The sequence below is a fragment of the Cinclus cinclus genome, chromosome 4, assembly GCF_963662255.1.
Source record: "Cinclus cinclus chromosome 4, bCinCin1.1, whole genome shotgun sequence".
Taxonomy (NCBI): Eukaryota; Metazoa; Chordata; class Aves; order Passeriformes; family Cinclidae; genus Cinclus; species Cinclus cinclus.
This window is the reverse complement of record NC_085049.1, coordinates 11,566,063-11,854,420: the sequence shown is the minus strand read 5'-3', so window position 1 is coordinate 11,854,420 and position 288,358 is coordinate 11,566,063. Positions and strand designations below refer to the sequence as shown.

The 288,358-nt window shown below is 37.9% G+C and overlaps 2 protein-coding genes across 5 annotated transcripts; one reads left to right on the top strand and one right to left on the bottom strand.

The window, feature by feature from the left end:
• Nucleotides 1-101,337: 101,337 nt before the first annotated feature.
• SEMA3C (semaphorin 3C) lies at nucleotides 101,338-212,560 on the top strand. Its single transcript, XM_062490836.1, has 17 exons — nucleotides 101,338-101,461; nucleotides 163,359-163,519; nucleotides 165,882-165,944; nucleotides 167,257-167,376; nucleotides 171,053-171,143; nucleotides 174,829-174,948; nucleotides 176,771-176,913; nucleotides 178,876-178,990; nucleotides 181,192-181,261; nucleotides 183,946-184,090; nucleotides 188,851-189,073; nucleotides 199,481-199,569; nucleotides 201,737-201,778; nucleotides 203,041-203,198; nucleotides 206,466-206,533; nucleotides 210,194-210,324; nucleotides 212,147-212,560. Exons 1-17 carry the CDS (start codon nucleotides 101,359-101,361, stop codon nucleotides 212,558-212,560), a joined length of 2,256 nt encoding a protein of 751 aa, XP_062346820.1. The 5' UTR covers nucleotides 101,338-101,358.
• A 26,374-nt stretch (nucleotides 212,561-238,934) lies between these two features.
• On the bottom strand, nucleotides 238,935-259,361 carry CD36 (CD36 molecule (CD36 blood group)). 4 transcript variants are annotated; one of them, XM_062490834.1, is made up of 13 exons: nucleotides 258,708-259,361; nucleotide 257,426; nucleotides 250,866-250,923; nucleotides 248,717-248,861; nucleotides 247,490-247,672; nucleotides 247,261-247,352; nucleotides 246,793-246,839; nucleotides 244,422-244,491; nucleotides 242,594-242,781; nucleotides 241,663-241,781; nucleotides 240,179-240,252; nucleotides 239,322-239,376; nucleotides 238,935-239,099 (listed from the first exon to the last, which is right to left on the bottom strand). In XM_062490834.1, exons 1-13 carry the CDS (start codon nucleotides 258,825-258,827, stop codon nucleotides 238,935-238,937), a joined length of 1,317 nt encoding a protein of 438 aa, XP_062346818.1. In that variant the 5' UTR covers nucleotides 258,828-259,361. The 4 variants fall into 4 exon arrangements, with proteins under 4 accessions (XP_062346818.1, XP_062346816.1, XP_062346819.1 ...); XM_062490832.1 differs by lacking the exon at nucleotide 257,426 and having other exon boundaries at nucleotides 250,866-251,026; XM_062490835.1 differs by lacking the exons at nucleotides 247,490-247,672; nucleotide 257,426 and having other exon boundaries at nucleotides 250,866-251,026.
• Nucleotides 259,362-288,358: the final 28,997 nt, after the last annotated feature.

Below are 288,358 nucleotides of genomic sequence, written 5' to 3'. Positions count from 1 at the left end.
GAGGGCTTCTGTTATGAACTTCCTCATATTTCAAACACTGGGTGAGCACACATTAGCTGTGGATTTCCCCCCTCTGTGTATTTTCATTTGCAAGAGAAAGAGAACTCTGTTTTCTAGTTCACCTACTGAACAAACAAGATTTAATTAATGGGAAATGCTGCTAAATATGGAGGAATTAGGGTTGTTTGGGAAATGTGTAGATTTACTTATAATCTCTCTCTGAAACTCTGAGTAGAACTGTGAAATTATCAGGTGTCCTTTTTTCGTGTCATATCATAACATTTCTAACATGATCTGACAAATGCTTTGAAGTGTGTAGGTCTCTGCAGAGCATTTGGTTTCAAGAAAGGGCTTTGCTAAAGGAACCAAAACTAGTCAAATACTTTACCTACATTTAAAGAGAGAATTTGGCATGGCAACATGAACAGTGTGAACTGTATGGAAAATTACAATCCTTTAGACAGTCAGTGTCTCAGATGACATCAGATACCAAGTCAAGTAAGCAGGGAGAATCTGAGGTCCTCAATAGGAGCTATCAATAGCACGTGCATACAGTAAAGTACAAGCGTATTTTAGAAGTTCACATAATAACCCATGCTTTAAAAAACAAGCTGATTTTTGGTCTATTAAAATATACTATTTTCCCTAGTTGCTAATAAGAAAAAATAAATTGGAAATTTATATCGATATTCAAATTCTCAAGTTTATTACACACGCTTATTATACATGCGATTCTCTTTGTAAAGTCAGCCTTCTTTTTATCAGTATTGTAGGAAGCTTACTAAATGGAAGAGATAATTAATTAATTTATTTTTGCTTCATTTTGTTTGAATCTCAAGAAAACACTGCACAAAATTAATTTACTCAAGAGAAACAAAACTCTAAACTCACAGGATGCAATGCAGGAGGTCAATAATACAAGGAAGTTGTTTTGTTCTTGCCATAAATCATCTGGCCAACCTCCATATGACCAATGCACAACTTTTTATTTACCTGCTTTCTCATTTCCTACTGCATAATGTCTTTAATTACAGCTTTTCATTTCATTGCAATAAAAAAGTACGTAAACTCTTTTTATAGATTGGATATATGATATCATAATGTCCTGGTCAGCGTCCTTGAAAAAAATCTGCCCTGGCTAATATTGTTATGCTGGTTTTGTTTGAATCTTTGTGCTCTTTCCCTTTCCCCTTATGCATCCAACATATTCAGCAATGAACAATCAATCTTATGTACTTGACTGGATGACCTAAAGCCTTTTCATTCTCTAATCATTGTCTCTGGTCCAGTAAAAACGGTAAAAACATCATTTACTGAAATAAAAATTAGACTAAAATTTTCCAAATAGAAAATTAACTCATGATATCATGTTCTATAGTCCTCTTGTTCACCTCGTGAATGAAAATAAAAACTGAGTTTTAAATGAAGAGGAATAACAGTCATTGATCTTTCTGTTTAGAGTTACTTCATGTTCAATCCATGAAATTTTGTACTTTGAAATGTCTTTAGTGGATTAAACACAAACCAGAAGAAATTAATATTGCAACACAGTGAGTGTACAATTATTTGCATGCTTTTCATCAACCAGCTCATTTGACTTCATAAAATAATAGCTAAAATATTTAGCTAAGGCAAAGAAATTAAGCCAGGGTCTGGTAATATTGTGAATTCTTTCACTTTTGGTCATACAAAGTGACATTTTTCTTAAATAACTAAATTGAAATTGAACATTTTTTCCTACACAGCTGTCCTCCACATAAGGAAAAACTGATGACTCTTTACTGCTGGCATCAGTCACTGGTCCAGCCCTTGAGACATGGGTGGGATCACACAATGGAGGGAGAGTTTCCCTCTGTCACTAACCTTTATAACCTAGCCTAGCTCCACTTTGACTAAGCAAATGCAGTTTCTGTGTATTACTGAGGCCTAAGGTGTCCTAGGATCAGTGTTCAGGAAGTGGATGAAGGAATTATTCAAACAGCTAATCCCAAATCATTCCCAGTGAATTGCTCAATGACTCAAGTCCTTCAGTCTTTCTGTTCAAATCCTTATGGCTGACCTTGGATAACTTCTCTTGATTTATGCTATTGCTGCTGTTTACTTGCTGGTCTTGCCACAGGTCTCTCTCCTGTCTTTTTTTCCTTGGCATAAAGCAGTACTTTGAGTGTGGAACAAAAAGATATTGTCACTTTCATTGTGGGGCTTTGTTGGGTTGAGTGGAACCTCACAGCTCTAGAACAGGAACAGACCTTCTTTGTGGACATTGCCAGATGCATCTGTGAGCATCAGGAGAATAAATTGCAAATGGGGAAAATCAGGATGGTCAGAAAGCCAGTCTGATACTATAACAATGGTAGGAGTATGTTAATGAAAATAAAATAAAAATTACTGGTCCTAATTTAGTCAGCACAGACACATGAAAAGGGTATATTTTATTCTCATTTAAATCTTCAAAGTAAAGCTTAAATAATATTTGAATAATCTTTCTTCCCAGTAGGGTTTCTCTGAATAGATAAAAACTTTCTGCTGCAAGAGACAAAGGACTGTAAACTGAATAACACCTCTCAGTATCCTGCATCAAAGACTAGCCAAACAAACTACATTCCTGTTATATACGTTAATAATGGAACTTAAAAGTTGCTTTACTCTCAGTATCTTGTAACAGATGCAGTCATTTAAAGTGTGGCTTGTTAAAGGAAATATTTCTTAGTTGTTCTTTTATTTGCAGAAGCTTCTCAGCCATTACAAATAATAAATTAAAAAGGCAAATAGGCTGAAACTTGATCTACACTTACAGGTTATGAGTACAACTTTTATGAATTTTACTTTTCAGACACTTTCAGACTGCCATTAGGGCAAACACAGGTGTCAGAGCTCAAAATGCTGCATTTTGGAATTATATTTCTATACTTGAAGATAATAAAGCTGTTTTGCCAAGAATTGATAAAAAAATTCAGTTGTGCAATCTTTAAAAAAAAAATATTTTCAAACAAAACCTGCTGAAAAAAAATTTAATGTGTTTCAATTCAGTTTCTATGTCTTGTCTTGCATTCATGATTGGTAGGCTGAGTTAATTCAGGTATGGATAAGTAACCTGAGTCCCAAGTGGCATGCCTGATTTACAGAGATAAAGGGATTTTGTGGAACAATAAAATACTTTCCAGACCTAGTGTTGGTGCTATTTATATTGCTCCCTTAACAGTTCAGATTTAGAGTGCCAATCTCATGGTCAATGCTTTTGTGGTCTTGTGGTCATTGTTAATAACTGAAATGTAATTTTTTCCTATTTTATTGTGTCCAGTTGTTTCATTCCACATTAATTCCTGTGCTATTTGGATTAGTTCCGATAATTTCTTCACCTAACCCACTCATTTGTTTGCAGAAATATTCAGGATAATTAGAAGAAAAAACGGACCTATATGGAATTGGTTGTACAAGTTGTGCAGTGCCATTAAACCATACAGTAGTATATCCTTCATCTTCATAATTTGTTTGCATTTGCAAGGGAAAAGGTTAAATATTTTCCCCCATGAATAGATAAGTAGTCTGCAAGCATTTAATAACCCTTCTGGCTAGCTGGCTCAGATAACTGAAGTCCATTAAAGCTGTTGCCAACAGCTCCATGCACAGTCATGTTGATCGGAGCAGATGAATCATCAATAAACTAAGGAATCCAGAAAAAAATGGAAGCACAACCAGCTAGTAACTAATTCCTGGCTGATTTTCAGTGTCTGCAGGTCTGTGGGTTTGTTTTGCTGGTATAATTCACTCACAGTGTATGATATTGCAAGAGTGAGGAGTATCATTAGTACCTTGGTAACTCTGACCCACATAGTGTGATTAAGGTCTGCATTATGTACAGCAAGTTATACTGGATACTCACACTGCTTTATATAAATCAAATTATGTGGTTAACCTTTCAAAAGTCCAGCTTTATATAACAGCACAGGTAATATATGCTGCTTACTACCTTAATACATACAAGTACGACGTCTGTGATCTATAACATATGTCCTCAAAGATCTGAAGTTTCCTGATTTTAGGGTGTATCACATTAAATTTCCTCCGTGTAAACTCCAGCTGCTGCTAAAGCAACCCATTATAGCATGTTCTGGAGACTTGGCCAGAGTCTATTTCTGCTTGGAGCTGAAATAAACAAGATTTCCTTTCTCTGAACAGAATCTTTTCTAAGTGTTTTTGTGCCAGATTTTGAGTCTTGGTCCCAGTCCAGTGTGATGGAGATCAAGGGAGGAAGCTTTCCTCTCAGCCAGTACAGGTTCCTGCTGTTTTGTCAACTCATCAAAGAAAGGTAGAGTTGGTACAAAATCAAAGTCTATAACAATCATATCTGTAATAAATACTGAATTTCCTGCTACTTGCTGTGTACTCTGGTCTATGGCAGCAGGATGGATCTTCGTCTGTAAGAGATGGAACTGAACTACTTTAATAGATGCCCTTCCCTTCTCTTTTAACTTTTCTGGTTAGATTCATATCTTGTTCCAAACATTATTCAGGATGAGTATATTGCGTGCCATTTTATCCAAAGATACCAAAATATTAATACTGTATTCACTTTTGATCCTCATAACTTCATAAGTGTTACCTGTTTTTCAGATTAAACTTGCCTCTGTCCTTCTCTCTCTTGTATGGTAAAATTGCCTGTTAGCAAATCCACCAAGAAATGAGTAAGCAGCAGTCTTGAGTTAAGGTCCCTGCCTGAGCTATGAAAGGAACTGAAGAAGGAAAAGGATATCTAGCCTATTTACAGTGTGTTTTTGTCACTAACATACAGGCCCAAGTTCCACTATTCTTACTAAGAATTCATTATATGATAAAATAGAGTGGGAAGTGACAAATGTCCTGGCTTTACTGCAATTATCTGTGCTTCCCCAGATAATACCATTTCATCTTCATAGTCATTATCATCTAAGATATTCCATTCTGTTCCAGTTTCTGGAACTAGATTTTATTTCCATTCAAGGTGAAGCCTTAAAAAAAAGTAAGATAATGTCCACAGCCCTGACCCAAGAACAATAGCTACTATTTGAAAAACAATTTTAGACTCAGTAAAAGACATTTGCTTGAATCTGAATATTTTGTTTGAAAAATAAACCTGAATCTGGAATTAAAAACAATCCTGGATAATAAAGAAGGCAATAGCTATTTAAGGAAAATATTTTTCACATTTACCTGATTCTTGAGTCCAAATAATGTCGGTGATATAAAAAACACTAACAATCACCATTTTATGATCCCAGTATGCTTCATTTTCCTTTCATGGTGTACATGTTCTGAGAATTTAAAGTAAAAGTAAAAACTCTTGTTACTTATGAAAATTAGCTAAGGAAAACCTAGGTTAAATATCAAGAGGCATTTTAGCAGTTAGGAGACCATGATTGTCCCCTGCCTTATGGGGTGTTGTCCTCATTTAGGGCAAATTTGGGAGGAAACTTCTGAATGGGGTTTTTCTAGGAAACAGATTTAAGCATTCCTTTCCCCAGCTGTCTTGGGGAAAATATTTCCTCAGAGAGAAGTGGAAAAAAACTCCTGTTTGTTTCACAGGCAAAGAGCTTCCCAGCACAAAAATGAATACTAAACAGCAAAACCTCTTGCCACTCGGAAGAGATGACAAATTCGCAGAGTCCCTTCTGGCTCGCTCAGGCTGTTCTCAGACACTCCAGAGCTGGGAAATGTCACAGCCCAGGCCAGGCCTGGTGGGACACAGGTGTGAGCTCCTGGTGCTCCTCTGGGTTTTCAGTCCAGAGCAGGTTCAAATAATTCCAAGAAAAAGGAGGGGAAAAAAATTGCAACCCACAGTCCACGGAGCTTCTTTGCCTCAGCTAGTCAGAAAAACTAACCAAAAGCAAAGGAGATCTCTCTCAGACAGCCCAGACTGTGTGAAGGATGCGGGGGATTGAGTGCAGTTTGGGATAACAAACTCTGCACCTCTTCTCTCCCCCTTCACTCCTGGAACCAGTGTTAAAGCTGCAGAACTCAATATTCAACACCAACAGAACAGACAATTTGGGGATACAAGCATCATAAAATCACCCAAAGACAAGTACTTTTTAGCACAGCAGGCTTATAAAGAATCCAATATGTAAAGGAAAGGGAATAATCATTCCTGGGGACATTCCTTGTGGTAGGGGTGTGTAACTGGACAAGTGCAGTCCACTCAACACACTATCATTTTTGGCTGAAAGATATCAATCCTCTGGATGTTCTCAGAAGATTATGGTCTCTGTTCCCTGTTCTATATACACATTTCTGCCTCAGTGCCACACAGAAGATACTGCTGGATGATACCAAGTCTGAAATCTAGCCCATTCTTGAAAAGTTAAGGAAAATGCAGGTGCAATACTTTGCACTTAATAAAAAACTCCAGCTCCCAGAACTTGGTAGTGCAATGTCCAGCTTCAGAGCTTTTTGTGAAGATGGTAGGACCCTAAGGGGGAACCTAAGTTCCATAAAATGAGATCTGAAATAGTTTCATTTCTGATACGGGAAGATCCAAGGGCAAGGAGCTGGAAAATCCACATTGTTTCAATGTGACATGCTTGACTGAGGGCTTCAGGAATCTGTCTTTATCCATTCAGGATTATCATCTGGCAGCCCTCTCCAAATTAAGCAAGACACTCCCTTTTGAAGCATGGTTCACAAGAAATGTGCCATTTTTCAATGCTATGCACTACATATGTCACTGACACCATATAGAAATGAGAGATTAATGCCATCCTAGCTAAAGGAGTTCAGACACAGAGCACTGGCTCACCTTCAAATTAAACCTCACTGAACAGAACGTATACAATAACCCCAGTTCCACAACAGAAAAAAAAAAAAAAGAAAAAAAAGGTGTGTAGACTGGCAAAAAAATAACCTAAGGTGTCATTTATGTTCTGCTGAAGTCATCAATATAGGACTTTTTTTCTAAAATACATTGTGTAGTTTATCAGAAAATCCAGTAACTGTCTATGAAGCAACTGTCTGTTATTTCAAGGATTTTGTTCAACCAGAGTATGTGCACAGTCAGAAGTGTAATTCTATATAAGATCTTTTCAGTAATTTTTATGAAGTTTAGGTCTTTTACTTTGGAAAGACCCAAACTGACCCAAACTGCCCTAAATTTATTGATTAAATCAGAACAATTTTATATTACATTTACACTGTATTTAAAAAAAAAGATTTTATTTTGTGGTGCTTCTTTTTCTAAAGCAATTTCATTACAAAAGAAGATCCTTATTTGAGAATGGATCAGAATTTCTTCTGTAAGAATTTCCATTACTTGCTTTTATTTTGGCAATCAGGGCATTTCAAAGTGTATCTCAACAGCCAAAGACTACAGCTGACTATTTGTTAGAACAAATTCTTCTCATGCAAGAGGACAGAAAGCCTGTATGATATTGATCAAATTCCTGCTTCTTTCAAAGCCCAGATAAACAAACAAACAAACAAAACAGTCTTTGACTGCTCACATAATTGTGAAATAGTTCATAACAGAATACTTTAAAATTATCTAGATTTAAAATGAATGGCTTTAATGGTCTGATAATGAGCCTAGAAATTGTAAATAATGAATGACAACATATGGCAAGTATAAGTGGGCTGTAATGGAGAGATTATTGGCTTCTGTACAAACAAAGAACACACTTATTGTGAGAAACCCTTCCATGGGTCAGTTCTATGTTCTTGATACCTGGCCCCAGACAGGGATAGAAACACAAGTACTGTGCATGACCAGCCCCATCAGGAAACAATCTCCTGTTCAAAGAGTGGTTTCTGTCCTCACCCTGGGGTCGTCAGAGCACATCAGACAATTGAGTTGTAATGAATCATTTTGATACATCATCACATAATTGTAAAAGACTCTAGCAAGTTCTAAGAACTCCAGTGCTCTGCTAATATTAGAGTGGTATGCCACTAAATTTGTCTTACCCATATAGGCTTGGAACAGATTTCAGTGTTTAGAAAGTCTGACATATAACAAGAGAGAAAGAAATGCCATGTTGCCAAAGATGCCAAGAGAAGAAAGAATGAGGTAAAGAGAGAGCAGAAAGTAAGGTACAAAATTAAGTTTATAGTATGGCTGCCTGCCTACTGCATGATGTTATTTTTATTCTTAAGTACTTTGACAGTACATAAATATTTATATGTATGTTGACTTACTTCAGCAAGGAAAACTGTGAACTAAAGTGTCACAATTGGTGACTTGGCATTGTGCTTCCTGCCACGACACACAAAACTGTAGGGAGAGAATTTGTAAGGTCATTGAAGCACCAGAAACAACACTAAGCCATGAAAAAGGCAAGGTTCATGTTCTTGCACTGACAATAACAATCCAAAATATTATGTTAACACCCTTTTCTTATTTATAAGGAACACCTGTCATTTACTAGTGCAGTAACAGTTCCTAAAGAAGCCAAATGTCTTCTATAACTATTCAGTCTAGTGTTACTCCTTGAATGTGACTGTGGGAAAGGGTTAACTGATTGAGAAGCAATCAAAAAATAATTCCTGCAAATTTTCCCTCAGAGCCAATATGAATTCAAATGTAAAATACCCTGACCACAGACAGTCCTGTTTTACCAGCATAATCACAGTGCTTATTTTTTCAACCTATCCTAGAGATGGAAAGAGTTATTTCATTCCAAGGGAGCTCAGTGGAATATAACTTCAGGTCAGTAAATCAGCTGAAAGAGCTACAATGAAGCAGAGTTCTCTGTCCCTACTTTTAAACATTCCCTTTTACTTTTACAAAGTACTAAATGCATGGAAATTGTTAACTTGGAGACTCATGCATGACCGTTTTATGCCTTTTTTCTAGGACTTCTCTATGTCACTGATTTCATACACTCAGCCGTAGCCTACTATGGCTTTACGCAGGAGTTAAAAGGAGTAGAAGAGAAAATTCTGAGACTCAGATAATTGTCTCAGAATTTGGATATTGGAAAGATATCATGTTGGTACACTATTTTTCCGTTTCACAGAAATTCAAGGGGAAAAAATTATTTCCCTAGTAAGATGTAATTTCAGCAAGGGTGGTTATCTTTGCAAATGTTCCTTTCTTTTGGGCTTAGTGTTTGCTTTTGCCAGCAATGGTTCTTCGCCTATCCCCTTTTCTTTCCCACTGATCTATCCTTACATAATTTGTCCAATCAAGTTCCCCTCCAAATACTCATTTGGGTAATATTCCGGCAACAAATGGCTCTGAACTTGGTTTCTAAAACATTCCAATTTTTAATTTGACTTTTTAGGGAGATTAGGTTAGAAAAATACTCATTAAAATGGAGGGTATTTATATTCTCTGAACTGGAATGAATGCAGCTCAGATATGTCCTGATAGCTATAATAAGAATGTAGTCCAAATTCCATTGCTATCTCTAGCACTTTTGGCAGAACAAAGATTGAATCAGAGACAAAAAACAGGATGCCATCAAACACTTAAATGTTTTTCTTTTTCTGAATGTATTCATTTAGCCACAGATACTTAATCAGCACAGCATAACTGGCTAAATGCAATATTTACATAACAGAAATGACACGACTCATCTTTTCTGTGGTTCCTTTATGCAAGAAAATGGATGGCCCCTACATGAGTAATTCCAAGTTATTATTCCATCCACTGTGCAGGTTTTCTTAATGAAGGATTACATTTTTTCCTGCTGCCCAAGCAAAATATATTGCATAGAATTAATCTGAATAAAAAATTTTAGCTGTTACAAATTTTCAGTTTTATAACAAGTCTTGAGATGAGTGTATTAGACTACCAGAACTAATAATTTCTTAAAGTACTTCTTGTCTCACCTGCAGGAGACAGCCATACCTTTCTTTTGAGAAAAATTTCACAACTGCATGATAAATCCTTCTCATACTGCTTGTTTCTTCCCAACATGAATAAAATACTCCAGAAATTTAAAGAGTACACATTTTCTTGTTCTTTAAAGCCAAAATTTCCCTAAAAGACTTTGCAACACAAACGGAAGAACAGTAAATTCAACACCTTCAATTACTTTTCCTTTTTTGATTTTTCCAGTGATATATCAAGCCTTGGTGGAACCTGCCTGGATATTGATGGCAACTTTATAAAGAACAAGGGAAACTTTTGTGCTACAGTGGGGACTGAAATGCACTGATTTCCAGTAAGTCTCCTAAACAGAATAGGAGGTTATTAATGTTTTGCTCATTATTACTAACTTGGAACTGATTCTAACAAATAACCCATATTCAATTAATAAATATCTGAAACAATCAGTCCTCTGTTTCAATATTTTTCCATATATAATCTACAATATTGAGAACATATTTATAATTTAATACAGTTATTGTGATTCTATGCCAACTATTAGCTCATGCATAAAACCTGAATGTAAAATTATAGAATAACCCAAGCCAAGGGAAAGGTAGATTTCTCTACCAAAAAAAGAAAAAAAAAAAAAAAAGAAAACAACAAAAACACTACAAATTATAACTTTGTGTCATGCTGTAAATAGACCTATTTTTGTTTTACACTTAATATAAAATAAGAGTAATAATATTTATGTTAAAGCAGTACAAAGGAGAAGGAAACACTGCCATCATGTGAGTACACACATACAGACAAAACACTTAGCATAAGATGGATCAATAACCTTTTCCTGCCTCCAATGTTTAAAAAAAAAGTCTATAAAGCAGCTCAGCGTGCTTTGATAAAATGCACAGTGAACTTGCATTTTGGGATATAACTACAAGAGACACTGACTCAAATGTGGGTGTTCAAGTAAAACAGGATTTATTTTTTGCTCATGAAAGAAACCTGGGCCCATTTCAGGCGCATGGTAATTTTCATTTTGACTTTACCGGAGCCAAGATTGTATCCAATACCTTGAGAAGGAAACTGAAGAATGTAGCCTGGCTTTCAGCCCTATGGATTGTCACACAAGGATGATGGCAGCAGAAGTGTCATTTTGTTGAGGGCTATTCTAATGAATCCCAACAATCTAGACATGCACAAAATGTCACAGCTGTTGCATCTGTCTTTACCCAAATGTATTTGCAGAATGCAGAATGCACACTGCATTGTGCGAATTGCTTTCAAATTAGCAGTCAGAAAAGACACTTCAACTCATTTATAACACATTTCATTAAGTACAGATCTCACTAACATTTATTTTACTTTCTGTATCAAAATAGGACTTAGTTTAGCTTCAGCAAAACTGCAGATTAGAAAGCTGGAGAAAAGAGAATTCACTTACTGGAATGTTTTCTGTGTATGGCAAAAGTAGTTGAGATTGTAAAAGCCATATTGATTTACTCCAGAGTTTAATGCATTTAATTACTTGAAACCTTTTTCGTACTTGTTTTTAATTTTAAATAAGGTCTTGCAATGCAGAAATAAATGGCTTCTCTGAAAACACATCCTTAAAAGTTAGAACAGAAGGGTCAAAAGCCGTACTGATGTTGCAGAAGACAATTTAAACGTGAAATGATTTTTTCCTAATTGTACAACCAGTGACTGAAATGCTACTTTTAGTATGTATCATGGTTTTTCATTTGTCATTTGGAAATCACTTTCATGTTCCATACAGTTCTTTCACTGGTCCTAAATGTGCAGATTGTCCAAGTTTTGCTTCTGAAAAGAAATTACTTTCTTCATTTGGGTATGAGTAACAGCTATGCAGTGTTTTAAGTTATGTTGAACACTAACTTTTTCTTAGTGCAGAGCTTTTTCTTCATTTCACCTTCTTACAAAGTCACTTTTCACAACATTTACAATTCAACACAGGAGGTTGGGTGGCCTGATAGAAGGGATTCATTGCCATTGAATACTGGAGAAAGGATAACAACCAATAGTATGGGAAATTGGAATGTGTGATTTAATCCTCTCTCTTTTTATTTTTCATTTTATTCAAGGAGTATTGTCATGATAAACCTCCTCATTACTGTGTTTTCTTATGAAAAATAAGTGACAGTAGGCATGTCAAATCTTCCTCTCACAGTTTGAGTTTGGAGATCCTGTTGCTATTTCTAGAGCATTCATTTGCCAAGGATAATCTCTCCTAGTTCAAACCTGCTTTGGTACAAGAGAGTTTTCTTTTCTCTTATATACAGCTAGTCTATAACATCTTATTTTGTTTCAGTGTTAAGGTTACAAAAATTTTTTTTTAATTTTCTGGGAAATAATCTTACTTTTTACTCTAGAAGAGCATGTGATTCAACTCAAATTCATGCTAAAGGCTGTAATCATTTTAATTTCTCTTTTCTTTAAAGAAAATATCTTAATTTTTCAGTGCAAAATGCCATTTGAATATCTCAGCATGCTCTGGAAACATAAAATCTCATTAAACTTGACAGACAAAACTGCCATTTCAAATATTTCTTTAGGACTGAAATTGAAAAAGAGGAGGACAATTTGTCCCTGGGTGCCTGTGGTATGAAGAAAGCTTGAAACACATTGTTACAGTAGTGCAGATATACCACTTCCAAAAGGAAAATTCTTCTGAAACTCATTTTGAAGGAGCTCAATTGGGCTCTGCGAGAGACTGATGCAAAACAGGGTGGGACTGGGTCTGGGATGTGAGGAAGTCTGCAGATACTACAAAGAGAAGAAACAGAGATTAAGAACAAAACCTGGGGCACAGGGAGAAAAATGCATTGCCAAGGGGAAAGCAGAGTTATAGCATGACCAAAGATTTAATGCAACACAGAATTTCTTCAACACTTTTCTTAATTTGAAGAAAGTTGAGGTTCAGGTCATCGATTACATTGCCCTGTGGTTTCTTGTTTGAACAGTGACTATTGGATGAGGTAGTCAGAAGTTTCCCACAGACATTTCATGGGAGCCCAAAACTCTCTAAGGTGCCTCAGAGAGCAGGGGGTACACGTGTGTGGGCACCTGAGAAAGGTCTTAGAGGTCAGGTTCAGGTCCAGACTCAGACACATAAAAATGTCCTTATTACACGTGAGCTGGATGGGCTCTGCCCACCACGGAGGCCAGAGCACAGCTCTGCTCACAAATACTCTGGCACCTCACTGGCTGGAGTCTCCAGACCTGACTGACTGTTCTGACAAAGGGTTTGGCTCTCTTGCAGCCAGTGACATTCTCATCACCCACACCAGCTGCCCAGGAAGGGCACACAGGAACCCCAAAGCAGTCCTGGCCTCTGAAACAGCAACAGGACACCAGGAACAACTAGTCTGGCTTGGACCATCTCTGCTGGCAGTAGCCATCGGTGTGCTGCAAACTGAGTCATCCCCAGGGATAGCCCCACTGTCTCTAACAAGAGTGGAGGTGTCTAATTTGCATGCAAATACCTATGCATTGGCATTTAAATGAAGGTATTTCTCTTTGAAGGTTAATCAGGACCTTGACATTTCCTCTTTATTATTTGTTTGCGCTGCAATTCCAGCCAGCATTGAGCTTGTTGTTAGCTGGAGTTAGTGTAGCCACATCCCACCTCTTTTTATTCTCCTAAATGACTATGTCCCAATTGCATTGTGCTACCATCATTTCAGTTCCTCTTTAGAGGTAAACATAAAGAGTTTCCCCCTTGCTGAAAACGGGTTCTGACAACAGGCTCTGACACCATTGGATCTGACATAGCTGGTGCCTGTTGGGTGTAGGAAGATAATGCACATCAGAGTGGTCATAACATCACAATAGGCAAAGCCCAGTGCTGCTCCTGTGTGTTTGCTCTTTTTCATTGAGTACGGTGCTACACTCCCTCAAGAACAATCAGCACCTTAATATGAGCCTCAATAGGGTAATGTAATGTATGCACAGAAATTTTGAAGATATTTACCTCCCATTTGATTCGTACTGCTCTGAACTCCTTAAAGTTAGATTTGGATTTATAAGGTACAAAACAATCTTTAAAAATCCTCAGATCTTCAGAAGCTGAACACTGTCATTGTGGTTTGATTTTTATATAATATTAATGAACATTTTTCATAAAGGGTTTTTTCTAGCTTTTGATACAGGGGAAAATGAGTTATGTTTTTTTATAATGGAAACATAATATTTGTGTGAAGATGTAAATTGGTATGAAGAACTGACAGTGATTATTTTTATTTAAATAAACTAAGTTAAAAGATTTTTGAATGTTTCTGTTTTGGTGACAGGAGAACTGAAGTGAACAGTCCTTTTCTTTTCTTTTCTTTTCTTTTCTTTTCTTTTCTTTTCTTTTCTTTTCTTTTCTTTTCTTTTCTTTTCTTTTCTTTTCTTTTCTTTTCTTTTCTTTTCTTTTCTTTTCCTTTCCTTTCCTTTCCTTTCCTTTCCTTTCCTTTCCTTTCCTTTCCTTTCCTTTCCTTTCCTTTCCTTTCCTTTCCTTTCCTTTCCTTTTCTTTTCTTTTCTTTTCTTTTCTTTTCTTTTCTTTTCTTTTCTTTTCTTTTCTTTTCTTTTCTTTTCTTTTCTTTTCTTTTCTTTTCTTTTCTTTTCTTTTCTTTTCTTTTCTTTTCTTTTCTTTTCTTTTCTTTTCTTTTCTTTTTTTCCCCCCTAGCTTTATCTTCTGTTCATTACTGTTTCTTCTAAAAAACAAACCCGTCAAGGAGAATAAGCAATATCATGTGGCTTGGCTTGTCCTTTGCTGATATCAAGCCAAATACTGAACTGTAGCAGTCTAAATAAATAGTTCGAAAACAGCCATTCAGCTCTGAAGAACAAACTCTTTGATATACCATCAAATATTTGGGGGTTGCATTTACACTATTAAAGTGAACACGCAGGATTCTAGGTTCAAGCACTGGAACAGGGTACTGGTGCTGGTGAACCACCCTCTGGCACGGTTTTGGTTTATCCCAACTATCATCCTCCCAGATAGTGCTGAGAACAGGACTTGCCTCAGAAGACAGGATATATGAGAGGGCTCTGTCGAGCAGAGGAAAAGTGTGTAGCAGTATGGGCATGCACTATGCAAATTTGGTCCCCGAGGGCCAAATGACCCCTAGACTATTTAATTTTCAAATACAAATGAAGTTTACTGGGAAATCAGGCTGCAAGTAATAAAAATTTTACAAATAAACCTTCACATAATCAGTATTTGGTTCTTCGCGTCAACCTCAAGAATTGTTGGAGGGAAACTCATGCTTAGAAGAAAATCTGCATTTATCAGACAAAACTTTCTTCTTAGAAATTTAGTCAAAATTAAGTGTGGTTCTAAGCTTCATCAGGAATTAGGCTGGTTTATCTGAAGATGAAAAAATTGTAAATATTTCAAAGGACACACTGAAGGAGAATTTTATTGCAGAGATGTTAAACATTATATGCTTCCATCATTATGACAAAAAATGTTGTGTACAGTGGTAAATTTTACATTCAAAAAGTGATTCTAGGGTTTAGAATTTATTTCCCCTATAAAACACAAAATAAATTCATAACTTTTAATTAAAGTAAATTCTAGATAATTTGAACATGATTTATTGTGCCATTTTCATATGTATGAAAGGCTTCAAGGACTAAAGGAAATAAGAAATTAGTTTAAAACCCAGAACTCTTCAGTGTATTTTAAATATTCATGGGTGGCAGATGCACTTTAGGCTGCAATGATCCTAACAGCTGGTTACAACAGCTTTCTCCAAAATAGAGGCGCTTTTTTTGTTTTTCAGTCAGATTAGTTTTCTTTCTCTTTCAGCTAAAGACAAAATTCTTCCATACTGCTGGCCAAACTTTAGATAAGCTGAGTAGATGCTAGTGGAATTTAAAAACAAACAAAAAATGTATAGCTTTTGTTCCTGCCTACTTCTTCACTGTTTATTATGATAGCTGTGGTTAATCTTCATTGACAACCATTTTTAAAGGGAAAGTCAAAGTTATGTGTTTTTTAAAGTAGTCACATATTGAACCAGAATAATTTATGCCCTTTTTCCCAAAAACATGGTAGCATATGAAAAGAGTAAAATTATCAGCTGCCATAGTATCTCTTTTAAAAGGCACTCTTAACAAGATAAGTAAATAAATCTGGGAAATAAGTGCCTTGGGATGTTGTGAAGTTCAAAAGAATAGCAATTCCAGGAGGTATTAGACAGAGTCATCCAGGAGCAAGGCCTCTGGGGACAATAAAACATGGGGCAAATTTCCTATGAAGAAATGACCAACCCAACAGGTGTCAGAGGCTCATTAGCCATGAGAAATATCAGCCTATGCTCTCACTGTCCTTTTACGCTTTCCACGAACGTGATAGCAGCACTGTTAAACATGAGATACTGAAAGATGTGAACTTTTCCCTGAACAGAATAAAGTTGATTCATACCAGTGAGGATGCTCATCCTTTGCTCTTTGCCTGAATTCTCTTATAGGATAAAATGTATGAACTCACCGCTCATTTTGAGTGGTGGAAATATATATACAAAATATGGTACAGGAGATTCAAAATCCCCTTCATATTCTTATGTGCCTGATTTTATAGAAATAATAAATTTATAAATTGAAATTTAAAATTAAATATTAAATTTAGGTGAAAAAAAAACTTGTTTACAAAAAAATAGTTAGAAAAACAACTAAATAGATCAAATATTTGTCTAAGATAGGGATAATGCTGAAATTTACATCTACCTGACCACCAGTGGAAACTCCATAACACAGGACAAACAAAAATTGGCAGAAAAGTTGCAAAAAAATGAAATGTCTTAGCATTAAAAATTTACTTTTTTAATTCATCAAAATGAGGAAGCCAGCAACAGATTCTACACAATCACATCGGGAAAGAAACTGGGGATCACAGTGGAGGGAACTAGTTAAACCAGAACTTTTCATAGTGAGAGATTTCAAGCACATCTGCCTAAAATTTAACTGACCACAGAGTTTGGGGTATATAAACAAAATCAAGAAGAAAATTCCAGAAACAGAGCTTAGCAATTACTCAAGATTTCTATAGGCACCCTAAAAGATGAGATAGTTAAAATGTTAATAGTAATGTGCAATCCCTTGTAAAAATTGCTGTGATATATGACGACAGGAAGTGGCAAAAACTTCCAGAAAGCCTCCAGGCAGTTCTGAAGGATGCAGTCCTCCAAGTCTGATACTTGGTCTTGGCAAATTACTAGAAACTGTAATAAAGAAAATAACCTATGGATACCTTTAGATATAGTCAGCTTAGAAAGTGTCATTAGTGGTTTCACAGAAAAAAAAAGTCTTTAAAACCCTACAGAGTATCTTAAAAGAACCAACAAAACAGTGAGAACAAAGGCTGCTGATGGAGTTTTGCTTGGATTTCCAAAGGCTCTTGGGAAAACCTCTCAGCATTTGCATCTAAGCAAACAAGGAGCAAGACATAAAAGGAATGTCCTTGCTTAATAAATAATTTTCTGAAAGGATGGTAAACATAAGGCTGAAATACATGGCCAGACCTTGCAAAAGAGGGACATTGACACAGTTCTGTAGAGAGCAGTTCTGACATCTGCAGGTTTATCTTACAAATAACTGATCTGGGGAGGATCAGTAAGGTAGGAAAGTTTGCAAAGGTTGCGAAATTAATCACTTAAATAGAGGTGAGCAGTGGCGGTAAAGCCTTGCAAAAGGATTTTATGAGACTGAGCTGTAAAGTAATAAAATTGGAGAGGGAATCTGAAATGGGTAAATATAAAACAGTGCACTCAAAGAAAAAGAAGTCTAACATCACATATAAGAGGATGGACTCCAAGTTGATCATTGCAACACCAGTTGTAAGAAGTTGTGGTTATGAGAGAGTCATAAAAATGGAAGTTCAAAGCACAGTCAAAAAAAAAGTCAAAAGAAAAAACAATTAAGAATTACTTGGAAGGAAATAGAGAAAATAACAAACTGTACATTTGTAAATGTGTACATTTGTCTTGAAAACTGTATATCTAATATCCATATCTCCAAAATAAAATAATAAACCTGGAAAAGTGCACAAAAGGGCAACAAAGGTTTTCAGTGGATTGAAATGGTTAAGATCCTTTTTGTCTCAAAAAATGATGACTTCTATGTACAGCAGAAGTCTACACAATCAGGAGTGTCAGAGAAAAGAAAGTTAGGGACATATATTTCATTTTCTTCCAGGATTAAAATAAGACAATACAAGTAAAGTAAGGAGAGAACGAGTGTAAAACAGAAAAGGTAACATTTCATGCAGAGGAGAGTGGATGTGTAGAACTCCTCTTTAAAAGATGGTGTGCATGACAAAAATTTACAAAATTACTTGGAAAGTTCACGGGAAAAAATATCACAGAGAATGACTATGTGTATCTTAGCAAATTCACTGAGTTGAGAATAGTTAGGAGCTGGGAGAGAGTATAGAGAAGTTTCCTTGTTCTTACTGTTATCTTGGTTGGTTTCAGTTTGTGTCCGTTGCTGGAGGCCAAAGACAGGGTTGGGTAAATAGTTCTTCGAGGCTGATAACATAATTCTCACGTTTCTTTGTTCACACATATTTGTAAAAGGGAGTAATATGGACCTAATTCATGAAGACAATGAGATACTCTCATCAGCAATGAATATTCTTGTGACAGCACTGAAATAAGTTCTTTTGGTAGGAGCTCCTTTATCTCCCACAGAATGGTCTGCAGATGAATGAACAGAAAATTGTGACTTCTGCAATTTCTTGACACATTTCTCTTAATCAGGTCTTAGAAGCAAATTCTCCAACTGTCACTGTTGGTATGACAAATTTTACAGTAAATCTGCTTAAAGTGTGTTTTGCTTGCACTGATCAATGTAAAACAAAGGGTATTTTTCTTAGTTCTTGTATAAAGAACTTCACATGCTGATTGGTTTAATTGTATTCTAATCTCATTAGCCAAAATTATAATTTTTGCTCTCTCATTAACAAACAATTTGGCAGCAGAGAAAATTAAAAGAAAATTAATTGACCCAAACGTCAAAATGTTTCCATGTCTTGGCTGGTTTGTGATTTTGTTTTTTTTTTTTTTCTTTCAGTTTAGGAAGTTCAGGCACACAAAATACAGAATAGCAAACAGTGGATCAGACACCAAAACACATCAAGTGCTATGAGAAGTTCAGAAAGGGCAGGCACCTAAGGTCTTGAAAACTCTCCACTATTTAATAGTATAATTTAAATGTCTTTTGTTTCCATCATTCTATATTACAGGGTCATTTGGATTTTGTCCCTAATTGTGGGGAGAGGTAATAAAAAAAAAAAAAGATTCAAAGGCAGGGAAACACAATTCTTATTTTTCTCCACTATATATTTTAATAGAAGCACAAGGACATTAATTCTATTCTGGTCTCACTCATTCAGAATGCTACCATATTTGTTTTTTAAAAAGGGATGTTTATGTGCATGTGTACATATAGCTGTCTGTTTAAAAAAACTGTATGTGGGGGCCATATTCAGCATTTTTAATACCTCTGCAGAAGTAAATGGCAAATGTAGGAAAAGGCAGAATCAATAATTTGTTGCTAACAAGGCATTACATTTGTGCTTTTCTTTTTCACGTTACATCACTTTTCCAGATGCAAAGAACTACAAGAGACAGTGTTATCAATGCCTTTTTAGCGGCCATAAAATGTGTTTTTCTTAGCTATTTAGACATAAGTGTGCTAGTAACACAAAGCTATACCCAGAACCAAAGTCAACTCTAAATCTGACCAGAATTAACTATTTATTTATTCATTTTTTTTATCTGTGGAAATTGTATCTTTTGTGTAAGAATCTGTGGCTGTTTGACTCTTTTTTGGAACACTTAGTGCTTTCACTGACCTAATATTAAACATCAGGAAACAGCTGTGAAAGCTGTGGACGTAAATCTGTTCCTCTGCAGTATGAACCATCATGTCACATGAATGAGGAGAGAAATATCAGCAATCTAGACAGCTGCCTTGTTACTTTCCCTGCCTCATCCATGAGTTACAATCCAGACTATGATATCAACTCACTGAACAGCATTTTCAAACAGCACTGTGCAACTTATCCTACTTCCATGTGTGCAGCAAAAAAGTCTGGAGTCATGTTCCTTTTTTTAACTCTGTGATCCTTACGGGTAGCTTCCAACTTGGGATATCCTATGATTCTACGACTCTGTAGCAATATTTTTCATTATAAAAAATAATTTGAGACTGGGTATGTTTCAAAAAGATCTAGAAAATGCATATGAGTTTGACATGGATCTCGCAAGAGAATATTCTGCATTCTGTAGCATGCAAGAGATGAGTAAACACAGCACAAGTCAAGCAGTCTCACTCTCCTGTCCTTGCTGCAATCACCTCTAGGCTCTAGCTGCAGCTGAAATGTAGCAGGAGTTGAGACTATATCTTTTATGATAATAATGTATAATTATCTAATTTATGCTGTATCAGGTCATCTCAGTAGGGTCTGCCTTTAAAAAATTCAGAATTAGATATAGCTGCCAGCAAGGTAGTCAAATGAGATAGCAACATGCACACTTGTAATGATCTACATGAATGGAACACTTCCAACAGTGTGCAAAGTAAACATAAGTTCTACACATGATAACCTTTTCTCCATTCTTCATTCATGCTCATCTGAATGCAACAGGTTGAGGAAAATAGTTATTGAACTCCGTTAAAAATTTCTTTATAAAATGTAGGACATTTTTTCTACCAATTAACTCTTCTGTAGCAAATGAGTAGGGAGACAGCCCATCTAACTGATAAAAACCAGAGAGAGAATATGCACACAGAGCATATGCATGCCAGAAAGCAAACCACCCTCTCTAAAGCAGGGAAAATTGCTTTCTGGACACTTAGCTTTTGTCTGAAGCAGGTGTACTTTGAACATACTGAGATATTCTGCTTTTTTTCTTTTTAAATGTCTTACTGCTGGATTTTCCTTATTTTAATGACAATAATGCACACAAATTGCACCAATTAGTATCCATTAATATCCACCTCTACTGTCACCAGTATGTGCCTCATGCATAGCCTGTCTCAGTTCTCTGATTATTGATTGGCATTTATTACCCTGAAAAACATCACAAGCAGCTGAAATCAGTCTCCTGTGGTTCAATGTGGTTCCTCCCCTGATTTTGAATCCTTTTACTAGTCACAGAGTAAATGCCCACTTTTCCAACTTGCAGCTGTGTAAAGATCAAGCATATACCAGTAATTTCTTTGGAAATTGTGTTCTTTGTAAAAGGGATTAGGCTATTTCAGCAAACAGAGAGCAGTGAGTCTATTGTTTCACCTGTTTCTGAACCAAATCACCTATGTCTTGTGATTTTTTTTGTGGTTGGAGCATGTTTTTCACTCTTGCTCAGCATGTTGGTTTTTCTCCCTCCTTCAGCTCCCTCTTCTTCAAGCTACTGTTTCCCATTCACCTTTTCAACAGTGACTCTTTGTCCTGATCCACTTATCTTATTTCTTTAGAAGTAATGTGTGTTGTACAGAACCATGGATAACTGCATCTTTACAAAGTGCTTCTAATTATATCTTTCCTTCTTTTGCAGAATTTTTCTGTTGATATTTTGAAACACCTCAATGATTTCATAAAGGGATTTGGGGTTGTTTTTGGGGTGGTTTATTTGGTGTGTAATGGTTATGTTTACTTTTTATTTATACTTGTGATCAATATAGAAATTGAGATAAAGGGATAAAGGATGTATGCAATACTTATTTGTATGCCCTCAGAGAGCTTTGCTTTCTCTCTTCTCCAGCGCCTTTACCAATCCCAGCTTTATTTCAAGCAGTCTTCCCTGAAGTGCCATAAAGAGAGTGGCTTTTTAAAGCTGGATAGATAAAACACATAAATCATAAATGCTTCTGAGACTTCCCTGCAGACGTTCACCCAAGGAACACGGAGTTTTGCATGGGGAAGTAATTGGAATGGAGAGCTGGCCAGGTCAAGTCGAGAGATCCATTCCGAGCCTCTGATGACATCATCATATTAATATAGGGGACCTTGGAGAGATCCTGGCTTGCATTTAAAGTCTGAAGGTCTTGTAAGGTTTTGGGGAAGAAGACGATGAACTCATCAGACAAGCTCTCATTTCAAAATTTTAGCTGGAAATCTGTTTTTAAGATTCAGCTTATTTCTCAAGATCAAATCCTGCTGTGCATGATGTTAGATCCCTTAAAACACAACAGCAACAAAAAAAATTCACTAGAGAAATTATCCAGCCTTATTGGCAGGACAGGACCTGCCTATAGTGCCAGCTTTGAGCAAATTAATTTGTTACCCAAGATTTCAGAAAAAGAGGAAAGGAAAACCTGTTCACAGCCTTGACTCTCTCCTGATACCATCTGATTCCTTCTGCCCCTTTCTCATTCCACAGAAAGAGGAGAGATTTTCCTCTATTGCTGAATGAGTTTCTAACCATCCTTCTCTGTCTTCATCACCAGCACGGTGTGTGCTGTGACCCTGCAGCTGGTGAGGCAGCTCAGATCTGGCAACAGCACATTAATGTCGTGCAGCATCCTGACAGAGGAGACTGATCCTAGCCTAGGGAGAAATGCAGGGTATAGGAACACACTTATATTTCCATATGTCTGCTGACAGAAAGACTTTTTGCTGCATTCTTCTGTGAAATCATCATATTCATAAGCATGAAAATGAAATGCCAATATGTTTATAATTTTTAACTCTCTTCATGGTATTAGGCAATGTCTAGACACACAAAAAAATGCACTGCAAACCCCTTTTTACAGTGGGTAGCTCTGAAAGTTCAGTAACAGCTTTAACAAAATGTAAGACCTAATAGCTATTTTGAGGGCAGCACTATTAAACTTCCACTGGCTGATGGCAAGTAAAATTGTGCTACTGAAGCTTCTGAAGGCATTAATTTCCAAATCAATTTTAGTGATTTTTCTCTCAGCAAGTTTAAAATTAGACACATAAATATATTGTTACAAATGCCATGTGTTTATATCTGTAGGAGAGTAAAAAAGAAGAGCAGCTGAGTGAAGCAATTAAAAAGGATCTTCTAAATTAAGAGAGGGTGAAGAGATGGGATGATAAAAAGGCATGTGAAATTTAATATTAGAGGGGTAATATATCTAAATCTATCTCTCTCAATATGTGTGCATATATGTATATAGAAGATACAGATGATACAGACTTAGATATATAGATGATAGAGAGATAGAGATAGAAATAGAGATAGAAAATATAGATAGAGGATATAGATAGATATAGATATAGATATAGATGATATAGATAGATATAGAGGATAGATGATAGAGATAGAGATATAGATATAGATGATATAGATAGATATAGATAGATATAGATAGATAGAGATAGAGATAGAGATAGAGATAGAGATAGAGATAGAGATAGAGATAGAGATAGAGAGATAGAGAGATAGAGAGATAGAGAGATAGATAGATAGATAGATAGATAGATAGATAGATAGATAGATGCCTCACATATTAATAATGCACATTTACCAGCGCTGGAAAAACAGAGCCTGAACTGAAAATCAAAAAACTGTTCTCTATTGGTGTTACAAGAAATTTGGGGTTCAAAGATGATGTTGAATAAGGAATCAAATCCAGTATATACTCAACACATACTGACTTAGAAGTTACTAATGTTTTACTAGTGATGAGTCCACTGAATAAAATCTTGATTTCCTGGTAACCTTTTGAGGAAAGGGAAAGTCTTTAACAGAGCAAGAGCATTATGAAATTAGTCAGGGTTTTTTAAATAAAAGGGTGCTTTCACCTGCAACTGCAACATTTGTCCATGCTACGGTGACTCAAGATCTCAGGGTTTTGCATTAAACTCAATGTAATAATTACAAAAAAAAAAAAAAAAAAAAAAAAAAAAATTTTAAAAAATCCAATAAAGGAGTAATTTTTTTTGGAATGCAGAAGGGAAGGCTTTCCTTTCTGCAAAGTTCAGTGTCTGATGAAGCATCTGATGTACATGAGTGAATAGTATGTCAGAGAATGAACAAATGCTACATTCAAAATTTAAAATGTTTGCTCTTTTTTCCCAAAAGCATCAAGATTTTTGAAAGACTCTGGGATTGGGGGCTCCTTAAGGCCATCTGCTTTTCTTTAGGAGACCCCAGAGGTTGCTGTAGTCCTACCCAGCCCTGTTCTCTGAGGAATCATGCATCAGCTGGGAGATGACAAACAGGCCCATGTACATTTTCATTTGTCTCAATATAAAGAATGAGGAATTGGCTGGTTGCCTAAAATATCTTCAAAGAGAAAACAACATGGACAATTTTTGTTTGTAGATGTGACCACAGTAAACAAATACTCTGAAAGAAGACAGGAGCAGATGACATCATATGACACTGAGTTTTAGACAAGACAGACTTCACAGTGTTCATTGGACTATCACAAGATAGTCATAAATATTTACTTTCAAAAAACATTCAATTATAAATAACAAACTAATTAATAAATAGTAGCATAATGAAACATTCATACCCTATACCTTATTCAATACCACTTTTGCTTTGCATTTGCTGATATTTGCAAAGATTTAGGATAAAACTGGTAAAATGTAAAATCATCTACAAATGGTTTTGAAAACGCATTTGATTCACGTACCATTGACCACTGGAAAGTTTCATAGAAAATCTCATAGACTAGGGATGGCATTGCTCTTCATAATTCTTCGACCTATAGATGATTCTGAAACATTTACTTATGTTCATTATTTTTTCCCCAGAAATGGTCCCTTTGGGCAATTATATTTCTTCAGCTTTTCCTGAGCACAATACTATATGTAGCCGTGTATAATGCAGAAATATTTGCCTAACCTCTCCCTGTCTGCTTCTGTTGCATTTTTATTGGAAAACTTCCAATAAATCTTTGTTAAGAACTGTGCATGAGATCAAGAGAACACTTGAGCTTTGTTGGATTAGTGGTTGGGAGGAATGCATGAATTGCATTCCCTGTGTAAAAACATGTTAAATATGAAACTCAATAAAACAGAATTTCACTATGACAGCAGAGTCACTCAGCTGAAATCTCAAAGGTTACAAAATCACAGGAGCAGAGAATGCTAATGCCCCAAGTACAAAAGAAATACAGAGTGTTGTCAATGAGTAGTCCTCAGTTCACATTTTTCTGAAGAACATGATAGAAAGATAGAAAGATAGAAAGACAGAAAGAAAGACAGAAAGAAAGACAGATAGATAGATAGATAGATAGATAGATAGATAGATAGATAGAAATTGTGCATGGACAAACATATCAAATAAATAAAAGTCACTTTTAAGAAAAGAGGAAAATTTAAAATTGATTACTTAAATGTATGCTATGGATTGTGATGAACCATTCAATCAGATGCTAGAGAACAAGATTTTAAAATAAAGGATGGGATAGAATTATTGAATATTGTAATAAATTTCATCAAGCTCAATCTGTTATTAAAAATAATAGATGACGGATTATTAATCACTTAATGGAGTGTTCAGCCACTCTAAAAATATGCAAATTTGCCATTCCACAGACAGTCACCACAGTTCTTAGGCACCCTTGACAAATTCAAAAGAGAGGAAAGAGGAGTCTTCTGATTTAATTCTTCTTCTAATTTTAGCTGACAAAAAGTTAAGCATCTTTTCTAGTCTTGTTTAGGATCAGAGGTCCTTCAGTACATTGAAACAGGCTTCTTAAAAAGGCTGAGGCATCTAAGATTGTCCATATAAGTAATTATCTGGAGCTACTCGTGGAGATGGTTAATTTAGCTGGGACACTTAACTTAAATATGTCCAGAATAAAGTAATGAATGAAACCCAGGTGAATATTTGACCTCTCTCTCTCTACGGAGTCACTGAATGCAGGGTGTCCTCATCTTTCATCAGAGTGCAATAAATTGGGTACTTCAGAGGCCAGTGCTGCAAGCTGGCCATTATCTATTGTAATCTACCTCACAGAATCAGTTCCTGCTTTCTCATATAATCACAAATCAAATATAAATACTGCATTGATTCCTCACCATGGGTATAATTTCCTAATACTATGAGTCAAGAAAACAAACTCATCATCTTCTTGAGAGCTTGGAAAAGGAAGAAACAATCTATGGAGTTTTGTGCATTTCACTTTGAAACAACAATGGAAAAAAGTTGGAAATCTGTCCAAAAGACCAATATAGTAGTCTAGACAGGAAATATTTAGGGCATGAACCACTATTTTGGCCCTTGATAAAGTAAAAAATCTGAATTGTTGCCTTACTAAGATTATTTAATGTGAATGATTTGGCAACTGTACCAGTAAGAGTAGCAATATTTAGCCCGATGCAACACTGCAGATTCTTAAAGATGAAACATAAATTAGGTGTGAAGAAATGAGTTTGACAAACTGTCTTTGACAGTGCCGGAGCCAGGATTTCCCCTGTGAGTGGAAGCAATACCACATTCTTACAGAAGCATTATACATCTGCTTACACTCATTTTACCCAGGTGTGAACTGATTAGAGTTGGATTCATAAGAATTTTCTAGGAAAAAAATGTACACTCAGCATTGCAGAATTGCTTTGTAAATTTGGATTCATCTTGTTAAGAAATAAATTGTTGTTTCAGTACTCTAAAATAAATCTCTTTGAAGCAGTTTTCTTGCTGAGTTTTTTTAGAAGTTTGAGATGCTTTAAAAGCTAGAAGTTGAAACAAAACATTTGTTCTTCACAAAACAGAATGTCTTAACATATTTTAAATTAATCTTTCATTCTTTTGCTTTGTTAGAAATCTCAAACCACCTGTTTTTGTTTTTTTTTTTCCAGAAGACAAAGTTTACAGAGTTTGAAATTGACTATGAATCTCCTAAACACTTTTATTTTTTCTCTTCCCAAGAGTTACACCAGATATTAAGTATCAGAAATATCTGGCTTGTAATAGAGACCTAAAGTTTCCTTAACTTTTTTTCTTTATTTTTATTTTATGAACTAATTGAAGTTACAGCAAGAAATATATAGATTTATATATATATATATATGTGGAACTGGAACAGAATGTGCCCAAAGTACCGAAAGAAACTTTTGAAAGTAGTTTAGTTTAATATCATGAGCATTATTATGTTTTATTTATATAGCATTTAATGTATCCTACTTACATAGGACCAAAAGATATTTTCTGAGGAAAGATCACAATGAAAGCACTTTCTAAACAGAGGTTTTGTAGTTAAAGATTAATTGGTTATTGGCCGGAAAGTTCTAAGAAAACACTCCTGTGCACGTGAAAATACATCTGTGCAAATAACAGCCTGCAAGAGCTACTGAAAGGCCTTTCTTGACTAAAGGCCCAGGCAGTGGGTCTGGTTTTCAAGGTGGGAGACGTGCAGCTGTGGCTCAGCCGAGCTGTCCCAGCACAGGATGTCCCTGGGTGACTGCTGAGACACCAACCTCAGTCACATCAGATGGCATAGGAGGACTCTCAGCATCTCCCACCCTTGAGCCCAATTCTTGCGGTTAATAATGGAGTATTACTCTTAAAACCACAGCAAAGTACAGCAGTTCCATATTCATTGATACTCGATCTCTGCAGTAAAAGCAGCAGCAATTCAATCTTGGTGTGCTGTGAATGTGTGATCAAGGTTCAGCTGTGGCATGTGAGCTGTGCCAGAGCCCACCATATGGTGCTGGGGCTGCTTTTGTGTAGCTACAGGAGAACAGATGATACTTGATCTGATCCTGAGTCTGCCGGGACAAAATTACCCCATCAAAATATTATGAACAAATTTGAAGCAGCGCTGTGAACTTGCACCAGTTCTGCACTTGGTGATGTGGCTTCAGCTCTCTCAGTTGATTACTGGAAGCTGCAAAACCATCTTAATGTACTTTGTGGGGCTGTTTAATTCTTTGGAAAAGCAGACTCTGATGCTGAGTTTCATGTGTAAAAGCACAGAATATGATGTTTTCATTGTAGAACTGGAAAATGAGAGAATACTCTTGATCTAGCTAAGCTACATTTTCATACAAGAAAAAAATGAATGAGTACTTCCCACTAGATATATATCCACAGTGAGAAAATCAGATTTGAAACCTAGACCTCATTTCTTAAATGACATGACTTTCAGGACTGTATCAGATCTCCCAGAAATTAGGGAGGATTTTAGATTTGTTCTTGGGTCTATCTCCTTGTAGAGAGTTTAGGGAAAAGAATGAAATTAGTATTTTCTTCTTTGCCATCTGTTTCTTCTCTATGCTTTTATGCTTCAGTAAGGACCACAGAATGAGAATGTGGAGGCATGGAACTACACCTGCAGCCCATGGATACAATCTCCTCACCTGGGATTTCCAGACCAAAGAGAAATTCTGATTTCTTATGTCTGACCCCTTAAACCCATTGAACTTGTGTTTAATTTCAAACCGTTTCAAGCAGTGCTCAATGGAGAATGGGAAGTCATCTTGGATTTCAGATCTGGCATACCTGACAAACTCAGAGACTGATCACAACCAGGTAGAACAGGAAATTAGGGTAGGTGAAATATCTTCAGAACACATCTCATTTAAAAATAGCCCAAGTCATTAAAGATTTTTTTTTTTCTTTTCTAAACATACATATGAATTTCCTTAATTCTGTTCTCTTGGTGTTTGACTGTTTTATAAGAAAGACATTTTTAAGAGATGGAGACGATGAAGGCGATATAGCTGCCAAGCCTGTTAGCTGCTGCTCATTTGTTTCCACTTTTTCCTCTTCTCCATCTTATTTATTTAAATTCTTTAAGGAGCTTGATTTTAGGATCTACATATTTCCATGTGTGGCAGCGAGACAGAATTACTTCTCAGGTCATGCACCAAAGAGTCCAGACCACTGAGTATGGTGGTTAATGTCTCTGAAATCTAATCCCACTTTTGTGCTGTCAAGTCTTGCATGGCTGACAGCAACTCAGCAGTGACGAAAGGTCAATGTGGAAGTCAAAGACTTAAAAATTCTAAGTCTCATTTATCTGGAAGCCATGGAAGTCTTATTTCTTTCCCAATATTTAAAAATGGGAAGGTCTATTAAAGAAACCTGTTTCCTGTGTATATATAGATGTATATATATTCCCCTGTAAAAATACATATCTGGATTCAAACAGAAATAAATAAAAAGACTTACCAGATAAGTTAAAACTGACGCACAAAATTTTTCTCACTCTGGGCAGACACACTGTCTTCTAGGATAATGTTCAATGGAATTAGGTCAGTGCTTAATTGTCTATCCATGGTTTGAGGCTAAGTCCCTGGCTCTGGGTAATGTACACATTGTACTGCACTACTGGTGGCCTCTGTGCTTATTTTGCCCTAGAGAAATTAATTTGCTGTATCTTGCCTTTTCTGAACTGCATTGACAGGAAATTACAGCACTCTCAGAAGTTGGATCCATTTTGTCAGTGAGTGTCTTTTGAGGAGGAGTGGAAACTACTTTCATTCCCATCTTTTTTGCCCTTTTGCTTGAGGAAAATTTGTAAGGTCAGAGAAATCTGAAAAAAGAATATCTAGGGACAGCAAGGAACAGATGTAAGAGACCCAAAAATATTCACAGAATTCACCTCCCTATGAAACCTAGGGCAATATTAGTTTTTTCAGGAACAAACCTGATAGTAGACAATGTCCTAGTTTTTACCAGCAGGTATTCAGGGAATTTTGGTAGGGTTTGGACTTTGTTCTTTAATCCTGATGGTTTGTATAAGCTCTGTGGAGATCCACAGAGTTGAGGAGATACAGAAAGGGATGCACATGTTCCTCTGCTGATTACCCTGGATGCTGTGTACACACCTGAGGGAAGACTCCTGTAAGGTCTTTCATAACAGGTTTATTTCTTCTGCAGTATATGGAAGTTGATTTAATTTTCAAGATCTCTCACAAAAGGCACTGTCCACTCAGGCTTTTGGCAAAGCAATATATTTCTAACTAACTGGAAATAAAAAAATAGATGGCCTTGTATTTTCCTGTTACCCACAGAATAATTATTGCACAGAATACTCAGAAAAAATATAACTTTTCCCATTTTGTTTCCATCTATTTCTTTCACACTGTATTTTGAAACCTGATGAAGACAAATCATAGAATTTTGTGAAGTGTAACAGCTGCACTGGAATCAGGATAATGTCACAGTGTATTTCAGTCATTTGCCCAGAAAAACTATTATTTTTTTTTCCTCCTCTTGTGGATGTTTAATTTGGAAATTATTTAATTTAATTATTAAAAATGATCCTCTTAAATAAAAAATATTGCTATGGTCCAAATAAATCGTAACAGTATTACAGCTTCTTAATTAGAACAAATCACTGGTCTCAATTAAAAATTAATATGAATATCAGGAATCAAACAAACTTTTATTCCTCACTCATCTCTACATTTAGGAACACATCTGGGTCTAGTTTAAATGCATTTTCTGTGCTAAAAAGGGTGGAATCTTGTCACTAAGGTCTTCAAGTTCCCAGCCTGTCTTTTGCTATCAGGCTCTGAGCAAGCCATGATCCTGTAATGGACTTCATGGGATAAGGGTCCTACAGAGAGGCTGCTAAAAGAACAATCTGCAAGGGGCAGATGTGCTCAGGGTGGCACCAAAATATTGCCAAAACACATGCTGTGTCCACTACTCTGCTGTGCAATGAAGACACCCTATGGCTTCTGCCTCCTGTGCAGGGTCAAGAGTTGAACTCCATGATCCTGATGGGTCCATTCCAACTCAGCATGTTCTGTGATTCTGCCATTGATTCCATGATTCTCTTCCATAGCTTGCTAGATTGGGCCTCAGGTGCTACAAGACCATGTACAAAACAATTTGCTTTCAACCAGTTTAGTGGAGAGCCTTATGGATTGCCAGGAGCACACCTGAAGGTAGGATTTTTATTTTTTTAAAATAGAGGACTGAGGTATAAGACTAGAAGGAAAATTAAAGCCTCAGAAAAACTCTTTTAACAGATAAGAATTTAAGGTGGCGAAGAGATGCAGTACAATTTTATCAATAGGGACTTTCAGGCATCTGACAGGTGTGGGCATTGAAGTGCTTTCTGGAAAGAGCAGAACTAATCTGCAGTTAAGAAAATATGAAAACAACATGGCATGGAGTAAGACACATTTTCTAATGAGAACAAGACAATTACTCTATAAATAAGTACATTTATATCTCCTATAAAAAAGCAAGAATGTAAAAAAACTGAGGTAAAAGAGGCAGAGGTACTCTACCTGAGAATGAATAGCAACACACAGTGAGGGTACATTTTCAGGAGAAACAAAAAGTAGAAACAAAAAAAAATGAACCAAAGTCAGGTAGTGCAAGCTGATTAATTGTAAAATGAAGACAAAACCCAAAGCAAACCTGCCACTTTTTTGGATGAGAAAATATCTGACACAAGGCTTGCATGTAGGAATAGCAAGGCTTGAACGTTTGAGGATAGAGAGATAAATAGATAAATATATTCTTACATAGATACACAAGTAGGCAGATGGAAGGTCTCTGCTCTTTTATTTTCAATCACTAGCAACACTGCTTCAATGGAAATCTTGTGGAGTCACTTTTTGCATGGGAAACTATATGCATGTGAAATGGAACAGATTAATTTTGATAAAAAGAAATGCAAGATGTTTATTTAACTAAAATAGATGAAATGTGTCATTTTATTCCTTCTGCTAGTACTGAAACATATGGAGTTTCCTGAATAAAACTTCCCTTGGGGTAATCAAGGTCAGCTATAAGTCCTCATATAAATACACAAATGTTTACCACAAATCTTTTCCCTCAAATATTTCAAACTAAATGATTCTTCCACTAGAAACACCCATTCATCTATTCCTAGTTTGATCTTAAACTTCAGTAGTGAAGACTTCATGGATGAAAGCAAGACTTGATTATTTAAATAGGAAAGAGGTACTATATCTATATGATATTCTGAGTAACTAGAAAAAAAAATACTCTGTATAATATAAACAACCGGCAGGAAATATACAGGACCACACACATGAATAAAATTAACAGGATAATCCTTAATACTCTACATGATATACTGTTGTTCTAGGCCACACAGTTTGATCACTTGACCTTTAGAGTGGCTCTGATCATCCAAAACAACCAGGACTGACTACCTAGAGAGCTTAGTGCAACCATGGAGGGAGGGTGAAAACAAAGCTACGTAAAGAATGCTGGTCCTGAAATGCTGCATTACTCATTCAGGGTTTGCACATGTTCTTGCAGCCAAACTTGAATTGAGAGTCAAAGCTAAAAGCTCTAACCACTAGAGCATGAAGATTACATTGTGTCTTTCAGTGTTCCATTACTTACTACAAACAGGTGAAAATTGGGAAGCCATCAGATACCAAGGAAAAAAATACCCAAATGCAAAATGAGAACTTAAAAAATTAAGGAAGGGTCTTCCATTTTCCTGTATATGAAATTCCAGTGAAAAATAAACTTTTAAAACGGTATTGTAACTAGTGAAAGTGCTATGTATCTACTGTATTTATAATTGTTATACTGATGATCAAAGTTGCTCTTTCCAGAGGATAAGGAGGAGGCTTTTAGGAAGCTTTACATGTACAGGACATTCAGTGGACCTCATTTATCTTAGCAAAGATTATGTGTATATTTATAGCTCTATTTACATTTCATTGCAGAGCTCTGTGGTGTCTATAAATTCCAAATACTCAGTGACAAAGCAAAAAATTGTATGCACTACCTTCTTTACCCAAACAATTTCTATCAGTACTTTTTAGGCAATTGAGGATATTATATATATCAGATTTTATGACAATTGTTTTCCTTGTAGGCTGACGTACACTGGAGGTTATAATTTGATCCAGAATTGGAAAACACAAGCTCTGTTAAAATCTTTAATTAATTCTTATCTTACTGGGATGCCTGTATCTTATTTTAAACAGCTTTCTTTCTGATATATTCAAGAAAAAAAAAAATTCAGATGTCCTTTCAAATTTAGACTCGGTGTCTAGCATGAATAGGTTTATTTACCTTAAACACTCAGTGGGATAATAGTTGAAGAAGGAACCAATTACTTTATGTGCTTTGCTTCTCAACCTGGAGGCTGGAAAGGCTACACTGATCTCTTACTAAACTTAGTTAAAAATGAATGAGCTTTTGGCCAGAGCTTTCAGGTCCAAGGTCCTTGTAACATGAAAGGCAGCTGAGTAGGCAGTTGTATTTGGATGATGTAGTGTGTGCAGCCAAACCTTCTTCATCTCCCCAAAGTCAGGCTCTGGAAACCTTTTGTAGCAGCTGATCTTAATCTGAAACACTCTCATATTCAGTGGCATTACATGGGAATGTAATACTCAGAGACACTGAACCCCACGTTCACCTTTACAGCCCTGCACACTGCAGCACAGAGATTACCCTAGCAAACACCTGAAAAAAAGGCAGAAAACTGTAGGATAGGCATGCCTGAAGGCAGTACATCACAGCCATTGCAGAAGTTAGGCCAGGATGCACTAAATAAGGAGACATGGCAGAAAATTCCATGCACTGGCCTGGAAGCTGCAGGAGTTTCTTTACCTTTTGTCTACCCTCCGAGCTGCTCTTTTTCCTAGTAAGTAATGATACCTTCTTTAACAAATGCCACAGTCAATTGCCAAAACATCAAGCAGATCAATAGACTGTAACTCTCTGTATCTTGCACAGATGTGCTCTCCAGCATTTGCAATACATTGCTTGAATTGTGTCACAGATAATAATCAGTTGTTAACCATTCATAAACAACATATGAAAACGATATAAAGCATGAGGGATTTTTAATAATAAAAATAATATGAAACAGAACAAGATCAAAATGCAACTGTAGAGATATGTTGTTTTTCACATTCAGTGTACAGGAGTATTTCTGAAGCTTTCAGAATGCCAACCACCCTAAAATGAACCACCACCAGCAGCAAATTAAGTACCAATGGTTTAGAGGGTTGCTTTGATCCTATCAGCCTCTGTTATTTTGCTCTCCTAAGATTATCCCTCATCCTGAGCTTCATTTGAAATAATTGGCTGAGGCTTATTGATTTCTTTATAGAATTACTTTAACTTAGACACTACTGATCCCAGCATATCAGTTGTTAGAGCCACTTAGATAAAACTCACACATTGTACTGAACTGGGGTTGAGTCCAGGCTTTGATTTGGAGTGGTGGTTCGGAGTCAGTGTTTCCATGTATGTGATGAACCACAAAGCTGAGCTGTGTTACTCTTGCCTTCTTTTCAGTGTGTGGTTGCACAGTGCAGGACACACTGGGGTTGGTCTGTGTGAGGAGGATTGGCAATGTGGAAAGAATGAAAAAAAATCTTTACCCGTGGTTTAGGATGCATTCTGAAACCATTCCTAGTCATATCAGAGTCTAATCCAAAGGAGTATGGATATTATCAAGTAAAAAAAAAAAAAAAAAAAAAAAAAAAGAACATTCAAGAAGCAGTTAGAATCCTTAAATTTAGTGTTTCACAATCCCTGCCCCCAGCCATTTAGGTCGAGTTATGGGAAGCCTTGGCCCTAGCCTAAGGGGTGAGGTTCCCAGAGCAGTGGTACAGCACAGAGTCCCTGCTGCCTTTGCAGCCCTGGAGCTCAGATTGCCTGTGATGCAGCAGCTGAGTCTCATACACTGACAGTTCCAGCCTTTCCTCAGACTCCCTGGAGGTACAGCACTCCTTCATGGCAAGGTTCATCACTTTTCTGTCACTCAGGTGTGAAATAAGCTCTTGGTCTAAAAAGCTTCCAGCCATGAATAGAATCACAGTGTCATTGAGGTTAGAAAAGACCTATAAGATCACCAAGTCCAAGACTTAACCCAGCACTGACCTACCACTAGACCTAACACTAGACCGTGTCTCTAAGCACCACACCTAGAGGTTTTTGAACACTTCAGGAAGGGTGAATCCACCACTTCCCTGAGATCCAAAGCCTGACCACCCTTCCATTGTTCCTGATGTCTGATCTAAACCACCTTGGAGCAACTTGAGGCTTTTCCTCTTTTTTCCATGATGCGCTATGTCAGGTCAGGAAGTAAAATGGGGATGCAGCTTCCTCCAGCTGTGCCAAAGTCAGGCTCTGTATTCTGTGTACGGCTCCCAGGTGTATCCATGAAGAGTCAAATCACAAGTGTTGCCCAAATTATGGCCTTCTGACTGGGAAAGTAGATAACTGTGAAGGATACATGCTGTGCCTGAGCTGCTTCCAAAAGTCAGAATTGCATCTGTCCCCTGGTGGCTGCACAGAACAGGGGGGCACAGCTTTGGAGTGATGCCAGCATGTCCTAGGAGCACCTGCTCCCAAGCATCACCAGCAGCACTGCAGGGGAAGCTGTTCAGTTAGAAACAGCAGCCCATGAAGGCATGCCCAGAGGCTGACAGTAAGTATTTGGAAGCATAGCTCTTACGGAGATCCCACAGTTTTGGGGCTGAAGTGTGGAGGGAGAAAAGTTTCCTTGAAGTGAAATCTCATTCTGGTTCTGGAAAGCTGTGAATCCTCTAGGATGTTAGAACTAGTTTGATGAAACAGGCAGGAAAAAAAATTACACTGACAATAAAAAATTATGGAGTAAGAAAAAAACAGATTACCAGTAGTGAAGAAATCCTTATGAAAGGTCATTTATTAGAGGGAGAGGAAAGAACTGAGATCAGAATCATGATCTTAACAAGATGCAGCCCAGGGTGGTACTTTCTAATGGAAAACTTCTAACAGATCACAAGGGGACACAGCCTGAAAACTCAGCTTTCCAAAGGCCCTCATGTGATTTTGATTTTAGAGTATGAAAAGTGCTGAACCCAAATGGCAGGACATCTGCTCAGTAAAGTCTATGAAAATGTTTTCAATCTCCACTCATCTCTCAGTTGCAACAAATTTCTTCATAGTTTAAAACATTTCTGCCAATTTCTTCACTTCTATTCTCATATATTCATGTTATTGTAAACTCCTAGGGAAAAAAAAGTTTCTTTTACTAGTAGTGTTAATTATTTACTAGATAATTGCAGCTTTTCCACCATCTCATATTCAGGTCAGCACTGTTACGAACCAATGTCTACTTTAACCTACACACAACATACTTCACATTTCTGTGACAAAATTTGATATTTCCTTAAATAACATAAAGCATAAAAATATCTGCTGACTGGTAACCAGGCAGTTAAATTTTCATTCTATATTGTAGATCCAAAAGTGATGAAATGAAGTAGGCTTTCACATTAATTTCAGCATTCAACTTGTGTCTGAGCCCAGCCATATGTATCTGCACTCATTACATGCTGATGTTTTTGATGCTGTAGATGAAGTATGCATATGCCAAAATTTGAAACACAATTGTAAGGCATGCTGCCTATATGTCCTAGCTGTATGTAGAAAATACTAGATGCATCTTTTATCAGCAACTTTCTGAGGGGCTCAACAGTTTCTATTTCATAGCATAGTTGTGACTTCAATGAAAGAAACCCAGCATTAATCTTTACCTTCATTATCTACTGATGAGTTAACACTGAGTAATTGCAGCAGTCCCTGGGCAGATCTGAGACTTCTACTAACAGGTGGTTTTGCTCTGCAGAGCCTGGGCACTGGAACAGACCCTCTCTGCTGTCCCTGTCCTGTCCCTCCCTGCCACTACGTCCCCTGCTTTAGTTACTTTGGGACCAAATACCTGCAGAAATGGCAATTAAAAAAGGTGTAATTTGACAAGAGAAGCAACCAGTGTGTGTCTGTGAAGCCAACAGATGGGTATTACTTGACTGTTTGCAGTGGTGTAAATCAGTGATATGCCACCGAGTGAGCAGAGAGAGTGGAGATAAGGGAAGCAGCAGAAGAATCCAGCTCAGTGCATCTGTGGCTGTGTTTGTGTAACAACCAATTACTGCCAACTATAAGGGACTGTAAATTTTCTGAGACAATCTAATTAAGGCCAAGCCTGAATAAAGTCCATGAAAAAACAAAACAAAACAAAACAAAAAACCCCACATACTGCCTCTCAACCCTCCCCCAACTCCCACAGACTGGGGGAGGGGAACAGGAATGAAAAAGAACTGAGTGGTGTGACTGATTCTGAGCAATATCTTTCCAGAAGAGCAAAAGTAGCTTTTACAACAGACATTGTGATTTTTTTTTTTTGGAAAAATTGCAAGATATCTGCCTTGGAGTCAGATACAGATAACACCTTGATAGGAAGGAATACATGCAGGACTTGCTTCGTACCTTAGGGAATTACTGTAAAATAAATGAAAAATGGCACTTTTGACACAGGGTGCTTGCAAACATCCACCAGAAATTGCACAGTAGCAACGATGATATGGCATTGTAGCTCAGACTAATTTTTTGAGGAGTTTCAGTTCATGGTTTTTATATGTTGTCAACTTACTTTTCCTGAGTATTATATTTTTGCTGCCTAAAAAATTCAAACAGAAAACTAAAGAAAACACAAGACTGTATTTATCATATTTCTTGCATCAACCACAATCAAAGTGTTTGGACTAATTTATTCTAAACCATCAACTTATAAGAAAGCATCTGTTTACCAGCTGGCTTGGTAGCTGCCCAAGCTAATCAGAAAGACCTCAGCTGGAACAGGCTGACCTCCATCAAGTTGGAGAATCGATTTCTCTGATGCATACATATCCTACAGTGGTTTTGAACTGCAGCCTAGAAACTGATCTTCTGCCTTCTGCACCATATTAGTTCCATACATTATTTAGGAATGTTGCTACTTTTCTTACTTTCTAAACCTACATTTTTAGGCATGAAACGAATTATCAATTTTCTCATTAGGAAATTCATGTTTCTATCATATGCTCCTCTGTGAAGGGGAAAAAAAAAGAATCTAATTTTATCCTTTAGTTGCTATTGCCACAGTATAGAGATTTTTTAACTACAATAGTAAAAATGTGATACAAGGCAAGGTAGAGAGAAGCTTCTACAGCATTTGCCTTGGGATTTATAACAGTAGTGTTTTGTTCTGTCAAAGTGTTCTTTGAGTAGGAGGAGAGGTTCACATTCCAGGTGTGTTATTTCCTCCTTAACACAGAAAAGAACAGAAAAAAAACCCAGGACAGCGTTCACCTTTGTGCTAACATATAAATCCTTATGTAGACAGTGATAATAAATGGGAAACAGTGACTAGTAAATTTAGAGTTTTAAATATGTCTAAGACTCTAACATCAGCTCCTATTCATGCACCTTCTGCATAGTGTCTGTTTCTAAATGCTGATCCAATTACTCACAGTTGTGAAAACTTTTCTAAAGACAAGTTAGCAGAGGGTCTTTTATTCTGAAAACACTGACCAAATATATTATTAGGTTCTGGGGACTGATCCAGTTATGAGTAACCTCATACCTCCCCTCTCTCTCACCACTGCACATTTGATTGAATGTTTTGCAGTGGTAAATGACCTCAAAAATTACAGAGTCACAATTTCCATCCATACATCTGAAACATATATGAAGTTAGAAAATTTCAGATTTGCCTTCCAGTTCTTTTAAGCACTTGTCTCAGTGGAAAAAAAATCGCAAACCTGATTGCAAAAAGAAAAAAATCCAAAAAACAAACCCAATCAAAAAAACCCCAAAAACCTCCAAACAAAAAAAAAACAACCAAAACCAAAATAAATAGGATATTTTCAACTCAGTTTAGACAGGCAACTCTTATTATACAAAGTGTAAAAGAGAGAAGAGGTCCAGATTGTGCTTGTTTCAGTAACCACCATCATAATTGCTGCAATAATTAAGGCTGTCATATACAAGCCACTTGGTTTTGGTTTGTTATTTGGGGCCTTTTGTTGTTGTTTTTTTTTTATTATTTTATTTTATTTTGGTTTTATTTTGAGTTTTGCAGTTTTGGCTTTTTTTTTCATGGAAGAGTTGAAAGAAAGAGGGGAAGAAAAGTACAAAGGAAGGGAAAAAAGAGATTGAAGAGAAAATCAAGGGAAGGTAGGGAAGGAGAGAGAAAAATAAGGAGAGAAAGGGAAAGACTTATTCCTTTCAAGGAATATGCCTTGTTTCAAGCAATGCCTACTTTTATTAACTGGAAACACACTACAACAGTTAAAAGGATCCTGCAACAACAGAGATTCAAAAAAGATAACTAGCTCAAAATGCTGAAAATGAAAACCAGAAGAAAGTTCAGTATTAAAACCTTTGTTGGCTTTAGCTGGACGTGAAGTGATCTCTTATGTTTGTTCTTTCAGCTAATCCTGACTCCCTGAAGATTCAGTAGGCTTTGCTGGATATAGGTTCAGCCACTCAGTGACTTCATGCTGAATCCTGCTGAATGGAGTCATGGTTAGAAAATCTCCACTGGTGGAAATTGCTTCTAAACAAGGGCAACTCCTTTTTTATTTATTGTTTGAATCTAATCATATGGTTTCCTGCCTTGCACATCTGGTCTTAGATAGATCTGGAAATGTTAGCTTTTTACATTGTTAACCCCACCCTGTAGTGTTGCAAGGACTTGATCCAAATCCCAGTCAGCGTCTTTTCTAGTGACTACAGTGGGACTGGATCAACCCCCTTCTGAATTGCTGCCTCCAGTGAATTGGAGGTTAAGAAGAAAAGATTTGAGGAAAAAAAAAATCTGTGCTTTCTTGTGCTGGTAAGAAACCAGTCATCCTTAATCAAAGAACTAGCATTACTTTTGTGTCAAAGAAGTCTTCATTTGTCCCTTGGTGTTCATTAACTTATCTCTGTCTCCTGTGGCTTTCAGTTGCTGCTAAAATATGATTAAATCAGGATATAAACAACAGACTTGGTGCTTTTATTATGTGTCATTCTATGTTTGACTTGTTTGTCTCATACACAGATTTATCTTATCGACATATTCCTCTTTAAAAGACTCACAAAAACCCATCATAGTTGACTAAAGTGAGTTTATGGAAGGCAAAAAAAAAAAGTATTTCCTGATTCTCCCTCATGCTGTATAACACGACCATAATAACACATTATAAATTCAGGATATAATTAGATTGAAAACCTAAGTCAATTATGTTTACTCAGAAGAAGAGTGAGAGCTGTGAATGCCACAGTTTCTATTTGTTCCCCTATCATGACACCATCTTTTAAAAGTAAGGAGTAGTCTGCTTTTAGGAACAAGCTGATCAGTACCAGCAGCATCCCACTGGATAAGGACTCAGGTTTGGTTGGTATCTGGGTAGTTTCTGTTCTTAGGGCAAATGTTCAAGGTTGAGGAAAGGAAGAGGGAGTGAAAGGCTACATACATCCCTCTGGAATTTTTCCCATGAAAGAAAAGATACATGCAATGTGACTGACTGAATGAATATCAGTGTTCTGCTTTGAAAAAGACAGGTGTGTGCTAGGGAAGAGCAGGGACTTCCCTTGAAATGGAGCAAATAAATCCCTCCCTCTGAATTAGTACAATTTTGGAATTAAGGGGCTCTCAGGCAAAGATATGGGGATAGCAATAACAGTTTTTTACTAGTATGTGTATATATATATATATATATATATATGTAGAACAAAACAGCAATAACTATGAAACTAACAGCAAACAGAACAGGACCCCAGTAGCAGTTCTTTTGGCTGTGGACACCTTTCCACTGTGGTGCAGCTCCCATCACAGTGGCAGTCAGTGCCAGCAGCCTGCAGCTCCCAGTGGGCAGGGACAGATTTGGTGATCCCAGGGGGCTGCATGAGAGCTGGGGGTGCTGGGGGTTGTGTCCCCATGGGAAGGGTGGAGGAGTGAGCAGGGGGAATTGCAGTGATCCCGGGGGGCTGCAGGAGAGCTGGGGGTGCTGGGGGCTGTGTCCCTATGGGAAGGGTGGAGGAGAGGCTCTGCTCACAAACCCTTGGAGTGTCAGTCCCGGTGCTCCAGCAGGATGCTGGTGATGGCAGGCTGAAGCAGGAGAGAATCCTAGCAGGGTGCAGGGTCCAACACCAGCAGAGGCAGCTCCCGGCTTTGGGATGGCATGGAAAGGTTTTCCAGTGGCGCTCCTCCTCCCAGAGCCAAAAACGAGCTAGAGTGTGAGCTACTGTCCACACCTCTCCTTTACCTGTCCCTGATCTTGTAGTGTTCCCCCTCTCCCTGCCCTTCGAAAGAAACTCCAAAATAGACCAGGGAGCCTACCCCTATTACTATCCATCAGTACTTCTTAGCATGTCAATGGGAAAATTCCACAGACAGAGAGGAGAGGAAAGAAAAAAAACAACCCCAGCAATCAGCATGAAACTAAAGCTAAAAAGCATGAGTTTAGCACTGCTCTCAAGTCTCCTGAATAAAAAAAAAACCCAGAATATATATTTTTTTAATAATTTGATCGTTTTTAAAGTAAGGCTCTATGTGCTTATATTGCAGAGACCACATATATCCCATTTGTAAACCTTTCAGCATGGTACTATCTGGTGCTATGTAACAGAAGCTCTTTTCATGTTTACCTGGCCTAGGGTTCAGAAAGATAAAAGCTTTGGCTTTGAGGCTCTTCCTACCAGTTCCAAAACTCTGCAGCCACATGCCACGAAGAACTGATACACTATAAACCCATTCTGCTGTTTCAGATTTGTTCAAAACCTTTTAAAGGATTAACCAGTGAGCTGTCTGCTGGACCAGAGAGCATCTGTTCTCGTACAGCCAGAAAAATCTGCCACAGAAGTACAAAATGCCAGTTGCTGCAGTTCTAGCTGGTTTGGTTTGCACATGTTCCTAGTTACACGCGTGTGTGCAGTGCACTGGAATTGCCCCACAGTACAATCAGGGACTGTGGGATTGCAGTAGTGAACAGGCTGTTCACTATCATGGCACAGCTATTTTTGAACAGTTTTGCTTCTCCACCACCATCAAGTATTTCCTTTTGGTACTTGCCAGTGAACATTCCATGCTGACAAAGTGCATCAGAAGTGTGACAGGCTGTTCACAAAGGCCTTTAAACAGAGATACAGTGAGGCAAATAACAGGAAGTTCTGAGATATGTGACTTCATAAAATTGCTTATTTTCGAGTTTGTCTGTCTATGACTTGACCTTGATAAATGAACTGTATGTATTTTAAATAATTAATACACTTTTTGATCCAAATCCATATTATAAAAAAAATTAATTCACATCATTTTCCACATATTCATTCACTCTCCTGTTATCTCTGGCTGGAATTAAGAGTTACAATTTTCTTCTACATAAAGATCAGAAATAAGGGATATTTTCCAAAATTCACTTAAATCATTGAACATCTTCCTACTGACATCAGTGAGCCTTTAGGCTTTGGCAACTAGAGAGCAGAGTAGAGGACACAACACCTTCCCTACTCAGAGCTCAAACAGGACTCTGAGCAAGTGTGAGCTCAACCAGCTGTGCCTGTGGCACTGCAATGAGTTTGGTTGCGTGAGATTCGTTTGTTTGTTTTCCTGAACCTTTTTTCTTTTTCTAAAAAAATTCAGCTTGAAACTCCTTCTTGGGTGCCAAGAAAGAGCACTCAGCTGTTTTCATAACAGTACTCAAGACTTCATAGAAACTACTGACTCACATTCATACTCGTAAAATGTTTTTAAATACTGCACCAGGGACTAAGCAGGAAAAATGTGTTGTAGTTCTGGTGATTCAACCAAGGATTTCATAGCTACACATCATTAACACTATAAAATGATCTGTTTCATTTCTTTTTTCATTTATATTTCTCTCATATCTCCTTTGTCAGATCTCCAGAGATTTTTGTTTCTATTCCCTGTACTATTAAAGTTGGAAAAGATTTGTAATTACTTATTCACCTGAATGTAAGTTTTAGCTCTTAGAGAACTGAAAAACTGAAGTGAGTGAGCGTTTTTTTTTTTTGCTCATGCTTATCTCAGTCTATTCTATGGCAAAATTTTCACAGGTATTTCAAAGGAAAGAATAAAAAATCCTGTGTTAAAAAGATTACTATTATGAAGGAAAACCAAACAATTTTTAAGAAACACAGTAACACCCTAAGAAATATGTAAAATACGTTGGATATTACATGGTTTGTTTAGGATGCCAAAAATTTATTTCAGTTCTCAGGTCTTGATATTTTAGTGGACTTCCTTTATTCTTACTATTCATACATATATTTATATCATGAAGTAGTGTGTGATAGGGAAAGTAATCTAGAAATTATCACAGCAGTGTTCAAACAAGGAGTGATGTACACAAGACACTGTTTGTAAAATAACAAGAGTTGTCATTTATTCATTCAGGAAGACCTTTGGTGTCCTGTGATGCCACTATTTTGGGAAAAGCTGATGCTGCTCTGGGATGCACAGTGTGGGGTCCTGTGGCTTCTGCCCTACTGACTCAATTTGCTTGAGTGTCCATAGAACACACTACATGTGTCTGCAGCAGAAATGACAAGTTATATTTGTAGGCAACCTGAGGTTCTTCACTACGTTTTATCTAGGAAAAAAAAAAAAAGCCAAAAACCACTTCTGGTACACAAAGATAACATGTAAATAATTGCTCTTATTTACAATCAAAATAAAAAATTAGTTTTCCATGTTATTTTCATGGTAGGTCAAAGAGAATCCTATTTCCTTGACTGCTTCCATATTCTGTTACAGCTTTCCCTCTACCATTTCCTTGGTGTTATCCTAGAAGTAAATTCATGCAGAATGAATGATTCCAATTGACTCCTGTAAGCTCACAGTTCTACTGGTGGTGTCGAAGCCTGTACTCTGTTGAATGCCTATGACAATTTGTATAATACCACTGCCTTTGCAAAGCAATTTTTTTAATATTGCCATGTTAGCTACTATTTTATTCTCTCGGAATATTTGTCTATTTAAGCACTGATCTTAAGGCAGCAGTCCCCAGACTGTGTGTGGAAGGTGCACTAAACAGGAATTACAGGATTGCCCTTTAACAAATTCATCCTATGTGGACAAATCTGATCAAGAGTAATTTCCAAAAGCCTGAAATATAATCCATTTTACAGTCTGGGAGTTGAGAACTTTCTTCAAAGAGACTATTGGAGCTCTTGCTTACCTACTTGGAATTTGCCTGTCTCTCTTGCTCATTTTAGATAAGTAGAAATCCACTTAATAATCTCTGTTTATTGTTTCATGCTGCCTTTGGAGGCTGAATCAATGCAAACCCCATTCTTTCCCACCTCAAGATTCTTTTTCCGATTTTCATATCACACCCCTCCAGCTGATCCTGTTTGTATGGCTGTGCTGCAAATTGGATTACTTGAATGATCCAGTTTAAAAACAACTTTGGCTTGAATTGTATTAAACCATTTTTGCTGCTGAAGTCAAACTATTTTGAATAGAGGTCTTTTGTGAGCAATGTCTTGATCTTTGTGCTTTCTATTTGAAGTCCAGCATGTGTCTGAATGGCTTTTCTGGTTAAAGAAATACATTAACAACTTACATTTTCAATACTCTGGACTTCAATTTCTTCAGATTCTTGGAAAGAAAAACAAAAAAAAAATTGTGGAAGAACAATTTGGCTCAATTTGCTCTCAATGACCACATCAGAGTCAGTAGAATCATGATAAATAAGCATCTGCCCATAGCCCTTCTTGAAAGTGTTGTTCACTGTCTGCAAGCCCTCCATAAATCATAATCAGAAAAAGACTGATTGGTGAGTAGATTGCAAAACAAATATGCAGGGTAGGATGACTTTAAGTATATGCCAGAGTGAGCATGCCCTTTAGGGGGCAAACAGTGCTGAGCTTCAATCACAGCACATGGGACAGTGGGGCTGGTAACCAGCACTGCTGAGACTGCACAGGCCAGGAAGGGAAACCACAGCTCTGTGCCAGCACCTAGGACATCAGAAGCACCATAACCATGGAGATGGCATGCTTTTGACCTGGCTTTTGAAAAGATTAAAGCTGAAAAATCATTGCTAGAATTCTTTATGCCCTTCTACTCTGGCTGACAAATGGAGAGGGACGGGTCCTGATCACTGTGTTCCTCGAGTCTGCAATCTGCTCCTGCACTCTGCCATATGACTGATTTTGTGCATGTTACAAGCAGCACCTGCTGCTCTGTGCAGTACTTTGGGGAAAGCCAGGAAAACTGAATACACATTTTTTCCTCATGACTTCATATTAACTAAAAGCCTGTGACATACAAAACTTGATGTTGTTACAAGCTCTGCTTCTGAGTAATAACCTCTCCCTCTCTCAAGGGGAGATAAAAGTTTGAGCTCAAAACCAGCGCTCCAGCTACATCCTAATCTGATTTTTTGTCACTGACCCATGCAAAAAAGTGATGCCTCTTTGCAATGTATCAGAACTGTCACATTATTGAACAGACTTTTTCTTTTTATAACAGCAATTATAAGTTGCCCAACACTTACGTTAGGATCTAGAAATAGTGGCTGCAAATACTCTTTGGAAGAGCAAACATTCTGACAATGCTTAAGTGTCTTGCAGATAACAATTATGTTAAATTTTAATTTTGTTTATACTGAAAAACCTTTGATAGTAACAGGAAATAGATAATATAATAAACTATTCCTTTGTTATATAGACAAGAAAGAATATTATAGTTTTATTATCTGGCCTTCCAAAGACAAGACTAATACTGTTTGCAATCAGAAACAGGTGTCTCATCAGCATCTTTGTGGTCAGATTAGAAAAGCTGCGATGCCCAATTTGTAACGCCACAAATCAGCATGGATAAGAATTCCAGTGGAAAAGACCAGCTACAGTAACAAAGCCTAAGGGGGAAAAAAATTACTTTGAATTCACAAAGCTTGTGTGGACTTTTATATTTCTTCCTGTTTCTTATGCATAGATAAAAACCAGTTTTCATTAGCAGTGGTTAAACTAACAGTCATGAGGATAAACTGCTATGATCTCATGGATAAAGAGACCAAAGATTTCATTCCACTTCTTTCCCTTGTTGGCCTGAGCGTGTGGCAGGTCCCGATGATCTCTGCAGCTCTGTATGTAGAATTTTGTATACATATTCCCAAACCTTGGAGTTATGAGTTCCAAATGAGTGTATGAATATGATGGGGGAGAAAGACAGATTTTACCATCAAGTCTCTACAAGTTCAGTGTGAGAAATGGATGTAAGATCACACAATAAAAGTTGGGAACTAGGAAAAAAAAATGGATTTGCCTTTTTGACAAAGGTGCCACTGACCCAGCTCTGGGTTGAATCCGTCTATTCCATGAGAAGTTTTGCTGTCAGCAAGGCCAGAGCATGGCTGGCTCAGGGGCACACTGGGGACCCTGTTGAGCTAACAGCAGCAGCCCTTCCCCACCCCTCCTTTGGGGCTGGAGCTGGAGCTCTTCCACGGCCACAGTCCCAGTAAAGCTGCAGCTCCTGGGTATTTGCAGGTAACTTCTGCAGGTAGCCCGCCCCCAGCATCAGTGGAATGATCCTGTGCCCCTTGGGTCTGCACTGGGAACACCATCTCCTCCTGCAGGGAATTTGTAACAAGCCTTGAACTGGAATTAACAGCATGGTCCACCGCACAAATTGCACTTCTTGACACCAAGAGATGACAACCAAATGCAAGAAAGGGCACAACAAATGTTCAGGCATAAATGTGTAGCTCTTCAGGGTAACAAATTCAGTGGCCAGGATGTCCTGCCTATCAGCTTTTCCCTCTGTCAGTTCCACACAACATTTCTAGCTGTACTCCACTGTCTTTGTGTGCACCTCAATCATCATTAGAAAGCCAGCATTTTTCAGCAATGCCACCCAAGAATACCTGATACATCTCACTCCTTTTTCTGTGAATGACATAATTGCTGAATCACCGCACTAGTTTTGTTTTTTTTATGGCAGCTACTATAATTTCAGTTCTACCCTTGACGTGTTTTAAAAAGCCCAGCAAAGACAGATATTTTATGTGTTTATCATATTTATAATTTACCAAACTAATGTTAAATTTAATTTATATGAGAGATACATGAATTACTGCATCCATGAGACTAATAAAATCTCTTAATTTGTTTTCTAAATTGCACCATTTGCTCCAAAATAAGTTTTAATGGAAACAGATGACACTAGATAAAAATGTGTTTCAATGAATGAGGACACCCAGCATCTTCCTGTGGAGTGCTGCTCCTCACTGAAGTGGCCATAATGCAGATTCTCTGTGCCTTCCACAAAAATGCTTGTCTCCTACAGGATTCAGTGTACACTTTTATGCCCAGGCAGTTTCACTTTTGAAAAGAGAGTTCTTCTAACACAGAGTTAATGATTTGGAGTGAATTATCACACCAAAAGCTACATTCAAAGATTATGTCCTCTGAAAGATACTGTGTTCTGTTTCCATTAAAACCTATTTTGGGGCAATTTTTTGTAGGGAATTAAAGTACAAGCACAGTTTTCAATAAACTCTGTATTTTAATTATAAATTTGGATTTCAAAATATTTAGGGAAACAAAGTCTGATTAGAAAACTTTTTCTTTCTAGACTCTCCTGTTCTCATCTATTCATACAGTTCACAGAATAAATAACCAACCTTTTTTCTCAAAAATTTTTAATATACAGGCTGTGGGTTTAGTTTATAAGAATGAGTTACTATTAAAAAACAGAAGCTGAAATCTGCAAGACATTCTTTGTCCACCTCTGTGCAATAAGAAAGACTTAGCCCTTAATGTGGTGCAAACACCTGGAGAAGAAAAAAACCCCATGACAGGTCTATGAAATCGACATAGAAATCCCTACACGTGCATGAAAAGACCTCACAAACTGATGCAGATGCCTCAGGACTAAATGATTAACTGCACAATCACATTCAAAAGTAAATTACAGGCAATAGATACAGGCCCAAAAAGGCCTGCTCTGCAGGGAAATAATTTTCTCTGTTCATTGTCACTTCATATTACCCATCCATCATCTGGTCACCAGTTTCAGCTATGCACTTGCTGCCAAGTCTGTTTTCAAGTTTTCACATTCCTTCTGTGTCATTGCATCTTCCCTATCTCCAGGAACACTCTGGCACTGCATCTGCTGGTTCTCCTGGCTCCAGGGTCAAATGTAAAGTGTGTTTGGGGTCTTGAGGGAGTGTCTTGGTTTCTTGGGGCTTTTTCGAGCCATATATTTTGTCTTTTGTGCTTGCACAGCTGCTCTATTACTTCACCCAAGAAATGCTGGTGTCTCAAACAAGAGTGTGAAGTATCTGTGCCTTCCCTGTGGCCTTTGGGTGGGATGACACTAACTCTTGTCACCTTCTTAGGGTGCTAATTAATCTCTTTATATTGGCTTACAGGACACAAGTGGGGTTTTTTTGTTTGTTTGTTGTTTTGTTTTGTTTTTTTTTTTTCCCATGGAAAGGGAATATTTTCTGTCTTATGGTTTCTGAGAATTTCTGGCCAAAATCCTGTTCCAGTTTACTGTCATATATCTGGAATTTTTCCACCATGTTGAAAAATAATATAACTTTCTCCTCTCTTCAGGAAGCTCCTTTGAAAAAACCTGTGCAATATTATTGTATTGGTTGGGGCACCATTAAATGGTTGGGCCAGCATTTTCTAGGAGAGTAATTTCTGTCGTGTTACCTGCAGTAGAAGCACAAAATAAAGTTATTTTTAAAGGAAATATCAAGAACTGAACTTACATCTACTGCCCTGGCCATACCTGTTTCACAGAGTTTTTCAAGGTTTTTATCTTGTGAAATTGGAAAATAAACAGCACCCTTCCTTTTCACGGAGTACTTCCCTGACTGTTTCTGTGCTCTTCATTCTGCTTTCTCACTGCTTGATATCCTGAGACAACAGGTATAGCCATGCCCAAAAATACTCCTTTTTCCATGAAGGGAAAAATACGAATCTCAAACTTTTCCTTGTTTACCAAGATATTCTTATACAGATCTTGAAATACTGGGTTTTTTATTTTTTCTTTTTTTTTTTTCTTTCCTCTCTACTGCAGCAGTTGGGTGGAGAAGCTTTTCTAATTTTTTTTTTAATCCCATTGCAATTTATTTCTGAGACCACTTCCTGTGGCCTTTCAAAAAGATACATATTTGGCAATTGTTTTTGACGTTTTGTTATTCTTATCATTTGGGTGAAAAGAAACAAGATTCAGATACAACCCTCAATGAAACGTCAGCAGTGATGGTGTTTTCATTAGTGTTTTCACTGACAACAATCACATAAAATTTTAACTGTGAGATACAGTCCTGGCTCAATGTTTCTCAACAGCATCATTAAAAATGTACAACCGTCCCACAGGATTTCGTTTTAATCCCTTTGATATTACCAGAAGCATCGTGGTTGATGCAATGACCAAGAGAAGGTTCTGGCTGCAGAAATAAACAGCTGAGATGGTGCTTTCTGTGCTTGCCTTTGCCTCTTCCCTTCCTGCCACAACCAAACCTGTGACCACACAACCATTGATACCACCCCAGGTCAGCTGCAGTGCTCAGGACAAAGGTGCTGAAAGGAAAACAGCTTGCTTTCAGTTTACCTCACCAAAATTTCTGTTGTAACTGGGATATTCACAGACAACCTCTTCACCAAGAAATCAGGGAATCATAAAGCCTTGTGTTTCCCAACCCATACCTGCCTGAGTAACTTCATCTCTGATCTGCTTTCTGCCTGCCTGAAGGCTGCCTCAGGAATACATAGCTATTAGAACATGGATCTATAAAAATGACCAAATAAAGAAAACGGATTTTGCTTCCTGTTAACTGTGCTGCTTATTTTTTTTTTCCTGTGCCTATAAACTGTTTGCCCTAATTTGTCTGTTACCAGACCTCATACTTACCCTTTTACTCTACAGCTTGTCTCAGTTTAGGCCACAGCTGTCTCTAATCCAGGCTAAATTCTAAACTAATGGATTTTAGTAAAATAACTCACTCTGTTTTCACCAGTAAATAATGAAAAGCAACCAAACAACCAATCTCATGGCTTGGGCTCATTCTCTCAGGTGTCCTTGTTACCACTGTCTGTTTCTTGGCTTCACTTTTCTGTTCTGTTTGTCTTTCTTGATGAGCTATTTGTTTCCAGACTTTTCTACTTATTGGTCTTCTTCACTCATCACCTTTTCCCCACTACCTGTCACTACTTTTATGTTCAGAGAATTGCAACCATTTATTTCAATTTTTAACATGATAAAACCTGTCGATTCAAATAAATCTGGATGTTTTTAAGCAAATGCACTCTGCAGTGACAGATAACATTAATTGAGTCATTAAGATATGCTAGAAATACTATCCAAGGAAATTAAGCTGTTATGGCTTCCACCTCCCTAAATATCAAAGGTACAATTCGTTTTTGGTTTGGTTTGGTTTGGTTTTGGTTGTTTAAGTTGTTGGTTTTTATTTGTTTGTTTGTTTGTTTTTTTTATGGAGAGGTTGTTAAATATAAAATACTCATTTATTTGCCATGCTCTACTACCTGAGTCATTGTACAAAGGCACTTCAGCTGTTTGATATCTTCCATCCATCATTTGGACAGTGAGAAATAACCCCTCAACCCCTAAAGTGGTTGCGCCACGCAACTGGAATTCACAATGCAGGGAATGTTCATTGTGTCAGCTGGCCCTGATCTGCTTTACAATATGTCAACACTTTGTGCCGTGTTTATCAAGAGCATGTCAGAAGCAATTTAGGTTCCAGAAAGGGGAAGAGGGATATGCAACTTTTTACAGCAGATTTATTCAATCATACCATCCAGGAAGAAAAAAAAAAAAATCAAAAATTTTAAAAATCCCTCCAAACAGCTGAGTTTCACATGAGCTGACTTGACCCTAACTGGCCTTAGAGGAGAGGAGAAAACTTTTTACCTGTATCCCCTTCTCCCTAACTGCACTAAGTGCAACCACACTCTTCAAGCACATTAATCGAGGTAAATGTGAGGCTTAAAGTAGAGCTTTAGTAATCCTTTGTAGCTTGATTAAAAGTAACTTTTGTTCTGACAGCCAAACTAAAAAATTTCTGATTCAAGCAGTGAATTCTCAAGGTCCATTCTTTCAAACGTGAAGAAACACAAATGTCAGGGTAGGCTGAATCTGAAATTTGTGGTCTAAATAAATTCAGACCTGAGCTTACAGCACGTATTTTAATGACCAAATAGAAGGTCAGTCATGAGAAAAGTCACAATGAGTGTAAGCTTGAAAGAAATGGAGAACTGACACAAAATTAATTTCAGAATTTACTTTCTGCCTTTGATTTTTGCCATAATTTTATTTTTAAATTTCTTTGTGTATATAACCTGAATGCCTCTATTGTCCTATTCTGATCTCTATTTCTCTGTACAGTTGAAGGAGCCATATGAAGTGATTTAAATATTTCCTTTTCTTATTTTTGCTTTGCTGATTTGAAATTCATTATGCAACCCAGGAATTCGTATTGGCATTTCACAATCACTCTTTTTTTTTTGGGTTTTTTTTTTAAACAAACTCTGGAAACAATTTTCCTCTGTATTTCCGGTATAAATCCTGGAAATTATGTATGTAAATATGATTTTGCAAGATAATTTGTATTAGAACTATTTTTGAGGCATCCTCAAATAAATAGCAGAGCAGAGGAGTATTTTTTTGAAATATGGACCACTGAAACAGCACAGAGAAGGAAGAGTTAGGCAATAGTGAAAGCAGATAGCATGCAGTCTGCAGGCCAAAATCATGATTTGTTAACATATAACTCAGGAAGAAGACAAAGAAAGGAACTATGGTTTATGACTAGCTATCAAGAGGTAACTGAGTATGTGCTTATGCAATAAATTTTGTATTAATTCTCTGTAGGTAGAAGACTTTTTTTCCTTCTTTATTTTCCCCTCCAGCAGGAAAATTGGATAAACACAAGCAGGCTAATCCTGGTGAGCCTATTCTTCTTTATACATATAAAGCTGCCATTCTGATCTTCACAGTTGTATTTATTGTATTTATTGAACAGGATCCATATGCAGAGAAATAACACTTTCTCATATGTACATCACTGGCAAACCTTATCTACCTGAAGCTGTTTTCAATGTAAATAAGTAAAATATTATAGTAGAGATGTATTTGGTTTTAGTTTCTTTAAAAAGCACCTGAAGATTAAGCTCCAAATCATGTTTGTTTTCTATGTGTGCTTTATTACAAACAATATTTTCAAGTACTTTTGCTATGAAAAAAAACCTCCCTGGAGATGAGAGGTCCTATAAGATCTGCCACAGCAGAAAGGATAATGAGATTAATCTCACCTGCAGGCTAAGGAGTAGAAAATTTAAAACACAACATTTTTTGAAAAGTAGGTTAAGATATCAAAATTTTATTGTAACAGTATACAAGTGTATCCCATGAATTAGTTCCACTGCCTGGGAAAATGTCCAAAGGCTTCTTATCAGAAAAGCAAATACTTTCCTGAACCAACCCACACTTCAGGGAAAATGTTACTCAAACAGAGATTGTCTGCCTAAACACCATCTCTAGAGCTCCTTGAAACCTCTCTGTACAAAGGTATTTTCCCGTGGCATTTGTCCATATCTGAAAATTCAATATTGCAACCAGATCATATACTATGAAGGGTAAAATAATGGCTTTTGCCTAATTCTACACCAGCCAAAACCAGCATAATCTATTTTATGATTAAATCAGAGCAACTTAGGCAGCTGGGGAGCAAGAATCAATGATCACCTTAACCACACCTCCCTCAAATGAGGCATTAAAAAAAGCACCAAATAGAAGCTCCATGAAAAATATCTTTTTATCGGCAAAAGGAAATATAAAATAAAATAAAATAAAATAACAGTGAAGTAATTATATTTTCACTGGAGACTGAGCAAAAATATTAATGCCTGGGATGTTAAAAAAATTCTCTCTCTGGCTAATAACTTGTTATTTGAATGCTTACATTTGATGTAGCAATGACAATAACCATTCTACATTTCAAATCATTCAAGACTTATTTCTTGTATCTCAACCTTTTGAAACCACTCATTACATCAGAATGACGTTTTTTGTTCCCTTTCTTAGAAAAATCTCCCGTTTTTTCCTGACTGTGAAAAACAGAGAAATATAAAAATAAACCTTAAAACTTATAAACCAATGGAAGCATTTCAGAAGGGTATTTTGAGCTTTTTTTGTTGTTGTTGTTGCTGCTCCTTTTAGCATTCATTTATTGATTAACAGGCCAATCTTAGGATTTTAGAAGAGGAACATGCTTTTCACCAGTGTGGAATTGGGTCAATCTGTCTGAATCTCATGGTAGGATTATGGTCTAGGGTTTGTCTGTGGAGAGAAGGCACAACAGAGACAGAGGCAGGGTAGAACACCTACTCCTCATTCACCCCCTACTTGGACACTTCCTGAATCTGGGATAAAGATGTCATATTTTGGAGTCATTTACTATACTCAGATGACCATTACAACGAAACCTATTAACAGATCTCTTTTCCAGGACTATGAGATGGAGCTTTCTTCACTCCCTTGCCCTCACTCATAATCCAGTTTTCTGGGCACGATAATAAGCTAATAGAATTAATTCAGATTATGGTCATTTGTTAGAATAAAAATTGGGTTTTTTTTCTGGCCAGTTAAGCAACCAAAAGAATTAACAATCACATTTGTAATTATTTTTCCTGTTCACTACAGTCACATTTTAAATAAAATCTGTTTCTAATTCATGCTTAGGGATATGGGAGACATACTCAAGAGTGTTAAAGAAACTTATTTTTAGATAAGTATTCTCATTCTTTCAAGTAAATTCAGCAAACATAAAAAAACAAACAAAGCAACTCACCAGGCAACAGAAATACTGCTGTGTTTCATTTGTTTCTTAATTTGGGCTTTGTTGCCTTGAGAATTCTTTTTACAATATTATTTAGTACATTTTCAATACTGCAAAAGAATAATTTTAAATATTTGCATTTTAAATGCCTATATGAATATTGTGCAGGTTTTGTCAGAGAAGAAAGCACATATCCATGGGCCAGGAGCACTACAGCAGAATCACTGAAGTGCCACAGAACCAAAACATATGAGCCATTCCAAATACTCTCCCAGCATTGCCCATAAATATTAATAGGTCCCTGTCTGAGGTGTCAGAGGCAACCAGACATTGTGCCCTCCTCATCTTAGGAAATACCCCAATGCTGAAGTTTGGCTTGAGCAGCTCCTGGCCCCTGCTTGGATGGGCTTGAATCAGAACAAAGATCAAATTGCTGCCAACACATGACTGCCCCACATCTTTCCACTCACAGAGCAAATTTAAGCAGCTTATTCTAGGTCACAAGCAGAAAAGCAGACTTGTTCTTGAAGAGAATGTCAACCTGTTGCAAAATCAAGGGAGAGGGGGTTTGACCTTAGCTTTTTTAGGTGCTCCATGTATCAGGCTATGCTTACTGTCCAGAGCTCATTTCAAGTACATATTTCGTTTTCTACAGGGTGTATTGCATTATAGCTATTACAGCTGTTTAATATTTTCTAACTGGTTACTATAATGGAAGAAAATATTTTCATTAAAAATACATTTTTACCTTTAAAAAAAAGTTTTGAGCAAGAAAAACAATGTGGTAGTTTAAGGATAAAAATACTTTTCACTTATATTTCAATTTCCTTCCTTCCTTCCTTCCTTCCTTCCTTCCTTCCTTCCTTCCTTCCTTCCTTCCTTCCTTCCTTCCTTCCTTCCTTCTCTTTAATAATAATTGCTTTTTATTTTGTTGTTAAAACCAAACTATAATAACAGTCTGGGTAATTTTTGCTCCCCCTAATCAATTAACCTTTTAAGTCCCTATGGAGAGACACTTATTGGTCCTTTCCTTACTGAACTGCCTACTTGCCTCTGCCTCCTGTGCACCTGTGATGCCACAAATTAGTGACAGATGGCCTGCTAGGATATAATCACTGCCATTTGTCATGAAGCTGATAGCTTCATCACTTTCTCTTGCTCTGCAGAATCTACTTCTTGACAGGTCAAAATTTCTATCTCTGTGAGTTCTATTAGGAAAAAAAAGGTTCAAAGGTCAAGCCCTGCCAGGACTCCAACCTCTTGAAAAGGAGTAACAAATCTCATATTAGATGTCCAGATTCTAATGTGTGCTGGGTGTGGAAACTTTGATGGCAAAAGAGTGAACCCTGTGAGATTTCCAACCTAGCTCTGTTCTCTCTCTCTGTTCTCTCTCTTGCCCAGAGCAAAGTGAAACACAAAAAAATGAATATTTTTAAAAATCTCATAGCCATAATGAGGAGTCTGCACCTACACGCTCCCTTCTGGAAGGTTTGATTTTTTTTCTTCTCCCTGAAATACTGGCCTGGGACCATGTCAAGAGAAAACAATATCCTTACCTTTGTAATAACCTATTAGTTGTGGTTTTCCCCAAAAAAGTAAATAAGATAGGTGGTGTATTCTCTTTTTCCTTCTCTTACTAACGTTTCTCTTAGCTCTTCCAGGAAGACTTAGTTTTCCAGGAAAGCAGCCACCACTACGGTGCTGATGGGTGCTGCCATGTGGGAAACAGCTCCAGACAAAGTGGAGAAGGGGCAGCCTGATAGCACAGCTGGTGCTGGCCGTGTGTCCCTGGAGATCCAGCCCTTGGCACCCTTTTCTTTCCCTGGGTGATCCCTCTGCCGTTCAGACCAGGTCCTTACTGGCCTGTGGAGCAGAAAGGAAGGAACTGAAACCTAAGAGTAGATCTTAAAGTCTTCATGTGAAACAAGCTTTGTCTTCCTATCTTGAGACACTGCAGGTCCTGTACAGACTTTCAAGCAAGCTTCCTGGCTACAGCAGTTCTTTGTTCTTGGACCTACTTGCAGGTGTTTCTTTTCCACAATAAACTTACTTTTCATATCAGCCTAGTTGTAATATCAATTTTAAAACTAGATAAAATCTTTAGTCTTGTAGTTTGCTTTTACATAAACTTCCTCAGTAAAAGATACATTTTGTAAATAGCAATTATCTGAGGGTATTCCGCCCACTTCAGTAATTTTCATTGGAGAAGTAGCAAATGATCAGGTTTTAAAATTATGCTTTAACAGCAATAAGACAAAGTTTGGAGCCCCAAACTAAAAGACAAGTTTTTCAGAAGTGTGGCAGTTATACTTTTGGATGCTCACCTTGGAATATTTCCTAGGGAGGAATGTCTGAAAATCAGAAAACTTTAAAATCTGTATTCCCTGGTTTTCAGACTTTAACTGCTAGATCATGCTTCTGCTATCACTTTTGCCTCTCAATTCTGAATCTCAAATATTTTAGAAAAAAAGGGTACGATTAATCTTACGAGACCTGTCAAATTAACTGCATCCAAATAAACCAGTATCTGGCCTAACACTGGCACAAAACTGCCATAAAAAGATTTTGAGACTTGCTATCACCCTTTGTCCTTAAAAAGTTTACAATTAATGTAAAACAATAGATAGCAGCTGGTGCTTGTTTATAGGGCAGCCTGTTCTTTGGGCAGCACTGTGTGTTGTGTAGCTGAAGAACAGTCACTTCATTATTTTCCTACAGTAACCTCTACTGAAATATTTTTGGGTTTTTTTCAGATAATTTTTCATTGATTATAAATGTTTTATTTTGCTACAGTTATACTTTGTACAAACAAACCATTTCCCTAAACTAAAAGGAAGACAGATTCCTATATACTGCGTCAGTGTCCAAACCACCATCAAGTACTAAAATCACTGTTACATATTTCCATGTTCTACTAAGCCTCTGAATGCTCAATTAAAAAAAAAAAAAACAAAAAAAAAACAAAAAAAACCAAACAAAAACCCCAAACAACCAAACAAACACCCGAAAAGAACCAAAAAAACAACCAAACCAAAAAAACCAACCAACCAACCAACAAACCAAAAACCCCCCAAAACACACTCTGCTATATACAATGTATCATGGTAAATTAGAGACCTTCCTGAGTAAAAAGAAGCTATCTATCCATGGAAGGATTGTCACACAAATAGGATTTCCTCTTTTCTTAGTCCTTTCCCCTTCCTTCTTCTTTCAATCTTTTACTATACAAAGCTATTTGAAAATGTTGAAAATGCTAGTTTGTGAATAGAACCAAAATAATTTTAATAATATATTATAGCAATTTACTTCAGGGTAACCAAATTCACACAATTTAGGAACAGTCTTATTGCAACTGACATGGAATTACTAAGTTTAGAAAAGACTTTTAATATAATTGAGTCCAACAGTTAATAGCACTACCGCGTCACCATTTAATCCTATTTCATTAAGTGCCACATCTTCACATCTTTTCAATATCTCCAGGGTGGGTGACTCAACCATTTCCTGGGCAGCCTGTTCCTGTGCTTGACAAATTTTTTGGTGAATATTTTTTTCCCCAATATCCAATCTAAACCTCTCCTAGTGCAACTTGAGGCCATTTCCTCTTGTCCATGCTTTTTACTTAAGACAGACTCCCACCTTACTATAACTTCTTTTCAGGCACTTGTAGAAAGCCATAGTTTGTTGGTAGTAAATAAACATTCTGTTGCAGAACAGTGACACAGCATCAGCCCAGTGCTGTACTTCTCTTTGAGTCCACCTTCATTTTGCATGCAGAAAAATTGTTGCCTATTACTTACTGTAACTTTTTATTTTCTTAGGAGTTTGCTGACTTGTTCTGAGAGCCACAGCTTCAAACAAAATAGAGATGATTTATTTTGGTGAGGTTCCAACTAGGTGAACTTAATTGTCATATTTTTGGTCAACATAAACTAAAGCAGAACAGAGAGAAATCTGAGTGTATTTAATCACAGAGTGCTGTCGTGCTGCTGAGGAAAATCATAAACAGTTGACTCCAAGCTGGGAACATCATGCCAAACATTTGTATCTGGAACAGGACTGTACGTTCCACCAGTGTGCTGCAACAGGGAGAGCATTAACACGGGGAGTTCAGGACATGTAGAAAAATGTTTTTGAAAATGAGAGAGGTCAGGATGGGGGTGGGGGGGGTGGGGGGGTGGTGAATGGGCCTGGAGGGTATTGTACATCCAGAATAGAAGAAAATATTGTGTTTCCTAATATGAGACAAAACTGAGTAAAATTATTTGCTATATAATCCATTCAGAAAAGAAGAAAGTCAAAGAATTCCCGAGGGACGCTTTCTTCCCCCAGTCATAGTCAAATAAGTAATTTTGAGTGACAGACAGCTGAATCCACTACAATTAGCATATGCCTTCCTTGCTGGAAACAAGATCAAACTGAGGACTGTGCAAGCACTGTATGCCCATCATGTTACTGAAACTTTTCCTAAGCACAGGAAGGAAATTATACTGCTTTGATGTTACTTTTGGCTTCCAGTCTCAGGATTTGGACAAAAAAAGACTGAAATAATATTTTAACCTGCTTATAGGGATTCAAACCCGTCTCTCTCTGCAGAGTGCCCTAATCACTCTGCGGTTTAGGGAAGGAAGCACACTCCACATGCCTACTGCTGAAATTGCTCCAGGATTCACTGGTGGAGGGAGAAGAACTAGGAGAGGCAGATGGAAAACAGATTGTATTCCTGTGGTAAGGCATTAACCTTGGAGAAACACAGTCCCTCTGCTAATGTTTGTGCTATCAGGGTGTGGGTGGAATGCATGTCTCCTTCCAAGCTGCAGTCCCAACATCTGGGATCCCAGCCCAGGTCAGATCAGTACCATAACTACAAGAGTTTTGTACAGAGTTAAACTACCAAGTTCCGCACCTTAAGCACTGAGTCACACTTTCTCTCAAGTGTGGCTTCGGCTATGTTTTGACCTTTCACTTTCAGCAGGTAAGGTGAAGTCTGTTCTACACATCTAAACATCTAAACATCACCTTTCCCATATGAACTGTCAGAGCATTTGTGCTGAGCTGACAGACAAGCCTGGATCTGGATCTTCTGGGGATGAAGTGGGAGTGCAGCTGCAGTCCTGCACTAAATAATTTCTGCTTAAGGACAAGTTCTGGGTCATCATTCTGATATTTCCAACTCTCCCCCTGATGTGACTGGAGGGTCAATGAGTTTCATTCAGGATTTTGGCTTGTTTGGGGGCCAGGCTGACACTCTACAGGGCACCATGCTACCTTCCCCAGAGATGCCTGCATCTGCACCCTAAGACTTATGTTTTAATCCATCACTTATGCAGCACTTATGTATAAATCCTGATGAAACAATTCCTGTGCCATGAATTTAATTTTTCTAGCCTAAAGATCTTCATGAATTCATTTGTACTGCTAAATTTCACCTTATTTCTAGGTCTACAACATGACTTCTCTTTTGCTGCTTCTGCAACTATTTTGGTCTTAGGCCAACTCTTAGTCAAATATGTTCAAATTAATGCAGGTGGCTTAAAATCTATTTAAATTGCTAAATGAATGAAATGTAAATCAAAATCAACAGACACTTCCCCTTAGCATACTGTATGTTTTCTGTTATCAGACTATTTAAATTATAGAATGTCTGGTCTATGTCTTCTTCCATTTCTTCAGCAGCACTTAGTACAAGTAAACAGGGACATTCAGCAAAATCTAATCCAAACAGAGCACTCCTTGATTTACTCCAAAACTACATATTAGAATAAAGACAAGTCTCTATTTCCTTAAATCTCTGTTTTGACTAGCAGGCAATGACTCTATGGGCCAAATTCCCCTTCCTTCAATTACAGTTGCATATTGTTTTTTCATTCAAACGACCACACACAAATTGCTCTGGTCTAGTGCCCAGATAGTACACAGATTTCTTGTAGCAATTCATTTAAGAAAATTGATTTCTGTATTTTATATCTTGTTTGCTATTTGAGAAATTAGTTGTGCCTTTTTTCTATGTAAAATGCATTTTTCCAAGGGTATAGTTGTTCCAAACTTCTACATTAAAAAAAAAAGATATTTTGCTTTTGTTTCCCTTAAGGGCTATTTAATATAGTAATTTAATAATATTTAATATAATTCTATCTTTTTAACAATTTAGATTAAGTTTTTTGGTGGTTTGATTATTTTTCACCAAATCTCTGTCCTCTTCTGAGACCAAACCAAAATCATCATTTATCAGCCTAAGCAGAAACAAAATTAGGTACATTTTTGTGATTATTTCAAGCGTGCGCAGTCAAAAAACTGACTGTAAAATACCTGACACTACATTCAAAATCTCATTTATTTTAACTTCAGCCAATATTTTCTGTTTCAATTGAAAAGTCTAATATTTTTGCTTTGGAAAAATGGCACTACTCCATAGGAAATATAGAAGTCAACATACGTTAGCATAAGACTTGAGTTTCTTTGTTTGTTAACATCTGTGTATGCTCTAGGACACAACACTTTTAATCCCCAGCACTGGCTCTGTTTGGCCCCTACTTGTGTCTGCATGATGCTGACTGACACTTCACAACTTTTAGCCACACTGTCTCCACTTCCTCCTTAGTTTGATTACCCCATAGCTGGTTCAGCAGCCAACACAGCTAGAACCTCCATTCTACTTTAGTCAAATGGTAATTTATCCATCCAAATAAATGAAAAAAAAAAATCCACACTACTTAGAAGTATGTGTTAGTATTACATGTCTTCTTGCTATTATTTGGTTTACATCTCGTTAGTTCAGAGAAATCCTGTATCTCTCACACATAACTAAAAACTGGGGATGTTGCCTAGTATTTGCAGAGTAAACAATTCTTAATCTACACAGTGTTTTTCCCTGCTGTACACACCCTGTAACTTAACTATATCCCAAACATGTTGCAATCATTTAAAGAATATGTGTCTCGGCTATCATTCAAGAACTTTTTGAGTTTGAAATCCTTATATCTGGAAATTTGAGTCAGAACCATCTCAACCTATTTTATTGAGGCCAAAGTGAAGAGAGAAGAGTGACAATTATCTAATGTTACCCTTCCTGACCCCAGCAGAGTCTGTGGGAGTTTTCTCACTGAGTTAATGGAATCGAAATTTGGACCTGGGTTAGTTCCAACCTTTGAAGAGAAGAGGGTGAACAGCACCTGCAATGTCTGCTATATGACTATTAGGATATGGGGAAAACAAGTATTTCTGCCTAAAATAAAAGCCCATCTCTGGCATCTTTTTTGAGGCATCCTTATGACTCAGATGGTAAAGGAAATCTGAATTACCCCAAAGAAAGGAATTGGATTCTGAAAAAGCGATGTAAGTCTAGTGTGTTTTACTTCATTTCATCTCATATAAAACTCAACCACAGTGAGAAATGTCAGTCAGCATCCATGGAATTATGACTGCCCAAAACAAAGTGATGAAGAGTACTTTTTCTCCAAGATTTTCTGTATCTTTCTTCTTTATGAAAAATATTGCCATGATGTAGGGAACACAATGTAATTGTGCCAGTAAAACCCATTGAAATTGGTGGCTGTAGTTTCAGTTCATGCCCACAGGGTATGAGCATATACTGCTATGAGTAAGAGCAAATTTAGGAGACTCAATTCCAAAATAAAATTCCACTGATTTTCTAAAAATGCTTACTCCTCCCTTGCCCTTTCTCTCTTTCTGTACCACAAGACAAATGTAATGGCTTTCTTATCTTTCCCTCCTGCTCCATAGGTACCAGCTGCCTTTATATCCCACAGAATGAACTAATTAAGTCCCAGAACAGTCTTTCTGTACCTTTTTTCTGCCAGTAATGAAATCATCTCTCATTAAAAAAAAAAAAAAAAAAAAATCTCTGGTTGTACACCTTGCTGTAATTTGTAGCACAATTTCTATGTATTCAAAGGCAACACTTCACACAAGTGTTAGCACTTGACTTTACATTTGTAAATTAGGTAGGTGTTAAGTCTGCAAATATTCCTCCTGCAGCAAGTATTTTATTACTCCTCTCTTTTCTTCTCTCCAAGAAAACTCCAATAAAAATTATTTTATATCATTGCTGTATTCCAGCTACTGGAATTGTTTTTACCTTGTTTTACTGTGACATTGATCTTCACCCAAATAATTGCATAGCAGCAATGTAGTAAGTAAAATAATTTAAAAGGTAAGAAATCTGATTTCTTTCCAACCTGAGGCAATTCAAAACCATCTTTATATTTTCTGAAAAGTCTTCTAACAGACAAGCTGTTAAGAATATTTGAGTTTTGGTGCTAATAGAAAATTAAGGTATATAGAAATTTTAAGAGGAAAACTTCTGATTCATTGAAGCTGGAGCTCTACACAACCAGTGATGCAGAACCTAGGGATCCAGAAGAATGACAGCATCCCAGAAATTACCCTGCAGGAAAATAAATATTTGGACCCCTACCTGGTCATCAAATTATTTCTATTCTTTTTCCTACAGCTTTTTAAAGTAAAATACACTTAATATGTAAGACCTTATTTGAGCTAAAAAGGGAAGGGAAAATTAAAAATGAAAATAAATCTGTTTTTAGTCTGTCACGTTGAGTATCTGAGGATGATGTGTTCAGAGATTCCTTAGCCACATTGATTATTCTTAATTTCCTTGCTGCTTTACAACCCAGGTGCCTAGTTCCAAGAACTGTGTCTATTAGCTGTGCTATTTGGGCAAATACTCTTGACCTTGATCTCCATGTTTAGTACTGAAATTATTTTAAAAGCATATCTTTCAACATTGTGTGAGATTTTATAGCTACACCTCTGGCAAATAGCAAGAGATTTGTATTGCCTGGCATTACTTTTAAAATAAAAAAAGCCTTTTCTTCTTGCTGGGGATGACAACAGATTTCCCCTCTCTAGCTCTTTTAGATGATGCTTATGCCTCATTTTAATAATGTGTTACTCTCAGTTATAATCAGTAATAGTCTCAGTTACTTTTAATAAATGGTGACATTGAAACCTTTGTGGACTGAGTTTTTCCCAGACAGAGGTGGAAGATGGACAATAAGGATTTGATGTTTTGAACCTGTCATATGTGAGACAGTCTCTAGATTTACCAAGCTGCATAAATTGAATAAAAAAGCCACATGTACTAGTTAACATGGTATTGAATAAAAAAGCCACATGTACTAGTTAACATGGTATGTGCCAGGTACCACAGTTATAAGACATTAGGTTAGATATAAACACAGGAGTCAAACAGCAAGGCATTGGACAGAAATAAATTGAGCCATCTGTCCCTCTCTGGAAGGAAGCACATTCCCTTCCTTAATAAAATACTCAGTAGATTTTACAATTACTCCATAAGAAAATGAGCAGGAGGAGAATTAAGCCTTCTGCAAAAAGTCATGCTTCTGATGCAAACTGCAGTTTAACCAGCAATTGATACAGACATGTGCCACACATATTAATCATTGATATAAAAATGAATAGAATTTGTAAAATCTCTTTGGGAAAAGACATTAACACTGATAGTTAATTTCAAAGCACTCTAATAGAACTGACTGTGCACTAGGATCAAATTTTGGTGGTAATTATATTTACTTAACAATTCCTACAAATATTCTTCAGTTTAATTACAACAGGAATAATGTTAATAATATTAATAATGACAGCATCACCAACAGATCAAGAAAAACAGTAACATTAATTATAGTGACAGTTAAAATATTCATTTTCGTAATGATAATAATATAATTACTGTCTCAAATTCATCAAAAAAATCTCAGCTGCCTAAAATTATAATTTAATTTCCATAAAAGCCTCTGACCTTTCATAACTTCTACCTTTGGTCTTCATTATCCAGTACAGACGCAGGAAGAAAATACTGTCAAATGATTAAAATAAGGTTATTTTTTAATAATTTCTAAGATAGATTGAGGAACAATCTTGGAAAGCTTAAGAAAGGCTGTTCTTACTGTATTTGCAGTTCAACGTTTAAATAAAAATTATTGAAATAAACATCAGTACAAGTCACCAAAACCTTTGGTTTTGTGACGTCTCAGGTTGAGAATCACAGTGAAATCATAAATGTGTTAGCATTGAAAAGTTATTCTCAAAAGCCTACTGGTACTGGAAAGGAAAAAAAAAAAAGGTACTGGGGACAGTCCAAACTAGTATAGTTATAATGCTTGTACTAAAAAAAAAGTCTTAATTCTGAGGCCAAAATATGACAATCATAACAATGTGTTTTAGTCCTAATGTACTCTGGCAAATGCCAAACATAAGAATTTAGCAACATCAGTTCAGCACAATCAAGCAGCAAATATTTCAAATCAGTGGAATAAATTATCTGTATGTAATTCTGAAGTCAACTATGCTGATGAACTATGATCAGTTTTTAATAAAGGGGGTCGATCTATTTAAAAATTAAGTAAAGCCAAACAATCAAAAACTTATATCTCATCTCAAAAAGCAGTTTGCTCTGCTATATTCAAGAACAAATCTGAAGAATGTGTGCCACAATAACAATAATTTAGTGGATTCTTTTTTATTGATTAATTCTGCTTTAATCTAACTAGAATAATGGTTTAGAACAGCTGTTCCTGCCTTCCATCTCAGTATGAAGGCAGAAGTTTAAGAAAATTGAACCAGCCCACTCTTTGTGAAGCTCCAAAAGTGGAGATCACTGAAACTTTTCAAGATTTGCATCTCTCTAAACTTTAAAAGATAAACAACAATTACATATTAACGGTGAGAAACAGACCAAGGGCACCAAAGGGAACCAAATCATATAATATCTTTAACAATGTCACCCGGCATGATCCTGAAAATGTTTAAAGTCCTACTTTTTCTATGTGCTGCATGCACAAAATATATTGATATGGATAGAAACACATTGCTTTTAAGAACTGATTTACAGTTCACAGACATTTATTTTTGCACCAAGATTATCCTTGTATTAGAGTAACTTTTATTTACTCATAGCAACCCAGTTGGTTTGGATTTATGCATGTATAAAAATTAATTTGTATGGATGTGCGTGTCTGCGTGCATCCTCACACAGATACCCATGCACGTGTGTATGTACACATCCACACACATCCACACCCACTGTTCACACACAGGGCCAGGCTGCATGGGGCTCTGAGCCACCTGGTCTAGGGAATGGTGTCTCTGTCCATGGCACGTGGTCGGAATGAAATAATCCTTCAGGTCCCTTCCAGCCCAAGCCATTCTATGATACATGCACATATATACATATGTCTATATATACACACATATATTTTAAATTATTATTACGTATATAGTGAATCATAGAATTGCTTAGGTTGGAAAAGACCTCTAAGATCATTGAGTCCAAGATGTTGTTTTATACAACAGTATTGGCATTTTGTGCACAAGAATGTGTATATGTTTATGATTGATCTTGATGGTCTAAGAGGTTTTCTTCCAACCCAACTGTTTCTGTGACTCTGTGATATAAAAATACTCTGCTGCTGTCCAGGAAAATGTGTTTTCTGTGAAGGAGAAAGCAAAACACATGGATAGATTTGCTTTCTTCCATTGGCACATATTACAAACAAAGGAATCTTTTAACAAATACAAACTTTGGCTTGAAATTCGAATGTCATTGAAGGTTTAACAAAGTAGTCAATCCCCAGGATGGAGATGAAATATTGTCTTCTTAGCACACTTAAAAATAAAAAAGAAACAAAAAAACGTTCATTTTCCAATTTATTTAAATTTCCCTTTTTAGTGCTTATCATAGTTAAATACCTGTACTCTGACCTAGGAAACGGTACCTTCTAGATGTGCAGTTGGAATGAAAAAGAGAAGCTTCAGCAATAAACTTAAAATTTCAAATTCAGACACCCCACGGTACAAAACCACTTCCAACAAGAGTTTAGCTCTCCCTTATGTTCTCAGAAACATGGTATGCATGTCCATTCCCTAACACCTTTAAAAAGGCTCTATAGCCAACTTTGTCTATATTCCAGCCATGTGTGTACCAACCTTTCTACTCCTTCAACTTTTACAGCTCAACAGCTGCAGAGAGTATTTCACCTTCATCTCTTCTCACTTGGAGTGTCCATCCCTGTTATTTTCCCACTCCTAAACTGAAAATCCCCTCAATATGTACTGTTTGCATTGGTACTCCAGGGTTGTTTCTCAAGTTGACAATGAAACTCTGCTCAAAAGGAATCTGTATGGTTTACAATACTTCAGTGTGGATGTGAATGACAGAGTTCTGCCAAAAAGAATTCTCACTGTGAAACTGCAGAGTCCTTACACAGGAAGGCTGGACAAGAGCTGCTGTTTCACTGAAACATCCCATACAATGTTGAAAACACTGAACCCTTGAAGTCTGCTCCAGCGAGGAGGTTCTCCAGTTTGAGGTCATGACTGAGAGTTTCAAATGAGTGCTCCATATCACACTGGTGTGGATGAAAACATTCTTACTCCTTTTGCATTGCAGCAAATATTTATTACTTCACATTCTGGCACTTATTTGGAGGAATTAATCTTTCTAATTGTTCTATTGTTTCCTCTGCTCTAACATAGGACTGGCATTGGTCTCCTCCTTTGACTGCCAAGTCTATAGGCAGCTCCTGCAATATTGCCCAGATCAGTGTATGAAGTATTTGTACTGTAAAATGACCCTTGTCTTCCTGAAACAACTGATTTTTTTCTTTTTACTTTTTTTTCTTTTTTTTTTTTTTTTTTTTTTTTACTTCTCTTCCCCTTCTTAAATCCCTGGTACATAAATACACATTTGAGGTCTGGAAATCCCATATCTGTCTCAAACTATAATTGCTTAGAATTTGGAAGATCTTTTAGCTGGCATTCAGTATATAGGTTTCCCAAATACTTTCACAATTCAGCTCAGCATGAATACACTTCTTTTACATATTTTCATATGTCTTTCATTAATTTTACTGGAAGACAAAAATTTAAAAATTTGGAATTGAGACCCAGTTAAAAAAAAAAAAAGTAGAGTCTGTATTACATTGATTTTTTATCATATAGAATTCTCTGTATTTGAATCTAAACTGAGAATGATGATCTACCACAGCTTTTAGTTATAACAGCAAAATTAGTTTATCCATTCAAAATAACACCAAAATTTAAGGGTAAAAAGAAAAATTAGGTTCTGTTTCTTAAACTTGTTGTGTAAATCAGATATTTTAAAATTATACTCAGATCAAAGAAACTGAAAAGCTGGAACTCATACATTCACATTATTCCAGCACTAAAACACTTTTAAAAACTCTTGTAGTCCAGAAGATTATGGAGAGTCAGGCTACAAATGGTATTCCTAATCTTTAACTGTTTCAGAGATTTAAGAAGCCCCAGGAGGAAAATATTTTATGTTCAATTCTTCAAGATGGAGTCTGACACAAGACTTAGTTCAGATTTAATACCACAGTCCTGGAATACTGCTCATCTCACATCAGGGTTTTCAGGAGACAACCGCAAATTTCTAGTCTCCATTGTTTATACCAAGCAAAAATATTTCAGAATACTCTAATGTATTAGATATTAGATCTGAGATATCTGAGATATCTGAGACAGATATATGAGGCAGATAGATAGATAGATAGATAGATAGACAGACACACAGACAGATAGATAGATAGATATCTGACAGATATCTGAGATATCTGTATTAGATCTGAGATATGGATTAAAATGTGGAACTGAATTTGAAATATATGGAAATCATTAGTGTAAAGGAGTCCCCAAATTGTCACTGGAATTCTAACAGCATAATAAACAGATTTATGTAAATTTAATAATTTATATTGATATTCATCTTCTTATTGGCCAATCCAAACCAAAATGAAATATTTTAAAATGAAATATTTAAAAATTCATATTTTGTTTATTTTAATGTGTTTTTCATTGCTAGAAAAAAAAAAATCAGTTTATTTACCATTTCTAAATCTTGGAAACAACATGATATAGCCCTCTCTTGGGAAATTGCTAAGAGGTTTTTGCAGGCACAAAAGGCCCAGCAAGTCCTTAAAGTACTAAAAGCCACCCTAGCTTTGAGATGAAAACCCTAGCTTTTCTGAAAAATTAAAAAACATTGAAGGTTTTACTCCTATTAATCATACAGAAAACAACCCGTACCAACTACAAAGAAACACTGTTAATAATTTTTTTCTTTTAAAGAAGGAAGATGCAACCAGAAATTAAATCCTTTCCCTTTTGTTGTTGCGCTGCCTTTCTTGCATTCTCCCTTTTATTAAATTAATGAAGGTTTGCAGTTTTGTGATTTTTAATAACATTTGTAGAGATGTGTATGTGTGTCAGTCCTGAACTGACTCCCTGTCTGCACTCCACCTCTTCCAGAGTGATGAAGCACCTGGAAAAAATATAAGGATCTATTTACCAACTATTCCCCTTCCTTGCCTACTTCCAAACATAACCCACAAAATTTCATAAGAGTTTGGAATCTTTTTAATTTCATTTGAAACATATATACTTTTTCTTGCTTTCTCTTCTGAAAGATCCATAAACAGACAATTGGAAAAAGAGCCTGAAGAGAGATATGGTATTTTTTTTGGGCTCAGCTGTAAGCACCAAAGGGCTAAAAATCTCCCAGATCCATTGGAAGACAAGGCCAGGGACAAGGACAGTGATATTCATCTCATATATCTATGCAGGTATGGAATAGTTTTCTACACTTGATGTAGTCACCCTTTCTATGCAGTCAATACTAACAAACAAGCTGGGTGCAGCTCAGATTAGCTTTCTCCTTTGTGAGGAGATTAAGTGCTCCCTAAGTTTCTACTCTTCAAAGATAACAAAGATACCTTAGTTAACTATCTCGGGTGTCAGTTAGGAGGCCACAGCTGTTAAGAGAAATCCCATTCAGGGTATCTTCATTTCTTTGAGCATATGTATTGGCTTCTGTGTCCCTACAGTGAGACTGAACCTATTAATGATAGCTTCAAAAATCCCCACGTTGTTCTGCAGTGTGTAATATGTATAAACAATTTCCAGTAAAGCTGTATAGCTTTAATCAGCTTCAGTTTGGGTATTCTGTCTTTAAAGGATGGAAGTGATTCCAATGACATATTTCCATTGACCTTAGTGAGGTGAGGATGCCACCGACAGCTCTCCTGAGTGATTTTTAAATATATTTCAGTTGCACAACAGCTTGCAAGTGTAATAAAGAAAAAATATCAGTAATTTGCAGCTGACTGTGAGCAAGTAACAAACATTTCAGTTTTTAGGAGGATTAAATCTAAAGAGACCAATGTTTTTATTTCTACCCTCCCTCAGTAATGTCTCCTCTCAGATGGACTAAGCAACTGTTCCTTTTTTCTGTCAACTGACATATCAGTCCTCTCCCTCCTTTAAATTAAGTCTAAAACAGGATTACTGTTTGTTTAAAACAGGGTGGGAATAGTGGCAGGGGCATGGATGTGGTCATGGTGGAGTTTGGGCTGAAATAAATATTTCCTTGCATTTCTGTTGCATTTACCAGGGTGTCTAATTTTTCTTTTGAGCATTGACCTAGCTTCCAGAAAATTCCCACAACTATTAGATCATGGGTATGCTGTCAGTCAGTGTTATGAATGCCTTCTTCTGACACATTTTGTCTTGAAAAAATTATGAAATATTTAGAAAGATAAACCATTCTGAGGGAATATAGTAATGCTTAAACCAACAAACAATTCTTGGTTTTGCATTCTGCTCAAAAACAAAGCAGTTGAAAAACAAGAGGCAGGGGAAGAATCAGCTCAAGAAAATAAAAAGCATAAAGGATAAGGGATTATTCTGAAAGGCTGAAAATCCCTGTTCAGATTTCTGTAGGATACTGGAAATACCCAAGAGCCATGAAAGAATGGCTTGTATAAAAGATAAAGCATGAAATGCACTGCCTCCAGCACCCCACTTCCAAAGCTGGGCCCTGATTTTATCCAGAAGAAAATATTTGGTAAACTCAGGGTCTGAATAGCTTTGGGACTAATGGCAATACATTTTTCAAGAAAGAAAGTATTTACAGATGCACAGATGTGTGTTCACACTTCTACATACTGTTTCCAGCTTTCATTTGACATTCAGTTGCTGAAATGTGCTACTTAGGCAGATGCTTGACATCCAAACCTTCCCTTGAGACCTGTATTTCATAGTACATCAGATTTTGACTGGGTAAAATGAGATTTCAGAGAAGCAGTTCTTCTGAAGTTTAGAATTCTCTTTCTAAATACAGGTAGCCAGAATAGAGTAACCTGAATCAAAGGTCTTTTATACAACCTCATCTTAAATATATTACTGCTGCACTTAACTGTTCTGGAAGCTCCTGCCAGGCAATGGTCTTTGGCTCCCCAAGCCAAATGATGCAGCGTTAATACTGTCCCTAAAGCACACTGGTGAAACAACACTGCACAGCACTTGAGGGACACTCATCTTTCTGGCTCCATATATTCTATCTGCTATGCCAACACACATTTACACTATGTGTGGGTTTTCCAGGAAAGAGAGTGTGAAATGACATTAGGGCTGTGTTGCTGAAAATGGGCAGTGATGGAGGCTCGGTGGGGTAGTATGAAAAGACAATGTGGCATAAAGGGAGTTGAACCTGGTGCAGCTTCATCTCTGTGGCTTACTGGAGCAACCCTGGAGCATGTTCTCTTCATAATAAAGCAGGGAAATTGATTGACAGCCTTACAGACTTTACCATATTTTTTTCTTTTTTTTCTTCCAAACAATAAATTTGAAGGAATTACTTTGGATTTGTCTGGTACTGTGGATCAAGTTAATTCTTAACTTTTTTAAAGGACAATAGATAGATGACATACAATCTTGGAATTTTTCAAAGCAACTATATGATTTCACAAATCTTATACAAATTCAAATTCTTCCCTATATATTACCCCTATATGTCTTTGAAGAAGATGTCATCTGACTGTTATTTGGCACTCTTAGGTGCTCTTGGTATCATTACAGTGCAATTAGTTACCCTTCCTAACAGTATGGCTTTGTCTGACATCTATTCCTCATAGGATCATTAACATCAGAAGAGGGTGGGCTTGACTACAGTATCAGGTACCACAGTGTACACAACCATCAAAAGCACAATGGTTGACACCATTGACACCTGTACTAAATATCTAAACTGCTGTACACACCCAGGAGAGGCATTGTAAAGAATCTAAAGAACCTTAAGAAAATTTGTCCATTTCAAAATATTACCAGTTAAAGACAAAATCAATGTCAAACACAGACAATTCTTTCACTGAGTGAATAAGTACAAATACTCCTTAACTTCTCTTATAGCTATTTTAGAATAGCTAAACCACTACTGCTTGAAGTTAAAATAGCAAGGAAACATAAGTATGCAAAGAAGGCTTCCCTTCATTTTCATTTTTGCCTCCACCCTGCCCCCACCTTGTGCAAGAGTGGAATAAAGATGTAGACCCAGATTGGAAATATATCCACACACACCCTGTGGAGATTTTGATCTGGCCAGATCCAGCCCTTTCCCAATCTCTTGAACTATGAAGATGCAGGAGTTTGTCATTGCAGCTCAGTGATAACTGCAGAGGCTGAGCAGGGCTCAGCATGTTTGGTGCAGAGCTGTGCTAACGCGGCTCTCTGACAGATTGGAGCTGGCTCCCATCCACCTACCCTGGAGTACAGACAAAACAAGTTCACATCTATCTGCACGTGTTCATAAAAGCCAACGCACAGCTGCACAGCCCAAAAGAGGAAGGGAGTGGCTCAGGCTAGAGGCTCACCCTGCTTCCTACACATTCACTGCCTAAAAAAGGAAAAACAGCTCAATAATCTGGAGGAAAAAAAAAAAAAAAAAAAAAAAAAAAAGCTCTGGCTTGACTTGTTTGATGACACAACAGACAGAAAGTTGTGCAAGAAGTTTGCCTTTCAGAGAGGTATGGAGCTGCACTTCCCTGTGCAAAGAGCCAGGGCTAAATAGCACGACTAATCCTTCGGGGTATGATTCCTACATTAGTCTTTGAGCCTCCATTAGGTCAGCCAGTTGTGAAAAGAAGGAGAAAATGCTTGGTGAGAAGGGGAAAGAAAAGCAAGGCACCGTACACATATATTTGTCTCCTTATTTCCCTATTTCTCCCATATTAACACTACAATTTTATTTCTTTCAGGTAGAAAGGAAAATCTGTTATCAATTTAGTTTTGTTTGTCTCATCTTTGTGAATTCTATTTCATTCCCTGTAATGGTAGAATTTATAATAAACTGATTTTGTATATAATTTTAATGAATTTCAGGTCACCTTTTGGTCTCAGATTTAAATTTTCCAGCCAATTTAAACTAAATTCAAAGAAAAATAATATTATTGCTATTACTAAAAGAAAGACAAATAAAATTGCATCTGTGGAGAAAAATACAAATTTATTCCTTCTTGGCTTGTTAAAAAGCTATATGAGCTTTTAAGAGTATGAATGCAGTTTTTTATTTAGATCAGCTGCAGAAGGACAGAAAATGACTGAAAGAGCCTAATGTTCCTGAGATGACAATTCTATGAGAAACTGGATCAGTGGACAAGGGGAAGAGCAAATGATGTCCCTCTACCTAGACTTTTGTAAGGCCTTTGGTAAGGTCCCCCACTGCATTCTGACTTCTAAATTGGCAAGATATGGGCTTGATGAATGGAGTGTTAGATTGGTAAGGAACTGGGTGCCATGGTAAATTCAAAGAGCTGCAGTCAATGGCTCTATGTCCAAATGGAGATAAGTAACCAGGTGTGTTCCTCAGGGGTTAATACTAGATCCTAAATTGTTTAATATGTTCATCAATGATCTACAGAGGGGGATCAAGCGCACCCTCAGCAAGTTTGCAGATGACACCAAGCTGAGTGGTGCAGTTGATATTCTCATCTGACACCTTGACAAGCTCAAAAACGGGGGCATTCAAACCTCGTGAACTTCAGCAAGGCCATGTACAAGCTGCTGCACCTGCTTCAGGGCAATCCCCAGTGACAATATGTCTGGGAGATGGATTTGAGAGCATTGATGCGTAGAAAACATTGGACATGAGTTAGCAATGGGTACTTGCAGCCCAGAAAGCCAACCACATCCTGATCTGCATTACAAAAAGATGTCCAGCAGGTCAAAGGAGGTGATTCTGCCCCTCTATTCTGTTCTGAGAGCCCAATTGAAGTACTGTGCTCAGTTATGGGGTCCCCAGTACAAGAAAAACATGGATCTGTGAGAGCAGATCCAGAAGAGATAAAAATATCAGAAGGCTGAAGCACCTCTGTTTTGAAGACAGATTAAGAGAGCTGGGGTTGTTCAGACTGCAGAATAGAAGGGTCTGGGGAGACCTTAGAGCAGCCCTTAATATACGAGGGCTTAAAAGAAAGATCAAGAAAGACTTTTTGCCAGGGTCTCCAGTGGCAGAATGAGGCAAAAATTTTAATCTAAAGAGAATAGATTGAGGCTGGGCATATGGAAGAAATTCTTACTCTAAGGGTGGTGAGAAATGGGAATAGGTTGCTCAGAGAAATTGTTTAAGGGCACGTGTTAAGAAGCCACCCCTGGAAGTGTTTAAGGGCAGGTTGGGTGGGGTTTTGAGCAGCCTGATCTAGTGAAAGGTGTCTCTGCCCATGGCTGGAGAGTTGGAATATTACCTGTAAGGTCATTTCCAACCCAAACCAGTCTATGATTCTGGTAAAAATGCAGCTCATTGGGGCCTAACTTAATAAGGCAGCTTTTGCTCGTCAGTGAAGATTTTGCTCTCAGGAACAGGCAATTAAAGTCAGTGCAATATCTGAGTGCAAAAAATTTACTGCAAGAATTAGTCATTTTTGTCTCTATGTCCTTGCATCAATTAAAAAGGTTGTTGTAAGTTCAAAAGTTAGTCACTTGATTTCTTCACAAGATGATAAATTTGTTTAATATAGTGACTTGATGTCAAATAACAAGGGTTATATATTCTCATCAAGTTGAAGGGGTTTGAAGTTGTAATATTTTACAAATAACCTTTCCAAATTTTCTAGAAATTATATCAAGATTTATCACTTGTAGTTCCAAGCAAAATGGAATTCCTTCCACTGCTGGACATAATTTATTATCCACAGAGATCTGAAAATAGTGAGGAAAAATCTAAAAAATAGAAAATGTGCTTGTACTTCTTGAGGTTTAAAACCTCAAGAATTACCAGAAGTAGGGTAAAAGCAAAAATAACCAATGGAATTTAAAATGTTTTACTGACTTTCTTTACTCATACTGTCTGAGATTTTTCTCTCCCAGTTTGTGTCAATGATTATTTTTAATTTCTTTATTTTTTATTTAAATTAAAGGATTTTGGACTCTTTTTTATAAGTGTGTTGTCTTACTAATCTCACCAGGTTTTCAAGAATGCATCATTGCAGCCATATATACTACTCATTGTATAAAGGAACATTTATAAAAGAGATATCAACACTCTTTTGCCACTCCTGGAAGAAAAAGCTTAAATATCCACCAAAGGCACAGCACATACCTGAAAGACTTCTTTGTCAGAACACCGACTGTTTCTAAAAGCAAGCTCTTAAGAAAAAGAAATTAGCGACTCAGCATTGTGCAGAAGGGTAAAAAGAAAAGTAGGAAAACAAGACGTGAAAAGTAATTTTCAAGACCCAGGTTACACAAAGAGCTGTCTGTTATTTCTTGCTGTGTCTGTGATTGTCAAGGCAGTTTTTGCTCCTTGTTTTTTGGTTAAGATTTCAATCAGATATTTTTTTATTGTATATACATACACCAATTATAATAAGCTCCAGATCTCTGACTTGGCAACAGTTTTCTAAACAAAACAACACAAACAAAAGGCAACACCATTGCAAGACACTCAATAAATCTGGAGTGAGTTAGATCCAGCTACTCTACTTCTGTCTGGAGAGCAACCGCTATGTTTTCTACTCTGAATTCTTTGTAATCAGGAAATCTTGCCTGGAAACTTCAACATGTAGTTTCACATTAGCTGTTCTCTGCAACAGATTCTAACAACGATTCTGCATGATGATGGTCAAAGGCTCTGACTGAGGCCAACTTATATTTAGTCTTAATTATATAGAAAATTAGCATATCATTGATAAATCCCTTTTCTGTTAATACTGACAACAGAAGAGATTTGGAAAGTGCTTACACTACAGTTAAAAGGTAAAAAACAAGCCAGGATTAAAATGAACCATCAGGTCAAAAAGAAAAGACCTGGACTTTCATTTTTATATTCAACCATAAGGATTCTTTCTTTCTGCCGGTGTGCATTACAGCTTACAGACATCTAAGTGCTGGGTTTTTTTACTCTTGTTGTAGCTCTTTCTACTTGTGTAGTAGCACACAAAGAAAAACAGATTGATTTATGGATTAATCTTATGAGACACTGAGCTTGCTACTGAAGATGTTGGAAGGTGGACACAGCTTTTCTAGTGTTTATCAATATGAGCTGAGGGAGGACAATAGATATTAAATACCTGTGAAAAAAACAGGGTTCTGGGCACATCGGTAAAGATATAGAGAATATTCACTATTTTGATCCTAAAATTGTATTAGAGAAATTCTCATAAGAAAAAATAACCAGTTGTGATATAGGGCTTGTTTTATCTTGCCTTTTTTTTAGTTTCTTTTTCTATAGCACACCACTGCCACTAAGAAGCTCAAAGTAGCTTAGCAACAGTACACAATGTATGTGTGACAGAAGCAACACATTCCAGTTGTTATGATTTCTGGGATATGGCCATGAGAAAGGAAATATGCCCAGATCACTGCTGAGTGAGTATGAAGTGGCTATTCACAGTTTGGTATGTCAAAAGAGCCAGAATAACCTCTGCAGTCTTGTCAGCTGCTTTATAATAAAGCAAAAAATTCCATATCAGCACGTTTTCCTTGCCCTTAATCACCCTACCATTATCTCCTACGAAAAAGCCAGCACAGTAATTCAAGCAAACTTTTAGACTTTAGCATATATTTGCATATGATGAATTAGAAATTGCAAAGATTAAGGATTAGCTTTGACTGAAGCTATGGTAGCACTTCCCCAGTAAAACTGCAGATACTCTGAAGCACAGCATTCCTCCACAGGGGAAGAAGTCCTTGGACAGGCTTTGGAAGTGCAGAGATATTCAGAGTTTCTGAGCACATCCCTAACTAGCAGAACTGCAAAGAAGAGTGGTGAAAAAGTCCCTGTCTCTCTTTCAAAGAAGATTTTCAGTTTGGCAATCTGCTCAGAGGCAGACACAGCAGTGTGAAGTATCTGGAGGGGGATGTGAACAGAGACAGGAAGATCCAGTCTTTCAGTCACTTACACAATGCATGATCACCAGGTGTAGGTGCAATTCCTCAGGTGTCTCAGAACTTCTTCACTTGGTCCTCTGAAAAATGCCCAGATGAGCTCTTCTGCTTACACCTTGGTCAGGTTAAGGTGACTTAACAAGTTAGCTTTTGGTTTTGCTCTGCTGAAAGAATCATCAGGGGAATCACTCTTACCACCCCACCTTATTAGTTATCTGTAAAGAGTGAGGTAAAAGGCAATTAGAGTCAGAGAGAGAAAGAAGGTGCTTTCCTTTCATTGCATTGTCCCAGTCTTGTTAGCAGGATTAGTAGTCAGTAACAACCCAAGAAAAGCATATGGAAGAAGAATACAGCCATATGAAGAATAAATTAAATAATAGTCTCCCAAGAGAGATTGGATTCAAATTCCCTGTGCAATAGTATATAAATATAATAAGGTTAAATACTTACAGTAGTAAGGATCAAATGCCAAGGTTTATAACACATTTTTGGCAGAGAAATATGAAAACAAATCAATGCCTGGTGGTCTACAGATGCCTAGCAAGATGGTCCTATCTCCCAATGAAATCAGGATACATCAGAAACTTCTGAAAATTCCATTAAGTGCTTTAGTAGTAGCTCTGCATGTCTACATAGCATCTGAAAACCTCTCAGCTAAACCATCAATCAAAAACCACAAGATAGCAGACAACAAATGATTGCAGTTCTCATCATAGTTTCTATTTCATTCAGGAAAAAGAAAAAATCAGAAATATGAGAAAAAAACCACTACCATTTTAAGAGTTTGCAATGACACAAAGAATTTCACATCTGTTTTAGAAAAAATTATGTGCTATATTCTCAAAAGCAAATAAAATACAAAATGGAAATACAAAAGCATTGAAACACTTTCAATATTTTTACAAGTCTGTTTAGGATTCATTAAACCTAGCTAACATGACAAAGTTCAACAAAAACTTCTTGTGACCTAATTATTATTAGAAAAAGAGCATGGCCCCTTTTTTTGTGTTATGAGTGCCAAATGTCATCACAGATGTCACTGGTCTTATCTATGTCATGGCCAGTGTCCCCACACATTTACTAGATACGCTGGGCTCAGTCATTTACTCTTCAATATTCTCAGCACCAAATAAAAGCACGCTACTTGCATCATAAGATCAGTGAGTCATGCCATAAAATCAGGCTTCCTCTCTATTTGGACATTGAACAACTGGCTTGACCCAAGATATAACAACTGTTGCAAAAGGGGAAAAAAACCCAGCCATTTCCTTTAAGTATAAAGAGAGCTGGTAATAACAGATGTCAGCTTAAGTGGGTTAACAGGGTCACAGAACATTTTGTTTGGTGTGTGAGTTTTTGAAGTTCTGTGTAGCTTTTAAAGAAATTCAATTATTGTACTGGGAAAGAAGGAGATACAATCCCATCAACATTTACACAAACAATAGGTCTGTTAGCTAAGAGAGTTCAAAAACCTCACCCCTTTATGTTGGAAACTGAATTCCTGACTACAGATAAATTTGCTGTCAAATGCACAGGGAGCAAGCAATTTAGAAAATGTTGCAGAGGTAACAATACTAATTTTAACCTGAGTAGACATCAATGCTTCAGATATACAAGCTGATTTTTAATTACTACTTTTACTTTTAAATTTAATTTTATTTTAACTTTCAAAGGTTGTCATTGATGCCAAATCAAATATGCCAGCTATTTCTTCTGCTCCTGTCCCCAGACCTAGGTAATGCCCGGCATGTTTTATCCATGCTCTTCAGCATATCCATAAATATTCAGCAGACAAATTTCTCTTTTTCTGTTACCATTATGATTTTACTTTGCTTACACCTGCACAATCCTATTACCTTCATAGCACATCCTCAGATACAGCTGTGCAATGTTACTGAGGATAATGTCCATGCCATGCCAATTTATATAAAAAAGCATCTTAGTTATGAAAAGGCAGAAATGTAAATCACACTCCTTTGGAAAACAAAAAGAAACCCAAAACAAACTGAAAATATAATTTCAAAGAGATAAGAACACAAAATCTAATCCCAGTGAAAGATAACGATAGGGCTGGACCACCACCACTTCCATGAAGACAGGATGAGAGAGTTGAGCTTGTTCAGTCTGGAGAAGGCTCCAGGGAGACCTTGGAGCATCTTCCAGTACCTGAAGGGGCTGCAAGAGAGTTGGAGAGGGACTTTTTACAAGGGCGTGTCATCACATGACAAGGTCACAGGACAAGGGGAACGGCTTCAAACTGCAAGACAGCAGGTTCAGATTAGGTCTGAGGAAGAAATTCTTCACTGTGAGAGTGGAAAGGCACTTGAATAGGTTGCCCAGAGAAGTTGTGGATGCCCCATAGGCCAGGTTGGATGGGACTTTAAGCAGACTGTCTCGTGGCAGCTGTCCCTGCTCACTGCAGATGTTTGGAATTAGATCTTTAAGGTCCTTTCTAACCCAACTATTTTATGAATACATGATTCTAGCAATGTCAAATATTATATAGTTTATTCATATCAACCCCATGCATTCAAAGTATGCTCAGAACCATAAAATGCTGCAGAAGGATTGTATCAAGAGACAGATTTTTTGTTCTCTATAAAGTGGAAATAAGCACAGGTTACAGGTTGTAGAAGAGCCAACCTATTTCTGGAATAGAGGGGGGACTCAGCAAAAATTAAGTTTTTAGCAGAATAAAACAGGAGCTACTAATAACCTTTACACCTTAATTTATTGTTGTGATTTTTCATAGGGAACCAAACATAACCTCCAAGAAGAAAAGGGCTTTTAGCAATTGACAGACACCTTGCTGCCAAATGCAGCATTTTATGGTTCTGAGCATACTTTGAATGCATTGGGTTGATATGAATAAAATATTTTAAAGAATCCACATGGTCAAGCTTAGAGATGTATGCTATAACATCTTTAAATACTTTTACATCTCTGTCAGGCAGATAGGAATTGAGTATGCAGAACTGCAATTTTTCCTCCTAAGAGCTGCCTGGTACAGCAGCTTTGTTAACACAAAAATTCCAACCTGAAATTTCAAACCTATATCAGTGCTTGCAGCCAATACACAAAAGTGAGAAATGCAAGACTTAGACACAGCAGTGGACTAAGGGAGTATTGTAAAAGTACTCATTTTGTCCACCCCCACAGCATTCCCAGCACTGGAGCCCAGCCTGCCATGGAAACCTGTGCTGAGTGAGGCAGGGGAAAGCTGCTGGTCTGCTCTCACAGCCAGGGGACAGGTCCCCTTCCCCTGCACCATCAGAAATCCACATACATCCCTCTGTCCTCGCTGCAATTATTAGGCCTCTACCTGGGCTTGCTGAGAAATTTTGGCCTGAGAGATCTTAGACCTTATTTTGGTAGTCACAAGGTTCCAGAGGTGGCTTGTACAAAAGGGTACATTTTTTAAAATAAGTGTGGCCATCTCCTGATATTTTATTATATCATGGCAGTGTTTTATCCAGAAGATCTTTTTAAAATATTCAGATCTTATGTGAAATATATCTGCTTCCACAGTCCCAACAGATCTCAAAGGCTCTAAAAATCACACCTAGAGTGCATTAGGAACAAACCGACATCATCCCACTGAATTTGCTGACTGTACTTTCTACAGCCAAGATACTCAGAGCTGCCAATACAGGAGATACAAAACATCATCTGCAAATCTTATACATCCTCTCATGAGCATGTAGAAAAAATCTGCCACTACATGGCAGGAGAAATTATTAATTATATTAATAAATATAATAAAAATATAAATTAAATATATTAATTATTATTATTTTTCTCATACAATTATGGGAAAATTCAATAATTGAGCTCTGTTTTGATGTGAGGATTCCTATTTCTTTATAATATATCTTTGTGCTGACATTGCCTTGCCAAAAGCCCATACAGCTTATGAGCTGTATGAAAATAGTTCTTACTCTTTCATACTCAAAATATTCAATATCTATTGTCACACAGCCTATGATTCTAAGCCATTCAGTGGAACCTGTTTATCTGTCTACATATTAGATATATGAGAAAAAAAAAATCACTGTATATTTTGATCCCTTATACAAAGTCAGTGCATTACACTTAATAGTTATTTAGGAGATCTCAGTTCTATAGTTGTGCTATCATTCTCAGGATTTCTGTTGTGTTGGAATGCAGCCACATACAGGGCATGAAACATGAATTTTTCTAACTTTGCACACTCTTTTTCTGGGAGGAGGTTTGAAAAGTATTGTATCCATACTAAACCAGAAGGAAAATGTAGGCACCACTATTCACAGTATTTTCAATTGGTTGGAATTTGCCCAGGATCATAGGGCTAAATTCTCTGCTCTTGGTAATCACCAATTTGGTTAAGTGCTAAGCCCTGCAATTTTGCAAGTCTTTAGATGTTGCAGAAGTGTTTTCACTTCTCAAGATCAGACCTTAAATAAATTATAGGGTACTTAATAATAGCACACAATCTAGCTTTATGGATCATCACCAAACTACCAGAAGACAGTAAGATCAATTTAATTACTAAGTTTGAAGAATATTTACTTATTAATTCTCATTTTCAGAGCTTCCATATGTCTGCTTTCTCTATGAGTCAATATCCTCGGGCATGTCATGCTAGGCTTCTATAACCAAATCAGTCCTCTTCAGAGAACAAACTGAAATGCAGGAAAAGAAGCTTTCCATATGGAAAACTTGCTGGTCACGCAAATCAAGACACAACAACATTATCCCCACTTTACACCTCTTCTTTGTCTCTGAATTTGAGATAACTATGAAATCCATATTCTTTCATGGCAGCATCATCATGGCAGCATCACTGCAGGGCTGTACTTCTGAGACACATCTTTTGTGAGAGTTTCCATCACATATAAAATCAGTCACACTGCTCTGAGAATCCATCTAGCCCAGTAATGTCTCCAGAAATATCCACCTGTGAAAATATCAGGAAAAAGAGAATCAGATCAAGTTGCTGTGATATTTCAGCTGTAATAGTCTGTTTGCCTCAATCTACTTTCAGATTTATTTTTAAGTGCTCCTTCAATCTATCTGTTAATCCATATAAATATTTTGCAAACAAAGCATCTTCTGGCAAAGAACTACACAGTCATAAAACCTGTTGCCTGAAGAATCACTGCTTTTTGTTTGTTTTGAGATTCTCTACTCTGAGATGGTAATAGACCAGGATCATCTGATGGGGCTTGTACTAGAAAAAACACGTATAGATCCCTATCTACCTTCTCTATGGTGCTAATTATTTTGCTGATCCTTATCATATTCATAAACTTTCTCTTCTGTAGGTTGAGGAGGTCCAACCTGCTTAGCTGTTGCTTTTGTGAAAGTTGCTTTACATCTTCATTCAACCTTATTGCCCCTTGTTCCTTTTCTTTTTTTGAGATACCAAGGTAAACACATTATTAAACAAGGAATCACGTACTAGATTAATCATGATTTTTAGTTTCTTTATTTTCCTAAAAAAATTCTTCATATTTCATTTACCTTCTTGACCAGTGACAGACCCTGATCTCTTTTTTCCAAAGGACTTTTGTACCAGTGAGGTTAAAGGAATTATAGAAGCTCAGTGTATTTTAAACCTGTGAGACTACTAAAAGTCACAATATGCCAAGGCATCCTAATAATAATTATATGATGTTATAACAGATAATTCATTGCTGAATGTATCTGTCATGTTTCAGAGATGAGAGAGAAACATTCAGCTGATAAAGGAGTTATCACCTACAGCAACTCTGGTACTGGAGTACTCATACCTGGCTATGTTCAGATGTGGCCCTATGAAGAGGATAAGGTAGCATTAGACTTCCCTATAAATAATGTCTGGTAAAGGATATTTTTCTAGGACACATTTGTACAGTTATATGGCATCCACATTTACAACTGCCCTGGCCGTATTTTCTAAGAAAAATACCAAGAGCTGACTTCTACCTCTTTGCCTCAAGACATCTGAGGAAAACAGCAGCACTCTCAGCAGTTAGAAATTCTTGAATTCTAGAATTCTGAAATTCTTTGATGTCTGTTGAAAGAAAAGCTCAGCCAAAAACTGAGAGAGGAGAGCAGAAAGGCTTAGGAACTCAATCTAAAAACTTCCACATTAATAAGGCAGGGCATATGTTGATGTGACTAATTTCATGGGTGTTGCAGGACTGTGCTTGTAGTCACTAGGTTCCTATGTGCTGCAAAAATGGTTTTCTTTTTTAGCTAGAAAATTATTTTTTACAGAAACTTTCCATAAGTGAATTCAGAACTCCATTGAACCAAACTGTAACCACAGTGCCAGAATCCCCCATTTTATGCTCATATACCTTTTTCCTAGACAATGAAGGCATACATTTATGTCATTTCTCAGGGACGCTGGTCTTTTCCTTTCCTATTTGAATTAGAAATGAGGAGAAAGAGTACTTGCTCTTGCTGTAAGGGAGAATGGAGATAATTCCTGCACTATCTGTATACCTCACTACCCTGCTTTTAGTTCTTATTGTTATAGCTCCTCCAAAGCTCCAAGAAGAGCACTTGACAGGAATTACTGTTCCCATGCACAGGGTGTGCAATGTTATCGCTCCTCATTAGGTTCTATTGATTCACTTTGGTTTAAAAGGAACTGAGGATAGATACTGATTACTTAAAAAGAGATCAGTGGCATATTTTCTACTTTTACAGCTAATAGTGTAACTATTATAGTCCATAGTGTAAAGCCTTTTATTCAGGAGAATACAGTCCTGAGAAAATGAAAGATGAACCGGCAAAATGTAAACTTCTTTCTCCAAAGGAGGAAGAAGTTCAGAGTACAGTAAAAAAAAAAAAAACCACAAAAAAATTAAAAAAGAAAAAAACACCAAACAAAGGTGCATAGAGCAATTTACATTGGCTTATTAAAGTGACCATTTAAATTGAGGGTGAACACTCTTAAAGTATTTTAAGAAAGAGCAGGAAATGCCAGTTAGATAACTAATTTTAACTGGAAAACCAGAATAAGGTGTAGTTTGAAGACAAGATCAAAGAGAGAGACTTATAGAAATTGTATGGTGTACTGGCTACCAGCACGGGAAGTTACCATAAAGGCAACCAAAGTCAAAGACACAGTGCAATTATTTAAAACACAAATGTTTACAGCATGTTCCTGCTTGGCATTCAGAGCTGTCTCTAACCCTGCAATTCAGGCTGGCAGTGAACTCCTATTAGCAGGAAAAGTAGAGAGAGAAAAACCATAGTGAACTTTGCAGATCTGAATGAATATCTTTATCTTCATTACTGAATCTTGTCAGCCTAATAAATTTAATCCAGTGCATAAATGATTGAGCAAATCTTACAGTAAACAAAGAGAAAGTGGGAATAGAAGCCCACAATATTGCAGAAAAAGTGGCTGACTGCTTAAGAAAGATGTTTGTGGTTTTTTCCTGTCACACAAAATGTCAGTGAAAAAGTCTCTTGCATTGAGGAATAATTATTTATTCCACAATAAGTTTTAGATCATTGTAATCATAGAACAAAAGGCCTGGAGGATTCACTCTGCCAAGCTACTCTAACATTCTATAGGACACAGGCTTTGGGATTTTTATTTAATCACTATATGCAAAGCCCTCACACTAGGTCTACAGTTTTAATCTCACAACATATTGAATCAAAAACCAGAGCTTGATTATTTATAAGCTTTATGATAGAGTTGATTGCATTTATCGATACTACTGATAAACAAACATCAGAGAATGAGCCACACAATCTTCAAACAATTATACTATACTGATCAGAATATACATGATAACAATAATACAGGCTGCATCTTCACCTACACTTTTTCTGAAGTTATAATGAGTCTTGGGATCCTGGTCCAGCAGTCATTCAAGCTGGCACACGTAGCACCAGCAAATCTTGTCTGTAATAGTTTGTACTAAAATACATTTTCCTGGTTAGATTGTTGTCAGCAGTATCATTAATTTTGTTTATCCCAAACCTATTCACAAACACTGCTGAAAATGTCATCCATGTTTAAAACACCGTGTGTTCTTGTAATGAAACAAAATAAATCATTGTGGTAAGTATTTTTTCATGTCTTATTGACATGCCCTCAAGGGCTTTAAAATCTTGCTAGTACAGTTAAATAACTAAAGGTTTGGTCCTCTTTTTTTTTCTGCTCTGGGAAGCACTTAAATTCTGTGAGCCCTCACACCAACCTCAGGAAGACTTCTGGAGTTTTTAATCACAAGTCAAAATTTTATTATGGCATCTGTCATTAGATAATGGCAGCATCTTCAGGAAGACACAGATTATCTGCAATGGGTATAAATAAAGTGAACAGAGACTTGAAGAAAATTCAGCTGGCCTTGGGTAAAATGGAGCATCCTTAGGATGCCAGTGCTGTCTATAGATGATGCATTGACTCATGAATATTTTTGGCCAAAGGGAGGCATGTAATTTGTGTAGTTTCAGGTACACATATCATCCTGACATATTTCCCTGTTTCTGGTTCCACAGAGCCTCCTTTTCATTTCCTTATTTTCTCTGCCTTGGAAGAGTTCTCATACAGTAGGACATATGAGCATTCATTTTTTCCAAAGGCTCAAAAAAATGCCACATTCATTTCCAAACCTATGTCTCTTCTCAGACTGCAGTGCAGTGCAGTGCTGCCAAATCCAAACCTGTGGGCCAGTTTCCTTGTTTAACAAAGGTAACCTGAAACTCTGTAAATTTCGTATGCAGCTAACATCTGCATTTATTCAGCTGAAAATTATATGCACAAGGCTAGCTCCTAGCTGGTGTAAACAGAGACAGCTTCTCTGAAGTCGCTGAGGATTGCATCCACTTACACAATCTGAACATATTATATATATTCATCAGTTCACTTCCCTTACACAAAATTGTCCAGATTTCCAGTGAGGTATTCACTCACGGACAACTTATACATACTCTTGCGCTACGAACAGCAGCCCTCAATTATAAATTCAAACATGTATTTAAAAATTATTCTCAGAAAGTTTAACTATCTGCTGCAGCTGCCTTTTTGTGCACACATAGGGCACCTCTGTTGGCTCTTTCTCTCCTTCTTCATGCCCACTTAATCTTGGATTCTGAAATCCTCCATTGCTGTTTGTACATGAGAGAGAAAAATCTTGTTTCCCCCCACACCACCCACTGTCTTAAGCTTTGCTTCACAAACACTAGCTGTGTTCAGAATTGATCCAAGTTTGATACCTAAATCCTGGCTTAAAGGCAAGGAAGAGCAAACAGGACTAGAAAAGGCGACGGACAAAGGGCACCAAATAGCAGGCTTGACTACATAAAAGAGAGTGGCAAAGACAGGGGCAGATTATTCTTCCTGGAGCACAGTGGAAGGACAAGGGGTGATCAAGGAAAGGCTGGACCAAAACTGCAATAAGGAAACTCCAGTTTAGACAAGAGAACAAAAACCTTTGCTACAAGGGTGCCTAAGGGCACTTGGAGCAGGCAGCTCAGGTGACTGGGCATCAGTCCTTGGAGGTTTTCCACAGCTGATGGGTAAGGAGCAATCTGATCCTACTTCGAGGTTGGATTCAACTCTGGAGTTAGTCCTGCGTTTAAAGGGGATTGAATAATATTAAATCCTTGCAAACCTAAATCATGCTGCAATTCTGCACTTCAGTTAAATTCACTTTTTATGTCACAGAAGTTGTCAACAAGATAATTCCAGTGACTGTAGGTGAGTAGCACTGTGCTAACATGAATACAATTTACAAAGAAACCCGTGCACTCCTTTATGAGATATTATATTATGTATGATATATTATAATATAGTATGATATGGTATTAAGATATAATATATTGTATAATTTTTTAATTTAAGAAATCCACAACAGATAGCCAAATTTTTAGGTGACGCTCTGATAAAACCTACAACTTAGGCAGACATGAAGAAAGAAAAAACACTTTCAGCTGTTTCCTACAAAGTACAAGTTTACTAATGTAGAGCAACAGCTTTGATAGATTTGAAGATTTTGTTTCACCCTCAGAGAGAAATTTCTAAAGAAAATGTTGATCTTAAAGAAAAGGGGCATGAAACAGTATTGAAAGAATTGAACATTCTAGGTCTAGGATGCTCTGCATAATTTAAATACCAAAGGATTTGAAACTCTTTTGATTAGAGATTAAAAAATGAAAGCTTTATGGGTAATTTGATCTTGATGTGATTTTTAGATCTGCAAATGCTAATAAAACATACTTTAATTCTAATTCTCTGGAGCCTATGATGATAACTAGATATTATGTTTGTGATTTTTTTTTCAGAAAATGAAGTTTTACTCTGAATTCCCTTCAATGCTGTTATTTACAGATTATTTTTTTACTCATAACAGCTAAAATGATATAACATCTAAAGGGAATCCAAGTGATAAACCCTCTCCCCCCAAACCCAAATTTGTTTGATACCCTCATACTAAAACATCCCATATAAAAAACACTTTTTATTAGACTGTGTGCAGGAGGGGGGAGCTGCTCACTGAAAGCAGATGATCTGTATACAAATTCTCTATTTCTGTGCCATAAAAATTATTAATTCCATTTATGGAAATTACATGTCTCTCATGTATTAAAATTACATAACAAACCCCTTAAAAGTTAAATTACTTTCTTTTGATTGCGACTTACATCACCCTGCACCTGTGTAAACCACCAAACAAGGTGTGAAGTAGTCAGCAGAGATTTCAAAATACCTCCTCATTAACAAAGATGCTTTAAAAGATTGTTGTCCAAAATTAGTTTCTATGATAAGAATATAAAATTAGCATCTTTAAATATTTACAAAGTGACACGTATTTTAAAACTACCTAGGAAATCAACATCCTCCCTTAGATGCAAGTAGTCTGACAAACTGTTCAGAATGAAAAATGTATTCAACAACTTGAGCACCATTTTCTTTTCAAGCACCTCTTGTGAATAGACTTGATTTTTGACAATGCCTTCATTATTCAAAAATATTTTAACCAGTCATTACCCAAAGATAAAGATAAGCATGAATGAGTCCTGTGGCTGTTTGAGATGGCTCACAAGTGTCTATTTGCACTTTAAAAGATTTGAGGATTTTTGCATATCAGAATTGTTCTTTGAATGCTTGCAGACAGGGTTTGCAATAAGATAGAAAATACTCTTGATAAATATTCTCTTTTTTTCCTGCAGTGACCCCTTCCAAGTTCATTCAGGTTGCTAACTTCATGCCTTCTCTGGATTTGAAAAGATGTCTCACACAAATACTGCAAGTGTGTGACACTGTCTCTGACAAAGTAGATTTGTATGACATCAAAAACACAGGTATGCTCTGGTATTATTGGATGTTGCTGATGGCTTCTTAAAAGCTTTTCAATTTTCCTTGAGTCATAATGGATTAGCTCTAAAAAAACACCTAAAGGCAATATAGCATTAGGTGAAAAAGGCATTAAGAGACAGATCCTTTCTGTAAATTTTCCCATTCAGCTAGAGAAGCTGGAGAAAAAAATGCAGTGAGGGAATCTCCTCGTCTTATTTTCTGTGGGAGGTAAAGCCAAGGCACATAGGAAGGGAGGTGAAGTTGTGACACACAGGAATTAACCATCAAGATCACAGAAGAAAGAGTTGCATGTTTGCATCAGGTTTTTGCCAGGGTGTGGGTTGGGAAAATGTTTATTTGTTTGCTTGCTTTTAGTCCAGAACCACAACAGTGAATATACTTCTTTATATTCTTATTTTGTTTCTTACCAGACCCAGACTGAATAAAACTAGTTCCATCAACCAGGTAGAGACAGGAGAATGGGATACCTGGGTACAAGTCTGAAGCCTGTGGAAGGCCACAGATTTCCTTTGGATCAATTACTCAGAAGAGACTGAAGGAAAGTGGCCTGTGGAAGCCAGTGACTCTTCAAGGGATAACAAATATTTTCTTCTAAGAAAGTAGTAGCAGCTCTTTCATACATGAGATTTTCATACATGAAACTGCCTGTTTAAAAAAATATAATAAAATGCCTAAAATAATATTTCACAAAGCAGTTGTGAGTTTAAAGGTACTGAAAAAAACCCTTGAAATGTGTACTGGAAAAATGCTGAAACCCCCTGAAACCCCACCAGCTAATGTGTGTTCCCAGGATGCACAACGTTTCTGATAGAGAATTAAAGCTACAGAAAAGGTACACTGCCATTTTATTACAAATATTACCTTTAAAAGATAATGTAAACTTGCTAGCAGTATTAAGGATATTACCTGGCAGAACGCTCCCTGCTCCCAAGCAGGTACAAACATTAGTGGACACTCATCTCCAGCTGAGTTCCATTTGCCATTTATTGCTTTTGATCTTCAAGTATGTAGGTAATGATTAGAATTACAGCAGTATCAACAAAGATTTAAAAGAAAAACACAGGAAGAATTTTGGAGGAGCAGCTGCTGCAATGTATGACAAATAAAAATCTGAGAATTTTGTTCTGGCATGTATGAAAATCCACACAAGCAGCTACAATAGCCATTCCACAAGGGGAGCAAGGAAAGCACTCCCAAAATCAGCCAGTCATGGAGCTGTATGATTTCAACCTGTTCCAAATAAAGACACCAGCTCAAATGTTGGAATTATCTGGGTTGTAGTTCATCATTCCAACTATTTCTTATCTGATGGATTTTGCAAAACTCCTGTCATTTTCCCTAACGCAGAAGGGAGAAAAGTTAAAAACTCTGAAGCTGCAGAAGCAGAATTTAGTTGATACGATTTTCAACTCTAACAGCAGGGATTCCATTATTGATACTGAGGTATTATTGCCTTGGGGAGTGTACTGAATTCTTAAAAAGATATGAAGGTGTTAACATAAATCATTTTTAAGTACATAACTCAGTGAACTTACTGGCTTCACTAGAATAATATTTTTTGTGCCAACTGCAGTTTTCAACTCTTAATATAATGTCCACATAGTGATAACGTGGATTGAAATTCAAAGCACATGAATCTTTCTCCTACAGGATTCTTTTGATATTCATTAATATCTTCCTAAAACTTCACAGATAACAAAATGACCAAATTCAGCTATACACTTCAACTACCAGTTTCTGAAAATAACAGATCACTGCTAGATCTCTGCACATTTTTTCATATATGCCAATAGAAAAACAAAAACAAAACCAAAAAATTGACAAGCTGGAGAATACCCAAAACATATCTGAAAGCAATTTGTATTCTGCTTGTCACACTGTTTTTCCTTATAGCTGTCAGTGAAAGGGATTTAAAGGTAGTGATCATGTGATATAGTACATTATTCCAGGAAATGGGACAATGAAATACATCCTTCGTAGATGCTAAATAATATTAAATCAGAAAATTATGTTCTGAGAGACTCAGAATTGAAAGGATGCAATGGTGATTGGGGTGAATGAGGATGACAAAAAGAATCCTTGTCTAGAGACATTTTCAATACCTGAGAGAAGAGACACAGGATGAGATGTTGACAATCCCTGCACAAGGCCCCCAGTGTGTGCACAACCAAATGCATCTCTGTTCAAGAGCACAAATGCAGCCTGCATGATAACAGTCTTTCAGGGCTCTAAAAGCTCCACTTAGTGTGTATTTTTTTTGTTTGTTTCTTATTCCAGAATGAAGATTTTCTATTTTTCTGGGAAACACTCCAACATTCACCAACAGTAGCAGAAGACATTATATTTTGGGATCTAAATACTACTGTGATTTTTTTGGTGGGGAGTGGAGAAAAGACAATTCTTTTCCATCCCAAAGGTTTCTCAGAACCATATTTTGATATAACACATCTCTGTATTCCTCCCATTCTCACAATTTATATCACTCATAAAAAAAAAAAAAAGTTAGAGGCTCAGGATTAAGTACTTTTTTTTTTTTTTCAGCAGGAATTTAAGGAACCATTCCTTTGTCTTACACATGTTCTAACTCTTTAACTTTCATTTTCTTGGAGGGCATGACAAAGTGCTTAATGCTAACCCTGCCTTGGCATGCTTCCTGAATTGTGTCCATAGGTTGAAACACCAATTTTTGCTTTGTTGTCTTATGTGGTAACTTTTGGCTGTGTTGTCTTTGTGGTAAATTTTTGCAGAATGCAAAAGCAGTACTTTGCTTCTTCTATGGTCTCCTCTTGCATCTTCAGACCTTATAGGAAAAGAATACAGGACAGTGAACTATCCCAGTCCCAGTAACTTCTTTGAGGTATTCCTAGTTACAGAATTATTAATATTTTTTACTTCATTGGTTCATGAGTGTAGATAATGACCATTTTCTATAATGAATGTGTGTATATTGAGATGCATTTTCTACTCTAAATGCATGAATAATGCCCTCTTATGGCAAAATTTAGAGATTTCCAAAAATTGATTTGGTCTATGATCATTTACAGGATAAACTGATGTCCAGAAAAAAAGCCCAAAACAAAACAACACTTACCCTGGAAAGAAAAAATAGTTATAAAGAATATTATGCTGTGCATGGTATTACAGTCCTAATGTGTTATGATAACTTTTCCTTCTTTACACTTCCTCCATTTTTCCAATATTTGAGAGAAAAAACCTGCCTTAAAAGCAGTTTTTTAACAATTAGGATAAGGAACTAATTTTTAAAACATTTTAATGAGTGTTCTTTGGCAATTGCTAAATGAAATTGAATGTACATAAAGGAAAGAGCAAGCATGTATTATAAATATTTTATTGATATTGGCAACAAAGGATTTAACTGATTTCTGGAAGTGTTTGTTATATAAGTAAACTGCAAGGAATAAATAGGCAAGAGTGCATTGAAGTATTACTGAAAATGTTTATCTCCAATTTCACAATACTTTGGAAATAAATTAAGAGAAATTTGAAGTAGTGCAAGTAAATGTTTTAAATGTTAGGAGTGGCAAAATGGCAAATAATGAAGTTTTTAATAAATATTCTGTATTAATACAGTGTTTGTCTTTTGAACTTTTTTACTCCTAATTGACTTTGAATAATGGGAAACAAATAAATTGAATTTAAGATAAAAAGGTGAAACTTTGGAGAAGATACTGTGTACTGGCTGCCATACAGACTATACATGTTAATTTTTTTTAGTCTTTTTGGCTTAAAACAAACTACTGCTAAGATATTCAAATAAAGATTTAATTAACAGATGTTCTGGAGACATTCATATAAAAAAAGATAAATATTTAGTAGAATGTTTATGTTGCTCAAGAAACTAAAAGCATAGGCTCACTTTAAATTGTAGTTCTCTCAATAAAAACCAAGAACCAATTTAAAGCTATGGAAACTTTTCAGTACGATAGCAAATTCTGAGGCTTGGTTCATAACGTGAGATGTGATGCTGTATTTTGGGTGTATCAAGTGGTTCCATCAATCCTGTGCTTTGAGTAGGCAACTAATAACAGAATATCAATAAAGTGTATTTCCAATCCATAATAGTCAATAAGTATTACTTACTGTAATACTTCTAAGTACTTTTTTGACTAATAAAAGTTGATTTTAAGCTGATGAACCCATATCCTGGTTGTCCTGAGGCCCAAAAACCATACAAAGAGCTCAGCAGACTCTCTTAAACCCCAGCGAACACGCATTGCCTTCATTGGCTTCTACCATCCAGGCCAAGAGTTTGCTCAGACTTTTTAAGCAACACATTCTAATGAATACCATGGGGTAGCTTTCAAGAAAGGTTTTGATGACTGAAGTATGATAACTTAATATCCTGTGAAAATAGTTTTTATAGGGCCTCTCAAAACATCTGCTGCACTGACAGTGTAAAAAGGAAAACAGAGCTCCTGTCCCCATGGAATCATGGGCATTTGGAGGCACCTGTGACAAAGGTTTCTACCTTAGCAAAGGCCATACTTCCTGAGACTTCACACAGTCAAGAATACAGCACAGAACACAATCAGAAGTACAGCTTCAATTTTATCCTCTTCAGGTGCTTAGAAGAATGTAGTGGCTTCTGTATAACAAAGGACAAAAATGTCAGCATTGTACCTAAAACATCAGTACAACCCCAGCTGTACCATTCTTATTCGAGAGAAAAACCTTGCCTCAGGGCAGACAGCATGACAGTCTGTTTGAAAAATGGGGATCAGTTTGCTGGAAGCAAGAATGCATTCCTTAATGCTGTGGTAAAGGATTATGAATTGAATTCTATAGCATCTCAATGTTTTCCACTTTGGGGAAATTAAAGGGTACATTGGATTGACATTAAAATAGCCAATGCCTCTTGAGTTTCCTCAAGAAAATGGAAGAATGGTCATACTGGGTTACTTGAGAGATCTGGTTTAAAATCCCAACTCCACTGAGAGCTAGGGCATAAGAAAAAAGGATCAGGTTTGATTTGTAGGAGAGGAGATATCTCTGAGGCTGATTCCATTCCTCAGCATTCTCTGGTTCCATATGCACAGACCCTTGACATCTCCAGGGAACAGCAGGCATTATTCAGAATTGCTTCAGTCAATGCTGTGCTTGGCAGGAATGCTTCACATTACAAAATTTGTAAGTAATGTTGCTCTTCTTTCATCTGGAGACACAAGTTCTTTTATGTCTTCTGCATGGCAAAAACTTCTTTAGGGAGATTAAATGGAACAGTAGCCAAGAGGACATGCTTAGGGAAGGACAAGGCATACACAGAATAGTCTTTCTGCTCCTCTTCTAAAGGAACAGCCTGCAGAATGCAAACAATATGTAGTCAGCAATTAGGTAGCAAAGTAAGTAAAGCTTAGTCTGTGCTTACAGAGAACAAAACAAATCGAAAACTATAAGGTATGCAGTCATTAGTCCTGATTTGAAGATGAAGGATGGTGGTAAATAGGACTGTGCTGGTATATTATCTGGGATCAGACTGGGGTTGGCTGGTTTTCTATAATCAGGCTTTTAAGAGTGTGTTTAAAACCTGCAGTGAACAGGGAAAAAAAATCATAAGCCTTCTCTTTTTCTATGTATTAAAAAAAAAACAAACAAAACAACAAACAAAACAAAGAAAAAAAAAACAAAACAAAACAAAAAAAACCAAAAAAATCCAAAAAAAACAAACAAAAAAAAACCAAACCAAAAAAAACAGAACAAACCAAAACAGTAATTCACACAATGCTCTACACTGAAGAAGTTGAATCAATGATTAAAAGATACCTTTCCACAACATCCTTCCAAGAGAGTGAGAAGACTTCCTGGAATGCTATGAGCCCTGTAGATGCAGCAATGGATCAAGTACCAGGCTGTAGAGTGGTATATTTTGGAAATGGCCATGACACCCAGGGCTATGTCACTGCTCCTTCTATCCTGCAGTAATCTCTTGCCTTCCCTCCCCTCCTATATCTATTTGTCTGTTTGGATAAAACCTCCATAACTGCTGCTTTCTTATTTCCCGGTATGTTTATAGAAATCTTTGCACCATATGACTTTTATTCCAAGTCCTTCCAATGTACAGATTACAAACTGTTGCCTCCTCCATGCATTTGTGCTTTCTTCTATTTGTAGCTTGCTTGGCATGAAACCATCCTTGATGCATCAAAAACCCATTCCTTTCTTTCATTCAAATCTTCATCACACATATTCTTATTCATCAACTTGCAAAATAACGATGACATATTTGATTTCTCAAAAACTCAAATGCAGCTTTGTCCAAGAACAGTGACTCTGGTTGTATCACTGACCTCATTTAGTCATAGTGGCTAAAAAGTGGAAAATCTGACTACAACACTGTCTTTCTCCTAGAAACAGCAATAATGTGGTTGCCATACAGAAAAGGTGAAGCGTGAAGGCCTGGTAGCATACCCGGAACATGCTCACATCTTGTGCACAGAAGGACTCATTTGATTATGACCTTGCCCAAACCAGTCAAGGGCAGTTACTATGAAGTGCTGGCTCACTGACTTCCAGGGAAGCCACTCAGAGAAAGGTCTATCTAATGAGACAACTGGACTTTATCAAGAGCATAATGCCTTCCCATGTTCCCATCCAGGTAATAGTACTTCATTACATGGCTACACCAATCCTGATCCTAAGCACCTAATTTTTCTTAAGCTCTGAAAAGACAAATTATCCCCTGAAAATGGAGTTTCACAGAACCTTAATCATTAAGAAGCAAACTGATTAATTCACTTTAACAGCTCATTGCTAGTTACATGCCAGCAGTTTCATAAGGCTGTGACCTTGGTGAAGAAGCTTCACTCTTCATGACCAGTCTGGCACTGACCCACCCATTGACAAGTTGGGACACACTACGTCCAAGGACATTATGCCATCTCTGATCACACAGTAGTATCACCAGGAGCTTTATCCTTATGATCTGTTGAATCTTTGAACTACTGGTTGTGCAAAAGAATATAAATTGCTGTTCATATGAGCACACCTTCAAAAGAAACACCAAATAGCTTTCCCACAACAAAGTGCTGATACATTTCACACTTTCCCTAGTTCCTGTAACTGTAAAAAAAACCCAAAAAACAATGGTGAATTAATTGGATTACCTGATGACCCTGCACTTCTTAAAGGTGATTTGACACTCATAAATGAGGGCAGAGAAAATAGACGCTAATAAGCATTTTCCCTCATCACTTGGAATCTGGACATTTACAGTATACAGCGTTCCTTTGATTTTTAAGGGAAGAATGAATTCCATTTGATGGTCACTTTATTATGTCGTTACTACATTTCTCTTTATAATAGCTGGCACTTCATCTTGTCATGATCTGTGCTTGTGTTCAAAGCAGAATCTGATTATCCAGCCTGTGGATCTTCATATTAGCTAGCTGTTGCCAATCCAGTGAAATTATTTGAGTCTATTCCACTGTGCCACCTTTAACCATCCAACTGCCTCTCAGAATGTTCCTGTCTTTCTCCCCTTTATCATTCTTCCTGCCTTCTTTTAAACGTGTATTCCTTCTGGTCCTAATGCCTCCTACAGTAGGTTCACTTCAGGAGCTTAAAATCTAAGTGAGGGGAAACAAAACAAACCAAATCAAATAAAACCAAATCAAAACAAAACAAAACAAAATAAAAAACAAAACAAAAATCCCAGAACAAAATAAAAAGCAAAAAAACCCAAAACAAAGAAAAAAACCAAACAAAACAAAACAAAAAAAAAAAAACAAAAAAACAAGAAACCAACCAACCAACCAAAACCAAAACAAAACCAAAAAGGCCAACCCCCAAGCCCATATATTAAGTAAACATCCAAATCTACTCTTGTTTTTCTTATTCCTGGCTATAGTTTGTATTTAGGTCTAAAGCTAGGTCTGGGTCCATTAGGATGACTTGTTTGGGTAAGAAGCAAACACCATGCACAGATACAACAAAATCAGCTCTATTTGTTTTGGCCAGGGGCATTTGCTCGCTCAGATCACACTGCAAGAGTCAGACTCCAAAGCTCTGAAGCCAAGTGAGAGCCTGACTCTGTCCCCACATGTGATGTGACCTGGAATAGCTGCCCTTGGTTATAAATCTCACATGCAAGAAATCAGAACCAGAAGCAAATTGTACAAGACATTGTACGCTTTGTGTAATAGAGGAATTATTAAAAATTAGCTGCAAAGCACAGTCCAACTTACTTGTCCTCATCCCCATGTTAGGCTGTAAAACACCCAGCCTGGAAAGCAAGTGTCTTGCATACTTTTCATTTAACTCACAGGGCTGATTCATGCCAGTGAACGCTGAAACCCCACCTCATAATTGCGAGAAGTAATTTCCATTTCATGAGTTTTGCTTGAAGCTAATGCATACTATTACAAAATACCTAAAGTAAAACTTTAACCATTTCGCTTAGCCCAGCTGTGAAGTTCAAACTGCTTTTTAAAGTTAATTATCATGATCTGACCTGCACATATGCACATGTTAAATACAAATAAATCAATATGGCAAGCTTGTTCTTGTTTCAATTTGCTTTTTAAAATTAGCATACTCTGGCTTTGCCTATCAGATATGAGTGTGATGGTATCTCACAGATTAAAGTTTTGCATCTGTGTCTTTGTAGTTCATTTGCTATTTTATAAGCCCAAAGTCCATGAGGGAGTGTTGGAAAGCCCCATAATTTTCCTCAATGTTCCATTTTACCTTTTTATCTCCAATGTAGCTAGCACATGTGAAGAAAAAGTGCAGATAGCTAGATGGCTCTGCAGTGTCCATACAGACACAAAATCCCTGACAAACACAAGTGACTTTAACTGATGCCAATGTTGACTCATGCTTGAACATATCCTTTTTGTTCTATTTTTTCTTTATTTTATGGAGCATGTGTCTGTGCTCTTACCTAGAAAATCAGTTTTACTATTGAGGGAAGAAAAAGTAATTTTTCTTTTTATTAAAGGAAAAATATTTGGGGAGGACAGAAATATCATAAATTCTAGTGTTGGTATTTCATGGTAACATTCTTTTTATTCCCTGACTGGTATTGCTACCCATTACACAACTCCCCAAAATCTCATAGAAAGGTTTTCATATTTATTCCGTGGCTTTCTGTGCATTTTCCTTTTAATCACCCTGCATAGATCACAGCAAGAGGGAGAACACTGGACTGGATGATTCACTTCTGTTGCTTGGTGTGACAATCTCCAATTGCACTTAGTTATGGGGATTTTCCAAAGCAAAAAAGTGACTTCTCCTTTTGCCAGGGTGCTGCTGTCAGACTGAGGCATTTAAGCATCACCACAAGGCAAGGATGAGCAGCATCATGTTCACAACCACACTGCCTGCCCATGGAGAGAGCTGAGGCCTTAGTTTAAACTGCTCTCTTGGATAGCAACTGTTCACACATTTCTGTGTAGTTTATTTGTGTTAAGGAGGAGAACTGCAAGAGCACCAATGTTTTTAAGGACTTGTGATCTGAAGAGTTTGGTTCATCTGAAGGCATCAGGTAATTAATCTTCAAGACATGATCTGAAGTGGATCAAGCTTTTAAAAATTCTGGATCCATTTCTTTTCTGGCATCAGGTGCGGATCTGACTTTTCATTTCAGAAAATGGACCACTCCATACTTTTGTGTCCTCTGGGATGGTTAAGTGCCATACAATATTGGAATTTCTTGCTTAAGAAGGCCCTAACTTTGGTAGCCTGCCACTGAAGCCTGGGGATACAGTCTTTGAAATATGTGTGACCCCAACTCATGCAAATGAGCCTTTACACTAAGTAACTGATAGACACAGGCCATAAAGACATCAGCATGTATAGAAAAAAATCGTTTAGTCAGGGTGCTGTATTCCAGCTAATCCCTGATAACCGGCTATAATACTACCACTATTATTGACTGCTTTGATTAGCACGGCCAGAGCATGTAACAGCTGGAAACAAAACTCTAACACAAGCACGTGCACATTCATTGTGGGTACTTGTTTACTTGCTAACATTTCTGGCTGTGGGAGATGGCTCCAAGTGCACCACGACATGCGCTCTCTCCAAATCCCGCTGGGACAGTACATGGCTGAGCGACCCACACTGCCTCGACCAGATCAGAGACTATCTCTCTCTGCAAAAGTGAAAATCTTAGTCCAAATGAAGTTTGCACTCAGCAGGTCAGAGCAGCACAGAATATGCTAGCAAGATAGTACAGGAAAACCGAAGCCAAAACTCAAGTGATGTTGCTCAGAAAATCCCTGGCTTTAACAGATTCGACACCTTCAGTAAAATTCTCAGCGCTGGCCCGCTGCTGTAAGAGCACAAATCTCACCAAATGGGAAAGACCGCTCAGCGAGCGCATCTTGGGGAAAACCGCACTAGAGCAAATACAGCTCGCAATCTCTGCAAAAAAGCTTCTGAAACCTGGGGTAAAACACCTGGACCAATCAGGAGACCGAATCTAACCACTGTCCTAATTCTTCTATTACTTCTTCGCTTTTCAAGTTTTAAATAGAGGAAATAGATGGAGGGGAGCGGCGGGCAGAGCCCCCTGCGAGGGGTCTGTCTGTCCCCGGCTCCCCGGGCCAGCAGCCCGCTGTCGTTGCCTCTTCACAGTGACACCTACCGGCCTGGGGCCGCTCCCCGCACCCCCCGGCCCCGCTCTCCGCCTGCCGCCGCCTCTGCCCGGCCCGGGCTAAGCGCTGCCAGCCGCGGCACGACCGGCCCGGAGGGGCACGAACTTTCCCGGCGAGTTTCGCTGCCGTGCAGTGCGCGATGGGGCGGGGGCTGTGGCCGCTGAGCCCCCCGGGGCCGAGCACGGGGGTCGTGCCCCCCCTCAGGAGCCCTCGGGCCGCCGCCGTGCCCCCTCAGCAGCCCTCGGGCCGCCGTGCCGCCCCCGGCGCTCCCCGCCCGGTGCCAGCGGCGCTGCCTGGGGCGGGCGGACGGGCCGGGCGGCAGCCGGCGGCGCGTAGGGCGGGGTGTGGCCTCGCCATTATTTATGAGCTCCAGCCCCTATTTGCTCAGCTAATGATGCACCGGCGGCCGCCGAGGTTGGCCTCGCTGGAGCGGCGGCCGGGGCAGGGCAGCGCCTGTAACTGGAGAGCAGCGCCGGCACCGCGCGGCCGCTCCGTTCACTCCTCGGTGCGTGGTTGCGCTCAGGGGAGAAGCGCTCGCTGAGCTCCGGGAGTCCGCTGCCAGGATTATTGTACAGAGGAGCCGGGAGTATCTTTGCAACCTCCACGAGGAGAGACTTTCTTCTTTTTTCCCCTTCCCTCCCCATCTTTTTGTTTTATTTGTTTTTTTTTTTTTTTTATACATTTATTGTTTTCCTCTTCCGTGAGCCAGGCTTGGAATTAAAATGTTCTGGTAGCAGGAGTGGAGTCTATAAACTGATAGAAACCAGATAGAAATCAGCATTACTGCTGCTTCCAATAGCCGGGTAAGCATAACTTAAAGTTCGCTTTCTTTTCTGTAATAGATGTGAAATGTCTCCGATGGTTGAATTTTGCTGCTGTTCGCATAGTTAAACCAATGTTTCCCAGATTGGCATAGTCCGTGTTCGGCAGGGTTTTTGTTTTTCTTTTCCTCCTTAATTTCTTTTATTTTTTTCTGCCGAATGATTTTCCGTATAGGATTTAAGGGTAGGACCCAGTCTGTAGCAGATGACACCTGCACGGAACTTCCTGGCAAAGCGATACTGTACTTGCCAAAAGCAGTGCGACATGCTGCCAGCGACCTCCGTGGCAGGGAAACTTCACTACTTCATTTTCGTAGCGGTTTGTGTGTTTGTTTACAGTTAGACTGGAGTGTAAGAACAAATGCGATCAGACACTGCTTTTTGTCTGTCCTGTAGGATTCTTTTAAGTACTTGCAAGGCATTAGGTCTGTGTGTTGTCAGCAGAGATCATGTGCACTGGACGTGCTGAATATAGTATCATGACTTACTGAGATATATTAGGAGAGCTGGAGCTGGGATATAAGCCCAAAACGAGACTCAAACCTGTAATGAGCTGTCAGTTACCAGCTCTGCAAATCTCTGAAATTAAACCTATTTCCATTAGGTAACTCATATGTCAGACACCCCGAGGTACCTTTTTGGCACTGTATGCCTTTATTATTTATGTGCCTAACAGCTGGGTAGGAACCATGCTGCTCAGCACTTGAATCTTGTATTTGCCTGTCACTTCTGTGTTAACAGTGAAAATACTGCAATTTGAGCAATGAAATGTAGCAATGTTTCACTCCTCTAACTGATTACACTGGAATTGGCAGGAGGCACGAGAATGGGAGGGAAAGAGAGCTGGAGGGGTTTTTTTTCTATTATTGTTTCCTGCAGTATTATTTAAAGGAAGAAGGAAAGCTGCACACTTGTTCCTCTTGGACTTTTTATCTATATTGCAAAGAAAGCATAGTGCTACTACTGTAAAATACTAAGCCCGTTGTGTCTGTTAAATCACATGTTTTGTATGATTGGCTATTGGTTTTGGCTGTCAAAGAAATTTTATTGGGATTTAATGCCATTTCTCTCTTAGAAGAGGAGTAAGTTAAAGGATATCCCATGGGCACGTCACAGGGCTTTAAATTTAAAGCCCACAAAGCAACATTAGTACTAGAGTTTGTGCAGCCTGTTTAAAAATTGTTCTTGGCAAAAACTCTGCAGCTATCATTTTATTAGTTAACAGACCTTTAGAGATAATTTGAAACTGAGCCAGAATGGATATATTTTTCTTACAGACCCGATCTGTAGCTGGCAAATTTCTGAGAAGGTTGTATTTGTCAATTCGCAGAGTTGCAGAATTACTTGATCTCCGTGCATTTCTCAGTACTCAGAGGAAATAATGAAGGGGAGTTTATAGAGTGTGGGCTGCAGAGCTCTGTGCTTTCATGCACACTCGCCTTCCCACCCTAGTTTGATGTGAAGTCCTCATGTAAAGAGGAGCCGTTCCAAGCGATTTACAGAGAGTGGATAGGGAATGGCAGAGGTGGTAATGAGATACGGGGCTTTTACCGCTCAGTCAGTGGTGTGGATCCAGTCCAAACTAGTGCTGACCTAAAGTCATCCCTGCCTGACAGCTCATTCCTGCCGTGCTGGGGTGGTTCTTTAAGGACAGGTGTGAACCTCAGAGGGATGGGATGAGCAAAGCCTGTAGAAATACTGGCTTCCACTGGAGGGACTGTAGTGCTGGAGCAGAGCTGAGGTGAAGAATGGTAAGCTGACTGCGCAGGTAACAAGTCTTTTTATCAAATAAATGTATAGTCTGTAATGATATCTTCTAGCTGTAGGGGTTATGTCTTTAAAAAAGTGCTTCCCGGTGCCATAAAATCGTGTATATCAGCTGACTGATAAACTAATAAGTGGTGTCTAGTAGAAGGGCTGTTTACATCAAAAAGAAGTATATATGTAGATATTGTTATGTATTCTAACTTTTGCAACTGAGCTGACAAGGTTTTTACAGTAGGTGAAATGAAATCTGCACTTCAGTTTTTAGTAGCAGATGTGGTACAGATATGCAGTATTCAGCTCCTAGTGGCTGGGTTTTTTGGCTCTGGTCCAAAGTCCATTAGAAAAGCCACTTTCCTCAAGTGATTCCAGTGACCTCAAGTCATTCCTGGACTGAGAAAAGATATAATCAGAGTTCTGGACTGTTTTCTGATTCTCTGAGATGCTCAAGCTTCTCAGCAGCTAATTCCTATAAAAGGAAAGTTCAGCGGATGTGCATGACAAGTAGCAGATGTATCAAGTGTAGTATCATTGTCCAGCTCTGGGATCCTTAGTAGAAGTCCATGAAAGCAGGTGTGTGTCCTGGAAGGACCTAGCCCAAAAAGCAAACGTTGACTAACAGTTTCAAGTGTGTTGAAATATTTTTGGTTTCATGGTTTTGAAATTAAGGACATACATAGCTAGAATGTTTTTTAAAGAAAAACTTGAGAGTGATTAGGGAGCTCAGTTTACTAAAATTTAAAGCTCATTTCCAAGCACCTTTGATTTCAGATCTTTTAAGAAAAGAAAAAAATAATCTCAAACAACCAATAACTCAAACCTCCCCCCCTTACCATGGGAGAGAGAGATGTCTAAAAATATCTGCCAGATTTTTATTCGTGAAACTTTATCTCTTGTCCTTGCTTTGCTCTGCCTTGACATTTAATATAATTATATTTCCAGCAGGTGGAATTGTCTTCATTTTAAATAAGCTGAGTCTAATGCTGTAGTCTGCCCTAGCCAGAAGTTGGGCATTGTTGATTCCTACTAACAGGCAGAGTTCCTCCTGTGCCAGCACAGAAGACTGAGAAAAACCACTTTCAGAGGCACAAAGGAAAAACAGAAGTGCTGTACCTCCTTCACATCAGTAATTATGGATTCAGCTAGAAGAGGCTTCCAACTCAATCTTTCCATACTTTTTTTTTTTTTTTTTTTTCTGCTCCACAAGATTGTATAAGAAGAGTAATGTCATAACTCTCTCTTTCAGGTTTCTTGGATATTAAGTTGCAAATCTGAAGAGATGGCATTTCTTGCAGTGAACGTGTTGATTGGGATATTTATTTACTTTAGCAGTGTGAAAGGATCTTCCCAGCCTCAAGCAAGGGTGTTCCTAACGTTCAATGGTAAGAAGGAAGATAAACATTCTTAAACAAATATTATGATTGAACATTTTCTTCTTCTCCTTAAAATCAATAACTGATTAGAAACTGGCTTTTTGATCTGTGTCCACAATTACTATTTTTGGTTTGTGTTGCTGAGGCACCTGTCAGCCTAAATTCAATTTTTTTACCAGAGTCTGTCTATCTCTATAGATTTGTAATTAATACGCAATTAATAATTAGTAGGCTTTTCTCTTTATTTTGGATTATTATGACTTACTGACAACTAAAGGTTTATTTCTTATCCTTAATTTTGCTTGGGAAAAAAATCTAACACATAACATGTGGTGAAGAGTGTTAATGATTTGAGTTGCTTTCATTTGGTGCCTGACTGAAACACTTTACATTCTGAAAATGAGGCTGGCTGAAGTTTTACCAAAATAGTTAGCCAGGCACAGAGTCCTTTGAAAAGATATCATTCATTGTGCACTTTGTGCTCTGTGTAGGATGTACATACTATGTAACAATTACTGATGCTTTCATACTGTAAACAAGCAATGAAAATTATTATTTTCAAAATAGTTTCTTCTACTTCTGAAGTGCTGAGTAGCACCTTATTGCTGCAATTACCTCAGTATTACTTTTAATAGTAAAGTAGCTTATTCTTCTAGTCTTACCTGCTGATTTTAGCTGCCACTTCAGAATTTGTGTGTTCTTCAGCTTACAGTGTCTGTTAAATCTGAGCTGAAACTTTCTGTCACAAATTATAGGAGTGTTGACTTTCTCCAGCCCTCTACCTTTTCTGTGATTGTCTGAGGCATGAGGGCTTGATATTCCCTGCACCAGTTTTCATTAGGATGGATTCTGTGGTTCATTAGTGCAGGGATGCCCTGCCACTGCCTTAGGAATATTCTGTGTGCTATGAACAGTCTTTTAAGAGCTGCTTTAAAAATAATCAGAGCTAATAAGTATCTCAAGCTTCTACTTGCTACAATGATCATAACTATATAAACATGAGACTGAGAGATATCCAGTAGGAGACTGCCAAGTTAGACCTTTCACAAGTACCCGCCAGAGTTTGAATACCTATATTATGAATTATGGGGACCTAAGTTGATGGATACTTATTAGGTGTAAAATAGCATGGCTCCAGTCAAAGCAATAGTAGGAATTGAGTTCCAAGAGGTAATTCAAATGAAGAAGTAGGAATTTTTTTCCTTGACTAAAGTCTTTACTGACTTTGGTGGAGATGGTACTGTTTTGGCAGAGCTCAACACAGAAGCAAGTTTGGCTGTGGCTGTGTGTTACATTGCAGGTTTGCCACAGTTATGCACAACAGGCTGATTAAGATTTCCACATCATCTCCTTGGTGGCCTTGAAAGTAATCTAAGCTTGCCCTGATCTCTGGTATGACCATGAAGTAGGAAGCGTTCTGGTTTTATGGTATTCAACCTTGTGAATGGGAAAGAATTGTAATGAGAGGCAGAGGGTTTTAATAGAAACTCAAGAGATTTTGTTTCATCACAGGTATCCTGCAAGGCTGAAACAGTCAAGCAGCCATAGGGAAAAAGATTCCAAACCTCGGAATTTAAAAAAAATACTGAATTAAAACCTTAGCTTCTGTGTCCCTGAAAGGAGGAACAACGTCCTTCCTTTAGAGGGGGCTAAGGAGGTTGTCCCTCCTTTCTTTAGAAGGTGCTATGACAGCTTTATGCTGTGGTGACCCCTTTGTCTGGTGAGGTTCTTGGGCCAAAATAGCTCTGTCACCTGTGCCAGCCCTGGGGACACAGCCTTACCTCACTAGTTCCTGCTGCAACCCTCTTTGGCTGCCTTGGTTAGAGAGCCTTGCAATACTATCTGATTTTCTTAAAACTGACTTTTTATTCTCCCTAATACTTAAAAGCCAACCTTTAAGAAATAAACTATGTTTTTAGGTCCTAAATTTTTATTGGGTCTTTTGAAGTCATAAAAGTAAAAAATGAATTATGTGTTTTATAATATGAGAAATATGTCTGAAATAAAAAGCTAAGCTTTTTGTGTAATATATAAACAGAAGTTTTATTTTTAAAACTGATTTCCAGATGGCAAGAAACAACTTTCATTATGTGAAAAGAGTTTGCAGGTTGTTGTGTATACCAGGGTAATGGCCCCACATGTAGTATGAACTGTTCTATAAATCTTTGTTTACTTACATGAGTAGAGATGTAATCGAAAAAAGTGAACCTTGTATTGTTCTCTAGCTAAGTGTGAGAACACTCTCTTTCTTCATAAGCTGCTTCATAACTTATTGTTTTTAAATCATGTAGAAATATCGAGTTATTTGGCAGTCTCTTTGCCCTGAGAAGCTGTCAGTTTTTATGGAGAATTGTCACTCTTTTAAAGTGCATGGTTTGAAAATAAAACCATAATTAGGACTCCTTATGTTTTAAATGACATTAGACAACAAAGACAAGTCATTCAAGCTTAGGGTACTTACGTGATATTTTTCAAGTTCTGAATCAGATTTGGCTTGGTGTCTACAATTACATTGCATAAGTTTTGGGGGTAAGAGTGTATACAGGAGGAGAAAATGAGTGATGCTTTTCAAAGCTAGCCTGCTCCTTCAGGATCAAGTCAATTGAGCTTATTCACATTGCAGCATTTCTCATGGGAAAATCCAGCAAGTATCTTGACCTATTCTGTTTTTCATCAAGAAAGATAAAAATGTGAATCATTTGAATCATGGGCTGCTTTTCTCTTTGCCATCTACTTCATTAAGAATGAAATGTAATTAAAAAGTGCGCCTGGGTAATACCTCAAGAGCCTGATAATAGGGATTTTGCAATTAACTTCAATGGATGAAGGACTGCAACCCTGACTTCTGTTTTTGAAATCAAAAGCCTGGCCCCTTGTCTAATTAAAATGTAGTTCATGATTTAGCTGAGGTTTTTAGCTGTGTGTATGATGTGAGTGTGGAACTTGGTGCTGTCTGCACCCTGGGTGTCTTGAAAATTGCAGTGCTGTACAGGGACTGATTCCTATTGCTTTGCACCTGGTACAGCCATTTGCTCAGCTGAAAGGAAAGGTCAGGCTGGAGCTGAACTGCTGCTTTACTCAGGTGGACGTGGTTGTACAGGGCACTGGGACTATGGAGAATCAGGCCAAGGGGCTCTCTGTGTGCCGGGGCGATCTGGCATGATCTAATTGTCCTGTTCGAGGGTGATGGCTCAAACCACTGATACTTGTACCACGTCTGCTCTTGAACAGCCACTACAGCTGAAGAAAGAAAGATGGCCCCAGGTTTTCCTGATTCTGAAATTGCAAAGATGTGAAGTCTGTGGTGCAGCAGTGTTGGGAATCTTCTGCTGTGTTCCCATTGAGTATGCAGGAGTGAGGGAACCTGGGATGGGGGAAGCAAAGGACTCAGCAGGTCTCCCTGCACTATTAATACACTATTCCCCCCTCCTCCTGCCATTTCTAGCTCCTTGTTCCTGGAACAGATATTTTTTAAATCTACTTAAATCACCTATCACAATTTAAAGCGCCATAGTTTATTCTCTCTTTGCAGCAAAAGACTTTCCTTATCTGTTTATGAACTATCAAGTGTGGTACCTGCTCCATGCATTCCTCCTTGTTACTGCATGTTCCTGAACAGGTAATTGGGAGCTGTATCCTTCAGTGTTCACAGGGGAAAAGCCTTTCTGAAATCAGTGGGAGTATTATCAGAATGAGGAAGCAAGTGCTAGACTCCAGGTTAGTGTCAGACTTTGTTTCATTCCAACTCATATTTACTTTTTTGAGTTCTGTTGCAGCTCTAAAATGCTGAGCCATACCATTTTAACATCAAATTCTGAATTGGTTGAAGCAGATAGAGTACTTACTTTTAAAAATACACTCAGCCTCCTTTGGGATTTAAATTTATACAGTGATACACAAAGAAGTGGCAATTCACTGGGAACGTTTAATGCATTCCTACCTCAAATGTCTAGCAGATATTTCCCATGCAGATTCTCCTATTGTCTGCTGTGAAAATTCCATATGAGAAGTGGATCAAGGCTAATTTGCAGACAGTTTTGTTCTTCTCTTTGTTGTAAAATTACTAGAACACGTAAAGGACTTTTAAGAAAGTATCAGATTCATTAATGACAATTAAAGTGCATAAAATGTCACCAGAGCAACAGCAGCACTTATTCAACTGTCAACATATTTTAAAAGATTTAATGCAACCCCTGTGGTTACCCTCGAGGAAAAATAAAGGAACTGAGAACCATTTTCCTTGAGCTCTTGAGCAACAGCAGTACAACTTGTTTTTAAACAATCCCTCATTGTAATGTTAATGTTACCACAGTTAATCAAATGTTCATTTATTATTTGGGGGACTTTGTGCTGATGACAGTCTAGTAGGCAAAGGTTTATGCTCATATAGTTGATTGGATCTTTTTTGGTCTCCATAGAATGAAAGCTATTTACAAAATGAAGTAGAAGTGAAGCATTAAAAAAGAAAAAAATGTAAGAAAAAGAGAGAGGAATAAGAGATTTGTGGTTTAATTTTGTTTACGTGCAGAACTTACCTGTAATGTTTGCATAGTTACTTAATTTTCAGCTAATTTTGAGTAATATTTTCTTATTTGTGGCTCTCACAGCTTCATGGATCTTAAATAATGTTAATTTATAAAGTGTTGACCATCAGTGATGTGAAAATTTTCCCGGTTTGTCTCTCACAGGAGATCTAAAAAACTTTATTTGAATACATCCAACTAAAAATAATTTCATCTTTAGTAGTGAAGATTGTATTTTTACAGTTTGTTGTAGAATCATAGAATGTTAAAGGGTTGGAATGGGTCTGGTCCCAATATTCCCCTGGCACGGGCAGGGATACTTCCCACTCGACCAGGTTGCTCAAGGCTTTATCCAAGCTGTCCTTGAACACTGCTAGGGTTAGGGTATCCACAATCCCCCTGGCAACCTGTTTCAGTGTCTAACCACTCTCACAGTACAAAAATTCTTCTGGTATCTGAATTTACCCCTTTTTCAGTTTGTGCCCATTACTGCTTGTCCCATCACTACAGTTCCTGACAAAGAGCCCCTCTCTGGCTTCTCTGGCACCCCTTCAGATACTGGAGGGTTCCTGTGAGGTCTCCAAACCTTCTCTTCTCCAGCTGAGCAGCCCCAACTTTCTCAGCCTGTCCTTGTATGGGAGGTGCTCTAGTCCCCTTATCAACTTCGTGGCCTTGTCCAGATTTGCTCCAAATCCAAATTTTCAAATCCTTCTTACTTTTGGGGCACCAGAACTGTGCTCAGTATTCCAGATGGGGTCTTGAATTGCCAGCTTTGGTTGTTTCTAAAGACAAATGCCTAACTTACAAATTACAGTCTTTGGGGGTCACTTTTAGACTTCTGCTTTCTCTGTAATTTTTTCCATGCTTTTTTGTTTGTGTTTATTTATTTCTCTGTTAAATAAACAGAGGCTTATTGGCAATAAATATTGTATTGAAATTAAATTGCTTGAATGGGCTATCAGTTAAATGTAAAAAAAAAAAAATCAAGCATATTAAAGGAAGCATTATGTAAAAACTTTTATTCTTTCTAGAGTTCTGTGGGTAGAAGTCCTACATGCCAAATGACATTGAGTCTGCTTATTTTCATGCCCTTGTTCAGTGGCAGTGGCTTTGAGTTGGCTTCATTGTCATTACTGTTGACATGAATGTACAGGTGGGGATAATTTATTGTTTCTGTGTTTAGTTAAATTGTGCCATGTGATTTGACTTCAGCTTTATGAAAATGGTCTTGCAATAAAGCTGAAGTCACAGGTGGTGTTTGGTTAGTTCGGTGTTTGTGCTCTAAAATTACTCTGAGTGGTACCCCCATGGGAAAGCACAAATAAGTATATCTTCAAGGTAGTTAATTATCAGGCAACAGAGGTAGTTAATTACCTGGCAACAAATTATCAGCCTACAAATTTGATCCTTCTCTTGTATGAAGAGCTCATCTGAATTTCACAAAATTTGTGAAGACTTGTTTTTTTTTTCTTGCACACTAATAAGATCTGTTATCTAAGAGATGACTTGCTTAATCTCTTTATGTTCCTGAACTCCGTTAATTTGACCTGTATCTGAACCAGCCCATGGTTTTATTGTTTTTTTTTTTATTATTTATTTTGGTATGGAAAAATTGAACTTTGTCTTAGAACATTTTGACAGATTCTTCACATCTTGGTGCTCTGTGCTTGTCATAGAAGAAAGCAGCTTATCTTGGCCAATTCCGTTGCTCAGTCATTACAACTCTTTCTTGTGTTGCCTGTCCAAGGCAAATGCTGAAGTCCCTACGTAGGCAGTTATATTGCCATTATTCCACAACACATCTTCTTTTTATGTTTAAGAAAATGTGATGAGAGAGAAATGGCATAGACATTTCTAACACCCCATTTTTCCCGATGGTTTGGGTACCAATAACAAGAGCTCCTCTGTGAGCCATTTCCATACTGGATGAGCTCACAGTGCACTTTGATATGTAGAGCTGCACAAGCCTTTTTCTGTACCAGATGTAATTAGTGACATGACTCACAGTAATTACTCATTTTATTGAAATGTGTTGACTGAGATCCTGCCATGAACAAATACATAGAGCAAGATCTTACCCTGTTATTTGAACTGACTGTTCCCTCAACATCTGTATTTTGTTCTTTTTGGTGCTGGCTTTTCAGAGTTCTCATTAGCACTCCTTAATAAAAGGACTAGGCAGTGTTTCCCAGGAGAAGGTCTTTGTTTTAGGGACACAACTTACTGATTCACAGTGCAGCTCCTCAGCTCATCTCGTCTCCTCTTACATGCAGGCATCACTGGCTCAGCAGACACCAGGTTAAAAGAAGGCTATATGTTTTTCCCTGCTCATTTGATTGCAGAGTTGGGGTCTCAGGGATACAACTGAGTGAAACATGCTCCATTACCTGTGTGAATCAGGGTGATATTGTATCTGTCTTACTGGGAATCAAAATAAATGTGTGTTTTCAGGAATGAAGAGCATAACTGTGATTAACAGAGGGTTTTCACCATTCCTCCCTTCCCTTTGTATCTCCATCCTCATTCAGTGCAAACTTAGTTCAATTGCACTTGCATCATGACTTCATCTGCCACTGAGAGCTTCCAGGATGCAGAAATCCTAGTAGTGGTTTACTGGAGCTAAGCTTCGGGTGTAACAATGAAAAGAAGATAGGGAGTGATTGCTCTGCCTCTCCCATGAAAGCTCTTTGGAGCTGCGACCATCATCCCTTTAGAGAGTTTAGCTCTTCATCTTATCTTTATGAATGTAGGGCTAACTCTTCCTCTTTGAGAAGTTTCTTGATTCTTTTGTGTGTAAGGTTGGTGGAGTTTTGTTGTTTTGGTGGTTTTTTTTTTTTTTTTTTTTTTTTTTTTTTTTTTTTTTTTTTTTTTTCCTGCTCCTTTGTACAGCAGTATTTGGGATATTTCCAGCTACTAACATAGCAAACAAATTCTGCAAAAGAGAGTGCTACAAAGACTCCTCAATTACCACAACTAATACCTCAGATTATACACAGATTTTTTTTTTTTCCAGAAACACAGTACACATAGCTTTAATTTATAATCTTGGAAGGTTTATAGTCCAAGGCAGCATTTTGAAGACATGTCTTGCTGCCATCTTACATCTTACCTACAAGGAACTAGGCCATGGTATTTCATCATTGTCGGGAAAGAAAAAAATAATTCTGGAACTCTCCATCAAATCACCTTGATAGAAAAAAGGCTCTGGAAAGCATTTTACCACTACACAACTCCAGTGAGTGCTATCAAGTTTGCAAGAAATGCAGGATGTATTGGGAACTTTGTGTGTTGTTAGGGAGAAGTGAATTTCAGACCTGGTGTGTGAATGCCCTCAAATCACCATGAGTTTAGAGGCTGGTCTGTGAGCAATTTTCAGGGCTGAGCGCTTAATTTGAGATTTAGCCACTGCCTCCCAAGTGCTATATGTAATTTTTAATGACACTGATAATACCAAGGAAGGAAAAATGGTTTTTGTTTTGTTTGGGGTTTTTAAATTTTTATTTGGGGGTTGTAAGTAAACACTTCATATGAAATACATCCTATTTTTTATGATAATGTTTTATTTCCAGTAAAAATTTCAAATGCAAATGAGATTTTGTGAAATGCAGTTTTTAGTGATAGAATGGAATTAATACCCAGATTTTGAACTAGTCTGCATAATCTTCCCCACTGCTCTGGAATAAATTATTACCTCACCAAAATTATCTTCTAGAATGTGGATGAGGAGACATGACATTCAGCTGGGACTACCAAGTTTCTTCATGGAAAAAAAATGTGTATTGGCAGTTGCTTATTAAATAAAAACACAAAACAAAATAAAAATCTCAAAATTAAGCTGAATCCAAATTCTTTAAATTACAGGCACTGCTTTCAGCCATTAAGAAGGTCAGCATGGCATTCCAAAATTTGAAAATACCATGGTTTTAAGAATTACAAGGTGTGTTATGTTAAAATTCACTTTCAACTACGACATCCTTTTAGAATTTCCTTTGTAATGTCACAGTTCCAATACTGCTTTGAAATGGAACTGAAAAACATAATATCTAGTAAATCCCTTCCTGAGAGTAATAGGCTTTCTCAGTTACCTGTTATAGGTTTTTTGTTGTTTCTGTTGCTTTACAACATTTCTCTTTACCATTCTTAATGAAAAACATATTAATTTTAAAAAGCTTTGAGTTGTGTAGAATAAATCAATTTATGTTGGCTCAGAATCAATTAAATTAGACAAACATTTGTCTTCTTTTAACATCTGTGTGAATCAGGCTAGATCTCTGAGTCTCCCAGTTTAAAGGAGCTGCAGAGTTATATTTACAGGTGGAAGAGATGTGTGCAAGGTGAGTGTCTGATCCCTTATTTAGCTCAATTGGCTGAGAATGATAAGCTTGATTTTCTTTCCTTCTCATGATGCAAACTTTGATCAGCAGAAGGAGAAGTACCATGGTATATTTGCATACCAGAAGTGATAGTGTGACAGAAAACAGAGAGGGGAAGATAACATTAGATGTATTCATAATCCTGCAAGAATTCATTTTCAGTTTAAAAAGGCACGTGTATTTAGAACAGTGTTATAGATACATCATTTTGAAGCCTGCATTTTTTGTTTATTGATCCCAAGCTTTTACTTGGTTTGAACTTAACCCTGTACAGAAACTCCTTGAAAACAATTACTGGTCTCAGGAGAGTGGATTTTCCTTATCCTCCGAGATATCCACTGAGCCATGGCCTGCCAGGCAGTGAAACACTTGGGTTTTCCTTGGCTCCAACACTGTCACACACCTCTGCAGCCTTTCTGGTGCATTACAAAGGCACAGGATACACATTGTGACATGTACTTTCTATAGCCCTTAGAAACTCCTCCTTGTCTGGAATAACCAGCCTGCATGCCTCTCATTGCAGTTTTCTGAGACAGTCTCTGTGTGAGTATGTTGAGTGCTCTTACAAGGCAGATATCAAATTTGAACACAAAAATGTGAACACTTGCATTTTCAGAATGGCACTTTCTGTTTTTTTTTAATATCAAACAATTAAGATGTTATTTTCAAGGAGAGGCTTGGCATTTTTTCAAAAATTTACTTCTTGAGGCTTGAAAAGGATTTACTTGGCATGGAGAAGTGATCCCAGGCTTAGACTTTGCAATGGCTTCAACATGAACACAGCTGGAATTTTTTAAGCTGATTCGAATAAAAACCCACTTCCTGCCACTGTTGAAAATAATGCACTGTGTTATTATTTTTTCCCTAAAGCAGACAAACCTACAGCAAAGACAAAAGAGTTTAAAACCTCCATGAGGTGTTTTACTGTGGTTTGCATGAGGGAACTCAAACAATGCATACACAGCTATTAAACATGAAAATGAATATGCCTGTAAAGCCATTACCTCTTATTTAATAACTTATCATCTTTGCAGCTTTGGTAAGTCCCTTTAAAATGAAGAGAGTGTCAGCCATTTTTCCAGAAGGAACATTGTTTTACTTATGGATACTTGCAAATGTAAGACTTTTTTAGACAAAATTTTGAAAAGTAGAGTAGGCAAAGAATCATTTGTCAGCAGTTTTTATTCCATTGAATGTTTTTTCAAGCTCCCTCTCTACTATTTCCTGATCTCAGGTAAATGTTAAGTAGGTAAATCTTAAGTTCACACCAACTGAAATGCTAAGCTGCATAAAATTGCAAAGAGAATTTTAGCTTTCCGATGCAATCAGGTGTACCACTGTCTGCACAAGCAGTGCTCAGGAAGTGGAGCTAGGAGACTCATGAACTTGGCCAACATAGTTTGGCCCTCCAGCCAGGTCCAACAAACTACAGACTGTTTTTCATCTGGTCACATTCTTTCCTTTGAGATACTGGAGAATCAGCTTGCACAGTATGTGCTTCCTTAGCCGATGAATTCATCGTCCCCAGCACCAGAAGGTGAGCAGTGGGTTCATGAAGCACTAGCATGGCACTTACTGAAGGGAAAGAACATGAGTCTTGCTGCATTTTTTGTGTATATCTGCCCCTGGACTAGTTAGAGCAGGCTCTGGGGAAGAGGGGCAAGCCCAGGAATTTAGCATCTCCCCAGCAGCTGGGGAGAGCAGAACGACCACCCTGATGCAGGGGCTCTGAGGAAGCTTTTATAGAGGAAGGCTGTGCCAGCTGAATCAATACAGGGGCAGGTTTCATACCTACTGTGGTAATTTACAGAGATGTTTTGGATGGGGGAGGCAATCTCATAAAATTAATTAGGAAAATACAACCAGCCAGTCTTTCTTGAGTCGGATTTCCTTTTTTCAGATACAGGAATCTGCCTCAAATATTGACTTAATTTCCATTTGCTTTTAAAAAAACAAAAAGGTATATTTTATTCCAGATTCTCTGAGTGTCATTGCCAGAGATCTTTCCTTCATAAAAGCATTTCAGTTACATGCAGCATGGCAGTCCAGTGATGGATGAGATCCCTCTCCATTGCTATTATTATTATTATTATATTTGTGCTTATATCCAGTGCATTTTTATGGGGTACTGGTATTTTGGCATTAGTATTCATACTGGGGTCAAGCATTGAAAGCATTGCATGCTGGTTTTGAGGAGCCTGTCCTTCTCCTTGAATGCTTACTTCTTCTCTTATCTTGTTCTTAAAGAGGTAAAAGAATTTTGCCTGGATTTTTCCAAGAGGCAAGCAGCTGAGTTTGTTCTTTTCACTCTGTGTGGTGACTGTGACAGGCCTTTGCTTTAAGGTTATTTTCTTTTGCATGAGGGGACAATGGCATGTGAAGGAGTTTATGGCTTGCCTATGGCTATTGAAAGCTTCCCTAGCCAGCTGGAGATCACTTGCAGACTGGGTTGGATGTGAGAGAAAACATGTAAAGTCTAAGATCAGCTAAACTTGAGATTGTGTGTAACATCAATAAACTACAGCACTCTGAATAAACAAGGTGGCCACTCACTGTTTACTGTTCCCTTTGCTTATTTTTCCAGCACTGTGTCTGTGATAGCTCCAACCTGTTTGCTGAGCAGCTTTAAATGTGTTTTTGCTCAAAATAGGTATAATTCTTAGCTGATACGTATAAGTTCTATGTGGAAATGTGTTAGAGAGAACTAGCAGATTGTGGGACATTTTTTTTTATTCTAGAACACCCTTTAAAGGGAGCAAATATTTATCAGTGGAGAGTGAGGGGGTGACATAGGAAGCACCAGGAGGTGAAAGGGGCTTTTAGAGGTTACTCACGGACACAAAATACTGCACCCCAGCTAATGTAGTATGAGAACATTCAGCCTTAATGTCTATTCCAGAGGTAATTTCTAGTTCTTTTGAAGCTGACTTCAAATCTGCTATCAGATCTTGTGTTGAAGAAAGTACACGAGTGTTCTCTTTAGGCTCATTTAGGAGGCAAAATACTTTTTTTTCACATAGGAATGGAACATAGTTGTGGCTTCCTGTGTCATTTATGTGTTAAAGTTTTCTACAGTCATGCCAATTTATTTGTTTGGATTTGTGGAGATGAAAGATTAGGGAAAGAAGGTGTTCAGTTTTGGACCTTCCCAGCATAAGAGGTTCTGTTGAAATAAGGGCCACAAGGCTGCTGTGGGTGCTGGAGCACATGGTAAGGAGAGTTTATTCGAGTGGCTGTGTGATGGGGAAATTCACACTCTTCTCAGCAGTGCACAGTGACATCTGTTTAGATGATAGGGCTTTTTTTATTATTATTTTTTGGTTGGTTGGTTTTTGCTGTTTTTTTGGCTTTGTTTCTATTTTACTGTAAGCATACTGAGACACTGAAGCAGGTTATACAAGGAGGAAACAGACTCACTGCTCCTCCAGGTATTTGAAGCTCAGTGAGATGAGGTCCTCTGCAAACCCACCTCAGCACAGTGGGTAGCCCTGTTTTGAGCAGGATTTTGGCTGACACAACCTTCACATATTTCTTCCAACCTGCATGTTTTTTTCTTCTGTGATTTTATCAGAGATCAGCAGGTGTGAGTGTTAAGACGTTGGTTTCTGTTTTGGCAGTGTTTCCAGTGCAGCTTATCTATTCAAGTAGTTCTGAAGAAGAAAGTTAGCTTCTCTCAAAAAGGTCAGAAATTTGACCCAAATGACCTGAAATCCTGTGTGCCTTTTTCCACAGTGAAAGCTATAAACACTCAGTATCAGGAATTGTTATTTAGGTGCCTTCTGCAGATTATTGTGTCTGAAGTGTGTGTTTCCGAGACTGAAACCTTACATGTTGTGTAAATTGTTTTCTTACAGTAAGAAGTAGAATATATTTCCCTGTTGTGAAGAGGACAATCATAGGTCCGTCTGATTTGGTTGAACAGTAAAATATAACAATTCCTCTTCTAAGGAATGGCAAAAATCCTAGATATGCAGCATTGCATGGAATTATGTGAGGACAATGTCATATGATTTTATGTGTATTTTCTGTACATAATCTCCTTTTTTCTCTTGTTTGAGAAAAAGAGATTGCCTTCTTTTGAGCTCATTCATAATACAATGGTTAAATCAGTACGTTATGATAGAGCATGAAGTATGTAGCTAAATTTATAGGTTTAAATAAATTCTGTAATATTTCTGGTTTATTTATTTATTTTTTAAAAAATTCTATTGAACTCTTTTATTACCAAATCAGAATAAAGGTTAAATTATATGAGTAGCATTTCTGACCATGTTTCACGGTATGTTTGGTCTCAGAACAGATATTAGATCTTGTCCTGGTTCTAGTTTATTCTCAAAGTTTGTATCTGTGTGTTTAATGTTACATAGAACAGATAAAGCAGACTTCTGCAGTCCACACTGTGTTTGGGGAGGTATGCATGTCTACTTCTGGGAAAATTTTATGTTACCTGATGTATTGCAGGTGTATAACAAAAATGTTTGCTAAAATATGATAAAATGACAAGTCCAGTTAAAAAATTCTAAATTACCTGGCCTTACCCTGTTTTGAAGGGATAGCATCCTAAATTTGTCCAAGCTATTGTATTTTCTTTCATTTGAGTATCTGAATTGGCATGCTCAAGCTCTCCTTTTTAGTGGTGTGTGTGCACACATACACAACTAGCATAGAAAGAAACATTAGTAATGTGGTATATACTTCTGAGCTTAAGCTTTTTCAGTCTGTGGTTTATACCGTAATATTTTGAATACTTGACAAATTCATTAGAATTGTATTGACTATTAACCTGTACAGACTGAGGGAAGATTTCTTTAGCCTCTTTGCAAGCTTGTACTGGTCTCTAACTGGCATTGTATATCAAAGTCCCTCTGTTGTTCCTGTCTGCCGTAGACTCATGGAATCCTGTGGCTTGGAAGGGACCTTCAGCCAAAATCATGCTCAAGGCAGGTCGGTTTAGATCCGTTTGCTTTGATACAAGTCCACTTAAGTCTTTAATAACTGCAGTGGTGGAAATCCCATCCTTTAATAGCAGTGTTCCAGTAGTGTTCCGGCAGGTCCTTTTACATGTAAGAGAAGAGTAATTCCCCATCCCTGAAGGTGTTCCAGGCCAGATCGGATGAGCCTTTGAACAACCTTTTTTAGTGGAAGATGTCCCTGCCTATGGCAGGGGAATTGAAATTAGATGATCTTTAAGGTCCTTTCCAACCCAAACCATTCTATGGTTGATTCTAGGATTTCCTCTTTTCATTTTCTTTTTAAAATGGAAGAAATTGAGTTCAGTTATCTCTCCATGGAAACCATGTGGTCCAGAAACTTGTATTATTTCTTTGGCTTATTTTTAGTCTTGGAAAGTGATCCTGTCATTCTAATGGTGAGTTGCTCACTTCAGTATCTGCTCACCATCTCTTTACCGCTCTCCAGGTTCATCTCTGCATAAAAAATGAACAGAGTCTGACTCTGTGTCTGTTACAAAATTTGTAAATCAGCCACTTTAAAACTGTGTGAGAACCACATATCTCTCCTTGTATATAGTTACTATTAAGTTGTGTTGGTGTCCATTTGGGAAAGAAAAAGGAGGATTTTGTTGGCCTTGGTGTTGTTAGAGTTGACTATTGAGGTTTTTCTTCCCAGAGAATGTGAACAAGTGTGTTTTGAGTGCCCATGGCAGTTGTTGAGTGTTTCTTGAAGCTGAGTTTGATATTATGAGGAGGTCATCATCTAGCTGTTTTTTAGAGGAACTTCTCTATAACTTTCTGAGGATACCCTATGATTCATTCCCATAAACCAATTTCAATATATAGTTTAAAAGGAAAAGCCTGTTTACTGGTTCCGTATTAATTTACATTTTGGGCATTAATTCTTGTCACTGGGGGAAGCCAAAGCATTGTGTTATTTGGCAATACCAAAATCTCTTGTATATGAAGAATAAAATAGAATGTATCTAAGTTCACTTCTTTAGACTCTCTGCAGACAAATTCATTCTCTGTGTGATAAGGCGTAGGTGGATTTTGTCTGTAAAGGGATATTCATTTTCATTTGATCTGCCTTAATCCTGAGGTTATGTGTTCAGATCCCAGAGCTATTGAAAATATTAACTTGATGCTTCCATCAGCCTTCAAAAGCTCTGTGAGTGAAGGCTCTCAGCAGCTGTTATCTACTATAATAAATGCCAATGATAAAAAGGGCTAGATGAGGATTTTTTGTTTAAGAACAAATGAAAGCATTTTCTTTCTAAATTAAGTTAGGAAAAAAATCCTTTGATGATTTCTTTATTGATAGAAAGTACCAACAAGATTGTTCTTTTTCACAAATATTGTTTAGGATTTGGGGGTCACAGTTCATCGCAAAATATGCTGCCTCTGTTTGTCCAGCTGCCACACCTCCTTTGCCTTGTGTCCTGTACATGAACAACAAGAGGCTGAAAGCAAGGTAAAGGAAATAACAGGTTTAGTGCTGCTCTGCTTGTAGGCCATAGTCCTTAACAGGATTATGACTTTTTGCTTCCCTGTGCATATCCCACCCAAGAGGAGTAGTACCCAAATAATTAAGCAGAGGCAAGATAGCGTAGTCTCCTGGTGTGGTATTGGCTATATAGTGACTATATTGACTATATTGATGATCCAGGAATATTTTTAATTATTATTTTTTTGGGGCGGGGTAGGGGGGTGGGAGAGATGGTGGTGGGTTTTTTGTTTTTGGTTTTGTTTTTTACTGTTAAGTCAGGGTTGAAACAACTGGAAACTGCTCCTCCAGAATAACTTGGGGAGTCTAGGCAGAATGGGCCCTCAGACAGAAGCAAGCCAAAATGCTGAAACCAAAGCAAACTCTTAGGGAGAAAAAGGATACGGGAAAGATGTTTCTTTAATCTCTCATTCCAGCTTCAATTTTATGGATGTTACACACAAATTGAAGTAAGATTATATTACAGAGCTGTGTGTTAAAACATATTATGGCACAAAATTTAAAGGAAACAAGTCCATATTCATGACAGATGCATTTTAATTTCAAAATGGTCCACAAAATTTATGCCCAGAATATTGTTTGTATTGCAGCAATCTTTCTCTGTCTTACATGTTTCCATTGCTTTTGGCAAAACAAAATTTGTGGGTACAAAATCTCCTTTCTGAAGTCCAGTGATGTTACCAGACTTTGGATCATGATCGTACTTTCCAGTGGTTGCAGTATTTCAATTAGAAATCTACATTTAATGACTCTCCACCCTAAAAGAGGGTATGCAGTTATGAACACAGTGATACAATGTCAATAATGTCTTTCATTGTAAGAGAGTATTTAATTTTCTAATGAATGTTAGAATGAAAATAGAATAGATTAAAATCAGTTTCTGTGTTTTTACATGTATTTTTATATGTACAAACTGCAACATGAAGCGCTTATCCAGTTCAGAGGTTTTGGGGCCATGGATGTGGTTTTGCATGAACAAGGTGGCATTTACATGTCTTGAGACTCCTCTTGGCAGTGATGGAAAGGACACATGTTTGCTGCTGTCCCTACCTCACTGCCCATACCAGTAATTGCCACTTTGTATTATTTATAGAGACTGAGTTGGTTTACAGTTTTGTTTTTCCTGTTTTTCTCTTTAGCCACTATGCAACATAACTGCACCCAAGATTTTTTATGAGGTTTGTCTGGTGGAAGCAGAATTAAAGATTTTTGTGTACTTTGCTGTCTTATGACAACTGGCAGCAATTGAAATGAGGCATGTCAAGTGACTACCACAAAAAGAAATCAGTCATTTAAAAGTTCAGACAAAGGTTGAAGAAGCAAACTTCTCTGTAGTTGTTCTGTCTTGTACAGTCTGTTAGTATTTTCATATTTGAGAATATTTAATTTTCCTAATTGAGAGAATGTTATGCTACAGTTGAGAAGAAATGGCAAAATCAAAGCAGAATACACTCATTTTCATCAGAGCAGTGCTAATTCTTATGTTAGTCAGCGAGAAAAACATGGGGGTGGATGAGAAACAATAATTCATTACTGTCTCTCCTGCAGTCAATTAAATGTCTCATACATAGCTGATTAAAGCTGCCTTTTTTTCCATAATAGTAATAATAGGATTCATTGGAAACAGACTGACCAGGGATCATTTCTCCCAGCATGTCAAACCTTTAGTGGAAGGGAAAAAGTAAAACCCAAATGCCAGCCTTGCCAGGTTGAGTTGGATCATACAGACAATATCCATAGCTTGTGATAAGTGCAGAGTTATCCTTACTGTTCTGATGCTGATGCCTGTTCATAGCTTGACCTGCTGCATGTTGAACAGTGCACCCACCACATCTGAGAAGTTTTTGCACACAAAAATAGCATGGGTCAGAAAGCTGATGATCTGATCACACACACAAGTCTAACGTAAAGTTTGCATGAGAAATCGTAGACGGGCTTGTGAAACAAGGGACCCTCCCATCCTCAATTTGTCTGCTTTTAAAATAGTATACAGAAGCACTTTGGAAAACCAGTTTCTATGTCTTTCTATAAAACCTATTGTTACTTATTTTCCAGCTCCTTAAGATACTACATACTATGTTGCGAGTCTAAAATATGCATTGCCCTTACAATTTTTCGCACTTGCTGTCTCCTCCAATTTGATTCACATTTCCTTCCTTCTGTATCTAGTTCCCTGTCCAAATTAAAATGTAAAATAAAGTAGAAGATATGCTTGGGCCCCTGAACACATTGCTGAAAGGTTCGTTTTTCTGCACACAAGTGTTCAGAGTATTTCTCACAGAAGAATTGCATAAATTATGGAGATTGCAGTCACAGAACAGTGAATGGTATTGTCAGTTTGCTTAGGAAAAACTAATGAGGTTGTAAAGAAATACTGTCTGCTTTATAAGAGTAAAATTTGACAGCTGGAAAAACAAGGGCAATAGGCTGGTTTCCATTTTCCATTGATTTTAGACCCCAACATTCAGAAGACTTCCTTTTCTGCAAAACTGCATTCACACTGCCTACACATGAACACACAATGCTCTTTTGCTTCAAGCCAGAGGCAGATTAAACTTCATTAGGAGTGTAAGGCTTGAGGAAAGTTCAAACTGTAACAGATAGTAATTTGACAAATAAGGAATTAGGGTTTGTTTTACTAAGCCAAAAATAAAGGCCAGAGCAAGGTTCCCATGGCTCTTTTGTGCCTTTAACCTCTGGGTAGGAATACCATCCCTTTTCATAGTCTGGTTTACATACTGCATAGGCCTAGTGGACACACACCATGGCTGTTTTAATGCATTTATGCACTCACTGGAAGAACACACATCGCTCATTAAATTAAAAAAAAAAGAAAAAAAAAGCCTATCCCTATTTTGCTTAGAGCAAGAAATAAGAGCAGGAACTAGAATATGTGTTCAAGTATTCTTAGGTAGATGCAGTAGTAGCTCAGCTTAAAATCAACGAGAAAGAATGCATTTTATGTCTGAATGGATTTCATTAGCTTTATGTAGCAACATTAAATTGTCAGCCAAGCATCCTATTTACACATTCCCAGGCCTTGTTCTAGAATAAAGGATGGATCACTACAGGTGAGTGACAGATACCTACGGTAACTGATGGGCTATGATTTGAAGATTTAAGTTCTTCTCACTCAGTAGCAAACTTTGTAGTGGCTAATTTGCAGTGGCACGATGCCATAGAAATGTCTCTGACCATTATCTGAAAACTCTTTACTAATATGTGTTGGATGGACTTCAATAGACAATCTACCTGCTAGATGTTGTACACTGGACTGCACAATGTACTAGATAGTGACTGCATGCAAACAATAATAGAAAGTGAGTGCTAATACAGAATGATGTGCTGAAATGCCTGGTACAAACATTATGAGACTGTCTTCTGGGCTGGAATGCAAAGCCACTGTGTCTTTGTGTCTGTGCTTACTCTTGAGAGCTAGGCACCTCAGACTGTGAGCTGAAGTAACTCTGTCAAATAAACAAATAAACAACAGGCTTCTCTAAACATTACCTGGAAATATCTAGGGGAGAATCTTTGAGGACAGCAATAGGACACAAACCTTGGTATTAAGTCTACAGGGAGGTACAACTATTAGTCTGGAATCTGCACAGAGGAACATTGCCTGAAGAGAAATGTTTGCATAGTCTGCATTGATTTACAGACACTTTCTTTTCTGCATTGTATATCATAAATAGAGAGAGAGAAAAAAGTTTCAATTTCCATATAAATTTGGAAGCAAAGAGTTGGAAATTCCAATTCTACACCATGTTTCTTAAGCAATGTTGTAGGTAGGAGACATAAGTGAAGTTAATTAAGGTTCACTTTTCACTCCTCTCTGTAGCCTCTGCCATAATACACAAAAATAATGCAGAATGAGCTGAATTTGACTGGGAAGCTTAAGGGGCTCAGATTAGATCTGAGTTTTAAGTGCAATGTCTCCATAATTGCTACTTTATTTTATAGTAACTGTTAGCTCTGTAAAACAGAGAAATTATCCTTTAGGGGCATCCTCTGGATGGTGGAAGACTGGAGCTCTGGCCAGTCACTGTTCTGTTCTTTACATCCACCAAATGATTCCTGCAGCCTGCTGAAGGGGCCTTAGCCACCTGCTTCCAAAATATTCTCTTTGTCTTCTGCACAGATTAGGTCTCATAGATCAGTTGTTCTCCATCTCCAAAGCTGAATGTTGGGAAACATAATTTTGAAAGGTTGGTGATGTTTTTTCCTGGGTTCAGGCTGGCTCACAGGTGCCATGACTGAGTTAATTTTGTGCATGTTGCCAGAAAGTACTCCTGTGTGTGGAGGTCTTAAGTTCTTGCTATTGTGAGTGAACAGATCTGCCATTTCTATTGCTAGCAATCCCCAAAAGCTGCAAACAGGTACACAGGGGCTACCTGTGTCCTGGAATGGATTTCAGCCCTGGTGAATAGCTCATTTAAAAGTTTATAAGGGTAATTAAATTGTAATTTGGTACTTTGTAAGAACAATTTATTTTATGACTTGAAGGAAACTACGGCACTGAAAGCAACTATAAAATGATGAAAACTGTGAATTAAGTTTTCTAAATTATTTTTACAGAAGTTAAGGAAAATAGCAATAAAATGAGTCACAGTGAAAATAGTGTATTTCTTCAAAATAAGGCCTACATTGTAGTCAATATATGTATCAGAACAATCCTGGTGATACTAATTTAAAACCCATGTAAAGCAGGGCAATATGTACGTAGAACCCAATGCTGAAGTGTATAATGAATAGAAATTGCCTTGTGTTGCAATTAGAACTTGTGCTGACAGTGAAAAATACAGTTTGAAACCACACATTTGGACTGACTCCCTTTTCTCTCTTCGTCATTCAAGTAGACTTCTCAGCTGTGTATGCGGGGGCAGCTGCATTTACCTCTAATGAAATTACAGCGGCAGAGAATTTGGCTTTGTTTCATTAACTTCACTTGTTTCTTGGAGCTTTTATGTCTCATTCCCTCAAGCAACAGGGATAGCTATCTATTCAAGATATTTGTGAATTCAGAATACTTTATATTTTCTGCCTCGGGTAAGGAAGGTATCTAAATCTCTCTGTTTTCCTAATGTACACATGCACACACAATATTCTGTCCCTTTATCTACATGTGTAAACATACAGGCACAAAAGGTCGGTGTGAGACCCCTGACTTAAGAAATAGACCAAATCAATATTTAAATCCAGTCATAATGAAAAGATGTATTTTAAATGTAAGAAATGTGAAAAACAGAAATATTAGAAATCGTAACCCTCTAATCCACCTCATTTTATTGAAAAAATGTTTGCTCCAGCACATTTTTGTAGTGCTTTCTCTTGTTCAGTGATGAATGCCTTAAGCACAGAAACTTTTTTTTCCAAGCTGTTATTTCAGGGGGAAGAATTATTTTCTAACTGTGAGCCTTTGTTTTCTATTTTGTAACTCTTTGTAACAGTGAATTATACTTTGTGCACCAGAGTAATCCTATGCAGTTTGAGCACAGAGTACTCACACAGAAACTCTTGCTGTGTTGGTTTACAATATTTTTTTTTTTTTACCTTGATGGCCATGCTTGGTTTGTTTGTTTGCTTGTTCATGATTTCTTGGTGTTCCTTCATCATTCAATCTCTTTAGTCTCTTGAACACTTAAAGTGTTCCAAAGTTGTGCCAGTTGTCCTTCATATTAATAATATTGAAAAACTTGGAAAGGAAGTTCATTATTCCATGGATAAACTCAGGGTGGTAAAGGGCTGTTCTGTGATGAGATTATTCCAGGTAGTGTTCAAAGTGATGCTAAATACGAGTCAGAGCATTTTTAATTTATTTCTTGCAGGTGCATGCACTTCCATTGTTCTAATGGTAATTTAATGTGTGCAAATCCAGACTGACTCCCTTGAAGAAGGGGAATATGCATCACCTTCCTAATTGTTTATTAAGGGATTAGATTTGAAATGTTAAAGTGCAGTGAGCCAAGTCTGTAGGCTCACTCACATATCAGCAGTGAAACAGAACTAGTGAAGTAATGGAGCCAAGACTTTGGACAACTCTATTTACATGCTTATGTGGATGCTGTTTCCTGAAACTTGTTATTTGGTTGTTGACTCACCAGGTGCACAAATGCACAGGGCTGCACTCTCAGCTTTTTAATTTATTCAGGCACAGGTCTGTTCTTGTCTTCTAAAGGACACGTGTGCAGTAGAACAGCAGCATGAATTAGAGAGTATGTTTTTCCAGAGGTTTTCAGTCTTAATTCATCCTAGATATTTCCAGTCAGCTGGACTGGAGATGGAAATCCCAGGTTTTATGTACAAAAGGAAATGATATCTGAAGATAACTCAGACAGTTTCGTTATTGCTACCCGAGACAGGATTGCCCTGTCAGGTGTTGGGGGAGGCCCATGTGGTGTTGGGCTGCTGGTAGGAGCAGGTGGCAATGCTTCATTAGGCTCCTTATCTCAGGAATTTGTCTCCCCACTTCCCCCTGCAGCACTGAGGTGTTAGAGCAATCTGCTGCATACAGAGAGATCCAGACATAATGCAGCAGTACTGGAATAGAAGCTGTAGGAGCTAGACCTGTTAGTGTGTCTTAACTATGTGACTGATATTGTCAGTATTTTTCTGGTGTTGGAATATTGCAGTGTAAGCAGATTTCACCAGATTTGATCATAGAAGGCTGCCAGTGCTAAACCCTTAAATTGGTGCATCTCTTCTGCTGAAGGCTTCACCTGAAAGCAGGATTTTGAGTTGCATAAACTTGTGCTCTGAACAACCTCTCACTTAACCAAGAAGGATATTTAGGTCTGAAGTTCTGTGTCAGCCTCAGGCCTGGTGCTGAATTGTTTATTCAGACAATTGTCACAGGTGCCAGCAGTCCTTATTACACAACTTTGCAGTCTGCTGCCTCCTCAGCCCTCTCTCAGCATCAAGACATACTCTGCAGAAAGCAGCCTTAGCATGTCCTGAAAGGAGATGAAAATGTATTTCAGCAGTGGAGTCTTTGCTGCTCTTGTGCAATATGTATGTAAAATAATCTCCTTATGCCTGTTGTTTACTGTGTAACAGAAATTGAGGAATCTTCAGTTTAAGAAGAAAAAGTTTAACTGATACAGTTTCTTGGGATGGATGGAGCATAAAAGAGTGTAGAGAAACAAGTGCTTAGGGGGCATGAGTGGGCTTTTCTTAAAGAACAGTGGAAAACAAGAAAAAGACACCATGATGCTCTGGAAAAGCTTGCAATTTGTAAGATATTATTTTTGTAGCAATTGTGTCTATACAAAATAAGACCCAGGCAAATATAACAAAATAAGTTAGACTTGTATGGATTGGGTGATCTGTTGTTTGTTTGTTTTTTTCAGGTGCATAAGATACCTGAAGGCAGTTTTAGCTTGCATAGGCTTCAAAGGACTGTAATATATGATTATGCAAAATAAGAAGACTTTCTTGTTTGTTCTCTTGCTTTCTTTATGGATAAGTGTCTGTGTGCCAGGCAGCAGACAGATTTAAAGTGCAGAGCTGTTTAGGTATGCAAGAGGGGATGGTGTTCACTTAATGGTGTTTAAATAATTTGATGCTACTGTTCTTTAATAGAGTAAATGAATTTAATGAATGTAGGCAATACCTTTTGAGTCCATTAGCTTTATCACTTCCTTAAAGGTATGAAAAAATTTGAAACCAGCATCAGAAAAAATATGAAATAATATCCAAAATGTCTATATTTTCACTGGTATCATTAGAATTTGTCCTTGGATTTTAAAACATTTTTTGTTACGTACCGTGAAGAGGTTTTTCATAAAAGCCAAAAAACCTGGATGAGAATGTTGTGCAATATTAACCATTTCAGGAGGCTCTGTGTAGGAGAGCCACTGAGTAAACTACAGAAATAGCATCAAAATCTCTAAGTCTGGTAGGAAAATAATACTCCACTATCACTTTTCCATGTGTATTAGGCATCAGAACTGAAAATCAGAGAAAGCAGTCCTTCTGATTATATTTTATATTTTATTTCCTTCCCGCTCACCTCTGTTGTTTTACACAGTTAAATGCAGAGTTTTGTGTGGTAATGCTACAGCAGCTCTAATGATCATTCTTCCCGAGCCTGGTTTGATCCTGTGCTTCTCACACCTTGTGACTCCCCCGTGTGCGAACAGGGAATTGGATTTTCCTGCCGTGGTGAGTGCGTGGGTACATCTGGCCATCCCCGGCCCTCCTCCCCATCTCCGTGCGAGCGGCACGACTTTCCCACCGGCTGCCACGGCCGAACACGGTTCCCAGCTCTGTTCTGCGGGGCTGCTGCCCATGCCAGGCTGGAGCTCTCTTGACTTTGTGCCCAGATGACAGAGCTGCCCTGCGAGCCTGTGCGGGGTCACGGCTGTCCCCCTGCGCTCGGCTCGGCTGGGAGCGGAGCAGCCTTCCCGGGCAGAGATGCTGCTGCCAGCGCGCAGCTGTGGCTCAGCCGGGTGTTTTTGGAAGTCTCTGAACTTTACAGTTAAAGATGTGCCAGAAGTATTTAGGAAAAGCTCAGGAGAATGGAGCACTTGAGTGCTGGCTTGCTAACCCTCTGGCCTGACAATGTTAATGAAACTTAGTTTGACAGTCTTCAACTGAATTTAAGAGAATAAAATTTCAGCTGCAGGTTAGTTTGTTTCAGTTTCCTCGTGGGCTGCAGTATGGTCTGTAGAAGCTCTCAGCATTTTAAAAATGTTTTCAGGTTCCTAATAAAGAAAAGCTTTTAAGAATACAATTATTCCAGGAACTGGTCCTGGAATGCTGTGGGCTGAGCAAGCTTAACACCAGCAGTGCTGGTGCTGCAGTGGCAGGCTCTGCTCAGCAGCAGAGGGAGATGGAGGTTGGAGAAGAAGAGTGGGGAGTGATGGCAGGATCAGAACAGAGGTGGATTCTGCTCCAGAAGGAGCAGACCAGTCAAGAAAGTACTGAGCTGAATTAAAGTGGGAAATAGCTATTTTATTTCTGTGCCCTAGAAAAGAAGTAATGAAAAGCTTTGGATATTCTGTCACAGAGTCTAATTTTGTTAACCTCAGTGGGCCATTTATCAGCTTCAGTTGAAGGAGTAACTGTTAAATCATGTTTAAAATGAATGAAAATTTCCTGTTGCATCAAGTATTCCACCTTTTCTTTCTGTAATGCTTCTCTAAGTATTTCCCACGAGGCACTCATTGGCTTGTCAGGGGGTTTAGCATTCATGTAACAGTCCAGAAACATATTTGTCTCATGATTTGTTATTACATGCAGTATTTTGAAGAGATCTGTGGGGAGGGCAGGGTTTGGAGGAACATCACAGTGCCTGCTGTCTTCTCACAACAGGGTTTTGCCTGCTGTCCTCTGTGACCACCCACCCCTGTGAAGGGCTAGGGTGTGCTGGTCTTCTACTGTGCCTCTTCCTTCTCTGCACTTCTTTTATGAGTGCCTAAGCTGGAATGTTTGTGAAATATTTAACTTTTCCACTTAATATAATTTGTAAATACAGACCAAAAAGTTTCAATAAATATGACTTTTCATACTGCTAAACATAGAAATTTAGTGCACTAAGTACTGATCTAATTCACATGTGGAGGTATTTTGTGTGGGGAAAAGATGAAATCTCATTTGAAAAATAATTTCTATTATATTCTGTCCTTGTAGCTATTTTGGGGTAGACACAGCACTGACTTTTGGTGTGAGCTAAACCAGCTTTTTTTGTGTTCTAATATAAAGCCCGTTAAACATTTCACAGGAGGACTCTTTGAGATTGCCTGGCTGTTCAGCTGTCTGGCCAGCTCTGTACAACAGGTGTTTGGTTATGATCTCAGTTACACATATACTGATACTCTCTGGTGCTGCCTTTCATTACTTTGTTCTACCTCAAAATCTGATAGTTTCAACTTGATATCACTATTGATTTTAAGTCCAATGATCATGAATGCCTGTCCATAATAAACATAGTGGAATAACCAATTCTGAAGCTTATTTGGTTTTAAAGAAAGTGGCAGTTACTAAGACTGATTTGTTATTCTTATTTTAAGAATTAATAATTTAAAATATTGCAAAGACTGACACCTACTTTTTTCCATCCTTTTCCTTCTAGCCATTAACATGTTTTACCCAGCAGGTCTAAGAAACAGCCATATGCTCTCTAGTCTCAAGGGAACTAGTTCCAGCTTGAAAATCAATATGTCACTACCAGGCTGTGGTAATAGATGCTTACAGCAGCAGGTTTATATAAGCTAATGGTGCTCTGTGCAGCAGCAGCTCGTTTAGATGAAAGGGTTGCCTAGTCTCATTCAAATGTTTGGGGCAGCAAAAGAAGAAGGTTTGTAAAAGCTGATCAAAATGGTAATTTTTTCACTGATGAGCAGTGTGTCTGTAGTTGCTGCTCTGGAGATCCTATCAAGGAATACAATGTACACTAGCCTATGAGGTTATTGCTGCAAGATGTTTTCACTTTTGTAAGGACTGTCACTACCCTGTCAGATGGAATGAAACAATATAGTTTAAATTGTTTGGAGATTTTTTTCATGCATGAGTATCAACCTCTCTGGATTTGGATAGGATGGAAGAAATCTGCAGAAAATCAAAATCATAAATATATTTGTGACATTCAGATAGATTTTTACAAAACTGCCTAGAAATCATCAAGGCCTCGATTTAATGTATGTTTTTAAAAGAGAAAGGCCTAAAATTAGGGGTTTTATAAAAGAATCCTGCCTTCATTTTTTTATGGTTTGTTGTGAAGAACAGTGGTGACAGGTCACGTGGATCAAAGTGTTTTTGAAGCAACTCTTATGTATGTTGTGTGCCATCGCCCAAGCCTTTCACAGTGCTGTTAGTGACATCCTGCTTGCTTCCACAGAAGGATTATTTACACCACTGCTGCTAATATATTCTACCTAGTGTCTTTCAGAGCAGTTAAAATACTCTTCCAGTGCAGTGTATCACTGCCTCTTTCACAGCAATTGCAGGCAGTTATCAGTGCCAAATACAGAGGAAACTGCAGACATGTATATTGTTGTAGATGTGTACAAGTTCCCTTCTTCTCACATGCTGTAAAGTAATGCTCAGTCTCATTTCTTTCTCTTGCTTGGGATGACCACAACATGGTTTCTTATGTAAAATATATGTTTGCGTTGTCAAAGACAGGAGCAGGGCTTTGGCTAGAAAATACGAAGCTCATCAAGTCAGCCAAGAAATCTGTCCTGTCGTTATGAGAGGTGATCAACAAGATAGCCAGAATTCCACACTTGATAGCCCATTTTTTGAAACATACTTCTCATTTCCATCAGTACCTTTTCAAGATAAGTTGCCTCTCTAGATTTGCTTCCATCTAATACAGGAAGTCTTGAGGCAGTCCTTTCCACTCCTTTTCTATTATTTAGGATAAAATGACTTACCTGAATAATTCACTTCCACAGATTAGATTTTGCTTGAGTTCAGCTCTAGAACTGAGTGAAACTTTGTGCAGGGGAAAGGAAAATAACTCCTGATTGTGTCTGTTTAATTCTTGCATGCATGGTTTCTGGGGGCTTATTTAAAAGAAGTTGCAACACATAAGGCTGTATCTACCTTAATCTCATGTTCAGACATGGTGTTTGTAGTTTAAGTAGTTAAAATGAGCTATTTAACAACCCTTTGTAACTTGTGGAAGCAAGAGCTTTTCTTGTTGAGCCTTTAAAATCTATCTAAGCTGTATTTTGGTGATGTAGGGCAACTCTTTCTGTTTATTTATTTTAAACTCTTCCAAACTCTTCCAGCAGCTCATTTTACATATATTTATAAGTGAAGTTTCACCGAAAGGACGTGTGGCCTCTTGTTTGCAGCTTTACAGGGTGCATCAAAAGACATTATAAATACACTGAAAATTTCCTCTAGCAAGAAACAAAACCACCAGATTATTTGTGCACTATGCATGTTTATAGCTTACTTCAAAGATTTTAGTTACCTTAGCTCTGAGCCGTGGAATGTCTTGCAGTGCATGAGGAGGTCAAGAGCTCCTACAGACATACAGACATCAGCCTGGCAGGCTAAACCCAATGTAACAATTCACTGTACATATTAGCGTTTCCTTTTGTCTGAACAGTGGTCTGAAGCCCTTGAAAATACAGAGAAAACCCAGCTTTTGGCATCTTTTTAAAATCTGATTCACTGTCCATTAAAGTCAGTTGAAAGATTCCCATGACCTAAACAGAACTGTGGAGTCTCTTTCCTCAGAGGGAGCCTGTCTGCATTCCCTGATAGGATCCCAGGTTGAATAAAAAGTGGAAAACTGACAAACTGTATTATCAAATATCAGAAAGCATGAGAGCTTGTGAAATATGAAGTCTTTCTGTATTTTAGGTCAGCTATTTACAGGGCTCCCCCTTCACATCAGCCTGCAAATAGAACTGATGGGTGAGCATGGGTGAAAATCAGACTCATTACAAAAGCCTAAAAAACCCAACTGTGTGAAGAGATCTTTACTGAAGGATAAGTCAATCACTAAAAGACTAGAAAATAGTCAGCCTAAATTTAACTCAGCTGCTTTGTGATCGTGTATTGTGAAATTACCATTCCAGTTTTTTGTAGGCATTTATCTCTAGAATTTATGAAGGCCTGAGGTAGGATTCCTGGAACTCTGTCATCATTTGCAGAAGGTGCAAAGTGGAAGAGAAACATTTCAGCTCAGTGTTTCTGAGGAAATTGGGTCTTCTCCTTGCTTGTTCCACAGTTTTCATTGACAGTTCTAGACTAGACCAGTCAATTAATTAGTGTTTTCAGATGGTACAAAGTGCTTTTAGCAGGGCTGAGATTTCTGTTTGATTGTGAAGTGCCAAACACTGAAACTTTCCATTTTCCATCTATAAGTTACTAGACATGTTATAGTAGTAATTTAGTTAAAATTTCTAAAGACACTCAGATGCTAATTTGAGCAGCATTGAAAAACCCTTTCGGAATCAAGAATATTCTTTATAGGAGAGGTCAGATGATTCCTAGAACTGAGCGAGTGGCATTGAGATGACCCATGTTGATGAAACTCAGAGGAGAAACCACTTTTTATCCATAGTGCAGTCTCCCTTCTGGTGTTACATGTTGTATTTGGTGGGTGTTCCCTTCATATCCTGCCTGACATCATATTGGGAGGTAAGGTAAAAGGTATAAGATAATTTACTGTAAGCCTGATTCTGAATTGTGCAAGAAATGCAAAGACTTTTTTATTATTATTATCCTGCAGGTCTTGAAGTAAGAAATTTAGGTGAAAAGTACAATATATGTATAAATTCTATAGCTGACTGAAAAGGGAGTAAATAAACATACTGCAGTTACAAGTTTAACAATTTAGTGTGGAGGAAGAGAGAAACACTGCTCTTAATTCAAGAAGAACAAGTTAAAGGATATTTATCCAAGCTAGATAATTTCAAATGTGTGGCTGATTATCCTAGACAAATTTAAAAGAAGTGTAAGTTCCTCAGTTCCAAGGTTATGGTTGTAATAACAAATACAACTTTCTAGGAGCTTTCCTGGGTACTGATAACACGGGGCATGAAACAACCCAGGTTTCCGCTAAAAAGTTACCTTTGCCTTCAAAACAGGGAATCTGCATCCTAAGTGTTTGCTAGTAATCATATATCCTGGAAATTTCCATCCTTAACCTGACCTCAGTGTTTGGTTGGGAATGTGCTACCAAGCAAAGGCAGGTCCCTGTTATCACTGTTCAACACCACAGACTTGTGTCTTCAGTGTTACTCACATAATGGGGACTTTCTCTGACCTGAAGTGCAGCATTACTGAGTCTTTTCAAGGGCCCTTCAAGGATGATAATGTCTAAGTGGGTCAGAGCATAGTGCATCATCAAATATGAGGCTGCTCTTTGCAAAGAGGTAAACAGAAAGGTTTAAAAGAGTACAGACAATTCAATTATATGGGAACCAAACAGCTCCAAATTGATTAAAATGTTGTAGAACTCAGTTTTGATGCATTGGAAGGATAGAGATGTAGGTTGAATGGAACAAAGCACATTAATAAGGACTAAAGTAGATTTTAGTCTGATCCAAATTCCTTCTTTGATGGAGTGTCTTCTTTTATTGATGTGAGGAAGTGCATCTGTTACAACTTGACTTAACATTGTCCCATTTCAAATTAATTGTTAAAGTAAACTCTGGAATTAAGGTGTAGATTAATTTAATGTATTCTTAGTGGGTGGAAAATAATTTAAGAATACTCTTTTGCTGTTAAACTGGAAAGACTTCTCTAGTGTGATAACAAAATGTCTGTGTGGAATCTATTTCTATTACACATTTTTCAGCAGCAGTTTGGATGATGGAATAGAATTTCTGCATTTGAACATGAGAGTCAGCTGAGAGGAATTTAATGATTTTTTGAGGATAAGGTCAGAGCTCAAAATAATTTCACTTAATTGAAAAGTGGTCTGAAATAAGTGAATTTAAATTTAATGAGGAGAACTGCAAAGTCTGTATATTAATAGAAAGGAAAGAAGGAGAGAAAATTAAAAGGTCTAATAAAAAAAGGAAGAAAATGTTGCAGCAGCATCACAGAATTAGAGTTAGAACTGGATTTAGTTTACCTTGCAGACTAAGAAATGAACAGCGTAAGTGTTTCAGATAAATGTATGGAAATGTCCATGTCAGGAGCAGGAGATTACTCCTGACTCCCAACAGAAATTACTCTACTTCACACTGATGAGTGCAGTTTTGGTCACTGCATTTAGCAAAGATGTAGACAAAGCAGAGGGAGTCTGGAGGACAGCAGCAGGGCTGATAAGAGGTATAAAAGATTATCACCTGCAAGGAAACCTTGAAATAACTGGGTTTGTTTAGTCTGGAAAGAAGACTCATGGTGTGGGAGAAGGGAACTTGATAAGAGTCTTCAAAACTGCTGCATCCACAGGGGTTATCAGTTGTTCCCTGGGTCCATGGAGGACAGGCAGCTACTGACTTAAATTTGTAGTAGGGATTCAAAAGAAAAACTGCACCAGGCAGACTTAAACAGAAGTTGTATTGGAAGGATGGTCTGCAGAAATTACACATTTGTCAGGAAAAAAAACATTGTGAACCTGTCTACATATATTGATCCTTCTTCAATTTAGCAGGATGGTATGGTAATGTTGTGATCCTTACCAAATCTCCTTCTCCATTTTGATTTGGTCCATTACTTTAGCTTTCATGTCTATGGTATAATAAATAAAACATGCAATTTTTGCCTTTGCTGAAACATAAATTAGTCAAGTAATTTGCAGTATTCCACAACCTTTAACATTGTTTAAATAAAAACTTATTTTTCCAGTAGTTTTTTAGTAGTTTGTTGGTAATGAATTACATATTTTCCATATGTCAGTATTAAGTATAACTTAATATTTGATATTACTGGTATATTTCATGCATTTCTTAATATTTCATATATTCTATATATTTCCATAATAAAGTTATCTCCTTTTCATGGTCTTTCCATCACAATATGCTAGGAGTTATTGACTGCTTATTAAGAAATGAAATGTCTAGAGGTCAGCATCCACCCAAACTTACAAATAAACCCTTTCCTCCAAAATGGTAGTGTTGGTCATAAATTTTGACTCCTGTACAGATTTCATTTTTCAAAATGAAAATGAGCAAATCTAAATACACTCTCTGGGATCCATAAAATCATACAATATTTTGCCACCAGCTTCAGTGGAAATAAGAGATATTTTTAATAGGCTAAAGGTAGCTTTGAAATCCACTTTTCAGTTGCCTTTGCAAAATTGCGTATTTCCTGATTCAGCTCTGGGATTGTCGCCATCTCTGAGTGTTGCCATCATTTGGGTTGTGGTACATAGTGTTACAAGCCTGGCATTTCCCACATTTTTCATTCATGTTTCCTCTTTCATAATTTTTCAAGGCTTTTTTTTTTTTTTTCCCTCCATATCATACTTTGCTGAGGATGTTTATAAACATTTCTGGAATCTTTCTAGGGATGCCCCATGTACCTACTGTATCTTTGAGTGAGTGAGAAATTTAAACATAGAATGACATGGTATGCTCAAAGAAAATACAGCCCAAGCTATTGGAATAAGCCATGTGTACCAGAAAGGAAAAATGTAATTCAAAATATACGACTCCATTGCTACTGCCAGTAGGTTTTGACATAGCAATTCTCTTGGTTTGTGTTTTTTTACTTTGCATTTGTACATTAGAGCATTCTTTGTGATCTCAAGCGTGTGCTCAACTTTAGTTGCTGCTCGCTGCTTCTGGAGTGCCTTTGATCATCAATATTAAATGACCTTTAGTATTGAACTACCAGAGAAGCATTTGTAAAAGTGTGCCAGTCCACCTTCAGCACTGGAAGCGAGGTATAGTGACCTGTGAGCTCCCTGAGCACATTCAGCAGACACCAGCACCCTGAGGGAAAAGGAAGGAAGCAGAGGCTGGAGAGGATGGAGTCACAGGGCTTTGAGGGGGAATAAAAACGAAGTGACAAAGGGCAGGACATGAAGAGAGTGCAGCATATAAAGGAAGAAATAGAAATTTTGCACCCTGGCTTCTTCTTGCAGTTCATGAATTCCTGTGGATTCTGCAGTCCTTCCTAAAATGAGGAACATGATCAGATTTTGGATCCTAGCAGTATGTATTAGTATTCTGCAAATGAATAAACACGCAGTCTCATTTTGCTATATAGTGAATATGGTCTTCTGTAAAGTTTACCGTAAATTAAGACGATGGATCACATTTTCCATCTGGAAGTGCAAAGAAAAATAGCTTAATTTTATGTTACTCATCCCTTTTCACCCTTAAATGGGATTAATGCAATAGCTATTTAACTAGAACTGCAACCAGAAGACTCTTCTATTGTTCATGTAGTCCATAGTTGCAAAAGGAATTTTTTGCCTTTATATACTAGGTCTTCAAACAAACCAATCATGAGAAGTGAAATCCAGGAAAATAATGGTTTTTTTACACTAAACACCATAGTGGCATTTTGGTAGTATTTCAAAGCATTTCACTTTTACCAAAAAAAAAAAAAAAAAGTCAGCAGTAGTTATAAATAGTTTTGTTATGCAACAATTTGTGAAACTATGCTACACATTTTCATCAAACATATGAATATATAACAGAAAAAATAATGATTTGGTTCTGTGAAGTTGTCTTGAAAGGCCACAGAAATGTGCCTGGTATTTATCAACTGGTTGCACATGACTTCTGTGCACATGCAAATAGTGCCTAAATGACATCCCCTGCCAAAATCTGAGCTAGCCTATCCTAGATCTGCCAAGACTTTTAGAAAAGGACTACAGTACTACAAGAGGCATTAAGCCAACCTAACTTACATATATACAGAATATATTTGTGTGAAAGTGTTACTGCACCCATATGTTAAACTAAAAAAGATTGCAACTTTTTAGGGCAGGATTGGTTTGAATTAGTGATACCCCCACAGGATGCAGAGGAGTGAATAAACAACTGATGAAGCTGATTTTGAAAGAATGAGCCAAGATGAACCACCATTTCTCACTGAGCAGCTGTAGAAAGAAAGGACAGGAAGGACTTGAGAGCTTTGGGCTGAGGTCAGAACTTGATCTTTTGATAGTTTGTAGTTAGGGTTTGCATTTTATTTGAGGTTCAATATGAATGGTTTGCTTGGACTGGGCCATCTGTGCTGCCACACCTGAGGAACATACAGCAGAACTGGAAGCTAGGTGTGTTCATCATGTTGGACTGATGTGAATCACTATGTTGGTAAAGGAAAAGAAAGGGCACAGGGAACTAATAGTAATTATGTGGCTTTAGCTAATAGAGGTGCAATGCAAATGCTGCATGTGGTTGAAACATTAGTGAGTTATAAAAACAGTGCTGGATCTGCACAAACAGGTTGTATCCCCAGTGTAAGCTCTAACTGCATTTTTTTGATCGATCACATTTGTGAAGGTCAACCTTACCTCACACATATGATAAACCCACTTGCCTGTTAGCATTTCTTATCAACTATTCCCACAAGGAAAGATGAATATGTTTGATATGTTGAATGCATGTCATATCTGCTTTCTGGTAAGATTCCAGCTGCAAAATAATAATTCCATGATTAAATATTAGGAACCATGGGGGAATGCATTTATTTAACTGTTTGAAACCAAAGCTGTAGTTCTAATAACAAACATTAAGATGGTCCAGGATACATCCCTGCAACTGAGAACTGAATGCACTTATAAAAAGTATGGAAATGTAGGGAAGCTCTGAAGCCTTGCAGTTATGAATGTCAGTGCCAGACTGAAATTACCCATTAGGACTAAAGAGGAGAGCCTGTAATCCAGAGGCTGCTATATTGAGAGTGCTCAAGCACCATAAAGCACCATCATTTTTATGGTACCTCAGTCCTCTTCTGTGCTCCAGGAAAACTCAAGGTTTTCCCAAGGTTTTAAAAATTTTTATGTTTAGTCAGAAAAGATTGTTGCACAAAAAAACGTAGCAGGTTAGAAGCCTTGTACTTCCAGGTGGGTTGATGCTTTTAAAAACAGCATAAATACTGTAATATTGTGATATGCTGCATACTAAACTCCTAGGGATAGGGTGAGTTGACAGTTCTGTCTTCCTGACTCTCAAGTGTAGAGATATGTACGAAACTCTTATCAACACAAAATTTAAGATATTGACTTAATTTTTTGGAAAGGAAAATTACTTGGCACTAATGCGGAATGCATAAGGAGGTGATCCAGCAGGCATGTAAGGACATTGAACTGATCTAGTTTTGCAGGTATTTGAAACTGATTCACTGGAAGGCAGCAATGGCCTTAAGGATTCAGAATTGTTTTCCTTACGTTGGGGTTGAATCAAATTCGTCTTCAGCATTTTTCAGTCTGTGCATAACTGTTCTCTTTTATAGCTGTAAGGTGAAATCTTCATAAAATGTACCTGTGGCTGCAGATGTGCTTTCTGGTTTACCCCACCAGCTCCTCTGCTGTCTAAATTACTTGATACAGCTTTGCAAGTGTTCACTTTTCGTACCATTTAACAAAAAAATTGTTCCTTTAAATAACAGTGCCTGATTTGACTTGTAATTGAAATTGTAGGTAACTATGAGGTTACCACCTGCTGAGACAATAAAATCTTTGATGGCACAGCGTCTCAGAAGACTGGGGAGGTGGGGAGAAATGTCTGCTGCACTTCTGAGACTATGGTTTTGTTCACAGCCTGCTGGTTTGGATTATAGTCAGAGATGAGTTTCCAAGTCAGCATGTACAGCACCCTGCCAGAAAGTTGTTCTTGGAGCTGCTGCTTCTTTGTAAAATGCAAGGGAAATTTAAAAAAAAAAAAAAAAAAAAAAAGGCTACTGGCAGCTTTTCACTCCTACAATTAAGGATGCTGTAGAGACAATAACCAAACACCGTCTGGACTTTGATGCATTGAGTCCTGGGTGGGCAGTGCATTTTCTCACTTCTGATTGATTTTGTAGTTAGTACAGAAGTGTTAGAAAAGAAAGGAGAGCTTTCACTGAGACTAGCAGTACAAGCAATATGTGTTTAATATACAAATGAAGCAGTCATTCCAGCTTTTGTATAGTGGAAAGTTTATTATATGTTTTATGATTTTATAATTACCCTCAAAAGGAAAAGAACTGTTTTTGGAATTATAAAATGTACTTTCCCGCAAGCAGATGAACATTTTTCTATTTTCTGTAAAGAAGAGTGTACAAAACCATTACACTTACAGGGATTTAGTCAGCCTACACAGCAAAAGTATGTAAAGAATTTCACCACAGTGGTTGTTTGTAAGATACTTAGACCTTTTCTGCTGACTCAAACACTTGAACGGTAGCAACAGTAATAATATTTAGCTAATAATATCACTAATAATATTTAGTAATAATATTTTAATAATGTTTTTTCAAGAAGAAAGCATCAAAAGCTTTGCAAGGCACATTATCCAATAGGTAAAATGCAGGATAGAGAAGCTGTCTTGATTGCCCAAGTCCAAGAGAATCTACGGTACTCCTTTCGACGCAGTCGTGAGCAGGGTACTGCACCCTCACTGCTTTTCTGAACGTTTACATACCCCGATCAAAGTTTTAACACTTAACCAAGAAAAATTACATTTCTGCCAACTTTGCCTAGATCTGTTTTGGCAGAAGGCTGACCAAGCAGCTGGGGTGCCTCCTGCAGATGGAAGTTCACCTTCCTCCTGCCTAACAAGCTTTGAGCAAGTACCTTGTTTTCTGTCTGTGATTTCCCATCAGCAGATCAGCGCTGATGCCTTGTCACAGATACATGACAAGAATGAAGACACCTACAAATTTGATTTGTGTTATGGTGACTATAGGCACGTAAGGCAGAACAAGAGCATCATTTATTATTGTGTATGCTTGGACTTAGTCATTTCAACAGGGATTAGCTAGTGCAAAGTCTGGGTCAGTGCAGTCCACAGAGAGTGTGCATCATCAAGACTTCATTTCCATTATTTACTGTCTTCTTACAGCTGATACAGTTATGCTCTATATAGACATCTAAAGGGAATTCCAGTTCTAAATTTCACTTAACCAATGAGTTCTTGTATAACTGTCCACAACTTGTTTAGAGCAACACAGCACGTATTGGAAGAGAGGGAACAGTTTACAGTTTATTTACTTGCTATTTCATATGGTTCTACCATGATTTTTAGAGAAAAGATTCTGGAAAATTACCAATTGTAAAGCAACCATTTTGATACTGTCCCTTGTCATTCAAAAATTCTTCCCTAAGAAATGAAAAAGCATGAGAAGATGGTATTACTCAACCAGCTTTTATATTATTGTGCTCTTTATGAGTTCTGCATCCTCAGTTTGCAACCTGAAATGGAATTACTACATTTCCTAATTGTAAACTAAGTACGTGATTAAAACAAAGTTCCTTTTCTGCATTTGGCATTGCTTCTTATCTTTTTTATTTTGTAAATTTTGGCAGAGACTACACGACCAAACATATTTGTGAAGCACAGTATACTCTATTTTGAAATTACATTATCTTTGTTCTAAAAGTACTAGAGGGTGGGGCACTTAGGAGCAATTATGGCCTGACAAGACAAATCTTACTGAAAGTATGTGGTATTGCTAAACCTTTTAGATGGAAAATTCCTCTCATACTTTTCACATTACAGCAGTGAAATCTGTGTAATTATTCCAATCAGCAGATATGCAATGTGAATCACAAAGAAAACAAGATCAGAGTAATATAAAGCTATAAAAATATTGAAAGGGGACCTTTAGCATCTTTTTGCTTACAGCAAACATTTTTTCTTTCTTGGAAGCAGCAGAAAGAAAAGCAGTGGGGCTTGTTGATGTCACCAAGTGTGCTCTTTGAAGGCCTTGGAGGTGTGAAGCAATGAAGAATATTAATTCCAATTCAACAGTAAGGAAGAGAAATGTGATGTTCCAGAAAACAAAACCTTTTCCTTTCTCACCTGGGTGACAAAACAACCTGTAAAAATGTTCTCTCATGAATTTTGGGTGAGATCTCTTCTCTCACAGAATTAAGTTTGTTTCATGGCTCCATGCTGGAGGCTCCCTCTGGACAGAGGAACCCTGGTTTCCCTGCTCAGAGGGCTGTGATAAGCCTCTGCATCATGGGGCACCTTGGAGGAGGATAAACTTAGTGCACAGCCATGGTTTGTTTATAAAAACAAGTTGTCATGGCAGAGAGTGTTAGCAGCCTTAGAACAGAGGCTGTCAGATCTTTTGGTATCTTATTAGCTTTTATCTTCTGTCTGGGGGTTGCAGTGCCTTCTGCTGTGTCCTGGTGTGCACAACTCTTACTTCAGGCATTGTCATAGCTGGAGAAAGGCTTTCGCTATTGTAACATTGGATTTCTTGACTTGGTTAACTAACCTGGTAATGAAGCCTTTCATGCCATCTGCATCATGTCAGCAAAGTAATCTTCATCTTAGACAGCAGCTGGGCATGGTTTTTCCTGACAGATGGTATCCTGTCATCTCTTTAGCAGCTGTTTGGACGTGGCTGTGTGTCAACACCACCGTGATATAATCATTGTATCCTGAGAAGCAAGCCCAATGTGACCCTTAAGGCACTTGGCATCGTGCTGTTGGTGGCATATTTTGCAAGAATATTTTGAAGAAAGGGTACGGAAGCAAGAAATCCAAGCACGTGTCACATATGTCCTTCCTTTGCACAATTTTATGGGAAGCGACAAATGTGTTCCAGCACTTTAACAGTAAGTCTTTTGCTGGTTGCAAACCTAAATTTTGGATTTAGAAAGCTATATAGAGTTACTGTGAAACCATGCCAGTTTTGCAGTAATGTTACATTGTTCTGGCTTTATTCCACTGATGCCAAAGAGAGTATTTTACATTTAGCATTTAATTGAAGTTCTAGATGGTGTCAACCATCAAGTTTTAAAATCAGTGAGAGAATTTTTATACAACTGGTGGAAAGCAGTTTTAAGGACATACTTTCTCTCCCTTGATGTATGTGGTTGTGGTAATTCTGAGTCAAGGAGGGGATACAAGAGTTAACAGAATCAATGCTCTGAAGAAAATTAGCAAGAGGATAAATTTTCATGTTGGAATTCAAATGCTTAACCTGGTGGCTATAAGGAGATTCTTTACATTTTTAGACTCCTGTATTGTAAATTACGAGCTTTAGCCATGTGTTCTACATCTGAAGGCTCAGTTGTTCTCACAGTTTAATGTGCTCTCAATGATGAAATGTCCTTTTCCCCCCCTCTTTTTTTTGTTTCCACACATGCATCTTCCACTTAATCATGTTATGTGCTTTCACTCTGCCTATGGTTGAAGTCCCAAGTGTAGCATTAACAGCTGTGACACGGTTCCTCCTATGGCTTGGTGGCTTTCCCTGCAGAAGACTGGGTTGGCAGCCTGAGTGAGTTGTGTGTATCTGTGTACACACATACACAGAGCTGTGTCCAAGCCACTTTGGCCAGTATCTCAGAGTTCAAAGAATCTCCAGCATGAGTGTTAATTTTGTCCAGATTGTTCTTTTGGTCAAACTGAGTCATACGTAGGACCTCACCACAGGAATCTCATTTCTGATGCTTCCTTCTTTGACCTTTTCTGTGCAGTTAATTAGAAAGTACTGTGACTTATCAGTAAGGACTGGCAGGTGACAATTAGGTATTCTATTTCTGCAGACCAATTATATGTGATTTTACTGCCAGGCAATGCAGCTTTGGTCAGCTACATGCACATGACATAAAAAAACTCATATGATCATTAAATCATTCAATGTTCCTCAGTGTTGATGAAGTATTAAAGAAGCTCAACATACAAATGTAGCACATTTTCAATGTAGCCAAGTGCACAACAATAGACTTCTTAGCTGCTTTGAGCAGTTTTCTCTCTGTTTGTTTGTCTTTTGCTGACACTGAGAAATAATATTCCCAAGATTATTGTGGGTTCTCTGTGCTCAGTAGCTGGGGAGGTTTAACTTGCTATTTTCAGCCTAGTTCTTTACAAAGGAGAAATTAATAATAACAAATATGCTACTTCTCTGTCATCATTGTTTCCAACAGATGGTTTTGTGTCCGACAGAGAACATGGTATTTTTCAAGACTGATGAGTATGCTTTGTTTTACTGAACTACAGCTTTAAAAGAAAAAGAAAAAAACAAACCCAAAAAACGTTTTCTAAACGTTCACAAGGTTTCTGACCTTGTGAAGTTTCAAATGTTGTTTTTGAGCATACCTTGACACATCCCTGCACCTAGGTTTTGCAGCTGCTCTGGTTTGCCCAAGGATCCTGTTGAGGCTGTGAAGTTAATGGGAACTGAATTGGTGCCCAGGCACACCCAGATGCAGCTTGGCTGGTGGTTCATTGACCATCAGTACAGTCAGATTATAGTTGGGCTCTTTGTGTGTTGGAGGGATGGTCCCTTAGGTGAAATGTTAAACAGAAATCAAATTACTAAAGTTTGAAGACTCAGACATAAAATGTGAGCCCATATAAAGTCTAAGCCTCTTTTGTGTTTGGCCTACCATCTCTCTTTGATTTCAGTATCACTTTTATTCGTATCCTCAATCTAGAGTGTTGTTTGCTATGCAGTGTGAAACAGTTGTTCCCTTTAACCTGGAGCTGGTTGTTAAGAGATGTGTTCTCTGTACTGTGTTCAGTCTTCTCTGACATGTGTTTTTAGGGTTAGTTAAAGTGGTTTGAGATCCTTGGGGCAGTGTTACAGCATGTTTAGTGCTTTGCTACCTGCTATTAGGTACTCGTTTTTAAACTGATTTGTATGCATGACGTAAATTTGTAAATCTAATACTCAAAATGGTGTGTTAGAAAATTGAGAGCACGCACCTGTTTATTTGGAGATATGGTTTATTATGGTCCCGTTTTGGACCTTCCACCAGATTTCCTCATGGAACTATACTGAAAATAAATTAATAGTATCCAAATAAATAGTTCACATCCTGTTATCCTAAGCAAAATTCAAAACAGAGGATGCAAAATTTCATGCCAAAGCAGCTGACCTAGTCACAGAAAGGTTCTTCTGTCTGTCAAGTGGGCCACTCTTACTCAAGATGAAAACCTACAAAAAGTAAGCAATTCCATTGCTTTTTTCCTGGATGTATGTAGCAAGCAGGAATACAGCTCTTTCTGGACAAGGGATGTGAGGCTGTGTGCTTCCTTTTAGGGAGAAGGTAATAATTTTTTTAAAAAAAAAGAAAAGTTTGTTTGTCAAATGCAATAATATATCTATTTTTATATATTATATCACTCTTTTCACTATGAACACTTGCATTATTATTCTAAACATATTAACTAATTACTGTGTGTATATTTTGTAGTTTGAATGCTTGCATTGTCTCATGGCAAGATTTGCTGTTAGGCAATTGTTGGTATCCAGTCAGACTGGATGAATAGAATTGTTGTACTTAGAAAGCTGAATACTTTATATGGCTGAAGAAATTAATTAAAAGTGCTACTATTTAGCCTGCAGGTATAGCTTATACAACTTAATCCTGGTTGTAACAGATACAAATGTATTATGCGTCCATAAACACTGGTGTATTTCTAACTAGAATTTATTAGATTTATGATTTCCCTGTGTAACATTAGGCAACAAATGAAACTTCTGTGAAACACCTGTGCTGGGAAACTTCATCACATTATCATGTGGCTTGTTTTTACAGTTCAGTCATTTACAATGATGAGAAGAGCCTCAGTAAAGTCAAGACAGAGTTTGCCAATGATAAACACAAGAAGTTGAAAGCCAACTCACATGCTGACTGTACTCAGTCCTTTCTGACTGATTTCTTCATCCTGGACTTAGTTTAATTAAGTGTGCATCAGTTCACTGTCTCCATGACCTGTTGAAAACAAAATCTTTTATTGAGTTGCATCTTTTTCTATAAAGTTTTTCTATTGCCACTATTACTCTACCTGATAAGGCAGATGCTTTATACAGATGATCCATTTATGTGGTTGTTCTCCCATCAGTTCCTTCGGTGTCGCATTTTTCTGGAGCACTATGTGCCAGGATGCACTGACTGGCTGCTGCACTGGGAAAACGGGCTTTTGGGGTAGAGAGAACAGGCTAGGAGGAGCTCTGGAGTACATTCTGGAAAGCATGCTCCCTTGCAGAAGCCCTTGGCTGCAGCCCCAGCCAGAGTGTCCTGCCCACCCTCTGCGAGTGCCCTGACATGGGGGATGCACCCGTTCACACGACCCCACTTGTGGAGCCTGGAGTGTCCAGGAACAGAAACTTGGGAGGTCTCTAATGGGCTTGGACCCAGCCCTGTGTCGGACTCAGTCTTGATAATTGACTGTCTCTGTGTCTGACATCATGCTTAAGTTCATGTCAAAGTGAGAATCTGACAAAGTAACTCAGAAAATTACAGGACTTCAGGAAGTATCAAACCATTTCCAAACAAATTGGAGGTGCTGCCACATTTCCCAAGAGACTTCAGCTCTGCTTCTAGTAGAGCAGTGGGAATGAACATTCAGTAAGATTTAAAGGAAGAAATTCAAGTTTCTTGGAATCTTAGTAACTGGCCTTGTTTTAGAGGAATAGAGAAAGTTTTATTGTTTTACTTCTTATAGAGTCATCTTCTGTTCTTGTTATAGAAACAGAAATAGTTTGCTAATTTTCATTATTGCTTTGTGATCTTTGTACTACCAGTGACTTTGTTTTTAACTCCTGAGCTCCTTCAGTAGAAATTGTCTTGAACCAGGTTTAGCTGTACTCCTGTTGTGTAGGCCAGTGTTTGGCAAAAAAGACTGTAATTGTCCCACTATTCTGATGGCTCCAAGTCCTTTTCTGCAAACTGCATTTGTTTGTATGTTAAAAAAAAGATGTCTCTGAACTTTTGACTTGTGTAATATTCCTCAAGGCAGTGATGTTTATAAGAGTAACCAAAATTTGTACCTTTTGATGACATGAAAGAGGATGGCAGGGTTAAGTGGAGATCAGCAGGTCCTGCTGCTTCCTTCTGAGCACACAGCAGCAAACATATATTCCTTTTCACACTCTGAATTTGATTTGAAGCACATCTCAGCTATTGGATGTGTCAGTGGCTGTTTCAAAAATTCTTTTACTTTTTGGGCAACAGCTCTTACTTTTGGGACATTGGCTCGCCCAGATACTTGTACATGGCCAAAACATACATATTTTTAGGGAACTTTAGAACTTTTTTCTTTCTGGTTGTGAATCTGGGTTTTCTTTTCCTTCCTATTCTCTCTGTTGTTTTTTGTTTTCAGGGTGTTGATGAGTTTATTCATTGTAATAGCATTCTAATGCAGTGACATAAATTCCTTGCTAGCAGGAAATAGAAATGACAAATAGCTTCATATACCTTCAGTGCAAAGCACATGAAGTATAGAGTAATAAATGTCAAACATGACGAGTTGAAAGAGTTGTCAGTGCACTTGGATGTCAGTGAAGAGGTGTGGAAGTAACAAGATTTTTCTTTTTATATTCCCTACTTGGAGGCTGCTGTTGTGTGCTGAAAATTCCATTGCTAGATTGCATGCTTATTTCTCTCCAGAATATCTCTGTTTGGGAATTTTCCTTTAAGGTTACAGGAGAAACAATACTTCTTTTTGCCTACATAAAACTTTCTATTGTTCCTCAAAAATTATCAATAGTAGCAGTTAACTAAGTGAAATATATGCCATTAAAACCCAAGGGAGGCGTGTCTAGGAGGTAGGAGTGGCAGATGGACTGAATGATCTCTTAATTCCATTTTCTGTAACATGGGAGGCTAGGAGTCAAGTTTATTAGTGTGGGCTTTATAATAAAAACTTCCTTCTGACAAGTTTTCCAAGGATGAGCAACCAGCCCATCCTCCCAGGCCAGTAAAATGTGAACCTCATGGGACTCAATCTCATTAAATGTCTTGGTCACTGCACAGCATAATTTGAACCCGTAAAGAAAAAACAGATTTAGCTTGTTTTTGCAGCCATTGTTATTTTTAGTTAAGCCACAAACCATTAATGGGTGTTTAAAGTAGGGGGTTCTGCATTTTTCTTCTCAAGCATGTGCTGCTTGCTTCCTACCCCTGCAAATACACAACCAGAACATTTGGTCCCTCCAAGGCACTGGAAAGGTTTCAGAGTAGTCAAGTTGCACTCAAGCTCTGAGAAGAGGTCCTGTCACTGCCTCATACAGCCTCCTCAGGGATGACTGTTCCCAAATGATTTGTTCCTCTGCAGAATGAAAGGCCAAGAAGCTACTTTTGCTTTAGCAGGTTGTGAGAGTGGGCCTTGGCAGTAAATGCCTTTCCCAGTCATGGTCTTGGATGACTTTTGGCAAGTCGCTGTCACTCTTTACGTTTCTGATTTCTCTTTGAGTTGTTTACAAAGGTGCAGCTGTTTCTGACAGATGTTTGTGTTCAGCCCTGTGTTTCTGCTGTGCAGAGTTGCAGTTTTACTTTCAATCTGAAGTAAATTGATCCTGACAAATAAATTAGCAAATAGATACATTACCATCCTTAGTTTATGGCAATTATCTTCAAACGATCCCTCTTTGTGTCCCTAACCTGGAGGAATTCATGAGGTAAGCTCCTATTAAACAGTCCAAGCAAGATTGTATTGAGGTAGGAAGAAGAAAACTCTGTGCAAACCAATTTTCAACTGTATTGACAACCTTACTTCTAGAATGGTATTGTCTTCTCATCTCACTCTCCTGGTTTGGTGTTTCTTTGGGGTTTTTTCCTGTAACTCTTATTTCTTTTGATTATTTCCTGTGCTGGGAAAGCAGTACATTATAGTGGCAGACCAGTGTTTCTGTACAACCAGATAAAATTTAGCTTTCTATCTTCCAGTAAGACACTGCTGTGTATTTTAAAACATCAAAATAACTACTGTCATTCATAATAAATAAGCCAATATTTTAATTTCCTTGCTTTCTCTTTTCTCTCAGAAGTGATTGTCTTTCTTCACTCTCTTTTTTACCTGAAATTGAAAATTGGTCCAACAGAGCATTTAAAGATGCTTAGTTTGCATTCCTGAGAAGTCGTAGAGGAAGTTCTTGTATGCTTTCAGTTAAACTCTAAGTGCTTAATATTTTCCTAGAGGAGACTATATTACAACTGTGTGAGATTAAGACTTGCCCCTATTTTGTTCTTGTACACTTTTTACATTTTTAGAGGTTCCTGCTTGATTTCAATCTGTTAGCCTATGGAAAATATGGCCACCAGTCTTTCAGTGGAATCTTGCCAATTCCATTGATTGCAAAAGATGTGAGTACAGAGGTAAAGATCTAGAGAGGAAGGATCATCTCTCAAGGTGATTAATGTCTTTGAAAGGGTATAAAAGGAAGCTGCAAGTTTTATTAAATGAATTTACAGTTTGGTACCTTTATATTGCCAGTGATTCCTGTAAGAGACATGGATGACCCTGCAGCATTTTTAAATACTTGCAAGCAGAGGTACATAACCACTGACCTATGGGCCTGATGTTTTTTGTTCAAGGAGTTGCAGTATTCCTGTTCTGAGATTTCATGGACAATTGTCACCAGTGGGTATGACCCAATTGCACATCAAGCAAACTGTCAACTATTTGTAAAGTGAAGTTATCTCTTTAGTTTCTGCTTCGCCTCAATAAATCACGGCAGGTTCCTTCAGATGGAGCTTTATAGAATCTAAGCTACTGCCCCTCTCTTTAACCCTCTGATTTTTCCCTCTCAGTGAGAATATACAGAGCTTATACAAACTGGTCTCCTAAATTCAGTACCTCAGATGCCTGCAGTAGACTGTATGACTCTGCCCAGCCTGCCCAATCAGCTAATGTATAAACTCATATCTCTTTGGAATTCAGCTTTATTAATGCAAAAGAGAGACTAATGCAAGCCACACCCCTACCTTCAGAAAACCTGGAATTCTTAACATGGAACTCCTGAGCCATTCTTAATTGCCTATGTTTCCTTGAGTCAGAAAGGGTGATGGAGTAATTTGTTTTTGGAAGAATACCCTTTTTTTCCTCCTCCTAGAATGTTTGCAGGTCTGTTGTAACTTAGTGGCAATCCTGACTTTGGGCCTGTGGTTTGTGCTGCCATACAAAATATTTTTGACTTTCTACTGACCTTCCTATCTTAATATTCAAAGCCAGTTGTTGCGTATCACTTTCTTGTGTTTTTTCTTGCCTGCTGATTTACTCCAGAAGATGATGCTTGGATTACTTGTAATCCTAACAGCCACAGAGGATTTGGCACTGGTTTGGGTTGTTACTGTGGTGGGGTGACTCAGTAGCAACGATGATGTATTTACCCTGGACCTCCGAACAGAGTGAAGCAGACAGGAGTCAACCTGACAGAAAGTTTCCAGTAAGAACATTGCTCAGACAGTTCAAAATGCAAATTGAGGACATAAAATCTTTCTGCTAGAAGCACTTTTAAATATTAATTAAAAAGAAAGAGGTGTTTATATACCCCCCTTCCAAAGTATTTAAACCACTATAAAACTTTTTTTTTTTCCTTGGTACCGATATTGAAGTAAACTGAAGTTATGTAATATGCCAGCCTGTCCTTCTGCACAGGCATTCAGAAGCTGCTGTCTGTGGTCCCATCTTGAGAAGTTTATAATCCAAATAAACAAGACAGACCAAAGCTAGAAGGAGAAATAGACAGATGAAGTGATGCACCTGTGGTTCTGAATCTGGCCAGTAGCAGAGCCCAAGTTAATCTAAGAGGTGCTTGTCTCAAGAAATAGGTTGTTTCAATAAGAAAAATCTGATTGATTCCAGCTACAACCTGAGTCAATTGACTTTTATAAACTACTCACTATAATTTCAAAGGCAACACATAGGAAAAATGTGTTGATTTAATGAATCACAAACTGAGACAAAAGAAGTAAGAGCATCATCTGCCATGTCATGAAACGGAATCAGAAACAACATGGCCCTTATCACAGTGGGATATGCTGTCATACACATGCACAATAATTAAGTGCTTTTTACCTTGACATGTTGTTGCCTTTTGCCCAGCCTGGAAATGAAAGAATTTTAATAAAGGGGTAATAATACAAAAGGGGATCTTTATTTAAAGGCGTTCAGGAGCAGTGATGGAAAGATGTCCACAAAAGCCCACCACCCCTCAGGGGTGTGAGTACATTTTAATAGGTTTTAGGAAATTAGCATAATTGATTAAAAGCACCAATTAGGAGGACAAGTGGTGATGCAATTCCCCCCCAGGTCAAGCCCTTCTCTGGAGCCCCCCTTCAGCACTGGCTGTACTTTGTCCATCAGAATGTATCTCCAAGAGCTGTTCTTGGTCTTGGTTCCCAGGTAGAACCAAGATAGCACAGAGCCTTGTACTTACTCCCCAGGGCTTGGAGCTCTGGATTTAGTTTTGTCTTTCTGCTTAGGGAAAGGCCATGAAAAAGTATTGGGAAAACCAGTCACTAATACAATAAACTACAGAGCTACAAATATATGTGTGAAGAATGCAGAGAACATTTGAAAGAAAAAAGGCAAAACCTAAATGGCATCAATATAGCAAAAGAGATGAGATTCTGGAAATATTTTAATATTTTATCTATTCCAGACTTGTAATGCATATTTTTATGTCCTCATATCTAATCATCAACAGTTATTTTATGCCTTTTCTATTCTTATTTGTTCTTCAGTGTAGAGGAAAGCTTGTTTAACTACTTGCTCATTTCACATTAGAATTTTTCCCCAAGGCTATTGACATAGTTTTCTTTGTTCAGTTAAATCTAGCTAAGTGCTAATATTTCCTGAGTACCAGTATCATTGCAGCAGAGAAAACAGTTCAAACAAATTGCACTCTATACTCACTTGCTAGGCAGACACCCACACACTAACATTATTAATGAATGTAATTGATAGTTCTTATTTTAATTACCATAATACATGATTGTAAATTACTTTGCAAGATATTTAAAATGCCCTATGTGAACAACTAAAGGCTACTTGAAGCAGAATTTTTATGAATAATTAATAATTTAGGGGCCAAGATACAGAATGAAAACTGTCTTTTAGCAGCAGCATTTTATAATTTTGAAAAAGAAATGCTATCACTTGGACCTGAGCTCTCTACCATCTCACATGGTGTGCATAAGTTCATACGAGCTGAAAGAATATTTATTAAAAAGCAGGAGAAAGGGAAGCAGAACTGAAGGAGAAAGCCACTGTTAATTACATGGTCTAGACAGTGATTATTTATCTGTGTGAGCAGAATGTGAATATTGGTAATAGAACCTGCAAACATTTACTGCATGATTATTTTTTGGCATCTGTGAAAAGTCACTTTCTGATTGCTTCTATGAATAGTTTTTCAGGACAAATAATGCAGGTTTGCTTTGGCTTACTGTGCAAGGGGCAGGGGGATACTAGACAGTACCTAATGTTATCAGGAAATTAATGCAAGTGTATTCAAACTGAAGGTATTTTATTGTTCTCCCTTCCTGCCTCTCCTGATATGTCACTTACTTTCTAAGATGATAAATCCAAGAAGTTAATTTGTCATGCTCCGGTCTGTGTGGTTTTTGTCCTACTTGGAGGTTTTTGATACAAAACTGTTTTTGGAGTTCACTACAGTAACTCACTACAGAGGAATAGATCGTTTTTATTTCAGTGGCCCAAAGTCAATCATTGAAACAAACAAACAAACCCTTTAGTCAGCTGTTTTCAGATTTTTATTTTTTTTTTAACTGTCTGTTACACTTGTCCCTTGAGGTACTAGGTGAGGCAAAGTTGTGTTTTTATCATATTGAGGAAGTTAAAATTTATCATATTCAGGAAATTCCTGTGTTATCATGTAAATATTTAATATCTAGTCTCAGTTAATCATTCAGGCCTCATTTTTCATCATGAGAGAAAAGCAAAATGGGAACCTGCAGAAGAAGGTTGAAATTGTTAGTAAAGGAGAAGATTATGTTATTTTGGATGACTTAGGTTCTTATGTTACTGTTCTTTCTCCCTCATTCACCTGAGTGTTTCTCCCCAGAGCAGTCATTGATTGTTAAGGTTTCCCTTTTCTCATGCCCAAGGCTGAAGGGCACTGCCTTCATCATCTTGTCGTGTTTTAAGCCTGAAGAAGTTGTTGCATTTTCTGGCAGTGTAGGATTTGGCACCATTTTCTTTGGTATAAGGAACATTGAAGGATGGACTTCTCTGCGTGTATTTTATCTCACAAGTTGTAAATCATAGATCATTTGCTCGGCATTGTTTCATTTCTAGACAAGCATGCACTGATTTGACATGATAAAGGGGCAGGCCATTGACAGGCAGTGACCAGTCTGGTACATCCCACCTTGCCTCTTGTGACTAGACTCAAGAATTACTCAGCATAGTCTCATACCTGCATGATCTCTTGCTTGTGGCACTTGGGAAGCAGAATGAACTCCTAAAGAGACAATATAATTCCCCAGATTGCAGCATGTTTTCTTTGTTCTGAAATCTGTTGAGAATTCTTTTGGAGGACCTATTTTGGAACATGAAGTGGCATTGCTGTACAGAATTTAACTGTAGAAGAGATGAAAGTAGTTGTGACATAACCAAAGATCCAGTAAAGAAAGTTCAGCATGTATAACCATACATTTATTACACCAGTTATGCACCTGAGCTGGCTTCTAGGTGGGAATTAAGAGCCTAAATTCAGAATATTAATTCAGGAAAATACAACCAAGCTCATATTCAGATATTTTCACAGATGTAAACTGTACTATGTGGAATACCCTGCACAGTTTTCTTAGTTTCTTTTTGGGTTGGCTGCCTAAGGTGTGTTGGCATGCAGAACAAAATAATTTCTCTGCCTAAGATTTTTGGTGATTGTGATATGCATGGTGCATGGTCAGGCCTTACCAACCTGCACCAAATGGTCTGTGATAGCTGTAAAAAAAAATAAAAAAAAAAAAAAGAAAAACAAAAAAAAAAAAAAAAGAAAAAAAAGTATACTTCCTGAATTATTCTTGAAAGTAGCTGGATATTTGTGATTTCCTCAGTTCTGCCTTAGGGTTGCTGTACCAGGAGAGTCTGACTGGTATTCCCAAACTGAGGATGACATTTCTGAAAACGATTGTTTGTGCTCTAGGTTAGTTCATAATACCAGGACTAGAGCCCAAGCATCTGAACTTCTAGGTCATTTCTCACCCTGAGATCATATTTTAAAAATTTTTGAAATTTTGCCTTTAGCCAACTGGTAAATATGATAAATTTGGAGACTTCATTTCTGACAGTTATTTGGAAAGTTGAGAATTGATTCTTAATGTTTTAGTAGTATATTTTATCTAAGGGGTTCTCTGTTTGTTTTATTGGTGTCGAGAGTTGAACATTCAGACCGATGCAGTGAAAAATCAGTTCAACAGACACTGGTCAGTGACAATGAAATCCAGTGTTGTGTACAGTGTTTCAATTCTCAGGCTAATGATATTCACATAGCAAGGGTAGTTTTGATAACTTTTGTAGCAGAAATGGAAAAGATCAATATCACTAGATTGTAGTGTCTTCAGTGATAATATTTAGGCTTTATAATATATTGCCATCAAGAATACATAAAAATAAGTTTAAATTGTGTATTCTACACCAAATATGCATCTGATGTAAGAGACCCGTTCTTCTAGGAACTTTCAGTGTCTGTAAACCACCCAGTAACCCAGCATGGAATAGCAAACAGAGCCAAGCAAGAGGAGCAGCTATGAGAGATCATTTAACAAAGCTATAAGTTATTAGAATACATGTTAGTTTTTATAACTGATAAACAGTTTGTAAAAATATGAAGATAAAAATATACTGTGAAATGCTATGAAGGTGAAGCTGTTTAAGGGAACTAGTCAAAATATGTCTTATATAATAGTGAAAGCCCTATTTAATAAACACCAGCTAAAAGATATAAACCTGTTGAAAATGTTTTTCATTCAGTGTGAGTTCAAAAGGTCACTGTTTGGCATTCCTCCTCACGGCCAAATTTACTGAAGCTAACATGCCTTTAGTAAACAAATTCTGATTAAAAGCTATTCAGAACTGTCTCTATTTGCTTTGTCACGATCACATTGTAGATATTTTCTTTCTACAGCAGTCACATTCATGGCATCTATTTAATGGAGCTAAACTGGATTGTGCATTAATCAGCATTGCTTTATACAAAAGAGAAACATTAAAGCATGTGTACCTGTAAAATAGAGTGTGATTTAAATGTATTATGCAGTAAGCCTAAATGGTACGCAGGCACTTGAATTAGAATACTACCTTGAACATAAAAATGTCTTTAATTTGTTGGGGTTTTTTTTAACAAACATACATTAACTGAACTTGATAGTAATTCTGAAAGACAGGTAAATGTTGTTATAAACATATAGCAGATGGTTAAACTGACGTAAATGGAGGGTGGGAGGTTTGTTCAAGGTCAGAGAGCAAGTGCCCAGGAGTTCTGACATATAGTCAGTTCCCTGTTCTGATCATGAAACAAATCTCCTTTGTTCTACATATTTGCACTTTACACTTTAAATGAATAGCCATATTATCTTGTACATCCAAAGTATAAGTACATACAGAAGAGACACAATCTATGATTTTTGCCTCTGAATTAATGCAATTTTTGTTTAAGGATCAAGGGCACAGAGTTAGATACTGAGGATACTTGCATCACCCTCTGCTACAGTTAGTAGCTTGCTCCAAGCAGAGATAAGTGGATGGCTGTGGTTGATTTCTGTCCTGTTGCCACTTCCCGTCTCATACCTGCAGTATGCCAATTTTAATCTGTCAGGAATCTAAATACCCTTCAGGTTTGGTTTGCTGATTGGGTCCTTCCTTCCCTGAATCTCTAATTTCTGTACTGAACCTGTAGGAGGCTGACATAGTATTTTATTGAGCATGTTACTCATCTTGACTCTTCTGTCTTTTCACCTGGAAGCAGAGATTTGTCTTCCTTTTTCTCTTTGCTGTTGTTCAGCATATCTAAATACACCAATTGCTCAGTTCTGTTAGAGCCTTCCATTATCTGAAAGAGATAGCATTGCTATCATGAGATATTTCATAACTGAAAGTTGAATATAAACAAGTAGGTTTTATCTTTTTTTTTTCTATCTGTGTAAATGCAAACTAGAGAATTCTTATACTTCCCCCTTCCCCCCCCCCCCCCCCCCCCACTTTTGGCGAAGTTCTAAATGGTCATCTTGATGAATAAATATGGTAAGTCTAGTTTAAACATGGAGTGAGTGACTGCAGAAGGTTTATTTATTTTAATGGCTATCCGTTTAGATTAAATATAAACAGAAAAGCATAAAAGTTATCTCTTAAATCCAAACCAGAGTTTTGGCTGAGCTTATTAAGTCTGAAGCGTCTGGACTTCAAACAAACAAACAAACAAAGAACTATCTCTTTTGCATGTGAAATACATTTGAAATAACTTCCTCCAGCTATTTCATTTTAATTTCAAAGGCTTTTTTGTACATTACTAAGTACAATTCAAGAAACGGCCTGGTCAAATAAGTACCAAACTGTTGCCTTCACTTTACATATGTAAGTCAGAGAGTTTATGTGACATGTCTAAAGTCAAAAAGCAAAATAGCACAGAATAGGATTTAGAGCTGAGAGGACTCTAATCCACCAGGCTGCACTCAGCCCACTGAACATGACTTTTATTGTGCACCAAATACCAGCTGGTGATCACTTGAAGATTGATGGTAGCATGCAGCTCTGGAATGTGCTCCTAAATTCACTCTTTGTGTCAGTCTTCATGGTGCGAAAAAGAGTGAAAAACGTTTGTGTTCTATGTGTTTAAACAGCAAGTGTGCTGCCCACTGAGCACGACTGCCCCGCAGGCTTGGAGCACTCCTGCTCCCAGGAGCCAGCACAAGGGACAGCCACATCCTCTAAATGACACCGAGCTGTGACTGAGCCAAATCCATACAAAAAAATTAAGCTTAAATAAAATAATTTTCACTGCACACATGCTTGGAAATGTTTTATTTTTGAAGCTGACATTTGAATAAAACTCACCCTATGTCTTAATTAATTTAATATCGAAAGTACTCGTAACAGTCCCTGATGTTCAGCAACACAAACAGAAAACACTGATGATGAAATTAGTAATTTCCAGTTGTGTCCAACGACTGAAGTCCTCTAGGGGATGTGGCCAGACCCCATATTCAATGAAGCAGGTTGTGTCATAACAGTAATTTGAAAAAAAGGAAAACCTGAAAAACCTTAATGTGCAATCTGATGAAACCACATGGCTGTTCCTCCAATGGGATTGAATGCATTTAATATACCAGAAAAATCTATGTCAAAAGAAAAAAAGAATCAACTGCCCAGACATTTAAAGCAAGGCTTGACCTTTGCTTTTCTTCCAAGCCAAACTTTCCTTGGCTTCAGAAAGCTTCCCAAACACCCACGTCCAGAATGCAACTTGCTTCCTGTCCATGGAAAAGGTTGGGTGGCCTTGCAGCTGCAATATAAAATTTAATCCAAGAGCTCAAATTAGGCTACAAGGGGTAGTACAGTGGGTACTCTACTAAAGCATACAGAACAACACATAAACATTGGGAAAGGAATTCAGAATACTGTGGAAAAGTATTCTATTATTCTAAATTTCTGTAAATAGAAATATGGAAGATTTGGGTAAACGCAGTTGTGACCATGGAATCTAGCATGGCTGTTGCTTTTGATGGAATTTGTTATCTCCAGTATAATGACCCTTCTGGCATCATGTCTAACTAGGGGTTCATGGAAGGTTCACTGAGCAGGGGATGCCATTTGTTGACCTCCAGCTGCTTTGTTTTCTCACATAGTCGAGTGAGAATAAGTGTTTCTTTTATCCTTCCCAAATGTAAAGCACAGCTTGGTAACTGTCTTGACCTGGTATATAGAGATGATTATCTAATATATAGACAAGAGTATGTAGACACCAGGTGTATGCATCCCACTGACATACTGATACTGCAGAAACAAGAAAACACCAAAAAAAGGGAAGCAGTGCCTTACCTATTTGTGTGTGATACCATGCTACATACTTGTTTGCTTGGTTTTGCTATGTTCAACTTGGCCATTTTTTATGAGTATCCTACTAAATTCAATTATTTTTTTTTTTGGTATAAAAATACTACCCTTTAGTTCAGCAGTCAACTGAAACAAACTTATTACTGTAATTCTTTTGAATGAGAAATACTGCCTTCCAAAGTTTCTACAGCTCATAACTGGGTAAATTTTACATTATTTTAATGAAGAATGAATGAAAGCTAAGCACTGGGATTTAGCTTGATCTCTATGCCTGATGTTTGCCTGATACCTAATCCTAATTTGATTAAATTGATAATAACAATAATGAAACTGTAACCAAGCTTGCATATACTAAATTGCCCTATTTTGTACAGAGTGGTGGTGAGAAGTGACTGGTGAAGATAGGAACAATGTATTTTAAGGAGATCTGTGGATAAAGTAGTGTGGCTAAAGTTGCAGTACGGTTGGTAACAACAATAAAGGCAAGGATTATTGCAGCAAGAGCAATAATGCCAATTGTAGATACGCAGAGATTGGCTTAATCTCTGGGGAGGTTACTCTTTGAGGGAGAGAAAAGAATATTATGGAAAGGATGCCTCTGCTTTGCCACAGTGAGCTGGGTTCTTACTTTATTACAGAAACCATAATGAAATTTTTCATTGGATGGGCTGCGTTTTCTCAGTGAGTTTTTATTAGCTCTGATAACAAATAATTCGGCAGCTTAAATGAAGATATGTTCAGAGAGAAAAGGACTGCATGTGAGCTGATGTTAAGAGCTTTTTCAGTCTGAAAAGAAGTTAGAAGAAGTTCGAAGCGTTGATTATTCTGTTTGATAGATCTTCACTAAATTCAGTGTCAGAGTTGTGGTATATCAGCGAAGATGTATTAACATCTCAAAACTGCATTCTGCTACTCCCCAGTAGCTGGCAGTTCTGCAAAAGCCAAATTATATCTTCACTGTCTCCAGACTGCCTTGATATATCTGCTCTTTTAGTACTCACTTAGACTGAACTGAAAGATAAATTTGCAAAGAAAGACAATTCTAGCAGTAAAACAACCTACCTTTCCACCCAGCCTTACACTCTTCCTGTTCGTCTTTCTCTCTTCCTAATATTCAGAGATGCCACAGCTGACATCATCATGATGTGACATCATGATCCCTGTTTGTGGGGAGTAAGTAGTCAGGTGCTTAAGCCTAAGCCTTAAGTTTTCCTTCTATCACAAAAGAAATATCCTGAATGAGATGCAAAACTGAAGAGAAGTCCACTCAGACCTTGTTCTCCCAGTGGCCAACCCATTAGTGGCAAATGGGATGAAAGATGTATGATTTGGAAAAACAGCTCCCATAATTCATGTTGTTGCCCAGTTCTAACTTGGAGACTATGACATGCTTCAGCCTTAATTAATTTTTTGGGCAGACAATTACAATAATTCACTTCTTTCCATTTCTCATATCTCTGTAAATTTGTATCAAAGTTTCAGTGTCTGCGCACAGTCAGGGGTTTAGCTGTCCTGTTAGTCTGATTGCTACTTGGAACATTTCTCTGTGTGCCTCAGCATCACAGGAAGATATGCAGCCGTTCTTCCAGTGTTGTGATTGGTGGCCCACTAGAAAAAAAGAGAAGAGAGGAAGCACAAGGGGTTACAACGAAGAGATATACTTCTCCCTGAAGAAGTAAAACTATGTGGAATCTGTCTGACTTCTCCAGGGGTGCAGCTTTTTTTTTTTTTTTTTTTACTCTGTCTCAAAAATAATGTCATACTTGGCAACCGAAAGTTTCTCACTCCCGCTTCTGGGAAATAAAAACATCCTATTTTGCCAATGGCAGAGCCACCATGTGCACCCAGGCTGAGCTTCTGCAGCCTTCGGGCCGTGTGACAAGGACCCTCTCTCTCCATGGGTTGTGGAAAGCAGCCAAAGGGTAAACTCTGTGCAACTGTGCAGACTTTGAAGTATGCGGCCCTTGGAGAGCAGCACTCATGCTGCAGAGCCCTTGTGCACAAGCTTGTTACACACAAGGCTTGGAGGAGACCGGCTCCCATCTGACATGGGTAACTCAGCTGCAGTAATCTTAAACCAAGTTGGCCTGTCTTTATGGCTCTTCATGCTTGCCAAAGTTGTCCCTCTTGTTTTGGGACCAAAAATGAGAACAAGGCCTGGACAGGATAATAATGAGCAGAAAAGAACAAGGTAATGTTTGAAAAATAGGATATCTTCTGGAAAATTCTCTAGAATGGCAGTATTTGCAGCATCTTCTGAAATAAAACATGTAAATTGCATTTATACAAAATTATAACTGCACACTACTTGCTAACAAAAAGGAAGGCTACTTTTCAATGTTTTTATTGTAAATGCCTATACACATTCAGAGGAGCTATTCAAAGTTTACAGTGAGGTAAATGGAGGAATAACCTGAAGATTGTGCCCGTAAGTGTCTACAGCCTAGTGAGCCTAGATGGCTGGAGGGTGTGGGTGGTCTTGCATAATGCTCAGTGAAGGAATCTCAGTACTGGAATATTTGGCAAGACTTAGGATAGCTGTGTAACTGAAGTTTGAAAAACATTGACACATTTTTCCTCTTTGTTTTGGAGTGGGTTTTCTTTTGTGGAATGTGGTATGATTTCACATGACAACGTCTGTGAAAAAATGAAAAATAAATCCTATCTCTTCTTTACAATTAAAGCTTCAATAAAGAGGCATGGAACGTCGTGGGGTGTCTTGTGTTGATAAGTGTGCCACAAAGCCATGTTAATACATCTTGCCACACACAAGTCAGTGGCTTTCTCTTCTCGTGTGTTTGCTTTTGCTTAGAAAGCACATTCCTTCTGCACAAAACTGGCCGCTGCCCACACCTCAGAGGATCTGCCCCTCCTTTTTTCTTCAAAGTACTAAATAGAAGATGAAAAATTCTGTTACAGATTTCAGTAATTTTAGTAAAACAGCATTCTATCATGAATTATTTCCCTTCTGGTGCAACTTTGTAAGAGGTACAGTGTTAAAAGCCAGTTAATACTCAATCATGTTTTTTTGAAGTCTGTGAATTACTAGGATTTTAGGAGTTTTGTGTATCTTGCAAATTGTACCAAAAAAAAAAAAAAAAGAAAAAAAAAAGGACCATCTACTGACATATGTGAATTCTCTGCTTAAGGTCAACTGTTAACTGGTATGTCTTTTCCCATCAACACATGGTCCCCTTCACAAAGAGCTATTGAGTGTTTTAGTGCTCCTAATGTGTATGTTGAGCTGCTCAAGGTGACAAATTGTTCTTCAGACATGCTAGAGCCACCTCTGGGCCTGATTCTCCAAAGACTTCACCTTGTTGCTCTGATTTCCCTTTATAAAAGACTGCACTGTCTCAATCCAGTAATGTTTAAATTCCAATCTCAACTCATGTAGCAAATACACCCACAAGTATTCAAGGTGTATATTTAAACCAGATCATATTTAGATATCATTGATATTTCCTTGTTGTTTACTCTCATTCCAAATGCAGCAATTAAGTTTCTTTCTAGCTGATTATACATTTTAGCTCTAGGCAAAAAGAGGGCTCTGTTTCAGCTTGTACTATCTGAACTCCCTTTTCTTTCATTCAAATAATTTTGTTAATTAGTTAGTCTGTGATTTTATGATCACTTGTAAATCTATTTTCTCCCCTTTCATTTGCACCTTTTTTTTTAATAAAAATGAAATTAAACCCTATTCATATGGATTCAGAAGGAAGCAAGCATGCACATCTGTGATTTCTAGTTCTTATGAAGCTATTACCTTCTATATAGAAAGCCAGATGTCATTGTAACAGCATTAAAGAGAAGAGTAAAAACTCTCATGCATGAAGAAGAGATAAAGAGATAAAGAAAAGGTCAAAGGTCCACCTGAGCATTTTTGGGCCCTGTGTGGTTAAGGCACACAAGGGATTGACCAGTAGCACATCTGGCTACTTATGTCTCTTTGGTGAGATGTCTGTGTCCCCATTCACAATGGGATTCACTTGAGCGTGGCTGAGGGATGGGTTTTAGTTTGAGCACTGCATGAGCAGAGGCAAAATGCTTCAGCAGCTCCCTTAACCCCTAAGCAGAAGGAATCAATATATAGATCTTTAAAGAAAAGGAATATTGACAATGCAAAGATGACTCATTCTGAAGTTCTGAAAATAAATATTCTGGCTTTTCTTATTCTCTTTCCATACATAAAATTGAAAAAGTAGTCAATGATGTTCTCAGACTTACAGTGTCATAGCAGACTATTTCCGCAAGTACTGTGTAAACTATAAAAATGATGGATTTATTTCTTCCATGTCTTTACACTAAAAAAAGGTAAAAATAAAGCCAAAAAACCCAATAATTACAATTGGTAGATTCTTATGAAATCTGATACCATTTGACTAAATCTTTTCCAGTCACTTCTGCTAAAATGTTATGAAACAGAGAGATTTTTAAATACAAAGTAGAAAGGAAAATATTTAAACTAAAATAAAACAGACCTTTTCTTCTGGCTGAAGCTTTTTGGTTTGGGTTTCTTTTTTTAATTATTTTTGGTAACTTTGCAAATACCTCAAATTTCACTGACATTCTTAAAATACATAACTATTCCATTCAGTGGTGGCAACATTATGCATAGGGTCTATATGTCCAAATTAGTTTTTCACCTGTTTAAATATGACCCGTGGGCAAAAGGGGACCATTTCCATTTATTGTACTTATAAGCAAAAATATTGTTGTACTTTAATATTTATTTCTAGGGAAGAAAAGAAAAAAAGAAAAAGGAAAATTGGTTTCATTCCAGTTCCTAGAAGGTGAGATTGTACATTGCAGTCTCACATTTGGCATGGGGTGGCATATTTGTTGGCACAAACTCAAGGCTTAATGAGGCTTGAGAGAGTTTTACAACCTCCATAACCAGAGGCTAACATTGAGCTTGCTGCTGGATGTACACAAGGTGTGTGATTTGTGCACCCCACACCCCATGAGAGCACAAAATAAAACAGCATTGTATTTCTGACTTCCACATCACTAAGGCTACATAAAATCCGTGCCGGTTTGAGCAGCAGAGGTGCCCTGGGGATATGGAGCCCATCTTCCTGGAAAGCTGTGTTCGTGCCCTTCACTGTGGTGCTGTGTGTGAATGGATTGCTGTGCTTTAATCCCTGCTTGTTTCTGAGGCACAGTCACCAAATCTTTGCTTTTGCTCTGGACTTCCCCAGAAACAGCCTTCTGGGGCTGTATCCTTATGCCAGCAGGAAAAAGGAAAGCAGATTATTTCCTGCACTCTTCCACAGCGGATCCTCAATTAAAAGCTTGACAGACCATGCTGGGCTTGCTCAAAGAAGCCCTGCTAGGCTGGAATATCCAGGGATGGCAGAGTGCAGGCATGACTGTGTGCGGTCTCACATTTATCCACAGTTTAGCCACAGTTTATCAGTGGATGAATTCAGTGCTTTGAACTTGGGCTAGGGATGCTTGCATACCGTGGCTGTATCTTACCAAACCCCGCAACGTAAATATAATTCTTGATTATGTTGAAATAATTCTTGATTAAGTTGATGGTTTAGTAATGAGTGGTTATACGAGTCTGAAAAAAGGAAATTATATTTTGGGAAGGTCCTACTAAAAACTGCATACATTTCAGTAACAAATGCATCAAACCATCCTTGTAAGATTCAGCCAAGGAAGTCACTTAAGTTCTTGCCTCTACATATTAGAGATTATTATATTCCTTAGTCTTGGAGAGTCAGGCTGTTTTCAACATTGTGTTACCAGTGAATTTGAATTAAGGAGTGATGAAAGTTTGAGGATGAGTGATTAAATAAGAAATTCAGAGGACTACCTGATGAATCTAGTTAATTTATACTTATGCAGTCTGGAGAATTTGTTTATAATAAGCTGTGTGTGGTAACTACACCTCCCTGGATACTCTGTCTCTAATAGCTGAAATTGTTTTGTTCTGGCCAGTGAATTTAGGTTTGTTACAAAGGTTTTTGTGATGTCAGTAATAGATATTACACACATATTTTGTTATTGCTTCTGTGAGAACATGATTTTTTTAAAATAATACCATCTTTGTGGTGGGTTAAAAGGATACTTAAGGAGTAGGACTTAAACTGTCTAATTGTCAGTAAGCTGTGCTCTGTGTACAGAGAGAACTTCGAGTCATTGGGATCTCCACGACCTGCGGTTCAATAATAAGCATAATTCTGGAAGGAGAATTCAGTGAGGCTTTTGTTTCTTCATTAAAGCAACCTGTCCTTTAAGATCAGATTTCTTACAGTAGGGATCAAGTTGGGATTGGTATCATCCCTGAGGAGAGGCAAAATTCACCAATTGATAAAGAAAAACTATGAGCAAAGATTGTTTCTGTATCATTGAGGATGAAAGTTACTTGTATATTGTTTTATTGTCAGTTAAAATTTTTAGTATTTAGAGAGCTGTCTGTAGCATCATTCTGTATATAGGTTTTACTGCTTCCAATGTTTGGTTAAATTCTTAAAGCATGGAATAGAATTGCTCTGAATGTCAGTAAATGTCTAGTTCATTTTTTGACAAAAACTTTTGTTTGAGAGAGATGAAAAGGAATGATGAAAAGACCATACAGAATCTTTGCAGCCACTGCCTTCTCCAAACAACAACAACAAGAAGTGAATCTTTTTTAAAAAAATCAAATTTTCTTGGGTGATTGTGTGTTAAATTTTGTTGAATGAAAATAAAATTTGATTAGTTATCAATTCCCTCCCTACTTGCTTGAGTAGCCCAGAGAGTGTAATAAGCTGTAAGCTTCTGCATTAAAAGAAATAAAACTAATAAATCAGTGTGAGAGTATTTGTTTCACAGCTTTCCTTCCTCTTATGAATGGTGTTGAGTTTCCCTAGTCTGGTAACCTGACATAAGGTGTCCTTCTCATCAGCAACTTGATGGAGGCAGATTACCCTTAAGGAGCCTTGGAAAGAATAACACCATTTCAGAGATTAAAATTCCAAGAAAATAATGGATTTTGATAAATGGAAGTTGTGGAAATCTGTTGCTGTTTTTGTCTCTTGTTTAAAACCAATCATCATGATCACGATTATCTTTTACATCAGCCATGGTGTTTTCATTGTCAACCCCTGTCAGTCAGTGAGGCAATAAGGGGGGACAGTAAGGGATTGCATTATGTTGTGCAATCACTGTGCTCACATTTACCTTCTGCTGTGTGGGAAACCCTCCCAGTTTATCTCTGCTTTCCTGGTATATCAGTTGTACAGTTAGGAGAAGGTTCACTTTCACCCTAGGCAGATGTTACGGTAAAGTTAATAATGCCCTAGGAAAAGGGATGAGCACGAGTGTCCAGGACTAGTTATGAGAATTTCAGAGGGCCAAAGGCACTGGGTGTTAATGGCACTGTGCTAGGGAGTCTCCCAAGTGCCTGGGACAATCCTAGCTAAAAGCTTGCAGGATTTTTTAAAGTGAAGAAGAGCCGTGGATTTTTGAGGCACTGAAGAAAGACTTCTGAAAGTACTGTGAACAATTTTCATGTATACTTGACAAGTTCTTTTTCAGTTTTTAAGCACAGATTGTAAATCTTGATTGAATGTTTATCTGTTGTCAAGGGACATGATAAATAATATTTGTTTTTTGGTTATTTTTTTTTTATATTACCATAAGTAAATGCACTCAGCTCCTGAAAACTGTCTCAAATCTAAATTAATCAAAATACACCTATCTTTCAGTAACTGGGGATACTTTTCATCTTGCCATGAAACTGTTTAACAATTATAAAAATTAAATTTGGAATAAATTATTTGGAATTGCGTATCATATTTATCAATGCAAATTATATCCTGATAAGTGTTCTTTCAATCATTAGTTCTCTACTAGACAGGTAGGAATCCCAGGGCTTCTGCTTGTGCCTGCTATTAAAAATGGCTCTCCAAGTAATGGGAAAAAAAACCCAAAAAAGTTTGTTTTCAGCTAAGTATATGTTTAGCAGAAGGTGCATACTTTAGGCACGCTTCTTCTGGGGCAATTTTATTTTTTTTAATAGAGCACATATACAAAAATATTGCTGGTTTAAGAATTTTGTTTTATAAAATATCAGTAGCTTTAGACAACTAATTTTGTATAAGACATTTATTGTTTCCCATAAAGAATGAGCAAAAAACTTTGCTTTTAAAAACCTTTAGCAAAAGTGACAGGCCATATTGTCCCAGACAAAGTTTGCGACTGAGAACTGTGGTCTCATATCTTAAATTTATGAATAAACATTATAACACAGCTTCATTTTCATAAGTATTGTGTATTTGCCACCCTTTTAGAGTCACAGGGAACACAATTCAATCCTAATATTCATGAAGAAAGAAAGCAAGCATAATTATACATTAAATATTTTAACAAAGACAAATTGATTATTAAGATTTTATTTTTCCACTCTCAGCTCTTGAGAAATCTCCCTTCTGTTATTACTGAAAAGTAAAACACTCTGAATGGGGGCCAAAATATATTGGCCAAGCAAAGATGGGAAGCCTGAGCTTTCTTGAGGGCAGCAAGTGATACTTATATTGCAGTTGCTTATGCTATTCCTGTAACAAACCTTATCCTGCACTGCTGAGATCAAAGGATGTTTTCACTTTGTTAAGAAAGTTTTAGGTAGAAAAATAGAGGTCCTTCTACAGTCCTGTTAGTTTGGTCCAAACTCGTAAACAACCAACCAAATGAGCAGACACATTTAGGCTGGACTGAATAATTTTGTTTTTCTTTTAAGTAAGCCATGCATGGTGATGAAGAACAAGGTAAAATTTGAGCTTCACTGTTCTTAGTGAAGCCCCCTGTTAGGAAAAGGAAGTAAAACATTCTTATGTAGCTCTCATTGATCTTGTGGGTTTTCTGCAGTTATAAACTTCAGAATGTATTGAACACATTGATGAATTTAATAAATTATCTTCCTTAAAAGCCAAAGCTGTAAATAATAATATCCATTACAATAGGAATTAATTAGATGAATGAATAACAGCACTGCCTGATTTTTATGAGTTATGTCTATCTACTTAATGTACAAAATAATTGTATTCAAACTGAGAAGAGAGTTTGTTTTACTTATTGAGCGTCCAGTGAGGCTTTTTCTTCCCTCTCCGACCACATTGATGTCCAAAGATGTCTTTACTTAGAAAGAAATGCAGTTGAGAAGCAAGAAATGTGAGTGAACTGCTTTACTATGCTACTGTCTTTAATATTTCAGAGCTGCAAGGAACTAAGACCTCTGAGTATCACAGGATATCCCACAGCCCCCTGGATTACAGGATATTATTGATGGATGAAGATCAGGATCGGATCTATGTGGGGAGTAAAGATCATATTCTGTCTCTGAACATTAACAATATAAGCCAAGACCCCCTCAGTGTAAGTTCAAGTTTTATTTTGAGAATCTAAGCTTGCTTTACTCCATGCCTTTCAAGACAAAAAAATAGTATTTATTTATTTTGCATAGAAGTCCACGCCCACTCCTTATTGAATTTTCAGTCCTTGTTTTATGTGTCATGCAGATGAAGCTATACACTGTTCCTCAAGCACTGTTTAAAATGGACCTATTTACTAATTTTGAAGCAATATTCTGCTTGGCCTGACCTCACAAGGAATATCTGTGTGGTTTGATGCTTTCCACCTCTCTCCAAGATAAGACAGCTCCGAGATGCACTTATAGAAGAATCCCCAAGGAAGAATAAGATACACACTATCATTCTCAGGCCATATGGGGGAAAAAAAAAAAACAACAAGGACAGAGTTCTCCTTGACTTTATACTACATATTTTATGTTTTGTGCTCTGCACCCTAATCACCAAACTATTCCAATCTCTTGTTATGTCTTACCAGCCTTTGCCCTTATTTGGGGTTTTCGGGCACTGTGACCCACATCTACCCCTTGACATCACCTCTTTTCTGGCTTCTCTCACTTACTGAGATGGTGTTTTCCAAGGACTTTGTGTTCTCTCACCAAACAGTAGTAGGCAACCTCTGTGTGAAAATATCATTATCAAATGCTCAGAGATTCCTCTCTTGTCTCCAAAGCCAGTTGAAATTCAGTCTCTCTGCTTGTGAAACAGGTGACCTGCAGAAGTCCTTGTGTGCCCAGAAGCTTGGCTGTTAAGCCATTACCTGTCTGCAGACTTTGTCTTGCCTGTTTTTAGACTATCATAGCTACTACCCTGCCTGAAAATGTACCATAAAGTGTACCAAATCCATCAGTCCTGCAATCTGTGGGCTTTATTACTGTACCTCAGCAGGACTGAGGGGCAGTGATATGATACCCAGCTTGCAGCAGGGAAGATAAATGCTTTCCTTAAGAGAAAAGGCTTTTAATGTGTCAGGGGAGAGAGAGGGGCCCTGCCAGAAAGTGATTGAGCACAGTTAAATTAGGCTTTGCTCTGAATCACCCTCTGGACATGCCTGTCCACCTGAATTGATTGTTCAGGGAGCCCGGGGAGGCTCATTCTAACTTACACATTTAAATTCAGTGCCTCTCCTTCAATGGTGTGAGTGCATCCTTCCCTCCTCCTAACAGTACCCAAATCTCTCTCTGAAATGGGGCTACCTTCTAGGATCTGAAATAACTTCTGTGACCTTTTTGGTAATTTCCATCTCTCAGTGACCCAGCAGTCCTGGTCTGGCAGGAGCTGTGCCTCAGCATGGCATGCTCCCTCCTGTCCTTGGCAGCTTGGGTTTAATCCTGTGCTCAGTTTGGTTAGATAGGAGGGCCTCTATTACATGAAATATTTTCTGCAGTATAAAGCTGTGAGGCATTTCAACAGCTCGTGTAGGCCTGGAGAAACAAGAGTGAAAAAAAAAAAAATCAACAGGAAAAACGCACAAAACTTTCTGGCAGTGAATGTGATCACCCAATATTAGGCTCAGAATGAATCTCTGCAATTCCATACAGTCTTTCCATTTGTTTATATAGCAACAGATTAACTTTGCTGATCTTCTCTATCTGTAGAAATCCTATGTACATATGCATTCAAATCTACAATTCTACATATATATATAGGTGTGCGTGTGTGTGTGTACATATATACACAGAGATCTTCTAATGATATTGTTTATGTTATCTTGAGGCTAAATGTTATCAGGGTCTATCACTTACTAGATTTCTAGGGATAAATTTGTAATTGATGTCTTTCCTATTTCAAAATAAAAATAAATAATGGAAGACGCTCAAAATATTTACAGATCAAAATATACAGATAAACATTCAGACATTGAGGTAGTTGTTGAAAAACTGTCCAAAAGAAATTAATGTGAAATCTTGAGATTTCAAGTAGGTTTTATCATAATCTACTCAAACCTTCGATGATAAAATTGAAAAAAAATGTTACAAGAACTCTTCTTTCAATCTTTATGTCTTCTGGTTTCTTGTGTGAATAATTTCTACAAGTTCAGTAAAAGTAAAAAAGTAAAGATGGGTAGTAATTTAGGCAATAGAGGTGAAAAATCTCTCTTATTTAGAAGAAACAAATTCAATAAATTTATTAATTTTCCTTAAAAATATGCAATAAACTTAATATGTATCAGCCAAAAACTTAGACCTTATTTTGTTTAGTGCATGCTAAGACAGTATTGTTTATCAACAAAAATCCTTTTATTTACTTAAAATCAAAGTGTAAGTTATATCTAAATATTAATCTATTAGTGTAAATTAGGCAGTGAAATTTATTTTTTTTAATTATGTAATAAATATACTATATGAACAATACTTCTTTCCTTACAGATTTTCTGGCCAGCATCAGCAAACAAGGTTGAAGAGTGCAAAATGGCTGGCAAGGATCCTACAGTAAGTTATAATCCACACGCACACACACACACACAAATTAGGTACTTGGCAGTAAAGTAAGAGCACCTTGAGTGCAGCCAAGGCAAAATGAAGGAAGTGTTTGTTTTACTTTTGAAATGCTTTGCAAGCCAATCTATAAAGTGAAATTCTGGAAAATCAGGTGATGTAAACAGAATGCACCTTCAGGCTCTGACAGATGGGAGAAGATACACAGTGTCCATTTCCTCACCTTTTTTTGGTTGTTACTAGTCAAACTGGGTAATAGTACTTTTGCAGATATGTCCTGGGGTGATGCTGAACAGCCTGTTGAGCTGGTCTCTGGAGAGTAGGGAAGTTCTCTGGATGGCTGCTTCCCCCAGGAGCACACTGTGAAGGTGGGTGGTGCCCACTGTCTGCATTCTGAAGACCCCAGGTGTGCACCAGTCTTCAGATGACTCCTGCTGAACCAAAAATGTGAATGTCTTTAAGAGTAAATAAACCAATGCAGTCTGCTAAACAAGGGTTAACTACTGATTTTCATGAAGATGACTGATGGCACAGTTTCCAACCCTGTGCTCTTAAAACATATACAGTTCTCACTGTGTTGGGTGAGGTTTGGGTGATTGAATATGAAAGCGGTTCTGGGATCTGGGCAAGAAAATATATTCATAAGAAAATCTATTTTCAGCCTAAAGTGCATTAACACTTGATCATAGTAAAAAACGAAAGAGTTAGAGAAGAAGGGTAAGAAAAAAACTGTAAATCCAATACTGTGAATTGTGTGGCCCTTAATATTCTGTTTTAATTTTTATGCTGATTTGAAGATGCTACTGTAGGTCTTCAGTACAAAGCAACAATTGACTGCAAACCTCAATTTTTAAAGTGGAAATAAATTGTTTATACAAATACCAAAATCTGATATTTGGACTTGCTTTCTTTTTAATTATCTCCATTTATGTTGAACAAATCAGGGTGGAAAGAGTGTTTCAGAGGTGTCCTTAAGGAAATCTCGTAAGGTTATGCCTTGGTTTCCTGTAGAGGTCCTGCTTCTTCTCATACAAGAGAAATATGTGAATGAAAATTGGATTGCTGTGTGGAAGTGGGAAAGCTACGTGGACTCCTCTGTAGCTCATCTGTGGTGCTCAATAAGAGAGAGCCCAGTTCCCAAAGCAGGCAAAATGACATGAAACAGCTGTCCAAATCCAGAGACTAACAAACTCAGTAGCTGTTTTCACGATGCTGTTAAAATTATGCGTCGTGTCTATTCCCTAGAGTTCCCCACATCTCATAGCGTTTGCCCCTGTGGAGTGACTGTTGTCTGTGTTTCCTGCAGCACGGCTGTGGGAATTTCGTGCGCGTGGTGCAGTCGTACAACCGCACCCACCTGTACGTCTGCGGCAGCGGCGCCTTCAGCCCCGTCTGCGTCTACGTCAACAGGGGACGCAGGTCTGAGGTAACTCTCTTGTCATTCTGGCCACTCCTTTTGTGAGTGGGTTTTGTGAGCGGCTTTTGTGGTCCAACCTACTGGTGTGATGCGAAAGGTCAGAGTTGTGAAAATGCAAGAATTGGTGGTCTTGGTAGGTTCCTTCACCGATGTTAAATAACAAAGGTCCGTGATTTTCTGACCTGGTACCAGCTATAAGAAAAGCCATGATCAAAAGCCATCAATTATGATTGACGTTCAAAATTCCACAGTCATAGCAAATGCTGGGACACATTTGATAGTACTTTTTATTTGACGTTGTCTGATGAATTCATTCCTATCATTTGGGGGGAAAATGCCCAAGAAATACTGGAAAGGAAACAGCCAGTTAGATGACAAGTAAAATACAAAGTCCGCTTTTTATAACTTCCATGTGTTACTGGTTCTTTGGGAAAGCCCTTAATTTGGCTAACTGTTCAGGTTAGGTTTGCTGGAATTCAGCTTAACACCATCTAGATGCAATCCCAGTACAGGAATTTTATCTACTGCACAAGTTTTGCCCCACTAGATGGTGCCCAGGTGAAGTTGGTAAGTTTCTCTTCACTGTAAGATCTTACTTTTTCTAGATAGGTCTCCAGCTTTTCTATATTCAGTTTCACTGAGTGTATTTCCAGTATAAGTACCAGATGTTTCAGAAGTATATGGTCCAAGTTTCCTGATTTGAAAGTGAAATGTTTGTTTATGTGCAAATGTAATAGGTAATAAATTAAGCAACCAGGAGGAAAAGAAAGGTACTTAAGCAGGAGGCAGCACCTCAGTAACTTTTGGGTCAGATTCATGTCTGCAGGCACAGGGGTGTGCAGTATATTTTCCAGATCAGTGTGGAAGCAGATGTGTTGGGAAGGAAGATCAGAGTGTGCTACCTGGAGCTTTGCCATGTGAGGGCAGCTTTAAAAGCTGGGCTGGCTTCTCGGGAAGACACTGAGAAATTCATCACTGGTTTAATTGGGAGTGGGATGGGAATTCTGGCCAAGACCCAAGATTGCTGCAGAGGTTGCCAGGGAGGCAATTAGTCAATGCTTCTCCAGGTCAGTTTGCATGGAAAGATCTCAGTGACTACCTGGCTCCAGCTTCCTTTAACAGAGCGTGCACTTGGAATCACTGCCCTTTCAGTCCTGCTAAATTACCTCAGGGTAGAGATTGTAGGGCTGGATTTAAAAGCAGAAGCAAGCAGAACTAAGTAAATAAATCCATCCTTCTGGTTGAAAAATTCTGCAATAACTTATTTTGATGTATTTTGAAACAGGGGTCACCTTTCCCCAGCATTATTCTATTTCTTGAAAAATAATTTAAAACGTTAATGGTGATCTCATTTCTCCTTAATTAATGTAATACTCTTTATCATCTAAAGTAATGATATTGCAGCCCAGAGAAGTTTGAATCTCATTATTTTAGACTGTTTGTAAATGAGATTGGGACAGAGGGGAGGGCAGGAAATGACATCTCCAGATGATGCAAGATGTTACATTTCTTAAATGAAGAGTAAAGATACATGACTTGGAAAAGCAGAACCGGCTTCACTTAGCCTGTCTGTATAGCTGCATGCCTGTGATCAATTGATTAAATAAACTGCTGTTTCAGACGTCTGGAGTCTGTGAGACACTTGACTGTAGGCACTTCATGCTCAAAGCCATTACTGTACAGGCCAACAATAGCATAACAGTTTAAACCCAAGAATTTCCTTCTGAACTCATTGCATATATCTGTGCATGACTAATTGATAGAGCAGAATGAGGAACTATGTAGTGCTGATGGAACTAGTGAAAATTCATTTTTTCCTCTGCTTTTATCATTTGACCTTCAATTTGGCACAGTTTTCAATGCACAAAAGGTTGTTTCTGCACGTGCAAAATGAATATTTTACAAAGCACATCTGTTTTTTTCTAGAAGCTACAAAGCCTGACAGAGGCATATCCAATAATCTAAGAACTGAGCCTGTTTTGCTCTTCTGTCTCCAGGATTCCACATAAGCTCACAAAAATGGACGTTTCACTGATGAGGCAAAATGTTGCCCTTTTCCCTGAAACAGAGCTTATAAACCAATTAATTTTCTTCTTTGGCACACTTGATACTTTGGTCTTTCATAATTACTCCCTTAGTCACCCAAATACATTCTAATGTCAAAGTAAATGCAAACAGAAGGAAGTGTAATCCCTATGTGAAATAATTACAGACTAAATAGCAGTTTAATATATATGAAAATCAAGTATAATCCTGGAGCTAGTTTAGTAGAAGAGTAATGGGCATTTTGAATTGGTAAATAGATGTTTAATATAGTAGATATGGTTTAAAATCAAGCAGCATATAATCTAGAAGTGAAAAAAACAACAAAGAAACCACCCAAAATCACGTTAGAAACTTCGTACTTATGTTTTAACATTGTTTAGAGAGTTTATTACAGAAACAGTAGATAAAATCTCTGAGATTAAATTAGGCAAAACATAAGAGGGGGGAAAGAGAGGGGATAATGATACGAAGACTTCCTGCTGCAGCTGTGAGTTTGAGCTTGGTGTAATCTTCAATTTGCTGGTGCCAAATGGCTGCTTAGGGACTTGTGTGGTATCCCCACTCCCCTGTGATTTACATCAACTGTTAAAGGGAATATAAGGAGCTGCTGTCCTTTCTCAAATAACTAATTTTTGGCATCTACCTCACAGAAGCATTTCTTTGGATTTTTTGTCAGCTACGTTTTCTTTTGAAATGTTTAAGTTTGGTTACTTTTTGTTGGGTTTTTTTTCTTGCAATTGTGTCCTTTGGCTTTTTATTGGAGATTGGAAGTTTGTTGTAGGAGCCTAAGGAGTTATTTGGTCTACAGTGTGTGGGGCTTGGTGTGTGTTGGGTCAGTGTATCTGCCAGTACTGACTGCAGTTTTTAAGGAATGACCTTGGGCCTGAGTCATTTCTTGCTGAGCACACTGTGCTAGTATTGCTGGGAAACAAGAAGCGAAGAGTTGCACCAAAATGGGCAGGTTTTCTAAAGATATTTAGATTGTTTTTAGATTATTTTTAGCTGTAGTACAAATTGCTTCTACTTTGCAAAACGTATTTCCTGTTCGTAAAGTACATAATGTATAAACAAATCCCTGTATCATGATATCTTCAAAAAAAATCAGGAGAGATGGTATTGAAGAAAATAAATGTCATTTGGGGAATTTTTGGTGGTCTGACAGCTCAGTAAAGACCAAATGATTTATGCTATAATCTAATGACTGCTATCATAGGCGATTGTTATTTTATATGTATTATTGTTCTAATGACTTTATTATAATGCCCTAGACAGGTATAAGTACAGCAGTATATTGAGAAAATAAATTATAAATAACTTCAAAACCACAGAAGCAATCTCCACGGATATTATTGCAAAGATCAGTCAACCTATCCTTAACAGAGACGGAGGGAACATTTATTCTTTTTTATTCAGTGCATTGAATTTATAACAAGAGTCTTGATAATAACCATGTGTCAGTGTTATCTAACAAGGTGATGGAATTTTGAATAGAAGAGTTAAACTACCAATAGTACAGTAAAAGTGCCCAACAGAGCACTGTTAATAGAGCATTGCTAATGCTGCGAACAGCCAGGCATAAAAATCAGCTTATGTCTAATGGTTTCTGACATGAGAAGTGACATACATATCTACTTGGCAGGAACAAATCTTCAAGATCGACTCCAAGTGTGAATCAGGAAAGGGACGCTGTTCTTTCAACCCCAACGTGAATACGGTGTCTGTTATGATCAGTAAGTAAAGATACTCCAGGTTGCTGGTGTATAAACTCCTATGGTCATATGTAGGGTGGATTTATGGAACACCCCAAGGGAGCTGGACACAGAATTCAGCTTCCCAGGAGCAGTGCCTTTGGTCTAGCTGATGGGCACAAGAGCTGGGTCCATCCTTGGTTCAAGGCTTGTATGAACCTTAAGATGGGTGGACAAATGAAGTATAGGAATAAGTGATTGAAAGGGGGAGAGACAGACAGGAAACAAAAGGTTCTCCCTTTTCCAGATTACACATTTTTTCCCAGGAATAGTTTAAGCTTTGCATTACCCTGTCTCGCATTTTTATTTGAATGGTTTCTGACCTTGTTCATCCTAGACAGCACTTGTGTCTTACTTCATTATTTTTAAAATCTCAGAGTAGCCAGGGAAAGAAAGCCTGAAGACTTCAGATGCTCTGAATTCCATTTTTGTTATCATCGCTGATGTAGAGCCCACCAACTATTGTTAAAGCTCTTCATTCTTCAATTGGCTTTATACCCAACCAATTTGCAATTTTCTACCATCTGAAAGGCCAGAAAGTGAAACAATAAAGGATTTCTGCTGTGCTTGTGGCGCACCTACAAGAAAACTCAAAGGGGGTGTACACTTTGTGCAACCTGAGTCATCTGTAAAAGATACTTTTCTTTTTTTCAACCCGGAAGAGCTGGAAATATACACTCAGTGTAACCCGACCTTTCACATTTGCAGTATGTTCACACACTTCTGGTGCCAAAGCCCTGATTTTTCAACATGTGCCTGCTCCTTGCTGTATTTTTGACTAAGAAGGGAACAGCAGTTGCACAGATTTTTGAGACTTTCTTAGTAAATAAAACTTATTTCACACAGCTACTGTGTATTTCACCCAAGGTTTACAAGGGAACAATGAGCAGGATTTCTGCCATTTGGCTTCCTACAAAGTCAATTACATCAATTGCATATTATGTGAAATATTTTCTTTAAAGTCTTACAGATCTTAAGGGAAGCGTAATACAGTCTGTCCTACATGGCCTATTCAAAATATAAATTGCTTTTTTTTTTTCCTTTTGATTCCTCATTGCCTGTATATTTAATACAAAGGACAAGTATATCTATTCATAGATATATGAACTGAACTCCTTTAGAGAACAGGCAAATGCTACCTAGACATCTCTCTGAACCTTGTCTACAGTTACACCTTTATCTCAACAGTGATCTAGGGACAGTGTTTACAGATACTCACTGTGTAAAGAAAATGTTCAAAGTCAGTGATAAATGAGCCCACTGCTGTTCATTGCCATTCTGGTATTATTAGGTGAAGCAACTGTTTTCTTTCCTTGCTCCTTCTGGATTTTATATAACAATATTAAAGACCATTGTTTCTGAAATTCTGTTTGTGCAGTAAGCTGATTTTTTTCTACAGTAGATCTGTGGCAGCTTTGTTTATCTTAATAAACTTTTCATTATCATCCTTGGTCTCTGTTATGTGACAGATTGAATTTTATACTTTCTGTTGCAAAGTCCAGCCACTTCAAAAATGTTAAGCTCTAATGAATTTAGCCTCGGTATCCGTGCCAGAATTTTGAACATTTTCTAAGTCTCAGCTCATGTTGTAATGAGAGGACTGATTCAAGGAACTGACTCATCTTTGAGCTTTCTGCTGGAGGAATTCCCTCCTGTTGCTTCAGAAGATAGTAAATACCATCAGACCAACTAACTCTTCATCAATTAAAGAACCCTTTTTAAATATAGATGAAATTTCTTGACCATTTTGGGCATAACTGGCCTAGAATAGAGCAGGAAAGCTGATTCATCCTTTAGAGGAAAGTGGTACTATAGAAATAATTTTGAAATTTGTACAGTTTGCTATTGTACAGAGATGCATTTGCATCAAAGCAATGAAAAATGTACTTTTAAGCAGCTTGGCATTACTAGTGTGCAGGACGTATGTCTCTCTCCCCACCAAGACTGTGAAGTATTTATAAAAGCAGACATACCTCATCAGTTCAGTAATTCTCCCCAGTAACAAGAGTGAACTCATTGTTTTGTGCAGACCAAACACTGTGTGGAATTTAAGGACTTTACCAGAAGGAAGTGGAACTGATGGATCTCCTCTGATACATGATTAGCAAACAGACACTAGGAATGCTTAAGACATAAGTAATACCGTTGAAATGTAATAGGATTAAAATTACATAGTATAGAACTGTTGCTGAAGTGTCTGTGTATACACTGGACTGTACATAACATTTACTGAGAACCATAAACATGATCACTTTTAGCCAGCTTGTTTCAAAATAAGAATAAAGTTCTGATGGTTAAAGGCAAGGAGACAAATACACAGAATCATTTATAAATTTGTACAGATGTCACATCATTCTGTCAATATCTGCACCAGAGGTAAATGCTTCAGCAAAATGCAGCAAATGTATCTCTTAAACCCCTGTGTATGAATCTTGTCCTCTCAGGGACAGGTGAGAGCAGAAGAGTGCCCTGCCAGGATTCAGTTCAGGCTGCAATTAGCAGCAGAAAAGCAGTCTCCAGAGTTTTGATTCTCTCCTGAGCTTCTCAATAGCTCAATCCATGCTGATTATGAACACATACACACACACACACACACACACACACACACACAAAGAGCATGAAAATAGTCTCAAGTATTTCTGAGCCTGTGACTCTTGCCAGCCTGACCACACTCTCTGGGTAGTCCAGGAGTACAGACATAAACATCAGTCAAAGGACCCAGCTGTACTGGAATGTATTCAGCCACCATTCCCACTTTGAGAGTTACAGTTTACTTTAGCTACTGTTTTCTACTCTGGGGTTTCATTGTCATTAGTCAGTGGAAATTGCTTGATTATTCACAGAGTAGAAAATGACAGTATCTGTAATTATCACTGTAATTATATATACATATGTTTATGCACACACACAGACCCAAACAAACACAGATAGACATCCTGACTGATGGGCTGAGTTTTCAGCCCTGCACAGGGAGTGGAAGCTCCTAGTTCTGAGAATGTAGGAGTTGCATGTCCCATTCTGCTCAAGCATAATCACCCTATATGTAGTACCAAGTACACAAAAGGGGGCAACTGTTGCTCCATGTTACTCCAAGTAAAGTTCAATGGTATGCTTGTCTGGCCTCTGCAGAGCTGAAGTCAGCTTGAGGCTGCCTAGGGCAGCTGTAACAATGCTGCTGGTAAAAATTGGCACTGATCCACTGACTGCAATGGATGTTGTACCACTTTACAGCAGCAATAAATTACACCCAGTCTCTTCATCTGCTTCTGTAACCAAAAAAAAAAAAAAAAAAAAAAAAAAAAAAAAAAATCTTTGAAGTGCATACTTAAGATATTGAATGTGATGCTTTTTGATAACACTAGCCTTATTCTCCAGTGGTACTTAGCAGTGCAACTGGAGCAACTAAACTTCCTATCAAGAACAGTTGCCCGTGTATGCAGCTTTGCTGTGGCATTTGATGGTACTGTTCCATAAAGTCTTGTAAGAAAAATCAGATTACTCTCGTGCATTCTAGGTCGAGTCTTTGTAAATCAGAGGAAACCTCATTCCCATGACCCACTATTTATCTGTACAGATTCCTGTGTAAATAAAGAGCTGATGAATTTTAAATAAACTTTTGTTTTCCCAACAGTCATAACAATTTCCCCTCCATTTCAATTCTTTTCAGATGAAGAGCTTTTTTCAGGAATGTATATTGATTTCATGGGGACGGATGCAGCCATTTTTCGCAGTCTGACCAGGAGGAATGCAGTGAGGACTGACCAGCACAACTCCAAGTGGCTGAGTGGTGAGATGCCTTTAATTTACCAGAGTTTTAATGGGTGTCACAGAGATTCTACTTTCCTTTGCTTAAAACAAAGACATTATCTTTTAAAAAGCTTGTCTCTGAATTTAATTTATGAAGTTGAACTATGAAGAAATGTGTGTAAATACAAACTAGACAATGCACAGATGTGGAGAGATGCCTGCATAAACCAAGCTCCTAGGCCCCCCCCACCTGAGGGCCTTTTTTTCATTAGGGCTGAACCAAGCTGTTTGAGGGCAAGTGTATGAAAATCTTTCCAATGGCAATTGGTCAGACAGTTTGATTGCTAGAAAAGTGCCTTTACCTCTAATGAATCAGATATTGCCTTAAATCACTGTTTGATTCTAAGGCACCAACTTCAGATAATTCAAGGTGATCCATCTCTGCACAGAAGATTCACCACCCCTTGCATTCAAAATTTGTGCAGAAGTGTCCCACTATCAGAGAAATGAATGAGGATCATTGCCACTTATTTCAGTGGTGAGGAATTGGTTATCTAAACACAGCAGAAAAACTAATTTCTGAGTAGAATCACATAACTCTTTGCTACACTGACATCACTGTGAAATTCTCCCTGTCTTTACTGATAAGGCTTCTTCAAATGAAACCAGTTTAAATTTAAATGGTGGTCAACTCTCTGAGCAGAGGTAGGTGTGAAAGGTTATAGAAAGCAACTAACACAGTAGTTATGGTTTTAAAAACCCTTTAGGTTTTCTGTCTTGATATTTTTATGGTGACTTTTTATTCCTGTCTAGCTGTGACTACAGTCATGTGAAATCACGTGATTTCAGTCACAAATTCAGTATGAAAGGGAAACTGTGTCTGCTTTCTAATTTTTTTTCTGTTTGTTATGCATTCTTACGCTTACCTGCACACCCAAACGTGCATCCTAAAATGAATTAGAGAAAAATAAATTTTAAAAATTCCTTATTTCTGGAAAATCTACCTGTTCAACACAGGTACTTGAAAGTACAGTTTATTTCCATGTTCTTTTGGAGCCAGAGTCATGACATTTGTTTTATTAATTGAGAATGTGAACATAAAAATGCTGCGGACTAAGAAGAGTTTTCTGTCAGACATTCAACCATTGTATCAGATTGTTTCAAACTTTGTACTGCACTTAACTGAACAAGCAATCTTGCATGATCACTGAAAAGACAAAGCCTCCATGCAGAGAGAGGGACCACTTCTTCCTTCAGTCAGAGGTATTCTGAGGGTTCCTGCACTGTCCTTCAGATACTTGCTAAGGTTATAAATTATTTATATGCTTATTATTATATTTATATGCTTGTTAAGGTCATAAATTATTTTGTTCTCTCCCTAATTCCCTGTTTCTAGAGTTTTGTAGGTACATGTGATTATGGTTACTAGCCTCTGATATGAAGTCAAATGCTGCTCAAGCATTTGTGTACCCTGCTTTCCTCTTCTGGGTTACGCAAATTGTTTTCCTCTCCTATATATGAACCTTATTTGTTATATTTCTAAGTTCTTCCAGCTTACTTTCATGTTTTGTCTCAATGAGAGTTTCCTTGGGTGCCCCAGATAACACACTGATTCTTCATTCCTCAAAGTCTTTGAGTCTCTGCAGTAATCCAATACCATTGCTTCTGGACTGCTCCTCTAAAAATTTACTGTGGGATAAAATTTGAGGATGCAAACACATATGGCTGCCATCAAGGCATTTTCCTGTTGATATTTCGTATAATCAGCATTTCCTTGAAGCAGTCAGTAAATGTCAAATCATTTGTTGCTTATACTGATACATCTTTTTTTTTCATCCTTTTGGTAAACTTTTTCATTTCAGAGCCTATTTTTGTGGATGCTCATGTTATCCCAGATGGCACTGACCCCAATGATGCCAAAATCTACTTCTTCTTCAAAGAAAGACTCACAGACAACAGCGGCAGCACAAAGCAAATTCATTCAATGATTGCAAGAGTATGCCCAGTAAGAACTATTTTGTTTACCAGGTTGCTAGGATAAGCTGCTAATGTCACATGATAACCTAAAAGACTAAATGCTTTGATTTGACAAAATTTCCTGTTTCTGTATCACCATAATTCAGAAGAGCTGTTCCTGAAGTCACAGCTGGGGTCTGAACAGGTTATGTATATCTGACTATACATGTAAGAATATGGAAATGTAGAGGTTCAGGGATTTGTGTATTTCTCTAACTGAATCAGAATAGTTACCTGTGCTGAATTTTTGAACTTGCTGTCCTTGGCACAAATAAGGCACATTATTTTCTTAATAAAAATGAACTTTAAGCAGTGAAGGCTTTCACACACACACACTCAAAATATTTAAAGCACATCAGAAATATTAAGCTTTTAAACTGGGGATTTAACTTGCAAAGTACTGTTTTCTTTTTTGTAACATCTGTTCTTTCTGCTTACTTGTATTGATGCATGTGTGAGTTTAACTTTACAAATGTGCACAGGAAACATAAATTCAGGAGTTATGGCTATTCCTGGGCAATAATTAATTTTTTTTCATAGCACTCCTCATTGTCTCTATTTAGGGGGTGTTTTTGTATCTCTAATCATATGTAGATGAAAAATGATTGAAGAAGCTATTAATATCTCAGGTGAAATCAATTTTTTTTTTTTTAATGAGAGAAAAATTATAAATGAGCAATTTTTTCTAGCCTATTCATGCCATCCTTTGGAAGGCTTCAGGAAGTTCATTGTGAGTGTTTATATATTCCCTGTCTTTAATTTGCATTTTCTTTAGAATTTGATGCTTTGTGATGTTTTTATGCCTGAGTGTGAAGGTGTTTGTCATTCTCTGGCAATATGATGAGGCACATGATCTTTTTTTATAATCTCCATTCTCTGTATTTTAGTGAGAGTGCCTAAAAGCCTTTTTGGGTATTTTGCAAGAAGGCATTTCGCACAATTGCAGCTGTATTTAGTTTTTTACTGTTCTAATGAAGCCCATATGATTTTTGAAAGGCCTAAGCCTTTTTAGACTAACACTGAAGCCAGTGGCAGAATCCCAAGGCCAATGAAAATAAATCTGAGCCAGTCATATTTGTATACTTGTATACATACCATCGTATTCATGTATCAACATCTTTGAGACTGGTAAAATATATTACCCCCTGAAAAGACTCCCTGTAAGTCACCCAAAACATTGGATTACCAACTCCAGCAGCATCAGTGACATGCACAGCACTTTATTGAAATCACATTTCAATAGCTCCTACATTTTGTTTTTTCTCTTTCTTTGGGTGGCATCATGTCATGCAGTTTGGAAGACACTGCTCCCACGTAAGGCATTCACCAGCACTGTTGGTCAGGATCTGTCACCTCAGTGCTGCATTGTCTGGTTTGGCAGTCACAGTTCCCACCTTGAACCATGGAAAATTGGAATGATCTGTAAGTGAGCTGTGACCAAGCCATCTCTGGATCAACAGTGCATAACTAGCTTGACCTACACTAGCCATCACTTCTGAATACTGTTTAGAGCACCCACCTCATGTGCTAGCGTGGCTTACTAGGTCAGGTGCAGCTATGTTGCTGTCAGGACTGGAAGAAACATCCCTCTGTAGAGCCCTGAGACGTTTTAGAGATAGCATGAACTTTATCCTGAGTGTCAGGGAGGGATGAAGAGCTCCACAGTTACTTTCAGTCATAACAGCATACACTGCTGATGCACAAAATCTACTGCCCAACCCTCCAACCCTCCTAGCCCTGCAGAGAAAGTCCACTCAGAAAACTAGTTCTTGTTTTTTTTCTGCATATAGAATGCTTAGATAAAAGGATTTGGCTTAGGCCTATCTATTTTTAATAATAAATTCACCAGATAATTATCTAGAGAATGAATTAACCTGAGAAAAACATGGAAAAGCACAATAAAATGTTAACTGTGTTTTATTTCTTCTTTTCTGGGAATATTTCTTTCCAGAATGACACAGGTGGTCAGCGCAGTCTTGTGAACAAGTGGACAACATTCTTGAAAGCAAGACTTGTGTGCTCAGTAATGGATGAAGATGGAACAGAAACGTACTTTGATGAATTAGGTATCACAATAAACATTCTGTAGAATTTCATCTAAATGCTACACCTTGTGCATATTTAATAACTGATTTTCATTCTGCTTCTTAGTCAAGTTATTAACAGTGAAATCCTAGCACTAGAAGTCCATGACAAAATTCCCCATGCAGTTTTATGACGGCAAAAGAAAAAAATTCTTCATAAGTCTCTCTGTGTAATTACCATTATCTTTGAAATAAAGGTAATTAATCTTGACTATGTAAAACAATGATGTATGTAAAGAATTAATACTTGGGAGGAAACATCTCAGTGGCTATCTTGCTCTTTTGCTACTAGCTTGGATTACAGCAGAGGGTTTCTAAAATCTTTTTGAAACTGTTTCTTATACCACTGTGTAGCACACAGTGTTTCCATAATGCATTTTTTCTATTTTTTTATCACAGGGTAGAGTCCTCAGTTTGGTAATTCAAGATAGTACTAATAGATTCTGTTACTGGCACCAACAATAGCACTGTCTATAAATATAATTTCTCAGAAATCATTCAGTCACATAAATCTTTGTTTCAGCATGTGAAATACTGTAAATATTCAATGTATAATCTATGCAGCAATCACAAGAGGTTTATTTTAATGAAAGAATTAATAGATGTATATCTTGATATCTACATGCCAAACAACAGTACCAGAAAGTTTCAAATTTTATATTTTTCGTAGCTGAGATGTGCAAAATCATAATTAGAAATTCAGGTATTGGAAGATTTGTTATATGCTTTAATATAAATATAAATAACAAAAGCAGCTAACATGCCCTGCACTGGGTCTGCATCTGGTTCTGATCTTCTCTCCATTGCATCCTCTCACTCTTTTCTCGATTGTTATTCCTGATTCCCACCATAGCAGATGGGGTTTGGAGTATTTTTGAATTTATCTATTGACACTGTTGGGTGCAGTTGCCTTGGTTCAAGGTTTCAGTGATCCTGACTGGGCCTAGGAGCAGATCCTAACTTGCTCTAGCTCAGAGTGTGCAAGGTGCTTGGAGGACTGATTTTCTGAAGTTCACAGTGCTTCAGCACTGCCACAGCAGCTCATCTTTCAGAAATGTGACTTAACAACCCCCTCCCCTTCAAAAAAGCAGTAGGATAACTGCTTTTAGTTTCTTGCATGACAAAATGTAGGACCACAGTGAACAGGAGACAATGCTCTCAGCGTGGGCTCCCAGCACAATTCCTTTGCAAAGAGGAAGAATGCAATCACAGCTGGAAATTCGGAAAACTGGGAGAGAACAAACACATGCTTCTGTGTTCATGTATAATGCAGGAGAGTATAACACTTCCAGTTCTGCATGGTGAAGTCTTTTGCTTTTGACATATTGAAAAGAATATTTACAGCATTCAGAGGGTTAAATGAAAGAGCCACATAAATTAATGGAAAGCTAAAAAATGTATTTTGTGATAGAAAGCTGAAACAGTTCAGTCTTTTTTTTTTGTGTGTTGTAAATTAAGTTTAAGAGGTAGCATGATTATAGTTATTAAAAACATTTGTAAGGAGAAACTGTCAGAGATTAAGTAGTTTTCACTGAAGTGTAAAAAAAAAAATTAGAGGATCAGAGGTAATAGTGGGTAAATTCAATTCAATGAGTAGATACAGTGCAGTCAATAAAATCCCTACACAACAGGAGGCAGGAGGTTTACATCTCTCACAGTCTTTACTGCAAAGCTTCCTGACATTCATTTCATGTTGAAAATGCTCTAGTGAGGGCACTCCAGCATGTTCTAGACAATAAAACACCTGATTTCCCTGTTTTCTATTATATCCATCTATGGGAACTCTGTCTTCAGCCTACTGCAACTTTAATGTTTTCCTACTGCTAAACAACCTGCTGAAACAAGCTACAGCTGAGAAAAATGTGTGACATATATCCTGAATGTATCTGAAGATGTTTGCCTTCTGTCTCCATAAGGCAAGAGGCCATGAAGTTTATTTCCAAATTTGTTTCTGAATGTTCAAGTGCTAGAACTTTAGAACATAAGTGCTAGAATGTTCAAGTGCTAGAACATAAACATAGAACATATGTTTATGCATATATGGCGCGTTCATGTGTTAAGTCTCCTTTTTCCTGTTCAAGTCTGAGATAAAACTACTGTTGACTTTAGGAGGAATAAAACCATTCATTAATCTGGGAAATAAAGGGTTTTTTACTATTCAAAATGTTTCTCTTTTTTTGCAGAGGATGTATTTCTCCTAGAGACAGACAACCCCAGAACAACACTTGTGTATGGAATTTTTACAACATCAAGGTAAACATAGATATTTGAAAAAAATTACCTGGACTGCCTGATTTTCTGTATGAAAACTGAAACTGATATTTTGTGGATGAGGCTGTGCTGGGCAGTTTTGTGTGTCTGCTGTGGCTGAGGTTTGCATGCAGGAGTCTCAGTATCATTGCTGTTGGTATCTGTGTCAGAGCTATGCTTCTTGAAGCAAACTGCTTCCTGACATACTCTCAGCTGCCACTGGGAAAACATTTCCGTGGAGGGCCACTTGTCAGTGCTCAGCAGTGGAAAGCCAAATGACTCCAACACAGTGAACTCATATGGCATCTGAGAGCATTTATCACCTCCTGAAGAACATCCAGTACCCTGGAGGATCAAACCAGGAATTCTTACATGAATTCATAGAAATCAGTCTCTCAGCTGGCTGACAGTCACAGAGATGGCAAATAAATAACCATATTGGCTTCAGTTGGCTAAAAAAGGACAAGCCTGTGTGGCATTTGGTCACCTCCTTGCAGCTCCCTGTTACCAATCAGTTGTATTTCCTTACTCTGTGGATTAGAAAGCATTTACTGAGTTCCCAAGAGTGATGAGAGCACTAGATATGGCTTACTATGCTGAAACTCTCCACAAAGATAGACTGACAGGTGGACCAACAGATTCTTCCACCTCTACCTTTATTTTTTTATTTTTCCTCTTGTCCTCATTACTACATAGTGTTAACACAGAGTAAAATTGGTTACTATCCCCTGATTTCTGATATGCTACCCTTTATTATTAAGCTGTTATTTGTTACATTCAAAGAAATCTTCTGGTTGTTTGGTTTTGTTTTTTTAATTTTAATTTTAATTTAATGTATTTGATCAAATTGGAAAATTGTGTAATTTATTATTAATAATTCATTTAATTGCAATTTTTAGTAACTCCTTTCAGATGTTTTTTTTCTCCAATAGACTTTTTTTTTCACTGGGGTGTAAGGGTCCACTTACTCAAATACGTAAATATGACAGGAGAATATGATTCCATGAGATTTAATTGGGGGGAAAAAAGCATCACATAACTTGTAAATTTAGGAGCTGTCCATAATTCCTACTTCACAAAAGGAGAAAAGGATGAGCTTATATTTTGTAGTAAAATCACACTGACCATTATGTTGGGGGTGCAGCATGACTGAACTGAAAACACTTGTACCTAATTCTGGTATTTCTCAGTAGAAATGAGATTTGAATCACAGGACCATATAAGGTGACAAAAAAGAGAAAACTTCACTTTTTCCTGGCTCTCAAGCTGTTTTCTCTCTCTACTGAAGCTTTTACACATGCATTTCTGTTATTGTGAGCCACATGGTCTATTCTTGCTTTATTTTTCTTCAACTATAGTTAAATACAGAAACCATATGGATTTTTTACTCCTTAATAGTTCCTGTATCTTCATCTCTATAGACTTCCAACTCCTAACAGTAGCAAGAGAGAAACATCACAGGAAGTAATAACTACTAGTATTTTTATCTAAATCATACGAAAGGAAATCGAGTAATACTGAACTAAATTACGTTAGTGTCATAATATGCTGTAAATCTAACATAAAACATCTGGAAAGACTAAATGTATTTCTCCAAATCTATTAATACCTAGTAAAATTTCCACACATACCATAATCCATCTAAAAGCTTCATTCTACTAATCCATATATAGCTGAGAGTAATATGGATTTCACTTTTGTTGTTTATACACTGTGTATAATGTTTTCAGGCTTTTTTGTAGAGTGTTTTTTTCTTCTTCAATTGAAAACAGTTACTTGGATTATCTTCATCCTACAGTTAACATCAGGCAGATTTTAGACTGTCTGGAGTTTCGACTTCTTAAAAATAAATATCAGAAATCTTGCATGCAGTGAGAGGAGAAGTTAAGGAGTTCATTCACTATAGTCAGCCTTAGCATCAATCTGGAAATTTTTCCCCTAGTGCCCTTCATCGTCATGGGGTGATGGAGAACCATTCAGGGCTTGTGCTACCTGGACCCATGGCTGAATCTAGAGCAGTGGGAAGAACATACCTGTTCTTAGGCAAATCCCTTGGTTCTCCTCAGGAAGCTTCAAACTTGGGTCTTCATAAGACCAGTATTATGGGCGGATTTGAGGACTGTATAGGAGTAATTCCTTTACAACTGCCTCATGTCCCCATTTTTTTGCAAAAAAGCTGGAAACTGATTATAATAATCCAACTGATTGCAATTGCTCTGGATGTTTCGATTAATATTTTAGCCATGTATTTTAGAAGGCTCATGGAGGTCTTGTGGTTAATACACTGGTAGGGAGTTCTGGAAACCTGTACTGAGCTTGGCAGTACAAAGTTTATAAAACTCCTTCCTCACTGAAGTCAGCAAAATTTTTGCCATTGATTTAACTGGAGCCAGATTATATTTCTTCTATATTTAGCAGTAGGAAATCTTCTTATTGCACCAGTAGGGTAGTGCCTGTCTCTCTCTTTTTTCAGTTCACTGTTCAGAAAGGTGCTGAGACTTAAGAAGTTGGGGTGCATATTGGGCAGCTACATTAGTTGATTTCAAATGTTTTAAATCCATATAAAAGCAATAAATTGTATAAAATATTATGATAAGAGGTACCTTTCATCATCGGACCATGCAAAATTATGGAAAAGCTATAAAAAAGTTGGTTGATTGCAATGCTAACTTTTTCTTGTCTTCCAGCTCCATATTTAAAGGCTCAGCTGTGTGTGTGTATCATCTGTCTGACATTCAGACTGTGTTCAATGGACCATTTGCACACAAGGAGGGCCCAAACCACCAGCTGATTCCATATCAGGGCAGAATTCCGTACCCACGACCTGGCACCGTAAGTACAAAGATGTTTGTTCAGTCTTGCCAATAGCTTGTCTTTGTTTAATGGATAAATAAATATTATCTATTCCAGGAGAAAAGTCTGTGTGTGACTGTAACAGTTACAAATCAGAGCTATTTTGTTTGCTTTTCAGTTGACTACAAATCCAACTGCAAATCATGTAGTGTCTGGAAATCTAGAAAGAATTAAAAGTCATGTAAAATGTTAGTTGTTCTTTCTCTTTCTGCTTCAAAGGTGATAAGAACTAGTTCGTTAGGTGATAGTCTTCTTGTTTCCGTATGTATTTCCATTTTGTGGGTATATTTGAGCAGAATGTAGCTAAATAAACAAGCATGCAAAGACAGCATTGTTAGTGTGTTCCACGGCCTGGATCCAAATGTCTGTAAGTCTGTCTTCTGTCTGTACAATTTTTCTTTTGTACTCCAGAGTCTTGCACCTCTATTCAGATACTTAGGAGATGTAATAGAAGATTTAAAGAACAAAGTTTTTAGGACTTGTAACTTGACTCTCATACCCTTCCAGGTTCTGAATCTTAGAATAGAAACTTAGAAACAAATTTATTTTCCTGCCATTCAGTTCACTGTAGTCTTCCTCATAAGAATACTTTTTGTATGCCTTACTTTCAGGACTTCCTTTCACTCTATCAGGGGTAGTAATAATCTTTCAATAAATTCTGTATACAATTAGAGCTAGGTCTGTTTCTGAGTTACGTAAAATTATCTCATGAAATATTTTAAAGAAAACTATTGTTTCTTCTTGCTTTTCAACTTCATGACGTATAAAAATTGCTCTTAATGCACTTTTTTTATTTGCTTACTTAACTATTCGTAATTTATATTTAGCAGAAATGTGACATATTTCAAGCTTTAATGAAGAATGTATGAACTTTCTCTAGAATTGTCTCTGAATCCATATTTGCTAAATGAAGTATGGTAATGTGGGCGTGTGTTAACTCCTATGAGGTCTTACAGTTTCTCAAGTATCAGAAAGAAATAAGTATTTAGAGAATCATTAATTATCTCTCAAAAAAGCAGTTGTTTTTTTTTTTTTTTTAGATTAACACTTCGTTGCTCTTCCATTCATCAGAGGAAATTAAATTTTATTTTAATTTTTCCAGTCCCTGTGAGAACCCTTAACCATATCACTGTTTCAGTCTGATTTGTCTTTGTGCTTCAAAATCCTTGGGTTTTTTTCTCTCTTTCTCTCTCATACATGGAATATCTCAGATACATGGAATAGCTCTCCCTGTTAACACAATTCTTCATGACATTTTAGTGCAGTTGTTGCTGGCTGTAAGAGTTAGGACTTTGCATTCCCAGATCTCTAGAATTAACTAATCAATACCTGACATTCCACCAAGGTCTAATGCTGGCATTAGTCTTTCCTCGCAATTAATTCATACTGCTCTAATCTCATTAGTTCACTGAGGCTTTAAAAAAAGACCCATTTAAACAGCAAGTTTCACACTCTCGTGATTAGTCACATTTCAAAGTTTCTTGCTGCTTCAGAGTATTTCGTTTGTATGTGTTTCCTCAACCACTGCCATATTTTTTCTTGGTTCACCTCATGGAGGCTTCTGAGGTAGGCCAGATAGGCCTAAAGAAATTGGTAAACACAACAGAAAGGGGGAAAAAATCAGATTTGGATTTAACATGTTGACAGGAATTATCTAGACTTTCCAGATATGCCAATGAGCTCTGAATTTGAAGATAAGTTCTTAGATGATAGCTCATGGAGATTCATTTAGATGACTGTTGCCAGTGTTTGGACCACTGGCTTTTTTGTGCTTCCTCATGATTCAGCCACAACACAGTATTCCTAAGTCATATTTGCTAAGATGGAATTTCTTTGGCTTTGCTTTTATTTCACTGCCAAAAAAAAAAAAATCCACTTTTCAATGTGATGTGTGCCACAAACTTTATTTTTCACTTATATAAAAGCATCTCTGCAAATCAGGATGTAGGGATTTTTCGCCTCTCAGAATTTGTGCTTAAAGAGTTAACATGATTAGCCATGTTTGCTGTCTGTGGGGCTTGATCTTCTTTTCTCTGGAATGTATTTTTTTTGTAACTTTTGGGATGCTGGACTAGACAAGGATGCTTTTTATATGACATGGAAAATCTTACTTTGCAGTTGCCTAAAGAGATATTCATACTAAATCTCCGGACAGAAATGAAAGTTCATCATATTGCAGTACACTGAATAAACAATGAAAAGGCTTCAGTGCAGCTTCAGTAGGATTAAGTAAAGCAATGGGTTCTTTTGGCCATGATCAACTCAGCAGTGTTTGGCTGAGTTTGGTCTTCACTAAATGCCAGTGGTTTCTTATTTCTCCACAAGCAAAACTTACTTATGGAAAAAAAAAATTACATAATTGGCAGCTTGCTACTAAACTCAGTGATATTTGAGTGTAGTTTCCACTTTTTCAGAGTTTACAGAAATAGTTTCTGTACCTCCATCATTTTGGGGAATCTGCTGTAAATTAAAGAATTCTGATAATTCATTGTGAACATAAAATTGTGTAGACAAGTTCTTGAATGAGATGTGAAGGATGCCCATTCAATCCCTGCAGGAAAGGGAGAGCTTATAGGTTTCATCACTATCATCTTTTGTTTGTCACTGGTTTAGCAAATTAATTAATTGATTAAAGATGTTTGTTAAGGCTTTGCTCAGAACAATGATATAAAGTAAGTTCGTAGGGTCATGCTGGTGTGAATCATAGCACAGACATTTTTGCATGAAGTCACAGACAAAAGTCTTATGACTTCAAGTCATAAATGGAAGGGTTGAAAGTATCAGAGACAGACTTTTAATTGAGCTATGTGAGACAGGAAAGTTTAAGTTGAACTGTTTGTGAAACAGAATCCCTCTTGAAAGGAACTGGGGCCTGGCAGAGCACTACCGAGTAGAATCATCTTGCTAATGATGAATGCAGTTCTTTTTAAAACATTTGTTGCTAATCTTAACAGATAGTTCCATACATTTTCTGGAATGTGGATGAATATGCCAGAGGGTAGAGCAAGCAAGATAGTAAGAATTCAACTTTGCAAGCAATTTTAAGAGCATTAACATATAGCATTATTTCTAATGAAAGCCAAAACAAAACCCTTAGGATAAATATGAGCCCAGAAAAATAAATCAGCAAGGATGTTAGATGAGAGAAACAACCCTTGTCTAAGCTTAGTTGTGGTTGTTCCTCCTGGAGGGAACTGATGCTAGAGCAATTTCTTTTAAAGAGTTCCTACCAGAGCTGTTCTACTTTGTATAAATAATTAACTCCTAACTGTGTCAGAAGATGACTCTAAAGCCTGTGATTAGGCTGAAGTCCCCTCTCTAACTTGTTTCCTAGTGTGCCCAATGAATATTTTACTGGGTGCACAATATGAAACAGCTTTTAGCAGTTAGGGTAGAACAGGCACTCCTGCCTGTGGTTATGGGGATGCCCCGGAAGGTGAAGACCCAAATTCTAGCACTGCATCTCATCAGGTAGGTTGGACACATGACTCACATATCCTCAAACAGTTTCCAAGTCTCTCAGAATATGATTCATTTTACGTAATTTTAGCTGTCTAAAAGCAGGGTGTTTAGTCTAAATTACTGACTACAGAGGAAACCTAAGAATAAATGCCTGACTTTAAGAGAGTAGAAGTCAGGTGAGGTAAATCTCTCCCTAAGATACTGGCTACTTTGGGTTTGTGGTTTTGACCAGAAACTCCATCCTGAGATATAAGAATGGCCCTTGTCAAAATAAACAAATTTCCATCAAGTGCTTTTTATTGGACAAATCATTTTCCAATTGGAAAAATACTGTGTTGAAACACTTCTGAATATCTCCAGTACTCTGAGGAGAATTTCACAGCTCAGAAATATGGTAAGGAGAAAAATGAAAGCTCAGGAGCAACAATAAAAAGTGAAGTAGTTGTAGCTCAAAACATAAATCAAGTAAATTAACATGGGTACAGCCAGAACTTTGTACCAATTACTGACATAGCTCTGATTCCTTCAGAGTTTCCTGTTAGTTTCAAACTCAGTAAAGAGTTGAGTTTTCTAAGATCACATTTATTTTCTCATCAGGCCCATAATACCTCAGGTATGATTATTTGGATAGTGCTTTATTATATTTAAAGAAGCGTCTAATGTATTCATGGACTTAGTTACTTCTAAGGCATAGGGGAAAGTATAGACAACCTTTTCAGATATAAATAATTTGTTCTGGGACTCCCTCATCAACTCCATATTATTGCTCATTCAAATGAAGATGATTCACAGGCCATTTCATAATTTTATAATCAACATAATGACAAGAGGGATATTGGCCAAATTACAATTAAGTATCAGACTTTGTCTTCTGCCTTAGTACTAATTCTATAAAAAATCATCTGCAAAAGTTTTGTATCTTCCCATACCAATCTCTTGGGTTTTTTTGGTTTTGTTTTTTTTTTTTTTTCCAACAGGTTGTTTAGAAGCATAAAACGTAGAAATAGGTTCAGAAGTACAGATCTTTGCATAAAGCTGAATTTTGAAAGTGCAAAAATACATTTTGGTTTGTTTTGTCAGAAGTGATGGGAGTTCAAAGTGTAGCTATTCAACACTTCATTTCCCTCAATGGAAAATAGTAACTCTTGGCCCAAGTCTGAAGTGCTTTTTTGGGTATTTCCTATGTCAGCTATCTTTGGATATTTGTAAATAATCTGGAGATGAAAGCTCTCTGAAAGATAAGTACTGTTCATCATTACTGTGCATGTCTTTTACAGTGTCCAGGAGGAGCCTTCACGCCCAATGTCCGGACAACCAAAGAGTTTCCAGACGATGTTGTGACCTTCATTAGGAATCACCCTTTGATGTTTAATCCCATCTACCCAATACACAAGAGGCCATTAATCATCCGGATAGGGACAGACTACAAGTATACCAAGATTGCTGTGGACCGAGTGAATGCTGCTGATGGAAGATACCATGTCTTGTTTCTTGGAACAGGTAAGACAAATTTGGCAGCATTCATTTTCCTCTCTTGGAATATAATCTGCAATCAACTCTGATTTTTATGACACAGAGCTTTCAGAAATATTTGTTTAAATGTTTGCAATTTACAGAAATGTTCTAGAAATCCATGAATTATGTTCCCTTTACTTTCTGTGCATTTTCCTGTTTACTGTAGACATCAATTATATGCAAGATATACAATGTATTGATCTTAATTTGAGACGAAAACCAACACCAGTGTATATTTTATTGTATCTAAATTATAATACTTCTCTTGAATATGGTTTGTCTGCAGTATGATTCCACATTAGATTTTGATGAACTCTAACATAAGAAAAGCAAAAAAAACCACCCAGCTTTATAATTTTTTATACTCTCATCATTACTTAGTATATGCTGTGTAAGCTACTTCTGAAGAAAGGCACAATCTGATCAAGATGTTGCAAAGGGAGAAACAGCTCCAGAAAGCAGTAGTAATATGGAAGTACTTAGCAGAGAAGAAGAAACAAATGGTTGGAGTCCTAGCAGTAGTGGACACAGAGAACTGGATCCAAGTACTCTAAAATAATTTCAGTCTAATGTAACCTATATTTTGTTTTGGCTTAGATCAAATTTGAGTCTGGTGGTTACGCCTCTCAAATTTGCAGGGAGCAGGTTAAGAGATTCTTGTACTGATCAATTTTGATTTTTAAAAATATTCTGATATGAATCATGCCCTTTTTGATTGAAGCAGTCAAGTAGAATGGTACTCTGACTAGACCCTAGGACTCACTCACATCTCAAACTCCCACTGGTTTAACAGGGCATTAGAAGCTGATAGGTACAAAGGCTAATTTTTTTACTTTTTTTACTTCCAGGTAGAGCAAAGGAAAATAACTCTAGGATAAAAATATGTCTCTGAACATCAGAAAATGATTACAGAGATGGCTTGCATTGCTTTTATGGTTCACATATTATTTGGGGTCCTGATTGTTTTCTGCTTGTAGAATAGCTGATTCTGCCAACAAACTCTCATGGGGCTGGGAATAACTGTCTTGTTCTAATAGATTTAGGAAGCAAATGCTAAAAAATCTCTTAAGAATGTCAGGCTTCTATAGGGAAAGGATTAAAAGTAACTTTCTTCACCCTTCTTAGAAAACCTCTCCCAACTATCACAATCAGAAGGGCCCCTATGTGCCAAAGAGGCCAACTGCTCACTGTGCTGTGTGTGCAGAAGTATATCCAGCAAACAGGTTGATGGAAAGGACTTTTCCCCTGTATTTGGCTCCTGTTGGGAGTACTGTGCCCAGCTGTGGGCTCACCAGTACAAAGAAAACACTGACCTAATGAAACGAATGGAGCAAGATTAGTTGAGGGACTGTATGATGTGATGTATGAGAAAAAGCTGGGAAAATGGGTTTATTCAGAGAAAGCTAAGGGGAGACCTTAATGTTGTTGGCAGCTATCAAATGTGTGGGTAAAGCTACCTGGTGGGGAAAAAAACAGACGCAGACTCTTCTCAAGGTGCTCAGTGCTAAAGTGATGGATCTCACACAAGTTGTAATGTGGGACAGTGCTATTTGAGTTACATTATATAAATTTTGCCATCAACATGATCAAACAGTGGAAAAATAATCCAGAGAGGTTATGAATTCTCCATCTTCACAGACTCAAAAGATTCAAAACCCAACAAACACAGCATTGAGCAGCCTGCTCTAGTCGGACTTGCTTTGAGTGTGGGACTGCACCAGATGTCTACTACAGGCTACAGGTTGCTGCAGTTCAGTGAAAGGAAAACAAAACCACTTCATTCATGTGAGGTTATGGATGGAGAAAATGAGAAGGGCTAAAGCTCAACAAGAACTCAATCTGGCTACTGCTTTGAAAGACAATAAAAATGTTTCTATAAATACATTACCAGCAGAAAGAGAGTTGAGGAGAATTTCCATCCTTTACTGGAAACAGTGAAAAGGCTGAAGTACTTAATGCCTTCTTTGCCTCAGTCTTTAGTAGCAAGACCAGTTCTTCAACCTCCCATCTTATGAGTTGGAAGTTGGGAATAAGGAGCAGAATGAAGCCTCCATAATCCAAGGAGAAATGGTCAATGACCTACTACACCCCTTAGACACACACGAGGTCTTGGGGCTGGATGGGATCTACCCAAGGATACTGAGGGAGCTGGCAGAGTGCTCACCAAGCCACTTTCCATCATTTAGCAGCAGTTCTGGGTAAGTGGGGAGGACCCAGCTGATTGGAAGTTACGTGATGCCCATCCACAGGAAGGGCCACAAGGAGGATTTGGGGAGCTACAGGCCTCTCAGTCAGACCTCAGGGCTGCAGAAGGTTGTGGGACAGATAATTTTGAGTGCCATCACATGGTGTGTGCAGGACAGCCAGGGGTCAGACCCAGCCCATGTGGGTTTGTGAAAGGCAGGTCCTGCTTGACCAACCTGAGCTCCTTCTATGACCAGGTGACCCACACAGTGGGTGAGGGAAAGGCTCTGGGTGTTGTCTGCCTGGACTTCAGTAAAGCCTTTGACAGCATTTCCCACAGCATTCTCCTGGAGAAACTGGCTGATCATGGCCTGGATGGGAGCACTGTTCACTGGGGATAAAACTGGCTGGACAGCTGGGCCCAGAGAGTGGAGGGGAATGGAGTTACATCCAGCTGGTGGCTGGTCCCATCTGTTGTTCTTTCAGGTCTTTCCCAACCTAAGCGATTCTATGATTCTATGTTTTTCCACCAAACCTTTACCAAGTCTCCATCTGATGTAGAGTAAATGCTTAGTATATGAGAAGGCATAGTCAGGGTAGCTCTTTATTTAAAGAATTTAGTAAGTTTTTGATCTGGGTATTTTTGTTTTCTTGGCTGGAAGTTGGTAAGTGAGTTTTAAGGTATTCTTGACTCTCTCCTATTTGCAGCTATTGGAAACTACTAAATTAACCTAATTAGGACAGGGCTTTCTACAAGGTAGCTGCCCCCCCCCCCCCCCCTCCATATCCCCACCACTAACATAAACCCACATTTTTTGTTTAATTTACTTAATGCAGATAAAATTTTTGACTTTGTGACCTGTTAGGATATTTTTTCTCCTTTCCTTCAGAAGGCTTCTTCTACTATAGAAATACCAGAAGTCGTGATAGAGAGCTTCCATACTCTTGTTACATAACTGCACAAGAAAGCTTGGTAAAAGACAAGTTTTACTTTACTGTTAGTTTTCTTCCTTGATAAATCACTATGTTTAGTCAAAGTAATAGATTGGTAGGCCAGTGCTGGTCTTTCAAGTTAACTTTTTTTTTTTCCCAGTGTATAGTGGTGCCATTCTTTTAAAATGCTCTGTAAACATCTAATGTTATTTGGAGGCAAATTCTGCTAAAGCTTAGTGGAAAAGATTGAGACCTAAGTTCCCAGATCATATAAATTGTTACTGTAGCAATAATAGTTAAAGCTGGAAAACTGTTGGAAATTTGAAATGTCCTTTAAATCACAATTTGATAGTAAGCATTTTAATAACTCTGCAAGAGGTAAACATAGTAATTTCATTTTATTTTTAGTGATCATCTGACTGTTTTTAGGTGATCAATACACATACGTATCTGTGAGCTGTTAAAAACATAAACATACCTGAGGTTGTTAATCCTCCTCTGTGTATCAGCACAGGACCCTTTATGGATCTGATACAAAAAAGTGCACCTCTTGATACTTTATATTCATTGCTTTATCTTCTTCATTACACTGGAGACGAGGATCATTTTCTGCTTTCTAGTGAGATGGAGGGCAGGCATTATCCTTCCTGAGCAGGGCACAGGACATTAATACCTTCCAAGGTCTTGCTCCAAAGAAATCGTTGCAATTTAAGTTACTGCATTTCTCAACCCTTTCAAATAAAAGTGATCAAGTTTCAGCCACTGAGAGGAGAAACTTGTTTTCTTTATTCTCTGCTTTCTGTGAGACTCAGGAGGATTTGATAGAGATATTAAGTGTCAAAAGGAATGCAGAGGGGATTTGCTTTGGTGTCAGTTCATCCCAGCAAATGCAAAAACCACATTGTATAGGAGAATTTCATGTGATAATTTCCTTGGGAGCCTGTAGCCCCACAGCCAGAGACAATGGGATTTGACACCTGGTGACAATTACACTCAGCTCAAATGATGAGTTACTGCTGCTGAACTGAGATGTTGCCAGCCATGTCTGTCACTGTCAGTGACCTGTCTCATGCTTGAAATCAGAATGTTTTATGTCTTGCCAGATGCAAAGCACACAAAATGTTTAGCTTTTCCTCTCTTCCTCCTCTGTAGCCTCAGTAATAAATCAGTTCCTGAATGCAAGTGAAGAATAACAGAAGTACAGAGCTCCAACAACCCCAGTGGTTTTCATCATGTAGCCATGGCACAGGAGGGTAGAGGCAGCTCTGTAGTTTTTTTACCTTGGTGTGAACTAAATGTAGTGTTTCCTTTGCTCCCCCAGACACAAGTGCTGGGCTCACAGGGGCTGGTCCATACCCAGAGTTAATGCACTGCTTTTATCCCTTGCTTACCTCCATAGGAAACAAAGTAAATCCCAGGGACAGACATTGTTCTTGTGGCATTCCATGCTTTTCAAATGATTACAATCTCCTGTTTTTTCCTATACTTTTAAACATGGAGACACCCAAAGCACTTAACAAAACTTGTTAGTTTTGTTAGGCCTCCCCTAAGGGATCTCTTCACCGTGTCTGGTGTGAGCTGACTTGGAATAAGGAGCAAGCCTGGACTGGAGGAGAGTGGTGCTGCAAGAGGAGTACTGTCTACCTACCTTGTCTCTCCAAACGGAAACCCAAGAGATAATTCACTTGGAAAGAATATAATCACTTATGTGCATATTTGACCAGAGCAATGCTGATGGTATTTTTTCCCTATACAATGAGAAATAACATATTCAGTTCAAGAATTTCGGATTAGAGTTCTGTTTCAATTATTCCATTTCTGTGATGGGGCAGGACTCAGTCCTGAGCTTTTTTGATTCACCCTAGAGTTGTACTGTAACTTGTTTACTCATTTCAGTTATATCTAAAGAACCTCAGCTTTCAATATTTTGTGTTCATCCTTTGGTAGATTATTTTCTATCTGAGTTTTAAGACAGCAGTAAAACACCGCAAGAACATATTCCTGAGATTCATATCCATTTATTAAGTATGCCACCTACTGCCTGCAGCACAAAAGCCTTTGGTCAAAGTGCACACAGATTGCACAACCAAAAGATTATTCATGGGGCTTTTTATTCCTCCTGGTGTTACGAAAATATTTAAATGTCTGGGTCAAACTTGGGTACATAAAACAGCTATGGGCACCAATGGGATTTTTTTCAGCTCCTTGCTATCAAGATATGATAAGTTTTTCTGGAAAGAGATCTAATTTACTGTCATAAAAAGGCACTGCAGACTTCGGTGTGGCTTATTGAGATGATTAATTTCAGACACATGCATCTGATGTGGCGTGAGGTTGATCGATGTTTCTCATTATCTTTTCTTCTCCGATGAAACATTTGCTTTCAAAGTCTGGATGTATTAAGTGCCTGCAGAGCATAAGTTTGTAATACTCATTTTCATGGTGTTGTATGATGGCTGTCTTTTTGGAAAACTAACCCTTGCTGACAACAGTAGCCTCCAGTAATGCAATAGCCAAATCATCTACAAATTCTAACAGAGAGATAATCTGGTCAAAAGAGCAAGCTTGCCTCCCATAGTTTTCCTGGCTGTAGCTTCATGACTGTGAGCTTGGGAAGGTGATATTGCACAACAGTGGCACAACAGGCGTTAGACACAATTTCCTTCTTCTTCCTGGTCATAGTGCCTGAGTCATCCATAACCTTTCGTTGACCTGTTCATCCAAAGCTTTTTCACAGACTTTTTAGATGATATGTAAGTTAAGAGGGTGTACCTCCACCTACTTCATTTCCCTTGTTCAGTTTTTATTCAAGCAAGCTCACACTGTGTCCCAAAAAAGATTGACTGAGCGGGGGTTACACAAAAACTTTGCCCTCAAGTGCGAGCATTTGTATCTGTCTTTTTGTTCTTTGCTGCAGCTTGAATTTTATTAAGTTTCACAGAGATATTATGAGCTGGTAAAAAATTACCCCCATTTGACAGATGAGTGAACTAAGCACAGAGAGGTTAGTGGTCGTGGTGGGAGCTCTGACTTACAGCAGACACAGAGCATGGGAACGTGGCTGTCAGCCCTGCCTGCTAACCTGCCACCCTCTCAGGTGCTCTGCTGAGCCTCAACAGAGGGTGTTTTCTCAAACAGACAGATTTCAAACGTTCTGTAAACTTTTTACTTTCTTTTTTCTTCGTAAGGTTATTTGTATACATCAGGTTCAGATAAGAGACCAGAAATAATTCACTGCCATTAGGCTGACAGGTAAAACATGGAGAAAAGGTTTTTAGAGGGTCTCCAGCAGTGTCAGACACATCAGTGCTGGGGATTACTGAGGGAAGCCTTTCAAAACTCGTGTCAGAGTAGAAGTTGGTGCTTATTGCAGTCGTTTTTTATGATGTGGGAAATGTGGGGGTTTTATTTGTAGGTCAGTTTGTCCATGTGATGTGGCTCAGGGGTCCCAGCTTTCTTTGAGGCTCACATTACTGACAGCTGCAGTGTCCACTTAGAACTGGAGAAATAAAAGCTAGTCAAATTTCAGAGAATTAATTTCGTACTCAGACCTTTTGATTCAGCCAAAAACCTCTGCACTTTTCATGTCTATTCATTATGCTTTGCTTTTTCCATTGCCCATGGTAAGGCAGACCAGGAATTAATGTAATCAGGCATAGTCTAACTGGTATTGATGAAGTTGAACTGATTAATATCAGTCCAGAATGATGCCTTGCATTTCAAGAAATATTATTATAATTGTGATGATGATGATTTGCCTCTTCTGCTTCCATTCCCTTTATTGGAATGCCTTCCTTCTTCATTTATTTCCCACTCTGAATACATTCTACACCTTTTTTTAGCCTGCATTTTCCTCCCATCCCGGTTTCTCTGTCCTCTTAGAGGGATTGTGATCTCAGTGTCATTGTCTTTAACACCTGCATTTGTTAAGCAGGTTTGAAATGGAAAGGCATTTTGAGTCGCTCCTGTCCTCTTGCTGTCAGCTTGAGGGAGATTCCTTTCTGTTTGTCCATCTCCCCTTTACTCACAGACTGCTGAGCCGACGCAAGGCTGCAAACAGCTCCTGGTGAAGAATTAGGAAAGCGGTGAGCAAAAATCTGCCTGTTCATTTCCAGTGGCGGATTCTGGTGACATAGCAGCTTTTTCATGACTATGTAACATCATAGCAATGGAGAATTGTTTTCAAGTGGATTTATGGAAGGAACAAGTAAATTGAAAGGAAACCATGCTGTTCATTTTATTGAATTTTAGAGGATTACCTTCTAATTTCATATATTGACCACACTTGAAAAAAATTTCACTTGCTCTTGTTTAATGATCTCTTATGCCTGATTTACAGCATAAAATATTATCTATTGTGAAATACACTTTGAAACAGCTCAGGCACTGCTTTGCGTAAATGTCCTGCAGTGCACAGTGCTTCATCCTTTTCTCTGACCCAGGGAATTTAGTTCACTTTTTTTCCATTAGCAGAAATAAGTAAGATTTTTGAAAAAACTCAAACATACCATAAGCTTTCTATGTGAACACATATAAATGATTTGATTTGTCTGATACAAATTTGTGCTTATAATGGAGACAGCAGTACTGCTGAGAAAGAAAGAAAAAAGGGGGTTTGGGGACAAATATTTGCTTTCATTTATTAAGTAAGAGCCTGAGCTATAGTAGCAAGACCGTTTTAGAAGGAATGGGATAACTATAGCCTAAAAGCTATGTATTATTGGAAATTTTTATATATAGGTGTATATAGAGATATATTTGTACAGACTATTAGAATCCCTTGCTTTAAGAAATTTTGTTTAATCACTAGCTTTCAGTTGCCTACTTGAATTTTTTTTATTTTAAACGTTGTATTAAGTCTCCTTTAAAACAATGGAACATTCCTTTCTGCAAAGATCTGTCCATCATGGGACAATACTGAGTCAAAAGCAAATGGCAAAATACTGAGTCAAAAGGAATGAGTATGAGGTAAACAGTCCTTCACTCTGTGTGTTTTTCTGGGGCGTGACAAAAAGGTAGATAGGAACCTGCTTTACAAATAGGAAAGGTTATTAGGACACAAGGACTTGGCATCAGGCATTATCAGTATTTTCTGTGCCAATGCCGAGGATAAAATCTCACCTCAGGTTCTGATTTCAGTTTAGGGCAATGTTTGAGGACTCAAGACAATTTAGGAATTTTAAATGTGTGGCATGTGCTAATGGATCATTGACATAAACCTGTTCTTCGAGGCTCAGCAGCCTTACATTCCTTTGCAGGTAAGGTCACTGTCAACATGCTTAGTGCGCTGTATGTCAGGGTTACAGGTACTTGACACTTTGCAGGCAGCTGAAAAAAAAAAAAAAAGCCACAAAAGGCTGAAATTCTTTCCTGCACTTCTGACTGAGCAGTTTGTAAGGTAGAGTCTAATGTTAGAGAGAGAGAATTGATAAATATTGCAAAGAATCAGAGGTAGACTGGACTGAAACCATGTACATGTGCAAGCAGGTTATTTCCTTAAGAAGGAGAAGAAATGCACACAACCAACCCCTTTCTCCTTTCCTCTGAGGGAGGCATCTGCAGCAGTTCAGCACTTTGGTGGGTCCTGGCAGCTAGTAAATCTCTCCCAGGTTCTCATAGCATTGCTAATACTGGCACCCAGGCTAGACCACAGCTGTGCTATCACAAGATTTAGTTTCAGTGAAGTTTCTTCAGAAGGAGCTGTTTGATCATGCCATTGTATGAGAATAAATGTCTCCGCAGAAAATTCTCATGAAAAATTAATGCCTAACATGCCCTGAGCGTGTACCATTGATAACTAGATATTTTAAAGTCCTGTCAGCTTTCAGTTTCTCTTTTCCTTCTTTTTTTTAAGATACAAAATACTGCAATGCGTTCTCTCTGCATGGTCACGTGATTAATTATCAATATTCTGGATTTAAACTTTTTTTGTAATGGTAATAATAATAATAACAACAAGTAGTAGTAATAGTAGTAGTAGCAGCAGTAGTAATAGTAATATCTGGCTTCCTTAAGTAAAATAAGGAGATGTAAATTACTTACAGTAATCATCTTACCCTGCAGCTCTAGCTCACAATTTAGTCACTGAGCTTAAAGCAAAAACAAAATTGAACTTTTTCAGCTTACATTGTCTTCATTATGAATTGCCAAACAGGAAACTGAAATTTCCTAATAAATGTAGATACTTGCTTATATTATGCTCTGCTAATATTCTACAAACTGCACAACTCTGTGTTGCTCTTAAAATCTTTGAAGGCTGAACAGAACCTGTACCTTGTGTGCTCATTCCCTAGAATCAGTATTGGGCAGATAGATTTATTCTACTTAGTCTAATTTCTAGGTCTTTCAGGTAAGAGGAATTCTGTGTGGTTTTTCCAAGTTAAAATGCTCTTTCTTGTGATTATCCCACGGTTTATTTTTTCTACCACACCAGAAATACTTCAGTGGCAGACTCAGCCTTTAAGAACCTTCACAGATGGACCCCTGCATCTCATGTATTCTTTTCATACAAGAAGTTTGGAAAACCAATAACAAATTTCCCTTTGGTCTCACTCATCACATCTACCCTGCAAAAACTCTGTCATTGCCACATACTTCTACTTCTTACTACTTTGTTTTGAGTGGATTTGTGAGGCTTGGAACTTCATTTTGACAGGGAAGCCATGATATAATAGCCAAAATATCTTCACCTTGCTTTTTCTTTTTACCTTACGGAGCAAAATGTTAACTCATATCAATATATAATGTACTTGATTATTGTTTTAATTTAATTTTTATAAAAAGCTTTCATCTTACTGTGTTTACGTGCAGATAGAGTTATTCTTTGGAAGGCTTACCTTTCATGTCATCGATTGTTGTAGCATTTTGTTAATGGATATGAGTATATCACATCCTGCAGTAGCTCCCTTTTACCTGATTGTATTGTGTTTTACTTTAAGATCATTAGGATAGATTCTGCTTCTGTGTGTCTATGCAGCAACAGAATAACTGATTTTGATGGATCTTTTTGTATAGAATGATAAGAGTAATGGTAATAACTCCAATCTTCTAATGACAGTTCATATATGGGGAAAATACTATAATAGTATTCCTGTATAAGGAACCATCCCATCCCTCTGACCGACTCCAAACCATGGATATTACTGAACATTTCTTACCTTCCTCTGTGTCATAGTGCTTGCTTTGATGGTTTCCTTTCATAATTAATGAAGGGTAATCTTTTTTTATTTCTCCCTCTCTGTGTCACATGGTCTCACTTGTTCTCACCTGTTGCAGATCAAGGAACCGTACAAAAAGTTGTTGTCCTACCCACCAACTTCTCTGCAAGTGGAGAACTCATTTTAGAAGAGATGGAGGTTTTTCAGGTTTGGCTTTCTCCTTCTTTTGTTTTTCCAATGGGTATGTTCACACAAACACTTTGTCCTAACAGATTTTGGCAAGGGCAACGGTGATTTGATAAAAGATAAGTAAATTTGCATGCTGTCAGTTTGATAACTCCATAAAGTGGATTACAAAATGTTGACTGTTGCAAAGGCTATAGCTAGCTGAAGCCTTTTTCTTCTCCTGTATTTCAGGTGCCTATTTTTTATGTTAATACACTGGCTAGAGGGATTTTGGTAATCGTTTTTTTAGGAGGTCATGTTATAATGGCTTCCAGAAGGAGACTTTTATCATTGGTATCACTACAGAGACTGTTGCTGCCTTTGGTTGGAATTTCAGGTTTCTGTACTTTGATTATCTGAAGATCTTCCTGGTTCTCAGTTGCAAAATAAAATCAAATTAGTGTTGTTTTTGCTTAACTCTCGTTCTTCAAAGTCACATGCCTCTGGAGTCAAGAAAGCTACAAGTTTAAAACAACATATGCTGAAAAGAAACACAAAAAAATACAGGGCGATAAAGGAATAGCCTCTGTCAATCACTCTGGCATGTAACAGTTGTAATAACTTAAAGAAAATCTTCGACCTCATGTTGAAAAATCCTTCTCAAATATTTGAATGGACTATTCATTAAACAGTAGTCTCAGGGCAAATGGTGGTATGCATCTATAAACTTAGTTAAGGATTTTGTCACAGCCTTTTCTCTATTTGATTGACAGCATACAAAAAGGAAAATTTAAGCTTCTTTATCGAGGCAGCATTACCAGTTTCTTTAAGAAAAATAACACTCATAAAGGCATCTGTGTTAACACTCTTAAAGGCGTAGTTAGTCTTTCTAGGCTTTCATTGAAGACTTCCTGCTAAAAAAAGATATACGTGAGTTCTATTACTTAAAACACACTCTTCACCAAGCTATTGCTAATTCCATTTATTGAAAGATTAATTAATACATCATGAAGATAGGTGGGCTGAGAGGCATCCTCAGCCTAAACCTGGTTTCTGGGCCTCTATGCACAGACCTTTTTATCCTGAACCCTAAAACCCATGATATCATAACTTCTGCTGTTACAATCTGTGTGGCATCATGGTGTTTAGATGAGTCTCTCCAAGAGAGCAAGGATGAAATTATGGGCCCTGTGCTAGTTAATATCAAGTGTAGCAAAAAAGAGATCTTCTTCCAGAGTCAACAAGGAAAGGAGAATATGGCTTCAGGTCCAATGTTGCATTTGACCTGCATTCTCCAAACAGTTCGTGAGGCAGCTCTAAACTTCTCCAAATCTTTGCTAATTCACAAGATTTACAGCGATTTTCTAGTCCTGACCTCCCTGCTGTGTTGTGGTCTACTGCAATTAATCCTAGCCCACTGTTAAGGCTTTCCTTTGTGACTGAGCAAATGCTGAATCTTAAAAGAATGCTGAACGTTTTTATTACCATCGATTTTATTACTTGTTTGGATGAACATAATGACTTAAGTCAAGGAAACTGACAATTCCTTTTCCAGCTCTTTAATATTTGATTTGGACACAGACCTTAATAGATTGCTATGATGACACTCAGTAGTATACAGTACTGTCTCTGGGAAAGAAACACTCAGGAAAACTCATGCTATTTTAAAAGAATCTAGTCACTGATAATCTGAATGTATATGTTGCATGGTAACCAATCTGTATGCACTGTAGATAATTTGTAGGAAAAGGATTTTGTATTCTTATCTGGATCATGTGGTAAATATTCATGAGCTATTTAATGATTTTTCCTTATCATCATCATTACAAAAAAAAAAACCAAAACAAAACATTGTTTCTTATTACAAAGTTAAAGTAATGGCTTCTATATTTCTGAGATAGCACAGATGCAGGCTAATTTTAAGTGTACAAAAAAGTTTTAGATACAGGTAATAAGAATAATAATAATAGTAATAATAATAATAATAATAATAATAAGGTTGAATTTCAACAGTACATTTTGTGAGACATTAATTGTTTATATGTCATTTGTTTAGTTCTGAAAATAGCAGTACTTAATAGAAGTGAGTGTTTCCTTTCCAGGATATAAAAATAAATCGTTGGCTTAGAAATTACTTAGGTTTTAGTGACTTTTAAATATTAATTTCAGGACAGAGTTATTGACAGTGGTTTGTAACTCTGTCTTTCAGAGTAATTCTCCTATAACATCAATGAAGATTTCATCTAAAAAGGTAAGGCAAAGTGGAATGCCTCCTTAGTGTTTATTAACTGAGAAGCAAATTGACTTAGATGTTAGAATATCAATTCTTGTGGAGCATACTAAATATAGGGGGATTTTTCATAATAAGTACAGAAAACTTGACTGAAGTTTGCTGTTTATATGTTCTTCAGCCACTAAGATAAAACAATTTCTCTTCATTATGTATAATTTTTAATTCACTGAAAGTGTTGGTTTTCTTGCTTTGATTTACTATTAAGGAATTAAAAAAATACTAGAAGAGGAAACTCATCCTCCCCATTTTTTTTTTCTCTGAAGTCCCAAATAGAAGTTTTTCCTTTAAAGTCTGTCTGATCAGTGTAAAAAAGGCAGTGTTGGGGCTGTTGGGTCCATGGTGCAATTGTGGATGTTTGTTTAGTAGCATTAAACAATGGCAGCAAGAATGAAAACAGCTGAGAGGATTTCTGCTGAAAAGCTTAACACACAAGCTAGAAATGTGTATTCTGTGATTTTGCAAGCATGATGTTGCTCAATATTTTACAAAGCTACTATTAAGTAAATATTATTCACTTACTCATATTCAGTATGCTTTTTCTTTTTTATGTCAAAAAGATCAAAAGAATTTCAAGGGGGTTTGTTCAATATTAATTTATATTTTTAGAATGATTAATTGTTTTTGAGTAAAGCAGTAATTTTGGGCCAGATTTTGGTAATGATCTACTCCCTTTGAACTTTTCTTGCAAAAGCTCTGATTTATTATGAAAGTTCTCTTGGCTTATTTTTCCAGGTATATAAGGCTATCAGAATCTGGCCATAAGCCTCAATATAATCTCTAGGTTTTACATCTTGGAAATGTACGCACTGGAGGATTCAACTAGGAACTCTGCATAATATTTATTAAAGTGACTATGTGCAGAGAAAATACTTAGTTCAAAGGCATGGGCCAATAATCCTCACTGAATAAGAACCAAGTTCTAAAATCTGAGCAGTATTAACTCAGTCTGTCTGCCCCAGAAGAGAACAATGACACTCAATGTCCAAAAAACCATTAATATTCCCCAGTGTTCCTAGGTGTTTTCTAGCTGGAAGGTGGAAATAATATAGGCCTGTTCACCTGGGAGATTTCTGTTGATCTCAACTTTGTATGAATTTTTGGCTCCCCTCTTGGTCTTGAGTTAATTCCAAAATTAACTGAAAGGTTTTTTGGGTGTGTTAGGCAGCTCTCCGGTGAAACTCCTCCAGATCTGAACTAAATCTTCCCATTTCCTCCTGCAGCAACAGCTGTACGTGAGCTCAGATGAAGGGGTCACCCAGGTTTCCTTGCATCGCTGCCACATCTACGGGACCGCCTGTGCCGACTGCTGCCTCGCCCGAGATCCATACTGTGCCTGGGATGGCAGCTCCTGCTCCAGGTTCTATCCCACAGGAAAAAGGTGAGCAGTGTGAAGCAGCCCGGTGAAGTTTGCAAGGGAAGATGGTTTTCGTTCTGCTGCCTAGCCTGGGGTGTTGTAATGTGATGGAGAAGTGGGATGTCATTCCTTTCATAAGCATGTGCAAACAGTACCCCCATAGCTGTTGTGCTTGGAGTTATTCATCACCCAGGACTGTATGCTGCAAGAGTTGATGGTAAAGAGCTTGGCTTTTTTTTAAAGTAACGGTTGGGGAAAAGAAAAGGAAAAAAAAAATCCTAATCATAAATATTAATCTTTCTGTCTCACACACACAAAATCAGTGAGACATTTGTTCCCTTCATTTAAATTCAATTACTTACTATGGATGTAATTATGATAGCCCTAAATACAGCAAAAGATCTCTCAGGCTATCTGAGGAATAAACTCATTTATATTTTTTTTTGTTGTTCCTCATTTGCTCCTAAGTGAGAAGAATTATTTTTAGGAAAATTTTAGGCAATTGTGATTTCCATGTCATGCTTGTGGATTTGGGTTTTTTGACGTGAGGTTTATTAAAGCACAAAAGGAAAGTAATTTCTGTTTAATGTACAACAGTACTAATACTCCGTCTCATAATCTTATGCAAAACACGAGTCTCTTTCCTTCTCCCAGAGGAAATATTTAATAGTAGAAGTCTGTAGTGAGCTCTTGTCTTAATAAGATTTCACTTATATACAAACAAAGCTACAGAATACACAATGAGGTGTTACTGCAGAGGAGAAAAAACTCTGAGATGTATGCTGTCTACAAGTACCTGGAAGGAAGTTGTAGCCAGCAGAGGTTGGACTCTTCTCCCAGGTGACAAGCCAAAGGACAAGAGGAAACAACCTCAGGTTGGTCCAGAAGAGGTTTAGATTGCATATTCTATAGTCACAGAATCATGAAATATGCTGAGTTGGAAAGGACCCACCAGGACCATTGAGTGCAACTCCTGGCCCTGCATGGGACACTCCAAGAATCACACCATGTGCCTAAGAGCATTATCCAAACACTTCTTCGAGGCTTGGTGCTGTGACCACTTCCCTGGGGAGCCTGTTCCAGTGCCCAGCCACCCTGTGGATGAAGAGCTTTTCTTGATATTCAGCCTAAACCTGTGACTGTGTCTGCACCTGAGCTGCAGGTGCAGAAGGCACATACAGTCACTGGGTTTTATTCCTGTTCCCTCATAGAAGGAGACAGTTGACAGAAACAGGCAAAGCTTGGATCTGCTGATAATAATGTCATCCCCTGGACAATTGCTTTTGTTATTGCAAAGTTTTTTTTTTACTCATTCCTTACTTGAGATTACAAAGTAAAGCCCACGTAGCAATTGGTAGAGTATATGGGGTTAAGTGCTTTAATTCAAAATATTCAGCCACCAGTTTGCAAACTCATTGTTTTTCTTCCGTGGAACAAAGGTCAGAATATGGGGGAGGAAAGAAAAGGAAAATCCCAAGTCTCAGGCCACCTAATTCCTATGGTAACATAGCTGCCAAAAGGTACAAAGAGCTGTCAGGTACACCCTGCCTGTGCAGTTTCCAGTCTGCCATCCCCATTCTATACACCTACCCAGGGTTATTTCCCCTGGGGCTTGCTTCCGTGGTGATATTTTGTTTGCAATTTGCTTTTTATATCAAACCAAAATAAACACCTCAGACTGTATGGAAAAAGATCTGGTTTTCACATGTGAAGGAAATGAGTTCTCTCTTTATCTAACAAGACAGATTATGAAGGAGAAAACATTGGTAATTAGAGCCAAATCCCATTGTCTAGACAGTAGTTTCTGCTGTATGCATTTGCTTATTTGCTTCTTTTGACACTTCTGTCTCCTGTGAATTTCTGTAGTTCCTCATGCAACATTGAATTACCAAAACACCTTGTGGTATTATCTTGATTTTATAACCACCACTTTTTTTAAAAATAAATATCTAAGTTTAGATTCTCAGAACTGCTTAATGGAAGCAAAATTCCATCTCTGACAGTGTGGAGCAGCTCACGTCATGGTAGTACAAGAACTCTGACATAAACTCAGAAATTCTTCATTGCCTGCCTTGACTCATGTAAATAGTTCACAAGGTTTGAGACCCCAAGGCATAAAATGAAATATTTTTGATGGTAAACATAAAAACTATACTTGGAATTTCAGTAATTACTCCTTTGAAATGTCGTCTTTCAAATCTTTCCTTTTCAAATGCAGTGAAGGATCAGGTGACAGGGGATTATGAGCGCTCTCTCTGGGTGCTTGTGCACTGCCTGTCATAATGTGGCCATAGATGTGTTACCCTTCACTCAGTAGCAGTGCAGCTCCAGGGGTTTTCTATGGTTCCTGATCTCCAAGTCCATAGTGCATGGTTCAGAATACAGCTGTTTAATATCCCAACAGTGTCCATTTGCAACAATCTATGACCAATACATTTTTTCTTGAACTTGATAAATACTGAAATACCTTACACAATATTTAGCAATGAAAATAATATATCTTAATAATAAAAAAAATGTGTATCAATTTTCATGCACTGAATTTTGTGAGCTATGACCTCCTAGCTGAGGAGGACTGAAATGCCAGCATTCCCAGTCCCAGTAAACTCCCCAGACTGTTTGCTACAGAATTGTGATTTCACATCTGTCATCCAGATTATATAATAAACTGCCTATTTAGAAGTACCCTGATACTTGGTGAGTTTTATTATATTTTGGAAATAATCACATCCCTTCAGATAGAAGGCAGAATAGAATCTTAGCCCTCCACCATTCTGGATGAATACTTAAGTCAGTCTGCTACAAAGGTGGCTACAGGCACCAAAAATAAAGTGCTTGCTAAAACTGAGGTGAGAACATGCTATTTATCATAATTTTGTGCTGGTGTGTTAGATATGAGCAATATGAAACTTACACATCTCATTGCTAGCTACTTGCCTTTATGAGGAGTTCCAGATGGGGGTTCTGGCTTTGAATGCTAGGTCTTGTGAGTGAACAGAGGTCTCTTTTGTGTACCACCTTTGATCCTTCCATCCCTATACCTCCACTGCACAACTGCTTTACCTACAAAAACTGCACCTGCTTTATAAACTTCAACAGATGCTTCGCCTAAACAGTGTCTTCACTCCAGCAAGCTTTACTCCAGTGAAACACACTCACAGTATGTCATGAACTGTCTCTAACATTTGATCTAGTGAAAAAACCTAAGCACAACAAATCCACAAATAAAAAAGTGGTCATTTTCAGTGTAGCTATCTTGGAATAACATTTTGTTTTTACAAAATATTGCAGGAGGAGCCGTAGACAAGACGTGAGGCATGGAAACCCTCTGACTCAGTGCCGAGGTTTCAACCTGAAAGGTACTATAATTTAGAGATCCTCATGCTATATAAAGAACACATGGCTTTCCTTTGTATGATTCATTATAACTGACATTATCGGTATGGTTTACTGGTAAAGCATAATTATTTTTCAAGTCTGAGTTTTGTTTTAATTTGATTTTAGCATCTTTCCTTGCAATTGCATGCAACTTGCACATATATGACAAAATTCACACAATTCACAGAATGACTAGGTTGGAGGAGACCTTCAAGATCATCAAGTCCAACCCGTGCCCTAACATCTCAACTAGACCATGGCACCAAGTGCCACATCCAGTCTTTTTTTAAACACATCCAGGGATGGTGACTCCACCACCTCCCCAGGCAGAGCATTCCAGTACTTTATCACTCTCTCAGTGAAAAACTTCCTCCTAATATTCAACCTGTATCCCCCCTGGCACAGCTTGAGACTGTCCTCTCATTCTGTCATTTGCTTCCTGATGAAAGAGACCAACCCCACCTGACTGCAAACACCTTTCAGGGAGTTGTAGAGAGTGATGAGGTCACCCCTGAGTCTCCTCCAGGCTAAACAAGCCCAGCTCCCTCAGCTGTTCCTCACAGGGTTTGTTTTCCAAGCCCCTCACCAGCCTCATTCCCTACTCTGGATGTGCTCAAGTGTCTCAAAGTCCTCCCTAAACTGAGGGGACAGAACTGGACACAGCACTCAAGGTGTGGCCTCACCAGTGCTGAGCAGAGGGGAAGAATGACCTCCCTGCTCCTGCTGGCCACACCATTCCTGATCCAGGCCAGGATGCCATTGGCCTTCTTGGCCACCAGGGCACAGTGCTGGCTCATACTCAGTCAGCTGTCAACCAGCACCCCCAGGTCCCTTTCTGCCTGGGCACTGTCCAGCCACTCTGTCCCCAGCCTGTAATGATTCAGAGTGTTAGTGTGGCCAAAATGCAGGACTCGGCACTTGGACTTACTAAACTTCATCTTATTAGACTCTGCCCATTCATCCAACTGGTCCAAGTCCCTCTGCAGAGCCCTCCTACCTTCCAACAGATTGACACATGCTCCCAGCTTATGATGAGCTTCATGTGAAATGCATAGTTCAGCATAATTGAATTGAGAAGCTGACACTGTTGACTAGAAAAAGTTAATTTAAGGGCTTCTCTACCTCTGTTTCCCTTCAGTCTTTATTAATGCCTTTTCATTCAATGAAGCTTTGGGCTTCAGAATTTTTCTGAATATTTGATCCCATACTGAGTTTTGGAGCGCACCTTTCACCAAACACCAGGAACTAAGCCTGTCTTTTTATATGATTATTCCCTTCTCCCTTTACATGGGGAAAAAAAAACTACTCCAAAGTTCTTTATGAAGTCTCTTATTTCCAGTTTGGTCAGCCTAAACCTCAGTGGTGAGGGTGGCCAGGGCAGCCAAAGCTTTGCCCTCCCAGCTAGCATTTTCTCCAGATTGATGGACACCAGTCAAATATGCCCAAAGTCAGAGGAGTAAACACATATATAAATGCAGTTCAATCGTCTTCAATCCCATGTGTATCTGAGTTAGGCAGTGGTAATGTATGCCATCAGACCAAATGCACACAGAGAATTATTCTCCTTTCACCTCTGTTTATGAGCCTGAATTTTGAAGTATGTTCTCCTCTGTACCACCTGGAGACAAAATAATAGAGCTGGTTTTTTTTTTTTATTTTAACTTTTTTATTGATGTTTTCCTAATCAAAGACCAGTGCTTTAAGAATTACATGTGAAATGTTCTATTAATTCTGAAATAGTCTCCAGTAGTTTTTGGAAGAATCTCCTGGATCAGAAAAGACCACAGCAGTCAGTTCGGTGTAGATCCCTCTGCTTAAATGAGCCTTTCCCCATGAGTCAGTATTAGGTCAGTTATTGAAGCTGAAGAGCTTGAACAGGTAATTCCAAGAGATGACCCGTGTTAGAGAATTCACCTGAGCTCTGAGAGATCCTTGTTGAAGCAACCTGAGCTGCGCGTCTTCCCCTGCAGGCATGTGCTGAGACCTCCCACCCACTGTCTGTCCCAAGGGTGGGTGTCTCCTCATTCCATGTGGAAAATGTGAGAATGTCCACTGTCTGCTTTCTGGCCTGAGGGGAAACAGTTGTTTCAACCTTGACAATCTTGTTTTCCAGCTGCTTTTGTAATGTGGATGTATTTATAGGTTTATGTATTTTAGCATCTTTGTAAAGGAAATTTCCATTGCAGCAGTGGGATATAGGATAGGTAGATGGCAGTTGTTTCCCTGGGGGAAAAAAAAAAAAAAACAGATTAAAAGCAAGAGCAATTTAGACCCTTGCAAAATATAATTAGAGCCATTTATAGCTCTAAATGACTATGTTCGGGGGAGAAAAAATGAAATCTACCTAAAGGACAAAAGAGCAGAGAGCCAAGGAAATCTTCCAAGCTCATAGAGAGGCATAATGCTGAATTGAAGTCTTTAAACATAGTAGTCCTCTAAGCATGTATAAACTCAACATTTTTGGCACACTGTTGTTTTTAAATAAATCATCAAGAACTAAGCAGTCATCTATGTTTTCTTTTCATGTCTGTTTAATATTGTTTTGTTTGTGTTAGCCCTTATAGCCATTACAGAAATGCATTTTGAATATGAAACATTTCCATGTTATTCTCCTAAAAGTTAGAATTGGTTTTGGTACAACTTTGTAAATGTGCTGAAGGACTAGAACCAGGCAAAGTCTCCTTACTTCAGAAGAATGGATTTCAATTTCACATATCAGTTGATGAAAGAAGCTGAAAACAATGGGAGATAGAGTCTGAGGAAAACCAGTCTTAGGAGTGTGCAAAACCAGTCAGATTTTAGACATGCAGACCTTTAGGTATTTGTAGTTCTTATTTCATGTCCATTGCTTCTTTCTCAAAAAAAAAAAAAAGTATTTCATATATGAGGCAACCTTTTAAATGTGGAGGTGCTTTGTTTTCAGGACAAATACTAAGATTTGGACCAAACAATAAGCATCCAGTTCCTACTGGTGGCTGCCAGTTATCCATCTGTCGAGACTATAAAGGGACACAACAAGTCTAAGTGATGACATATGCTCAGCACTTGCCCAGGTGCTTCTGGAGTGCTATAAATCTGTCTTTCTCTCTGTTGCTGGTCTGTCTACATATTCATCACATTGCAGGTTGAGAGCCAAGTCCCTTCCTTGTGCTGGAAGAGAAGCAGAGGAGCAGGAGCCCAGCCTGCCCTCTCTCTCCTCCCTGGGATGCTGCACACAGCTGAAGTAGCTGGAGCCTTCTTTAGGGCGTGATGCTTTATTTTGGTCATACAGCATATTCCCCCAACTCATAAATGGTGAAGCGTGAAGAAATATATGAAATGCTTCATTCTCTTTTGGAGTAGTAGAGAATGAAATAATTTCACAGAAAAATTTCCCTGAGCAAAGTTTACCAGCCTATAGGTGTGGTAATTTCTCAGAACAGACCATGTCACTCTGAAAACATTATTTTTTTTAAACTGAAGTGCTTCTTCACACTTCATTTAATTTCTTTGAATTTTTTTTCCTAAAAATGATTTATTTTTGGCCAATATCAGAATCAGCCATACTTCATTTAATCTATATTGCAAAGTTACGTGTTTTACGAATCAAATCACCATTCACAGTATCCTGACCTGTTTTCTTTTTCTTTCTTTTTTTCTAGCATACAGAAACGCTGCAGAAATAGTTCAGTATGGAGTTAAAAATAACACCACCTTTCTGGAATGTGCACCTAAATCTCCTCAGGCTTCTATTAAATGGCTGCTACAGAAAGACAATGACAGGAGAAAAGAGGTGAGTAATGTGAGCAGGACCTCTGGGAGGATCTTCAGACGGCATCACATTCATTCCCCAGACCAAGGGGAGGGACAGTTTGTTTTTATCCAGCAGTCTGGCTACAGTGAAGCTGGAGAATTTGTGTGGATGCAGGACAGTGACCATCATTTACCCATATGAATAAGAGCAGACTCGGTACCTCTGGGACTTCCCAGTGATTTCCGTCAGATCAAAACAGCTACCAGAAAATTAAAGAATCTTTGCTTCATGCCTGACTAATTACAAACTGAAGGTTTGCAGCACTCAGAAGTTCTTATTGATCTAAGGAAATAGGCACAAAAGTAGTAACTTTTATAAAGTTCAGGAAGAAGTCAGCATGCAGTAGCTCCTCTGTGCTATGGAAGAGATAAAAGGCAAAACTGGGACAAACGTGAAAGGTTTCTTTAGTAAGAAACTAGTCTAGGCTAAGAACACGTATTGACAAAAGCATTTCCTCACCATGGTGCAATCACATTTTCCATTACTGCACTCTCTTAAGGCTCTTGAGTTTCAGCACTGTAATATACAGTGCGATTGTTTATGGGGAATGTGCCTTCCTTAAGTAATATAAAAGGGGAAAAAATCCATTTCAAATCCAAGGCACTTACTATATGAATAAAAAGAAACATCTTTCAAAAGGAACTTTTAAGTAATGTGGTGTCTGTTGATAGGTTATAAATACTGTAAAGTATTATTCTCCTATCAGGCCATTTTACAAAAACAGAGGGGACTTACAAATGTCTCACTGAGTTTTCTAACTATTCAAAGACTCAAGCCATGTCCTGGCAATAGGTGCAATTTTTTTAACCCATTGCTTCAACAGAACATCTCCCTTTTTTATTCTTATGTTGAGTAACTATATTAGAATCAATGCAGTTTCAAGGTACAGCAGGCAGAATAAAGCAATCAAAATGTTAATTAGTTTTCAAGCTCTCAGATTTCTGGAAATCTTCCACAATGTCTGCAAAAGTTTACAATAGCAGAATACCATAGTAAGTAAATTAGTTCCCAAGAGAACCAAGTATAATGCAAAGCACAGTAGCAAAATAGGAAAACCATTCAGAAAAATACCAGCAGTGGTTTCCTTTCATAATGGATTGAACTAGCAATTTTTACTTCATACTGATATGTAAAGGGACATCTGCACATTCATTTGTAATTGGATGATAACAATCTCTGGTAACTTGCTTCCTTCAGATGATGCGACCATCTCCTGGGACAGTGCAGAGTCTGAAGCCAGAAAGGAAATAGGAGAGTACCTGTGCTCCTGGTTTACATGGAGCCAAGTCTCACTTGAGAACCACTGTGGTGATAATTTTTATACAAGGCTATAGATTCTGCAGGGCAGATAGAGTTCTTCAGCAGGAACCTGCTCAAAATCAAAATATTTAATGAGAAGCCACCGTGAGTTCAATGCCAAATTAGCCTCCCTGGTCCTGCACCTTCCTTCCACCGAGTCTCAGCAGCAATCTCTTGATGCTGAAAGAGACATTCTCAGGAGTGCAACATAGCAAATAAAAGTTCATTTCTTCAACTCTACTATTTGAACATTATGAAAACTTCTATTTCATGTGGTTTCCAGATTTTCATCTTTATGTACATCCTGATGAAATTTATTCTAACATAAGAAATAAAAATATTTAAGTCATTATCTTTAGCAACACCTGCCTTCCTTGAGGTCAGCTCTCTCCTAAAGGTAGCAATATTGGTGTTCTCTTGAAGATTATTATATAAAAAGGTAGTGACTTGAAGAAAGTTGCATTTGAGGTGAAGCCCTGAAAAGTTCGTTTTTGCTCTCTAGGTGAAGCTGAACGAGAGGATCATAGCTACAGAGCACGGGCTCCTGATTCGCTCTGTGCAGGACAGCGACCGGGGGCTTTACCACTGCATCGCCACAGAGAACAGCTTCAAGCAGACCTTGGCAAAGATCAATTTCAAAGTGTTGGATTCAGAGGTGGTGGCTGCCATGACTGACAAGTGGTCCCCTTGGACCTGGGCCAGCTCGGTGCGAGCGCTGCAGTTCCACCCCAAGGACTTTGTGGGGGCTTTCAGCCACTCCGAGATGCAGATGATTAACCAGTACTGCAAAGACAGCAGGCAGGCAGGTCAGCAGAGGGAAGAATCCCAGAAGATGAGAGGAGACTACAGCAAACTAAAGGCTCTTATCAATAGCAGAAAAAGTAGAAATAGAAGAAATCAATTACCCGGATCTTAATTTTATTTTATAGTAATAGATATTTTTGTCCTCAGTGTAGGGGGCTTATATTTGTCTATTGAGAACAAATTTGTGCAAATCTGATAAAAAATTAAATTAAAAGATCTGTCTCCCAATTAAATGCAGTGTAGCCTAACTAAAGAAAATAACTCAGAGCATTTTCTTTCCTAGATGCTTAGTGACTCTAGGCCGGGCTCTGTCCTAGAAGCAGCACTGGGTATTTATCTTAAACCAGATTTGCTTTTAACATCTCAGTATTTAATTATGGCTGAATAGAAATTTTTACAAAATCAGTGCATTGTCTTGCAACTCTGGAACTGTACCAATTGGACTCTTGGTGAAAGAATCTGGGCTAAGATGCATACTTAGTGTAGGATGGTACTGAGATTTCCTTGCACTGTGTTTAAGAACATGAGTTTCTTCTTGTTTACTGCTCATAATCAGGTTTACAGCTTTCACTCGTTGATCAAATCATGTGAATCCATGTGGATAGGAAGCAAGTAAAGTGTAATAGAAATGTTTCATTTGCTCAGAGGTCAAATGAAGGAACATACAGAAGAAAAACAAAGGATTTATACTTTATCAGAGTAAGCACTGATTATTGTGCATAGTATGAGTTGTAATAAATTAATGAGTTCTGGAATGTAACTTAAAATATCTCTGCTCATATTGATTTTTATTAAAAATAGGGTATCCTATGACACTAAATAGCTTTATAAATGGCACAAAGGTAACATGAGAATGTTCATTATACATACAATTATGGAAAACACCTAAGTGACTTAGGTATTTTAGCTACTTTTCAAAGGATCACACTCCAGTTTCTTTTCAAAGGACAGAATGTAGATATACTGTATTGTGCTAGTTCAGAAAAGAAAAAATATAGATTGTTCTGTTCCATGATTAAATTGGAGCTGGTCTGCAATGTCGAAACAAGTCGTAAGTGTCTTTGAAAATTTTAAAACATTATTTTTTCAACTGTTTTCTCAAAGTTGCAAGTATTTTAACTAGAATTTTCTAATTAAACCACTTCCATTTTCCATTCTTTGTGCCCTTATTCTTTTCCATGTTATTTTCCCAATTTGCTCTGATTTTCAGCTCTCTGCTGAAAAGCAGATCAGGAAAAGAAAAGAAGAAAAAAAGAAAAGGAATGAGAAAAAAATAAAAATGAAAAATAGGTTTGGGTCAAAAACCAAAATCTTGAGAGGCATGTTCAAACAGAAATCTTTTGTTTAAGAAGCAGCTGTCAGGTCTGATGAAGCAAGTTTTGTTGAAAATTGGGTGAGCGTGCACCAAGCCATCCTAGGAAAAGCATTCTCTTTTTTTTTTTTTTTTTAAGCAACACAAATGCCAAAAAGAAGGAGAGATCATCAATCCTTTTACTATGTAAGAGTGTTCTGGAAGCCACTGTGTCTGTTCGAAACAGTAACAGGGATTAAAAATGTTTTGGGTACCTTAGAAAAATCACAATTATTTATGACATTATACGAAAATATAAACTGATGTTCAACTCAAAACTGAGCTATGTTAAGTTAAAATTCTGCTTCTATTAGAATACTCTGGGAGTAACTCTACAGGGCATGGGAAAACGCCTCCTGGGTTTGTGCCTATGTGAATTCAGTTCAGTGCAATGGAGGTAACACTGGTATTTATCTGCCATTTGTTGGATTGTCATTTTATCATCACCTCATGAAGGATAGCTGGGAAATGAGCCCTGATCACACCACTTAAACAGTCCCTAAATCCTTCTGATGCTTGTGGGAGCACTTTGAATTTAATTTGTATGCCTACTGCTTGCATGGCAGGGCCAGCCTGCTCATATAATGCCAACTATTTAAGGTCTCCTTACTCAAGGCCTAAATGTGCATTTCTGAAATAATTAGCCATTGATAGTTAAGGTCCTTCTTATGGAAACCATCAGGAAACCTTCTCTGACCTCCATGAGATTGGATTTGGCCCAAGAGCAGGCAAAGTAGATTTTGGAGGAATCTAGCTTTTTTTTTTTTTTTTTCCTGAACATGACTGTCTTCTGAAGTGTGTAAGTGACAAACCAAAAATCGAGTGCCATGAAATAGAACTACCTCCTGGAATGACACTAGTGCATATTTTCTGTATACTGCCATGCTCTTCCAATCTCCCCAGCAGATTCACTACAGAGTTAGTGTGATACTAATGTCTGTTGTGAGGATCATAATTGCTTCTAGATGGAATACAGGAATTAATAGGTATTTCAGGGTACAAATTGCCCCTTAAGTGGTTAGGTACAGTGATATTTTAATAGGCCTCCATTAGGCCTCAGAAATTACTGTTACACTGTTTTCTAATAGACTATTGGCAATAAGGGATTCCATTAAAACAATCGGCATAGCTCAGAGTTTCATATGATCATAAAATAATATTTTTAAAGCTGCTTCATATACCATTACTATGGTATGACTGTTTAAGGGATTATACTTAAACTAACATTTTTCCTGCTGCATGAGAATTCCAGTATATAAATATAATAAGCTTCTGTCAGTGCACAACCAGTCCAAGCTTCCATGCTTTAAGAGCCTTCCTACATGTAGAGAGAAGTCAGGAGCCAGATGCTCAGCTGGTGTAAACCAGTGTAACTTCCTTGCTGTTCTTACAGCTATTTGGGTTGATACCAGCTGAGTGTTGGGCCTTACATGTACAGAATAGACAAACTGCAATTTTTCTTTAAAGTAGCCCCTCTACGGTAGGTAACACCAAAACTTAAGACTGTAATATTATTTGTGCTATTTAATATTTCCTATTTTGAGGAGTTCTAAATAATGTATATAATTTTATTCCTTAAATGCAAAAGCAAAATGACTTCTAGGCATAACTTCACCAAATGTAAAGATATGTTGTTCTCTGCCAAGAACTTCACTGTGTATTGGTATTTTTTTGCCTTTTTATTTTGTGTAGTTTGTAAAGTTTGCTTAAATCTTGACCTAACAATGTGTTCTTTGCAATTGTTGTTAACTGTAGATATGCGTGTTTTATTAAGAGAATCTTGGTTTTAAAAGTGTAGGTATGTGTATAAGTTCCTAGTATGATGAAGCTGTCATGACAGTGAATATGCATCATATAGTGTGTAAGAAAGAACAAAATGTAGTTTAACGCAGTGCTATTTAATTGAATATCTAAAAAGCCCAACAAAATAAAGTGTGTTGCAACATCTGAGAAATTTGTTGGCTTCCCCCTTATGGATGTGCATTTTAAAAGGAAGCTTTTGTTTGTTTTTGTTGTGGTTCTTTTGTGGTTTTTTTTGGGTTTTGTTTTGTTTTTTTATTAAGAACATGAAAAGCAATTTCCTAGATTTTTTAAATAAGTTCAAGAAAATATTTGTAGCATCAGGTATTGTAGCTGGTCAGTTCTGAGCCCTCCTCTGGACTGGAGCCCCAGTGACAGAGAAAACAAGGAACTCATGAGGAGTCAGAGATTAATTCTTTCAGAGATTATCCCATATAAGCACCTTGCATAAAAGCAGGTTACTTTTCTTTTATTCGTTGTTTAAAAAGAGAAGAAAAAAATTGGTTTTCTCCTAGGAGTATAAAGTAGATCAGAAATGTCTGACTAAAAAATGGGAGTGAAATGTAAATGCTTTTTTTCTTTTATTATATTGAGGGGAAAAAAAACAACAAAGAACAACAAAATACACCAAAAAAGCACATTCTTGTGAAGTCTTAGTTCTTCCAGCTGAGACTCCTGGCATTCTTCTGGCATCTCTGCAGGGAGCACAGGCTGCTGGGGCTGCACCACAGGGAGTCACAGCTCTCTCCCTGTTCCCTGGCTTGTACCTGGAGTGAAATAACCTGCCTGACACCTACAGTATGCTCCTTTTTCCTGCAGTTACCATCCAAGCAGTGTTATTGCTGTTCTTCTTACTGGCTGTTTTTCCAGATGGGTTTTAACAAGAAGGCATAGGTCCTCTTCAGTTCTTTGGGATGAGAATTGAAAATTAAATGTCACAAATGCTGACCTTCACAACGAGGTTCTGGATCGTTAAATGTGGATTTTGATTTCCCACATAGATAGGTTGCTGCAAGGCTTTACGAGGTGTGAGTGGATAAGATGACCTCACTCCAGGATTTCGTACTGGCTGCTATTGGAGGGTTACCTGCTCAGCACTCTGACCAGTCTGAGTCAGAAGCTGAGTTTTCAAGCACTCTCACATGCTGTAGGAAAGGATAAGGCTGTTATCTGTTTGGATAAGGCTCCAAAACAGATGGAAGTTTAGAGTTTTACACTTCGAGAAAGCTTTCCCAGGTCTCATCCTCTGCCCATCCTGCTCAGTTGTCTTTTGCTGATCTTCCCTGTCTCCTTTTTGCCCTCTCCTGCAAGGTTCAGCACTTTTTGATTCCTTGGCTCCAAGCAGTGGCAAAACAAGACATGGAACTTCTCTGGACATCAAATATGAGAACTCTGGGGGTCTGACACTTCTCCCTGGACTTTGAAATGTCTGTTAGATCACTTTTTTTCTTCCATTGGAAGCTACTGTTTTTTCTAAGATCTCCGTTCTGGTGGCAAGAGCTTTCTAAAGTTTCCCTTTGAGTAAATGCAGGATGCAGAACTCAGGCACTTCCTCATGACTGAGCAGTGTCAAGCACAGCCTCCTCCAGGCAGCCACAGAAGCCCAGAGGCAACCAGTGAAAAATGCCTGCACAGGAGAGGCTGCCAATGCTACCAGATTATTGCTGCCTCCGGAATTAATTGTTGCCTCTAGAATGAAGTCAGCAGATGTAACTCTGTTGTGCAGGCCATAAAAGAACAGGCTGTGGCATTGTGGCATTGTGACTTTAGCCTAAAGCAATGGACTGGGTCTCAGGGGACCAGTGCTTCTTTATCCTCTACAGTGCAAGTGGCTTGCTGAGCCCTTCTCATGCACCCCAAGTGACTTCATGTGCTATGAGCCCAAGCACAACTACACACAGATACCAGCAGGTCCCAGATATGGAGCATACATGGAGCTACCTGCATGCAGAGGAGCTTTTCTTTCCATGCAGCATCTTTAACATTAAGGTGTGCCCTCTTCTGTTTCCACATGGGCAGAATGAGTCCTCACATTCCAAGACACCAACAGCTTGTAGGTATTGCTTTTACAGTCTCTGAGAGCATTTTAAAGACGAGTAGTCAACAAAAGCTATTCACTCTCCACTTTACCTTGTTCTGTACTATCTCAACAACAATTTCTTTTTAGCATCAGGAGACTAGCACAGTGTAAGTAATAAGAAATGTGCTGTCATTTAACATGTCTAATCTAAACTAAAGACTGAGATTTAACGATGCTTTGGCATTCTGAACACTCCAAGAAGCAAATTCAACACAGCTGGCTCAGCAGTCAACAAATAATTACTCTACAGTGATAGACTGTCCTGTATCCCAGGACTCATTATTGGATTCCATATACAGCTTTACAAAGCAAACAGCATTTGTGTATTCTTAGCACTCTATCAGCTTCATTATTCCTGATTTGAATGCCTGATAAACGAACAGCCTCGTATGCCAGCCTTATAAATGAACCTGAATGTTTGCTGAGCTCCACATTTAAGACAGTTTAGGCCAAGGGATTTCAACATATCCAACATTTTATAGAGCCATATATTTTTTCCCAAAGGATTTTAGGGGGAAAAAAAAAGCCAAATTAAAAAATGGCCATTATTGTTGTCTATGGCAAATGCAAGTTGATAAAAAGGATTGTTTTCTAGCTTGTACAGCAACATGCTTAACCTTGGGTTCACAACCCTTTGGATATTTCCTGATTCTTGGCTCTTTGCAGTACTCATTTTTCCAGCAGTATCTGCTCTCCCTCTCTGCATTTCAAAGGCCCCTTAGAACCATGCAGTTTATACTTTTTTTCAAGATGGCAACTTAGGATATGATGTCCAGGGCATCCTTTCAGGTTTTTTGTATAATAAGACCTCAGTAAAAGCTGCATTACATAAGAAATTTAATTATTTGATGCAATATTTGGAAGAAAACTTGTCATATTAGTTGCTGAAAAGGGCACAGAGAGAAGGACAGGACCCCAGAAATAACCAGAGCAATAGAACATGCCGTGGTCCTTACATGAACTGTGAACATTTCAACACTACTGCATGTTGTTATATGATAGAAAAATATTATTCTTATATTAGCCTTGAAAGCCCAATTTTCCCATAGTTTAAAGCTCACCAAGACTAAGGTCCTTTCACTGCTCACAATGATATTCTGGTTGAGCCCTTTGAAAAGTTTTTATTCCCCCCTTAATTTTGGCTAAAAATTAAGCCGTTTCCTCCTTCAAAAGCTCTTTTTCCTCTAGGGTTCTTCTCCTCCTTCTCTGTATGGACTCGTTTTTACTCCTTTTCCTTTCCTCAGCTGAACTCATACTAATAGTCCCCTTTAATTTCACTCTTTTCATTATAACCCCTTTTCACACCAGTACTCCGAAATATATTGCCTATTATAATCTTCAGAAGATGCTGCACTGTGTTTCATCAAGTTTCTTTGCTTTGTAGTGTCAGCAAACAAAATATAAAAGTATAAAACACCTCCAAGGCATTTGTAGCCTTTGAACTTAAGAACAAGGATTGGAATTAAACTGCTAGCTACATATATATGTTCACACTCAAGAAACATTAAAATAAGACTTTGTTCTATTATTTTCAGGACCACATTCATGTTGCAGAGTGTTCTTTATTCCATACATGACATTACAAGTATCCTAGATAAAGGACTTTGTTTTGGGGAACTTGAGATATAGTAAAGTATATTGATTAAAAATATCAATAGATTATATTGTACATATCTATTTGTCAGATTGCCAGTCTTAAACACCTTCAGTTAAATTACCTGCAGGAGAAATTATTTTGTAACTCAGCCTGATAATGAAAAAAAAAATTAGTCCAAGCTATCCAAAGAATTGAGCATGAAAATAGTTCCTAAGACTATTCCTAAAAATAGTTCCTAAGACTGTGTTCTTTGGAGGGGTAAAAGCTTCTGCCACAGAAAAGAAAGGTTACTTCTATTATTAAAGCAACAAATCCAGGTGCCTCCTTCACATGTGTGGGACAAAAGGGAATTACAAGTTTTCTTCCCTTCACAAGTTTTCTAAGGACTGAAAATATTAACGATATTTACCTATATATGGGCTTTTCCTATGCATGGATCTGTCCTGTGCTGTGCTTTCCACCTAGAGATGTCTGAGCTATGAGGAAATGGTTAAAGCAGAGAATGCCATGCCTGCTGAGCTATCCAGGGCTCCAGAAGTAAGGAATAATGCGTGGTGCCATTTGGTAACCACCTGGTCCTCTGGAGAATGCCGGAGTCATCTCCCTGCTGAGGGGCTGTTGTGGTGCACTGCACACAGGCCAAGGAGCCCTAAAAGGACTTAGAGACGGTTCATCTTCCAGTGTTGCTGGAGACCAGCTAGAGATTAACAAAGAAAGAATTGCCTTGCCAGTTTATTCGTTCCTGTCAAGAAGGCAAGCTGTTATTTTGAAAGGAGCTAACGACACGATGGCGAAAACCATATAAGCTGAACAGAAACTTCCCCTGTATCCTCCAGCCAACTGTAAATTCAGCCAGCAGAAATCTTGGAAATGGTACAAGCCTTCCTGCGTTGAGAGCACTCAGGTTGGGGTGCCAAGAATAAATCTCCCTCTGAGGGAAACCTCTGAAGTAACTGCTGTTGACTGAGCTGTTCCTGGCTGTGAAGGCAGAGCGGAGTGTGGCAGACAGTGTCATGCCATGCCAGATGCTGCATCCCCCCAGCCCTGTTTACACCACATTTTGCCTTACTTGTCAGTGAGAGAGGAGAAGGAAATGGTGCAGGCTTTTTGCCTCAGACTGGCAACTCCAGCTACTCTGTGCTGTCCCAGAAAGCTGAGACAGTCAGAAACACCATTTAACTGGTGAAGTCAATTCACTGCTGCTTTATATCACCAGAATTTTGCAGAGCACCCACTGGGTCTAGGTCATTATTTTAAGTCCCTCTATGAGGACAGAGCACTAAGTTGCACAAAGACAGAGTCGGGCGATACCAGCATCTCAAAGAAGGGCACATGCAGCAGCCAGGAACTCTGATTTGCAAATACTTTTTGTCAGTGACCTTTTTCAGCTGTAAGATGGGAGAATAGTTTCTTAAATGTTTGCAGCATACTGCATACCTGTATTTCACTAAACAAGATGCAATATACCTTCAGCTTGAAATTTAGCTACTGGAAAAAAAGCAGAAAATATATAAACCATGAAAGAACCAGAATTTAACTCAAGGCAGTTCATGCTAAAATATCCTGAGTCTTAAGCAATGTCATAAACTCCTTGGCTAATGCATTCATAATCTAGCAATTCCTATCCACAGATCCTAGGGAAGATCCAGCAAGTATTTCCTTGAAGATTTATTAAATTGCTGCCCAGTCCAATGTAGTCCCTTTCTCAGTTCCTTGAGCCAGGTTCCTTGTGAAAACTCCTACTGATGTTACTCAGCTTGGATGAGTGAGGGCTGAATAAGGCTTGTGGGATTCATCTTCCTAAGAACCATGCTCAGTCTCCTTTTCCTGTGTCCAGGGTCTTCTGAATTTGAAGTGTTTCTCACCACCTGGTCAAGGGTGATCTATAAACTCTCTTCATAAATTTGTTCCAAATCCCTGAGAAGAACATTTATTTTCTGTGTTATTTATTTTACGTTACTATGGTCATAGTTACCATATACAAATTTAGATTATTGCAAACACACAGTAATGAGAAAACATTCAGAATATATGTTAAAAAAAAAAAAAGGAAAACAGTGAAAACAGTCTCAGTAACATTAAGAAACTAAAAATTAGAATTAAATTATCTCCTACACATTCTGGCATTATGTAGAAATTAAAATACAATCTGATGCATTTGATGATTTTATCTGACAGATCTGTTTTACCTGTGATAATTTTAATCCTCTCCATACCTCCACACCCTAAAACCCTGGTTATTTCCTCTACTCTGGGTGAATAATAAGGTTGCTAAACAGTTTTTTTACTGGATGTTCTCCCCTGTAGGAATAATCACATTTTTTCAGGAGTGAGTGCAGTCCTAAACCAAACAGACACATGGATGAATTTGTAACCCCAGCTGTCCTGCGACTGTGCTGTTTAATCCATCAACTCCAGCAGCACCATTATTACCATTCTGATGAGCTGTGGCAGTTGGGACCTGTTTGCTGCCTCTAAGTTGCCTTTAAAGTTGGCTAGATGGTGCTAGAACATGCTGCATTACATTAACAAGAATATGGCTCATATTCTTCTTTCTGCTGATCAGAGAATACCTAAAACTTGGCTTTACAATGTCCCTCCATACTTAAAAATTATAAAATGAGCCAGTTCTACAGTTCAGTCCAGGACTAGAAACTATAGCAGTGCACTGCTAACTAAATAGTGATTTGGTTTTAAGCATGTAATTTTTTAAAATTTAAATTTAAAAATCCCTTCCATTGCGATAGATAACAGCTACTTGGCCATGTACTAGGGCTTTGTACCTCACAAGTTTGTCTTTCCTCATAAAGGAATTTCTACCAGTTGTGCAGCTTAACTTTTCTTGCTGCCACAAATCTTGACCCTTGACCTCTGTGTCTTTGCATGGTGGTTCTGTGTTTTTCTTTGCTTGTTTGCTTGTAACTCACTTGGGTCCACTGACTTAAAGAAACATGTAATTTAATTAATATGGCAGTGCTGCAGAGACAGTTGAGCACAGCCTAAATTTATATTTTCATTTGGCTGGTCAGAAAACTGGTTGCAATTCAAAAAGAGTATGTCATTCCAGATCTCACACTCTGGTCTGTGGACAGCTACACACACATAGCAACAGCTGAAATGAAAATGCAAGTCTCAAAGGACATTTAACCTCCAATATTTTCAGCTTCTCTTATCACCACTGACCTCACACTGTATACTGGCCTTTACACTAAGATAAAAAAATAGGCTCAAGCTGATGAAAAATAAGTTATAGCAAATAAACACAATGTATATGTATACAGTCCTCATATTCTGCTTGTGAGTAAACAATTGCTGATATTTTATAACTTGCCTTGGGAAGATGATTTGGACCTTTGCTGGTGTGTGCTAGCTGACTGCTGTAAAGCCTGCAGAAGCATCCTACCACTGCACAGGGTGTCCAGGGATATGAGCAAGCTGACCACATCTCAGCCACTGCCATGGATGTAGCTCCATGCTTATAAAATAGCAGCAGGTTCCCTTTCATCTCCAGTTTTAAATCTGAATTTACAAAGAGATTTTTTTTGCAACCCATGTACTGGAGAAAACACACAAGAAAAGAACTGACGCAGAGAAAACACTTTTCTGTTAAGGTAGTATTGATACAGCTGTTTATTGCCCAACACACTGAGGGAAACAATACCTCGAGGAGGTCAAAGGGCTTTCAAATAAACATTAACACACTTTCTGCAGGAGTAAGTTTCAAATTATGACAGAAAGAGGTGTCACATGAATGCAGATCTCATTGACTCATTCATTCAGGATTTGCTGCTCTCAGTCCTCCTTCTTGAGCAAGAGGTGTTGAGCAAGTCTCAGGCCACAAAATTGGGCTGCTCTGCGTAGTATGAACTAGAAGGAAGCTCTGGGCTGGATTTCAGTGCAATCAGAACAGGAGGGAGGTTTAAATGCTCAAAGAGAACAGTGTTGGTTTGTCTGTCAGGTGACAGTCCTGAGCAATGTGCTACTGAGGCTTGTGAGATTTCTTTTTTCCTTTCTTTTTTCCCATGTAAAGCCAAATAACAGCAGCACGAGATCCTTAGATACCCCTGCTCAAGATGCAATAAGAGAACTAATCTCAAACTTGAGAGAAGCAAATAAAATCTTTTTTGCTTGGGGAGCAATTGGCATTTGAGTTAGGCCATAACCTGTGACTGAAATGGGAGGAGGAGAGGATTCTTCCTCTGGATCTGTTTATCTGGACTTGAACTGAGAACAGCTAGAGATTCATGCTTTTTGATCAGGATAATGACACCTGCTGTGGAAAGTCTCAAAACTCCTAAGAGCTTAGGTGAGTGTCCTGCTCACCTGGGAGCAGATGACTTAGTTGTTTGTGGCCAGAAAGTAGGTCAAGTGGAAGTTTTGATTTAGGTATCCAGAGACAGAGATGGATCATATTGAAGAGACAGTTGTCCTGAAGAGAGGTCCCATGGTCAACATGAAAGATTAATCCCAAGATAAAACCCAAAACTTTTTCTCAAATCCTGGGCCCTAAATGCAGCAAATATTGTGAGTAGGGCTACTTCTTTCATATTGCACTGTGAGAGTCCCAGGCCAGTCCTCTGCTCTTGGCCCTGCTCAGATACACAAATTATGGCCTCCTTCTAGGTCAGCAAGGCAGGGAAGAGGCAGGAGTCACAGGACAGGACAGCTGAAAAGCTGTATCTTAGCTCAGATAACTGAGTTGCCTGGCAGATACACATGAATGATCATTGACTTCTTTGTGTTGCTGGAGCTCTGCTCCCAAGAACTGCTTCCTCCACCTTATCCAGCTTCCAGACCACTGTAACAGAAGAGATACACAAACTTAATGTTCTTTCTTAAAAGTAGCTCAGACTACCCAGCACACCTCTGTGACCACAGCACCTGATCTAACTTGATTTTAAATTACCTAATTTAATTGTAGGAAATGGCCTTTGGCCTTATGCCACTGCTTTTAATAGAATTGCTTCAGCTCTAGTCATTATATTTATGCATGAACCACCCACTTTGATATGGAAATTGTTTCAGCCCAAGGGGATTTCATTAAGTAATTAGGGAGGAGAGCATATAATGTCATTTGCTGTAACTGGATCTACAGAGTTAATCAATAAGTGGCCATATGTGCATGAGCCTGGAGCATTTCAATGCCCTTAGCATCCTTGTGAAAAACAAAAACAATGCAAGAGGGATCTCCTTTATCTGTGGCACAATCTTGCAGAATAGGGCGTATTTTCATTGCTCAAAAGAATTGCACGAGCCATGCTGTCATATCAAACTGCACAAATCAGGCAGATTTATTGTCTGCCTGGAAATGCTTTGCAAGCAAAGAGCTTTGTGGTTCCAAGTCCAAGGTTTGACAAGCACTGTAAGAATAAAACCTGCTTTCTATCAGAGCTTTCAGAATCAGGCCGTGATGTGCATTTATATTCCAAGTTTGCTACTCTTAAAGGTCAGTTTTGTTCTTGAGTCTGAAAGAAATTCATGTTATTAAGTGTTAACGCAGCTGTAAATACAGCTTTTGAGCTTTTTATTATTATTATTTGTTCTTCTGTTCTGTTGGCTAAAACCCTAGACAGCTGGTGTTTGCTAGATTGCATTCTTAGGGTGAAGAGTTTGTCCTACATACACAGAATGTGTTCATTCCTCAGGAATCAAGTGACCACACCAGAGCTAAACAATACATAAAGCATACAATTTATTTTGGACTATGATTTCTCCAGATGCTTAAACTTGGTACATTTATTAACTTTTGTCTACAAACCACTGATTTTCAGTAGAAAAAAAATGCATAAAAAGAAAGAGCAGAATCTTTTATTGGGAGGCATTATGTGGAGCTTAGCTAACTTCTTGCTGCTTTCATACTTTCTCATTTGCAGCACAATCTCTGAATGCAGAACCAAGACAAAGTGGATGAATTTTCATTTGCAAGAAACCTATCATTAGGCCAAATGTCTTGAACTGGCACTGACTGCACTAAAGGAAAAATTTCCATTGGATTTTTGGGAGCTGGGGTGAGCCATCTACTTGAAGGCAGAGTAGGTGGCCATGTGCAGAAGTTCCTGTCTGGTTTGCCATCCAAGCCTGTGCTATTTAAATAGCAGGTTTGGGTTATACCCCTCAGCTGCTCCATGGAGGGGGTGGGTGTCTATAGCCATTGTGATCCATTGGCCTGGGCTCACATTTTCCTGGCTCATGACAATCAAAGCAACCTGAGCTTTGGGCCCGAGGTCCAGGGGTAGCTGATTAACTGTTGTTTAAGATCCACTGAAATTATTACTTGTCATAAATGTAAGCAGTGCTGCAGAAGTTGGATTTCTGCGAACATTTGGGTGTGAATGTCCTGGCTGTGGAGGTTTAAGCTGCAGAAGATAGAACTGAGGGAAGTCCCTCTCTGAGTCCCACCTGCAACCACCAAGAGCAACGACCATGGGCTGGAAAAGGTGTAAAGGGTTTTTATCCTTTGGTAGCACAGTTACAAAACGCCTCAGTCCTGCCAAGAAACCTGTGACTCTTTTCCAGTCTTTTTCTAATCCTGTAATGTTCAGAAATTGATGCCACCGGGAAATGCCTGTTCCTTTTGCAGCCAGACTGCCAGCACAAGGCTGCCCATCCCAGACTTGGCATGCTCCAGGCTGAAATATCCCCCCATGCTCCTACTAAGCTGTTGGCACACATTGAATAAATCCCTAATACTCCATGTGGAAAAGCCCTGGGCACAAATATTTTCACTGAAACCACGGTTTCTTTAAGCAGAGGGGCTGGTGGGAACTTAAAGACATTATCGGTCTTGTGTATGAGGCTGCATTATGCAGGGAAAATATAACCATGTCCAAAAAGCATATTTTTCCCTATTGCATTCAGTTTAATTTTTGTTTATTTATGATGGTAAAGTTGCTCAAGAGTGTGAGGCCACACCTAACTAAAGGGACATAATACATTTTATCTTCCCAAATGTGTTTCTGTTGTCTCACTGCCATCTGACTTTATACCCCCACCCCTGATTATTTGGGGATTCCAGGCAAAGTTGTGCAGGGAGCTGGAGTCATTATCAAAGCAAAGGGTGGTTATCAAGTGTGATGCCATGGGTGTGATGCCATCAAGCACAGGATACCATGGGTGTGTTTGCAGATGGTGTAATGGAGAGTTCCGGCCTCATACAAGGTGAAGCAATTTTTGGTTTTGCTCTTGTTTATGTGGATACGCAGCAATGATGTCATGTGTGCAGTGACTTCTGCCTCACAGTATGGCTTTTTTTGCTGGTTGTCAATGCCTGGCTGGAGGATCTCATGGCACTGCTGAGGGCTGGAGGAAGCAGAGTGGTGGGACAGAAGCAGCGAAGGAGTATTTTGTACATCAGCAGCTGTGTGTGCTCCCTCGGAGCCTGCAGCTGGAGATGAATTCACACCATGGCAGCTGCCTATGTAATCTCCTTTGCCAAAGCCAATAACGGAGAAAATTTAATGCACATTGTAAATCTGTCATTTTAAAATGCTTCCACCTCCTCCTCAGACCTGGAAACGCTCTCCCTGGCCTCCAAGCACCCAGCATGAAGGCTTAGTCTTCATCAGGGAGATGAACTACCATGTGCTGAGCTTCCATCGGGGAAGACTTGCAGCCAAGCTTCTTTGTGGAGCTAATTTGGATAATGGATACAAGTTTCTAAATCATTTAAAGCACAACAACACAAAAGCCTTCACTAGGTTGGTACCAGGTCCCGACAGAATTACCACTGTGCCAAATTCAGCTTGTATAGGTAAAGATATTTAAAATTCTTTTTTCTTCAGTGAAAGGCAAGTGTGCCTAAAACTAATTTCAGTTACTAGTCAAAGGTAGAGGTTTATTGTTCAGAATTTATTGGAAGACCAGTATAGTAATTAGATATATGAAAATCCCATAAGGAAAATTTTATACTAGATTACAATAAAATTTAGGATTAAATTTTCATCCTAAAATTGTCACCAGAAGCCTCCATGACACAGAGTGACAAGTGGTCACACTTATCTCTGTATGCTCCCCATACCAGCCACCAGAAGCCATAACTTTAAGACATACACATGCACATGTTGCAATTGGAATCAGAGAAGGAAATTGGAATAAACCCAGATTTTTGCACCTTGTTCTCTGTTTTAGCAGAACAGAGCAGTTCTGATGTAACACCTTGGTCTTCATTTCTCTGCAAAATTACTTAGACTCTACTTTTGACTCTCTGTCCATATAATTCAAACTATACAATTTTGAAAAGATAAACTGACATACCATAAATTTTGAGTGTTACAAGTAGTTTCACCTGGATATTAGGATGTCATCTCACTGGTGTGAGACATCATATCCCACGATTTCTCAGGCAGAGACTTCAACATTTCTCTTCGTGCCAGTAATTATATGTAAAAAAATCACAAACAGGATATATGTAACATCCTTCCACACATCCACAAAAAATCAGTCCTGGAAATCAAGGTGGCTAAAACCAACAGAAACATATTTTTCCTTCTCTGATGATATCTTCAATTCTAATGTAAATTGATTTCAGGGAAGACTAAAAATTTCTCATCTATTCTCTGAATTGTATCAATATAAAAAAATTACTTGAAATAAATTTATTAAAATTTGTTGACCAATCCTTTCAACATTCTTCTCAAAAACCTTTTTATATTTTAGATAATTTCATTACCAAAAGAAATAAAAATTTTAATAAGTTTGATTTTATAAATAAAGGAGACTTTTACTCTATCTCCATTACTCTATGAAGTACGTATATATTAGGTTTAAAAAATACACGAAGAGGGATAGATAAATACATTATTTCCATAAATAGTGGACTAGTCATAGATTTACAACAGGATATCTGAGAGGGATATTGTATTCATATTAAAGCAAATATCTTAAATACAAATTGACATAAATCCATCCAGAGCCATTCCTAGATGTGACAGTATTTCTAGCAAAACTGAGAAAAAATGCTTTTGATCATAGTCAGGTATCCTTATAGCACCAGGAAGCAGGAAAAATCAGAGCAGGAGAGTTTTTGGCTGGAGAACAGGAAGTCAGAGCTGATGCTCTGATGGTATGATAAGGGCTCTGTAGTATCTGTTTCATGTGGAAATGTTGCAACCATCCACACTGTGTGAGGCGGTGATGTGATGCATATTTTTTATGTTCTGGATAAATGTGAAATAAAAGGGTCCTCAGCTGAAGGCTCAGCACACCCAAGCGTATCCACCCAAAACCCGGTGCAGGATGAACCATTCTGGGCAGGATATTTGAGGACATTTGGAGAATTTGGGGCTGCCTAGATATTGCATTGCCATCTAGTGAACATCACTGAGACTGCATGGCGAAGCTGGGAAGTTGAGATTCCCAGCTCTAGACAAGGGACAAAGAAGCAGAGGCTTCAGAAATGTTTGGTTGGATGATTGACGCCATGACCAGAGCTGCACTCCCTTGGCCACTGGTGCCGTGCCTGGAGTGAGTTCCACCCCAGGAACAGGAGCCCTTGGATGTGGCTGGAGCTATGGCTCCATGGCCTTTTGGCTGACAGATTGTGTTTGAAGGAGACCAGGAAGAGGGGGAGGTCTTTTGCATAGCATAAAGAGGATTTATTACTTTATTACTTATCCCCAGGAACCCGGGGGGGCAAAAGTCCAAAATGGTGAAGGTGCAAGAACTTAAATATTGGAGAGGTTCAAGGGGAATGTACAAATTCTTAGCAAATTGGAGGAATTCTGGGGAATTCTGGTAGAGTTTACAAAGGCATTGTCCAATGAGAGAGGTAGGGGGGAAAACTGAGTCACATGGATTAACAAGACCTGGAGTTTTAGGGGATTTCCAAAGGAGAATTCCAAGCAGGGGACTGGCACAAAGTGGGATTGACAGGTAATTCAGGATAGATTGACAAAGTGGGTGAGAGGTTGTTATTTTGGACTAAACCATTAGCTTGGGCAATAACAGAACATACTATTAACAAGAAGCACACTGCAACTGACGCTCATTATGCAATGGCAGAAAGAAAGTCTTATTAGAACTCCCCAGTCTCCATGCTTCTTTTTCTAAAGGAGCATGAATCAGTTTTGTGACGGCACATTAGGAGAAATTTTAAACTCTCAGCTCTTTCATTTTCCTTTCTTGGATGTAGGAGAACTCAGGGAAGAGTCCTTGGTACTCCCTCTCTCTAAACAGGAAGGACGACTTGCAGGTGTTTCACACTTGCACAGTGTTTCCTCTTTCAGCTCAGTATTTGCTCGAAAATAGAATGCAAATATGGAACTCTCATTTCTCATTCAAAATTTTTCACTGTTTGCCTTTTTGGGTGCTCCACTGTTTGCACTTTACTCCTACACTGCAAATTGTGACTCGTAGTGTTGTAAAGCATTGGTCTCTGCCACTTTTGCTGAGTCTGTGGCATTCCCAGGCTTTGATGCATGGATGCATGTGGACCATCATGGCTGGACATCAGATGCCTACCAAAGCCAGTCTATCCCCACCTTCCCAGCTGGGCAGGGGAGAAGAAATATAATGAAAGTCTCAAGGGTCAAAGTAAGAGCAGGGAGAGATCAGTCACTAGTTGCTGTCCTAGACAAAACAAACCTAAGTCAGGGAAACATGTCTAATATATTGCCAGTTAAATCTGAGTAGGGAAATGAGAAATAAACCCAAATCTTAGAAATACCTGTTCCCCACCCCTTCCCCTCCCCTCTTACTGACCATAACTTCATTCCCCACTTTCTACTTCCATCCTGCAAGTGGCACAGGGGGACAGGGAATAGAGTTTGTGGTCAGTTCCTCACATATTGCCTCTGCACCCTCTTCCTCCTTGGGAGAAGGACTCTTCAGAGTTTTCTCCTGTTCCAGGTTGGGCTCCATCCTATGGGAGACAGTCCTCCACAAAGTTCTTCAATATGGTTCCTTCCCACAGTTCTGCAGTTCTTCATTAACTACTCCAGCATGTATCCCTTCCCTGGGCTGATGTCCTCCAGGAACAAGTGATGCTGCCAGCAAAACTGCTCCACTGTGGGCTTCCCAAAGTGCCACAACCTCCTTTGGGTGTCAATGTGCTTGGGCATGGGTTCTTCTACACTGTAGGTGGATCTCTGCTCCCCATGGAGCTCCCTGGCTGCAGGGGCACAGCTGCCTCACCGTGGGCTGCCCCAGGGAATCTGCTCCAGCACCTGGAGCACCTCCTGCCCCTCCTTCTGCACTGCCCTGGGTGCCTGCAGGGCTGTTTCTCTCAGATATTCTCAGTCTGCTCTCCAGCTGCAATCGCTCCCACACAGTGACTTTTCCCCATTCTTTATTATGTTATCCTAGAGGCACTCCCACTAATTGCTGATGGGTTGAGCCTCAGCCAGCAGTGGGTCCATCTTGTAGACAGCTGGCTCTGCGGACATGGGGGACAAAAATACTGAATATTTTCAAAACAGTAAAATATGCCTTTTTGTATCTAGCCATGGTGTTCAGGGTTTCAGGCTGCAAGAGAGTATGTCTTCCAAAACACTGTTTTGGAATATCCAAGAAGTGACAGTGGGGAAAAAAACCAAAAAAACAAAACAAAACAAAAAAAAAACAAAAACAAACAAACAAACAAAAAAACCAACCAAACAAAAAAAAAACAGACTTAGAAAGCGATTAGCAAGAGAAAATAATAGAAAACTGCTCCTGAATTATTTTCTTGGGTATTCTTGCAATTCATTTCTTCTGTTTAGAAAGAGGTTTATGGGAGGTACCATAAAAGGGCTAAGGTGTGAATACGGAACAGCAAAGGATTGAAATTTTAAATACTTGGTCCCATACCAGTGAATAATGTAATGGGGGTCTGAGATGAGAATAGGCAAGGCCAGTTTTCTGGCCTTGAGGAGCTCTGCCAAAGCTAGGCATATATTCTCCGTGACTAACCTCCTATATGACCTGTGTGCCTTCTGCACTCATGACCTCTCTTTCTCCCTGGTTTTCAACTCAATAACTGTGTTTAAAAAAGATGGAGGTAGAGAGAAAGATTGTAAAATTATCTAGCAAGACTTCTCACAGGACCTCCTCTGGGATATTTGAGGTGACAAGTGGTATGATATGGACTTTATGGTGGACCCATGACTTCCTAAACCGGATAGTAATAAAAAATTAGTTGTCTTGAGGTACATTGTATTTATATAGGTAGGCAACCGAGACTGTTCTGAGCATTCCTGCTCCTCCTGGTTGGTTCACACATGTTAGGCACACATCCACATTTGGTAGAGTATCAGTAGTGAGCAATTTGGGACTTGTGGTCTGCAAACTCACCAGTGGTACAAGGTTCATGGTGTCCCAACCTGTGCAGTGCCCAAGGCTTGCTGTGATCAGCTTTCTAGTTCTTCCTGAGAAGCTCTTCACCCTGCCTTTCACTTTAGTTATCAGCCTACACTTCCCTACCTGCATCTGCAGTTATTCTCCCTATCCTAGTTTTCCAGAGTGCCATTATTCTCACTACTGTGCAAGGGGGTGCTCAAGAATTGCTGACATAGCTGTTCAGTTGAGTTTTGTCAAAGTCAAAAGTCATTTCCATCACCATGTAAGATGCCCTTTGTTCTTCCCTACCTCCACATTTCATTCCCCACTTCGCAATTTTTACTTTAAAGCTATAATTATGGAGAAAGTAGAGCACATTAGATGAGTTGCTGAAATAGACAATTACCAATTCCCAGTAATGTACACACACAAGGCTCAGCAACCAATTAAAGCTGAAAAATCTGTTCCAGACTGGAGCACATCTCAGACAGCTCGTTTAGCGCAATGAGGGAGGGAAAGCAATGGCACAATAGCAACATAAGATATACCTACAGTTACTTGGAAAAAAATATTAACAGGCAATTATTTACTGGAAAAGATGTCCTGAAAGGGATATTCATGTGAAGGGAGCCCTGTAATTTCTTGTAGTCCTGCCACCTCCTATACTTCTTTGGCTTTTGTTTCAGAAGAGTTTCTGTTGCAGTTTCTGTATAACATGAGCTAGGGACACCACAAATACATCTTTGTGCCTGTAAACATATTTCATCATCCTTTGTGCAATACTGAGAACTTCTGGTCGCTTAGAGTTGATGACCAAATAGGTGAATTTAACCACTTATCAAAAATTTAAGCACTCATAAAACTATGTAAGAGGTCTCAGTCAGATCTGATTGATTAGAAATAGTTGCCTTAATTGTCTCCTCTCTGTGCTGCATTAGAGAGATTGAATAACAAATTCAAATGTACCAATTCAAGGTAGGACCACTCATGAATGGTTTAAACTCAGATATCTGTTTGACTTATTCTGTCTCAATCCTTTGTGAGAGTGTTAATAAGATTCAAATTTCAGCTTTTAGTGAATAATGAGGTATTAGACATTATGGAATAATGGCTTTCATTTGCTATCTAGGAGACTTTGACGTGGTGTTACCTAGCCCCTACCACCACAACTAGAACTGCTGACCATTCATGTTCCTGAAGTTGTGAAGTAAGGCTTGCAGAACTCTTTTACCAGATTAATTTGAGTTAAATACATAGTTGAAAGTTTCCACAGTGGCATGAGGCCTTGCCACGCTAAATCATCTGTGTATATTTACCTTTCTTTATTTTTGTGTAAAATTTCAGGGACCACCATCCTGTTCACTCAGGAATTCCAGACAGAACACCCCTTTTGGGGTGAAAGGAGCCATAAACAGGAGTACTTAAATTTTTTATAGTTGGTGCTCCAATGCCTAGGGGGTGCTTGGCTCCAGAAAAGAATTCAGGTGAAACACAGGGTAAAATCTGGTGTTCTAAGAAATAATCTAGACTCCAAAAACTGATGCACCTTTCTTCTTCCTTGAGGAGAAGATGCATTTAGCATGTGTGTTAAGAGGTTCTGCACCAGGATAGAAAGGGAGATCAAGAGTTTCTGGTGCTAGGTTTTTGAGTACTTCTGATTCTAACCTAGTAAGAATTAAAATTAACAAAGAGTCCTCTATCTCCAGTATCCAAACCAGTGTCCAAACAGAGCCAAAATACCATTCATCTTTGTGTATTAAACTCATCTTTGTCAAGTACTTTAGCTTAACGGGAAGGAATAACCTCAACTATAGGTTATTCTCCATCTGAGTTAGTGTAATCTAAATGGGCTCACATCAGAACAGGAGCTTTTGGAATGAACATATTGCACATTTTGACCATTAACTTATTCTTACTGACAGGAAAAATCATGCAAGTCTATTAGAGCTTTTCAGGATTGTACCAAGATGACATGTATGTACATCCATTCAGCAAAGCAGGTGGGGCTCCTGGTGCTCAGGCAAGTCTTTGCTGCCTGGAAGATTAGATGTCTGCTGGAACAGATTTCCTGAATTAAGCTCTTAACTGCACCAACTTGTCATTGAATTAAGGGATATGCTTTGCCAGAAGTTCTTTCTTCCCACTGCTCACAGGAAAAATGGGAATAATTAGTGGCTTCTGGTTACCTTTTTCTCCTTGTTGTCTGTCAGAGTGACTCTGTGGATATCAATAGTGTTCTTCATTTTCTCCCACTGAAGACAGCCAGGCTGAGCTTGTCAAAACTGCTGAATAAAATGTAGCTTCTGCAGCAACAGTGTGTGTTTGTGGAGGGCATGCTTTCGTTGTAGGGATAACTTCTGATTTTACAAAACAGACCCGGTGTTTGACCAGCATAAAGATGGTATCACTCACACCTGTGGAGTGAATGTATGGAAAAGGAAATGCTTCCACGTTTCTGTTAAAAACATAGGAAATGTCTGTACACAAGAGTACCTGCACCTCCAGCAGGCTTTTACCTTCTGCTGCTAGGTTTAGCTCCTATCATGAAAGTATCAACCAAGAAATTTAACTTTGGAAGCATCACATGGGGGTTTCCAGTTGGAAAAATTATGAGGGCAAATTGAGATCCAAAATGTGACTTTCCCAGTCCTACACGCAGCTATTCTGATAAAGTTAAAATTGCAAATGAAAGAGGGCATGAATTTTATTGTGAAAGAATGCATGCAAAGCTCTGTGCAATTCCTGATTTGTCCACACACCCTTGGTGTTACACAACGGTGCTGGGCAAGAAGCAGAGTCCTGGAAACTTCGGGTGTGTCTACTTATATCAACCATGTGTTTTGTAAAATCACCAACTCATAGAACTTAAAGGAAACCCTGATCTTAGTAAAACACTCCGGAATATTAATGTTCATTAAAATTTGTCTTGCATTCAATAATCTGTCGTCTAGCTGACATTTATGATGGACTTTTCTTTGTACTGCTTTAAAAGTGTTGTAACTGTATCTGGTGATGTTAACTAGCAGAGGCAGCAAAACTTAATTATAGCCAGCATAATTTCTGACTGCCTGAGGTGAAGCAAGAGAACTTGTGAAAACCTGGATGCCCTTTGGGTGGCGCCGGCTGCAAAGCATTTGGTTTCTCTTCTTAGGAAATAGAACTGAGAAAGATCCCAGCCTGGTGTGTGCCTGGGAGGTCTGTAAATCCCTGCCTGCTTGGAGTACGGTTGGGAGAGGGTGAAACCACAAAGCATCAGGGCCAACTGATAGGCAAAGAGGGAACAGAGAATGGAAAATGAATAGCGTTTATTTATAAATTCAGATTGCATTTGGCACGTGCAAATAGTTTGTTTTTCTGGTTTTTATATGGCTATGAGGAAAAAAAGAAACTGTAAGCATATTTTATTAGTTATTAATTTCTTTTTTTATTATGCTGATGTACACACCCGTGAATAAAACAAGCCTTTCCCTACTCTTGCAGTCAAAAGAACATAGAAGGCATTCATTTTCTTTCTTTTTCAGGGTATAGTAAGAGGTTTATATTGCCTTAACAGACCGTGGTAGGCAAGGTGGGAAGAACAGGTTTTAACACATGCTTTGAATGCATAATTACAATTAGAGATCAAGAGCTGGCACACCCTCTCTGAGGTGTAAATGTGTGGGCTGTTAGATCTAGGGTCAGATTCGACTTTCACCAGCAATTTTCACACATAAGGACCTGGGCTGGGTGGGGAAGAGAGGCATGAGCATAGCCAGTCCTTCCTCCTACCCAACCTGCTGGGCCAGCAGAGCCAGGAAGCAGCGCTGCCCAGCACCATCCTGCCAACACATCCAGCTCCAGGACTGGCAAACAGACCTCTCTCCGAGCTTGGCTTCCTGGGCTTCTTTTGGAATTGCTTCAGTTCACACATACCGCTGTTTACCTTGTTCCACAAAGTCTTCTCCTTGTTGTGATCCAGAACATAAATCACAGAATCAGAATATTCTGAGGTGAAAGGGACCCACAAGGGTCATCGAATCCAGCTCTTTAGTGAATCGCCCACACAGGGATCAACTGCACAACGTTGGTGTTCTTAGCACTAGGTTCTGACCAACAGAGACAGTAAATGTTGTATGCCACTGACATTTCTAATGTATCAAGCAGCAACATGCCCTTCTAGGAAGCTGCAGTGTGCCAGAGGAAAATGATTTAACAAGGTTATCCGTAGCCCCAGTTACTCATCAATTTCTAAAATCAGTTTCTAGAAAAAGAAAACATACCCCAAAATACCAAGAAAAGAGACACAAGAACTTCATTATTCAACACAGAAGGCTTTATTTACAATTAAACATAAGGATATCAGAAAAAATATTTAAGCTTTATTTTATTTGTATTCTCATTAGTGCTTCTAATGAAAGTTTACCCTGCACTGTTTGAACAACTGTAAATACTTAACATTAGCCTTAGTATCGTGAATTAACAATAACTGTAACTGATGCTTTGGATAAAGTAACTACAAATTACAATTCAAGTGCAGTCTAGGTGTTGGGCATAGTTAAGAAGCCCAAAACTGCATTGAGATCGATGAGATTATGCATATGGACAAACATATAGTTGTGTCCATATAAAATTTGGCCCTGAGACATTTAAAATTACGGCCTGACCTACTGGATCACTGCTGCTGGAGCACCACATAGCACTAAACAACACTAGTAAAACAAACAGCAACTTACTGACAATGTACTTGAAGTCAAATAAAATGAAGCTGAAATGTTAGCGTATCAAAAACTACAGGAGCACTGCTGTTGTTCCTTTCATGTTAGGTCCTGACACAAAAGGCATTTTATTATAAAAATTTGGTGTCAGATCTTGAACCACAGCAGAGCTGTGTTTATCTCAAAGGAGATGTGGCTTAATGACTTTAGCTGTCCTCATACTTTTTTGACCAGTCCATAGGACTCTAGGGATGGCTTCAGTTGTGCCTAATTGTCCCCAGACTAATATGGGAACAGAGCATCACATATGACACCAGCAGTAACGTAGATATGAGAGAAAGGTGTCTTTCATTGACTAGCCAGCACCATGAGTAATTAACTACATGGGCTGATAGCAAACTCTTCCTCGAGTGTCACACCAGCTGCCCTGGTAGCTGGCAGTTCCAGCTCACAGCTGGAAGGAGAATGCACCATGTACCTCACAGACCTCACCATCAAGAATAATGTCTTGGCATTTCTGTGACTCATCAGCCCTACTGATAGCTACAAAACTTTATCCACAAGGAACAATGGAATAAAAACACCAGCATTATAGTCAGTTGGATTTTCCCTTTATTTCCGAAGGTAAGAACACCTTACTGAAGATACCCAGCCAAAGATATTGTCCTTTATTAGCAAGACGAACCTTTCTAGTTTAAAGTCCATTGTAGCATTGTTTACAAACAGCAGGAAACGAGAGGCTGGCCATGTTTGATTTTCCTTTTTCATTTCAACTCTTAAATAAGGGGATAAAAGATCCAAAAAGAAATCTTAGAAAATGCTGAACTTAGGCTCTTGTTCTGGATTTATTGAATCCATGGAAAAAGAAGACACCCTGTAACACTCCATATTTACTTTAGAATAAAATACAACATTCAGATCATATGAAAAAGTCAACTGTTTATGGAGATGTCAGTGTTTGCTACCTGTCTACAGGCTGATGCACCTAATTAAACAAATGGTTGCACAAATTTCCTTGTGGCAGATGGTTTACCAATAAGTAATTGGAGCTACCTCTTTTCATTTATGTGCTTATGTAGCAAGTGGAACTCTATGATATTTGATAAAATTAATTATCTTGGTCTTTCCCATCTCTGAAGCACTTTGGAATATTTTCTCTTGGCCTGTCAGGTGACATATCAGATCATTCTCCAAGGGCCAAGTGGGCTTAGGGCAGTGCAGAGGCTGGTGTTCAAACAAGAGCCAGAAATAAAAGCTCACAGAAGGCCACAGGAAGAGCAGTGGAGCAGGTTGGGAGTTAGGGAGTGGTTCAGGTTAATAAAGAGCTGTGAAGTAGAATGTCAATGAGCTCCACCAACCTATGGATGACTGTGGTGTATCTATGAGCCATCTCCATATAAAATGTATGAACCACATATTTTAGTAAGTCTTTTATAAACTTCATGTATTACAGTTAGTAACTTTACATAATAAACTTCACATTCAATGTAATTCACATCCCTGAACAGAGGACAGAGAGCAGTTCTGTTGCAGCAGCCTCCATTCCTTTAAGGAACAGAGAGAAATATTGAAATAAGAGCATCTAGAACACAGCCTGAGCTCCAAATTGTTGTCATTCCCAGCCTGTGCTCAGAGATAGAACATCAGCAAGAGGCTTTCATTTTTCTTGCAAATCCAGAAGAAAATGAGTAGCAAGTTGCATAAATGGCAGAAGATGGACTAAAATCCAACTGCACCTCAGCTTCAGTCTGCTTGAATGCAATTTAAAATGTATAACAAATTTCAAATAAAGTCTTTTGATAGTGTAGTTTTCACAGCGGTCTCTTTAGAGATGTCAGAAGTGTAGACCTTCAAAAACATCAACTTATTTGTGTTAGTAAGCTGGTCTTCGCAATATGGAAAAACATGTTGAACTCCTTAGCACATGGATTGACTGTGCCTTGAATCATACCTTTTGTCTCTGAATTTTAACAAGCTGCTTAGCTGAAATTTCAATTAAACATTGACTGCCTCTGAAATCTTTTCACCTGTTGTGAAATAAAATCAGAATTCAGCACACGGTGAGTCTTCAGATTAAGAATACCTCTTTAGTGTAGCATACTTTTCCCACAATGTTAATGTCTCTGCACTTCTTTTAAACAACTCCACAAATGTGTTTTCTTCCCCAGATATCAGGACATTAACCCACCGCTCTGTCAGTCTGCCCGATGGGAGTATATTTGACCCTGTGGGCTAGGTATGTCCAGGAGGTGCTCAGACTAATGTTACAGGGATGTACCACTGAGAGAAAGAAGTGAGAAACCAGCACTCAGTAGAAAGTGTCATTTACAATGGGTTCTCTGAACATCAGACAGGGGCATGTCCTGGGAGAGCACAGCAATCTGCAGCTATGTGGCCTCTGTCTCAGAAAGAAGACACTTCTGAGCAGTTTAACAGTCTCGGAGAAAATGTCCATTTTAAAGAAATCACAGCAAACAAAAATGTTCTTCTGATGTAGTTCCCAATTCCCTCCCCTGAGTTAAGAGCATTCTGAAATATTTAGGATGGCAAGAGAACTTGAAAATAATAGGCCAATTATTTGGACGATTTCCTACAGAACAGCTACTAAATTTTCTCGCACGTCAAAAAATAAAGAACAGAGAAATAGGTAATGATTCTGAACTCCTGAAACCTTCTGAGGAGAAGTCACTGCTGGGGACTGAGCTTACTTACTTATTTCGTATTCGTCGACCTGCATATGAAATAGGACCCCATGAAGGCCAGGAACAGCACAGAGCCTCCGATCATTAATGCCATCTGCAGCATGCTCAGCAGCTCGAGCCGAGCGGAGATTTTACTTCTGAACATTTCTGCCTTCTCATCCCCAATAACAGCAGACTGAAACAGTGCAAGAAAAACATCAGTCAAAGGTACAGATGCAAGCGCTCACTTGCCAGATATATTCTTTGTGTGGTGCAAATCACAGCATGAGCTTAATTACCCAGTTTCAGGGCACCAAAAAAATGAAAAAGCTAGGTAGTTTGTTGTTTTGGTTTTTTTTTTTGTTATTTGTTTGCTTGTTTCAAACAGAGAATATTAATAGACATAAAATATACTAACCTCATTTAGCCAAAGAAGAGGGAACACATAGGGTTTTTTAACTTTTTTTAAAGGCCTGAAATGAGAAAACAAGTACAGCACTTTTAATCAGTTTACTGATCATAGTTACTAATAGTTTTTATAATTAGTAAACTAATACATAGTTTACTAATCACTTTTTACAGTTACTTTTAATCTGCTACATAAACCCACCCTCTACTTAAACATTCTTCTTCTCCTCTAACTATATTTCTGGGTTCCAGATGTACCTTTTAAATATACTTTCAGAGTGAAAAAAAAAAACAAAACAAACCAAATCTGCAATTAATAACAGCCATTTTACATATTAGGCAACCATTATTTTCTGTCTAATCTTCTGTATAGGGGCAGCCAGACACAGAGAGGGTTGAAGATCAGTGCCGTGTTCATATGTACAAGATTCCAAAGGTATGTTTATCCATGTACATTTGGGCCAATGAAGAGGAAAAAACAGCAACACAAAAAAAATAAATAAATAAAAAGAGCTAGAGACCCATTGACCCTTCTGATTAAGTCATCTAGTGACAAGAAATACATAAATTCTCTTTCTCATTAGATTTATTAGAGAAAATAGACTTTTTCTTTTTGTTCATCCACATGACCCCTATTTGTGTTTTGTAAGATGCTATTTTTAAGAACATTTTGACCTGTAAGCTTCTGCAGGGAAATCAAGTGTGTGTTAAAATACTCGGGCAGTGTCCTGCACAGGAAGATTTACTCTTAAAAAGATTTGGGGAAGTATTTTTATTCCTTCTTCTCCAAGACATTTGTACTGATGCTCTTATAAACCAATCAGCCCTTTTAAAAATTCTTTTGAAATAAAATAAAGAAGAACTTACTCGATATATTTTGAAGGCTTCACAAGGAGGTTTACTTGCAGCCTTTTTGCAAATCGTAGTGTCAAACCAGTCACCTAAAACCAGTGGAAAAAAAAATCCAACAACACATTAATTTAAATTTCTTAATTAGGTGCCAATATCTATAATATGGACTGTGTCAAAAAGCACTTTGGGACCATTTTATCCTTATGTTTTGAAGGATTAATTTTTAGTGAAATGGTAATATTTCTAAGGGTTTCTCATTTCTCATAGAATTTCTAATTTTGTGGCTTTACCATAGTTACCTTTGTAATTTACATTTAAACATGAAGACAAAGTTAAGAACGACTTCATCAGTCATGGCATATTTCATATCAAAACATACCTCAGGGGGTTTTTTCCCACCAAAAATCAGCTAAATTGTCTTTTTCAAAATAAAGGATATTTAATTTGCATAGGGCAGAAAACAAACCTTTTATATCAGGACAAACAGATGTATAAAAAGGTCAAATCTTTTCTTCATATCTTTGTTCTACTCTGTCATTCAAAAAGAAAAGGCTGTGATTCTTGAAAATTTCGTATAATATTTAGGAAAATCTGTTTGATGTCTCTATTCCAAATAAGGTGAAACAAAGATTAAACTTCATCTCTTCTCATTAAAGTTTCATAGCTTAACTGCCTAATTTTAGTGAGAAATTACCAATTTTACCTTTTCATTCAAAGTAAGAGCAAAATAGAAATTTGGAACCCTTGAATTCATCATACAATTCAGAACATTTTGGTAAGTACACTTAAAGATCTGAATCACTGAAACAGAAATAGAGGTATGTTTGTAGGAAGTCAAAAAAATTAATTGTTTGGGAGATATGCTGGACAATTAAAGTAATAAAGAATTAAATTAGGTCTGTTTAAATCTGACTATTCAGAGTTCTAGTGTCTTGGGGTGACACTAGGCCACTTCTCTCAGAGGAAATATTTCCCCAAACCAGTTGGGGGAGGGACTGCTTGAATCTGTTTCCTAGAGGGACCCCATTCAGAGCTTTTCTCCCAAATTTCCCTTAAACCAGGACATTTAGCAATTGGAAATAAACTCATCTATTCATGTTTATTTAGTTTCAGTTGAGTTAGTAATTATCCAAAAATAGTAAGTTATATTTTTTTTATTAAATTAAGTGTAGAGGAAACAAAAGTTTCATAGAATATAATATTCTCAAAGTACCTGAAGATCATAGAAAAGCTAAAACATACTTCACAGTTTGCAGAACCTATTCAATCCCACGTTCCCAAAAAGTAAAAATCGAAAGAGATTTTCAAAACTTTGAAGGTCACAGTGAGATAAAGTTCTGCTCTAAGTTTCCCCTGCTGAAACCGTAGCACTTTGAGGGCAGACCTTAGGAAAGCAAACATGAAAATATTGCATCTTTTACCCCTGGTACAACTCCACTACTATTAAATTTAAACATTTCAAGTTTCCCAAGGTACAAGTATTAAATACTTGGACTTACGGGCTCTATGTCTAGATATGTCTCATGCTCCTTTTCATTTGGACTCAGGCCTTCAACATCTTGCAATACAGATTCACTTGCATGAAGAAAATGAGGAAGAGAGATATATACCGGTCTTTCTATTGAAATAAAAACACAAACTCTCTTGAATCATTAAGCCTTGCTTTGGTACTCATCTTCACAGGTTATCTTCCAGACATAGTTTTGCTATATAGATGTACAATCCAGCAATCCTGAAAAATAATGTTAATAGTCTAACCCAATCATCCCAGAAAAAACCCAACCAAAAAAAAAAATTTAAAAAAAATTAAATATCGAGAATTTTTTGCGATTTTTTTTTTTTTTTGTCATGGGGAAAATTTGCAGAGTGAAATAAACACCAGTTACAAATCCTGCTTGTCTTGTGTTTACATGCTGGAGCTGGCAGTGCTCCCAGTTTCATGCTGAGGTGAGGACACGACTGTCACTGTCTCCCCCCACCTTCATGATCTTGTTTTAGCCTGAAGGGACCACTCTCTACCAAATGCAGGCTCCGTTTATATTTAATTTACCAACACCACACTAAGCCATTATTGCCTGTACATCCATACAGTTGTGTACATACCCACCTCTGCCGTGTGTGAATTGCCACAAGGTGCAGAACTATCTCTGGCTTTTACAGCGTCCCTCCTTTCCTTTCTCTACACATACCCCTGAGTTTCAGTACACAATCTATGGTATCCCAGCTTTGCATAGCACTGTGCAAAACACAGAAATATCATCGTCCTCATTTTGGGCAATGAGGCTGCAGAAATGGGAGGGGTCTCACAAGCAGCCTGTGGAAGAATTCACAGGCAGACATCCTGGATATCAGAGTAACACCTCAGCTACAGGACAAGTGCCTTGTCCCCGGTTAAATGGCTTGTGTGGCAGTACTGTGTCACCACCATACTTGCTTTGCAGGCACTGATGTCCAGGACTCCAGCTACCGTGCAGTTCTTTGATATTTCTGTATCTGTACAGAAGCAATAATTGTCTCCGACTTCAGCTGGCGATGCAAATGCTTCACGAGGAACTACAAAACGATACAGTGTGATTCCCTTCACAACCTGCTTGCCGTAGAAAACTCCATAGATTGATCTGAACACAAGAGAGGAGAAATGCGTTTCAGCCATTTGGATTAAAAGTCGAAATTTGTGCCAATGCTGCTGGAGAATCCCCCAGCTGCCTCTGTATTAAAGGAAACAACCCTCCCAGGGACCCAGCGTCCAGGCTCCTGCCACACTGTTCAGTGAATTTCAGGGGTGTTCCTCTGTAGTGGAGAACAGTCCACACCTTCACAAAAAGATGTACAAGCTCAGAGGTGAGCATGCCAATACACCAAACAGAAAAAAGTTCAAATGCTAATAATAAACAATATAGACAAAACTAACAAATTAATGGAGGTGTCTTTTCCCTACACACAGCTACACCCACAGACATTATAAGGTTTTTGAGTTTCTGGATTACAGTAGGGCTGCTTATCCATATAAAGCATCTCTGATACAGTTTTTTGCTGACCTCACGACAATCTAAGACAACACCCTGCACATAACCTTCTTCCATTACATAGGAGTCAGAATACTACTTAAGCTTCTTTTTGCTAATTCATTATCAGCTGATACAGGGATATGATTGCTACACAGTAATGTAACCAAAACACCAGCACTTTGTATTGCAGCCAAATAAAAGAAGGGTTTTGCAACGTAGACAGAACAAGTTTTCCTGACCCTGCTTCTGCAGGACCTTTGGGCAATTGTTGTTGTCCTTTACTGTTCACGAATTTTGAGGATTAAATGGCTGGAGGGATCTCTCAACCTGTGTGTGATATCAACCCAAAGAATTTTATCATTTCTCCCCTGCACAGAATTCCCTTTTCTATGAATTGAGAAATATTTTCCAGTTTGTGGATAAAATTGCTTCACAAAAAAAACCCCCTCTAACTTCATATAAAAACACTGATCTTCAAAAGCAAACACTCTGCAAAGCAAATGGCCTACTTTAAACCTAGTAAAAAGGAAGCATCTGTTTCCAGGCAGCAAAATAAATAAAGGGTTTGAACCTCCCAAAGTAAATACACTGTAATGCACTTTAAATCTTTAACATTTCTTTCAGTGATCCCACTGGAGAACCTGTGGAGAACCTGGATAGCCCAGCAGAAGCAGCAGGCTTAAAAGTCATCAGCACAGGATGCAATAAGCAGGCTTGTTTGTTTGTAAATACATAAAAATAAAATATGCAAAAATATCCTGTGAGGAAAAAAAAAAAAAAAAACAACAAATATTATCTATTGAATGAGAGTAAACATTGTTCTGCATGGTTTTTTTTTTTCCAGACATTCCAAAGGTGGACCTAACTGGATCCTGCTATACCTGTTGCCTTCTGAGACCAAACAAGGCTGGGTCCTGATCTTAGAAGAAGTTCAAGACTTTGAACCCTGTGGCCCTAGTGCCTTTTACAGATCTCTAAGGACTCACAATGACACATTTTCCTGAATATACATCCATAACTGGCTAAAATAAAGTACATTGAATTAGCTTGCTACTTGACACAATAGTGGTAGAATCAGATTCTGAACCGTGAGCAAAACACACAACTTTACTTGTGTTTTAGATGAAGTTTTTGTTGCACTGCCTGGCTGACCTGAGCTCAAGCACAGCCAGTGCAGCCATGCTCTGAAAACAAAGAGCATTCAGTGGCACAGGCAGGTGTGAACACACTCCAGGAAGGGAGCAGCCTACCTGCAAATATCAGAGGAGAAGAAACGTAGCACCTGATCCTTCTTAACAAATGGTGGGAAGGATGCTCCATCTGTGAATAAAATGGAACAAGAGCTTGAAAGCAATTCTACTTAGAAGACATGATTTAATTTCTAGCTCAATACTCAATTGTTACTTTCCTGTAAAGCTGTGACAAAAGTAAACAGTATGAGTCATTTGTGGGGAAAATGTTTATGTAAGCTATTGCACATTGACAGGCACTTCACAGATAAGGTGCTGTAGTTTTTGAAAACAGGCCAAGATATAACAGACTTTTTTCTTGCCCCAGGATGTGAAGCTATATGATCAAGCCCATTTAAAACGGGGGATATTAAAAAAAAATTCTGCTTAATATGAAGTCAAAAACCTGTTGCCATTGCTTCAAAGCTTATGCAGATTATAGACCTAAATCTTCCTAGAGTTGCTTGAGTCACCTGCAGTTATGACACTCAGCACTTACAAGAAACACAGCTTTAGACTTCAACACTCTTTATTTAATAATCAATGCTAAATCTTTTCCACAAAGGAGTGCTCAAGTGGGCCTCTGAGCTGAGGTCCTTCTAGAACTAACGGAGAGGAGGAAGCCAGTTCTAGACCACAGTCCACCTTACCCCGTGGTAAATATGCAAAATAAATCAGAAGAGTAGCACTTGGGTGTTGTTTCCCCCCACTTGCTCTGAGAGAGCGAAGACACTCAGATTTGTGTTTCTGCATTGCAAGCACCCAGAGTTATATAAGAGGAGCCTCTGCAATTTTCCCAATTAAGGTGTTGTAACAAGCCTTTCACCAGTTCTTTTGTTATTTTTTGCAACAATCTCTGTTTAGTTTCTTAGGCAGCAGCCATAACCAAACAATTGCAAACATCTGTGTTATCTTTGAATCCAGTTGGCAAGAGCATGAAGGCTCTTACTGCCACTTGCCCACTGCTGACAGAAGCAATTTTATTTTTTTTTTTTTTCAAACATTCACAATCATCCTGAGCACATATTCTGATTCTAGATCTTGGCATTCTTCTAAGGCTGGCAAACATGGATTCATGTCAGGCCCCATACAAGTATAGTTTTACATTTTTAACTACGTATTTTCTTATATTGTACATGTTGAGCTTTGGTGTGAAATCTTACAAGATAAAGTAGAATTCTCACACTTACAAGAATTTTTAAACCTGTTGCATCTCCAAATACAGCCGTGTCACACTGAATGACCTTGTAAACTATGCAGCAATCTTTGCTCACAAGTAAAAGCTCACCGTAATGTAATGGAGAGCTTAATTAGTTAGCAGCATATGTTTATTCTGCCAGTTACAAAAGAAGAATAAACAAAAAGCTGACCCTGGTGAAAAAAAAAAAGATGCCAGGCCCCATAAGAAAGAAGGGAAGTCCTAGAATGTAGGAAAATATTGTTTCTTATAAAATTAATTACATGTTTTAAAAAAGGAACTAATCCTTCGTGGCTCACAGACTTTTGGAAAATCAGATTCTTGTGATGTATTTTAAATGCTTCAAAATACCTTGCTGCACAATCTGAGTTATAAGGAAAATTATCTATGCCAGGTAAAGCAGAATGGAAAATGGAGGGGGAAAATCCAAACAAAACAATCCAACACAAAAGGCTTCATTTACTGCAGGTCTGGAGCTCTCTGCAAAAGCCTCCACCAAGACACCTGCCAGCCTCAGCACCACAGATTGTGGTGTCCTCACAGCAGTGTTTTCACTAATCAAAAAGAAAAATACCACCTTGAACAAATGTATCTTAAACAACTCAGCTGTTTACCTACGTGTTACAAAAGAAAATTAAAAAATATTTGTCTATAGTCTATTCATCCCAGTCTAAACTACTTTTCTTCTTCATCCCTTTTAATTTTCTAGTGATCTACAAGCCATTCATTCAGCCTCCTCCTTTGTTGCCTCAATTTCTTTGCATATATCAGGATGTCCATTCTGGTGCAATTAATTAAATTTGAAGAAGAGTAAATGAATGTGAATTATTAAAATGCCAAGATAATTTTCAACTGCTATAGAAAAGAAAAAGAATATTAATTATATTGTACTATGGAAATAATTAGTAGAAAGAAGAGCACTGGATAATTTTGTTTCTCTTCCACATTTACTCTAGCTGCAGAGGCTGTGTTTATGTTTATATAAAATTATGTACAGTAATAATTAATATATTTTAATAGATACACATATATGCATAAATCACAGTAGCAGTATGTCTGCTTATATACAGATACTTAATATACAAAATACAGAACTGGCAAAGCCCAGGGGAGATAATTTAAATATTATATCTCATTATTCCCTTGAAATATCAAGAAAAGTGTTGAAGTTTCAAAAAGCTTTAATTGGCTCACCTGTGCCATTAACCATATCACAGTGACCTTCCCAGTAAGAAAGAGTCCTGTAAGATAAAATAAAAGTCATACTTCATGTAGTAAATTCTACCATGTAAGCACTTTAGTTACCTGTGCTACCAAATATAACTGTGCCTGACCTGTTAGTAAAGGCAAAGGATATAGATGTTCCTTTATTCAGAAAAATTATAAGATCCATTAGAAGAGGATAAAAGGAATCTATCTACATAAGAATGCAAAACAGGAGTAAATTGCGTCAAAGAATCAGTATCTGTCTTAACTACCAGCTCCTAACAGAACTATTGACTGCTGAAAGAAAGTGATGATTTTGTTAAGCCCAGGACTTGATCATGTTTCCTTCGAATCACTGAAGCTTTTACCATTTATCTACAGCTTCTACTGAATCAAGTTTTAAAAGCCATACCTTGAAAATGTATTTTTTTTTTTTACTCTACAATGACATGATACCTTTTATTTTTATAGCTTTCAATTACTGCTGTTTGTGCAATATCTTCTGTCCCAGTGTACACAGTGTAAGGTCCATCACTTGTCCCATTATACTGAAACAGATGCAACAAGAAGGAATAACGGTTAGGAATAATGAATAAATTTATGGTATTTTCTTCCTCAGAGAAGCTGTCTTCAGTTTTATTCACAGAATAACTGAAGGCATTGCCTCCTCATTGGTTTCACTTACCGGGTAGAAGACTCCCACAATTGGGTTCACAGTGGGGAAGGGGACACGGTCTAAGAAGGGGTCCTTGTATCCCCACAGTATTTCTTGGACTGTTCTGTTCTGAAGAATGGCTGACTTGGAAGATTTAACCCAAGTGTTTATTATTGATTGCATTAAACTGCTTGGGAACACGGCAGGTACAGCCTACAACAGGAATAAAATCAATGTTTAGTATAAAATTCTGCATGTGGTTTGAATTAAAAATCCAGAGGCTGATTCCAATAAATGTCTGCCATAGCCAGTTCCCAGATTTGCACCTCCCTTGAAGGTAAGTTTCTACATGAAACTGACACTTCTTAACAAAGCATCTACTGGCCCTAAGTTACGCAAAAGCAGACAATATTTCTTCATTGATTCCATGAGTTCACTAGATATAATCACAGAATGACAGAACAGCTGAAGTTCGCAGAGACCTCTGGAGACTGCCTGGTCCATCCCCTGCTCAAGCAGGACCACTGAGAGCCAGTTAGCTGCCCAGGACCATGGCCAGATGAGCTTCTGAGTAGCTCCAAGTAATGATTTCACAAAAGCTTGGATCAGATGATCTTCTGAAGTGCCTTCCATCATGGGCTCTCCTGTGATTCTGTGACTGCTGGTATGGTTCTATTCTGTATTTGCACCAACCATCTTCATCATACATACTCTGCCCCTTGCAACACCTTCCCACAGCAATCCCGAGCACTCATGCAGTCACCAGAAAGCTGGTGCAACACAACCAGGCCTGAATAGAACTAGGAAAACTGTAAATATTAGTCAAAGGCAAACAATCTCAGCCTGTGATAAGACAAAAACACGTGGACTAGAAAGGCTCTAGCACTACTCCAGGCAGGCCCAGGCTCCGGGTGTGGGAATCAGTGCAGCCTCCCCTGCCAAGCAGACCTGAGGGTATTGTGGAAAGAGCCTGGCAAATCCACCCTGTACTGTTCATGCTGCACCTCACACACAAAGGAAGCCCATCCACAAACTCTTGAATTACTCCCATGCTAAAATTGATTAAGAGGATGTTTTTAAAGCTTTGAACACACTGCAGAGAAAGATGTCCCTGCCCAAAACAGGAGGGCTGGAAGCAGATGATCATTAAGGTCCCTTCCAACCCAAACCATTCTGTGATTCTGTGAACTTCTCCCCTGTTCCCTCCAGTAGCTCAACATTTGTATCTGGACACTATGGCTTTGTTTCTTTACTTACTACAACAGCGAGGTTGAGGACGGTCACGGTGTCATTTTCTGGCCCAACAGACATACCACGTTCAAAATCAGCAGCGTTAGGCAACATGTAGGATATTGTGCCATTCTCACCTTCTGTGACATTTTCTTTGGGTAAATATCGCACCCTGGAAATACAAAACACAAACAGAATATTTTTAATCTTTGACTTTTTGAAAAAACAAATAACCATGCCCGACTGAAGGTTTTTTAAAAGCTGATGAACATTTTAGTAAAATGAATGTTGAATATTTTATAACCATTAAAAGGTTCATAAACTTTTCACTTTTTATGTAAACATTCAATTTTCTGCAAAATATTGTTCTTTTGGAAAAATTTCTTTATTCTCAAATGGAATAGTATTTCTATACTAAAATGAAAGCAAGTATTTTTTTTTATTTTTATGTCATTAATGGACTTTATATATTTTCATATGTTTTTAAATTAATTATGATTTGTCACATTTTCTTCATAAGCCATCTCATGGTTGTATGTAATTAGAAGGGGATGACACAGACATAAAATCTCAGATTTTTAGTGTGTTTCAACAAAACAAGCTAAACCCATGACATTACTTTGATCACATTTTATATGCATGTAGAGATTTATAAGCAGTCTTTCAGTCCCACTGAGATTGTTTCAGTCATGCCCTGTCAGCACATATCTAAGGTACAAATTTCTGCTGGAGTTCTGGCTTTAGCTCCACTCTTCCAGTCCAGTCCTCTTGCTCACCCCTCTGTGGGGACAGCAGTCAGCAGAGACCAAATGACAGTCTATGCTGTAGGTCCAGAAAGCTTATTACAGCTCCATCCCAGAAGGGATCTTCAGGATACTTCAGGATCACACCTTCCAGCATGAGTGCAGGGGGTGCCAAAGGTACAGATCTTCCCATGGTACAGACGTGGCCAGTGCAGGTGGGTCTTACCTGAAGAGCAGCTGGACCTTGGCTTCTCAGAACTGGCTTGTGAACACATGTAGTTATTAGTTATTACTAATGTGTAGAGCATCCACTTGAAAGTTGGGAGATTTTTCTTTCTAATTAATGTGTTTTTGAGTTGCTCTACACTATAATAAATTATTAAATATTTAAAGGGAGACTGAGAGAAAGAGAGAGACTCAATGTCACAGTTACTCAGGTAACTGTATATCCCAGGAAAGCATGAGTGCAGCAGTGAGAGGAGCCTTCATTTCACAGTCATAATTTCTTACTTAGTCTTATGCAGGCTTCTGGCTGAGATTTGTCCCTGAGAAAAAAAGGCATCAACATCAGCGCCAAAGTAAAATGTTTCTGTTTGGTGGGAATTCACCTTAACTGTTTTTTTTCCTGATTTCTGTGTAACCCTTTCCTCTCTCTTCCCAGGTACTCTGTGAAACAAAAGTTCTCTCTTTCCATTGAGAAATAAATAAGCTTTTAGGCATCAAGGCAGTTTGGCTGAAGATGCTGAAATGGAAAGCTATCTTGTGAATATAATATACATCCCTAAAGCTATTGAGAAAGAAATATCCTGTCATCACATGAAAACAATTTCCTAACAAGGGTGCCAGTGATAGCAAATATTTGGCTTAATAATTCAGGAAGCATCAACTTGTCTTACACCAACATCCCCTTTAACGTTGAACAAATAATAAAACCTCCCTTCAATGTGGGAGGACTGCTGCATCTACATCCTAGCTAGTACACTAGGAAAAGGAATGCTTTTCCAAGGAAAATTTGAAAAAAGAAAAGCTATTGATTAAAAATGTCATAAAGGAGAAAAAAAAACCACCCCCCCCCACACACATTATAAAAATAAGTATTAGAGATGCATGGATGATAAAGTAATCTCTTGATTTTAGGGAATCTGACACATTCTCTCCTGATATAAAGCTGGTGAGAACTGAACAGGAAGGAACACAACTGTCTCTGTGATATTGTAGTTAATTAATTATTGCTTTTTGCAAGTACAAGCAGCTTCACTAATAACCTAATTTTTCTTTTGTGTTTTCCTTATGTTAGACAGGTTTGGGATTGCTGTGTGTAGCTGCAATTTAGGCATTTTTGTCATGTCTAACCAAAGCATGATGCTGGAATTTCAAATATAAATTTTATGTCATCAGGAATAATGTCACACATCAATAGGGTCTTTTCTTACCTGTATGTGTAAGGTCCTCTTTGTTCAAATTTTGGTTGAGCCCCCTCATCCATAACCTCTGAAGGATTTAACACATGGAAAATCCAAAATTCCCTGAAAACTGAGCTTCCTGGCACAAGCCAATTTTGAAAAGCAGCAGTACCATTGACAATGACAGCTTCCTGCAAGTACAAAAAACAAAGTTAAAATTATCCACAACAGAAACATGTGAGAAGCTCTATTTACTTTTCAGATGACTGTTGAAGATTTCAAAGCAAACAGGAAAAAAACGACAATTTTAGCATTAGTATGGGATGTGCAGCCCGGTTGGCTGGAGGCAGCTTGATATTCCTGCTCAGTGAGAGCAAAATGAGTCCCCCTAAAACAAATGATCACAAAGCTGATACAATTGCTGATGTAGCCAGTAGCAAATCTCTCTTATTGCTGTGGTGGGCCATTCCCTTAGTTCTCAAACAGTTGCCAAAACCACTGATTATTTATAAAAGGAAAATCTTTGATGACTGACTCCATACAGAATCCATAAACTACTTTTCATACATTGCAAATAGCCCAAGAGAGAAAATGAGAGTTATGTCTGAGTGTTTTTAAGGTTCTAGATAATTCTGCACCCAGAGAAATCGCACAGTACTCTTGAAGGACTGTTTCTCTGACAGAAAAGTTTTGTCAACAAAACTGAAACTTTCTAAGAAATGTCTCTAAATCTGATAAAAGTTTATTAGGAATTTTTCCCAGATCTAAGGAAGAAGGGACAAAAAAGCACATCAAGAACGCCTCTAGAGGAATCAAGAGCTTTAAGCAAAATGCTCAGCTATACAACAAATGGCAATTCAGGCTTCAGGACTGTAAAATGAGAAGGAGAGTTTTAAAGTGTGTTACCTGTATAGTCATGGAAATGTCTGCTTTGCCTGGTCTGTATCAGGCCTCTTCTATAGGATTTTCCCAAAGTGTTGGGATAATGTAATGTTTCCCTTTGGTGGTAAAAATTCATAAAAGTTTTTTTTCAATAAGAGGAAAAATCCAGGCTGTGTCTAACATAAAAGATGCTTTTCTTTATTAGAGTGATTGAAGATGAATTAGCTGATTTGCACAACACATAAATTCCAGAAATTAAAAAAGCTCTAATTGCTTTAGAGAGCAAGGAAAGACATTTAAATCAAAAGCTGCTAGATTTTTTTTTTCCAGTTTGTTTGTGCTTCTAGAGTTCACTAATCAATCACCAGGTGAACAAAATAGGTACTGCCAGTTAAAAACAAATATCTCATCTTGAAGAACTTGTAACACAGCGAGGGTTCTGTCTGTGAAAAGCCTTTGTATGGTGGAGTTGCACAGACCATACTGGTGGTGTAAAGCACCGGGCTTGCTGTCTAAATGTCTGCTATAATTTATGTGCATTTTTGTGAGAGGGGATGGAAATCTTGCTGCTATCATCTTGAAGCCTTGCACTTAGACCTCACAGGGTCAAAGACTATCCCAGCTGTGGCCCAGCTTGGGGCAGACCACCTCCTGGATGAAGAGGGAAAAGCTTACATGGTTCAGAAATTACCTTCCCAGTTTTCACAGAGAATTCCTCCAAGAATCTGGGAGAAACAGGATGGTATAAAAAGTGCAACTCAGTCTGCCCAGAGTCTGCTTGTGATCTGTACTCAGCAGGATCCTGACATGGGGACAGATGCCAGGATTTGACCTCCCACTGTGTAACTGGAGTGGGCAAATGGTTAAATTTCTAGCAGATACATGGTCAAGAAGACAAACTAATCTCTCTAGAAGACAATACTCAGGAACAAAGAAGTTTCAACCTTGTGACAATAGATCTATTTAGCAGATCTTAAATTTGTGTTACTTACATTTTAAAATTCTTCCCCTCCACCCATTCCCCTTCCCCCTGTATCCCTTTGCCAGGGGTTGGAGTAGTGCAGATGATTTGCCAGATCTGCCACTGCACTCTGCCAGGTCACAAATTGTGGATTTGCAGCCCACCATTCACTGTGGGCTAATGTCACTGTGGACACTCTTGGGGAATGCTTCAAGGGTACAACTGGTCTAATCTGGCAGTTCTTCAGCCAAAGGGGCAACTGGCACCCACAGTTCCTGATCTAAGTGACACTCTCTTCCTTTGCACCAGCTCTTATGCCTCAAGGAGCTGGTTCTGCCTGCCAGACAGGAGAAATATAATTCCCTTATTTTTTTGCTTTCTGTGTTACCTTTCTACCAGTTAGACATTTGGCTCAGGGGTCTGTGTAGAGAGAATCAGAATTAGAACATGGGAAGCAGCAGGACAAAAGAAGGAGGGGGAAGGAAGATAACAAAACCATTATTTTTGGTGGCATTTAGCCATTATTGTTAATGATATTTCTCCCACAAAAGAGGTGTGTATGATTCTCTGTCTCATACTTTGAGAGTGCAAATGCTGGGTTAAAATGGAATAAAATCTAGAGCTCTTTTTCATGTCTTCCTTTAATAAACTAATACCTCCACACCAGCAAGCCCAATGTTTTTGCTGTTTGATCACTGGTGATGCATCCCTAAATATTACCCCTCTCTCTGGCTGGGCAGTTACGTATTTCCCTATTAACACTGCTGTGCTTTGGGGATGGTATGAGAGGAGGAGTAATTTTGGAAGCTAATATGCAACAGATAGTACAAAGCAGTTCTCAGCTCCCTAGTCCATCTGCACCAGCTCTAGTATCTCATGCAATAGTTAAACACCATCAGCAGAAACAGCCACACAAATGCGATTGCTACACAGCCAAGTTCATGCCACGACCCAGCTGTGCAAGATTGAGTGAAGCCAGTGGGAACTTTGACCCTTTTTGTTTCTGACAATTTTCCCCCCACTAGAGGTTGGTCAGCTAACAATACATAAATTCAAGAAATGCTGAGCACTCAGAAGCAGAGGTTTGCTGTACTTCATTGATTTTTTTAAAAAAGTAAAAAAGTTACAAAGTAAATTAAGCCATGGTGATTTCTGACGAAGAAGCACAAAATTTAAGACAAAGTTTCTTCTGTCTTGATATAAAATCTGGCCAGATGGACAAAAGATGCCATTTTCAGGGAACTGAGAAGTGACATGAATACTTTGGACTATAACAAAATTGTGTATGTTGGTGTGCCTACATAAACTGGAGGAAACAAGACAATTCTGCAAAACTTAAAAAGTAAAGTTCAAGAAAAGCAAATAATCTCCCATTTTGCAGCTGGAAGAATTACTCTCATTACTTCTAAATTATGATTCTAAACTTATTATTAACCTTTCTACTCAGGCTTTGTCGGATCATAACTTTTATACCTTTTCAGTCCTTCATAATAAAGAATTCTGGGACTCGAGCTTAAAATTGATAATGTGGGAATACGTGTGGTTAGATCATTGTTTTCTGCTGAGAGACAGCAGATGCTTTAGCTTCATTAGTTTATATAAAGGAGTGGCATATGACTGCCATATAAACACAGTTTTAAATTAGAGGAGTTTCCAATACCTCCAGTAGCTGAGGAGATATGATTTGGCCAATCACAGATCACAGATATGTAGAGACAAATGAATAAACATAATAATAGCTACAATTGAAAGCCTTACTTCTAAAAATAACTGAGACTAACCCAGTAGAGGACTGAGGCATTGTGGCAAATAATTCACTATTCTGTATTACCAATTCATCAGGAGCTCAATACATTATGTGGCTTTTGTTCATCTCCTGAGCATATGACACAGGTACAAAGAAGAAGAACTTAGAGAACTGGTGATAAAGATTTTTCTAGCAAATGAATCCACTACCAATGGCTTTGAGTGGTTAAACCTAGCTGGGGAAAAAAACTCTTTAACTGAAGTGATAGGACTTTTGCCTAAAACAATTATATTGTTTTAGGGAGGGAAAAGCAAAAGAAGCAGAAATTGAGCCATGGCCCACGATATCAGATAAAATCTTTCTGATTTGCTGTTTTGAATGCTCCTTTCCTTTAAATTTATTTTTTCATTTTAGACATGATTATATCTAGTATTAATGACAGAATACATGGTAATGTCTAACTGAAATATGTAGTGAGTTTAAAAGGTATATTTTTATATTCTCAAACAAAGTATTTTTTGTAGTGAACTCTGAAAATTCCATGTATCACTCATAACTCTACTAAGGTCAATTTTATAAACCTCTAAGACCTTCACAGAAAACTGTCTCCCTTCTGGACAGATTCAGTGTTTGTAGAAATTAGGACAGGACTTTTGCCCTTTGGTCCTGATATCAAAGGCACCTTTCCATGAATAGTATCAGAGCTGAAATAGTTTAGCACTAATCTTCTGTGGATCCCTGCCAAGGAGCTGCTGGTGTCATTTGGAGCTTGGTCTTCAAGTGACAGTTTCTTTAAAGAGCCTAAGAGCCTTGCAAACTAATCAGAAAACATATAGGTTTATTTTATTTTATTTTTTTTTTTTTTTTTTTTTTAATCAAAACCAAAACAAAACAAAAACCTCTGTCCTCTGTTGGGAGCTGGAGTTGAAACAGCTTACGCAAATTTTTGGAGACTAAGGCAAAGCATTCTGAGGCTAGAAAATCTAGCCATGTGCTCTGATTTGAAGCACAGATGTCTGATTATAAATTGGAACAAATGAAGATGTGACATCTGGATGGTTTATGTCACATGGACTTTGTTTGGGTTGTCCACTCCTGGACTGCTCATGGGTGGAGCACAGCACCCACCCACCAGGAGACAACAGCCCATGGACTCAGAGTCTCTGTCCAATTCCTAAGGACACCTGAGATTTTCTGCACGTTTGAAGATGCTTTCTCTTCGCCTCCAAAACAGTTTGCAGCCTGCCAGCAAAATATACCCTGCAGTGTTTACTCCAGCTAATCTCTCAATGACTGTAATAAAGGAGAAATGAGGCTGGTAAACACGTGTGCTTAAGGGAAGCTTAAGAGAAACATGGTTAGACTTTCTGCTAGCAGAAAAGGACAAAAAAAACCCAATTGATTGCATTGATTTTTGAAATTAAAGTTCCTGCAGTTCATTGGGAGATGCTAAGAAGTTCATCTGGACTTGATTCATCTTGCTTTAGAGTAAATTGTCAGTGATGTTATTTGACTAAACCTTGATAACAAGTTAATTTGGGACAATTTGTCTTGGTATAGTACAGAGTGTCCTAAAACTATTCAACATTTGTTATTCTAATCCAGCAACAACATTTGATAGCAACTTCCATTTCCTCAAAAAAATATAGAATTGGTCCTACTACAATGCAAAAGACTGGATTTTTTTTTCTGAGATAGGATAGCCAGAGGGAAATGCACGGGTCTTTTTTCAAGCTTTAACTGTGAAGAATTTAAGACAAGATTTTGCCTTTACTAGTTGTGTCTGAAGTAGTTTTTACCTTTCATTAGATATAAGGCATACTGAGTTTTGTTTTCACCTGGTGGGTGAGGACCTCTTTTAGATTTTTCCTCATATGAGTACAAATGCAAATAACATAGATTCAGTAAGGTTGAAAAATACCTCCAAGATCATCCAGTCCAAATTTTGACTGCAATGGTCACTAAACCATATCTTATCTACTAATTTTTTGAGCACTTTTAGGGCTGGAGACTACAACACTTCCCTAGGCAGGCTGTTCCATATAAACGCATACAGGCTATATCTGAAAGAACATCTCACAATTTGATTTTTTTCCTGTCCAATGGTCACTATTGCTGAGAAATTCCAAACAAATTTGTCGTGGAAACTGTTCTGTTTCTACTAAGGATTTTCCGTAAAAATTACATTTCCAGATGAGAAATATTTCAGAAGAAAAAAAAAAAAGTATTTTTAGCACTTTCTGCTTGGAAAATCTGTTTCCTCTGCAGTCAGATCTATATTTATCTTAAACATAACTGCAATGAATAACATTTTTTTTAATTAACAGACCTTTCATCAACACAGCAAAATCAGAATTAATTAAATTCAAGTCCCTCTGGAGCATCTGCTGAATTGATCACATATTTCAGCTGTTGTATCTGGGCCTATCTTGTCTGAAATGAATTGTCTCAAGGTGTCACTGAATAGTCAGCACACTAAACAGAAAGACAATAGTCTTGTATGATTTGTGCTTAGGAAAAAAAAACCATATCCATTTACCTAAGTAAAGAAAGCTACTGCAAATTTGCTCTTTTATGTTTTATGTGATTACTGATACAATTTTTTTCATATACATAAAACAAACTACAATTGAAATAGGTACAGGCATCTGAAACATGATCACAATGCAGAAAATTAAAAAGTGGTTGAGGGGAAAATTACTCCCTCTAATGCTTTAGCACTACAGACTCATGCAGGTATAATTGAGTATGTAGACATTTGCAAACCATGCTGTATAACTGGTTCATTACTGTTAGCAAATGGATGAACACATACCATTGCCAGTATTTGTAATTTGCTTTCAAAATACTAAATGGTATGAGACAACGCTCGGGATTAATTTAAGTAAGTATTCAATATAAAGAGATATAAATTTTTAAATTTATGTGCTTTCTAGAAAACCTGTCATTTCCACAATATGGCAAAACATTAAAATTGTTTGCAAATATAGAGAGTCTGACCCTTTTGTAAAATGTTGCAAGGCAGTTATCTAATGAGATTATCTAATAAGATATTATCTAATTAGATTATCTGATGAGATTTTTAAAAAATTCTTTATAAACTTTAAAATTCTTTAAATTCTTGAAACATACAATAACAATTGGAAACTTCCTCTACAGGTTGGTTTTCATTGGGTTGCCTGAAAAATTAAGCTATTATATGGGAGCCATTTTTTTTACTATTTTTTTTAATTGATACTATAATATAGCCAGGGCCTCAAGAGACAGTTCAACATTCCTAACACTTCATATATCCACCTCCTCCACTTTACCAGCTTTGAGCTAAGGCTACTCTTCCAGAAGATCTTTTGAATAAATGTTTCCAAGATGTCCACAGTCTTCAACACCACAGCAGATCAACAGCAGGACTAAGCAATAGCCAAAGATCTCGAGATTTTCAGATTTTTAACCATCAGAGAACCAACCTTGGCTGCAGTGACCTCCAGGAGATTTCATGTCACCATAGTGGACACTCAAGGGGTTCCATTCCAGATTATTCCATGATTTAAACCCCCAGTATGTACACTTTCCACCAAGGATCTAATAGATTAATTATTTTTTCCGTTTTCTTTACATAAAAATCTAGAGTTTAGGGACAGAAAGTAATCTAAGAATGAGGGAAAAAAGCCCATATCTGCCAGGTCTAAAACATCCTACTTCAATCTTCACACTCAAAATGGAGAGATGCATTTTATTGGATCCTCCAGTCATGTGGAGAGCATCAACTTGATTGTACAATCACAGAATGTGAGTTCAATACATGAAGTATAGGATCAGATTCTGCAGCAGAAGACTATTTAGATTATTTGCAGTATATAAATAATTATATATCTATATATAGATAGATATATATATAATAACTGCATGGATTGAGAATCTAAGTATAAAAATATTTTTTTAAAAAGGGAAAATATAAAGAAACAAGTAATAATCATAAATACAATAAAAACAAAGCCCACTTACTCCTAAATTACATTCTCAAAACACAATATTTTAGCTTCTAATGTGAAGTACAAGAGAGAGCAAACAAGTGAATAAGGCAATATAATTAATATATTTTTAGAAATGGTGCTGTTGCATTTATTTCCAGGGAAGTTTGGAGCATCTAATTTATAAAAATTATGTTTAACATAGGGAAAAAAAAGAAGTAAGAAACATAATCAGAACATAAGATTTAAAAATGACTATTCAATAACCACAACCTATATGTCCTGGGGAGGCGAAAAGAAAAAAAAAATAGTACCTTTTTTACTGCTTTGCCTATCAGATTATCTCCAACTGGTATTAGAACTCCTCCAAAGATAGCCAGCACAGCACCAATGATGGCCCCGGTGATGAGCCCACAGTTTCTGTTACAGCCCATTCCTCCTTTCTGTCAGGGTACAGGGAAGCAGTGTACAGATATCCTTGCTGTAAGCCTTGATGGTTTTTCTCACTTCTCGGTCCCAACAGGCTCACTGATCTTCCTCAGAGAAGCTGCTAATATAAGCAGAAAGAGAACAAAAAAAAATCAAATTCCAAAGCTCAAAGTACAAAGTAGATGACATGAAGCAGGTAGGAAGATAACAAGCAGCCAAACAGCCAGCGGCCAGCCGCTGGCAAATAAAAAAAAAATAAATAAAAAAAGAAGTTGCAGGTACTTTTGGCAGGTTATTAGCTTATTACGTATGGTTATATTTCCTCATTCCAGTTGCCTAAACAAACAGGTAAGTTTTTTCATTAGTGGTTGTTTTATTTTGGGGGTTTTTGTTTGTTTGTTTTGGCTCTGTTGCATTAGGTCAAGCTGTCATGGTTATTATTCATATGACACTCTTCATGATGTAGACATCTTTAATCTCCCTCTGCCAAAGAACGAGGCTGTAGATAGCTCTGCTTTTATCTGAGCCTGCCATGCCCACGGCTCCCACTTCAGGCAAAAGCAGGAGCTACACTCCCCTGCAGGAGCTCCCCTGGCTCTTTCTGCCTTTTGCCAGCAAGAAAGTCCTCAAGGTCCATCAGCATCTCGGTGGGAAAGGCAGCCTCTAAAGGGAGGCACCCACAAGAAGCCTCTTTCCAGGTCTTTATCAGCCCAAAGTCCTCCAGTGAACAGGTAGAACTTTGTTTCAGCAACTTCATGACAAAGGCACGACTGGATTTTTCTTTTAGAGCTGTGTTCTTGCCACTGGCTAATTTCATCAATCCAAATCGCCTTATAGAACATCAGAGTTTTAAAATCAAGACTAGAGCTTGATCTCTGAAAGAGGTAATACCTAAAATTTCAAGATTATTCAGATGAAAAATGTCTGCGATTAGTCATTGGAAAATAAGAGTTCCTAGTAACATATGTTAATATATCTTACAAATTGGCCCCTAGCAAAAAGGGTTGTAAAGAAAATCAGAATGGCACTACAGTTGAAGTGGTAAAATATAACGTCCCAGTGATATTTTTTCTGCTATTTTTATTGTTTATGAATAATTGAGACAAAGAGCTGCCTTATTTGCAATTTATTCTTTATTATTATGAATTAATCACACACACAGAATTTGCAAGTTGGTTATTTGCTTTAGACCTCCAGTTAACAGCAAACCTGCTCTTCTCTGTTTTAGACATCACTGTCCATGTCCTTTTTATTCTTACTAATTTCTATTTGTTAACATATTGTGAACATCTCTAAATTAACTTTAAAGGAGGTGTTAATTAAGAGTTAATTACACATTCAAGGTCAAACACAGAGAGAAGAAAAACAGAAAGATGAAGTGGAAGAACAACTCAACCAGTTTGCTCATGAGGCCTAAAGAACCAGAAGAACTTCATGAATATCTAAATAATAAGGCAGGTATAGGAGCAGAGTGTGTGCTGCTTTCTGAATCACACGATCCTTTTAGCACATAAAGGATGTACAACAACCCCTAAAAGATTAGGTACCATGGTCAGCGGGCCAGTGATGTGTCCTCCCTTGTCATCCCAAACTCACAATTTTGTCACGTCTCTACCTGGCAGCAGCCACCTCCCTTCATCTGCGTTGGGAACTCATCTTTTGCCTTGTGCTAGCAGCAGGTTATGGCTCCCTTGCCTTTAACAATGTCTATTTCTGTACATTTGAGATCGTTTGGTATGTTTAGAATTTCTCCTTGGATATTTTCAAGCAGAATGATCAAAAAACTCTTTGGAGTCTTGGAAAAATATCCCTACTACCCTTACTATAAAAGTCAGCCCATCCGTCCACCTCACACCAGGTGGTTCCCACTCCAAAGCCATTAAAAGTTTTTTTATGTAGTGGATGTGTTTAACTACAAAGTTCAAAGTATGTTTAAGTTGGAATTTCATTAGACTTGTAGAACTTTTAAGTGAAAATCACTAAGACCAAATCTCGTGTCGTTGTGGCTAAGCTGAGATCAGGGTCTTTAGTCTGGCAAAGACAGAACAGCAAAAGGCAACTATTTGGGTACGTGGTGTGAGGATTTGAAAATCTGATTGCCATTGCATATTGTCCAAATCTAAGGAAAAGCAGACATCTCAATTAAATCAATTTCTGAAAAGTACCTATCTCCACTTGATTTTCCCCCCAATACAGATTTTTTTTCCAGTGTGGAAACACACATTTTAAAAATTTAAAATGAAAGTTATTTCCTTCAGAAATGTTTAAGGGGGTCTTTTAGATATTGCCAGGCTTTTTTTTCATGACTTACATACTGAAAATTTTAAAATTCCACAGTAATACACTTTCCACCAAAATACATTTTCACCTAAGTTTCTACAAGCTTTTCCAATTACATATTTTTTTAGGAAGACTATGCATCCCTCATGAGGATTAGCAATAAACAGAAAGTGACTGTTAACTACTTGTGTCCATTCCAAGTTTCTGCAAATTGAATTAAAAAAAATATTCACCCTTCTCCCACCAAACATAATGTAATAGCAGTCTAGACATCCCAATTTATGCAATTCAAATTATAAATTACACAACTGTGAGTGATGAGCACTCACATCAAAAGACTCAATTCATATAGAAGTCAACACACTATTCTCATCTATCAGAACTGAATTCAAAATATGAAGATTAAAGTAGAAATTTCCAATAAGAATGCACTCTCTGGGAATTTAAATTAATGTGAAAATTATATACCTTAAGCAGAATGGAAAATACAATAAATTAGCTCTGGTCTATGAGGCTATTGTATCACTTAAGATTTGACTACAGGATTAATAAGATTATTCAGTCCACTCTAGAGTGTTGGTACTCTAGAATGTTTTGTATGAACTTTTTAATATTGTTTCAAAGATCCTTAAAAGAATAGCAATTAATAACAATGAAACTTGTCCATTCAAATCTCTGAAAGGCAACTTATAAGCAACTGTATAGAAGGAGAGATGCAAAATGCTATTCAATTCTTTCTTAAATATTTAACTTAGACTTCTGCACATGTCAGTTTAAAGCAAGTCCTTATAAAATACAAATAATGGCATATTTTTGATGTTCTTTGAAATTATAGTTTCAAGCTTTTTAACTGCAATAGTAAATGCAAGAAAAATTACTTTAATATATGCATTTCTTTTAAGTTCACATGAATCCAGAACTGTATTTTGAAGATTATAAGATATCAAAAGACAGAATGCAATTGAGAAAGCCAGCCATACTGAACATAAAACTCCACTGTTATCATAGCAACAAAGCATTTCACTAATCCATGTAAAGTGTCACTTTTTCTTGCAAGCAGCTTTGTAAAATCCTTCCATTTTATTTTGCATTAAAAAGAAATATTTTCAGGAGCTTCCACCCAACTGACCCTAAAAGTATTCCTGAGGAAAACCCTGTGATTTTAAGTGTTGTATCTATCATATGACTCACCTTGAAAAAGGGCGACTGATTTTTCAGCTGCACACACAAGGACTTAGCACATGACTTGCATCAAGTTACCAGCAGACAAGCAGCTAAATCTCCCCACCAAGCACATAGGCTGTGAGCTGTGAGGGAGTGTTTATATATTCCAAGAGACGTCAGTTCCCTCTTTATCCTTCTGCCAGAAGAAAAAGTTAAGTTGTACTGCTGCTGGGGGAAGGGGTTATTTTTGCAGCCTGACTAAAAGCCACTACCTACATCTCGTGCTAATATACTTAGCAACTGCAATCTTTGTCCAGTTTTGATCCAAGTGAGTCAGAGGTCAAGGAGACAAAAGGGTAACTTACTTACTTACTTGGTTTCTGGTCACTTCTTTCATATCTACATATCTGTATTTTGCTCATCATGATAGTGCATTTTGAAGTAACAAAAATTAGGAAATTTCAAATTATTTTCAATAGGTTTTTTTTCAGGTATCCGATACAACGTTTCCTTGCAAAATGCTAAGACTCTTCCTATTTTACTGGAAGTTCAATGAACATCATCCCAGAAGTTTCTTTTTCTGAATGTATCTAAAAATAATTTCTTTTTTTTACACTGACATCTCTGTCAACCAACATACTACTCCATCACAGTGTCTACTAGTAAATAATAACAGTTTGGCAAGCTTTTCAGAAATATTTTATAAATACCTCTTTATCTGAGGTAAATTCAATGAATGGATTGTTTTAAAAGATTCTTCTGGCAGCAGCAAGAGGAAGTGACTTTATTTGGCTTAATTATGAGAGAGAAAATATTCCTAAAAATAGCTATTTAGGTCCAGACTTTCATGGTACAGCACTGACTAGTTTGCAATTCACAGGTTCAGTATTTTCTATCTGTTTTGACTGACTGCTGTTCTGATATTTTATGTTGCTCTATTTGGAAGTTTAGCTTTTGTGGAAAGATCTGTCTTTTTCTAATCTATTTCTGCTAAGTAAATCTAAGGTGGATGAAAATTAATGAATTTGAGGTTTTTGCCTCCTAGTTGTGGAGGCAAGACTGAAAGTGAGTCTGGTCTTTTGAAAACAACCTTTTGGGCAGTTTTCAACACAAGGCTCACTTCCAGGGCAAGTTCATGACCCTCAATAACTCCAGCATCTCATCCTTGAAAAGTGCAGAAATTTTTTTATCCTCTGTTTTCTAATTACAGGGGGATGTTTAACTGCTGAAAGTTAAGCAGTCCTCCACACTGTGCTTGTCATGAACTACTTTTATTGTCATTAATTGCTTCCATTGTACATGTCCTCCTATGATGGTCACCTGAGGATGTTCTTGTTTGGGATCCTCCTTCACTGCTGCCTGTGGAGATGTTCCCTGCAATGCTCACTTTCTGTTTGCAGTGTGTGGGAGTCAGTGTGCACCCTACATGAGGAAAATATCTACTGGGGTTTTTGTTGCAATCTGCCACTGTCAAAGTAATGATGTTCAGTTTTCAACATATGCATACTGAGTTGTATCACCTAATGTTATGGTTTACAATATCCTACTATCATCCTGCACAGGCAAAATATCTTCTAGCAGCAGTACTTTGCAGTGAAATGAGGACTGCCTGGGTCAACTGCAGAAACCAGCTAAAAGGATGGGAAGCTGAGAAAGAAGCAGTAAACTTTTGGATGGCACTAATTTCTGTTTCTTAAAAACAAACTTAAACCATAAGTATTCAATGGTCTTGCCTCCTCTGGTTTCATATCAGAGTTTTGAGGTTGGTGAGGAGAAAGTAGACACACACAGCAACAGAGAAAGGACACAAAAAACCAAAAAATTGTGTACTTCATCAGAGTCCCCAGTGGTGCAACGACAGAATAACTGCCCTACAAGGAAAAGATGTAAAAAAGGAGAAACAGAGCAAACGACACTCACATGCTTCATGAAGACACAGAAAACTGCAGGAAGCAGAAAAAGGGAAATGCTGTTGCTATTTCCAAATGAAGTTCACATATATTTTCTGGAGTAAACACTAGTGACAAAAGGTTGCTGAAGAGATGAGTGTTATTGTGGCTTTTGTACCTATCTCATAGAAGGCCCTTTGGAAAACTCTTCCTTTGGGGTGCTTTCCTATATGGCCTGAGATTCCTCAATAGGCTATGTCTCCCTTTTTTTTTTTTTTAACATTAAGATGCATTCTATCAGACATACCTTTATGGAACATATAATTTGAATTTTCAAGATGATTACATAAACATTCCCACATTCCTATGGGATTTCTTTGCTGTACAGTATAGTACAACATGAGTTTATATTCCTGTGTTTCCTAGTTATTACACTCAGAATTTTTCTTCAACTGCCTATCATGAAGCCTATAAAAACTACTGTTAACATTAATTCTTTTTCAGATGTGGAAATGTTAGCTAATGCTACATGACATTAGGAAGCATATTAGAAAGCTTCAGGAAAGTCTTATCTGTGCTTTTGCACCCTCTGAACCTTTTAAGGACATTAACTGTTAAAAAACACCCAACAAAATCTACTTTCTCGTTGTTAGTTAAAATGCCATCCCCTGGGCAAAAGATGAGATTAATATTCTCAGCATCCAAAACATGATTTTTTGGTAAGCTTTTGGGTACTCTCCTGGTTTGGAGACAAAGGTGGGAGGAATTATGTTTGCCTCCTTTCCATGATAAGTTAATGCACAAATTTATTGTTTACTCAGGTTATTCTATTAGCATCATTTTATGTGGCTTCTATTGTCTCTACTGAAAATCCTGTTGTCACCACTCAGTGGACCTCTGGCTTCTTCATAGGAAGTGGAAAAGTCCCACAGGAAGGGTTGTACCTGGCTCAGTAGTGAAAGATTAAATCATTAAACCTGCCCTTCTCACAAAAAAAAACAAACCATACGCACACACACACACAAAACAAAAAAAAAAAAAAAAGGAAAAACAAACTTGTGGCTTCTGTCCCCAAATAAGCTCTTTCTGATTCAACACACTCGTGTTCACCCATGTGCCCTATTTCTACTGAGAAGAATGATGGAAACATGAAGATGAATCCAAATAAATAATCTGGAGAAGAAAAAAAGAAAATATGCAATATGCCACCAGGTGGGTAAGACTTCTCTATGTGTACTGGGGATACTATGAGGTATTACTTTACAGGGAGAGACATTGTGTTCTCATGAAAGTTAATTTGATTTCCTAAGGAAATTAAAACTTTCTGTATCTCACATCATGACACAATACCTGAGAAGCAGCACATGAGCTATCCACTCAGACCAGCTTCAACAATTTACTTCCCTTCCACTTCACAGGAGCCATCCTAGAGTGAACATGGCCTGTCTTCAGGTATTGCACATAAAGAACATGAACATATAGCACACAAATTGTAAAATAATCATAGAGAACTAATATTACTCCTGAATTTCATGTTCACTATTTCTGTCTCATCAAGTCTCGCAGTGACTGCTATTTTGTATCACCTCATCTTCCAAAAGTCACAGGATAGAACAGAGTTTTATAGATCAGGTCTCCTCACATAAAAAGAAGGAAGAACAATATTTCAGTTGCTTCAGTTTTCCTTTTACTATCTTATCTATAAGGCTTTAAAATAAAAGAAAGGCATCGCTTCAATTTGTTTTTCTTGTTTAAATTAATTACAAATATTTGTTAGCAATAAACTTATCCAGCTAAAAGCAGGCATCTGGCCTAAGAAAGACAAATTGGTTTCCTTTCCTCTCTCTCCAGAGATGAATGAACGTAATTCATCCCAAGTACCTGAAATCTTTTCTTATGCAAGAATATAGAGAATCAAAGAATCATTCGGAAGGGTTGGACAAGACCTCCAATATCATCAAGTCCAACCTTTGTCCAATTACCACCATGCTCTCTAAATCATGTCACAAAATGCTACAGCTACTTATTTTTGAACAGCTCCAGGGAGTGCATATCTTTTAGAGGTACTGATGCCTCCCCTTTATCTGCAAAGCATCTAAACAACAGACTTAAGTTAGGCATGCAAGGATTAGAATGTTAATTGTGAAATGTTAGAACAATTCCACTCAAAGTCCCCAAAAAGCCTTTTCATTTCCTCTCCACATCAGTGCACCATACTGATGGTAACAGAAGAGCTGTACAAGGTTCTGGTAAATACATACAAGTTGTGAAACAAATAGAAAATTCAAGAAGAAAACTTCAAAATAGTTACCACCTGGCATTAATGGAAACTTTGGCCAAAGATTGCAGACATGTTATAGCAACTTTTTGTTCAGCTCACACCACAGATTTTACTGCAGGTGTGCTGGCCTTCAAGAATTGCCCTGAGTCATAGTCCAACCACTCATTTCAAACATTATTCAACCTCCTGAGAAAAGACCCTCCCCAACCTGCATTAATACCTTATTTCTCTTCCCATGAGCTTGGAAGACTCTTTTCAAATTGCTGTGTAGCTCCTTCATTACCCACCAGAGACTCCCAGCTGTAGCTTTCCCAGCTCTGTTAAGTGTTAGGTCCTAAGGTGCTGTCCCCTGTGGTTCCCAGTGTGTCCTGACGATATGGAAAAACATCCTAAAATACCAGTGGCTCAAGCCAACTTGGCAGCAGTATGGTGGAAACAGTGTGATATATTTGGCTTCTGCCACTGATGAGTTCCTCCATCAAACTGTAATGATGTTCTTTAAGGGGAAAATGGGTGATGGTAAAGCCAGCAATTGCTTCAAGCTTTTTCCCCGGGAGAAAATGCTTTTGAGCTCTTCTTCACTGATTGTGGTATACATAAACTGTTGCTTTTCTCAGTCCTTAAAATCACTTCTAAAGTTTGTTTTTGAGGGATTTTAGCAGGGGGGGTTAGGTGAAGAAAGCAGGGATAGACCAGACTCTGATTCTTCCACTCCTGTGGGAGCCCACATGTGAGAGTAACTCAGAATATGGATAGGAAGGAACTTATTTCAAGAGAACCCAAAACAGAAACTGTAATATTATAACACAGACTTCTTGTGAATCTGGAACAGTGAAGGGCTATGAAAATCTCTTACTGAAAGGATTGGGTTGGTCTATTAATGCTAGAGACATTTCCCACTGAAGCCCAGGTATTGTCTCAAAAGTTAGGATTCATCACCCAGTGTGCAGTAAGCCAATCACACACAGAGCCAAGGGCTTTGTTATTTCATATTTGCACAAAGATGGGTGTTGTGTGGTGAATCCACAAATATATCATCCTAATTAAAAACAACAGGGACTCTTCATATGCTGTTAATTTTTATATGTTCTGCTTATCTAATATATTCAGTCTTTAGTATTTGGCAACTTCTGAGTTGTGCTGAGCTGGCTTCATATCTTAGATGGACTGGTGCTCCTCAGAGTTTACAATTCTATTATTGTCAGGCTGGATTTCTTAATCTCTTTTTATCTTGAAAGTCCTGCAGTAGCGGATTCTTCCTCTCAATCTTAGTTACTCCCCTGGGTCTATGACATCTGAAGTGGGTTGGGCCCTGAAGTGTAATAAAGCATTGCTACTGAGAAAAAAATTGTCTTTGACATCACAAGGAGGGCACAGAGATGAGGCTCCAATGGCAGGAGACAAACATTTTAAAGCAAACATCTTCTAAAAGTCAGGAGAAATTTAATAAATCTTGTCCCTACTTGGATATATTCTACTTCTTTCAAAACTCTTCTCCTTAGATCAGAAGTCACAGAATAATGCCGTAATTCTACAATCTTTCACCAGTGCAATACCTGGTTGAGAAATAGCCACCATTATGAATCACCCCAGACAATGTCAGTGGTTTTGAAGAATGACTGGGTAGTCCTTATGCTAGCTTTTACCTACCAGCTACACTGTAATTTTGTCTCTGTAATAATTAAGAACAATATATGTACAGGGTTTTTTTCCAGTTGTGAAGACCTAAGTTTAAGGTCTACTTCTTGGTGATTTCTCAAGTACTGAAGACCTGTCAAATGACAGGCACCCTTATCTTTCAGTGTGCATTTTCCAGACCTTCAGACGTGTCCTTGGTCTGTACAGAACAATGTACAGAAGATCTTCCCTGGGGCTTCAGTCCAGCCTCAAACACCAAAGCCAAAAGACCAGCTAGGAAAAGCCCTGCTCCTCAGCAGGCCAGCACAAGAAGAAATTTTTACTGAAGCTACCCCTGGGCCAGCTGCCAACTCCACTTGGGGAATCAGAACCGGTGGCTGGAATAGAAAAAAACTTCTTGTGATGCAAAACAGGAGGGTTTTTTTTTTCTTTTTTCATAGTTTTCTTGAGAAGGTATTTAATCACCATGATAAAAGAATAAAATATAATACACACACTCACAAAAAACCAAAACCCCAACACTGAAAAATAAAATTACCCTTGCCACAGGAGATCCCCTGGCAGCAGCTGAAGATCTAAAGAGATTATGAAAAATTGTGCAATATCACAGTGTATTGAGAAATACTAACACCTGTGAAGAGCAGAGCAGTAGAAAAAGTGCTAGCAAAGATTTATGTGCACTAGCAGTAAATTAATGAACTCCCTGAACTTCTCAGATCTTATAATTTTCAATCCTAAAATATGGCATTAAACTTACAGATAAAAGCATGTTACAGAAATACACATATAACTATCGGTTACAGAAAACAACATGTAGTTCCAAAATACAGTCATTTAACCCAAAACCCCTTACATTTCTGATCATTTTCCTGGTTGTGCCAATTATATAAATGTTTTTGAAATCTCACTTGAGGACAACAAAAAAGCAACCCAAGATAAACAACTACAGATTGCACATTTTTTATGAGTAGGGTATTTTTGTGAAGTAAAAAAAAAAAAAAAAAAAAAAAAAAATCACTGAGTATAGATTTGTGTCAATTGTCAAGAAAATAAATCACAAAAATGGCATATAATTTTGTTGTATTTATTGGTTTGATCTCAGGAATTTCACATGAAAAATAATTTATATTATGTTAGGATATTTACTGAACATAAATTATAGTTTTAAAACTACACAGGAATGCATATATATGGTTTTTCCCTCAAATTAATAATGATACAATTCCCATAATTAATAATTTTTATAATATCTTTCATATATTCTTTTATATCACAGTAGTTAAATGTATAGAGCCATAAACTTCTTATCTCTGCTCATATTTTTTAAAACATATGTATTTACTTGCTTATATAATAGACTTTTATATATAAGATAATGATTAACAGGTAAATTGTTAATACATTTGTGGCAGTTAAAGCTTCAATATATTTATTTCTAACAGCAATGTACAGTGAAAATTAGCAATACACACAATATTATCAAAACATGCAAGTGAAATAATTTGATTGCTGGTATATTTAGACTTTATAAATTTTAGCGAATGAACTTATCTTAGATTTATAAACAGTCAGGAAATAGAGGCAGAATCTCTCTTTGCTTTCAATAACTAGCAGTTAGGAGCATTTTGCAGGTTATAGGATGCAATAACTCAAGTCACAAGAAGTTTATACAATATCCAGCTGCGTGCTCAGAATCTGCCTCTAGCCCAGGAGAAGGGTCACATACCTGCATGGAGGGAGAGCTCCTCTCACATCTCTTGCCACAAGGAGAGGTGCAGAAGAGCCTTCGAATTTACCTCCTTGTTTACAGAAAATAGGAGTTGCTGCAGCAGCCCTAAGTAACCCTGGTGCCCAGTGCCCCACCAGACACACTGGCTGGCTTTTATCAACCACAAAAAGAAACAGAAAGCTGCCCAGAGCAACCCTTTAATATCCCTTGTACATAAACTGTCTCAAGTGATAAGGAATGATGGAACCTCTGAGCCCAAGACAGCACCCTCTCACACTTGAGCTTTACAAGAAAGACCAGTTCTGGGAAATCCTTTCAGGACCACCCTTTACTTCTGAGCCCTTCAGCCTCTGCAATAGCCCAGTGTTTGCAAGCAATGTGTTGGGTCCCAGCTGCCAATCCAGAGCAAGTTTAATTGACTTTGTTCTTTGCAGTGACTCTTTGCAAACACAGTCTAATCCCATTTAATCCCCACAAAGTACTGGAAGCCAGGTAATACGTGCCATATTAGAGATAATTCCTCAGATTTTGGCTTATTATATTTATTTACACAAAACATAGAGGATGCCGTGTGTAAATGAATTGCAGGTCAGGATGAGGGATTTCAGCTGTGAGCACAGCCATTCAAATTCATGGGACTCTTTCTAACATTTCCACAGGCTTTTCTTCAGAAACTGGTTGTCTAAATAAACATCTGAGCCAAGCAGTAGAGCTATTGCCTCCTCTGCCTGTCTTTTTGGATCTTTGCTAAATCCTTTCATAATACTGATACTTTTCTAAAATTATTTAATTATTAATAATTAAGCACAGTATTATTTTTTATTTCAACTGCCTATAGAGGACCTCCTTCCAGAAATTACAGCAAACATCAGCAGTTACCAGCCTGTCTGCCAAGTGCTTTCATAATTAAGATAATAGCTGTCCCAGAAGATTATCAGGACCCTGGAAGTGAGTCACTATGACAGGTGCTATAAAACTCCATATGCACTAACTCAAGGGGCACTCCATGGCATTAACCTCTCAACCTGACTTTCTATGAAATTTCTGCTTCTCTAAAGTTAGAAAGAAAATCAAGTGACAAGGAAAAGGTAGGAATAAAAAATTATTCCTGAAATTTGCATTAATCTGGATATTTTCTTATCTATCCTCTTACGTAAATGCTATTGTTCTACCTTTAGTCTTCCTGGAGTCCCATTGATTGCTTCCTGTGCACCTTTCACAGCTGCAGCCTCCAGCTTGTTGCCAGACTTGTGCCTTCCTTCTACATGTGCTTCCTTTTCCCCTGTTTCCTTCTCTGAGAATCTCCTCCCGCCTCCAGCTCTCTGTACGTCTCTCACCTTCCACCCTATCATCTCAACAGTCACTCCTCCACCAAGCATCTCCCCTAGTTTGTCTCCTCCCTCCTTGGATTATTCCCTAGGTTTTTTTCCTGGTCCTCCAGAATTTACTGCTTTCCATCAATTTTGTCCTTGTTCCTTGGCATCAACATTTATTTTTCACCAGTCTCCCTTGATACTTCTTTCTTTCTTCTACTTTTCTTCTACCTCTGTATGAAGTTCTGGTATATAACCTTCTCAGACCATCAGTTAATCAAAAAGCTGGTTGCAAATGAAAGCCATATTTATCAGTGTTCTTTGGTACACAGAGAAGTCTTACCTGAAAAGGCTAATTATAAATAATAATTTAAGTTTTGTAACTTAATACTGCATTCTTGTTTGCATTCCTTCCTAAAGCCTCAGAACAGTAAAGCCCACAGTATTTCTACCCATTAACTATTTTCTGCCCACCTGTCATTGGGCACTCTTTTTGAAGTCCTCCCACTTCTAAGAAAATTAGTACTGAGCAGCTTCAGCCATACACGAAGAAGCAGAGAAAAGGAAAAAGAAAGAAAAGAAAAGAAAAGAAAAGAAAGAAAAGAAAAAAGAAAAGAAAAGAAAAGAAAAGAAAAGAAAAGAAAAGAAAAGAAAAGAAAAGAAAAGAAAAGAAAAGAAAAGAAAAGAAAAGAAAAGAAAAGAAAAGAAAAGAAAAGAAAAGAAAAGAAAAGAAAAGAAAAGAAAGAAAATTTATCCCCATCTTACCTGCACCAGAACAGGGAGAGGATCTGAGATGAGGCTGGGAACAGCTCAGATTTCTGAATATAGTGACAGGCAGGTTCAGTGGCAAAGCAGGCATACTGGGCTACCAAAACCAGTGCTGTGCCCTTCCTTCCAACCCACAACAGCTAGAAAGGAAATGGGATGTACCCTTCATCTCTTTCTTATGATTTCAGAACTCAGAGCACTCATTAGTGTTTAGCATTGGAAAAAAAAAAAATCCTTAAAATTATATAGGATAAAGATTACAGAATTGTAAACATGTCGTCACAACATGAAACACCCCAGGCATGTTTGTGGCAAAGCACACACCCTCTGTGTAATTATAGTCAGGCTTCTCTGTTTTAGGCAAAAAGTAACAATAGTCACTTATCAGATTCTCAAAATGGTATTGGAGAGGATTCAGCAGGACACTCCCAATACTTTCTGGGTAGTAGCAGCCATAGGATTGCAGACACATAAATGCTTAGTCCCTCCAGTTTCTGGAAACTATTTCTTCCATGCTGCACTCTGCTCTATTAGTGGTTTCCCAGTTAGTTTTCCTCCAGTCTATCTCACAATTCCTTTTCTCACTCTGCAATTCTAGCTCAGAGTTCTCCTCCTTTCCCCAAATCTCACTACCAGGCTGTCTGCCCACCTCTTCTCAGAGGATAAACATTAACCATATCAGAATAGTATCTCTAAAAGTCTTGTGTGCTCATTTTATCACTGTACATTCATGCAATGGGAAGGCTTCTTTTTCTTCTGTACTTCTGCACGTGAGACTGCTTTAACAGCAGCTACACACTCCAGGTTTTACTGAACGTTGTATTTTGTGAAGTCTGTGCTCAAAGAGCATTCTGGTATCTTGGTCAAACACAGACCATGCTGATATTTGTGATTTCAGGGTATCTATGATTCCTCTGACTATAGTCTAATGTGCCTGTGGTTCTAATGCACACATGCCTAACTAATGTGTGCACATTCCAGTAACATGCATGGATCTCCTTAAAAGAGACAGAAACAACTCCAGTGGAGATGGTTTTCTGGAGATGGTTTTCCACAGCTTCCCAACAGCATTCATGGCAGACAGCTTCCATCCATCTGGCCTTATGAAAAACCTACTAAAACACATTTAGACACAGCAGATCCTGGTATTTTGATTCTTCATCTTCATGTAATGCGAAGAATTTTTCTTGGCATGACAGGCATATGTTGACTCATGAGCTGGTGAGGTTTGTGAGAAGATATTTTCTTGTATAGTAAACGTGAGGGCATATTTTCCTGTGGATATTTTACTTTCCTCTGACCTAGTAAAATGTGAAGGCCCTCCTCTCTGAGGTCAATAAAATTCCATTTTTGACCAACTAAATACTTTGTGCACGCTTTCATGTACACATGAACATACATGCAGGTGCCTTGTACTTGAAACTTAGTGGCAAGCTGAGATTTCTTTGCCTCTTGCAACTTTGCATACTGCCCTTTTCCACCATGCAAGCACCCAGCAAAATACTACCTTTTCCTTGGAAAATTCCATGTATGCCTCACTGCATGTGAAGTGCATGTGGCTGGGAGGACTTATGCCTGCCTTTGAAATTGTGATTCCTTGCAGAGCCATACTTTTCATACCATCCAGGCTCCTCACCGGAAGAACATGGCAGGAATACAGACCAGTTTCTTTGGCATGTTTCCACTCTTGGTGGCAACTCCTGTCTAAAGTGAGGTGCTTTCTGGGGGGCTACAGATCTTTTTGATGGGGTTACATTTCTATATAACTTTCCTTGTTTTATGATCAAATTCTTCCATGAACAGATCCCCATTCTTACAGCTGTCCCTCCTCTAAATACTACTTCCATACTTCATGTTTAATTCACATTGTATACCCGGCATATTTCAAGTTTTTGAAGGAATTTCATGATTTCAGAATATCTCCTACTCAGACTCATGACGTCTTAGAACAGAGCAGAAACAAAATTATAATATAAGCTTTGAATTACTTGTTCTAATACTATTTGTTAAATTCAGACTTATTTGATTTGGGGATTTATTTTCCTGCAAAGAGTTTAGTCCTGAAAAAATGACTATAGTTAGTGAGACTTGACTACAATGACTAGAATTAAAACAGCCCGTGAGCATTGTCCCTGGGTTTTACTCAGGGTGAATTTCATCACAGTTCAAAGGTCTCATATGACCCTTTATTAAATAATCATGGCATTAATTGTTGTATTCTACCTAATTCATTAAGTTTTTATTCTCCTTTATTTTTTGTTCTTTATTCCACTTTACTGCAATTAGTAAAAATTAATTTAATACACCATTGATTAAAAACTAAAACTTTTCAAACATTCTGTGCTTCCAATGCATGAAACCTAGGCTTCCTGGAGTGCAGGCGGAATCCCAGCCAGTGGTTTGTGTCAAGTGGTTTTAGAGATACATTTTAGATAATAGAGCCATCACATGAATTGAACATTTATGACTCAGAATCAATTAATGACTAAGATATAAATTTGTTCACTGTTAAGGTTTAGCAAGGAACATGCTAACCTAGATAGACCATGCAATGATGAGTGATATTGATGAATATTACAGTAACAAATATTAGACATTTATATCTGTCATAAAGTATCTCTAATAAAATGAAAAAATGAGATATATTGAGTATGTCATGTTCCTTTTCAGAAACTACAACAGCATTATGCTTTATAGTATGTAATTGATACTTCAGGTAAAACAGTGGGACAGCAAGATTATTTTTCCAAGGGAAAAATCAAAATAATTCATGAAAATTTCAGTGGGTCAGTCTCTGATGTGACAAATAGATTTTTATAGAGTTTATCAAGTTTAGAGCCCTTGGAAGTAGTGTTCTACCTGCTTTTTTGTCAACAGAGAGCCTAACAAATTAATTAATAAAAACGTAAAAAGAAATTCATGCACTGTTACTCCTTTTATACATGTTCTAAAGTTAAAAGTTAGTCTGAGCTTAGAAACCATAGAGTGGGGCACTTCCTTGTTTAAAGACAGCCTGTCCCTGCCGGATTCACTCAGGTAATTAATTGAGTGCTCACAGAGTCCCCGCAGAGCCTGGGGGAAGCTGGTGCCAAGCCGAGGTGGTGAGACTGGAAACTCCTGTGCTGCAAAGCAAAATGTCAGAGGAGGGTTTTTAACTCCTCCTGCTGCCTAGGTGTGCTGCCTACACACCTGGAATTAGTGACAGCTGCTGTGCCTTTCTCTGGCTGAGCCTGGACCTCCTCAGAGTCATTCAGATGTGGAAGCCAGACCGAGCGACAAGTCACAGGAACCCAAAAGTATTTACATTACTGAAGTAATGAAGTTACATAAATATAAGGCAGTGGCAAAGCAGAACCTCCATGGTTTTATTTAAATGTTCAGAGATAAAGTCTGTTTGTTTCCATGCATTATTTCTGTCTCAGCATGTCTGAAAGCAACATTTCTGTGCTATTTCTGCAATATGCTCATGTACATAAATCCTAAAACTGTTATTCTTAGAAGTCACAGATTGTACTGGATGCCTTGAAATTTATATTGCTGCTTAGAGAAGATTGCTGTTTGTCCTTTGAAAAATCAGATATATTTCAATCGAAACTTCCATGTTCCTCAAAACAGAGAAATTAGCTTTGCCAAAAATCTTTTAAAATAAGAAATTACCGGTTACTTAAATAATGAGACTGTTGTGATTGTTTATACAGTGTTTACACAGTGAAAAATAAAGTTGTTTTTGATTATTTCAGTCTTGCCGATTAGCCATTGCTATAGTCATTAAAAAAGCAAAACAAACAAAACCCCAAACCCCTTAGATTTAGATTGCTCAGGTGGATAATTCTCTGCTGTCTCTTAAAACATAAGTAAGACTTTCTTTAAGAAGCCTTTCTGTCTGGTTTTTAGCCACATAACAGATTTTTTTCCACCAGAATCAGCGGGATTTTTCCCAGCACAACACTCACAGTGCCTAGCTCTTCTCCTGCTGCAAAGAGTCTTAAGATTTGTTTTTTCCATCTCAGGAGAATTCAATTAGCTTTCATTTCTTTGACCTCTCACTTGTATTTTCCAAACAGAAGTGCTGTGCCTGTAAAACACCTTCTGATGAAAATGTAAGACTGAACATACCTTATGCCTTTGGAATAAGTGTTGGCTTCCATTTCAGCCCAACTGTTCTTCAGCACAGCTTTCTTGGAACACCTGCTTGGGAGTTCTTAAAAATCAGGCCACAGGTCTTCCACCAGAGGATATTATTAACATTAATGCCTTAATTCATGAATTTACTCTTTAATACTCTTAAGCTTTTATATACAGGCTGTCAGCTTCACGAACCTGGTTGTTACACTTCTGAAATAAAGGATCCTTTAATAAGGTGCATGAATGCCTGGACTGCTCTTGCTTCCTTGAGGCAGTGCTCCCCTGTGAATTAAGCAGTGGTAAGAATATTATCTACTTCTATCTTGAATAAACAATTCTTTTATTTCAGCATTTTAAAACTTAAAGAGATAATTAAATTTTTCTTTTATGCGATAATCAGTATTTCTAATTAATGAGATAAGTGAAATTATCCTAAGTAAAAACTTGTGTTCAAAACCAACTTGTACTATTATCAAGATCAGAATGCAGAGTCAATCTACAGTGAAGACTGAAAATGTGACTTGCACTCAAGGACCTCCTGCCCTACTGAGCAGCTGTAACTGATTGTTGTTAAGTTAGGAAGATACTGAACAAAATGTCACAAGAATGCTTCTTGCACTTTGTGAGGACTTGGAAGCACACATGCACTTTGGGTCTCTAACTGCTCTGGCAGGAATTATGGGAAGAGCAGCAATTATGACAGAAAATAAGAACACAAAAGCAAGAAACATATTGGGACTGAGAAGGATCTTGACATTGCACAAGTCAGATGAGTGCCAAGAATGACTACTCAGAGGCCAGTAGCCCAAAGATACTTGGCCTCTATTTTCACTTTTAATCATTCTGTTCCAGACACGTATAAACAATACCTAATTGTAGGAAAGCTAGGAGGCAATTTTTAAATTCAAGGAGCATGTAAAATGCTAAAGGAAACTCTCATGTTAATAATGGAGAACAAGACTTGAGAGGTACTATCAGAACAGCCTCAAGGGACTTGACAGCAAGCTGACTAACAGCTCTCAAGCATGAGTATGCTGTGGACTGAAAGTAGAAGAAAAGTAAAGGTTCAAAAGAGATGCTAAAAATAACTAAGAAGAGAAAAAAAAAAAGAAGTGTGGTAGGCTGACTCTAGCTGGACACTGTGTACCCACCAAGTTGCTCTATTACTCTCCTCCTTAACTGGGCCGGGGAAAAATCTGCATTGAAAAGCTCATGTTTTGAGATAAGGACGAGGAAAGATCATTCCCGAGTTACTGTCACAGCCAAATAGATTCATCTTAGGGAAATTAATTTATTTTATTGCCAATTAGGCAAAGTAGGATCATGAGAAACAAAAACACATCTGAAAACAGCTTCTGACACACACCTTTCTTCTGGACTCTGCTTCACCCCAAACTCTTCTACCTCCTCAGTGGCACAGGGGATGGATGTGGGCTGTGGTCAGTCCATCACATGCTGCCTCTCCATCTCCTTCCTCTGCAAGGGAAGGACTCCTCACACTCTTCCCCTGCTCCAACGTGGGATCCCTCCCCTGTAAGACAGTCCTCCATGAACTCCTCCAACATGAAGGAGGACATCCTTCCTCACCATGGTCTTCATCACGGACTGCAGGCAAATCTCTTCTCCGGCATTTGGAGCACCTCCTCACCCTTCTTCTGCACCCACCTCGGTGTCTGCAGAGCTGTTCTCTCACATGTTCTCACTCCTGTCCCCCCAACCTGTTGCACGGCTATGACACCACCATCTCTGATGGGCTTGGCTTTGGCCGGGTGACGGTGACAGTGACAGGTCCCTCCTGGACCCAGCTGCAGGTGGCTGTGCCAGCTATGGGGACAGTTTCTGACAGCTTGTCAGAGAAGCTACACTTGCAGCCTTCAACCCCTAGCTGCCAAAACCTTGCCATATAATCTCAGCATAGGAAGGAAAAAAAAAAAAGAAGGAAAGAAAAACTACTGGGGATTCACAAAATTATAAAACATCGTGAATATTTTGGGTAGCTTTGACCCTTACAAAATCAGAATTACCCAACAGGCCCACAATTTCCCTGTGAAACTTACAATATTTGGGATGGTATGACTCAATTGTAAAGTCAAGCTTTAGCAAGAGAACCTCAACTTTAATTTCTGAGGAAAAGTTTCTCACAATTAGAGCTATAGCAAAAAACTGGAGAAAAAAAATGCAGTGTATCCAGTCTCCTAAGTCTAATAAGGTTAATTTATTATTTCCAAGGGCTTTGGTGGTCTTCTGTGTGTTGAAGATTTCCAATTTTTGCAAAAATTTATCATAATTTTGGGAGAATTCTAGTGGCTGCATTTTAAATATTGGAATACATCAGTATCACAATATTCTTGAGAGCAAATAATATATTTTGAAGATATTTTCTCTTTCCTTAATTCCAGCATATTGTTAATAATTTAAGAACTATACTCAGAAAGGAATCCAATCTTTACAGCTTTTTAGTAAAGAAATAGAAAGGAAATTACAAGAGTCAGTGCTGTCTCAGGAGTTTTCAAATAAGGCATATATTTTTACTTAAAATACTTTATTACAGACTTCCAAAAAGTGCCTGGAGAGGCAGATTTCCTCCTTTGGTTTTGTTAATGATCTGTTACATTTCAGTGGGGGTTCTGTGTTTCAACTCCTTTTTTAAACTCAGAATACATTTGGACACCACTCCTGAATGTCCTTGAAAATGAATTCTTTTTTTTCCTACAGTTTCTCAACAAACAAATGCAGGAAATTGCTATAAGAAATGTTCTAAAACCAGCATTGTTTTAATGGATTAACATTTCTGATTATTCTAACCCTGCACTGATTTTCAGGCAATAATCTAAGAGAAAAAGTGAGGAAATGTTCTGGAATATACAGCTGTATCGGTAGCATCTAAGGAACCAGTTATTCCTTTAAAATAATTTGAAAAAAAGTAAGCGAATTAAATTCCCATTGCTTACAAGGAAAATGTCCCGTAATGATTCCCCAGTGTCATAGGATTTCTCTGCACAGAAAAGTATGTGAACAAAACAAGGAAGACATCCCTTAATCATGAATCTGACAGGCCTGACCTTGCATGCTTTGCTAGGTTGAGATCAGGTCCAAGAGAGGATTTCTCAATTGCTTTGTTTCATGCACTTCTATTTTGGTGTCTCATCATCCATCTGGCAATTACAAATTCGGTCACTTACAATGCTGCTTAAATTAGTAATTACTTCACAACACATAGGTGCTTTAACACTGGCTATTTAAAAAGAATAATTCATCAGCAACTGAAGGCTTGATGGAAAAACAAGCCTATAAATGCAGGAGCTGCAGCCGAGTTGTATAGTGTAGTATATTAGCCCTTCCAATAGCAATAAAACTGCTTTAAAGAAGTGTTTAATTATACTTTATTAAGCAAGAGCATAGATGTATTACCACAAGGCAGTCATAATAATTTTTATGACAATACAGTGGATTGCAGGCTCTTGAATAGGTGAGGTTGCATTAATGTGTGATAAATAGACTCATGTTGGTTTTCTTTCTAAATCCTGGGATTTTTTGCTAAGGGACAAGGCAATCAACAAGATTTTGAGGTCATAATTTTGCCTATCATGAGATCTTCCAAGAGTATCTGGTTTCCTGACATTCCACAGCCATCATCACTTTTTTCAGGCTTCCTACTGTATTTGGTTAATTCAAATAAGGCTTATCTGAACTGCTCAATGGTATTAAACATCTTACTCTGCTCCACGGTTTCCACATTGGTCATTTTTCCTCTTATCCCAAGTCATGCTTTCATTTAAACAGAAAAGTTGGGCTGAACTGACATCTCTGACAGATGACTGCAGATCCCAAACTTCCTTCCTTTCCTCCCACTTCAGCATACCTGCTTCGTGATTGATTTCCTGATAGCTGCTGTGAAGAAACCACTGGAGTAAGTGAGGCTGAGCTGATGAGAATGAAAACTGGCTAATAAGATTGTTCTGCTATTCTGTGTACTTTATTAATGTTTAGAGAAAGCTGAAAGCTCAGTTACATGACCTTTGGCTAAAGAGCCTATGCTCTGCATTCAGATGTGATTGGTAAAGAGAAACAGGTGCATTTTTACTTCAGCAAGAACTTTGGGCAATTGCTGAAATTAAAATTTTTATCTGGGGTGTTTAAGTTGCAATTGCTACGCTAAATTATACAAAACAAAATCCAAGCCCTGTTTATATAGATCAATTTAGTACAATAAATTCAATCACCTTTTGAGAAGTATGTGCCCTGTGTAGGAAATGATCTTATTTTTTAGCTAGAAGTTTCAATCTCCAATAGTAAGCTCAAGATTCAGTGCAGTGAATACCTGGTTGGGATTTTTCCAATTGAATCAGCATACCAAATGAATACACTTGCACACATCTTCACTTTATTTGCATAAAAAATCAATTGTAAGGCAAAGTCCTGAAATCCTCTCTGGCGCCAGGAATTTATCTGAGAGAGGATACGATAAAAAGTGTTCAAAGTCTCTCCAAATTGAAACATAGCCTGGAAAAACGTGATCCCAAAATATTAAATTAAAAATTCCTTATCAAAGGCAGGACACATAGATGTCATCCTACAGTATTCCATGTCATTGTGAAGAGCTATTAGCTTATTCTGCTTGACATGGAGTGTTAAAAATGCAGCGCAATAAAGACCTTTCATTTATTATAGCTCTAGCCTTAGAAATAAATCAAAATAGTAGAGGATTAATTTATTGCTTAGAATTTGGTCCAAATTATTCAAGTAGAGGATTAAGATAATATTACTACGTTAAAAATTGAGATAAAATAATTATACTAATTTTATCAAGAGCTGAAAGCAAATCATAACATTAGAGCTGCAGTTAGAATCACTGAGCAGATCTCTTCTAGCTGGTGCTCTCTGCCAGGTTCCCTGGTGGAGATGAGTAACAATCAAGGAAATTGCATGAGCAGCACTGGCAATCTAGGGCATATTTAAACAATAGTTATGTGCGGCTGGCTGCAGATGGAAGGGAGGAAAAAAAAATAATATGCAGAGGAGACGCCCAGATACAAAGCAAAATATAAAAAATTCAGTGTACTTCAGCACTACTACAGTAATACAGACACAAAAGTATGGATCTTTACAGAACATTAATTAAACAAAATAAAACAAAACAAAAAAGAGTCCTCAATCTTTACACAATGGTTTTTCAGTGAAAGAAGATGGCTGCTATAAGGAAAGATCCATGAGGGAAGAGCTTCACAAAAAAAAAAAATTAAGACGGAAGGAAAGTTACTGCAATATGAAAGTGGAAAGGGTTTGATACGATGATAAAAATAATTAGTCATCTATTAGTAACCACATCTTCTTCTACCAAGCCGAAGACCTTCACAGCTATTCTAAAATCTTGCATTCTTGTCTTCCATACATTTTGCGTTGGATGTATGATGCTTAAGTCCTGTCTTCCTCTCTGCTGTTCCACTGTGTTGTGTTTTGAGCAGCAACGGGGTGAAATGAGACAGGATGGGAGAGAATCTGAACCCTGCTCTCTAGCCCCTAACTCTGCATTCCTAACTCCAGACTCCTGCACAAAATGAAAGCACTTCTGCCAAGAGTGCATCACGCACCACCTGTGCTTAGGTTCATCCCATTCACTAAAGATGTATATGACAGCGTGATGAATCCCACTCCTAAAGCCCACTCTGGAGCCTGGAAACACCAGAATTTTGTTTGTAATCTGGTCCTATGTTAGGATATAAAGAACTGCTTCTCAAACCTCTTACATTTCTTCTTAATTTCTCTCCTAAAATTTAAGTAGCTGAAGTTGAGAAGAACTTTATTTAAATTGTTAATAGATTGAATATTTAGAAGTATGACCATGTTTTTGAATATCCAGTCTTCCAGGAACACATGGAAGCATTAACCCCATAGTCTGCAGTCAGTCTTACTACACAGAAAATATCTTTGTTAATTTGAAGCTGGGAGGTGATATGAGCTCTGTTTCTGGCATAACTCAAGGAAATAGGTAAGTCCCAGGCAAGAATTAATAAATGCCTCCCTTTTGTCAAGGAAAGTCATGCCTCAGAGTTTGCTTTGAAGAAGCAAAGAAACAGTGGACATGGGAAACCCGCATGTCAGTTACTTCAATTTGAAAAGGTGGTTTAAATCAGCCATCTACCAAATATTGTTGAAGAAACTAAAGTGGAAAAGTTCAGGTGGGAAATCCTTGAATGGACAAAGACCTGTACAATAGATAGGCAACAGACCTCAAGTAGAAGTAATATTTTTTTTTTGTTTGTTTGTTTGATGTCATTCTTTCATATTTACATTCTTATGAAAATTAGTCATTTAATGCAATACCTAGAAATCAGACTGATTCTGACCCCTGAAATTAAACTGAACAAAACGAGCTTTCTGTTCCTCAGTTATGTTCCTCTTCCAGCTGTTTTGAGGGGAATGGCATGGTTCTGGGGAGCAGAGTTGTAGTTCTCGGGGTACACAGGAGAGAGTTAATAGCAAGATGACCTTTGGAAAGGCTTTGTCTGTCCCTTTTGCTCACTTTTTCCACTGCAGACAATTTGTTTCTTTTGCAGGTATATTTTTTTCTTTTGTTATTTCAATTCATTTCAGTTTGGAGCAGTCTGAAGAGTAGTTTGGCTAGGCAAAATTGTGATATACAAATATTTGGCAGGATAGGACTTGTATGCAGATGTTCCTACTGCTGCTAGCTGTTTGGCACTCTGATGCTGATTTGTTGTGTAGGTGTACTTCTTTTCATGAATGCAGTGAATAAAGAATCTCTGTCCCCAGATGCTGTGATAGATATATTCAAAGTGAGTGGATTAATTAAAGGAGTCACAAAGAGTTTCTTCATGAACACCTTTGAATGAAAGTTGAGTATCCTCCTTGTTTGAATATCTATTTGAATTTAAATTACTAAACAAGCCACATGAGTATCTTAAGAGTGGAGTAATTGTTTTCACTTTTACAGGTAGTTTTTTTTTTAAGGGATGCACAACTATAAGTAGTGTTAAAGCTCTGATGGTGTGGTTTTTGTGATTAATTTTACATTTTATTTCCTATTTAGAATTTCTTAGAAGTGGAAGAGAAAAATCCTACGAAAAGGAGTGAACTATTCAGAAAATACTCTGATAGCATTCCAACAACCATTAAGATTTAGAAACAACTCCCACCAATTTATTTTCCAATCTATTGTTCTAACATGATTTTACCCTTTAAGAGTAAAAAGATTTTGATATAACCATTCATAATATCTTTCCTATCAGCCCTGAGCTTTCAGATTTCTTTCTACAAAAAAAGCTGTGTTTTCCCAAGGTAATTCTTATTTTCTGCTCATAGCATGTTTTTCTAAAATTTTCCATATCCTTGTGGGAAATAGAAAAAGTATAAAACTCTCAGAAAGCTGTGTGAAAGCAAATCTCAGGATGGAGAAATGCAAGAATGCTGAAGATACAAGGACAAGAAACAATAAGGCTGTGAGCTGTGTAGAGATAGGATTCAGGAAACTATGTTAAGCGAGATAATATGAATATGTAAGCCTAATATTGAAGCTTTATCCATTGTTTCAAGCTATTACAAACAAGCATTGTTCAAAGCAAGATGTCCGTGTAGTTTTATTAATTGCCCTGAGCAAACACTTGTCAGCTTTTAGCTTTTATGCTGTTGGCTAAAAAGTTATCAAAAGACTTGGTAACAAAGAGAATTTGGTCTGCTGTTGTAAACAACTGAAGCTGTTCCACCTCCCTTGCTTAGTTCTGTAAAATGAGACTGATGGTTGTGATGAAATAAAGGCTTCTAGACAGCTGCTCCAGAATTTCTGTCCTGCTGTTTGTGTACATAAATATATGCAAATACAAGATAAGAGAAAAAATATACCCCAGGAAAAACCAACAATCTTCTTTTGTATTGTAGTACCATTCCCCTTGTCATCTTTGTCTCCTTCCTGGTATGATATTTTGTTACTTATTTAAACTGACCTCAGCAAATCACTGAGTTCCCACAGTCATGCTTCCCTTAGTTTTAATTCCCCAGAAGAATGATTGCAGGATTTCTGACCAAGATAACTGACTGAGATATCCACCCTTGAAATGAAGGGTGCAAATAATACAGTATGGACATTAAAAATGCAGTCTAATGACAGGATCACCAGAAGCTCTTTAAGACCCAAGTTGTGCAAAAATCCCCATGACCTTTCCCACTAGAACATCTTCTCCCACTTGTCATCCTTTTGCCTTTGAGCTACTTGTTGCCCAATACTCTGATTCTTACTCTGATCCCAGAAATGTCAAATAAGCATCAGAAGGATCAAAGAGATAAAGAAGCACTAAAGAAGGGAGTGCCAGCGTGAGGTACATAAGAAGGTACGAAAATAGCTCAGTTTTAAGAGAGACTTACCTATGCTGCAGAAGATCTGACTAAGTTCCAGATTTTCCACCTATTTCTTAATTATTACTTTCAAGTTACTTAACTCCATACCTTCATAACTCCCCTAAGTGTTGCAAGGCTTTGAAATAATTTTTAACATCTCACATAGCTCCTAGTGTGAACCATGCATCCTTCATACAATGCACAAACAGGGGAACAGCTTCATAACTTACCCAGAGAGGAAAAGAAAAGCAGGGGTCTATATGTTAGATGCATTTCTCGTTCACCACAGGATATTTAGCTAAGAGCTCTCAGCTGTGGAGATGGACTCCTCCTAAGCAGGATATTCATTTCAATATTTGAATCCATTCACATTTCCCCACCTACCCCTGAATGACAGGTCTTTTGCCATAATGCTGCTCAGGGGACACTGAAAGGATCAAGGTGCTGATGGTTTTTTCCTACCTGATTCACCAAGCATGGCTCCACCTTATATTTCAGCAGCTTTCAGTAGGTTCACTGACAGCCTGTGTGTCTATTTAGAGAAGCAGGGGTAGTCTGGGCTGCCATGAGTGTGAGCACTGACTGTGCACGCGTAGCACTTCACAGTTCCTTGACTGCTTTGAACCACTCCAACCAACTCCAGATACAGGAGAATCAGCCTCAGTATTCCTCACTTGGTTATTGTACCTTTTTATTTTGCAGTATCAACAGAGTCCTAGAATTAGGTGAATATTTTTAGGATGCTTGTCATGTCTAAACAGTGGTTAAAGGTAGCTAAAGTATCTCTGACTTAGATAAATGTATCTCCTTCTCTGCTCTTTGAAGAAAGTCAGGACACTGGGGAAACAATTCAGATATTTGGAAATTCTTCTGCTTTCTGTATAGTCCAGGGGGAAGCTGAACTGACTACCCTCTTAATCCAGCTGAATCTACTAAATAACTGGATTTGTTCCCCAAATCCTCTTAGGTGTAATTTTCTACCTCATGCTAGCACTGAAGACAAATGTGTATGCAACAAGCAGAGTGACTGGGATTAGAGCAAAGTGTGTAGGTAAGGATGAGATATTGTAACTGCTGGCAGTGAGGCCAGGGCTCTTACTCTATGCCTTCACCGAGGACAAATGCCACTGGGATCTTCCTGCCTGTGTCAGGGACTCATCATAACATTCCTTCTTAGAGTCTTCTATTTCATTTACTTCATTTATTCTTTCCCTCCACAGAGCTGGAGTACAAGATCCTCTTTTGTTTTTTTTTTTCTTAAAGCATGCGTGGTCTAAACGGTTCTTACAATATATAACATATAATAATAGTTAAAAACAAAAGAAAAGAAAAAGAAGGTAATCCCACTAATTAAAAATATGTACTTAATATAATTATTCCTTAAGGAAAAAACCCTTAAATGTTCCTAATGTGCACAAATGTTGGTTGCACCATGTATGCACAAAATATTATTTAATTGGCACAATGCTCCCTAATCCAGAATTACAGGGTGTGGACCAAATATTCCACACTGCCTAGGCTGTGTGTTCTGGACCTTCATCACCTTCAAAGCATCCTCTTGGCAAATGGTGCAGAACCTGCAATCCTGATTCAGCTCTTTGGAGGACAGTGGTGAAAACCCCCACTGTTTTGACGACGGTTTTTTGGTTTTGTGTTAATTTACCAGATTTTTTTCCTTTGCAGGTTTCATAAATTGCACCAATGCCTACCTCTGAAGGTACAAATGGCAAGCAGCAACTGGATATTTTTTAAGGCAATGCTTAAGCCTTGGAAGTCTTAGAAGAACACAGTAATTACCTGTGTCACAATTTCCAAGGAGGTGGCATCCCTAAGGCCTCTTGTATGGAATTACTTTTTAATAAAATTTTATTAATTTTGTCAGTCTGACACAAAGTTTTAAAGGAGAAAGTTGCATAAATCAAGGACCAATATTTAAGCACTGAGTCTGAAAATCTTCTACCTCCAGCAACAGTGCCACAGATTCTAATTTGTCTTGACTTTTGAGAGTCAAAACTATTTTCACATAATATTGACTGATATTTATAGAAAAAATCATATTTTGAGGAGAAAAGTTCATTGGCTTGACATAGACACTGTGTAAATTGTTCTGTTCCATAATTAGTTATCTGTTATTACCCATATGCATAAACTATAATATTTATGATCTGGAAAAAGCTTAAAATCAAAACCAATATAAATTATTTTGCTCTGTTTTAAAATATCCTTTGAGTGCTTATGGATCATCCCTGAGTTTCTGCTAGATTAAACAGATAAAAGAGTTAAATCCTGTGCTGACATGTATTGCTGACACAACTGTTTCACATGTGCTGTTAACAAATACAGGACTTAAGATCCAAAGCTAAAAAATAATTCTAATATTGAGAGTACAGAAAACATGGTTTAAGCTGCACTCAAATCGTGTTTTCAGGACACACTGAGCTTCTCCTAAGTCCCCACCATAGCCTGTGACTTTCCAAATTTGATTTACAATATCACAAAGACTTGAAGCACAAGAGAAAAGCTGTACCAACCATATCATGAGGATCCTCAGGAGACAGATTTGAAGTTAATCTTTAGAAGAACGTATAGGAAAAGCCACTCCAATTAAACAGTCTCTAGTTTAAATGAACAAAATACGCTTTGCAAGAGGAAGTATCAGAAAAGACACAAAAATAGCTTGTGCATTGAGTAAGAGTCATGACAGGAAAGCCACAGTTGAAGAGTCACATGAAAAATCTACTTACATATGCAGTCAAGGAAATCCTTCAGCCAGAGATGATAATTTAGATGTCCTGGCTTAACCACCGAAAAAATATAAGCTTCAACCAAGCAAAAAATTGCTTTTAGGGATCAAGGTATGCCAAATGTTGGCTTTCAGTCAGTTGGGCCATGGCAGAAAATACCCAAATGGCCACAGTGGTGGTTAATAGTTGTATATCAATTTTCTAGAACCAGAGAAGAACAAACCCTATCTGGTTCTTGTACATGACATCAAATGAAGCCAAATAAAAGTCTTCTCACTTCAGAAGTCCTTTAAGTGCTAGAAGCACCAGAAATCTTCTTCTGTAGTACATTACTGACACCAGAGAAGGTCAAACTTTCTTAAATCCCTAAATTCACATTTGGAGATCACATTGCAGTAGGCATCTTCTCATGAGGAACTTGTTCACTTGGTGTAAGAACACCCTAAATAGGATTATCGTTTTTGTCTTTGCATAATTCTGCATGTTTGTGCATTGCACAGTTCCACAGCTATCTGTACTCAAAGAGAAGGACTGTGGCCCACAGAGAAAGACTTGAATACATCTTTCCAACCCTTTATCTAGTTTCCTGAAAAGTTAAGGTCAAATTATGAAGCCAGCCCCATTTACTGAACTTGCTCAAATAAATTAGTTTCTGCTGATATGAGCATCAAATGGTTAAGTTCAATGATTCTGGCTGAACTCCAAATCTGCCATCAGCCAAAATTTGTTCCTGGACTTAGAGGTTTATTCTAAAAGCTTGAAATTTTTAATAAATAAAAAAAAAAAAACTTCCCTCAGTTACAGTGATGTTCTAAGAATTAATTTCTTGAAAGCTACTGTAACCTTCTTTGAGATCTTTAAAAAAGGCATGCTTAATTAACTACTACTATCATCATATGTTGTCCTGATGGCTCAGTGGAGAATTTGCACTTTTCAAAACAACCAGTTTCTTTGAGAGGAATAAAACAGAAGTGTTTACTTCTAATTAGGAAGTCTGAGGGCTGATAAATGTAAAGAGGCCCAAGCACAAAGGATTGGTCTAAGCAGTGAGTGGTAATATACATTACATAATTGTGTGTTACAGGCATTTAGATGGTGATGGCCACACATTTTTTAATTAAGAGGTGAGACAATTTACGTCAGATGGTCAGCCTGGGCACCGTTCCTGTGTGATGAGGATGTCCCTTCAGCAGATGTTCAGCTTACTGACTTCTGCAAGTCAGAACTGAAAAATGAGCTCCAGGGAGGGTTTC

What these genes read in the sequence shown, in the direction of transcription:
- SEMA3C (XM_062490836.1), top strand. Translation starts at nt 101,359, where the DNA reads ATGGCATTTCTTGCAGTGAACGTGTTGATTGGGATATTTATTTACTTT. An exon ending in AAGAGATGGAGGTTTTTCAG is followed by an intron (nt 199,570 to 201,736) that starts GTTTGGCTTTCT and finishes TCTGTCTTTCAG; the next exon opens with AGTAATTCTCCTATAACATC. An exon ending in TTCTATCCCACAGGAAAAAG is followed by an intron (nt 203,199 to 206,465) that starts GTGAGCAGTGTG and finishes AAAATATTGCAG; the next exon opens with GAGGAGCCGTAGACAAGACG.
- CD36 (XM_062490832.1), bottom strand. Translation starts at nt 258,827, where the DNA reads ATGGGCTGTAACAGAAACTGTGGGCTCATCACCGGGGCCATCATTGGT. An exon ending in AGAGGACCTTACACATACAG is followed by an intron (nt 248,862 to 250,865) that starts GTAAGAAAAGAC and finishes TTGTATTTCCAG; the next exon opens with GGTGCGATATTTACCCAAAG. An exon ending in TTCTCCTCTGATATTTGCAG is followed by an intron (nt 242,782 to 244,421) that starts GTAGGCTGCTCC and finishes TCTTGTGTTCAG; the next exon opens with ATCAATCTATGGAGTTTTCT.